Source organism: Canis lupus, chromosome 3, assembly GCF_048164855.1.
Source record: "Canis lupus baileyi chromosome 3, mCanLup2.hap1, whole genome shotgun sequence".
Taxonomy (NCBI): Eukaryota; Metazoa; Chordata; class Mammalia; order Carnivora; family Canidae; genus Canis; species Canis lupus.
In genome coordinates, this window is record NC_132840.1 from 36,061,980 (window position 1) to 36,324,809 (window position 262,830).

A 262,830-nucleotide genomic window follows, 5' to 3' on the forward strand; every position below is an offset into this window, starting at 1 on the left:
TGTCCTCTGACTAATGTACACAGAGATTAGTGGTTGCCCAAGAGGTACTTTAGCTTGTGTGTCTGGGAGCAAGAGGTAGAAGGTTTTATGTGTGTGTTTATATACACATATGCGCATTTATGCATGTTATTCGCTAAATTCATATATGTACATATTCTGTATACAGATGTACTATATGAATATATGTATATTCACTGTATATAAATATTTATTCACTCATTTAATCACTCATCAAATTTTCATGAGCACCTATTCTATACTAGAGTTCATGGAAGGTGCTAGAGATAACCAAATTAAAGCCTATGCTCTGGGCAGCCCAGGTGGCTCAGCGGTTTATTGCCGCCTTTGGCCCAGGGCGTGATCCTGGAGACCTGGGATTGAGTCCCATGTCGGGCTCCCTGCGTGGAGCCTGCTTCTCCCTCTGCCTGCCTGTATCTCTGCCTCTCTCTCTCTCTCTGTGTGTCTCTCATGAATAAATAAATAAGATCTTAAAAAAAAAAAAAAAACCCTATGGTCCCTTTCTTCAAATGACTCATTTTTAGTAGGAGAAAAACATAAACAAATGCTTGCAATATTATCATGGCACTTACCACATTTTACTGCAGAGACTTAGTTGGTTTCTCCAAAAGACAATCATCTCCTTCGTGTCTGGCATGGTACATAATAAGCCTTTAATAGGAGTTGTTGAATGAATGACTAGCTGACAGTTGTAAGCTCCACATTCAGCCATCAAGGAAAGTTTCATGCAGCAGATAAGTCATGGCTACATTATTAAGTTGGAAAAGGTATGTGATAACTCAAGTACATAGAAACAAAAGTGTAAAACTTCTACTTTGCCCCATACATGAAACTTAATCCTAGATGAATCATTGACATAAAAATGAATGACAAAACACAGCTTTTAGGATAAAGCAAAGGAGAACATATTCAGGAACTTGGAATAAGCAAAGATTTCTCATATAGGAATAAAAAGCATTAATGACAAAAGAAGAGATATAAATTGAAGCTCATGAAAATTCAGAACTTATATGTATAAAGTACATCTGACATTACCACACAATGGTCGGCATACTAAATTTATCCTGCTACATAGCTTTGTACAGCCGGGGAGCTCAAAATGGTTTCTACATTTTCGCAGGGTTGAAAAAAGTCAAAAGAACCATATGTAATGATATGGGAAATGTACATGAAATTCAACATTTCAGTGTCCATAAATAAAGTTTTATTGGAATACAACCATGCTTATTCATTTAATGTATGGCTGTCTACAGCTGCTTTTGTGTTACATTAGCAGAGTTGAGTAGTAGCAACAGAGATCACAAAGGCCTGCAAAGTCTAAAATAATTGCCATCTGGCCCTTTATAGAAAAAGTTTGCTGATGGCTAAAATACACAAATGAGAAAATGGAAAGGCAATTAGGGTGGATTAGGAAAAGACATATATTTACAAAGAGGATTCATATCCAAGATATATAAAGGACTACAAATGAACTGGGAAAATACAGAAACCCCAATTTTTTTTAAAAAGTTGGTTGGAGGGGAGAAGGGGTGCCTGGGTGGTTCAGCCGGTTAAGCATTCGACTTAACCGAGCAATCTTAGCTTGGTTCTTGATCTCAGAGTCATGAATTCAAGCCCCATGTTGGGCTCCATGCTGGACATGGAGCCTACTTAAAAAAAAAAAAAAAAAAAAGTTGAAAGGAGGAAGAAAAATCCTTCAGTAAGCACTCCATAAGAGGATATACAAGCAAAGACAAAATACTCACTGTCATTAGTCATTAAAGAAATGCAAATTAAGACCCAATTAAATGTCACTATCTATTTATCAGAATACTACAATGAAAAATCCTGACACTGTCAAGTGTTGGTGAGGATGGGAACTAGCTGGAGTGAAAATTGGTATAACTACTTTGGAAAAGCCTTTGGCAGTATGTGCTAACACTAAACATATGCCTATCCTATGGCCCAGTAATGACACACCTAGGGATGTGCCCGACAAAGGCAAGGGCATAGGTCCACCAAACACTTGTATGAGATGATTCCTAGCAGCTTTATTCATGGTAGCTCACAAATGGAAGTAACACAAGCAACCATCCAAAACAGAATGACTATATTATGTATTACACAGTAGGATAATATGCAGTGTTGAAAAGGAATGAACCGCCTCTACACTGAGGAGCATGGAATCTCTCAAACATAATGTTTAAAAAAAAAGAACTGATATGAGAATGCATACCATATTGCTTTATAAGAGTATGAAAACAGGCACCTATTCTATGGTGCTACAACTCAGAATAGTGGTCACCTTTGGGGAGAGGTTATTGACTGGGCAGAGGTACGTGAAAGCTTTCTGGGTGCTTGATTTGGGTGGTGCTTACATGAGCATAAACATATATAAAATTTGATAGTACAAAATCAATATATGGACATAAAAGTTTTATACTTCCCTGCTTGTATGTTATGCCACAGTAGAGACTTAAACTATAAAAAGATAGCCAAAGTAGGAGAAAATGAACTAAGGAAGGGAACTGCTCTGTATGGTTTGGAGGGAAAGAGGGAGAAATGGAAGAATTTCTTCAATTTTCCAGATTGTTATCATTAATTAAATTTATCTATTTGATGTTTGGCCAACAGGCAGTTTTAATAACTATTCTGAAAATTTAACTTACGTAGGTTTCCCAGCTCCAAAACAGTTGCCAGTGCCACCTTGCCTTTGGACCACATGAATGGCTATGGCCATATGAACATCTCACCCTCAGATCGTTCTTAGTCATCTTCTGCACTTAGGCCTGCATAGGCACTGCCTTCCCAGAACATGCATCTACAAGACAACTTTTAACCTGGAAAAAAAAAAAAAAAAAAAAGGATGGAGAATGTGAGGGAGCCCATAATGAAGGCAAAGTAGAACTAAGACATCTTTACTGAGTATAGTGGACTGGAATGGTCACCTATAAAAAGATATGTTGATATCCTAATTTTTAAAAATATTTTATTTATTTATTCATGAGAGACACAGAGAGAAGCAGAGACATAGCCAGAGGGAGAAGCAGGTTCCATGCATGGACCCCAATGTGGGACTGGATCCCAGGACCCCAGGATCACGACCTGATCCGAAGGGAGACGTTCAACCACTGAGCCTCCCTGTTTATGTCCTAATTGTCAGAACTTGTGAATGTGATCTTATTTGGAAGAAGGGTCTCTGCAGATGTAATTAAGGATCTTGAGATGAGATCATTCTGAATTATGCAGGTGGGACCTGAATCCAATGACAAGTCTCCTTCTCAGACACAGAAGAGAAAACATGGGTGACATGCAAGAAAAGACCCTGTGAGGGTGGAGGCAGAGATGACATTGATGCAGACAGAAAACACTGGGGCAGCCACCAGAAGCTGGAAGAGTCCAAGAAGGGATTCTCTCCAAAAGCCCTCACAGGGAGTGCAGTCAAGCTGGATTTTGGATTTCTGGCCTCCAGAACTGTGAGAGAACACATTTTTGTTGTTTTATGCCACCCAGTTTTTAGTAATCTGTTGAAGTAGCCCTTACAAATGCATACACTGTTGTTTATGTACCCATTTGGTGACATTTGGGTTGCTTCTATTTCTTAGTTATTACAAATGAGGCTGCTAAAAACATTTGAAGGGATTTTAGCCTTTACAAGAAGTAAAATGAAAGAAACTCACTTTTAGAGCTGGGACCAGAGGAGTGGCGACCTGACTTAAGTTTTAAAAGAATCATCATGGCTGTTTGAGACTAGACTGGGTGTGGACAAAGGTAGAAGCAGACCTTTGGAGACCATTACAAGTATTCTGAGAGGGGAACAGTGTGGACTGATTTAAGGTGGTAATGATGGAGTGGAGAAGGTGGTGAGAGAGATCAGGTTCTGGAGATATTTCGAAGGTAGAACCAATCGGATTTGTTGACAAAATGGATAAGAGGTGGGAGAAAAAGAGAGACATCAATAATGACTCTGAGGTGTTTAGCCTGAGTAACTGGATAGATAAAGTTGCTTTCAACAGAAAGGAGAAAGACAGAGTGAAGCATACCTGTGGAGGGAAGATCAGGAGCTCAGGTTTAGACACATAAACTTAAAAATATCTATTATGTATTCAGGATGTTATGTGGACAAATAAGTATGTTTTGTAATTTTATTACACTAAATAGCATATTACTAATTTAATTTATTTATTCAGTAAATAATTAGTGAATTTTATGTAAGGCACAACTGTGGATATCCAATGAAGATAATCTAACACTGTTCATGTCTCAGACAGTATTCTACGTATTACCAGTCATCAGCGAAAGCAGTATGGAGTCTGGAGACATGAGTATTAGTTCTTTCTCTGCTCCAAATCATTACCTGATCTTGGGCAAGTATCTTCATTAATCTGTGCCTCAGTTTCTTTGACTTTAAAATGGGGGATTGTACAAGATGATAGTCAAGATGCCCTCCACCCAGCCCTAAAAATTCTTCAATTTGCTCATCTAATTGAAACCTATTTTTCCTCAGGTGATATCATTTCCTTGGAACTTTCCTGGAAAAGGCAGCTATTTTTCCTTCTTCTGGTAATTCACGGGACAAAGAAAAAGTTGGTTGGTTTATAGATAGACAGTCCCAACTTACAATGGTTCAACTTATGATTTTTCAACTTCATGATGAGATGAAAGTGATATGCATTCCGTAAAAGCATACTTCAGATTTTGAATTTTGATCTTTTCCTGGGCTAGCTGCACATAGTACGATGCTTTCTTATGATGCTGGGCAGGAGTGGTGAGCCACAGCTTCCAATCAACCCCGGGATCACAAGGATGAATACTCAATACTCTTACAACCATACTAGTTTTCCTTTCTGTATAGAATTCAATAAATTACATGAGATATTCAATAGTTTATTATAAACACCTTATTTATGAAATAAGCTTTATGTTAGATGATTATGTCCAGTTGTAGGCTAGTGTAAGAGTCTGAGCATGTTGAAGTTAGACAAGGCTAAGCTATGATGTTCAATAGGATATGCATATATTTGTTAAGATTTATTTATTTATTTATTCATGAGAAACACACAGAGAGAGAGAGAGAGGCAGAGACACAGGCAGAGGGAGAAGCAGGCTCCATGCAGGGAGCCTGGCGTGGGAATCGATCCCTGGTCTCTGGGATCACTCCCTGGGCCAAAAGCAGGCGCCAAACTGCTGAGCCACCCAGGCGTCCCTTAAATTTTTCTTTAAAAATTAAATGAATCTGGGATCCCTGGGTGGCGCAGCGGTTTAGCGCCTGCCTTTGGCCAGGGCGCGATCCTGGAGACCCAGGGTCGAATCCCACGTCGGGCTCCCAGTGCATGGAGCCTGCTTCTCCCTCTGCCTGTGTCTCTGCCTCTCTCTCTCTGTGTGTGGCTATCATAAATAAATAAAAATTAAAAAAATTTAAGTGAATCCTTAAAAATTATTATTGTAAGAGTAATATGTATGTAATGTAGAGAAAAATGAAAATTATATTGCCTCTGCTAATTTCTCATAACTCTATACTCACCTGTCTGGTATGGCATTTGTAACATTCCACCAGTTATTACAGTTATTTGTGTGCTTAGAGATGATATATTTCAGGAGGTCAGTAATTGTGCTCTACTCATTTTTACAGTTCCCATAGTATTAGTTCAATGCCTTGTCAATGACAGCACCCCAGAAATGTATACTGAATTAATAAATGAGTCAACAAACCAACTATAATAATTTTTTAAAAAATTTAACATACAATAAAATAAAATTTCTCTTCTGATGTCTGTGGGTGGTTTTTGCTCTTTTGAGCTTTTATGTAATATTGTTATATCTCCTTTGATTTTTTTAAATATTTTATTTATTTATTTATTTATTTATTTATTTATTTATTTGAGATGTGCATGAGTGGTGGGGGTTGGGGGATGCAGAGGAGGAAAGAATCTCAAGCAGACCATCCCCTGAGCATAGAGCCTGACATATGGCTGGATGAGGGGTTAGACCTTACAACCCTGAGATCATGACCTGAGCTGAAACCAAGAGTTGGTTGCTTAACCAAATGAGCTGCCCAGGTATCCCATACCTGCTTTAATTTTATACACACCTATGAGGTCATTGAATTTCTTCTGGCATAGGCAAGATATTCCTGACTTTTTTAAAAAAGTAAATAATGGAAAAATTATAGCATTTATATTCAGCATTTTGAATCCCAAGTGTGTCGCTAAGTGGTTATGTGACTTTTTGGTCAAGTTGCTGTGTCTCCCGAAACCTCAATTCCAGATTTGATACACTGAGAATCGCAGATGTTATACCCAGGTTGGTATGGGAATACAATGGGATAATGAATGTGGAAATCCTTTGAAGACTGAAATGATTCTTTTTTTTTTTTTTTAAGATTTATGTATTTATTAGAGACAGAGAAAGCACGAAGTGGGGGAGGGACAGAAGGAGAGAGAATCTCAATCAGGCTCCATGCTCAGCCCCCACTCAGGGCTCAATCTCATGACTCTGAGATCATGACCTGACCCGAAATCAGGAGTCAGACGCTCAACAGACTGAGTCACCCAGGTGCCCTTGAAGTGACTCTGTTGAAAAATAATCTTTAAAATATTCTGAGAAGATATACTATTATTATGTTATTTATACTATTAAAGTGATCAAAGTTCTTCAAAGTCTGCTAGAGTTTAGCAGACTCCTCGTTCAATGCTAGGACTTGATAGGAATGTGAGTTCAGAGGTCTGCTCTGGTATTTCCAAAGAAGACAGAGAACTATTCCTGTAAAACATTTGGGAATGTATGTAATATTAGGGCCACTATGTGTGGCTGCATGATTTCAGAATCTCCATTCATGTGCGTCTCTGTGAAGCCCCCTGACTCTGTGTAGCAGGATGGTCATGGTTCACCATGCAGTTACAAAATGAATGGAAGGCCTAAGTGTGGAACACCTAATAAATTCCATGAGTGTTTCAGGAGATATATTAATAATGAATTCCTAAACTGTCTACATTACTCTTTATCATTACTAATAGTAAAAACATGAAGAAAAAGTGTTGAGACAAATATAAGAAGACATTACATTAAGACATTACATTACATTAAGAGGATACAGGTAACTAGAGATAAAGTGAGAGGTGTGGATATAGACAGATGCATCCTTCCTTGGCCTAAGTGCTTCCATCATTTTATTAATGTAAGTCTGGGTCTCATTCTTCAATAAGAGGTGTTTCAAAACAAAGGTACAGTCATACTGTGTTAAAAAGTCTATGTCTCAGTGCTGTAGTTTTCATCTCCATGACTTATTTATTTTGTTGTTTTTATTTATTTGTTTGTTTATTTTTATTGGAGTTCAATTTGACTTATCTATTTTGTAACTGAAGTTTGTACCTCTTAATCCCCTTTATCTAGTTCACCCATCCCCCACCCCCCTCCCCTCTGGTAACCACCAGTTTGTTCTCTGTACTTAAGTCTGTTTTTATTGTGGTTTGTCTCTTTTTTTCCTTTGTTCATTTGTCTTGTTTCTTAAATTCCATATATGAGTGAAATCATATGGTATTTGCCTTTTTCTGCCTGACTTACTTCACTTAGTGTAATATCCTCTTGGTCCATCCATGTTGTTGTAAACGGCTAGATCTCATTAAGATTGCGATAATGTGGTCTGGTGTCAGATGATGACTACATTTATTGTGCTGAGCACTGAGTAATGCAGAGATTTGTTGAATCATTTTTTTGAACCTGAAACTAACCTAACATTGTATATTAATTATACTTCAATAAAAATTATATATCCCAATGAACAAACCATAATATCTAAAAAATACATGCAAACATATTACATAGGTATTTTTAAATACATAAATACTGCACTACACAACTTTTCTTATGTGACATAACTGTTATGCTTACTTAATAGTTTGTCTCACCAATGTAGCTATTCATTCAAATAAACATCAATTGAATATTGACTCCTGTTAAGTCCTAGGAATAAAAATTCTCCTCAAGATGCTCACAGATATTCACTGTGGGTCCTAAGCCTCCCAAGAAAGCATGCAGTAAACTGTAAATGTGATTATGTGGAATCTAGCATGCGGGTGTTTAAGCCTCAAAAGTAAGAGGAAGAAAGAGGAAGGAAGGAAGGAAGGAAGGAAGGAAGGAAGGAAGGAAGGAAGGAAGGAAGGAGAGAGAAAGAAAGAGAAAGAAAGAAAGAAAGAAAGAAAGAAAGAAAGAAAGAAAGAAAGAAAGAAAGAAAGAAAGAAAGAAAGAGATCATCCCTAATTTCATGGGGGTAAAATCAGCTTCAGGTAGGAAAGAATTAAGACACATGAATCAATTTGGGGCTGAAGTTGATCTTTCCATAAGAGGTATTGTTTCAAGTAGGACTTACTATCAAATGTGTTTCATCCCAGCCAACAGGAAAAAAACTCATAAAGCTCTTTGTGAGCCAAATAGAAAGCCATAACTGCTGAAAGGAGAGACCCTTTTCATTCCTGGCCATGGCCACTGACACCAGGAAGGGATGAAGCAGCACTTCAGGAATAAGCCCACCAAGGGCCAAAGCAGCAGGACCACCAAGATGAAAACTACATCGAGGAGCCCAGGGAAACAGGCGAATGCCTGGAGACCTGGAATCCTAGCCACTTAACTAGGAAAGGATAATAATATTAAAAGTAGTCCCAGGACACCTGGGTGGCTCAGGGGTTGAGCTTCTGCCTTTGGCTCAGGGCCTGATACCAGGATCAAGTCCCACATAGGGCTCCCCATAGGGAGCCTACTTCTCTCTCTCTCTCTCTCTCATGAATAGATAAATAAATCTTAAAAAAAAAAAAAAAGGTAGTCCCATAGTAACAAGAAGGAAAGTTTGCATAAAGAGCTTTTGTTGTCTCTCAGTCTCTTATAAGAATGCTAAGCCTGTTTACCTTAATAAAATAAAAGGTCTTCCCTTTTTTATAATATTATTTAAACTCAATTTCCCATTGTTTTTAATTCAGCTAGTATGATAGTAATAAAGAAGGCATTATTTTGTAGTTGAATCTGGGCAAGGTATTTTGTCTGATGCCCTAAACTTTGGGTTGGAATGGAGAAAACTATCCCAGGGTAGTCACATGTTAAAGTTTATGTATGCCCTTGGACATTCTTTCTAGTCATCCTCCTAGGATAATTAGTAGTTACTCAGATTCCAGCATTTGATACAGAAACTCTCTCTTAAAGTAGGGAAGGAAACTCAGAACAAAATATTAGGGCTAATGTCTGAGGAAGTTTCTTAACCCTTAATAGGCATGTGTTTGAGGTTTTAATTTTGGAGGAAAGTGCATGTCTTCCCTGAATTACCTAAATGATTCACTTGATTACACTTACCTAAATGATTCACTTGATTACACTTGATATTGCGAGTGTGGAGTCAGATAGGCTGTAGTACTTGCTAGCATGTGTGATCATGGCCAAGTTACCTCAGCTCCCTGTCCTTAAATTTCCTGATCTGTAAAATAAGAAGAGTTAGCTTGGTTTTATAGTGTTCTGGCACAGATAAATATAGAATGTACATTGAAATAAAATGCTCCGTTCATGGTAACTGTTTTATAATTCAGTACTGTTTCACGTTTGGTAACTAATTGAAATGCTCGAATTTCTAAAATGTATAGACAAAAGAGAAAAATAAATGTATTATTCTGTATCAGGTAAATAGATACTTCGAAACAAAAAGAATGAAAGACAAAAAAACACAAGACTGAGAGCTCATGTAAGCCAATAAAAATCTTTGTCTGAAAAAGCTTGAGAGGTTGTCTAAATTTTTCCTAGGCTTTGTCATCTGACCTCTAGATCATTTGATCGCATCTAAGCAGGAGGAAGGGTGATAGAATCTAAACCCCTCCTCTTTGCAATGTACAAGTTGCAAAACTGGTCTGAGGCTTGGGATTGGGAGGCCAGGACATGCAAGCACAATGGAATTAGCGATTTGCTATGAAGTTGTATCCTACAGATCGTCTTACAGGGGATGATGAAAAGCTGAGGGCAATTAACAATAGAAAATTAGCTGTGGGGATCCCTGGGTGGCGCGGCGGTTTAGCGCCTGCCTTTGGCCCAGGGCGTGATCCTGGAGACCCGGGATCGAATCCCACATCGGGTTCCCGGTGCATGGAGCCTGCTTCTCCTTCTGCCTATGTCTCTGCTTCTCTCTGTGTGTGTGTGACTATCATAAATAAATAAAAATTAAAAAAAAAAAAAAAAAAAAAAAAAAAAAAAAAGAAAATTAGCTGTGAAGGCCAAAGAGCATCTTTGGTATCCTAGAGACCCCTTTTCTCTTGTAATGAGAAGCAGAAAAAGCTAAAAACTAAACTCAGAATTGAATAGATTTCCTAGCTTCAAAAACAATTGAATACATAATGCAAGAAGATCTATTATGCCACTGTCAGGGCCCTGGTTGGGAAACCTGGGAATCCTGACACATGAAATAAGGATATCTGCATATTTCTTGAAGATTTTTGTTCTACAGACTTACCTAAATCCTCAGAGCCTGCAAAGGTAGCCTACTTCTCCTCATTATGAGTAATACTGTCTTCATAGAGGAAGATATTCTAGACACCTTTCCTCCACAGTGCAACTGGGCCCAAACCACCAAGTTAATAGGAGTGACAGCCACGTTCATGTTGAGCCTGATAAGGGAGAACAGGGCCTATACACCACAGGAGCTGTGAGAATCAGATTTTCCACATGGAACCAAGGCGTACCTGAGTGACTGGATCTTGAGAATATCTTATCAAAGGGGCTGAAACTTAAGACTGAATAAAGTAGAGTTTATTGATTTGGGGGAACTCTCTTGAGATACTGGGTTGAGTACCCTTCCAAGACACTCAACGGACAGTACAAATTCAATGCAACACTGGCAGAGGAAAGCGGTGGCTTATGCTGAACTAAGTTGAAATGCTTGAATTTTTGTAATTCAATGAGCAGAAAGAATGCAAAGTTCAGGCAATGAGCACACTTGAGTAGACCTATCATGTGAGGCTGAAAAACCCATCAGAGGATTTTGTTCCATGGAAGTCCCATGGATCATGCAATTTACCAAGGCCATCAGGTATAGGTCAGTGAGAAGCATCAGCATCACTAAGAAGTCTAGTGGTGGCTCTCTTGAAGACAAGTAGTAGTATTTAACTACCAGAAGCCAATGGTTCACAATGATCGTAATGATGGGCCAAACCCTTGGCCTGCAGGGTTGTAGAGATGGTTAGTAGATCACAGTGTCCCTAGCGCAATATCAATAGGCAAAAAAAAAAAAGGCTGCTTTATGTCTCCAATCAAAAGAAAGCAAGAATGGATATGGAGCACCTGGGTGGCTGAGTTGGTTTAGCATTCAACTTTTGATTTCATATCAGGTCATGGTCTCAGGGTCATGAGATCAAGCTCTGCACTCAACATAGAATATGCTTGAGATTCTCTCTCTCCCTCTTCCTCTGGTCCTCTCCCTGCTCACACACTATCTTTCTATAAATAAACAAACAAACAAACAAACAAACAAACAAAATCTTTAAAATAATAATAATAAAAAAGAAAGAAAGAATGGATAAACAGAGGACTGCAGAAAGTTTTCTTAATAAAAATTCATGATTCCTTGTTCAGTTTCTAGACCTGTGCCAGGTACAAAATTTGGGTCCATTTTATCTTATTTTTTATTTTTTAAAATAATTTATTTATTTATTCATGTAAGACACACAGAGAGAGGCAGAGACATAGGCAGAGGGAGAAGCAGGTTCCCTGTGGGGAGCCTGATATGGGACTCGATCCCAGGACTCCAGGATCATGACCTGAGCCAAAGGCAGACACTCAACCGCTGACCCACCCAGGTGTCCCTGGAGTCCATTTTAGTATAGGTGCAAGTCATAAGATAGAAACTACACAGTGATTTAAACAAGGGAAGTTCCATGTAAAAAAAATGATAGAAAAGTAACTATAAGATATATATAGACCTTGGAGCAGAGAAAGAGTAAGCAAGGCAGGGACAAACATATACAGGAGTTCAGACCTCACTGGAGAAAGCAGAGTTGCAGTTCACTGGATAGTGAAAAATTCTCTGACTTTTCAGATCAGAGATGGTCTACAGTCACTAGGCATAAGCAAGTCACAACCTGTGGCTGTGCACAGTATACAGAGAAAGCTACTTCCATAAGGGAGCTAAAAATTAATGGGCTTCAGTGTATCTTTTTTCTTTTCTCTGTAAGTGCAGAAATACTTTCAAAAGGATCTGTCCCAAAGGACAGTCCTTAAATGCTTCAGTAATTGTCAAACATCATAGCCACTTAAGTTTCTAAGGCACTTGCTTCATCTAGCAGTTCATCACAATCAACCACAGCTTGATTAATTGTGATCTCATTGTATGCAATGAGTTGTGAGCCACCCACTTCCCATCAGCAATGTGCTCAGCACTGCACTCAGGACCAGGGAATGACCAATCTGATTCCCAAATCCTAACTTTCTGGGGCCATTCTCATCCTCTGTCAGTCTGGGTCCAATCAAGAGACAGAAACCACACTATGATTTTTTTTTTTACTTTTTATTATTTTTTTCACACTATGATTTAAAAAGGGTAAGTACAATATTAAGAATAGTTAGGCTATGATCAAAGAATAAGTATAGGATACAAAGGTACTCTAGGGCTGAAGGGAAAATGCCCAAGGAAGGACAAACTTCTATTGAGGGTGTTTTCCTCCAATGGCTGGGGTTCAGACTTTGTCAGAGAAGGCATGGTTGCAACCCACTAAATGGCAAAGATGTGTGCTGGCTTCTTAGGCCAGAGCTGGTCTAGTTTCTGGACTAGCAGGGAGACAATCATAGAGGATGGTTGCCTGCAGTGGCCAGTGCAAATGGGATGCCTGGAGAGCACAATGTCTATGTCAGTAAAGCCACATCGCTGTCAGGTATGTCTAGAGGAGAGGTAGAGACCAGCAGAAAGAGGTGGGATGCTGGTGCTGGCTAGAGGCTTGGAGGGCACAATATCTGTATCGAGAAGGCCCTGGGAAGATTGTTGGGCTAAGCTTGGAGCATTCCTTGGAACATTCTGGGAGCAAGACTGGGTCAGCACCACCGACCACATCACTTGTTGACAGCACAGCAGCCAGAATGAGTGGAAGAAGCTCTTTAAAAAAAAAAAAAAAAAAAAAAAGATTTTATTTATTTATTCATGAGAGACACAGAGAGAGAGAGAGGCAGAGACACAGGCAGAGGGAGAAGCAGGCTCCTCCCAGGGAGCCTGATGTGGGACTCGATCCTGGGACTCCAGGATCATGCCCTGGGCTCAAGACAGGTGCTAAACTGCTGAACCACCCAGGCATCCCGTAGCTCCTTCTTCCTGTAATATTCCTCTAGCCCCTGACATTGAGAAAGCTTAGCATGTTGCTCACTGTAAAGGATAAGTACTTAAAAGAATTTCATCCATTATCATAGAGTAAGTACTGAAGGGTAAATTTGGAGCTGAGGGGTAATAAATTAATAAGTAGGACACCACTAAATAAAGAGGTGGTTTGTCTCCAGGAAGAAGGACCCTGAAACACCCCAGCAAATATGTACTCATTTCTCCTTGTTCTTTCCCAAGGGATGAATGGCCATTGGCTTGGGTGACTGTAAACTGGGGGAAGAGAAATACCAATACATTTTGAAAACTACTGGAACAGTGTCTAATATTTGACATTGATACTGTGAGGGTTAATTTCATGTGTCAACTTGGCTAAGCTATAGTGCCTAGATGTTTGGTGTACTACCAGTCTATGGTGTGGTGAAGACATTTTTCAGGTGTGGCCTAACATTTAAATTAGTAGACTTTGAGTCCAGCAGATTACCCTCCATAATTCCGAGTAGTCCTCATTCAATCAGTTGAAGAGCTTAAGAATGAAGACTGAAGTCATCTTTAGGAAAAAGGAATTCTTCCCCCAGGCTGCCTGTGGACTTGAGCTACAATAGCAACTGTTCCCTGGGCCTCCAGCCTGCCAGTCTTCCTTGCAGATGTGCCTGTTGCTATAATCACATGAGCCAGTTTGTTAAAATCTCTTTCTTTTGGGACGCCTGGGTGGCTCAGTGGTTGGGCACCAGTCTTTGGTTCAGGTCTGATCCTGCATCCCGGGATCGAGTCCTGCATCGGGCTCCCTGCAAGGAGCCTGCTTCTCCCTCGTCTGTGTCTCTGCCTCTCTCTCAGTCTGTGTCTCTCATGAATAAATAAATAAATAAATCTTTTTTTAAAAAAATCTCTTTCTTTTCACATGCACACACACACACACACACACTATTATTTTGTTTCCCTGAAAAACGTCAACAAATACAAATACCTAGAAACTCAGGGTCATTGTAAACCTCTGCAGAGTGGATGCAAAAGTAAACCAGGCAATAAGTAGGTTTGTGGCCAAAGTATGGCTTAAAATCAATATATTAGGTATTTGCACTGACCCTGTGGCTTTTTTCTCCAATTCCTGACTGTATAATTGAGATAGAATTACTTGGTATTTGGAGTAACCCTTGGTCTGTAGAGGTAAGAAATATGGTAGTAACTAGGCCAAGTAAAAACCTCTGAAACTGCCCTATCCTCATCCCTAATCAAGATACAAACAACATTGTATCTAAAGGAGTATGGAATGGATTAGTATCAGCCTTAAGGATCTCAAGGAGGCAGGGATGGTGGCCACAACCATATTTCCCTGTATCCAGCCAGTCTAGCCTCTGTAGAAACCAGGTGCTAGATTCTGGAGAATGACAGTAGACCAATGCAGGCTCAACCAAGTAATATCCCCAATTTCAGCTAACATGCTAAACATGGTATCTTCTTTTTCTTTTTTTTTTTTTTCTTTTTTTTTTGGTAGACTCCAAAAAAAAAGTCTGTGTGGAGCCCAATGTGGGGCCCAAACTGACAACCCCAAGATCAAGACATGAGCTGAGATCAAGAGTCAGACACTCAGCTGACTGAGCCACCCAGGCGCCCCCTAAACATGATATCTTACTTAGAGTTGATTAATTCTGGCCTTAGATACATGGTGTATGGCCATTAACATAAAGAATATATTATTTTCTATCCCAATCAAGATAGAGGACCAGAGGGACGTGTGGGTGGCTCAGTGGTTGAGTGTCTGTCTTGAGCTTGGGGTGTGATCCCAGGGTGCCAGGATCGAGTCTCACATCAGGCTCCCCACAGGGAGTCTGCTTCTCCCTCTGCCTATGTCTCTGCCTCTCTGCCTCTGCCTCTCTCTCCTTAAAAAGAAAAAAAAAGATAAAAGACCAGGATCAGGGCAGCCCTGCTGGCCCAGTGGTTTAGCGCCGCCTTCAGCCCAGGGCATGATCCTGGAGACCTGGGATCGAGTCCCGCGTCAGGCTCCCTGCATGGAGCCTACTTCCCTCTGCCTCTCTCTCTCTCTCTCTCTCTCTCTCTCTCTCTGTGTGTGTCTCTCATGAATAAATAAATAAAATCTTAAAAAAAAAAAAAAAAGACCAGGATCAGTTCACATGAAATGGACAATAATATACATTCACAGTTTTGTCATTGTGCTATGTTAGGCTATCTGACATTAATACAGTCCAAAGAGATCTGAACTTCTGGATGTTCCCCAAAATATCACATTAATTCATTACAGTGACAGCATCATTCTGATTTGGCAGGATGAGCCAGAATTGACTAGCACACTGGAAGCCTTGATAAAACACATGCATGTACTCTAGTAAGTAGACAATACATCCTGTGATCATCCAGGGAGCTGTCATTTCAGTAAAGTTTTTAAAGCTCCAGTGGGCAGGTACATCCCAGAACATCTCCTCCAAAGCAAAAGACAAATTGATGCATCTTGCACCTTTCCATGTTCGGTGGCTTCAGAGTCACTTTGATTTAGCTGAAACCTTATTCTTTCCAGGCGACCCCAAGCCAACGACAAACACAGTGAATGCATGTTATGGATTGAATGTGTCCCTCACCCACCAGTTACATATTGAAGCTCTCACTCCTAAGGTGGTGGTGCTATGGTCTGAGTATTTGTGTCCCCACCAAATCCATCCATTAAAATACTAATGCCCGATGTGATGGTAGTAGTTAGGGCCTTTGGGAGGTGCTTATGTCATGAAGGGGAGGTCCTTGGGTAACGAAGGTGGAACTCACACAAATGCAATTTCTATTCTTTTAAAAGAGAGAAAACAGAGTTTCCCAGCCCTTTCTGCCATCTGAGGACACAGCATGAGGTCTATGACCCAGAAGAGGGCCCTTATCCAACCATGCTGGCATGCTGATCTCAGGCTCCCAGCCTCCAGAACTGTGAGAAAAAAAACGTGAATTTCTGTTGTTTATAAGCCATCCAGTCTGTGGTTTTTGGTTCTAGCAGCCTGAACAGAGTAAGAGAGATAATGTGTGGAGATGAGGACTTTGGCACTAATTAGGGTTCAACTGAGTCATGACCATGGGGCCCTGATAATATGACTAGTGGCCTTAGAAGAAGAGGATGAGAGAAATCTCTCTCTCTCCTCACAAATATAGAGGAAAGTCCACATGAGGACTCAGGGAGAAGGCAGCCATCTGCAAGCTGAGAAGGAGTTCTTACCAGGAACTGAACACTGTCAAACTTTGATCTTGGACCTCTTAGCCTCCAGGCTCCCCAGTCTACCAGTGTGTTATGGTAGCCGTAGCACTGGCCATTAATACCCAACCAGAACTCTTAATCTTTGATCTGGAGCAACTCGGTAGGCTGATGAAGACTTAGTCAGATCTGCATTACAGTCTTTATTGGTAACAATTCAAAATATCCATGGTTTGTCATTTTGTTTTTTTTTAATATAAGCAAATACTAGCACATATATTTGAATCCTCTCCTCCCTTTCTTAGGTAAATGGTAACATACTATGTATGCTTTTTCCTCCCTGCTTCTTACACTTATCAGTATATTCTAAAGATAACTCCACTATAAGACATAGAAATTTTTATTCTTTTTAGACATCTGCTTGGTACTGTATTATACGAAGGTGCACAGGAGGTTCCTTTAATCCCTTATTGTTGACACTGGGTGGCTTTCAGCAATTTTGTCATCAGTTCACCTTTGGGATGGAGTCTCAGAAGTATAACTGCTAAGTCAAAGAGCAAATGTAAATGCACTGTGAACTGGCATTCACACTTTCGTTGGCCAGGAAGCCTATTTCTACTCCTAAATTTGCCATTCTCCTTCAAGGCATCTCTTTCCATCCAGTCAAGTCAGACATCTGGAAATTTCCTCCGACCTTCCTTTTATTTCCTACCTCCATCAAAGTAGACCTAAAATATTGTGTGTGGGTTTTTTTTTTTTTTAAGATTTACTTATTTATTTATTTATTCATGAGAGACACAGAGAGAGTCAGAGACATAGGCAGAGGGAGAAGCAGGGTCCCCACAGAAAGCCCAATGTGGGACTCAATCCCAGGATCCAGGATCAAGTCCTGAGCTGAAAGCAGATGCTCGACCACTTAGCTACCCAGGTGCCCCAAAGTGGGCCTAAAATTAAAATAATTTACCTTCTAGGGATTGGGTTCTCACTTTCAGCCCTGAAATCCAAGGCTTTAATTTGAACTCTTGTAAACTCTTTAGACGTATTCTCTTCAACATTACATTATTAGTGTCTTGGGGCACACATACATTAGAGTGTAATAATAGGAATCTGACATGGCTGGAAGGTCAGAGAATGCTTGCATTAAGAGAATGATTCCTGAACTTACACCTGAAGACCAAGCAGACACTGACTAGAGAAAGGGCTTTCTAGGCAGAGGGGAAGCATAGCCTAAGGTAGTGTGGTAGGAGAGCATGTGAACAATAGGAGGAACTGAAAGAAAGCTAATGAATTGAGGCACAAAGTAAAAGAAAGTAAACTGGAGAGATAGATAGAGCCCAGCACATGTGAAGTTTGTAGACTAGATTTGGGATTCCCTGTTTTATTCTAAAAATAGATAGACACCGTTTAAAAAATTTAAGCAACAGGGTGACACAATCAGATTTGGGGATTGAAACCATCATTCTGGCTACCGGGGAAACAAAAATTGGATTAACCCAGGCAAAAGACACTGATAGAGGGTGATGGCAGTGGTAGTGGCAAAGTAGACAGATTCAAAAAATATTTAAAAATAGATTTAACAAAGGGGCATGTGGGTGGCTCAGTCAGTTGGACATCTGCTTTTGGCTCAAGTCATGGTCCTGGGGTCCTGGGATGGAGTCCCACATCGGGCTCCCTGCTCCTGGGGAGTCTGCTTCTCCCTCTCCCTCTGGCACTCCTCCTGTTTATGCTCTCTGACTCTGTCTTTCAAATGAATAAATAAAATATTTAGTTTTTAAAAGATTTTATTTATTTATTTGCAAGAGAGATAGCAAAAGAGAAAGAGAGTATGAGCACCAGTGTGGGAGGGGCAGAAAGAGGAGAGAGAAGCAGATCCCCTGCTGAGCAGGAAGTCCAAGATTGTGACCTGAGCCCAAGGCAGACACTTAGCTGAATGAGCCAACAAGGCATCCCTAAAGAAAATCTCAAAAAAAAAAAAAAAAAAAATTAACATAAAAGAAACGAATTAAAATATTTTAGAGTCTATACAAAGAGACAAGGCTTAGCAATAGGTTGCTTAAGGGATGTCTCCCCTAACTTTGTTCCTGCTCCTATGACTTCATGAACACTGATCACTGAACTAGGGAATCTGAAGAACAACCAGGTTGGGCAGAGTGGAAGATAGGGTGGAAATCTAGAGTTGGATTTTTGGACATGGTAAGTCTGAAGTGCTTTTGAAATTCTCTTTCTCTCTCTCTCTCTCTTTTTAGTACAAAAAGGTGTTTTTATTAGAGCTCAGGGAAAGGACCTGTGAGCAGAAAGAGTAGCCTGCAGTGCATTTGAAATTCTAAGATAAGATGCATTTGAAATTCTAAGATAAGATTGTAAGCACTAGGTGGGAAATAAAGCAGAAAGGTCTGGCTGATGATATACATTTCTGAGTCACCTGCAAATGACATACTTTGGAATCACGGATCTATATGAGAATGTCTCAGTATGTAATGAGGAGGGGGCAGGCCTATATCAAGTCTTGAGGAAGGACTGATGACATTCACCTTGGGAAAGAGGAAGAGTACAACACAAATGTAATAAAGAAATAGCAGCATGTGGGGGTGGGGACAGGGCATTAAAAGGAAACTGGGGAAGGAATGGTTAAAGGAGAGACTGCTTGGTTGTGTTGATTGCTGCTTGAGGATGGCTTAAAATGAAGCCGTGAAAAATATGATCATTGGATTGAGTAACTGAGTCATTAGTAACTTCCACAAGGTCAGTGTCAGAGAAGTGATGCAGGTGGAAGCCTCATTACAGTTTGCTGAGGAAAAGATAGAAGGTGAAAAAATTGAGATAGCTTTCTCTTCAGAGAAGTTTGACTGGGAAAGCAAGTATAGAAGTGTAGAACCAGCTCGAGGCCAGCATGCAGTAAAGGGAGGTCTTTTAAAGGTAGGAAAGTGTTTTGAATTCAGGTGGGAAAGAACAAGAGGGATTATTGCTTCAAGAAGGAGGGGAATAGGGGTACCTGGGTGGCTCAGTTGGTTAAGTGTCCGAGTTGGGCTCAAGTCATAATCTCAGCGTCCTGGGATCAAGCCCTGCATGGGGCTCCAGGCTCAGCAGAGTCTGCTTCTCCCTCTGACTCTGCTTCTGCCCCTCCCCCTGCTCATGCGCTCACACACTCTCTCTCTGAAATAAATAAAGTCTTGAAAAAAAAAAAAAAAGAACGGGGGCGGGGGGTAAAAAAAAAAAAGAAGAAGAAGGAGAGGACTAAGGAACCAAGCCCCTGAGAAGAGAAGGCCAGAGGGAATTAGATCTTCACTGAGGAATTGGCTGGCGATAGAAGGGACACTTTACCAGATGGAATAGGAGGAAAGGAGATGATGGCAGGCACAGATGGACTTGTTGATCTAGTAATAAGATGATCAAAGAGTGCCCATCTGATGGTGTCTCTTTTCCCAATTAAGTTGGAAGAGATGTTGTTGGGTGAAGATAGCAGTGGGGATGAAAGATTGAGGCTTGAGAGACTGTGTGAAACAGATACCAGAGAACTCGAAAGTGAGCTTATAAGAGAAATGTGGTATGATGATCCCACAATATTGACAGCTCACTTTAACTTGTCAGTTGGCATGACCATTCTTCTGTATTTAACACCTTGTCTTGTAAATTAATGCAAATTGATCTCTGCAAGAGTTTAGTCTGAATTAACCAGATGATGGTTTCAATTCTCCACTTATGTCTTACTCTGGATCTCCCAAAAGCAGAGCTCAAAACAGAGGGTTTACGTGCCCTCATTTTATTGAGGAGTACAGTCCCAGAGAAGGAGAGTGAAGGACAAGGACAGCAAAGCAAGGATGGTGGGAAAGCCAAAGTGAAACAGCACATGCTAGTGCTAATTGTTGCAAAGAGCTATTGATTGCTAGATTCAAAGACTGGGTGGGTTCTTAAGAATTAAGACATGCTGTGTGTCAGAACTACCCACTTTGCAGGCCAGGGGGTAGAAAGGAGAAAGATTTTATCCACTGGCTACGATCTATAAGATCACAGACTCAGTCCCTGCACCCTTAGGTTGCATATTCTGGGTGCAAGTGGATCCCTAGTAGGAAGCTCTGGAGTGGGAGGACAGACATGAGAGGCAGGGCAGGAGGTGAAGTGCTTTCAACTTTGGCCCATGTGAACTTTGTCAGAGCTCATACAGAGCTGGCATAAGAAATAGGTACATTCAAAGAAGTATCTTATATAACTTATAATTGGCAATATGACTTACTGATTTGACTAAAGTCAAGTAACTCTTCAGAAACACAGACAAAAATGGAAATGAACTCGCTGTTTCTAAAGGCATTAAGAGAAGTCCTCTCACCTGGATGGTGAGCTGATCTGAAATTTTAAGATGCTTCCCATATAGCAGGAGAATTTCAGGTTTGCTTTGGGCAGACTTACACAGGAAATAATTTTAAAATCGTTTCTATTTTTTAAATTGTTATTATTTTAAAATTATTTAAATTTTTACTTAAATTTAAAATGTAAAATTATTTAAATTATTATTTAAAAGTGTTATTATTTTAACAGGGCAGGAGAATCTTGTGGATTTTGAATGAGGACTTTTTTTCCTGAATCCTGAAGCTTCCCTGTTCTGCCATCTAGTGTTCACTGGTGTCTCAGAGGGTCATGTGTAAGGAGTTTCTTTATCTGTTTCTCAATGGCAGTGCTACCAACATTTTGTGGCAAGGCAATTTCTAGTTGAGGGATTGCTTCTGAGGTATTTGGGGATGTTTATATTCTTGTCCCCCACCCACATCCCCCCAGGCATTGTGGGCTGAAAACACTCCCACATGTTTTCAAATGTGCCCCAGTACCCTAACCTTTGAAAACCACTGCAGGAAGGGTTAATGGTGAGCCCCTACTTTACACGTGAGAAAAACAGGCTTGGAGACACAAAGAAGCAAGTTCACGCTACAGATATGCACTGGAGTAGGTGCTCCATAAACAGAAGTTCTTTCCTAACTTCCCTCTGTAGCGGGTATTTAAGTCACTTACTGTAATAGGACACAACTTATAAAATATTCTATTGTCACAGAGTTGTATTTCATAAAGTGAGTTTCACTTGTCAAATCACCATGCTAGCACAGTGTTAGCACTTTGTTAGCAAAGAGAGAATAAAGGATAGATCCAAGAGAAGTCACAAAACATGAAAAGCATTGAGAATTTGAGCAAAGATTGTAGGAAGAAATTATAAATAAGCCAGGCTATTCAGCCTAGAATTGGAATGAGGATTTGATACTGGCCTTTTAGCATATGAAAGATTTTCACACAGTGAATGAAGTGTATATGTGACATGCTATATAGTCAGAGATGCTGTGAGTTAATGTTATTTGCAACAGGGTAATGTTTGTAGAGAGCTCAAAGCTTACCAAGCACTTTCATATATATTATCTCATTTGAATAATTTTTATAGCAGTGAGTTGAGTTTAAAATGGCAATTATGTGTATCTTGTTCTTTACATATGTAAAAGATGAAGGAAAAACAATCATTACTGATAAAAATGAGAGAAAGGACTACTAGATATAAACATATTCAATGATTCAGGTTTTATTTATTTAAAAGCTTTTATTTATTTACTTGAGAAAGAGAGTATGAGTAGGAAGAGGAGAAGAAGTACAGGGAGAGGGAGAAGCCGATTCCCTTTGAGCAGGGAGCCTGATGTGGAGCTCGATCCCAGGACCCCAAGATCGTGACCCAAGTGAAGGCAGACACGTAACCAACTGAGCCACCCAGATGACCCAATGATTCAGGTTTTAATTAGGTAGGAAGATGTGAGTTCATATGGGCAGGCCCATGCCTGACCACCTGACATCTGGGAAATTCAGGGAATTGGTTAATTTAATGAATATATAAAGTGTATCTCTCTCTCTTTCAAATATAGATAGATAGATAGATAGATAGATAGATAGATAGATAGATATACATATATAACAAGATGTGGCTTGCTGAACAAACCAACAAACCATCAATCAAAGTGAAATCAAATTCAAAGAGAAAGTACCCATGCATGACATATTATACACTATCACTGAAAACAAACCCCAAATTTTAGAAGACAATAAAGTTAGGAACCAAGATTATTGGGAACACATAAAGCACAATGGAAAGACAAAAAAGATGACATAAGAGAAAACCCTGGGGAAAAAAGAGAGTCTTGAGAAGAATTCCCTATGAAAAAACAATTGCATGCAAGCTGCAATCATCTAATTCACTATGCATGAGGAATTGCTCATCCTATTACCTACGTATGTTAGCCCAAATAACTAGAAATAGCATTAGTGGTAAGAACAATTGACTATGTATGGTGCATGAATATGTGTTTTCATAGTTATATTATCTGACCAACTTTTAAAGATTCTATTTATTTATTTAGAGTGGAAGAGTGCATGAGCTGGGGGATGGGGTGCAAAGGCAGAGGGAGAAAAAGAATCTCAAGCAGACATGGTGCTGAGCACAGAGCCTGACGTGGGGCTCGATTCCACAACCCTGAGATCATGATCTGAGTGGAAACGAAGAGTCTGACACTTAACCAGCTGAGCCACCCAGGCACCCCTTGACCAACCTTTAAATCCAGGAATTACCTCCAGTGATGGTGCTATTATGCCTTCCTCTTCGGCATTATTCATTCAACAAATAACACATCTATTATGTGCTAGGCACTCTTTAGGCACTGGGGATACAGTAGAAAACAGAATAAACATATTCTCGCTCTCATGGAGATTACTTTCTTTTCTTTTAAGATTTTTTTAAGAGTTTATTTATTCATGAGAGAGAGAAAGAGAGAGAGAGAGAGGCAGAGACAGGCAGAGGGAGAAGCAGGCTCTTTGCAGGGAGCCCGATGTGGAACTTAATCCCGGAACCCCAGGATCATGCCCTAGGAGAACACAGGCACTAAACCGCTGAGCCACCCAGGGATCCCTGGAGATTACTTTCTTGAATATGTGTGGGAGGTGGGGAGGGGGGAAACAAGAGATAAACAAAATAAAGAAGTAAAAACATTGCAGTATGTTGATGGTAGTCGGTGTTATGGAGATGGTAAAGCAGGGAAGGATGGTTGTGAATGCTGGGGCATCAATAAAAAAACAACATTTGTTGCTAAGGATAAAGTATTAAGTGAAAAGAATAAGATGGAGGGGTGCCTAGGTGGTGCAATTGGTTAAGCAACTGACTCTTGGTTCTTGCTCAGGTCATTATCTCAGGGTTGTGAAATCAAGCCCTACATGAGGCTCCACACTCAGTGTGGAGTCTGCTTAAGACTCTGTTCCGTCTGTCTCTGCCCCTCCCAGCTCTCTAAAATAAATAAATAAACAAACAAACAAACAAATAAATAATAAATAAATCCTTTAAAATAAAAGAAAAAGACTGAAAACTGCATATAAGTAAATTGCCTATTTTTATGTAAAAATAGATTTAATACAATATGCACAGAGAAGAGAATCAAAGGGAATATTCCTATATGTTAAAATGATTATCTTCTTGGTCGATGAAACTTGAAATGATTTTTAAAGTGCTTTTCTTTTTTTTAAAGATCTTATTTATTTATTCATGAAAGGCACAGATTGAGAGAGAGAGAGAGGCAGAGCCAAAGGCAGAGGGAGAAGCAGGCTCCATGCAGGGAGCCGGATGTGGGACCCGATCCCAGAACCCCAGGATCATGCCCTGAGACAGAGGCAGACACTCAACCGCTGAACCACCCAGGAGTCCCAAAAGTGCTTTTCTTTATATCTTGCTATTTTGTTAGTTTTCTATGTTAGCATGTATTACTTTTACAAATCAGAAGCAATAAAAAGTTCTAGTCTTTTTTCTAAATATGTTTTTTCATCTCCACCAAGAAGAACAGTTCATACCCAACATAATATATTTGTGTTAGATGTATAGAAGAATCATTTTCTAGAAAGATAAAATAAAACCTGCATGAAATGCCCAATAATATCTCTTGTCATGTTTCACTGTTCTTTCTACTAAAATGTTATCAGTTTTTAAAGTCTGAACTCTATGCCCTGATTTCTCTCCTGTCATTCATGTACTGCTTAGACCAACTCATAAGATGCTGAGCACTCATTGTCTTGTATTAGTAATCTCCCTTCTAGAGACAGTGGCTAAAAACACAGATTCCAGAGACAGGCAACTTGAGTTTGAATTACTTCTTGCTACTCACTTAGCTGTGTGACTTTGGCCAAGTGGCCTAATCTTCCTGTGTTGCCTCTTCCTCACACAGAAAGCAGGGCGTGCATAATTCCTGTCTCGTAGGTTATTGTGAAGAAGAGTGAGTCCATCCATGTAATAGTGCTTAGGACAATACTTGGTATATGTTAAATGTTATTCGTTATGATTCTAAAGTTAATTTTCCAGACAAGGACCACATTTGATATTTTTCTAGATTGTTAGCTCCACTAAGCATAGTGCTTAGGAAATGCATCCTATCCATTTTGTGTCTCTAGGACCTAACATGTGGGGAACAGGTAAGATTTGATGTGGGGTAGGAGAGAATAAAATGCCAAGCAGTTTTATATATTATGCTTGTAATTCACTCTGTTATTCTTTAAGGTAAACAGCATATATGAAAGCTGAGGCTCTGAGAATTTAAACAACTTGCCCAAGATCACCCTGCTGTTAAGTGCAAATTAAATCCATGTCTGTTTGACTCTATTCATTGTACTCTGTGTTGGAAATAAACGTGAATAAATGGATGAGTGAATTTGAGAAGGATCTGGAATTGTCTTTTGAGCTCCTCCTGTGTTTATTTATTTACCGCTGTATTCCCAGAATTTAGCACAGAGCCTACTTCACAGGAAGAGCTCAATAAATATTTATTGTTAAATGAATGAATAAATAAGTGAAGAAAAGGACAAAGGAAAAAATCAAGGAATGAATAAGCAAAATGTCATCTGAAAACGTAATTTTCTGATTTAATATCCAGTCTCTTATATTCAGTATATGACAAATTCATGATAAATGCTTCTATTCAGTACCTAGAGAAAGTGGAGGAAGTAATTCATTACCTATTTGTTACATGTACAAATTCAGACCAACTGGCACACAATTACCTGTGGTTTTATTTTTATAAAATGAAGAAGTAATAAGTCCCCAGCTGTGTAACCATAAACTTTATTTGTTTGGCTGTGGGTTCATGTGGAATAGGCAAAGAGATTCAAAAAAATTCACATAGTTCATCCCAAATATATTTTCTCTTTTGATTCAAGGAACTTTGGGAAAACATTTTTGTTTATATTTTAAATTCTTGTATTCCCCACCCCCACCCCCAACCCTGCACCGGCCTCAAATCAGCGTCAAGCTGGCAAAGGTCTAGAGGGACTCCTGGAGGGACTATTACAGATGCTTCTTTTGATTCAAACTAGTCTCCCACTTCCTCTTAATATAAGCACGGGAGAAACACCATAAGTTTAAGATAAAATGGATTTATTTATAATAACATGTCAACATGATAAAAACACATTAATATATCTGCAGGGTACAATGAAAAACTGCTGCAAAAATCAGCTGTAAAAATAATTTTCATTTAGATTAAAAATAGCAGATAGTTTAGGAATGAGCCAATATGTGTTTTTGTGAAGAAAGTTTATATCCCACTGGTGCTTATAAAACATTTCTCAATTTATAAAAATATGCTTTCTTGCATGATTTTAGAGTTTATAAAAATACTTATGCTGGAAACGGCATAATATCATTATGTTTTATATGCTTACATTCTCTCCACCCACACTTGCAAATCTGCAACATTAGAATTAATTTTGGAATAGGGAGGTTAGGTTGCTTTGAGATTAGCCAAATAGCTATAATATGCAAATACTATAGAGCAGAAATATAAACAAGATGAGTGTTAGTCACAAAGGATTTTAAAATTTTGAGATCTACTACTAATGCACAATATTGAATAAGAAGTCTTTCTCAGTGGTAGAACTAGAAGCTTGCAACAAATAAGGATATTACTAATGTTTGGTGTTATTATTTTTAGTATCTGGGTGTACAGTTATATATAATATAGTCATAGGCATATAACATGGTTTCCTTCCTTTATTTCATTTCATATGGCCATTAGTGGATAGTAAAAACTGTCTGAAGCATTTCATAAGCCTAAAGTTCTATTTTATTAGGATAAAACTTTTTCTTCATGTCAATCTCTTCATTGAATTGGATTATGGGCAATAGATTTTATTGTAAAAAATGAATCCTTTTAAATTTTATGATATATGGGGAATCATGACAGATACATAATTACTAATTATTTATACAAACATACAGACAGACATACCTGTATGTTATTGACTGGCTCCTAAATATTTGCATCCTGTGCACACATTTTGGTACAAAAAGGTAGACATTGTGTTAAGAGTGATAGTAATAGTGCATATCCTACAATATATGTATAGCATTTGCTTGTTTTGAAAGTCGCTACAAATTCCTGCCTTTTATTTATATTGCTTATGGTTTTTTGCACAAGTATGATGATAAGGTTGACTCTTGTAGTAGTTATTTTTTGCTGCAGTAACAAGCAACCCCAACAGTTCAGGAACTTATACTAATAAAGATTTATTACATGCTTATGAAGCTTTGATGGGCTTTGTGTGTGTGTTTAGTTCAGGACTATCTAAAGAAGGCTTTTCTTTTGGCGGAGGTCAGAAGCTCAAGAAGCCAGACTGAACCATGAAAGCATATTTAATACCTCTTCAAGGATGGGGTGTGTGTTACATCTGCTCACATTGCATCAGTCAAAGTCACATGGCCAAGCCCCTTGTCAATGTGGTAGGGAAGTATATGCTTCCTTCCTCAATCCTGGGAGAATTGAGCCCGGGCAAATACTAGTTGAAAAGCAATACAATCTGACTTGACTACAGGTTAAAAAGCCAAGTCATACCTGCAAGTTATAAAAAGAGCTAAATACTAAAATAAAATTATAGATTTAAGTAAAATTTTTATATTTCTTTGGAGAACTACCTACAAAAGACGTGATTATTTAGGAACCAGAGTGGAAGTTTAGAGACAGCAGTTGGATATATTAATTGAATCTAAGAAGGGACGAAACAAAACATATTAATTTTTTTCTGGGGCTTCGTTAGCATGTAAGCTTACCTCTGTCATTTTACTTATTACCATGCTTTCTGATCATTCATTTACGAAGATAGGAGTAGTATCTATTATCTTTACATACCCAGAGCCTAGTAAAATCCCTCAACTTTACTAGTACTTGTCGTAAGCACTCAATGAATCCATGCATACATAATCCAGAATATGCTGTTCTAATTTTTTCTTTCTTCTTCTTCTTCTTCTTCTTCTTCTTCTTCTTCTTCTTCTTCTTCTTCTTCTTCTTCTTCTTCTTCTTCTTCTTCTTCTTCTTCTCCTCCTTCTCCTTCTCCTTCTCCTTCTCCTCTTCCTCTTCCTCCTCCTTCTCCTTTCTCATTCTCATTCTCATTCTCATTCTCATTCTCATTCTCATTCTCATTCTCATTCTCATTCTTTTTCTTCTTGGAGAGAGTGAGCCTATGAGTCATGGGGGAGGGATTGAGGGGGACAGAGAAGGAAAAGCAGACTCCATGCTGAGCATGGAGCCCTAGGAGGCTGGGTTCCATCTCACGACCCCGAGATTATGACCTGAGTCGAAACCAAGAGTCAAATGCTTACTGATCACCCAATACAGTACAATCACCCAGGACCCCCTTGTTTCTTTTTCAATGCTAAAACTATATAACATGGGAGAATGAACATATTGGCTTCTCTCTTCCCCATTTTCATTTTCTACATGGGACTTTTCATTTTTTCCTTCCCCCAGTGAGGTGATTTTATTTTGAATAAAATAAATTGAACACACTTGGGTTAGTATACCTCAAGTATTTTCCTGCAGATAAGCTTTGTGCACATACATGTGTGTGCCATTGTGTGTGCGTGTGTGTGCATGAGAGAGAGAGAGAGTGAGAGAGAGAGAGATCTGTATAAATGGTTTTTATACCTTTACCAGGTATCTTTAGGGTATTCACTGTTCATTTACTATATTACTGATAAAAATCTGTTCTTGAAGTGGCTTCTTTCCACATTTATTTCTTTTGTGATTTGCTTACTGGAAAAACCTTCAGAGATTCACATTATGTAGTTATGGGCCTGTCAGGAGGACTATTACCATTCTAGCACAGTTAAAAATATTTCAAATAGGTTGTATAATGTAGTCACTTCATAGTAAATAGCAGACAACAATATAAAAGAATGAGAAAGTGATGATAATTCAAAAAAGAACATGGAAACAGTAGAATGCAAACTGGTTTCTATTACCATTCAACACATATAATAAACCTTTCAATTTCTATAAAATTATTGTTAAACTCACTCGGCTCATTGTGTATTTTTCATAATTTAAACTTCACACTGAAGTCACGAAGTGTTTTTAAGTGAAGTTCATATGAAATTGCATCCTTGCAAGTCATCCAGAAATAACATAGAGATATCATCTCTGCAATTCCCCCTGCTTCTCCAAACCATGACTTTCCAATTCTATAGCTGATATTAGAGAGATGAAGTATGTGACAAGAGTAGAAAATATTATTTTTATGTAGCTACACAAAAGGAAACAATTTGCTCATGATTTTTACATATGCATATCATCTTACTATAGGAAACGTAATTGTTTATGACAAAACTTTTTTAAAAGATTTTATTTATTTGTTTATTTATTTATTTAAAAGAGAGAGAGTGAGTGAGTAGGAGAGAGAGAGAAGGAGCAGGGGGAGGGGCAAAGGGAGAGGGAGAAGCAGGCTTCCTGCTGAGCAGAGAGCCTGATATGGGGCTAAATCCCAGGACTCCAGGATCATGACCTGAGCTGAAGGCAGACACTTAACTGACTGATCCACCCAGGCTCTCCAATGACAAACCTTTTGAAGACTCAAATGGACATGATTTCTTAATACGAGTGACCTTGGCTTTTTTGTATAGGTTAAAAAGTGATGGCAGTTTAGAGACTAGATGAATTATCCAAAACTCACAGATTCATGAAATATCAGATTTATAATGAATATTTAGAAGATTTTTTTAGAAGATTTTAATTTAGAAACTAACACATATCAAGGCAGGAATAGTAAAGTGACTCAAAATAGTTAACATTTGAAATCTCAAAATTCTTGGCTTAATCCTGAGAAATATTCACAATACAATAAGATCAAGCTGTTTTTAATCTGATGCTTGAATCTGTGTTAAGTATTCTATCAGATACAAACTCAGCTAAGACTTTGACATAAAGCTATAATATAGAGCCCTCAGCAGCAAAGTAGTGAGAACATAAAATTCTTGTAGGGATTTATTTTTTAATTTATATTTGAAAAATGTTCCTAACAGATGAAAAAAAGTAAGGAGCTATTCATAAAACCTTTGGCTTACTTCCACAAAAATGTTCCATTTATTGAACAGGAAATAAGGTGTAGAATGTACTTTTAAACAAACTGAGAATTCATTTCTCCAATTTATAAAAGTTATTTATTCCTTCTATTACCAATCCAAACATTTCCTCATCTGTACCTTTCAAGAGGCTTGACTTTTTAAATGAAGCTCAAGAAAAAGCGTTTATGGCACTCTCTTTCTTGAAGAAGAGAAGAAAAAGCAATCTCTTTCCATGATGATAAATTCAAATTGGTAACAAAGTTGGGGGTTTCTTGGGGTTACAGGAAACTTGTCAGGGGGGCATGTTTCAGGTTTATTCCTTTTTCAGGCGAAAGCCTGGAGTTTGCCAGGGTGCCTCCAAATTTTGTAGAATAAATTTTATAGTGGTGGGGAGGAGCGGAATGTTGTTGAGACTTTCAGATTTTGGATGGAGTGGTCGTAGAAAACAGGTAACTATAAAAACGCAGGACAGATTTAACTAGCAAACTGGTTGAGGAGGCAAACGAGGCAAAGTAAGGAACAGGTGGTGAAAGTTAACAACAGGTGTCTTTCTGAGTAATGCAGAGAGCATTTGCAGCAGGAATTCAGGATTGAAGCTAAGTTTGGGATTTAAGAAATACAGTCATTCTTGGGATTTAGAAACAAGGATTTATTAAAGGCAAGTTTGATTAATTCTGTCACTCTTTCTTAAACAAAACAAAACCACCCCCTTGCCTTCAGGTTGTTGACTTTCAGCAAAGCAATCACCACTTGATTTTAGCTTTTTCCCTGGAGGCATCACAAAGATACATTAGATTTTCGAAAGAGGGAGTAAAGGGCAGGAAGGGTATATCATCAGACTCATTTTTACAACCCCATGTTTCTGGGAGTATTTATGTCATAGGCAATGAAAATTGGTAACAAAAATCAAATAATGTCTTTCCCATGCAACCAGAGAGAGTTTGGTGGGAAAAATTGGAGGTGCCATTTTTCCTTCACAAGTTAAAAAAGAATAAGTCAAAAAATAATGACTTGGTTTTAAATCATTTCATGGGTACAGGTCTTCTTGAGAAGGTAAGAGCCTAAGGGTGTTATTCACGGGATACTTCTTTCATATGTACCAGAAACTTCTTGAGGCTGAAGTGACATTCTGAAAAAATAGCATATAACTTACCAAAGAATTCCTCCAATGATTCACCTTTACAATAAACCTAACAATAGTTACCTGAAAAAAGCTATATTAAAAGTGGTTGTAAGTTTTGTAAAAGAATTAGAATCAGACCTAAAACAAAAAAGAAAAGCCTCCAAATTTATTTTTGTTGTTGTTCCCCAAATGAGACTTGAAAAAGATCATAAAAGGCTGGAAATATACATTTAAAAATATAGAGGATGATAGTTACTGAGGGTGATTTTTTTTTCCTCCTGAGGATAATTTTAAAGCCCATCTTCCAAGAATACAGCTGAAGATTGCTTTGAATTCTTTTTTCTTTTTCCTGGAAAAACTCATGAGAGATGCTATGATACGTTTCTCATTATACATTATGATTTTAAGCATTTCCTTATTCTATGTCTATAGCCAAGTATGCCTGACATACTGCACTTTATTACATAATCTATGTGATATCAAGTGGATCAAATAATGGAAGAGTATAAGAGCAGGATCACAGAGGGGAGTCCAACCACATGCTCACTTTCTGAACACTGGCAAGGAAACCAAAGCATCAAATTTGCAGAGACAGGACATCCTCCCTACATGACTTCTCCCTTTATCCCAGTGACAAGAGAAGCTTTCTAGGGATACTAGGATGATCACACAAAGAGGAAAAACAAAGTGGAGGAAATAAAAGCTGCCTCTAGTCTGCAAAAATGGAAGATGTTCCCTGAAAAGGTGAGAATTACCTGCGCGGTAGAAGAAGCAGAGAGACAAGCACACCAAGACAGCTGAGTAGCCCAGCTGAGTAGCTGAGTTAGCCCTGTAACTGCTTATAGCTGCGTGGGGATAGAACCGTCCACATGGTGCTCAGTCCTTCTCCTGAGACATTTGTTTCAAGTCCTGCATTGTAAGGGGCAGTAAACTAAAAGAACAAAATCACCTTTTCAATTGTTGAAGAGTTGTAGTCACTGGGAGGAGAACATTTAAAAAAAAAAATCCTTCCTTTTCAATTTTGAGGATAATGAAGGCAGCAGTGGGCACCAGATGGAAAAGCAGTGCTGGGGGACACGGGAAATGGGAATTGATGTAGGAAAGAGAGTAGGGTTGGGAGCTGATGGCTAAGAAAGAATTCTTGAGATATCTTTGATGCAAAAGGTGATTTTATTAAAGAGGACAGGACCTGTGGCAGAAAGAGCTGCACCAGGGTCATAAGGAGTGACCCATTATAGACTTTCAAGTTGGAAGGGGGTTAAGGATAGCATAAATCTCTAAAGAATTTGGTAGCAAGGTTTCCAGGACCTTGAGGGGGCTGGCTACTGTTGGGAAAGGTCATTTATTGGGACGCCTGGGTGGTTCAGTGGTTGAGCGTCTGCCTCTGGCTCAGGGCCTGATCCCAGGGTCCTGGGATTGAGTTCCACATCGGGCTCCCTGCATGGAGCCTGCTTCTCCCTCTGCCTGTGTCTCTGCCTCTTTCTGTGTGTCTCTCATCAATAAATAAATAAATAAAATCTTAAAAAAGAAAGAAAGAAAGAAAGAAAGAAAGAAAGAAAGAAAGAAAGAAAGAAAGAAAGAAAGGTCATTTATCACTGTCTAATAAAGCCTGAGTCATGAGACCCTTCAGATGTATATCGGTGGGTCATAGGCTTGTGGGATGATTGCCAACACACATCTTTGAGGGGAGAGATAAAGAAGTTTCCAAAGGAATTTTTTTATGTTAGAGTAGACTTACAGGATCCTGGGGGTTGGGCTAAGATTGCCTCTTGACTTTAGCAAGGTATTAACATCCAGGCAGCTGATTTCCTAGAGGAATGTCACTCTGCCTGTTTGAAGGACTTGTCAATGGGTTGCAAGTAGTAAGGAAATGTAATAATTTTTGTTCTGTCTTTGTTTCTCACATCAGGGATGAGCATGAGCACGAGTTACTTGAGTTCCACAGAGAATAGAGAGGTCAGAACGTACTAAAACCTCAGGGAAAACTCACTTCCTATAACATTTCTATTTGTTTTCAAGGCTAGCATGGCCTGGGGAAAGAAGCATAATTTTTTAAAAGTGAAACTATTATTTTATTTCAAATCTAGTTTATAAAGGACAATACTATCTTCCTCTAACCCATACAAATACATGATTTCTGGCTCTAAGCAGTAATAGATTAAATGAGCAGACTAAATTTCCTCTGAACTTGGTAACAGAAATAGTATTCCTTCCTTCTTTTATTCATTCATGAAACTTTCAAAGAATCCCTTTAAAAGTAAAGGCTCAAGGGGACAACAGATCATCATAAATAGTTACTACTAATAGTATAAATGCCGTAGTTTATAATTGTTTGCTTTAACAAAATAAATCATATCAGATTCAGGAGTATTGCTTTTATAGCTCTCTCCCTTAGGAAAGGGTATATATTATGCCTACCCTTGGTGCGGGGGTGTGTGCTACTCAAGCATAGCAGGGCACAAAAAGGAAGAGTTGTGAATTACAACTGCATGGGAATATAAGGAAGAGTCTTCTTGTCCTTAGGCTTTTGCAGTCACTCTATACCAATTACTGAACTAGAAAGTGATAATTACACAAAAGAGATACAGCTACAGGTGAATAGAATGAGGAGCAAAAGATGAATTATCTAGCCAAGAGTGATGAGGGGATCCTTTCTGAAAGTGGAAAAAGAAGGGCATGATTATGTGATATAAGACTAAAAGATAAGATATCCCCTTAATTATTAAACAAGACATTCTTAAAACATTTATTGAGAACTGGGTGATTGTGATACAAAGATAAACAGGATAAAATCCCTGCCCTTGAATATTTCAGGGAGAGGACATCTGCACCAGAAAAGGGAGGGGGAAAAAAAAAAACAAAAACCAAAGCAATAGAACAAATATAATGGGATAGCACAACATGGTGCTAGAACACAAGTGATACAGGACTTTACAGGAGTAAACAGGAAGAACCCTTTAGTGTTGCATGTGAGAGGATAGGTGAATTAAAATAATGTTATGTCTGAAATAAGATTTCATCTGTTATTCATTTAACAAGATGTATTAAGTACATGAATTAACATATATTAAGTACAATTAACAGGTACTAGATACACAGCTTGCCCTCAGGGGATTAATAGTGAAATGGTGAACCAGGCATAAAAATAGATAAGTACAATGATGGATTTAATTAAGTATAAAGCACATGGCATTATTAGACAGGGTGGTCAAATGTATCTGGGAAGTTGCAGAACCGCTGCACAGAGGAGGTGAATTTTGAAACATGTGGTATTTGTTAGGCAGATTGTGATTGGGAACACCACACAGGGCTAAAGGAGTTCTAGACAATGAGAACAGTGGGAGTGAAAGCAATAGTAGTCTGCTACAGCTTGGTGTGTACCCAGAATGGAAAGAGCTTTGGGTAAGGAAGATGAGGCAAGAGATGGGGTTGGCAAGGACCAGATTGTAGAAGGCCTTGAATGCGGATTTAAAGACTTGGAATTTTATTCTGTAGACCAGTACTTTTCAAACTGGATCCCACTAAGTTCCTGAGGTCCAAGGAAGTATCTAAGGAAGGTACTGGGCACGCCAAAAAGGACTTTTGGAGCCCATGAATTCTAGACTGTGGAGTTTTAAACATTAATCTTTAGGCAATGTAAATAAAGTGTCTGAACATTTTTAAGGGAGGAAGTGATAAGCTAAGAACCCTTTTAGGAAGATTCGTCCATCTACAATACTATGCTAGAAATCTGGAAGTCATCCAAAATTGCTCCCTTTCTATCCTAATATATCAATAAACAGTCACTAAATCCTATTCATTCTTACTCTTAAATATCACTGAAATCTACCCTTGCCCCTCCTTCCCTACTAGAACTGCCAGTGGTTCAGTCCTCCCCCCCCGCCCCTCCCCAGTCAAATACAAGAGCCTTCTAACTTATAGTTCTTCATAGTTCTAACTTCTAGTCAGTTCCATCCATAACTTTGTCATACCACTTATTGCACCATTTGTGAAATTTATGAAAATGTATATGATTTCCATTACAGTATAAGTCCCTTGAAGGCAGGTAGGGGGATCCTGAAGGACTGTCAAATCAGGATTTACTGCTAAATGTTACACAGTTGGTCATTCTGTCTTACACCATCATTTCCCCACCCCCCCTTTTCTACTGGATCATTCCTATTAGCTTACAAGCATGTTGTATTTTTTCCTCATCCTAGAAAAATCTGCTCTTGTCTCCATATTCTCCAGTTGCTACTGCCACCTTCGCAGCAAATCTCATACATTTCTACACTCCCTTTCATAGCAAAGAATTATCTTTTCTATTTCTTCAATTTTCTCATCAACTCACTTAATTCTGACTTTTATCTCTGTTATATCACCATAAAGTCATTTGTCAAGGTTATCACGTTCAATAGTCAACTCTTCATCTACATCTCACTTGACCCCTTGTTAGCATTAGACATGGCTGATAATAGTTTCTTGAAAAAGTTGATACTTTCTTAAATTTCCTCCTACCTTAGTGGATATTCCTTCTTAGTATCTTTTGCTAACCCCTCTTCCTCTTACAGTTCTTTAAATCTGAGATATCTCAGTGTAAGAATCTCTTCCTTTTGCTGTCTAAACTTATTTCCTAAGGGATCTCTAGTTCTCTGGTATATATACTGATGATTTTGAAACTTACTTTTTCAGTCTGGATCTATACCCTGAATTTCACACTCTTGTGGTCGACTACCTACTGGATATGTTCTTTTGAATTTCTATTAACCATTTCACACTTATCATGGTCAAAACATAACTTTGTCTCTCTCATCCTCCCCAACTTATTTCTCATAAAAACTTTTGCATTTTAGTCTATGGCACTCTTTGTCTGTCTAGTTGTATGAGCCCAAAAATTCCAATTCCTTTTTTGTGATTCTCAAGTCCTTTTGGATTTACTAACATCAAGGTATGCACTAACTTTGATTGGCTCTCCCCATCTTCACTGCTACCACCCTGGTGTAAGCTATTAACCCTCACCTGGTCTGCTACAATGGACTCTGTTTCTCTGCTTCCACTTTTGTCCCTTTAGCCTCTTCCACAAAGTCCTCCAGGGAGATCCTTTATATTTATAATGTGTATCATGTCACCCTCCTCTTCAAAAATCTTCAAAAAATATGATCATACTTTTTAAGAAATCCAGAGTTTTTAACATAGCCTACCCAATATGTCTGGCCTGGCTCTAGGCATTCTATTTGCAAGCCCTTCCATTCTCATTCTTGTACTCACCACTGTGGACACACTGATCTTCCTGCTAGATCTCCAATATGCTATTTGTAGTGTGTCAGGGTCTTTGCACTTGCTGTTCTCTGTATGTGGATTGCTCTTACCTCGGCTATTTCAATGGCTCCTTCCTTTACATAATTCTCAGGTCCCTGCTCAAATGCTACATGCTCAGAGAGACTGTCTCTGACAACCTATATAAAATGCCTCTTCAACCCTTCCTCCTCCTCCACTTTCATCTGTGTATCTATTTACTCAGCTCATCTTTCTTTACAGCACTTGTCACTAATATCACATATATTATATATTTGATTGCTTGTGTATTATCTGGCTTTTCCACTAGAATGTGACAAAGACTCCTTGACCTGCTTCTTGTCAGACTCCTCTGAGCCCAATTAGGCCTAATCCTGGGCATGTCCTCAAGAGCCCAGGTTTAGCAAGAATCCTAGTATAAGTAAATTCAAAGTAGCCACCCTCACTACCCAACATAATTCCTCATTTTACCCTCACCTTGGCTTGTTAGGTGAGTTTACCTAAGAATTCCTCTAACCTTTTACTTCTTTTTTTTTTTTTTTTTTTTTTTTTAAGTAATCTCTATGCCCAACATGGGGCTCAAACTCATGACCCCGAGATCAAGAGTCACATGCTCTACCTACTAAGCCAGGAAGACACCCTAAATTACCTTACCCTTTTAGAAATTTTCTACCCACTGAACCTCCCACATTGCTCCTTGGCTATAAAATCCTACTTTTCATTATTTTATTCAGAATTGAGCCGAGTCTCTCTCCCCTACTGTAAAACCCCACTGTATTCCTCATCCTATAAGGATATATATATATATATATATATATACACAAATATAGCAACAGTCCTGAATAAAACATGCCTTCCCATCTTTAAAACAGTATCCTCAGTGCCTAAGATACTGCCTAGCTCTCAGTAGGCATTCAAAACACCTTTGTTAAAAAACAAAACAAAGCAAAACAACAACAACAACAAAAAAAACACCTTTGTTAAAACAAAACAAAAACAAAAACCCACCTTTGTTCAATAAATGAATATATTTATAGCAAGGAATGATACACTCAGAATTTGGGAATCTTTATTTTATTATTTTATTTTTTTGGAATCTTTAATGGATAAAGCTAATTATATAACACTTCTGAAACACTTCAATATTTTAAAAACAGAGGGTGGAAAGTTTATCAATAGATACTTTTAAAAGTATTAACACATTTAATTTCATAGAATCAGAACCTCAGAGTTAAGAACTCTTCAAGGGCACCTAGTACAAACCCACATTCTAATTAAAAAAAGAAACTGGATTCCGTGTTTATTTCTTAAAGGTTTTTATTAGAGGGTGAACTTTTTATCACTTACAGAGCATTTGGGAATTTTGAAATTACCTAATTGATCTTAAGTTTACACTAATTAATCATGTCAAAGCTTTGTAGTTACCGTTAACAGGATTGAGCCTTCGAGCCAAAGCATTAACACCCACTTAAGGTCATTAAAAGTGGATTATAAAAGACTTCAAATAATATGTATACTGTATCGTTTTGTCAAGGTTTGCTTTAATTCCAAAGCACAGCCATAACAAAGTGGATAATCAATTCAAGGTGACATTGGTGTCTCCTTATTCAGCCTCGCCAGTTTTAAAGTATTCAGTATAGATAGGCACTGAATCCATGCCAGGAGGGAAATAATTGATTTAACTGATCTAAAAGTGTGTTTGAGCTTTTTTCAGACAAGCTGTCAACACATACATGAAAGCAAGTTTCTAAAAATGCTGTCAGATCCATAATGTTTATACAGCAAAGCAAACAACCTTTGTTATTCCAATTAATGCATCTGCTCATGGAAGAAATTCCAACCAAAATGTTTTATTTTTCTCAGCTACACTGAAAATTACAATGTTGACTCATATTGAAGCAATTTAGAAAAGTACTCAGCCACAAAATGAAATGGATTACATTAAGTTTAATATTTGTTACTAGGGTACCTGCTAAAAATTACACCTCAGAGTTATATATTACATTTCCTTGAAAGGGTTTCAAGTATTGTCATAGGAATTGCATCTACTTAGCTTTTTGAGGAAGGTTGGGGCCAGTAATATTATTCTCTCAACCTTACAAGTCAGTAATAATAAATGTCAAGAGATAAAATGTGTTAGGGAAAATAATGTACCAAGATCAAACAGTCTGTTGATACGTTGGACTATCGCCTCTACTACTTCATAGTAAACTTCTCTTTTTCCTTTTGTAGTTTCATTCTAAAATAAGGAGTGGAATTGGGAGTTGAATTTCCTAGCAGCTGAAAAGAACTTTCAATATAACTTATTTCAACACTAGTTTTGCCAATGAGATATGAAATGATCTGTTTAAGGACACACTGCTCAAGTGGCTAAGCTGGAGTATAACTCAGGATTTTTGTTTCTAAATATTGTGCTTTGTCTATAATACTACAGTACTGCTTATGATCAAGAATAATTATTGAGCTAAATCCAAGAGGGTTTGGGATATTCAACAGGTAAAATGACCCAATTTTTCAACAGATGAATGACATTTAAAAAGGGGGGGCAGATCATTACAGATTAAAAGAAATATAAGATCCATATCAACAAAAAAGCTAACTGTAGACTTTTAAAATCTTGATTAGTATAAAGCAAATGTAAAATTACATTTTTAAGTCAATGGAGGAAAATTGAGTAGAGTGGGAATTCCAAGATAGTAAGGAATTATTGCTAATTTTGTTACATGTGCTAGTGGTAGTATGGTGACGCTAAAAAGAGCCCTTATCTGTTAGAGCTATACACTAATTATCAGTGAAATATTTCATCTGGTTATTTGCTTTAAAACACCCCAGAAAACAAACAAATGAAGAAGTACAAATATAGATTCGTAAATGTTAACAGTGCTGATAATCAAGGGTGGGGGTTATTTCTACTCCTTTGATGTATGTTTGACATTTTTCACAATAAAAATTAAAATAGTTATTAAACTCATAATGAATAAAAGACAACATCAACACAGTTCATTAATCACTAAATGCCCAACTTTTCTTATTTTAATCTGGAGAGCAATCACAGAAACACCCTAGCATGAATCTAGAAGGTCCTACACGTTCTCCCTTATGCCAACTTTCAACCTCTCTAATGACTACTGCACAGAGATGGAAAAGTATGCTTTGTATTTAATATGTCAATTTAAAAAATATGCTATGTTTCCGGATTTAGCGATTTTTGTGTTGTCAGCTTTAAAAACAATTTGTAGTTATGTCCTCTCATTTCAAATAAATATTCGCTTTCATACCCAGTCTTGTATTTTTTTTTCCTTAAACAGGTCTCCTTCATTATATAAACTTCAGGTGCCACACAACCTAAGTCCATTTGAGTGCCTGTAATTTGCCAGGCACTGTTCTGGGAGCTAAGGATCTGTCAGTGAGCAAAACAGAAAACAAAACAAAATCCTCTCTCTTATGAAACTTACATTCTAGTTGGGAAAGACAGACAAAACAAAAACATAATAAACAAGGAAATGAAATAGTACATGCCATGGAAAACAGCTGAGCAAGGTTAGGAGAATAGAGAGTGCAGGGCAGGGAGTGTGGGTGAGCTGTAAGTACAATGTTAAATAAGGTAGTCAGAGTAGGGCAGTCTCCCAGAGAAGGTGACTCTGAGCAGTCTTGAAGGCTTGGTTATTGAGAATACCAGTGGAATCTAGCATAGCATATTAGTTTAGCGGCACTCCATTATTCTCTTATTCAGGTCCTGCTTTAGAGTATTTGAAGGACCCAGTACCAGTGGGGAAAACAATAACAGCTGGATCGGGATTAAGGACTGAATGGCTGCCTGGGGCACTGCTCATAGAGATTGGTATTAAAGAATACAGGGCACTGTAACATCACTGAAAAATAATAGAACAGGGAATATGATATTTACCACAACATCTCTGATAGTGGGGGTGAGACCTGCAAGTACTGCCGGGTAGGATGAGGCAATAGGCAATCGCACTTGAAATGTATGGGCAATAGAAAACTGCTTGGTGCCACAACAGCGCTTCCGCACTCTTCTCGCCCCTTAGCATTCCATCCTGCAGCCCAGCAGAAATAGGAAGACAGCTAAAAATATAAGCTTAAAGTATACATCCTGGGCCTGCTCTACAAATAATAACTATGAGAATGGGAGTAGAATTGTAAAAATATTAAATGTTCTTAGAGCATCATATTCATTTGTTTTTCTTTGGCAGCTGTGGTGTAGTTGAAAGAGGACAAGTCAGAACTGGATGCAAGCTCTAAGTCTGCCTGCCTCTTTAGCGGATTAGCCTTGGGCAAATCAGAAAGTGAGAAACTAAATTTTATCATCTATAAAATGGGGCCAATCACAAATTTCTTTTATGGCAGTCAAATGTGTTTAAATGAAATTTTTAATCAACAAAATATCATTTACTTGCTGACATAATAATAAAGCCACATGGTAGTTCACGGTTGTTAGGTAAGGATCACAGTTAAGAGGTACATAATGACTTAAGTTGTAATTATCAATGAGTAGGTAAGAGAGCATGTAAAATGCTTTCAAATTTCTATTATCTGCCTTCATATTGATTCAGGAAAGCAATCTAACAGACTTTTCAACCTCTTTCCGGGGTCTACCACAACCAGAAACAGACATCTTATATCTCAAAAGCAAAAACAGGTATCTTGGTTTTTTTTGTGTTTTGTTTTTTGTTTTTACTAGCTTGAAGGGATACTGCAGGAGTGACCCTTAACCAAAGGAAGGTTCAGCATCAGAAATAACTATTTTCTCCAAATTGCCAGCTAGGTAGAGTGATTCTTAAATGATACTCCTCGTCAGCAAGAAAGATGATCCCAAGAATGAACAAAAATAGCCTGTTCAACAGCTGTGATATTTATAATTTATAAGCTGTGATCGTCTCTCATTATCAGATCATCTTGGAGTCCAAACAAGAACGGATGTGTGCCGTTTGTATATTTACCAGTCCTCAGAAAACAAACTTTCACTAGGTCTTCTTCTCTCTGATCGATGCATTTCTCTCTTTACGTACAAACAGTACGATAAAAGGCTTCTTGTTTGGGGAGCATGACCTTGAAACGTTAGTGTTATGCACAATGTTAAACATGTTCAACTAATTCTTAATCGTTTATTTCCGATCAGCAAATACTTTTTAAGCACTGAAAGGCAACATTGAGGACTAGGACGGCACGGAAGGCAGAAAGGGGAGGAGGGTGGCAGAGATAATCAATGCATCACTAAATTCTTGTCTTTCCCGCTCCGCCAGGGTGGGCGTCCGGCTTCCAGTTCCCGGCTACCGTTCCTCCCCCACTTGCATTTTTCTTTAATCGGTGCCCTTCTACTGCCCTTGCTCTTCACCATTCTCTCGGTGCTGCCCTTTGTAGTTTATTCGCTCTGCTCGCTACATTGTTTCCCTTTTCATTTCTGTCGCCGTCTCTCCCTCGTGCAGCTGCGGGGCCCAGCTGTTCCTGCACTTTGCACCAGCTCGTGCGGCGGGACTCTCGAGCCGATACCGTGACGGTGCTTTGCTGCAGAACTTCGTGCAAATTCGGGAGGCGAGCTCTGGAGGAGGAGAGGACCGAGCGTGATCACAGGCGCGGAGCGGGGCGGCGCGCTCCGTGTCCCCCGCCCGCGGCCCGAGACGCCTCCTCCCGAGCGCTCGGCGCACCCGCCTGGGCTCGGGGCCCTTCCCCGCAGCCGCCCCCGCCGGCTCCCCCGACACCCACGCGCGAGGCTTCGCGTCCCTCCCGGCGCACGCTGCGGGCCCCGCGGCTCTTCAAATTCCGCTCCCCGCCCCCTGGGGCCCGGCTCGGCGGCTCCCGCGTCCCTCCCGCCCCCGCCCCCGCCCCCGCCCCCGCCCCTTCCCCGCTCGGCTTCAGCCCCCGCGGCCGCGCAGCCCGCCCCTCCCCCGCGCACCTGGCGGCGCCCGCCCCGCCCCGCCCCGCCCCCCGCGGGCCCGCTGCACTGTGGGTAGGCGGCGGCCGCACTGAGGCGGAGGCGGCGGCGGCGGCGGCGGCGGTGGCGGCGGCCGCACTCGCACTCGCTCGCGCTGAGGGGCCGGCGGCGGAGCGAGGCTGCGCGCGCCGACCATGGCTGAGAAGCAGAAGCACGACGGGCGGGTGAAGATCGGCCACTACGTGCTGGGCGACACGCTGGGCGTCGGCACCTTCGGCAAAGTGAAGAGTTGAGTGGGCGCCCGGGCCGGCTCGCGGGAGGCCGGGCGGAGCGGAGCGGTGGGCGCGGGCCCGGGCGGCAGGTGCAGCGGGCCCGGGAGCCCGCGGGGGCGGCGGCGGCGGCGGCGGCGGTGGGGACCTCGGCCCGGGGCGGGGGCGGGGGCGGGGGCGGGGCAGCTGCCCTGCCGGGGCCGTCCGCGGCAGCTCACGCTCGGTGCAGGTGTCGGCCTCACCTGCGAGGTGGGAGAGCGGCGCCGCCGCCCCCCAGGTGGGGGAACGTGCCCAAGGTCACACTGAAAGGGGCGGAACCGGGACGGAGCGTAAAATGTCTTCCAGTTCGGGCCGGGCCGGGCCGGGGGGGTGGTCCGTGCGGCCCTTCTCGGGCGGGGTCGGGGGGTCGGCGGGGCGGGGGGGGCGAGCTCTGGAAGGCCGCGGCGTCGGCCCTGGGGCTCGGCTGCAACCGGAGGAGCGAGGGGGGCGCTCGACCCGGGGGAGCGGGCGGGGGCGGGGGCGGTCCTGGGTCCCGGGTCCCGGGTCCCGGGCGGCGGAGCGTGCGGGGCCGCGGAGGCCGGACCTGCTAGGGCGGGCTCCGCGGAGCTCTCCTCTTCGGGCGTGGGGATCCCATTTGGGGGGTAGGAAAAAACAGGTTGCGTCTGAGTATTTTTAACTTCTTACTAGCGAGGTATTGAACTTTCCTTTTTTTTTTTTTTTTTTTTTAATCCATGGCTGTTAATAAATCACACGGGATTTAATTAATCTGCCCTCTCTCCTGAACTAGAGGCAGCTTATTAATGCTTTACGTTTGACGGCTGTAAATCCAGAATTACAAGTCAAACATTAGCTTCCCCCTTTTTAATTTTTATTTATTTTTATTTTTTAAAAGATTTTATGTATTTATTCATGAGACACAGAGAGAGAGAGAGAGAGAGAGAGGCAGAGACACAGGCAGAGGGAGAAGCAGGCTCCATGAACCCGGAGCCCGACGTGGGACTCGACCCCGGGTCTCCAGGATCGCGCCTTGGGCCAAAGGCAGGCGCCAAACCGCTGAGCCACCAGGGCTGCCCCCCCCCCTTTTTTTTTTTTTTACTTTTTGTTGTAAAAATGTTGAGTAGGCTAGGCAGGCTGGAGATTTTACTTCCAGGCCTCTCTTTCTTTGTAAAATTCATGTTTTAACCTCTCAACTTCTGGGCTGTTAAACAAGTAGAAGGACCTGGTTCATTCCTGTGGCAAAGGTCAGCTCCTATTTGCTTCCACGTATCTGATTCTCTTCTATTCGGAAAACAAATTTACTGAGCACCTACATAGTGCTAGGTACTGTTCTAGGCAATGGGGACACAGTAAGGAACAAAACCACATTAAAATCTTTCCATCTGTGGAGCGTGTATTCCAGTAGGGGAACGCAAAACATAAGCAGAATGTATATGTAAAACACGAAGTATGTTTAATGCTACTGAGAAAAATGAATGCGGGAAGGGAGAATGCGTTTCTGTGAAGTTAACGATTTTCAGTAAGGTGGTCAGGCAAGGTTTGACAGACAGGGTGGTATTTGTGTAAAGACCTGAAACGGTGATAGGAATTTTGAAGTCCTGTGTGGGCCATAAAGTCCTGTGGTATGTATGAAAGACTTCGTAAATGGAGTGGATAGCTAAGAGAATATGTTGACAATGAATATAGGAAGATCCAGGCATTAGGTTAATGCCTGAAAGGTCACTTATCATTAAATATTATTATGAGGACTACTGTGGTATGACATTTTACAGTTACTCAAGCAAAACATTCTTTGCCATCTGGGCATGTACACTCTCAAAGTTATATAACTTACCCTACATCCTTTTCAAACTGTGTTGAAATGTTTGTGTTTTTGAATTCACGTACTGTAATCTGAATGTAGACTAAAACACCCATCAGATCAGTTGGCCCATTGTCAAAGAACAGCGTAAATCTCTTTTGTATATACTCTTGTGCTGTTTCCAGGCACTGGCTTCTTAAAATATAAACCAATGGAAGCTACATTTGTTTATGAGAACTCCTTTTCTTGGAAGACCCAGTCTAATGAGCAGCCAATCAGAGGGCTGTTTTGAACACTATGTTAGAGCCTCTCTAAAGTTATGCGGTGATTTCCCATCCAGGATTAGAATTAGTACCATTGTTCAGTAAAAATGATGGGAGTTGCTACAGTTCAGTTATTTAATTCTTCAGGGGACAAGAAACAAAAGTACATGTATTTTAAAAAGCATATATTTTAAAAAATATATACCTTTATCGATCATTCATCCATTCCAACTGTACAATGCAATGATTTTTAGTGACTTTACTGAATGATGCAACCATCATCATAGATGCAACCAACATCAACTTTAAGACATTTTGGGCAGCCTGGATGGCTCAGGGGTTTAGGCACCGCCTTCAGCCCAGGGTGTGATCCTGGGGCCCTGGGATCAAGTCCCACATCGGGCTCCCTACATGGAGCCTGCTTCTCCCTCTCCCTGTGTCTCTGCCTCTCTCTCTCTGTGTCTCTCATGAATAAATACATAAAATCTTCAAAAAAAACCCAACAACACAATTTTATCACCACAGTAAGATCCTTCATGCTCATTTATAGTTCATCTTTGTTCCCACCGCCAGCTTCAGGAAACCCTTAATCTGTTTTCTGTCTGTATAAACTTGTGTTCTCTGGACACTTCTGATAAATGGGCTCATTCAGTATGAAGTCTTTCATATTTACTACTTTAGCAATGTTTTTAGATTTATGGATGAGGTAGCATTTGTCAATTGTTCATTCCTTTTTATTGCTGAATAATACTCCATTGCATGGATATGCTGCCTTTTGTCTATACATTCACCAGTTGTTTTCAGTTTGGGGCTGTTAAAAGTAATGCTACCACAAGTATTTGCATCCAAGTGTTTGGGCACATGTTTTCATGTATCTTGGTCAGCACATAGGAGAAGAATTACTACGTCATATTATAATTTCATGTTTAGGTTTTTGAGAAACTGCAGACTATTTTTCAAAAGTAGCCAACCAGCAGTGGATGAGGGTTCTCCTTTCTCTGCATTCTCACCATTTGTTGTAATCTGTTTTAAAGGTATTCTAACGGGTGTGAAATAATGTCACATTGTGGCTTTATTTGCATTTCCTAATGATTAATGATACTAGACATCTTCAGGTATTTATTAGCCATTCATCTATCTTCTTGGGGGAGATGTCTGTTCATATCTTTTTTCATCTTATGAACTGAATTAAAATAGTTCTTTGTAAATTCTGGAATTGAGTCCCTTATTAGATGTTGTTTGTAAATATTTTCTCCCAATTGTGCTCGCTTCAGCAGCACATATAATGACATTATCTCCCAATCTGTGTGGCTTTTCATTTTCTTAATAGTATCTTTTCAAGTATTAAAGTTTTGAATTTTCATGAGGTCCAATTTATTGATTTCTTTTTTATGGACCTTGCTTTTGGTGTTATTTCCCAGAAATCTTTGCTTTAGGTTTCAAGGATTTTCTCTTAACGTTGTCTTCTAAATGTCTTCTAAATTTTTTTTTAATGTCCTCTAAATTTTATTTAGCCCTTACATTTAAGGGTATGACTCATTTTGAGTTAATATTTGAGTATTGTATGAGATCCTAAAATCAGCTTTTTGAATGAATGTCTAATTGTCCCAGCACAGTTGAAATGAATGTGTTGAAAACACATGCATTTGTAATTGCAATATAGATTTAGACTTAGTAAAGTTAATTTCTACTAAAAAACATAGTAATATGATTTAATTTTACCTAGCTATAAAAACATGGAGAAGTAAGTAGCATTTTTTTTTGTGTTTTCTCTTGTTAGGCTAATTATAGATTTTTGAAAATTTAACTTGTTGATATAACAATTCATAGGCCAAAGTTAGGTATAATAAATGAAAATTCAGAATGACATAACTTTCATTTGATAGCATTTGTTTCAAGTTATTTTTATTTTTTAAAAGGATTTTATTTATTTGATAGAGAACACAAGCAGAGGGTAGTGGCAGAGGGAGAGGGAGAAGCAGGCTCACCTTTGATCAGGGAGTTGAACACAGGACTCTATCCCAGGCCCCGGGGATTATGACCTAAGCCGAAAGCAGACACTTAACTGACTGAGCCACCCAGATGCCCCTCAAGTTATTTTTTAAAAGTATGTAGAAACCCTCGGTTTGCTATTAAATAATGAAAGATTTATTTAATATGTTCTAAACTGATTTTCTCCATTGTTCTGTTGTTAGATTACTAGAGGAGTGCTATGGGTACAAATTATGTGGGCTTACAGAATTTTAAAAGTAATGCTTTTTATCTGCTTAAATTTTTTCTCCACATCGATTTAGTTCATACTCTTTTCAGAGTAGGATAGAACTGTTGTTTAAGAGCTCTCGTAATTAGACTTGTTTAGTTCTTATCTATATAGTAAAGGTGATAAAAATGCTAGAAGAATCAATTTGTTGCTTATGTTATACAAAGACTGGTTCAAGAAAAACATGTAATATAATGCGAATTATTTAAAAAGAAACCTGCTTCAAGATGAGTATTGATAGATTTGCTTTATGAAATACTCTTTGTCAGAATTTTAAACCAAGGGATACTTTGCAATCACACTAGCCTCTTTCTAGCTAGCAAAGTCTCATAAAGGAATTACCTTCTCTGTTTTTCAAATAGTTATTTGAATGACCCATAGAATTGGGTTTCAAGAAATTAAGTATATATTCTATTAATTCTCCACTTACCTCTGAGATAATAGGAAGGATAAACAGATGAAATTTTTATTACATTTTTTTTTTTTTTTAAAACAAGCAGTGTTATTTTTTTTGAAATGTAAATAACAAGTTCCAAATGATAAATTGAATTTTGGACAACTACCTAGTTGGTGGACCTGAATGTTGTATCTGTGGCATATTGGGCCCTTGCTGGATTGTTTTTTGTTTTGTTTTGTTTTGTTTTTTTATGACTTCCATGTTGTAGTGTCATGGCCCTGAACCTTGTTTTATCTCCTAAAGAAGGGCACTAGAACATATAATGTGCCAGGTCCTTTATGACTTTATCATTAAACTGACTTTTAAAAAGATTTAATTCCCCCAAATGGATATTTTTAATTGTTCCTTCTAGATTAATGGAAATCTGGGTTACTGAAGATCAGAGCTGAAATGTAGATGTCATAGAGAATAAAAGGAAACAAATTTGTAACACTTTAGTAATAAAAGCTACAATTGACTCAGTTTTTATAATCTTTTAAATACTATGTAATACACTTGCTTTATCTATTCTTCAGAGTAACCTTGAGTTTGGTATTATCTCCATTTTACAAATGAAGAAATTGAGAATCCTATACCCTGAATGACTTGTCCAAGGTCACAGTGGTAGAATTGGAAGTCATAATCAGGATTTTCTGACTCCAAAGTGTGTATTATATGCAATGCAAAGTCAAAATGTGTAGTGTGTTGACTTTCAAATCTATAAGGATGTAATTTTACATGTTTGTAGGTATTTATCAATAACTGAAAAAAAAGATTTCAATGTCTTAGTCCACATTTAGGTAGAATAAAAGTTTTTTTTCTGGAAAATCCATATGTGGGATATAAAATTTATATCTTCATATTCCTAACTTTTACGCCTTAATCTATTTTCTAATATGGATGAATGTGCTAAATTCTGACAATTTTAACGCAAATTTCTTGGAAATAACAAGGTAATTCTTTTTTTCTTATTATGAAAATACCCCTGACTAAAGATTATCAGTAACCTTTAGTAAGCAGAGTAAAGAGAATTTACAAAAATGATTTGATGTCCTAGAAGGAATATTTGGTGTAGGAAGACATTAGCTCTGGATTTTAATTCCATTCCACTACTAGTTATAGGGCCTTGGGAAAACTATTAAACTTCTCTGAACCTCTGTTTCCTCCTTTGTAAAATAGAAATAACAACACTTGGTCTACCTACCTTCTAGAATTTTTCTGAGGATTAGTTGAGGTACATAAAATGGCTTAAAGAATGATTAAACTGACATATAGATAAGTGTCAGTATTATGGAGATGACTAGTTGCATGGCTATTGTGAGTCAGTTCTGCACCGTGTATGAAGTGTTAACAATTGTTTGCTCTGTTTAGAAATGCCTTCAGTTCTGATAGAGACATTGAGACAGAGCTGTAATAATTTACCTCTGCTTTCTGGATGCCTGCATTGAAGAAAGTTCTAAGTGACTAACTTGTGTTATGTGATGTTATTATTATTTTTTTTAATGCAGTAGTTCTTTTTGGATAAGTCATGTAATTTTCCCTCACAAATGAGAAAAATGAATAAAATAAAAAGGAAATCATAGTGAATGTTCATGTAAGTTACTAACTGAATTGATTTTACTTTTAAAATTATGCAAATTAGAAGTGAGTGTTAAACAGTTGTTCCAAATAATGAAGTTATATTTCATGTCAAGTACTAGAAGGTTAGTGTTAATCAAAATCAATTCAGTGATCTCTCAAAAAATAGGTAAATATTCACTTATCTTGTCATCCATGTTAGTTTTCCTTTAAGCATTTAGTAGTATTTGTAATGGTGACACTGTCCATTTATTCTTCTGAGACTCCTGTAGTTTCATTGATGATAGGGAAAATATTTTGTAGAGAAAGTAGTTAGTTTTTATTTTTTTATTTTATTTATTTATTTTTTTTAGTAGTTTTTATAAGTTAAGCTGATAATTTACTTTGATCTAGCAGAAGATTTAATCTCAAATGCTTTAAGAGATAATGAGTAAGTGGGTGGCACAAGACTCCTAAAACATTGAAAATGTTATAAATAAGAGAGCCAATTTACCTAGTACATGTATTAGATACAAATGTAAGAGCACCTTGAATCAGGTTGAGTGGATTTTTATCTATTAAATGATTGAAATCATATATAAAGTGATGTGTTTATTTTGAAATGCAGTGAACCATTCTATTTTTAGTATAGAGTATTAAGGAAAGAATTTCAGGCAGCTCTTATCTCTGCTAATAATAGAAACTTTTCACCCTTTCAAGGGAACAGTATTCTTACTTAAGTGCTGTCTTATGTTTAACCATGTTTGCCTTGCCTCTGATAAATTTCACCATATTTCTTTAGGCGGTGCCTTTGTTTTTAAAGTGGTAATCCTTTTAATTCTGCCCTTAGATTTTTTTTTTTAAACAATCTTTTATATAGTCAAAGAAAATGATCAATTCTTGGAGTAAACATGTCACATTCTGAATGCCAATGTATTATTAAAATACTTTTTTCAGAATTTTTTCTTTATATTATTCATGTAATTTTATATTAAAAAACATGAGTCATATGTTCTCATTTAACATCATTCAACTCTGAATTAGAAATTAGTTTTAATTATCTAGCAGTTGTAATTGAAAATCATGGAATTAAAAATTTTAAATGTACCATAAATTTTTTTCCAAATTCTTATTTTACTTAATAAATACCAAGATATTAATTTTTTAAAAGATTTTTATTATTTGAGAGAGAGAGAGAGAGAGATAGCATGAGTGAGGAGGAGAGGTAGAAGTAGGCTCCCTGCTCAGCAGGGGCCTGGGATTATGACCTGAGCTGAAGGCAGACACTTAACTGACTGAGCCATCCAGGCACCCCAATATTAGTTAATTTCATTGTCTTTTTAAATGTGTTTGAGTATTCCATAATTCACTTCTCCCAGACTTAATAAAATAATAAGACCAATATATATTTAACATTTACTGTATTTAGTCATGTTGGATTTAAAGCAAAATATTTTTACCAGTGTTAAAAATGTGGCAATATTACTGCAGATGATTTACTAATTTAAAACAAAGTGGGAAATATTTATCGAGAATTTACTTAAGGGAGTCTTGTCTCACATTTGAATTATAAGTCAAATATATGATAAACCCACCTTTTATTCAGATTTACACCAGGCTGTACTTAGTGCTCTACTAATTCACAGCTTAATATAACAGGTATACTGTATGCTGCAAACTTGATTTCAATAAGAATTTGACTTTGTCTTTATGGTAGCTTTGTGGATAAGATGAAGAAATGTGCTATATATGATTTATTCCTGCTGAATAACTATTCCCAAGGAAACTAGATGTCACCCTAAAGGGAAATCTTGGACATTGACTCTATTTAATGAGGATAGTAATATTTCCTATTTGAGATGGTACAAAGTTTGATGAAGTAATTAATAGACAAATTACAGAAGCAGAATTTAAATTTATATTGACCCTTGGATTGCTAGGCAAAAACCAAGAAGGTGAAATTTAATAGGAACAAGTGTCAAATCTAGCACTTAAGTTAAAAATGAAAAATAGGTGTGTAAAAGTAGAACAATTGATAGTGGTTCCTGAGATGTTGGAGTTTCAACAGACCATAAGGTTAGAAGGTATATATTTGAATGCTTTAAATGTAAAAATTGTTATTGGATGGAAAATAGATGTATATATATTTTTTTTTCGTAAAGATTTTATTTATTTATTCATGAGAGACACAGAGAGAGAGAGAGAGAGAGGCAGAGACACAGGCAGAGGGAGGAGCAGGCTCCATGCAGGGAGCCCAACAGAGGACTCAACCCTGGGTCTCCAGGATCACACCCTGGACCGAAGGTGGCGCTAAACCGCTGAGCCACTGGGGCTGCCCAAAATAGATGTGTGTGTGTGTGTGTGTGTGTGTGTGTGTATATATATATATATATATATATATATTTTAAATAGATGTATATTAGTTGGTAGTTTTAGAGGTAGCATAGTTCCTGCTGTACTTTGGATTAAGCTACATTTTGAATATTGAGTTCATTTCTTGGCACTACAATTTGAAAGACTTAGGCAATTATATTTTATTCAGAGAATGACCAATGTGGAAAGCCCCAAAAGAATGTCATGTGAGATAGGGTAAACATTTTTTAATACTATAGAAAATGTATTTTAAGTGTGATAGTTGTTTTTAAGTAGCTTAAGTACCATTATCTAGAAAAAGAAGTCACCATATTCAGTGTTGTTTTGAAGGATACAACTGTGACTATTGGGTGAATATTTTAGGGGGGTAAATTATAATCCAGAATAATGAGGATCTTTCTATCAAGAAGCTTGTTTAAGAATGGTGCAACTTGTACTCCAGATCAATTAGATTTCTGTTGTTGATATATTTACTTAGATCCTACATGGTTATCAAGATTCTTAGCACAAAATTCCATTTTTTTTTTTTTTTAAAGATCTATTTAAGTGAGAGAGAGCATGCATTGTGAGTATGACCAGGGTGGGTGGGACAGAGGAAGAAGCACAAGCAGACTCCCTGCTGAACAGGGAGCCTGATGCAGGGCTCGATCCCAGGACCGGGAGATCATAACCTGAGCCAAAGGCAGATGCATAACCAACTGACACCACTGGGCACCCCACAAAATTTCAATTTTGAATGGAAGGTTGGCATGAATAATTTATAAAATCTTTTTTAATTTCAATATTTGGTTATTGCATAAATAATTTCTCTAATTTGTTTAACTTCCACACCTGCTATGACTTCAGACTTGTATCAAATCAACCTTCTAGTCAAGAACAATTAGAAAACCTGGGGAAAATACAAAAATCTTTTTGAAGTCAGCCAGGACTTGGGTGGTCAGTATCTTCCCAGTGAGAAGAAAAATGTGTTGGAGTGAATCTGATATTTTGTTTGGCTTTTCTATTTGAGTCACTTGCTAATTTGTAATTGGGGTATGTAAGCAGCCAAACAGACAATGATGGCTAAAAGGCAGAAAAGATACAGCAGAATTTGAGTCCTGGGGAGAAAGCAGTTGGGGTTCATAACTTATCAAGGAGGAGAGCTGCTGGTAAACACTTGGGTTTCTGGTTGCAGCCCTCTGAGAACTGAAATCCTTTTTAGGATCAGCTTAATTCCATACTTATTAAGATGATCTGCCTCCTATCTTTATAATCTTGGGGGAAATCAAATCAGCTGGAGCTTCTACAGTTTTTTTTCATTTACAGTGTTAATTCTAGGAGACAAGGCCAAGATAATAATAGGAACATACTCATGGGTGATTCAGATGTTAAAGTTACCAGACATGGGCTTTAATTGTGATTAATATGTTGAAGGTGGAAAATTTTAGCAGAGATCTGGAATCTTAATGAATGAATGAATAGAATTCTCTGACTGGAATATATAATAATTGTGTTAGGACTCCATGGATGTATTAATAGCAGATTAGATTCTGTTGAATAGAGAATTGGTGAACTAGAAGATAGGTCAGAAGGACTATCCCGACTGAAGCATAGGTAGACAAAATGATAGAAAGTGTAAGAGACCTATAGAAATACAGTGAAAAGTCTAACATGTATTATTGGAACCTGTAGAGAGAAAGTTCTTTGTAGGCTTAAGATTTTTTTTTCCCCTGTGGAAAGATAATGTCAGGTTTACCTTCACTTAATATAGTTTCTCAACGTATACCAAGATAATGTGATTTCTCAGTTCTGTTATCACACTCCAGTCATTATTTTGAAAATGACCTGTGATTGTTGAATTGCATCTGGATTAGGAGGTCTCTGAAGGGACATGAAATACTCCAAGGAACTATATTATTACTTCATTGTTCCAGCAGCATAAAACTTACACAGAAAAAGCTATTCCAACTTCCCTTTATGATGTCTTTTCTAACTTAATGCACCCCTTGTGGGAGGCTTAGAAGCTGCGTGAATGGATAGTTACTTATTTGATAAGGTTTCTATTTGAGACATACAAATGCCGGAATAGGTTGTATCCATCCATATGAGTGTCATCCCCTATAACCTACTCTGTGTGATGTGGGATCTGGGAAGCAGGGATTAGATGTTTTAAGAACGCCTGACAAAAATGTGTTTGATTCAGCCATACTGATATGCTGTGTTTCTAGTCCTAAATCCTCTAAAAAACTATGTAAAACTGGTATTAGATTGCTACCTATTGTGTCCTGTGAGCACAAATGTTATTCTGAACCTAAGACTACTGATGATTGTAGAGTGGACACTATGCAGTTTCAGAGGGAAGAGAGAGGGGAAATGAAGCAGAAGTAGTATTTGAAGAGATAATAGCAGAAAGTTTTCCAAAACTGGCAAGCATGGAATGCCTGGGTGGCTCAGTGGTTGAGCGTCTGCCTTTGGCTCAGGACATGATCCTGGAGTCCCAGGATTGAGTCCCACATTGGGCTCCCTCCATGGAGCCTGCTTCTCCCTCTGCCTATGTCTCTGCCTTCTGTGTATCTCATGAATAAATAAATAAAATCTTAAAACAAAAAAACCAAACAAAACTGGTAAGCAATTTAAGCCACAGGTTCAGAGGTCTATGAACCACAAACAATAAATACAGGCAAATCATTCCTAGGTACTTCATTGGAAAATTGCTCAAAACTGGTTCCCTTTGCTTGAGGCTTTCCTATACTGGAATGGACTGCATCTGTCTATGCAGAAATGGGAGAAGATATTAAGATTACTTACTTGATTGTTTTCAAAGGAACAATAAAGCCAATTTTCTCAACAAAGCAAGGAAATAGTAAAATGATATTTTTGGAGAGGTGAAAGAGATGAGCCACCAGCCTATAATTTTGTACCCAACAAAGTTACCTTTCAAAAGTAAAGGTAAAATGCGTTTCAGATAAGCATAGTTTGAGAGAATTTGTCATCACAGACCTACAGTAAAGGGAACACCAAAGGGGATTCTTTCAGGCAGAAAGAAAATGATGCTTTCCCAAATGGAAGCAAGAGGAAATGAAGAACATTGCAAAGGGCAAATATGTGGGTAACTAAATAGATACTGACTATACAAAATAATATGTTTTGTGAGATTTAAAATATATGTAGGAATAAAATACAACAACAGAAAAAGAGGAAACGCAGAGCAAAAGTGTCCTAAAGTTCTTGATTGTCTCAGAAATGATAAAGATACTAATTTATTCTAGATTCTGGAAAGTCAGAGATCCATGTTGTAATCCCTGGGGTAACCACTGAAATAATACTGAAAGGCCCTAGAGATAAAAAGTAGTTAGGTTCTCATTTTGTTTTGGAGAGAATGCTAAGTCATTCCACAATTTTACTTTGTTTTTGAAGTAAGCTGTACTCTCAATGTTCGGCTTGAACTCAAAACCCTGAGATCAAGAGTTGCAGGCCCTACTGACTGAGCCAGACAGGTGCCCCCAACAGTTTTACCCTAAAAAGAAATTTTATGGAACAGAAAACTATGTTCAGTAAATATATTAAACAAAAAATTGTTCAGTTAGGGGCGGTTGATGGACATAGAAAGGGAGGTGTTTGAAGTTAGGAAAAGAAAGGAGGGTGAATGAGACAAAGCATGTAGAATAAGAGAAACACATAAAGAAAATAGACACATAAGGACCAGAATTGGAAAGACATAAGAGAGGGAATGGTTTAAGCAGCTTTGAGAGTGTTTCTGGAAGAATCTGGAAGATTCACATGGAGTGAGGACAACTATGAATGTTTTTTTTAAATCTTTTCTCTGACATGAATGTTAATACTTTCTCCGGCAGTTTAAAATCTGTTCTGTACCGGGGAACTGTTTTTTTCTGACTCTCTGTAAATGATTCATCTTATATGATTATGTAAAAAGTAATTTGACTCTTCTGTGAAATTCTTGATTGAATTAAGTTTTAAAGAAATACTTTAACATTTTTACAACGTAAAGCCAGTAAAAACATAAGTTTTAGAAACGAAGCTGAATACAGCATATCATGTAATCAATTGTCAAAGAAGTTAGCTGAAGAACAAGTCTTTGTTCACATCTCAGGCTTTCCTGATCTATTTAAAATAGTACATCTAAAAAAAAATATAGTACATCTTCCCACCTCCACCCTGTCGCTTGTACTTTATGTTCATTGTTCTCCATATTACCATTATATGTTTATTGTTTGTATTCTCCACCTGAATGTAAGTTCCATTTATACCTGTATTTTCAGCATGTGGAGGAATCCCTGGTACACATTAGGTACTCAGAAAATATTTGTCAAGTGAGTAAATGAACAAATGGATGCTCAGACCAACAGAGGGTAAACACAACTAGGAGAAAAAAATCTTCAAGGATATGAATTTGTTCTCACAATAAAAATGGAGTGCATATTACATACTGTCTTATGGGACTGTTTTATTTATTTATTTTATTGTTTTTTTTTTTTGTTTTTTTGGGGGGGGGGACTATTTTAGTCTGTGTTTTATTTTCTTGACATTTGGCAGCTTTTGATGAATACTTTTAGTCTGTCTAATCCACAGTAAAGGCCACAGCTCTACACCAGCCTGCATTTTGACAGAACACAGCAATTTTTCTCATTGATTATTCTCGTCCTTTGTCTCTCCTTCCTTAGCCTGTCACTACTAGGTTCATCCTTTCAGTGCCCTAATTTCTCAACTCATGCTCAGGAGATAAATGGATTAACATGCACTAAGCACTCTTCGGTTATAATCAAGAGAGGCTGGTTGTTGGGAGGTAAAATAGTGTGAATTTTGAGCTTGGGCACTGCAGGCAGATATACCTTCTTGCCACTCACTGTTGTCTAATTCCTAATTCCTTCATCTATACACTGGGTATAATACAGAGTTCTGGAAATTAAATAAGATTTGTATATAAAGCACTTAATGGTACTTGTTTAATCAATAGTAGATAAAAAGGAATAAACTTTTTTGCTTCCTGTTCAGAACTATCCTTTAGAAAACTTTAAAGAGTTTCCAGGGAAAGGAAATTTGGAGAAAAGCAGAGTCTGTATTTTGTTTCACCATGCGTGAAGAAGAAAGGAGCCTTGTATTATTTTGGCAGAAGTCTGGTGATGGTAGAGGTCAGAATGTATGTGCTTCAGGTGACTCTCCTGACTCCACAGTGACAATATAATAAGGATGACTGCTGCCTGTCAGAGAGCCCTGCTCGCTGACACATATGGTGTCTCTTGGACCTGGCATAGCCTAAGTGTGGATAGAGTGTTATCCAAACATTCTTAACTTTTTAATTAAGTTGTACCACATATGCAAAGAAGTGCATACATTTTGTTACCTAAATGCTCAATCAATATTCAAAATAAACACATGCTGCTTAAAGACGAAAAATGACCAGTGTCCCACAAGCCCCCACTTTGTGCCCACTTTTAGTTACTGTTTCCATCCTCCACCCCCACCAAGGGTAACTACTATCCATGAGTTAGTTTCACCTATTTTTAAACTTAATAGAAACAGTCTATTTGTGCCTGGATTCTTTCACTTGAGGTTATGTCTGATGCATGTTGCAGCATGTAGTTCTAATTTGTTAATTCCCAATACTGTATAGTATTACTTTAAGACTCTACCGTTATTTATCCTTTTTTTCTTTTTAAACACTCCCAGTGTGGAGCCCAGTGCGGGGCTTGAATTCACAACCCTGAAGTCAAGAGTCAGATGCACAACCGATTCATCCACCTGGTCACCCCTGTTATCCATTCTGATATTGATGGGCCTCTGGGTAGTTTTTACATTTTGGCTCTTATGAATAATGCTGCTTCACAAATTTTTATATATATCTTTTTTTTCTATTCATAATATATTACTGTATAGATATACATATTCAAAACCATAAACATTTTGGAAGTACTGTTTTTTTCTACTTTGCATTTCAGATTTTCGTCATTACTAGGGCTACTTATTGAATCTTCAGCCATAGTTTTCTAGAGTACATATTTTTATTTAAGTTATTTTGAATCTGAATGAAACTATAACAAGTTCCCGCTAACATAACATTAGAAATTTGTTTTTTCATTTGTCTTGTAGAGTTACACTTGTGAACTTCACAATATTGTAAACACACAGTATATTGCTGCTTTAAAAATCTTTGATCTTTATAAAGTTGGTTAGGATAATATTCTGCATTTGTAAGTATGAAATTACTGTTCAGGAATAATCATATCCTTGATAAATATCTTTTTTGTTGTTTACGAATTTGGTCAAATGTTTTTTCTCAGCTAATGATTGTTACATGTTTAGGCAGATGTGTCTTTTGTACATAGTCATTTGCTCAAAGTAATGTAGAAATAAGCTTTCTAAATATGAAAGGTTTATGACAACTTGAATTTGAGAAGAATCTCTTTTTTTCTGGAGTATAACTAGGTTTAAAAAATTAATTTTTATTTGGAATATATGGTTTGTCTTTGAGAAAAGGATTTTGTTGTATTTTTCTTTAGTTCAAGTGTTGAGAAAGGTGCAAACTTTGCCCCCCCCCCCCCCCCCCCCCGAGAATAGCTCTGGAGATAGCAAGATACTTGAATCACAGTTCTAGCATTAACTTCTTATATATGAATTTTGAGTAAGTTTCTTAAGTTCTGTGATCCTCAGTTTTCTCCACAAAAACCCTTGTATCATTTAAATAAGAAAATGTGTATAAAGAACTTAACACACATGCAGGCATACAAATACATACAAAGTGCCCACTATGCTACAAGCATCAATATTATTATTATTTATTATATGCCTTTGAGAAATACTTTTGACAATAGCCACCTTTCTCCAAATTGCTCTACTTCCTGAGCCCCAGAATTGTCTGCTTTCATCCTGCTTTTGGAGAACCACTCTGGTTCCTATCCTACAGCACCCTGTACTTTTCCTTCCATTTCTTAGATCTTTGCTACTGAAAGTGTAAGTCCATGGACCAGCAGAATAGAGAACTTTTTATAAACATCTCAAAGCCTTGAGAACTCTTTAAACATTTCTGTTGGTTATGTACTTAGGAGTGGATCACTGAGCCAGAGTATACATGTTCAGTTTTGGTAGTCATTACATGTTTCTGCACCAGTTTACACTTTTTCCAAGTGTTTGCACTAATTTATATTTCCACCAGCAATAGAAAACTTGCAGTTAGTCTGTGTTTTCACCAATGCTTGGGGCTGTCTCTTTAATTGTTGCTGGGTAGGCATGTATCATATGTTGTGGTTTTAATTTACATTTCTCTGGTGACTAAAACTACTGAGCATCTTTTCATGTGTTTATTGACCAGCTACGTCTCTTCTTTTCCAAATTTATTTTCCTGGAAGACATTTGATTTCTTCTGAAATGCCTAGGCTTTAAGTAAATTGCAGTCCTGGTGCTGATGGTTATTCCTTCTTCTATCAATACTTCTCCACTTTTAGGAGCTCCTGGATTATAATACCACAAAGGATTCCTTGGGACTGAGAATGTACAGATAATACTTTTTCTCTGACAGATACTTGTTTTTCTCAGATATAAGAGATTAGTACACCCAATTTGAATTCCCCTCTCAAATTCTAAAGCTGCAATACGAGTAGTGTATGAAACTTAAATTGTATGTTCAAACAACTAAATATTAATGTCAGTCATGCATTCCGTCCATACAGAAAATAGTTACTGAATGAGGGAGATCAATAACAACAAAAAATAGGTAATTACAGCACTTGATGTTAAGTGCCATCATGGAGAGGAGCTGTGATTGTACATTGGAGGGTCATTTAATACAGACAGTTGAGTTGTTGGCAGGAGGGGTGGATAGAGGTGTTGCTTAGGGAATGCTTACTGGAATGGTACTTGAGGTAAACTTCAAAAGACAAATGAAACTTGGACAGGTGAAACATTGGAGATGGGCGATTGGGGACATAGTTGGGTCACATGTTTAACTGAATTTGTTTATTATACTCAATAAAATTCCACTGAAATTTACTGAATGCTTATCATGAGCTAGATATATGTTAGCCTTGGAAATGGAAAGCAGAGCCCTGATGGTGAAATCAAAATGGTTGTAAATGACTAAAGTATACCATTTGAGGTGAAGGAATGGTGAAAGATGATATTAGAAAGGTAGGCAGATGCCTAAATATGTATTACGGAAATACTGTATATATATCTATGAAACTAAACAAAGCCTCTACTATTATATTAGTCATTCAGATTACCTCCTCATCCCAATTTTCCAACTGAGTACAGAACAGGAATGCCTGATGCCTTAGTTGTTAGCATCTGCCTTTGGCTCAGGTCGTGATCCCGGGGTCCTGGGATGGAGTCCCGCGTCAGGCTCCCTGTGGGGAGCCTGTTTGTCCCTCTGCCCATGTCTCTGCCTCTCTTTATCTCTCATGAATAAATAAAATCTTAAAAAACATACTAGGATAGGTTTCAGCTTCCTAGTATCAGTAGAACCTTCATTTTGGTGCTACCATAATTTGACCTGTGTCTCAGAACTTCTGTCCAACACCATTATAAAAAATTGTTGAATCTTCCCTTTGCTTTTTATTTCAATCAGCTTGCAGTATCTGTACCCGGAGGATGTATAGAAGACTAATCTTTCTTGCTCTTGAATATTTCATAGTATATCCCCACCCCCCACCCCCCCCCCCCGCCCCGCTCCTTACTAAGGCCAGTTTCAAGGTCTTGCCCTAAAATTGTTAGATCCATGAAAGGAGCCTTATAGCTAGGGTAGTAAAATATTCCACTATAACCAGAAGAGTTATGTCCCTACCATCTCATTTTGGAATTCTGGGTCCCACTGCACCCAAACCCAAGTCATTTTTGCATACAGTGTTTAGATACTGTAGTATTTTTAATATAATAGTATTATTTTAGACATTGAGTGAAATCTGGGATGCACTGTACTTTGTAATCAATATATAATTATTAAGAACATAGGTTTTAGAATCAGACAGTCTTGGATTTAAATACTGATTTTTTCCATTTGTAGTCATTTTTAATGTTTATAAGCCTCAGTTTCCTATAAAATTTCCTCTCACAGTTGTTATAAAGTTAAAATGAAGTAACGTATTTAAAAATGTTTAGCATGTGTGCATATACATAGACCTACAGCTGCTGGTTGTCCTCAGATTAGTGGGAAAGAATCATGAACTATCCTCAAATAACCCCCACTAGAAATTACATAGGAGCTTGCTATTTGAAGTTTGTGCATGCTTCTGAGAAAGATCTGGGTTGCAATTAAATCCTGTAGTCACGTTGAAGGATAATGCCCATCTCTTTTGTAGTCTCTCCTGTGCTTTCACTTGAAGACCCTCCTGATGAATTTAATGTACATTTTTGTAGCCTAAATTTTAAGTCAGGTCATTGCAAATGTACCCTGAAAGTTTTAGGAAACTTCTTCAGTTATATTCAGTAATATGGTGATAGATTTGATATTACTTGTTTAGGCTAATACTTTTCAAGTGCCAAAAAAGAAACTTACAAACAAATTTAGTACATTAGGTCAGGGGCTTTGTAAAAGCATAGGAAATATCACATGTAGCTGTTTGTGCTGTGAAGTGTATAAAATTAATTTTTTTTGCAGACTGAAACTTTACTGGTATAGTTCAAATTATTAAATAGTATGTCCGTGACCTTTACAGCAGAGGGACAATTGACAAACCTTTGCTTTTATTTGAGCTTAGCAGAGAAATAGATCATAATTCAGGTCTAAAATAATACTTTGTTTCATAATTGTTCCTTTTGTTTTACTAGATATACTAATAATAAAATTGAATGAGGAAGTAGTTACTATGAATTAATATGGAATAATGTAGTACCTAACACAGTTACATGAAGTCCTGCATGTTGTGCATACAGAAAAATGTATTAGAGCTGGAAAACATCTAGAAAATGACAACTGAAATCATCAGGAAACTAGACTGGTTTAAAAGACTTACATCCTTCAGTGTGGAATGATTTTTAGGGATATAATTAGAAAAATCTTATAGTTGGAAGGGGAATTAGGCTTGATGTAGTCCAATCTGTAACTTAATGCAGGAATCTATCTAATGGTAATCCTGACAAATGGCTGAGCTTCTTCTGTTTGAATATTGGACAGTACATGCTCCTGGCTTTAAATCCAGGCCTTACCGCTTCATAGCTGAACGACTGTGGGCAAATTTTTAACTTCTCTGTGTCCCATTTTCCAGGCTTGGTAGTTATTGCCAGTAGCTTTGTCCCTTGAAATAGGCAAAGACTACAGGAGACCTGACCTTCAGCCCCCTCCTATCTACTATTGAGAGATTAATTGAGAATCAAGTGTTAGTGTTACACAGCCTGTGAAAAAGGTATGTTCAGTATATTATTTCACTCATATGTGGAATTTAAGAAACAAGTAAGCAAAGGTAAAAAAAACCCCAGAGAGGCAAACCAAAAAATAGACTCTTAGTTATAGAGAACGAACTGGTGGCTACCATAGGGGAGGTAGGTGATGGAGATTAAGGAGTGCACTTGTCATCATGCGCGTTAGGTGATGTATGGAAGTGTTGAATCACCATATTGTACACCTGAAACTAATATTACCCCTGTATGTTAACTAACTGGAACTAAAAAACTTTAAAAAATTGGCAAAAGATTTGAATAGACACTTAAGAGATGGGTGTCCGATAAACACATGAAAAGATGTTCAACAGCATGAATCATCAGGGAAATACAAATTAGGAGCTATCACACACCTAGTGAAATGGCTAAAATTAAAAAAAAAAAAGGCTGACAAACCAAGTGCTGGGAAAAAACGAACTAGAACTCATATATACCACTGGTGAGAATACAAATGGTACACAATGCTGGGAAACAGTTTGGTAGTTTAAATATAAATTTACCATACAACCCAGCAATCCAATACTTAGAAATCTACTCAAAAGAAATGAAGACACATTGGCCTCACCTACCCACCCTCACTACAGACACAAATAGCAGACTTACTCATAATCTCCAAAAGCTGGAAACTATCAGCTGGTGAATGGATAAACACATTGTGTGATACACATACAATGGAACGTTACTCAGCAATAAAATAGAATAAACTGCTGATAAATGCAAAAAGAAAAAATCCACAAAAGTGGGCAAATCTCAAAAGCATTAAGCATAAGAAGCCAGAGTTGAAAGGTTATGTACCACATGGTTTCATTTATACAATGTTCAGAAAAATACTATAGTAACAGGAAACAGGTCAATAATTGGCAGGAATTGGGGATGGGGGAAGGGGCCTGACTGCAAAAGGGCATGATGGAGTTTTTACATGATGATGGAAATGAGTTACGTTTGATTTTAGTGATAATTCCATGACCATATTTGCAAAAATTCATGGTACCATATAAGATGGACATATTTTAAACTTCAATAAAATGACTTTAAAAAAGGTACACATAGGGTACAGTGTTAAGTAGGAAAGTTTCTTGAGTAGGGGTTAGTTTTCAGTATAGGCTGGAGTAGTGAAAAAGAGGATTCCTAGAGCAGGTGACCGTTCGTTGAAAGAGTTTCTGTCAATTATTCCTAGTTCTTCTTGAACAATATAAATCAGTTTCATTCTTCTGTATGACAGCTCTTCACCTTATCAAATATAAAATTCTAAAAAGCATAGATAGTGTAAGTATGGATTTTTTTTCCCACGAAGTTCCATAGCTTTGAAGAATATTTTGTGTAATTTGGCTGTGATTTAGAAAAAGCATAGTGGAACATGATGAGTGGTAAATTTGTAGAATTCATTTACCCAAGAAATTGTGTGGGCTATAAATTTATTTCTGTTAGTTCATGGATGGTAGTTCAGCAAAATTACAAATCTGAAGTTCAAAACTTTTGAGTTTTAAAGTATACTAAATACTGGGGATCCCTGGGTGGCTCAGTGGTTTAGCGCCTGCCTTTGGCTCAGGGCGCAATCCTAGAGTCCCGGGATCGAGTCCTGCTTCGGGCTCCCTGCATGGAGCCTGCTTCTCCCTCTGCCTGTGTCTCTGCCCCTCTCTCTCTCTTTCTCTCTCTCTCTCTATCATGAATAAATAAATAAAATCTTTAAAAAAAATAATAAAGTATACTAAATACTGAATTAATTCAATTCAGCTGTGAATGGCAGCGATCTTCAAAAAAAAAAAAAAAGTGACTTAAACAAGATAGTACTTTGTTTTCTTCTAACAGTCTGAGTAGATGCTAGAATGTTGTTATACCCAGTGGCATCAAAAACATGGGCTTCTCTCTTCTGTTGCTCCCACCTGCCTAACCCTGTCCTCAAGGTTCAAGATGATGGCTTTGGAATTCCAGGCTTTAGGATGGAGGAAGGGTGAAGAAGCAGCTTGTGAGGGACCTTTCTACTTATTTTTGGCCAGGATATAGTAATATGGCACATCTAGTTAAAAGAGATGTTAAGATGCAGCCTCTGCTCTGGGTAGCTGTGAACTCAGGTGTAATTTGGGAATCTGTATGTCTGGGAAAGAAGGGTGGAATAAACACTGGGAGTGCCAGCAAGCAGTATGACAGAACTACTTTGTTCACTTGTTAAGTGTTTAGCACAGTGCTTACCATAGTAGGCGTTCCTTAAATAGCTGTTTCGTGGATAAACATTCCTTATTACTTGTATTCATCTGGATATTTACTCTGTATACATGATAAATCATGGTGGATTTGTCTATCCCTGATAATTCTTTTTAAAATTTTATTTATTTGACAGCATAAGCCGGGGGGAGGAGCAGAGGCAGAGGGAGAAGCAGAAGCAGACTCTCGACTGAGCAGGGAGCCTGATGCAGGGCTCCATCCTAGGACTCTGGGATCATGACCTGAGCTGAAGACAGATGCTTAACTGACTGAGCCACCCAGGTGCCCCACCCCTGCTATTTTTTTTTTTTTAATGTTCTCTCTTATCTGTGTTCTTCCTTTACAAACAAAGTATCTCTAATAGTCTGCAGACGGATTTAATACCATACAGAATTTATTTTAGCTCCTTTATTGCTGATGTTTTTCCCCTTGCTAAAATTGGAGTCCTGTTAAACCTCTCTTTTCATGTGTATTTGATCAACATAGTCCTGGCATGTGGAAAGTACTCAGTAAATGTTTTTAGATTGAGTAAATGAATGGAAGTAAAACTGATGAATCCAAGCCTTTTTTTTTTTTTTTCCCCAATTACTTCCCTAGAAGAGTTTATGGTTATAATACAGAAGAAATTCTTGGTCTTAAATCTGTTTTTCTTACAATATTCTTAGAAATATTCCTTTGGCTTTCAGGTAGAATATGATTATGAGATAATTTGGATTAAATTAATTATTACTAAGTACTAATTCACTTAAGTTATTAGGCAATATGGACTAATATAGTTCAGCAAAAGAAGAGGCATTCACAATGTATTTGACACTTTTTTTTAAGATTTTATTTTTACACAGTCTCCACCCCCAGCACGGTACTCGAAGTCACAACCTCGAGTTCAAGAGTTGCATGTTTCATTGACTGAGCTAGCTGGGCTCCCCTCAATACATTTGACTCTTGATCTCAGATGTCTAATTAGTTTATCAGCATCCCTGTTTCAAGGAATAATGTCGTTTCTTTTCCAGTGCTTTATGGGGAAAAGTTTCTTCAGATATAAAAATAAATGAGTCAGTTATTTCCTCAGATATCATAAAGTAATGCTTTTTAAAAAAATACTTTTATTTATTTTTAAAAGTTTTATTTATTTGAGAGAGTGAGTGAGAGAGAGAGCACGCAAGCAGAGGGAGAGGAAGAAGCAGATTCCCTTGCTAAGCAGGGAACCTGATATGGGTCTGGATCCCAGGACCCTAAGATCATGACCTGAGTTGAAGGCAGGTCCTTAACCAACTGAGCCATCCAGGTACCCCCCAAATTACTTTCATTTAGAAGTTTTTTTTTTTCAGTTTTATTGAAGTATGATTGATAAAATTGTAAGATATTTAAAACGTACATCATGTGGGCAGCCCGGGTGGCTCAGCGGTTTAGTGCCACCTTCAGTCCAGGGGGTGATCCTGGAGACCCAGGATTGAGTCCCGTGTTGGGCTCCCTGCATGGAGCCTGCTTCTCCCTCTGCCTGTGTCTCTGCCTCTCTCTCTCTGATGCTCATGAGTAAATAAATAAAATCTTTAAAAAAAATAAAATGTATATCATGATGATTTGATGTACGTGTACGTGGCAAAAGGATTTCTCCCATCTAGTTAACACACCTATCATCTCACATTTTATGTTTATAAATATATATATAAAAATAATATACTTAAATATATATATATCTTATACATGTATGAACATTTAAATTTTCCTCTTAGCAAATTTCAGTTATATAATAGTGTTTTCAACGATAGTCACCAAGTTTTATATTAGATCCTCAGATCTTATTCATCTTATAGATGAAAGTTTGTAGTTTTACCAAACTCCCCTTTTCTACAAGTTTGACTTTAAGGTTCCACATATAAACAATATCATGCCGTGTTTGTCTTTATCTGGCTTATTTCGTAAGTGAGAGGCATAACGCCTTAAAGTCTTTCCACATTGTTGCAAACAGGACTTACTTTCTCATGGTTGAATAATGTGTGTATGTATGTGTGTGTATGTATGTATCACATCTTTATTCATTTGTTGACAGACACCTAGGTAGGTAGTTTCTGTGTCTTGGCTGTTGTGAATAATACTGCAGTGAACATGAAAGTGCTGATATTTCTCTGATACCCTGTTTTCATTTTTTTTTCTTTTGGGTATATATTCAGAAATGGGATTGCTGGATCATATGATAGTTTTCTATTAGTTTTTTAAGGAACCTCCATGCTGTTTTTTACTTCTTTTTTTTTTTTTTTAATTTTTTATTCATTTATGATAGTCACAGAGAGAGAGCGAGAGAGAGAGGCAGAGAGAGAAGCAGGCTCTATGCACAGGGAGCCTGATGTGGGATTCGATCCCGGGTCTCCAGGATCGCGCCCTGGGCCAAAGGCAGGCGCCAAACCGCTGCGCCACCCAGGGATCCCCATGCTGTTTTTTAAATAGTGGTTGTACCAATTTATATTCCCACCAACAGTGTGTGTTTCCTCTTTTCTCACATTCTTGGCAACACTTATCTCTTGGTTTTATTTGTTTTTTTTTTGGTGGCAGCTATTTTAAAATGCAGGTGTGAAGTGATATACATTATACTTTTGATTTGCATTTCCTTGATGATTGATGTTGAGTACCTGAGTACCTTTTCATATATTTGTTGGCCATTTGTATGTCTTCTTTGGAAGAAGTTTATTCAGTTCCTCTATTTTTTCTTTTAAATATTTTATTTATTCAAGAGGAACACAGAGAAAGAGGCAGAGACATAGAGGAAGAAGCAGGCTCCTTGCAAGGAGCCTAATGGGAACTTGATCTCAGGATGCCATGATTACTAGCTGAGCCCAAGGCAGATGCTCAACCACCGAGCAATCCAGCTGCCCCTGTTCCTCTATTTTTTAAACAGGTTTTTTTTTTTTCTATTTAATTTTGAGAGTTGTTTATATATTTTGGATATTAACCCCTTATCAGATATATGATTTGCAAGTATTTTCTTCCATTCTGTAAGTTGCTGTTTCATCTTGTTTCCTTTTCCGTGCAAAAATTTTTAGTTTGATGTAGTCTCACTTGTTTATTTTTGCTTTTGTTGTCTGTCATTGCTTTTTTGGTCAAATCTAAAAAAATCATTATCAAGACTTACGTCAAGGAACTTACCACCTATGTTTTCTTCTAGAAGTTTAATGGCTTCATAATCTGTTTTGAGTTGATGTGTGTGTAATGTGTAAGATAGGGTTCTAGTTTCATTCTTTTATATTTGGCTGTCTACTTTTCCCACCCAGCACCATTTATTGAAGAGATTATCCTTTCTCCATTGTATATTCTTGACTCTTTTGTTGAAAATTAATTGACCCATATATGCATAGGTTTATTTCTGGGTTCTCAATCCTATTCCATTGACCTATGTGTCTTATTTTTATGCCAGTATTCGACTGTTTTGATTTTTAAAACTTGGAATATAGTTTGAGGTTGGGAACTGCTAGCTTTGTTCTTTCTCAAGATTGTCTTGGGAAAAAAAAAAAAAGATTGCCTTGGCATTTGGGGTCATTTGTGGTTCCATATAAACTTTAGGATTTTTTTTCTGATTCTGTGAAAAACTCCATTAGAATTTTGATGGAGGTCACATTGAATCTGTAGGATGCTTTGAGTAGGAGAGAGATTTTAACATTAACAATTCTTCTGTCTGTGAGTGTGATATATCTATTGTGTCTTTTATCAGTGTCTTATATTTTCAGTGTACAGATCTTTCACCTCCTTGGTTAAATTTATTCCTAAGTATTTTATTCTTTAGATAAAATTGTAAGTGGCATTGTTTTCTTAATTTCTCTGATAGTTCATTGTGTATAGAAACACAACCGATTTTTGCATATCGATTTTGTATACTGTAGCTTTATTGAGTTTGTTGACAAAGTAATACTTCGTCATTAAATTTTTTTTTGAGTAATTTCACTTTCTATTTTCTTTGTTTTTTGGTTTAAGCATATGGCATTAAAAAACAAAGAATCCATCTGTTTGTTAGAGTCTTTGCTCTTATTTCTTTGATCTGGAAAGAGTGTATATGTTCTTAGTAGTCAGTAGTTTCAATTATCAAATAGGGAAGGAGGAAGTGAACCTTTTTTTTTTTTTTGTATTGACAAGGGGGTGCAGCTATGGTTACTTTTATTGAGGCTGGGATTTGAGGAGAGATCTATTTTTTAGGCCTTGCAGACAAGTGTATGGGTAATATGAAATTCCCAAAGGTGAGTACTAAACTATGCAGGCATCAAGAAACCATTAGGTTATTTTAATGGAGTAGAAAGTCCCTGAAATTGACTCAGCCATAAAAAAAGAATGAAATCTTGCCATTTGCAACAACTTGGATGAATCTAGAGCATATAATGCTAAGTGAAGTCAGTCAGAGAAAGACAAATACCATATGACTTCACTCATATGTGGAATTTAAGAGACAAACAAAAGAGACAACAACAAAAACAGACTGTTAAATACAGAGAACAAACTCGTGGTTACCAGAGGGGAGAAGGGGGTGTTGGGTGAAATAGGTGAGGAACATTAAGAGTGCACTTCGCATGATAAGCACTGAGTAATGTGTAGAATTGTTGAATCACTGTATTGAATACCTGAAATTAATGTAACAGTATATGTTAATTACACTGGAGTTAAAAAAAATTAATTAAAAAAATAAAATCCCTGAAATTGATAATATTTTTTTGGAGTTCTGGAGATATATTTTGGAATCTTAGGATAGATTGCTTGACCTTCATATAATGGCTCCCAATTTGTTTGTTTTATTATGTAAGCAAAGTAAATTTCAAGCTTCACTGAAGTCTTTGAGATGATAATTTACCACTTGAGAAAGTTATAAAGGTAAAAATAATCTCTAATAACAAGAAACTCAGTTCTTCCTAGGTCAGCCCATTTCGTGTGTGTATTGTTTGGATGGGGGCATTTTTACGTTTAGTTAAACTTGCTTCCTATGAACTGAAGTGAGGCAGCTTGAGATTACATGTTGTGCCACTTCGTATTGCATCACCTTGGATAAGTTACTTTTCTTTGCCTCAGGTTTCTCATCTCTACAATGGAGGATAATAATACTTCATAGAATTGTGGGGTTGAGTGAGCAGGGTAATTAGTACTTAGAATAATGCTTAGGGTAGAACAAGCAATAAATGTCATTGTCATTTTCTATCATTGTTATTAACATATTTGTTTTAATTTGAAACTTGACTCCAAGAAATATTTAGGAGAAACTGTCCCCTGATTCTTTGATTTTTAGCATATAGGCTGTGTGCCATCAAGTGAAATAGAGGACATAGGTTTGGTGGAGGAAGGGGCGGAAAATGCTGAGTTTACTTCTGAACAAGCCGAATTTGAGGTATTTATGGAATAATACTAGTATTGAGATAACGTGAATTTGAAGAAGAGGGCAGAGTCTTTGGCACATCAGAGGTATAAGAGATGGGTTAGATAATTTAAGGATCTACTTTGGCTATAGATTTGGGGACACTATGAGTTTGTCCCCTACTTTGGGGACACTACATTTTAAAGAACAGGTGGAAGCCCTAAAGGAGACCATGTGAGAGTTAGTAGAAGAACCAGGAGAGAGAAGTGCCACCAAAAAGGGAGAGTAATTAATGTTGTCAGTTGCAACAGAGATTACAGCAATCTGAGAACTGGAAAGTATACATGGCTTGATAATTAACAGTTCTTTTGTGACCATTTGGTTTCAGTAGAGGAGTTAAGGCAGAAGCCAGATTGCAGTGATACTAGAAGAGTGAAAAGGGAGGAGGAACAGACAATAAATGTACATTACTGTTTGGAGAAATGTTGATGAAACAAATGTTCAAAACTAAAGGAAGATGCAGGGTAAATGAAAGATTTGGGACAGGATACTGATGGGCGAAGGAAAAGGAGCTATTAGAAAAGAGAAAGGTTGAGTATAAGGAAAGTGTAGAAGAGATGAGATCAAGGCCACAAGTTGATGACACTGGCCTTGAATAGGAGGAGGGTGAAAACATCTAAAACTGGAGCAAAGAGAGATCTGGATATAATCAAGCCTTGAAGATAGAGGAAATCACTCATAAGGACTTCATTTCCCCCCAAAGAAATGGAAGGGGAATTTGCTGAAAGGCGTCAAGGGTTGACTAGGTATTGTGAGGAGAATGGTCAATATTTAGAATAGTAATTGAGGGAAATAGGAGGGGAGGCTGACAAATTTGATTTCTAGTGGAGGGATTTTTCATATGAGCAGTATCTGGATAATACTTGTAGTGTGGATACTATGAATGTGTTATATGAAAGAGAAAGGCCTATTATTTCATTTAATGCAAGATACATTTATTTGGCATGTATTATGTCCATAATACTGTGCTATGTGCTTGTGGGAGATTCAGATGAATACTGACTGCCTTACTTGAGGTGAGGGTGGATATGAGCTCATAGCTCATGTTGTATGATTTATTAAGATCACAAATATTTACAATAGCCTAAAATGATAAATGATACTTGAGCTTTGTAAACATACTTATGAGGGTTTGAAAAAAGTAGAGATTCCATTAAATAAGGGGAAATAGTAAGGCTTTATGGAAAAGGCAAAAACCCCATAAAATAAGGGCTACATGTGTATTTTCTGATGAAAATAGTAATGAAATCAGTTACAAGTTTTTAATTTATTACAGCAATCATTCATTCTTCTAAAATACAATGACTGACATTAACCAGAAATGAAGAAATGAAGAGATTAACAAAACATAGTGAATTCTGTCCTATCCAAAAGATGTTCCAAAGTTGGTTATTTTTATTTTTATTTATTTTTTTTTTTTGCAGTAATACAGAATTCTGTAATCCTTTCCACAAATACTCAGTGAACTTCTCCTGTTGGGTACTGATGATTTAGAGAAGACTAAGAAGCATTTTCTTTCCTGTAGGAGTGCATACTCTAGTAGAAGAAACAGAAGTATAAAGAACTTAATTTCTTTGGGTAGCCCCGATGGCGCAGCGGTTTAGCGCCCCCTTCAGCCCAGGGCCTGATCCTGGAGACCTGGGATCGAGTCCTACGTTAGGCTCCTGCATGGAGCTTGCTTCTCCCTCCTCCTGTGTCTCTGCCTCTCTCTCTCTCTCTCTCTATCATAAATAAATAAATACATCTTAAAAAAAAAAAGAACTTCTTTGCAATAAGTGATATAAAAGTGGTACACGTGAGTGAAGAAATTTGGAGTTACAGTGGAAGGAAGAATGAATAAATGACTATGTTGCTATGACAGCAAGTTTTTTCTTTTTCTTTTCTTTAGTTGGAGAACATCAATTGACAGGCCATAAAGTGGCAGTTAAAATCTTAAATAGACAGAAGATTCGCAGTTTAGATGTTGTTGGAAAAATAAAACGAGAAATTCAAAATCTAAAACTCTTTCGTCATCCTCATATTATCAAACTGTAAGTATTTTTGTACGCGATAATGTAAAAAAGCAACTGTGTGATATATTTCCTATGAATTTACTAATTGTTTATTTTTAATTTTTTATAAAAGTATAAATTTTTTATATTTATTTTCAGCAAGTATTTAACCTCTATCAATCCTTTCTTGCATATTTTTAGTTTATAATTAAGTCATTTTTCAAATTTGATACTATTTTCAAGTGATGAATGCAGCTTAAAAGTTGACTCTTCTCTAGTATTTACTTTGAAAGGCATTTAGGACTTTGATATTCATTTTATAATTTTTTTCTAAGTCTCTTTGCATTAACATTACAGTGATTTCTTTTTAGAAAGGTAGACTGTAACTGTTAAAAGGTTATCCACCATTATACTTGCAAAACTGCAGTAATTACTGTGATTACTGATAGCAAAGCTCTTACGAAGGCAAGTGAATTTTTCTTTTTGATAGGACAAGTTACAAACTTAAAAGATAAGTAAATATGAAAGGACTGATAGTTGATTAATTATAATGAAAGATAAATTAAAATTGATTAGACCCATAGAAAATGTAGATACTGAGTATGTAACAGTATTCTTTTAAATTACTTAAAGTTGTAGTTTAATATTTACTGAGAAAATGTCATATGTTAAACACTGAAATTGTCTTTTTCATCTTAAAGTTTGGATAGAATTTTGTAAAATAAATATTAATCTTGTTGAATACTTGCTAATGGCTAGGTATGCTGAGCATTTTACATATATAATTTCACTTTCTCCTCTTGATAAGCCTATAGGGTAGGTAGTATTGTTTTCAGTTTATAAATAAGGAAATTGCATGTCTAAAGAGTATCAGCAGTGTGTCCAAGGTCAAAAAGCCAGTAACTTGCAGAGCTAGTAGTTCATATCTGACTCCAAATGTCATGCTGTTAATGCTTTTCTCCAGTCTTTCTTAAAACAAAGTTATATAAATTCCTTTTAAGGAGAAAATAAATTTGTGGATAATTATTTTTAGTATATTGTTACTTAAGTACATAGAAACAAAGAATTAGATGTAATAAACTCCATTATGCTTAGAGCTTCGACCCTATTTTGAAACCAAAATAAATTCACAATTTGAATAAAAGACAATGAATGAAGTCAATGAAATTCAAAGTAGTATCTAGGGTATAATGTGATAAATAATGGTGGTTTCCAAAAACCAAATCATGGTTAGTTTAATAGTAGAAGGACATCCAATGCCATATTTATATTTTGATTCAAGTAATGTTGAAGAGAAAGCCTGTTCATATGTATATACTGTAAAAAAAAATCATCATTAATGTCTTTGAGGCTTTTTTTACTAGTTCATTATAATCAGACATTATATTTACCCTGAACTTTGTTAGTGAGCAGTCTTTGGATGTCAGTGTTAATGAGGAACAATTTGATAGCCTGCAGAGGTACATTATTTGCCTTTTGACAAGGCTAGTATAGTAGCTGTGGAAGGCTGAATAATGCCCCACCCCAAGATATCCTAATTTCCAGAATCTTTGAATATGTTACATTACATGGCAAAGGGGAATTAAAGTTATAGATGGATTGGTTGCTAATCAGCTGACCTTAGAATAGGGAGATTTTCCTTGATATTCTGGGTGTGCTGATGGTAATCACAGTGGTTATTAAAAGTGAATGGGGTGGTCAGAGGACTCAGAGAAAGAGATTTGAGAGTGAAGTGAGGTCAGAGTGATAAAATGTGAGAAGGACTCAAATGGCTGTTGCTGACTTTGAAGATAGAGGAAGAAGGCCATGAACCAAAAAATGTAGGCAGTCTTTAAAGTTGGAAAATATAATAATTTCCCTATAGAGCCTTGCTACCAACCTTGATTTTAGCCCAGTGAGATGTGTCAGACTTCTAAAAAACTACAAGATAATACATTTTTGTTGTTTTAAGATACCAAATTTGAAATATGGCAGCAGTAGGAAACTAATATAGGAGCATTCTTTTTCTTTTCTTTTTTTTTTTTTCCCTCTCCCCCCCTTTTTTTTCCCCAGGAGCATTCTTGAAATCTTTAAATGAGTGGATTATCCAATTATTGCTGGATTTGGGAATGTGCCTTTAGTCTTTACTTGCACTAGCTACATTTATTGTTAGTGAACTGTTACAAATTGGTTTGTTTGGTGTATCTTACCAACATATGAATATATGCCTAACTGTTCAAAGAAGGCGCTTTCTGGAGGTGCTTGGTGTGCGGTTGGGTGGCAGTGATGACTCAGCTCTCACACTGTTATGGTGAGAAGTGCATTCTAAAGTGAGCTTCAGTATCCTTTCATCTTCATGTGAAGTTCACTTGTTTATCAACATAAATGAGAAATGAAGTCTCTGAAATCACACAGCAGCACGTGATTGATTACAAGCTTATTGTTTAGGACCTACATTTTAGGTGATCCAGAATAGGTATAGAATAAGCAGGTTTTTAAAGATTATCATAAGAATTAAAATACCACCTGCTAGCTTGGTGACTCATCTCTCCTAATCTTTGTTTCCTTAATGTTAAAATGGGGATGTGTTTGCACTGGTATAATGCCTGGTGTTTGATGAGCATTGGCCTAAAGTAGGAGATGGCAACCTACAAGCTGATTTCGGTCCACTTTTATGATTCTTAACTGCTTTTCCCCCTACTTGAAACAGGTCTTATCTGACTTCAACTACATGTTAATAACGACTTTATTCTTGTTACCGAGTGGTTTCTAAGTTAAATCTCTTTGCTCTTGCTTACTGAGCAGCCACTTCCTATTTGAGGAGGGAGAAAGCTGGGAGGCCAGATTAGAGTATCACATGCCAGAATGAGAGTGAAGGGAGAGATCTCTTTATTTGCCTCATTCCTTGACCTCTTCCCTTTTAGAATACCAATCCTGAAAGACCCCAGAGAAATTTTGCCCATTTAGTGTATGAGTCCTAGTTCCTGTTCTGTTACCACAAACACAAATCAGATTTTGTTAGTAAGCAGTTGGAACTGTCAGGATTTAAAAACTTATTTTTGATGTCGTATCTACTAGTGTTTTCTTGCCTTCGTTTTTATAATTATTTATAATTTTAAATTTTGGTTTGGCTAATTATCTCATTCCGGCTTAGAATTATTTAAGTATTTGCTATTTTGTGAGAGAAATGTAGAATGTTCCCAGGGTTGATTGGAAAGTAATTAGCAGAGGTGAATTTAATTTTTAAAGCTTCTGGCTTCCAGCCTTGAGCTTAATCCATTCAGCCAGATTGCCTCTTTAATTGCGGACTGAATTAAAAAAAGAAAAAGCACTCGTGTATCTTTGCTATAGAACAAGCTTATTGACATAGCCTCTAAGAGTGTTAGTGATTTAAACAGGGAGAGAGACCTGATCCTTTTGGTGGTTTTGTTTGTTTTATACAGTCTTGGATTAACTGCCAAGAATAGTTCCCTTGTTACAGAATGGGCCTCTAGTTTCTCTACCAAGAAAGCTTGAAAACCAAAAATCAAGAATGTAGGGTATTTATTGCATGATTTCTCTGTTAACTCAAATTGTAAAATCCCACTGGGAGAAAATTGAATGGAGTAAACAGGATTCAAAGGAAACTCCAAACTTTCCCATGTACTAGAATTTGTTGATTTTATTTTCGTCTTTGTTTTTTCTTCCCCCCTATAGTTCTTAGGGAACTTCACTTTAACAAATCAAAAGATCAGTACTTTCTAATTTGGTAGAGCTGGTTTTCTCTGTTTACTTTTTAAAGTTTTTATCTTCTTCAACCTCTGGACAGCTCTTTAACGTTGCTCACCATTACCACCTTGAAATGTTGTAGTCTCTGGGTTTCTATAACATCACAGTCTTCTAATTTTCCTTTTTCATTTTTTCCTCTTAAGCCTTTCTTTTATGGGCCTTTTTAATCTTCATGGCGTTAAATATTGATGCATTTCAGCATTGTGAGCTAGTGTAATGTTAGTGAACCAACTTTGGGTGACCCCATCTATTACGTGGTTGTCATTTGTCATCTTTGTGCTAAATATTTCCAAAACTATATTTCTGGGCCAGTTATTTCTCCTGAATCCTGAATGCATTTATTGAACTCTTTATTGGATGTTTCCATTGTGAAGTCATAGAATCATCTGAAACTAAGTTGAACTTTTCTTTCTTTTCTAAACTTTTCTTTCTGTTCTGTTTTTTTGTTTTTTTGTTTGTTTGGTTTTTTTTGAGGGGGGGGGCAAAAATGCCATTCATGCAATTTTCTAAGCCCAAGATTTGGGCATCATCTTTAATTCCTTTTCCTTCATTTCTAACAAATAAATTTGTTAATTTATTGCATTCTACAGCTCTTTTCCCTAAATATCTCTTTAGTCTGTCTCTGCTTTTATTGTCATTATCATCTTTTGCTTGTTGTCCTTCAGCTATTGTTTCTGTTTGGAAAACTTTAGCCACACCTCCCTTCCCCTAGGCTTCCAATTCCAATTTGCCATTTAGATCTCAGCCTTTATAGACGATTGGTTAACTCTAGAAAACCTGCTTTACTCCCTAAATCTGAGTTAGGCATCATCTTCTCTTTTTTTTTTTTTAATTTTTTAATTCTTTAAAGATTTTATTTATTCATAGAGACACAGAGAGAGAGAGAGGCAGAGGGAGAAGCAGGCTTCATGCAGGGAGCCCAACATGGGACTTGATCCAGGGTCCCCAGGATCAAACCCCCAGCTGCAGGCGGCACTAAACCGCTGCGCCACTGGGGCTGCCCGAGGTATCATCTTCTCTGTACCACAGTCAGCCTTTCTGAAGCCCTTGACATTACTTTGCACTTGCTCATTTGTTTTCATTAGTATCCCCCAGCAGACCAGGTTGTTGAGAAGCAAGAGTTATGCACCTATTATCTAATAGGAACTGTTCTAAGCACTGGGGATATGATAGTGAAAGACAAGGCTTTCTGCCTTTATGGAGTTTATGTTCTAGAGCTATCTAGCAGTTGTAGATAGTGAGTAAGCAAATTAATAGGATTACTTTAGGCAGTGATAAGTGCTTTGAGGAGAATAAAAGGTACTGTCTTAGGGTGTGACTAGCAAGGAAGAAATTGTGGAGAAGGCCTCACTGAGGAGGTAAAGTTTGAGCTCAAGACCTGAAAGATAATTAAGATTTAGCTATCTAGTGACATGATGGGGTATGGGGGCAGAAGTGGAAGCAGACCAGTTAGGAAGCTGTTGCTCTATAGTCCAGCTAAGACATTATGATTATGGTGGCTTTAACCAAAGTGATAATCTAGATTTGTGCTGTCCAGTGTGGTAGCCATTAGCACATGTAGCACAAATTTAATTAAAATATTTAATTCTCTGGTCACACAAGTCACATTTCAAGTTTTTAATAGCAGAGTGTCGCTAATGGCTAGTATATTGGACAGAGGTTATATAAAACATTTCTATCACTGCAGAAAGTTCTATTTGATAGTACTGGTCTAGATGGAGAGAAATCAGTGGATTCAATATACATTTTGTAGGTAAAACTAATGAGATACTGTGGACAAGAAAGTGGCTGAGGAATCTTTTTGGCCTGAGCAATTGGGATTTTGGCTTTTGGCTTGAGCAACTAGATGGTGATAATCATGATATTTTTTGAGATAGGAAGAATGGAGGAGAATCATTTTAAGGTACAGGAGGATATTAAGGATACTTGTTTTGGCCAGGTTGAGTTGAGAATCCCATTAGATCTAAACAGATATCAAATATCATCTTTATCTCCCTAGCACCTAGTATTGTAGTAGGCATTTACGAATTACTTATAGCATGTATAAGATGTGACATTTGAACAAGGTCCTGATGGTTTTATGAGGACAACAAGAAGCAAAATAAAGTGTAAAGAATGTGGTGTGTTGGGAATAGCTGTCTTCTTCAGTTGATACATAGGGTATGTGTAGGGAAATGGAGGAAAACAAGGCCAGAAAGCTAGCTTGTTCACCCCTTCATTTAGCAAATGGCACCATTGAGACACTCGGTATACATCAGCAAACTAAAAGATGACAACAAAATCTCTGCTATTATGGAGGTTCTGTGTGTGAGTGTGTCTATGTGTCTAGTGGGGTAGTGCTGAGAAGATAGACAATAAAACCTTTGTTAGTAAAATATATTGTAAGTTAGTGAAAAGGTGAGGGAATATGGTATACAGATTTTCTGGAGAAGGAAAATAACAAATTCCCATTTTTTAGGGGAGCAGTAAATATAAAGGCTCTGAAGTGGAAATATGGGCCAGAGATCAAGGGAACAGAGTGATATAGAGGGAATTGGTGTAAAATGAGGACAGAGACATAAAGGGGAGCCAGATTATATAGGGTATTATAGGCCATTGTAAGAACTTTGGCTTTTACTCTGAGCAAGATGGGAAGTCATTAGAAAGTTTTGGTCAGCCCAAAACTAGTGTATTGGAGGAGAATACTCCTCAGCGGTAGCTCCACCTTCAGCCCAGGGCATGACCCTGGAGACCCAGGATCAAATCCCATGTCAGGCTCCCTGCATGGATCCTGCTTCTCCCTCTCTCTGCCTGTGTCTCTGCCACTCTCTCTATGTGTGTCTTATGAATAAGTAAATAAAAAAATCTTTAAAAAAAAAAAGGAGAAAAAAAAAGTTTTGGTCAGAAGTATGATAGGACCTGACTTCTCTTGAAGCAGGGAAACCAATTAGGAGTCAATTGTAGTACTCTGGGTAAAAGAGTTGGTGGCTTAGAATAGAGCATAGTCTGGAGGGTGTTGAGAAGTAAGCATCTTCTGTATATACTTTTGAGGTAGGGTAAACAACATTTACTTAGAGATAAGATGTAGGTTGTGAGAAGAGAGAAGGAAGTGATTGACTCCAAGGTTATCTGGCTTGGGCAAATAAAAGAATGGAGTTGCTATTAAGTGAAATGGAGAAGTTTATAGGAGGAACCTAGAGGTGTGGAGTGTTGCAGGGTGGTATCAATTTGCTTTTGGTTTTATGGTGTTGAGATGCTTATTAGACATCTAAGTAGAGAGATAAATAGGCTATTAAATATGTGACTCCAAAGTTAAGGGGACAGGTGTGAGGTAGACATTTGGAAGTCATCAGCATATAGATGGTAGTTAAGATATTTAAAGTCCCAAGACTGAATGAAATCACCAAGGATGTGAGTAAAGGTAAACAAGAAATCCAAGGATTGATCTCTAGGGCACTATGATGTTAAGATGTCCAAGATGAAGAGGAACCAGCAAAGGAGAATGAAAATGAATAGTTATGAGGTTAAAGGAAAACCAGGAGGATACTCACTTGAAGCCAAGTGAAGAACATACTTGAAGAGAGATTATTAACTGTCCCTTATTCTGCTGAATATTGAGTAAGATGTGACTGAGAATTGATCCGTTAGGTTTGGCAAGGTGAGAGGTTGCTGGTGTCTTTGAAAAGGACCAGTTTATTGTAATGGTGAAGGCAAAATCTTGTTTTGAGGGACTTAGAGAATTTGAGATGAAAGAGAAGGACGCCTGGGTGGCTCAGTACTTGAGCATTTGCCTTTGGCTCGGGGTGTGATCCCAGGGTCCTGGGATTGAGTCCCACATCAGGCTCCCTGCAGGGAGCCTGCTTCTCCCTCTGCCTATGTCTCTACCTCTCTCTATGTCTCTCATGACTAAATAAATAAAATCTTAAAAAAAAAAAAAAAGATGAGGCAGAGTTAGTAGCAATACACAATTCAGGAATTTTATTTAAAGGCAAGGAGAGAGAAATAGGAGTGGTAATGAGAGGGAATGTGGGTCTAAACAGGGTTTGTTTTTTAAGATGTAAGATATTCTAGAATGTACACAAAAGGGGATGATTTGGTCAAGATGGAGAGACTGATATAGGAGAAAGAGGAGCTAATTGTAGAAACCAAATCCTTTAGTAGGTCTGGGGAAGGAATCCAGTGCATAATTGGAAGAGTTAGTCTTTGATAGTATATTACCATGGAGTGAGTGGCTGTGTGGTGCAAGAGGAGGAAGTCAAGGAAATTAAGACACCATGTATTCAACAGATCATCCATGTGGATATTATGTACAAAGTGGGGGGGGAAGACATTAAGTTGGAATGAGAGGGAGTGAGCAGAGTTAGATCGACGACTTAAACAAAAAAAAGGTTAAAGTCGTGTAATTGGTGTATAAGTCGTGTATTGGGTGTGTAATCTGATGGGCTGCACTTTAGAGACTGTGGAGTTTTTGAGGAAGGAGGTTTTGAGTGAGGATTTCCTTTAGATCCTAATATATTATTAGACTATGCAAATTGGCCAAGTTTTAAAATTTCCTCATGAATTAATAAATCGAGGATCTGATCAGCAATGGCTACTAATTTTTCAAAAAAGAGATTATATGCCTTTACCTGGAGGTATGCAGCACCATCTAGTCTTTCAAAGGAAAATAAAAATCAAAATGAAATCTGATCTAATCTTCAGATCTAACAGGGTGCTATAGATCGTGCATTATGTTGCCATAAAAGCCGGATCAGCCAAATGAGACCATGGAATCTTCTGCAGAACAAGCCAACCAACTTCTTCAACAAAACAAAGCAAGAAAAAAAAAAAAAAACAGAAGAGCAGCCTATAAATTAAAAGAAAGATAAGAGATATATTAATCAATTGCAATGTATGGATTATAATTGAACCCTAATTTAACCAAAATATTAAAACCAGAAAAGCATTATAAATTGATCAGGAAACCTGATTGGATATTTGATGACATTCATGATTTGTCAAATTTTGGCATGATGATAGTATTGCATGAGTATATGCACATCCATTTTTTAAGCTGTTATGTTTTAGAGATACATACAGATGTATTTACGAAGAAATGAAAGCCAAATTCAGTGTGAATTGATTGTAAACATACACTTTTATCAAGCTGATAACCAAGGCATATTAATAATGTTATATTCTAGAATGTTAGAGAAGATAGTAATTTATTCTGTATATCCATGCATAAATATGGCATGATCAACCTAACAAAAATAGGCAAAAAGATAAGAGTGAGCATTTCATGAGAAACGTGTTTGGTGTTTGCAGGAGTTGAAGAGTTTATGAATCCACAAACTTTCTAAAGATTTAGCATTGCCAAAATCATTTTGGAAAATAGTTGGCATTATCTCTTATAATCAGACATTCACGTGAACTGTATGACTCAGCAGTTCCACTCACAGGTGTATATCAAAGAGAAAATCTTGCCATGTGCAAGAATGTTTACAACAGCGTTATTTATAATAGCAAAATTGAGAAGACAACCTCTAGTGATCAACTCAATGAATAAATAGCCTCTCCATTAACAGGAGAGTAGATCAATAAATACAATGAAATGTTATACAATGGTCACATCAAATAACTAGCAAACACAACAATGTGGATCAATCTCAATAAAACAGGTCCCAAAATACTACAAGTAGCCTGATACTCTTTATTTTTATTTTTTATTTTTTTAAAGGTTTATTTATTTTAGAGAAAGAGAGAGGGTGTGCAAGTAGGAGGAGGCACAGAGGAGAGGGAGAGAAAGAATCCTTAAGCAGATTCCTTAATGGAAGGAGTGGGCCCAACATGGACTCTATCCCAGGACCCTGAGATCATAACCTGAGCTGAAATCCAGTCAGATGCTTAACTAACTGAGCCACCCAGGCACCCCACCTGATACCCCCCTTTTTAAAAAAGATTTTTATTTATTTATTCATGAGAGACTCAGAGAGAGAGAGGCAGAGACACAGGCAGAGGGAGAAGTAGGCTCCCTACTGGGAGCCTGATGCAGAACTCAATTCCAGGACCCGGGATCATGCCCTGAGCCAAAGGCAGAGGCTCAACCACTGAGCCACCCAGGTGCTCCCACCCCCTTTTTTTTTTTTTTTAATTGCTGATATCTTTTTCTAAAGCTAAGAGCAATTAAATTAAAATATGCATAAGAATATTAATTTTTAGCCTTGAAGACAGTGGGATGCACACATATATATGTATAAAAGAGAAAGCAGGAGATGCAGGAGTAGGATTCAGAATGATGGCTAATTTGGCTGAGGGGAAATGGTGGGAAGTGGAAGATGACTCTGGAGTTAGATGGGAAGGTATTGTTGAAGTCCTAGGCTTTTTGTTTGGGTGATGGGTTTGTAGGTGCTTATTATAGTGTTAAAAATAGTAATTAAATAAAAATAAGCCACTCAAAGACCAGTAATGACAGGTGCCATGAACCAAGGATAATGACTACATTTCTTTGATAATGGATTTCTAAATAAAAATATTATTCTGTATATGTAGCTATATAGATAGGATTAAAAATCTCTATAGATATAAGCATCAAAAAATTATACTCATGAATATTAATTTTTGTCTAACTTTGGAAAGATTTTTTCCTGAGTTCTATATGCTATTTAAATGAATATTGCCTAAAGATGCATTTAACTTAGCTGGAGAATGCTTGAAGTTTTTGTGGATATTAACATTTTTTTTTTGCTTAATTAGGAATACTTTTTTCTGAAAAGTTTTCCTAAAGCACGTAAATTTACTTTTCTGTTGTATTAAGAAATGTATGAATTCCATGATTGAATTTCTTATAGTGCTTCAATGTGATTATTATTTTGGAAGGCACAAAAATTTGGCTTTCTTGGCTAGACTTAAGAACATAATCCTGGAATTGGCTTTTTTCCCTAAGTCCCAATATGAAGCTCGCTCTTTAGAGTTTTTTTCTTTTAAAAATCGTGTTTACTTTTTCTTAGCCTCATTCTGTTTAATTGAAATTTTAGTCTTTGAATTTTTGTTGTAATACTGCCATAATTTCTGTTTCAAATTATTATAGTTTTGGCTCCAAGCTGTTCACATTATTATTTTTTTTAAAGATTTTATTTATTTATTCATGAGAGACAGAGAGAGAGAGGCAGAGACACAGGCAGAGGGAGAAGCAGGCTCCATGCAGGGAGCCTGACATGGGACTCGATCCTGGGACTCCAGGATCATGCCCTGGACTGAAGGCAGGCGCTAAACTGCTGAACCACCCAGGGATCCCCGTTCACATTATTTAAGAGTGGTAATTTATATATTCAGATGCCTACTTTGTTACAGATACTTTGTTAGGTGTACACTCAATCATTGTATAATCACAAACTGAGGCACATGCTCTGAAGCTAAGGGACAAGCAAAAAGGACTGACCTGGACTTAGGGAGTGACCTTTATGGGGAGCTAGAAAGGATGACTAGGAGCTAAAGGGCCGAGTACAGGTCAGGTATGAGATTCAGATTAGCAGAAACTGCTTATACAAAGATGCTGTGGCAGATGGAAGTGCAGCACAACGAATGAATGAATGAAAGAAAGAAATAGTGCATTGCAATGGTGAGAATCAAAGAGGAGACAATAGACACAGGTGGGGGCCTGATTCACTCAGGACCTAAGAGCAGTGGGAACCCCCTGAAGATTTTCAATTAGGAGACTACTGAAGAAACAGACTCATGCTTTGAAAAGAATACTTGTCTAATGTGTGTCTTTCTTAATAGACTGTAGGCTCCACCAGTAGAAACAGGAGCTGTTGATCTTACCAAGTGCAGTACATTAGGTTTTCAACAAAGAGTAAATAGCACACTGTAAGTGCTCAGTGGTTGTGGTTTTCATTGCTCTAGATTGGCCTTTGATGTGGACAGTGGCCACTGTGGAGTTAGAGGTTTCATGAAATAGTTCAATTTAACAATATCCACTTAAGACCTGTGATATACTTGGAAGAATCAGCAGCTAAATTTATTAGAATTTCATCACTTTTTCTCCTATGCCCCAAAGATGTAACAAAGCAGAAAAGTGATGGAGAATTCTGTTAACAAATCAGATTAGCCTACGTTGAGGCAATAGGTGCTCCAGCTTTGTACTATTCATTTTTTCTATTAGAGTTTAGTGCCTGGTAAGATTGCTTTTATAGAATCATTTCTTCTGGAGTTCTCAGGTGAAATTCCCTTCTTATAGTTCATCTGAAGTAATTTCAACCTTATTCCTCAGTTATATTAGTTTATTTTATATAACGTGGGTTACCTTGTCATTTTTCACCCCAAAGACTAAAAAGATTGCTATTAGAAATCTATCTCCTGGAACTCTATAATCATTTTCACACTATAGCTTTAATATTTTACTTTTTTCAAAAAAAGTAAAAAATGCATGATGTATCTTTTTTTTAAAATGTATAGTATGTAGTTATATCACCAACAACCTGGCCATTTTTTCTTTTCTCTTTAATAATAACCAGAACCACCATGTAGCACATACTTGCTTTTTTGCACATTAATAAAAGGTACCTCTTCTGGGTAGACTGATTAACCAGAAGGGCCTCCTGCTTCTGATGCTTTCTAACAGGTGGCATCTGTGCCGCTTTTCAGCTCCTGCTTGTGCCTTAACTGCGTGCCTGTAAGCCATGTAAAAACTGCGCAGCTATACTTCGTGTCCTTAAATAGTGACTCAGTGTAAGTTAGATATTGCTTACAATCAACCAGATTATAGATAATCCTTTATAAACAAACTATTTTGAGAAGTCACTTGTTCATTTATGTGTGTTAAATATAACCTCCAATTAAAACATTAATAATTGTATTTAACTTGTTTTCAGAACTTTGGTAAAATTGGGTATGTGGGGTGAAGCTGTCTTTTAAGAAAAATTTTTTCTTTTTTCTATTTCTTTTTCAAATAGAACTAAGATTCTTATTTTTCAATGGCCTCAGCTTTGAGTGCCTAGAGGTAGATTAAAAAAATAAACACACATTCATCTATCCATCTGCTTAATTTTTTACGATGGAATTTTCTTTTTTTAAGATTTATTTATTTGAGAGAGAGAATGAGAGAGAGCACAAGGGGGGGGGATGCAGAAGGAGAGAGAGTAGAGTCTTAAGCAGACTCCACACTGAGCATGGAACCTGATGTGGGGCTCCATCTCAGGACCCTGAAATTATGACCTGGGCTGAAACCAGGTATTGGTCACGTCACCTAACTGCAACCCAGGGGCCCCGTTATGGAATGTTTTTAATGTATATGAAAGTCAAGTGATGAGGCCTCATGAATCTGTTGTTTGGCTTCAGCAGTTGCCAGTGTATTGTTTATCTGTTTCTTCCCACTTCTCCTGTCCCAAATTTTATGTTTTTTTTAACAATTTATTTTTTTAAAGATTTTATTCATTTATTTGTTTGTTTGTTTATTTATTTATTTGAGAGAAACAGCAACAGAAATAGTGAGGAGGAGAGGGAGAAGCAGGCTCTTCACTGAGCTGGGAGCATGATGGGGATCTGATCCCAGGTCTCTGAGATCATGACCTGAGCTGAAGGCAGACACTTAACTGACTGAGCCACCCAGATGCCCCCCTAAATAGTATATAGACTCTTTTTAAATTTTAGAACACAAGCACATTTCATTATCACCCCTAAAAAATTTAAAGTAATTAATAATATTGTCAACTATCCAGTCAGTATTTAGACTTTAATAATTTTTAAAAGATTTTATTTATTCATGAGAGAGAGAGAAAGAGAAAGAGAGGCAGAGACACAGGCAGAGAGAGAAGCAGGCTCCAGGCAGGGAGCCCAACGTGGGACTCAATCCCTGGTCTCCAGGATCAGTCCCTGGGCTGAAGGTGGCGCTAAACCACTGAGCCACCCGGGCTGCCCCATAAATGGTTTTTATAGTTGGTTTGTTGGAGTCAGAATCAAAATAAGTCTTGGGGCACCTGGATGGCTCAGTTGGTTAAGCGTCCAACTCGGTTTTCCCTCAGATCGTGATCTCTAGGTCATGAGAGCAAGCCCCCTGTTGGGCTCTTGCTTAGCATGGAATCTGCTTGAGATTTTCTTGTTCCCTCTCCCTCTGTCTCTCCTTCCAGAGCACATGCACTCTCCCTCTCTCTCTGTATAATAAATAAATCTTTTAAAAATTTCAGAACAAATCTCTACATTATAATAGATCAGTATGTCTCTTGATTTACTATTAATCTATAGGTTCATCTTTCCTTTTCTCACATTATATTTGTGAAGAAAAGGTCATTTGTCCACTTTCTGCATTTTGCTGATTATATCTCTTGTGGTATCATTTAACATTAACGATATTTTTAACTTGTATTTAAATATGATACCTGATTTCCATAGAGTGTAAAAAAATTGTTTAAATGGAGAAATGAATCCTTAGTTCTTGAAGAATGAAGAATTTCAAAGAATTTGTCGACATGAAAGGGAGAATCTGAAAAGTCCATAAGCCTCAGAAAGCAGAGAATTTTGTAAAGCTATCTTTATAGCTCTATGATTGTTTTGATAACATAATTTGTTGCCATCTTAAAATACTGTAAAATGTTGGAATATAAAATTGTAGCAATAATATACTAGCTTGATTTTTTTTTAAACTAACTTTTTAAATCTTTTTCATTTACAAAAAAGATACCAGGTGATCAGCACTCCAACAGATTTTTTTATGGTTATGGAATATGTGTCTGGTGGTGAATTATTTGACTACATCTGTAAACATGGACGGGTGAGTAACTTACTGTCTAGTACACACAGTAAGACCCTAAGCTAAAAACAAAGCAAAACAAAAGGATAGTAGGAAATAGCAAACCACAAAGTTTCTTCGAAGTCAGAGTTGTTTCTGTAATGAAACCCAACTAAAGATACAGAATATTAGACATAGTTTCTTTCTTAAAAAATATACCTTTTGAGGGGTATCTGTTAGGTTCAGTTGGTGAAGCATGTGACCCTTGATCTTGGGGTTATAAGTTTGAGCCCTACTTTAGGTGTTGTAGATATTGCTTAAAAATAAAATCTTAAAAAGAAATACACATTTTGGGGTACCTCCATGGCTCATTCAGTTAAGCATCTGCTTTTAGCTCAGATAATAATCCTGGGGTCCCAGCATGGAGCCCTGCATCAGGTTCCTTGCTCAGTTGGGAGACTGTTTCTCCTTCTCCCTCTGCTACTCCCTTTGCTCCTGCTCTCTTGCTCTGTCTCTCAAGTAAATAAAATCTTTTTTTTTTTTTTTTTAAGATTTTATTTATTTTTTCATGAGAGACACACAAGAGAGAAAGGCAGAGACACAGGCAAAGGGAGAAGCAGGCCCCATGCAGGGAGCCCGATGCGGGACTCGATCCCTGGTCTCCAGGATCACACCCTGGGCCAAAGGTGGCGCTAAACTGCTGAGCCACCTGGGCTGCCTTCAAGTAAATAACATCTTAAAAAAAAAAAAAATACACCTTTCAAAATACTGATTTTAGGGAACATGTCCCACTTAATTGCCAACATGATTTTCAGAGTGAAAAATCTGTTCCATAACATTATGTTGAAGCTTCAATGATTTCCATTTTGTAGCACTTTCACATGAGTTCTTATCATTATGTTTTACTTGTTGATTGCCTAAAACATTGTGCACAGTGAGTAATATTAATTGAAAATTAAATCTAATTGATTAGCAGCAAAGAAGAGCCTTGTTGATTGACACGTTGAGCTCTAATGCAAGTTTTTGGTTTATCTGATTTGTTGAGGATTCTAACCTAATTCTAATTAGCTTGCTCAGTTACATTTGGGCTGTTGTGAAACTAAAACTCTTGCTCTATGTCCCAAATATTCTTAGTGTAGCTTCTATTATATGTGCTAGGTTGAAGAGGTGGAAGCAAGGCGACTCTTTCAGCAGATTCTGTCAGCTGTGGATTACTGTCATAGGCATATGGTGGTTCATCGAGACCTGAAACCAGAGAATGTGCTGTTGGATGCTCACATGAATGCCAAGATAGCTGATTTTGGTATGTAACTCCATGATTGTTCAGAAATGTACGAGTTGCCTTTTCAAGTGGGTCAGTAGCAACTGTTAAAGAACCATGAACTTGCAGTTTCAACTTTATAAATCCTGTACCATGAAAAGGGATTAGTGGCACAGTCTCCATGTTAGCTTGTTCTTGTTCTATTCATTTAAGCACATTGTTTAAAATGCACATTCTTCTAGAGAAGTTTAGCGGGCCAGATTCTAGGTAAATCCATTTACTCTGCATTTCCTCCTGAAGGAAAACTTAACTTTTTTTTTTTTGTGGAGATTACAAACTCCTTTAAAAATCTAATGAAAATATGGGCACTTTCCTTGATGAATGCATTAAAGAGAGGTACGTGAAAATTTGCATGCAGTTTTGAAGACTTACAGTCTTTTTGACTTGGTCAAGGGTGAGTGTTGGTGGATTTTAGGGTAAAATCTAATCGTTTGCTAAAAAGAATAGGAGTTTTTGTCAGGAGTAAAACAAACCAAAAACAAAATGTAAATTTAATGCACCTAACACTTTCTAGAGTAAATATATCTGGAAAGAGTACCACAGTAGGATGTTTGGCAGAAGGATTAGGAAGTGAGAGATTATAGAAGGAGCCATAGGGCAGCCCCAGTGGCGCAGCGGTTTAGCACCGCCTGCGGCCCAGGGCGTGATCCTGGAGACCTGGGATCGAGTCCCACGTTGGGCTCCCTGCATGGTGCCTGCTTCTCCCTCTGCCTGTGTCTCTGCCTTTCTCTCTAGCTGTGTCTCTATGAATAAATAAATAAAATCTTAAAAAAAAAAAAAAAAAGAAAGAACCATGGAAAGGTGCCAGAGTTCAGCATTGCTTATTTAAAGTTTCTGTCTATACCTTGACTTTAAAAACTATATTTCTCTTCCTTCTCTAAATCGCAAAACTCCCTAGTATGGTAGTTTAACTAGAATTTTGGTTCTGCAGATTATTTTTTCTATGTTGAATTAAAGCTTTCCAAATTAAAAACTTTTGGAAATCTTTTTTTTTTTTTTTTTTAAGATTTTATTTATTCATGAGAAAGACAGATAGAGGCGGAGACACAGGCAGGGGGAGAAGCAGGCTCCATGTGGGGAGCCCGATGTGGGACTCGATCCCGGGTCTCCAGGATCCACCTGAGCCAAAGGCAGATGCTTAACCACTGAGCCACCCTGGCATCCCACTTTTGGAAATCATTATAAACTGGAGCCTTTCTGATTTCTACTTAGAGATTTTTAAAAAAGATTTTATTCATTTACTCATAAGAGAGAGAGAGAGAGGCATAGGCAGGAGAGGGGGGCGGGGGCAGAGACATAGGGAAAGAGAGAAGCAGGCTCCATGCAGGGAGCCTGATGTGGGACTTGATCCTGGGACTCCAGGATCATGGGCCAAAGGCAGGTGCTCAACCCCTGAGCCACCCAGGCATCCGAGGGATTTTTTTTTAAAAAAGGGTTTGAAAGCATAGGATAAAAAGTAATGGTCTCTATTTCATTCTTTCAGCTGTAGGAATGGGTAAATAATATTTTGATGCTTTTATGTTTGGAAAACTTCATATAATTTAGAATAACCTCATATATATCAAGTGAATCAACATTTTAAAAAAAGATTATTTTAGAGCATAAGGGAGGGGAAGGGCAGAAGGAGAAGGAGAGAGAGAGAATCCCAAGCAGACTCCACGTGGAGCCCAACATCAGACTCAATCCCACAACCCCAAGATCATGACCTACACCGAAACCAAGAGTTGGATGCTCAACCGACACCCATGGGCCCCAAGTGAATTAACATTTTTATTTAGAAAAGGGATTTAATTCCAATCATACATGATATGCTATATCTTTTTTTGTCAGGTCAGGATGTAAGCACTCTGAAATGGTCTTTTTCTAGTCTCAGGTGCTTTCTACTGCTTTTTAAAAATAATTATAAAATAATATATTTAGAACTTTGAGGAATTGACTTTTTTTTTCCATGCATTTATCTATATCTACTTTTTAAAACATCTAGCACAAAGTAAATATTGCTCTCATTTTCAGGTTTGTCTAATATGATGTCAGATGGTGAATTTCTGAGAACTAGTTGTGGATCTCCGAATTATGCAGCACCCGAAGTCATCTCGGGCAGGTAATAATAGATTCATGCAGAGTAAGCTGTTTATAATCTTTTATTCAGTCTAATTACATTTAATTAAAATATATTCTGTTCAGAGAATGAGATTGTTAACACAATAGGAACAAATTGTCCCTTTAATTTTTCCATTGTTGAAGAGAGAATAGTTATATTAAACAATTTTTTAAACATTTGGTTTAGATTTTGTTATGTATATTTAAGGAGTTCTTCCATAAAAAAAAATGTACTGAAACCAATCTTGATTTTTTTTCATTTTGGAAAAGTACAAATAAGAAAGCATTTGTTAAATTCAAGCTAGAGTCATCATTTACTTACCAGACACAGTCCTTAAATAATAATTTACATATTCTTTTATAAAGTACTATATAGAGTATTACTTTGATTTGTCTTTAGAACAATGAGGTTTTTCAGAGATAGTATTGTCTTTTCATGTAATTCATTGTATAAGTAGAGGCTGGAACTTACTCACCGGTATATTTAAAAAATGTTTATAAAGATGGCAGTGGTAAACAGGAGCTTTTCAGTGACCAGTGTCTGATTTAGAAAATTAACAATTTTCTGAGAGAAAATGAAGAAAAAGCATTATTGCAATGAGCACGTATAGGAGTTTTGGACAAGTACAAGCAAATGATGTAAATGATAGACAGCAATTTTTTTGAAATGGATTATATTCTTTTAATTGGAATTGTAGAGATTCACTTTGTTATCTGAGACCGAAGTTTGAGTTTGTCAGTGGGGTATCAGGGACATTTTAAAACTGCAGAAAGGTGAGAGAAAAAAAGAATAATATTCAAGGCATAGGGTCATGTGGAACAAAGCTAATCTTAGTCCCATGAGCTAACCTAACAAGTGATTAAAATGAAAGTCATACTCAGGATAATGTGATACAAGACAAATACTTTCAAAGAGATTGCTCTAGTACTAGTTAGGCACTGTAATGTTTGAAATACTCTTTGAAATAGGCATGTAAGGCATAAAAATTATATTTATGCATTTTCTTTCTTGTAGTTTTGTGGTAAAAGGATTAAGTCTAAACGTTATAGTATTGTTTTTTCAAGTTTATGGTCATTTGCTTTGATGTTTCCATAAAAAAAATCAACCATTGTTAAGTTTTATATTTTTTTAGTCAATTAGTAAGTTCAGTGAATTTGTGACAAATAAAATACTTTTGTCTAGGAAAACTTGAGTAGCAATTGCTGAAACAAATTCTCTGTGGAGAACAAGTCTTGAGTGTTGGGGTGTGGCCATGGACTTTATTAAAGGCTTGCAAATCAGTATACACCGATTCTCTACCATGTGTATATAGAAACAGGTTATATGTGAATGAGAAGAAGTGGCACTTGGATTTCAGGTTTGTGTTGTCATCTTGTTTCTTAGATTGTATGCAGGTCCTGAAGTTGATATCTGGAGCTGCGGTGTTATTTTGTATGCCCTTCTTTGTGGCACCCTCCCATTTGATGATGAGCATGTACCTACGTTATTTAAGAAGATCCGAGGGGGTGTTTTTTATATCCCAGAATATCTCAATCGTTCTGTTGCCACTCTCTTGATGCATATGCTGCAAGTTGACCCCCTGAAACGAGCAACTATCAAAGATATAAGGTGATGATTCTTCTTGTTACTGTTATGTACATTTTACAGTATTAATAATAGTACCACTAACTGAATGCCTGCTTTATGTTAAACTCTGTAATACTTACTGTGTAGGAATTTTGCTTTCCTTTTTACACAAACCTGATCATGTCACTCATCTTTTAAATATTTCAGATTGTCTCCCAAACTTTTTAGTTTAGGTAGCAAGTCCTCTAAGGCCCTTCGGAATGAGGCTCCATTTCCTCCTGTTGAGGTCTCACTCTTGCACTCCCCACACCTCTGGTCTCTCAGTGCTTTAGCTACACTGAGCTTTTCCTCATTCCTCAAACATATATTTTATGCCTTCATGTTCTAATTTAAATTATTGCCTCTGATGCCTTTTCTACTTTTTTTGACCTGATAGATTTCCATTCATCCTTTAAAATTCTGCTTACATATCATCTCCTTTGTGAAATCGCTTCTGATTCCCTTACGCAATGTTAGTCCCTTACACTCTCATGATTTCCACGTTTTGTTCATAGTTTTATTTTTTCATTATTTTGTATTTAGCTATTATTACTCAGTGCATCTTTCTCCATCCTACATTAACTCCATAAGGGTAGAGAGAATGTCTCACACATCTTAGTACATGCAGTGCTAAATGGCCCATGAATGTAGTCTATGCTAAGAAATGATTTGAATAAATTTCAAATGGAATATGGGGTGAGTATTAAGTATTTTATATATGGTTGATGAAATAAAGCATTAAAAGTTTTGTTAAGATTTTGAATCCAAAAATAACTGCTAGCACTGTGAAGGATTCTTGTTATGTGAGAAACTTTGGAACTTGCAGTGGCTGGTGTTATTGTGAATATGACCTTTATATAGCACACACAAGCCACCGATAATGCATTGCCTTCTACTCTTTACTTACCATGCATGTTATGTTTCTTAGGGTTTTTTTGTTCTTAACTAACATTTCATCAGTTATTCATTTACAAACACATTCTTTTGCCACCTTTCCAGAATCTGTCATCTTATCTTCATAAGCCAGAATGGCTATTTAGAGACCTGTGACTCTTGGAATGTTTAAATGATGGATGTGGTTTTTTATGTGATTGCTGCATATCTCTTCTACGAGAAGGGACTAATTCTTTCAACATTTGTATACTGTTTTCTTCTCCTAGCCTTTCTTAAGCTCTCCAGGCCTCATACATAAAATAAATGTGTGATTGTAAATTAGTACCAAGTTCAGTTATGGAAATGAACTTAGTAGGAAAAAACCTTTTGTGTTCCCAGGTTTTTTTGTTGTTGTTACCTTTTGTTTTTGCAGTTTTTTTTTTTTTTTTAAAGATTTAAAAAAATTTTTATTTATTCATAGAGACACACACACAGAGAGGCAGAGACACAGGCAGAGGGAGAAGTGGTCTCCATGCAGGGAGCCCAACGCGGGACTCGATCCCGGGTCTCCAGGATCACGCCCCGGGCTGAAAGCGGTGCTAAACTGCTGCGCCACTGGGGCTGCCCTGCAGTTGTTTTTTTTGTCGTTGTTGTTACCTTTTGTGTTCACAGTTGGGTTTTTTGTTGTTGTTGTTGTTTGTTTTGTGTTGTTTTGTTTTACTTATAAGTTAAGTTCTACACCTAGCCTGGGGCTTGAACTCACAATCCCCAGATCAAGAGTCATGTGCTCTACTGACTGAGCCAGTTGGGAGCCCCAGTCACTTAAATGGCTTTTCCTTAGAAAGAAAATTAGATATGCTTCCTGTGACTTATTTGTTCCATAACTGGAGCTTGTATCTCCCTCTCCCCTTCACCCATTTTGCCTATCCCCCTCAAACCCCCCTCCCTGCAGTCATTGGTTCTCTACTTATAGGTCTAATGCTGCTTTTTGTTTATTTCTTTTTTAGATTCCACCTATGAATGAAATCATATGGTATTTATTTTCTCAGACTTATTTCACTTAGCATAGTGCCCTCTTCGTCCATTTTGTTGCAAATGGCACAATCTCATCTTTTCTTAAGGCTGTGCAATACTCCCTTGTATATGTATCCCACATGTTCCTTATCTATTTGTTGGTTAATAGACATTTAGTTTGCTTCCATATCTTGGCTGTTGTAAATAATGCTGCAATAAACACAGGAGTCCTTATATTTTTTTGAATTAATGTTTTTGTTTTCTCTAGGTAAATACTCAGTAGTGATATTATTGGATCATATTGTATTTCCATTTCAAATTTTTTGAGAAAGTTCCGTACTCTTTTTCACAGTGGCTGTACCAATTTACATTCGCACCAGCAGTGTGCAGGGCTTCCTTTTAATCTGCATCCTTGTCAACACTTATTATTTCTTGTCTTTTTTATTTTAGCCATGCTTACTGGTGTAAGGTGATATCTCATTGTGGTTTTGATTTGCATTTCCCTGATTACAGAGCTTGAGCATCTTTTCATGTGTCTGTTGGCTTTCTGTATGTCGTCTTTGGAAAAATGCCTCTTCAGGTTCTCTGCCTGTTTTTTAATTGATTTTTTTTTTTTATTTTGTTTTGTTTTTTGGTGTTGAACTGTATAACTTCTTTATATGTTTTGGATACTAACCCCTTATTTGAATATATAAATTGCAAGTATCTTCTCCCATTCAGTAGGTTGCCTTTTTTGTTTTGTTAATGGTTTCCTTCTCTGTGCAAAAGCTTTTGATTTGATGTAGTCCCAATAGTTTATTTTTGCTTTTGTTTCCCTTGCCTTAGGAGAGATACTTAGAAAAATGTTGTTATGGCTGGTGTCAGAGATAGTACTGCCTGTGTTTTTTCTGGGAATTTTATGGTTTTAGATTTCACATTTAGGCCTTTAATTTATTTTGAGTTTATTTTTGTGTATGATGTCAGAAAGTGGTCAAGTTTCATTCTTTTACATATAGCTGTCCAGTTTTTCCAGCACCATTTATTGAAGAGACTGCCTTTTCCCCAATGTATAGTCTTGTTTCCTTTGTCATAGATTAATTGACCGTATAAACGTAGGTTTATTTTTGGGCTCTCAGTTCTGTTCCATTTATGTGTCAGTTTTTGTGCCAATACCATGCTTTTTTTTTTTTTTTTTTTAAAGATTTTCTTTACTAGAGAGAGAGCAAGAGAGCGTGAGTGTGAGCAGGGGGAAGATCAGAGCGGAGAAGCAGACTCCCTTTTGAGCAGGGCGCTTGATGTGGGGCTTAATCTCAGGACTTCAGGATCATGACCTGAGTAGAAGGCAGATGCTTAACGGACTGAGCCACCCTGGTGCCCCAATACCATACTGTTTTAATTACTATAGATTTGTAATATATCTTGAAATCTGGATTATGATATTCCGTTTTATTTTTCTTTCTCAAGATTGCTTTGGCTATTTGGGATCTTTTATAGTTCCATGCAAATTTTAGGATTGTTTGTTCTAGTTCTCTGAAAAAAGCTTTTGTCATTTTGATAGGGATTGCATGGAATCTGTAGTTTGCTTTGTGTAATATGGGCATTTTAACAATATAAGCATGGTCTTTCACCTCCTTGGTTAAATTTATGCTTAGGTATCTTATTATTTCTGATGCAGTTGCATATGAAATTGTTTTCTTAATTTCTCTTTTTAGTACTTCATTATTAGTTTATAGAAATGCTACTGATTTCTAGGTATCCTGCAGTTTCACTGAATTTATTTATTCTAGTAGTTTTTTGTTGGAGTCTTTAGGATTTTTTATGTGTAATGTCATGTCATCTGCAAATAGTGACAGTTTAACTTTTTCTTTACCCTTCTGGATGCCTTTTATTTCTTGTCTGATTGCTGTATTTAGGACTTACAGGAAGGACCATGTTGAATAAAAGTGGTGAGAATGGACATCCTTGTCTTGTTCCTGATCTTAGGAGGAAAGCTCTCAGTTTTTCACCATTATGATGTAGCTGCAGGTTTTTCATATATGGTTTTTATTATGTTGAGATATGTTCCCTCTGAACCTACTGTGTTGAGAATTTTTATCATGAACAGATGTTGAATTTTGTCTAATGCTTTTTCTGCATCTATGAGATGATCATATGATTTTTATTCTTTGTTGTGGTGTATTATGTTGATTAATTTGCAAATATTGAACCATCTTTGCATCTCCCAGAATAGATTCCACTTGATTGTGTGAACGATCCTTTTAATGTGTTGTCAAATGTGGTTTGCTAATATTTTGTGAGGAATATTCCATCTTTGTTCATCAAGAGATATTGGCTAGTAGTTTTCTGTTTTTGTGGTGTCTGTCTGGTTTTGGTATCAGAATAATACAAGCTTCATAGAATGTACTTGGAAGCTTTCCTTCCTCTTCTATTTTTTGGAATAGTTTGAAGAGAATAGGTATTAACTCTTTTTAAAGTGTTTGGTAGAATTCAACTGTGAATCCATCTCATCCTGGACTTTCATTTTTTGGTTACTGATTCAACTTTGTTAACTGGGTCTGTTTAGATTTTCTATTTCTATCTGATTTAGTTTTAAAAGATTATATGTTTCTAGGAATTGATACATTTCTTTTAAGTTGTCTAATTTGTTGGCATATAATTTTTTGTAATATTTTCTTGTAATCCTTTGTATTTCTGTGTGGTGTTATTTGATACCTCTCTTCTTTTGTTTCTGATTTTGAGTACTTTTTTTTTCCTGATCATTCTAAGGCTAAGGATTTATCAATTTTGTTTATCTTTTCAGAGAACCAGCTCTTGATTTTATTGATTTTTTTTTCACTTTAAACATTTTTTAAAAATTTATTTAAGTAATTTCTACACCCTGCGTGAGGCTTGAACTTAATAAGACTGATTTGCATGCTCTTCTTTTTTTTTTTTCCATTCTTTTTTATTTTATTTTATTTTTTTATTTTTTTTTAATTTTTTTATTTATTTATGATAGTCACAGAGAGAGAGAGAGAGGCAGAGACACAGGCAGAGGGAGAAGCAGGCTCCATGCACCGGGAGCCCGATGTGGGATTCGATCCCGGGTCTCCAGGATCGCGCCCTGAGCCAAAGGCAGGCGCCAAACTGCTGCGCCACCCAGGGATCCCAGATTTGCATGCTCTTCTGACTGAGCCAGCTAGGTGCCTCTTACTGATTTTTTTCTATTTTTTTTTAATCTTTATGTCATTTATTTTTGTTCTGATCTCTATTTCCTTTAACTCACCTTGGACTTCGTTCTTCTTTTTCTAGTTCCTTTAGGTATAAGGTTAGATTGTTTGAACTTTTTCTTCTAGAGGTAGGGCTGTATTGCTGTATATTTCCCTCTTACAACTGCTTTTGCTGTGTTGCAAAGAAGTTGGACTGCTGGATTTTCATTTTCATGTGTCTCCATAACTCATTTAAGTAATTTAGTCCTCCGTGTGTCGTCATAATTCGTTTAAGTCATTTAGTTGTAAGTCCCAAACTTGGGTATCAGGTATTAGTGATAGAAAGACTTAATTTCTGATGGCTGTGTAGTAACCCAACAATGGAAAGTGAACTGATTTTGTCTAAGGGGAACCCTTAAAAACATTCTAGTTACTACTCATCTTGATATCTTAATTCAGAAACTGACTCCTGAAAACAAAAGCTCAGAATGTAACTTTTTAATTGGCAATTTTCTTATGGTAAAGAATTATGATCCTTTGCCTAAATGAATTAGAAATAAAAAGTTAGATTATTTTCTTATTTATCATTTTCTAAACATTTTTATTGATATAATTCACATACTACAAGTTTGTGCCTTTAAATAGTATAATCAGGGATCCCTGGGTGGCGCAGCGGTTTAGCGCCTGCCTTTGGCCCAGGGTGCGATCCTGGAGACCCAGGATCGAATCCTATGTCGGGCTCCCGGTGCATGGAGCCTGCTTCTCCCTCTGCCTATGTCTCTGCCTCTCTCTCTCTCTCTCTGTGTGACTATCATAAATAAATAAAAATTAAAAAAAAATAGTATAATCAGTGGTCCTTAGTATATTCACAAAGTTGTACAGTCATTACTATTTTCTAATTCTTTTACAGAAACTCTATTCCTGTTAGCACTCATTACCTATTTTCCCCTCCTTTTATCCCTTGGAAGCCAGTAATCTACTTTCTGCCTTTATGGATTTGCTCATTCTGGAAATTTCATATAAATCCTATGGCATGTTGCCTTTTGAGCTGGCTACTTTGACACAGCATAGTATTTTCAGGGTTCATTCATGGTGTAGCATGTATCAGTACTTCATTATTTTTTTAAAATTCTCACTGTATAGATATACTACATTTTCTTTATCCATCCATCGGTTAATGGATACTTGAGTTGTTTCTACTTTTTGGCTCTTAACAGTAATGTTGCTATGCATATTCATGTACAAGTTTTTTAGGGTCACATGTTCCCATTTCTTTTGAGTGTATGCCTTGAGTTTGTAATCTTGTGTATTTTTGTTGCTGTTCTTTCTGTTTAGTGATTTTACTGAACTAATTCCACAAATTTTGTATTCTTTGTCATGATTAGCCACTGAAATCACTGCTTGGCTAGCTTAATGGTCAGCTTATTATTAGAGCTTTCCTAAAATGCCTTGATCTATCTAGTAAGTCTCCCAGCCTTTGCTGAGCGACTCTGTGTGCATGTTGGAATGTTTTCAGTGCTCCAATGAGAAGCTCATAACTCTGTTTTAGTCTTCACTCCACATTAGCAGAGAGTCACAGAGTGACTAGATTAGAAATGAGGGTCTTTCTTGGGCATGCACACAGCCCTGCATATGTGAATGGCTTTCTTGAGTCCCAAGAATATATCAGAGTATTTCAAAGACCCCCAATGGAACTCATATTGCCGAAGTTTTAATTTTAAGGTTTTTGGTTAGCTTCTTGTTTGTTCCAATCTTATTACCTCTTTAGGCAGCTGGGATGTCAGACAGTTGCCATTGGTTGTTTTGACAAATGTTCTGGAGGGAAGGCTATTTGCAGTGAGGGAGAGCTGAATCAGTCAAGAAAAGATAAGATTTTCAAATGGAGATTTCCAGGGAACTGCCAGACATGTCAAATAAAGACAAGTTCTCTGAGGATAGGACTTTGGAGAATTCTAAACCTCTTCTGCTCTAATTCTAAACCTCTCTCCCCCTTAGTGGTTGCTAAGCCACTGGTTTTCTGGGCTACCATGATTATGAGACTCTTGGTTTTCAAGACTGCCACAGAAATGGGCGAAGGGAGATGGACTTGGGGCAACAGAAAATGTCTCAAATCTCACTATTATTACTGAGATCAGCTATTTTTTTTTTTTTTTTAGTAATCTTAATGCTTTTATGGAAGAGTGAATATTTGGAGTTCATTCAGAAGGGCTCATTTTCCCTATTTGTCATTCATATTTTTAAAATGTTATATAAATTTTTCTGAAAAAAATTAATATCTCACATTTTTATTACTAAACCTTAGGTGCTTAGTATGGTACAGGAAATAAACACATTAATGGATTAATTTTATCTTCATACTTTATATACTCATTTATTATGTATTTATTGAACATTTACACTGTACTAGGTAATGGAATACAGCTAAATAAGTCATGGTCCCTGTTTCAAGGAGCTCTGAGTTTGGTGGGTAAAATTAAGAAAAAATCAACACCTATAAGAAAATGTGAGTGTTACAATAGAAAGATCTATTGGAAGCCGTAGAAGATTCATCTTTGTATCCTTCCCAGGCCTTGGCACAACATCATTTCTCACTTGGACTATTGCACCAGCATCATCAACATCATCGTTTTTGTTTTTTCAGTCAAGCAGGATGATCTTTACAGAAGCAAATTAGATCATGTCACCCGTCTCTAAAGTCTTTGAGTGATTTTCATCAAGCGTAGGTTCTAGTCTCAGAATCATTCTTCTAGCCTATAGCTGTCAAAAATATTTGATAGTTTTTGCCCCTCCAAACTGTAACTCCTGCTTTCATGATAGTGGCCTCAGTCTTGTTCCTTGAACATAGCACAACTCTTTCTTGTTTCAGTCTTCACATATATTGTTTCTTGTGTTGGGAATATTTGTTTGCCAGCTCTTTGCTCCCAGCTGACCTCTAATCATTCTGATATCTGCTAACATATTACTCAATAGCTTCCCTAATTACATACCTCCCATTCTGATTTATATATTCTTATTTTACCCCATGTTTTCCACATACAGTCTTTATCACAGGATTTTCATATTTGTATATTTGAAACTATATATTTATTTTGTGAATATTTGTTTTATCTGTATTCATTTAGAATACAATCTCTGTGAGGAGGACTTTTTGCTATAGTATATTCTTAGTTAATATTCATAAATTAAACAGTCAATAAGAAGCATTCAAACAAAATATATATTTTTTTTTTAATTTTTTTTTTTATTTATTTATGATAGTCACAGAGAGAGAGAGAGAGAGAGAGGCAAAAACACAGGCAGAGGGAGAAGCAGGCTCCATGAACCGGGAGCCCGACGTGGGATTCGATCCCGGGTCTCCAGGATTGCGCCCTGGGCCAAAGGCAGGCGCCAAACCGCTGCGCCACCCAGGGATCCCCACAAAATATATATTGATCTGAATTTAGCTTAGAAGGTGCCCAGGTTTACCATGTAGCAAGGTTTGTGCAGTCTTGAAGGAATAGTACGTATTAGATGAAAAAGAGTGGGATGTTCTTAGATGGTAATAGTAACATCATATGCAAAGGCCCAGACATGTGAGAAAATAATATTTAGGAGACTGATGGTCAAACTTTTTGGTTTTAGTACTCCTTTACAGTCTTAAAATTGAGAATTCCAGTGAGTTGTGTTTTTTAATGCAGGTTATATCAGTATTTTTCATATAAGAAATTAAAACTGAGACACTTAAAAAACACTTAATTTACTTAAAAATAACAGTAAAACTAGTACATGTTAATCTAAATAACATATCTTTCATGGAAAATGACCAAAAAGAAAATAACAAGAATGGTGTTTTTTTGTTTTTTTGTTTTTTTTTTTTTTTCATTTTCAGATTCCCTTAAGTGTTGGGCTTACTCATAAACCTCAGCTAGATTCTTAGGCCTACTTCTTCATTCAGTCTGTTGCAATATGTTATATTAGTTGCAGTCTATGAAGAAAATCTGATATCACTCAAATAAGTGGTTGAAAAAGGAGAAGCATTTGAATAGTCTTTCAGATAATTGTGGATATTCTGCTTTGATATTAAGCCAAAGCTTAACTTGTTATAGTATCAAATGAGAAAACATATTGGCATACTTTTGTACTTTATTGCATTAAAATCCACTGGTCTATTTTATATTTTGTGGATATTTTACCTGTGTATGATTTTGTAACATCATGCATTGGTCATTTGAAGTTATTGAGATGCCAGGTTATTGAGTTAAAAAAGATTTTCCGAATGGTGACAAGTTCATTATACAGTATTAGAAATCCTGTTCATTGCTATCATTATAAAGTTATCAGAAAAGTCTTTACATAGTAGGAAGCTGCCAAACTCATGGAGGCAGATACAAATTATATAAAATTCTAAATTTTGCTTGAAAGCTTAAACTTTATTGTTGGCAACAAATACTGTCGGTTGTTTCCTTTGAAGTGACAGGCTCATTTTACTTATTTTTGAGAAAATGTGAGCCAAATATCCAAGTCTGAATAATCATAGTTATTCAAGGGTGGAGGTTAATTAACTTACCCAGGGTCACACAGAGAATAGTTTTTTCTGATTCTGTTATATTTTATTGCCCCATGTCTAAATTATCTGGGACTTGCCAAAGCATGTTCTTACAATAGTGTATTGTGGTATTTTTCCTAGAGAGCATGAATGGTTTAAACAAGATTTGCCCAGTTACTTATTTCCTGAAGACCCCTCCTATGATGCTAACGTCATTGATGATGAGGCTGTGAAAGAAGTGTGTGAAAAATTTGAGTGTACAGAATCAGAAGTAATGAACAGTTTATATAGTGGTGACCCTCAAGACCAGCTTGCAGTGGCTTATCATCTTATCATTGACAATCGGAGAATAATGAACCAAGCCAGTGAGTTCTACCTCGCCTCTAGTCCCCCAACTGGTTCTTTTATGGATGATAGTACCATGCATATTCCCCCAGGCCTGAAACCTCATCCAGAAAGGATGCCACCTCTTATAGCAGACAGCCCTAAAGCGAGATGTCCATTGGATGCACTGAATACAACTAAGCCCAAATCTTTAGCTGTGAAAAAAGCCAAGTGGCATCTTGGAATCAGAAGTCAAAGCAAACCTTATGACATTATGGCTGAAGTCTACCGAGCTATGAAGCAGCTGGATTTTGAATGGAAGGTATGAAATTGTAGAATGAATATTAAGATCATTTGTAAAGGTTTGTTTTTTTGTATAGTAAGCTGCACTGATCTATCGAGTCGAGTACTTATGTCAATAAAAAAGTTGTTTTGATTTAGATATAAATTGGTCTTGATGCTTCTAGATGATAAAAACTCCCATTTTTTCCATTAATATACCAAGTTCATTCAAAACTAAACAAAGTTCTATAAGCATGAAGAATCGTTGATGTTGGGGACCTACAATATTTTTGAATTGGAGACTAGCATTCTTAGTCAAGAAACAGAAAATAACCTGAAATCAATCACCTGAGAAAATAGTCCACCTATTTCTGTCTGCATCATAACAATAAAAAGTCATGTGTCTTCAAAGATGTTATGTTTTTACTTTTCTCCCTTTTCCCCCCTAGCTGTAGCAATACAGATGATATGCCATCAGGACATATTTTTTCAGTCAATAAATACTTTTCTCTAGGTTGAGAAAATCTCTTTTATTTGGCTAGTCCCAAAATAGTGGTATATTTTTCTTACTCTTAGCATCCAATTTTCTTTTTTTTAAATTAGTGTTCAAATTCATTGCAATTCTATTTGAGTATATGTGGGAGGAAAAGCATTTTTTTCATTTCAGATATCCTTTCTACTCTGGTTCCTTTCTTGAGGACTGTAAATGTATTTTTAAAGGAAGAAAAACATTCACATATACAATGTATATATTCATTTGACATATTTGAAAAATCCATCATTTTCATTTTATTTGTACATGAATAAGCAAAATAATAGTCTCTTAAAATCACTTAAAAAACAGATCCCCCTTTTCTTAAGTGATTTAGTTAAGAGACATTAATGTCATTAAAATCCAATACTGAAAAAAATTTGGAACTTATTTAATAGATGTTTTAAAAATCCAGAATTATCTTTATCTGAGCTGTAGTTCTTATCTCTTTAAAAGGCAAATAATACTTCTTCACAGGATTATTTGAATACTTAAATTTTGTGACAGTACCTGTTTATATTGCCTAATGCAAACTATTAATGTGTTCTTTTTTATTCCTTCTACTCCATATTAATAGGTAAAGTTATTCAAGATGATCAGAATTGTTGACATTTTAGAACAGAGGCATATCTAGAATGAAGGCCTAGACTCCATATAATCTCCGAGTGCCCTTTAAATTTCAGTTGCTTTGCACAGTCTGATTAGTGGAGATTAAATATAAATACTAAACTGTCATGTAATATAAAAAGATCATACAAGAATTCCTTTTCTACCCTACCTCTGTCAGTTGTTTCTTTTGATATTCTTTGCAATAAGAATAAGGGAGATATTTTGTAGTTCGTTATTTTTAACAGCTTTCCTTAAAAAAAATTTCCCATTTTAGGTAGTGAATGCATATCATCTTCGTGTAAGAAGAAAAAATCCAGTGACTGGCAATTATGTGAAAATGAGTTTACAACTTTACCTGGTTGACAATAGAAGCTATCTTTTGGACTTTAAAAGCATTGATGGTAAGGAAGCTATGCAGACATGAGCTCTGAGAAGATAAAACTTGGCACTAGTTGACAAGATGTTAAAATCATCTCAAAGACATGGTGGGTAGGTCTTCTATACTGGTTTTTAAGTAATCTAGAATTAGCTAAAAATGCAAGTGAAATGAAAAAGATTGAAGACCTATATCTAACCCAGCACCTCTCCAAAAGATGTGCCTCCTTGGCATAAAGTCACTTGAAGTGTTGGCTGTGGAGCAAAAGTAAGGAACAATAGGGAAGCAATTTTTGCCTAAAATTAACTGATGTTGTCAGGTTCTTTGTCACATTTCTCCAGTCATATTTTATTATTATTAGGATTCCACTATCTAAACTTCCTCATTCATCAACTTCCCTCATTCTAGTTGGCCAGATGGGACTCTCTTTGGTTCAGGTTTAATTTTGATGCTCCAGCCATCCAGGAGACTGAAGGAGTCAAGGGAGGTGATTGTGGGTTGTGTTTTAAGTACTTAGTGGGTACCAGAAGTCAAACCTTCATGAACCAGATGTGCTTATTCAGTTTATTTTTTTTTTTTAAGATTTTATATTTATTCATGAGAGACACAGAGAGAGAGAGAGAGAGAGGCAGAGAGACAGAGAGGCAGAGACACAGGCAGAGGGAGAAGCAAGCTCCATGCAGGGAGCCCGAAGTGGGACTCGATCCCAGGTCTCCAGGATCACACCCTGGGCTGAAGGCAGCGCTAAACCGCTGAGCCACCCGGGCTGCCCACCCCCCCCCCCCCCTTTTTTAAAGATTTTATTTATTTGCTTGTTCAGTTTAGAGGTGCAAGTGGGATACAAACAGTAAACCAGGGGTTAGGTGCAAGATAGAACAAGAGGAGAACTGAGTTCAGAGTTAAGGAAGTTGTTTTCAACAGAAGAGTTAAATTTTATTCCTCAGCTACCACTGACTATAGTATTTATAGTATTTATATGGTCTCTGACCACCATCATCAGAATTACCTAGAGTTCTTATTAAAATGCAGATTGTTGGTAACTACCCCCAGATCTCCCAAATCAGAATCTCTTGAGGTGACTTCTGGGAAACTGGAAATCTTTATTTTTTTTTTAATTTATTTATTCATGAGAGACACAGAGAGAGAGAAAAGGCAGAGACATAGGCAGAGGGAGAATCAGGCTCCATGCAGGGAGCCCAACGTGGGACTCAATCCCGGGACTCCAGGATCACGCTCTGGGCCGAAGGCAGGCACTAAACCACTGAGCCACCCAGGGATCCCCCGGAAATCTTTAACAGGATTTTCCTCACCCCGTCCCCAGTCAGTGTGCACTGAAGGTTCGGAATCACTGTATAATGATTGTAAAAGTTACCAATGTAACTTTTATTTTAATATTTTTTGTTAATCCTTCAAGGATGTGCTTTCTTCACATGGGATATCTGTTTGATTTCAAGGTTGATGCCAAATACTATGTTGAGAAGGATTTAGGGGTGACATTTTCTGTGTATTAGTGTTGTGATTGATTAGTTGATGTGTGTTACGATTGTGGGAGGAAAGGGGTATTGCCACCCCTGCTCTTAAAACTCTGAAACATGACATCCATTAAGTTTCCCTTGTTCATATATGTTTACTCAGTTTTCTGAATGTACCATCTTCATAAGAAGGGCTCAGGCATATATACCTTTCATATAAATTGCTCTTCTTTTATTCATTTCAGATGAGGTGGTGGAGCAGAGGTCTGGTTCTTCAACACCTCAGCGTTCCTGTTCTGCTGCTGGCTTACATAGACCAAGGTCAAGTTTTGACTCTGTGACTGCGGAGGGCCATTCACTTTCTGGCTCTCTTACCGGCTCTTTGACTGGAAGTACATTGTCTTCTGTTCCACCCCGCCTAGGCAGTCACACCATGGATTTTTTTGAAATGTGTGCCAGTCTGATCACTACTTTAGCCCGTTGATGATGATTCTCTAGTGTTTGTCTTTCTGTTATTACACTGTGAAAATCAGATAGATTCTAAAAATTATTGTTTTACTTATGATATCACATACTCTGGAATACTGATTGAGAGTTATGAATATTTCCAGGGGACACTCAATGCCATTGAAATTACTGAAAACAAAAAAGTCTCTAACATTTTATTTACCTGAAGACATCTGTAATTCTATTTTGCCTATGATAAATTCATAGAGGCTCTACCTTTAATAGGTGAACATTGATGAAAATTATTGTTAATTTAAAATTGTGAGTTCACTACAGATGATTAATACACCTTCAGTGGTGAATCATCTCAAAGAGTGGTTTGGCCTCACCTCTTGGCTTTACTATTTAATGTAGGTAAATCCAGTTTACTTCCTAAAGTTTGGCAGGCTTTAAGCTGTGTTTATGCACCCAGTTCTCTTGCACAAGAAGAAAAATAATACAGCCATTAGTAAGATAGTATTTAAATGTTGAAACATTAAAGGCTGGCCCCCCAAATTTCAGAAGCCGAGTTGTTCTTGTAATTTTAGCTTTAGCAAATATTGCCTAGTGTTTAACAGAAGGGCTGTGGTCCTGAAACAGATAACTGGTTTACAGGTTCCTTAAAAATAACTTATAACCAGCTAGAGGTTTTATTTTGAGATTTCCTTGAATAACATATTTATCTTAAGAGTCTTCAATGTTCTTAGTACTGGAACATCTGGAATTGCAACAACTTTTGTGTTTTTCATAAACAACATTTTTTTAAAAAAATATTTTAAAACATGCTTTCAAAACTATCTTTCTCAAATTCTTTTTGGCTCTATTTATTTTTGTATTTTATCAAGCATGGTGAAATAGATAAGTTAAATGAAACAAAGCAAAATTATCAACAGTCCCTTAAAAGAGAACTCTTATTTTTGATGTAATACATGTGGTGGTGGGGAGTGTGCATGGGTATCCCACTGCATATCACAATACTAATTCTTCATCTGAAGTTCAAGTTTGTTATTGCAACCATCCCCCTCCCTCACCTCCCCACCACCATTGTCTTTGTTTTTTGATCCTTCATGGCTGATAGACTTAGCTTTTAAATCTTTTCTGCTTCCCTTTCTCTATTCTCTATCTTGGTTGCTAGCCATTCAGTTTGAAAACAGCTTTCTGGCCCGAAGGGCTTTTGTGTACTTCCTAAGCTTGATAGGCACTGACCTTCACTGTTGAGGCTGTTAGGGTAGGGAAGCCTTAAACATTAAAAAAAAAAAAAAAAAAAATTCTCTTGAATAAATATATGTGTTGTTTATATATATACATATATGTATTCACACACCAGGGCTTTTAAAGGAAAACCAAACTGTTTTGCTTTGTGCAGGTTTTTTTTTTTTTTAAGATTAAAAAGAAACCTATATACAGCAGAGTAGATAATAGCTCGTTGCTTATACTGTTTTAGTGAAAGTATTTAATTTTTAAATTATGTGTAATTTATCTAATTTGTATTTATTCATTTGTTTAACGTGATGTAATTAACACTCATTCACCTGACCCACCCTAGAAAAGATTAAGCTCTTGAAAACAGGTTTCTCTTTGCCAAAAATAATGTTTTCTACCAAGAAGCAAATGAAAATCTGGCCAAGTTTCTCTTATAAGAGTTTATGGAAGATAAGCATGCCTGTCTTTAAGTAGTTTTGAGTCAGGAGTTTGCGGTATGTCACATCATATTAGTTTATAGAATTTAAAAAAAATGGTGTTAAGTTAATCTTAAGTTTGAGTTCTTAATATCAAAAGGAATTGTTGCTTCCCAATTTGGGAAAGAGGGTGGGTTTGCATTAAACCGTTTTAAGTTTAAAACTTGGAAAGATTGCCATCTAGTGGCACCAAAGGGTACTTTTTATGATTGTTTTTTACAGGGATAAGCAGTCCAGCTGTATTAGTCTGATGTGTATTATAGATAAGGCATAATATTGGCCTCTCCAAATGTGTAAATACCTCTTTTGGGAAAAACAGGGCCACCTCATAATATGTGCTTGACTATGAATGGGATGACCTTAGAAATAAGGAATTAATCTAATGATTCCTTATCCCCAATGATAAAATTCCTAACAATTTTGAAGGTGGAGAAACAGCAGCAAGGAAGACAGTAGCATTTTAGCTTTGTTAGTCTAATCAGATATTAAAAACTTATTCATATCAAAATTACTTTATATGGGTGGTTATCATGTTATTTGAGAATTAGAAATATTATATACTATTTTCTCATTCTTGCCATTATTCGTGAATATCTACATTTTGATGACAACCTGTTGAATATTAGGAAAACCAGCATTGCAGTTTCAGTTCTTGTATGCTTCCATTTTTAAAGCACAGAAACTCTGAATCTAGAAGGTTTAGTACATTGCTTTATATAGAAAAGATTTCAGGAGGCTCAGCCCAGTATAATAGGGGCTAGAACATTGTCACAGGAGGCTTTTGTTGCTAATGGGCAGGAAGATAGAATCAGTTGCTAAATTCCCACATTTCAGTCTTGTAAGCTGGTTAATTGTGGATGTGGTATGTGGTGGTTAGATCTGGGATGGGAAGAATTTCTTCAAGTTAAGATTTGGGAGGAGAGCTTCTATTATTAGGTTAGAAAAGACTTAGCTACATCATGGAAATGGACTCCATATGGTTCTAAAAAGCAGTTCTCACACTGTATCCCTGAGGTGCTCTGCTAAAAAACGAGTCCATTGAGCGAGTTTGGAAAATGTTAGATGCCACACTCCTGCTTGAAGATGACAATAGATATGAGCATTAAAGACTTTGAAAAGCCCTTCAGTGAAAAAAAAAAAATTTGACCTTAACCCTGCTTTGTCCAAATTAATTTAACTGTATTTTAAATTTAATTGCCCATGGGAAAGCACAAATTTGAAAAATACTATTTTTGGAAAATTATTGTCCCAGGTTTCTAGAATTGGTTAATTATGTTTATTAATACATACATGTAATTATGTAATTATAACTACAGAGGAAGGAATAGAATTAAGATTTCTTTTCTTCTTTTCTGTTGGAGACAATATGGTTCAGAATCAGAAAAATTTCATTTTAACCCGTGGACATATCCATTTTGAGCAAATGCTGGACTAAACAGAAATTTGTATGTCTGCGATGTATTTCATAGTACCTTGATTTTCTTAATCAGGTTGTGATTTGTTTGGGAGCAAAATTTATTTTTTGTTGTGTGGAATGGATAACTGAAAAACCTTAAAACCGATTACTTGGAAAAAAGGGCTAAGAAACTAGTGACTAATGCTTATGGCTCTATGGCTTCTGTGAGCAGTGAGTCCATGACATTGATTCTTACTCTAAAAATGTGTAGTCAGTGAACATTTTCTAAATACTTTTATATTGGACAGCATATTTAGCTCTAATTCTTGTAATCTTTTAATGTAGGAACAGATAACAAATTGAATAGGGACATAGGCAAACTATTTCAAGTTGGGCTTTTGATTTGATTAACAAACTTTTGACACACTTTTGTAATCTCAAGTGTTTGCTTTCCTTGATATTAGCCATCTATAACAAGAATCTAGGAGCCTAAATTAATCAGAAGTACCAGTATTTCTCAGTCAGGGAATTGGCTATATGTTTTAAAAACAATTCTCCATTTTCTGCAAATAGGGTTCCCATGACAGTTACATAATTGTGGGCTTGCTTTTTCTTTATTCTCTAGCCAGTTTGTACTCAGGGAAAATAAATTGGTTTTTTATATTAGAAGAGACATAACTGAGAAAACAACCATATACAACTGTTAGTTTTCTTGACTATTTGAATTTATCTGTAGCTTCTATTAATGTGCAGTATACTGAATTAATATAAGCACTGTACCTTCCACTTATAAAATGTAAAAGCTTAGAATGTGGTTACCACAGACACTACTGTATCTATGTTTATTCACTGGTTAATAATTTAAATTCTATTAATGACTGTGAAGTCTCAATATCTAAATGCTAAACATGTTCACAGTTTTGTCTGTTTATGTTTTTAAAGAACTCCACCTTTTCAATCTGGCATTTCTTTACTTGGTCATTCTATCACTCTGTGACTTTTTAAATAGGGAATTAATTTATTTTAATAATAGTTTTCAGAAGGTCTATTAGAAATATCTGGTTGAGGGATATGTGCAATCTGCTGGTAATTCACACCTATGTTGGGCCTCAGTTTGTAACCCTTAAAGTGGGAGGAATAGACTAAAAGGCCTCCAAGGTACCTTTGAACTTTAAAGTTGTGTCTTTGCCCTTTTCATGTGATTTGTGTTAGTGTTCACTTTTTAAATATTTAGAGATTTTTATATTAGTGTGAATGTTCTGTATTTGTTTGGTGAGGCATTTTAAAGGTATATACTTGAAAAAAATATAAATACAGCTGTTCTTTGGAGCACAAATGGGAAAAATCACCCAGAAAACCAAACATGTTGAAACATCATGTGCACCATAAGTAAAAAACTACTATTTTGAAGTATTGGAAGTGTTCCATATAATTTTATAGTGATTTTTAGATCCAGAGACCATATCTATTAACTTATTTAATACATTACAGTAATCTTGTGAGGTATAACCATTCTCCAAATGAGGGAGCAGGACCACAAAGTTCTTCATAAAGCTTTAATGCCATGAAAGTATTCAGCGATGATCACTGCTCTTAATATGCCACCTTCCTCCAGGAGAGAACAGTCTGAATCACTGAAACATCGGAGTAGTTGAGTAATAAACACATATATGTATTGCCTTCAAGTCTTAGAGTGATATAAAGTAGTCTTAACTGAATATTTCTTAGTTTAATTATTTGAACCGGTTGATTGTATTGACTAAATATAATTATCTGAAGTATTTATGATGAGCATATTGTTATTTCTAAGTACTTCTGAGTTATTGAGGGTGCTTACACAATACTGAAGAAAGCATGATTCTTCCTTTCGTTTTATTTATATGAATCTTGTAGCAGTCTTTTATAAAAAGTAAAACTAGCCCCAGCCCCAATCTTAAATTATCATAGTTTTTGATTATTATCCAATAAATTCGGCTTATCTAAATTTCATATACAGATTGATAATTTTTCATTTTGTATGGGTATTTAGATGGTAAACACTTTCCACAGAGTATATTTCTGTTCACAAACTTAATTAGTATTGGCTTGATATTCTCCCAAATCTTACAGAACTTTGAAATGTCATTTGATGAGCTTCAAAAATGATATGTTACTTAAGTAAATGCTGGCATCCTTACTAATCTTTCCACATACAAAATCTTGATGCATTTGATGCCACTGAACAATAATAGCATAAAGAACAGGACTCACAGTCTAGACTGGATTGAGTTTTAATTAAACTTTTTCAGCCATAACCTGATAAGAATCAGTTTGGGTCTAGAAGTAACCAGACTGTGGGCCTGTATTACTGTAGTGAGCCAGTGTTTGTGTTTACTGCCACACTTGCAGAGCAGTGCCAGTTTGCAGCTGAGACTGTCATGTGACTTTGACTTTTGGTAACTACTTGTTTATATCCAAAAGCAGTTTAGATTTTATGGAAGTAGCTCATGATTGTTTGGACAAGCAAGGTAGGTGAATTTCAGTTATATTTAAAGTGCAATTATGGAAACCCTAGAGTAGTGTGTTCTTTCCAGGAAAAAAACCTTAAGTGTATTTGTAGACTATCCTAGCCTGACAACTTTTCTGAACATACATAAAATTTTGACAAGGTTCACGCGTGTGATTTTTCAAGTTACCTATTTTGTGTTGATTTAAAATTTCAAGGAGAAATAGAAATGTTCTAGCCAAGGAGAACTGCATAGTTAATTTTTTTGCTGCTAACATAAGCATTTATTTCTCACAGCTAAGAATCTCTTTTAAGTTAGTTTTGTTACAAAGAAAGGCCATTCTTGTAAGACGGATGACATTTTCCTGAATGGAAAATGAAATAGATCCATTGCTCTGAACAAAACACCTTAAATTTGTGCCTTTTCAAATTATAGGAATAGTAATAATTAGTCAAATATTTGTCTGAACTCTTTTTTCCTAATTGCTCTCATTTTTCCTTAGATCTGCCCTCCACAAATGGTTACATTGTTTGCTTTTGCCTGTTGGCTTTTCAGGCTCCTTTGGCCAGGCCTCACCCTATCACTGTCAGAAGCTGTTCACTGGATGTATTTTTCTATTCCTTTTATGTTGCTTTACTTTTTAAGTCACTTTGATGAAACTCTGGCTGCTTCTCATGTTTTTAAAATGAATGCAATGATTAACAATCTTTACATTTCAACCCTTTAAAATGTTTGTAAAGGCGAGAAATAATGTAGAATGAACAGAAATCTAATTTGGAATGTGATTCTCAGTTTGGTTGAATTTTCTCATCTACAAAATGTGGACAATAACCTACCTCACAGATGTGTGTGAGTAACTGTTTGAAGGCCCTTGCTTAAATACAGGGTTTATCATCATATTTAAGGTAAATCCCTTCCTATTTTTTTTTAAAGTGGGTATCTTTGATACTGATAGGATGAGTATTGATTTTAGGTAAGTCTCATGTAGTAAGAATATAGTGGTAAAAAGATTTAAGACTACAGTTTCACAAATTATGGTATTCTTATTTTAAGTGACTTAAAATTTCTTGAAAATATCAAATACTCAAATTTTGAATTTGTCTTTTGTGGCAACGAATATTCAGAACCTCTTAAAATGTTGGCTGAAGCTGCCTTAATGTACCAAAATACAGCTTTCTCTCAAGACTGTTCACAAATATCTCTGGTTGTACAATGTTTTGTGTGTTTAATATAAAATTGTTAGAGAACTGTGAACTCTCAGCAGAGTAATCTAAATATTGTTTTAAGAAGAATGCTTGTGTTCTTTGTCAAGTATGCTTAAATATAAAGTGGATTTTGAGTGCAACAAAAAAAACTGAAAGTTGATAGCCATCAGTTATGACCATGACAATCCTAAGAAAATGTAAGATTGGATATTAATTAGTCAAAAAATTTTCAATATCCTGCGTTCATTCTTTCTTAGCCTGTTTTTGAAAAAGAATATCCCGTAGGCTAATATATTCACCTGTTGAAGCACTTGATATGTATCTATTAAAATCTTTTTAAAACTTTTGAAATTGAGATCACTTTTTATAATTTATTTCTAGAAAAAGGAAAAAAGCCCCGACATTGAGTGCTTTTGTGTTTTAATGCCATAGATTCAAATTTCAGTTTTGTTTGTTGTGTATTTTTTGTGGGTATTAAATGATCAGTGGGATGGCTCTGTCTTCCAGTAACCATGTGGTAAAGATGTCATTTTGAACTACACAGCAGTTCATAGTTACAGGTTCTCTCTGATTAATATTTGCACTGTGCATATTCATAAGTAACAAACACAAAAGAGAAAAGCAGCCTGATTGCTTATAAGCTTTTTTCACAAAATCAAATTAAAGTCTCTAGTTAATGTGAAAGCTATTTTTGTTTCTGCTCAGTCATTAAACTAATATTCTACACATAAATTAATAGTTACAGAGAAAGTTGTTGTAGAATAAGACGGCCTCCGGTTCTTTGAAGAATTCATACTACTTTTGTCATACATTGTAGTTTCTAACTTTAGCCATTGTATATTCTATTGATGCCATAACAGATTACTACAAACTTAGTAACAACACAAATTTATTATCTCACATACAGTTCTGTAAGTCAGAAGTTCACTGTTGCTTCTTCAGATCGCACAAGGCTGAAAACCAAAGCACTGGTAGGGTTGGGTTCTGGGGAGTAGACTGTTTCAAGGCTCTTTGAGGTTGTCGGCAGAATTTAGTTCCATGTTACTCTGGGATTGAAGTCCCATTTCCTTTGTGGTTGTTGGCTAGGGATCATTTGGAGCTTCTAAGGGCCACCATTGTTTACAGGCCCATGTTTTCGTTTATCTTCAAGGCCAGCAACAGGGGGCTCATGCTTTGAATTTCTCCTGCCTCTTATGTCACTATATTTCTATGACTGGCTGGCTGACTCTTCTGTTTTCCTCTTCTGATTTTAAGGTTCCCTGTGATTAAATTGGGCTCACCTGGATAATCTGTTATAAAGATATTATTTATTAGAGAAAGAACTCAAGTGGAGGAGAGGGGCAGAGGGAGAGGAAGAAGCAGACTCCCTGCTGAGATGGAGCCTGATATGGGACTTGATCCCAAGACCCTGAGATCATGACCTGAGCTGAAGGCAGACGCTTAACCTACTGAGCCATCCAGGCACCCCTAATCTCTCTGGCTTAAGGTTAAATGGCTAGCAACTTTAATTTTATCTATAAAGTCCCTTTTGCCAAGTCACATGTTTATAGGAATAACACCAAGGCATAAAGATCACAGGGGAAAAAATTCTGTTTACTACAACCATAAAATAGGAAGGTGTAAAGGACCTCTGACCTAATAGAACTTTACACTAAAGGCTGCCTAGGCTAGACAAGATTTCAATTTGCGTTATTCAAAGAGATTTGTTTTTATTAGTTAAAATGGTTTTCCTTTATTTCCTAAATTGCATGGATGAGGATGCTTATCATAGGAAATTTGAAAAGAAAACAGAAGTATGAAGAAGCTGAAGGAAATATCATCCCTACCCTAAAATAAATACTTTTTAGGAATTTGTCATTATATATTCATTGTTTTCTCTTCCTATAGTTTCCCTTAGAATCTATGTTTTAAAAGTTCTGAAGATGTGTGGGGGAGGTTCTGGTCAAGAGAATGCTATGTCATCTTGGAAGAACCAAGTGTTTCACAGAAGTACTCAAAAGGAGGAAGGGAAGGTTTTGTTGGTACATGTTTATAGGTTGCTAGAGGCCTGGCCTGTAAGTAAATTGGAGTGTGCCTGTATTAGCCTCTGTTAGGATCAAGTTCCTTTGAATGCTGTTGTCTTTATCTTTTTATACAAAATTAAAACAAAAAAGTCCATCTTTCCATTTAAGTTTTATGCTAGGTTAGGGTTTGTAGGAGGCAGATGGCATCTGCTTGGACATCACTGCTTGGACAGCAGCAATATTATAGTGTTTACAGTGTTTACATTAAAAAATTTGGTACATCAATAATGAGAAATTTAGTTTTGAATGCTAGAATTTAAAGAATGGAAGAAATGTGGCTGACATTAGTGAAACAGAACTATAACCACATAGTTATAACCATTGATTATGGATAGGATAGAAGCAATTCTTCCTACAACCCTGTTCCATATCAATAAATAGTAATTTCTGTTAGACCAAATGATTCATATTTTAAAACCTTCAGTTTACCTATATATCCCAGCCATTCTTTTAAGAGTTGAATGTCAAAACTATATTTTTGTTTCTAACATCTTCAACTACAGAAAAGGCCAAGTATTAATATAATTTATACCATATTATGTACTAAGGATTTTAGGACATTTTTATTTATATTTTAGCCTGATTACAACACTGAAGTAGACAAACTGAGTGTTACTAGCCCTGTTCTATTGAGTAAATAGAGGCTCAGAGCTGAGCTACTGAATTACAGCAAGAGACCATCTGATAAGCTGGCAAGAGTGATATATAGTTTCTGACTCTACTGGACAGGATTGTTGGCAGGAAAGGTCTCTCTTTAGCCTGTCTCTCACTTACCTCCTTGCCTACAGGCCATACTTAGCCTTATCTTCTACAGTGCCCACTGTAACAGGTCTTTTCCTGGAGTATGGGAGAGGGCTGTACTTGCCTCTCACTGAGTAGCAGATTTAATTCAGGGAGTCCAACAGAAATAGATTTCCAATATTTGGTACCAGCCTTAATCTCATCTCTCAAAAAAGAAATCTGAGTAATTCCTTAATTTTCTGTTCCACCTGTACTTCTAATCAGTCACCAAGACATTTTGTCTCTTTACCTCTGTACTATCTCTAATGGGGTTCTTATACTAGATAGTTCTCTTGCTGCTGTCTTAAGGCCTTTTGCCTAGAATATTAGAGAAATAAAGTTTTTTCAGTGTATCAGCCATGTTGCTATGATAGTTTTTCTTCCTTCCTCTCTAAATATCTGGCACTAGTTTCCTGCTTAAGACCTCTGAATGTCTCCTCACTCTAGCAGAAAATGTCCAAGTGAAATCTTTAAGTTGCAGTTTACCCCATTGCAGCTCTGGCCATCTCTCACCAGACATAGCATGGATTTTCCATCTGTGTGTGCTCCTTGACCAGCAAACATACTTGCATATAAACACTGAATTTCGGTGTCCCTTTATCTATAAAATATTTCTTAATCTTCTAGGCATTTCATTTGTGTTGAATAAAAGTGATGAAAGCAGACATCCTTGTTTTTGACCTTAGCAGAAAAGCACTTAGTTTTTCTCCATTAAGGATGAGATTGCCTGTGGGTTTTTCATATATGGCCTTTATTATGTTAAGGTATGTTTCTTGTAAACCTACTTTGTTGAGGGTTTTTATCATGAATGGATGTTATACTTTGTAAAATGCTTTTTCTCCATCTCTTAAAATGATCCTGTGGTTCTTTTTTCTTGTTGATTTGATTACATGTTGATTAATTTGTGAATATTGAACCACCTTGCAACCTAGGAATAAATAAATCCCACTTGATTGTGGTGAATGATTTTTTAAAATATATTGTTGGATTCATTCTCCTGGTATTTTGTTGATTTTTACACCTCTGTTCATCAGAGATACTGGCCTGATGTGGTATCAAAGAACCAGCTCCTGGATTCACTTATCTGTTTTATTAGTTCCTATATAATTTATTTCTGCTCTAATCTTTATTATTTCCTTCCTTTTGCTTATTTTATGTTTTGTTCTTTTTCTAGCTCCCTTAGGTATAAGATTAGGTTATTTATTTGAGATTTGTCTTGCTTTTTGAGGTAAGCTTATATTACTATAGACTTCCCTCTTAGAACCACTTTTGCAGCATCCAAGAGTTTTCATACACTTTTTTTCCTTTTATTTCCTGGTTGACCCATTCATTGTTTAGTAGCATGTTATTTAACCTTTATTTGTGGTCTTCCCAAATTTTTTCTTGTGGTTTGACTACTAGTTTCATACCGCTGTACTCAGAAAAGATGCATAGTCTGACTCTGATTTTTTTAATTTGTTGAGGTTTGTTTTGTGGCCTAATATGTGATCTATTCTGGAAAATGTTCCATGTGCACTTGAAAAGAAGGTATATTCTGTTGTTTTAGGATGGAATGTTCTGAACGTATCTGTTAGATCCATCTGATCCAGTGTGTCATTTAAAGCCATTATTTCCTTGATTTTCTGTTGATTTGTCCATTGATGTAAGTGGGGTGTTGAAGTCCCCTACTATTACTATATTATTGATTAGTTTATGTTTGTTATTCACTATTTTATGCATTTGAGTGATTCTGTGTTGGGTGTATGAATATTTACAATTCTATCTTTTTGTTGGATTGTTCCCTTTACATTTATATAGTGTCCTTTGTCTCTTGTTACAGTCTTTGATATAAGCATTGCTACCCTGGCTTTCTTTTGACATCTGATTGCATGATGTTTCCTCATCCTTCACTTTCAATGTGCAGGTGTCTTTAGGTCTAAAATGGGTCTGTTGTAGGCAACATATAAGTAGGGTGACAGGATGGATAAAAAATAAGACCCATGTCTTTTGAATTTTTGAATATTTAATCCACTTACATTCAGAGTAATTACTGACTGATATGTATTTATTGCCATTTTATTACTTGTTTTGCAGTTGTTTCTGAAGATTTTCTGTTATATTTGGGTTTCTTTCTCTTTATTCTTTGCATATTTATTAGTGATTTTTGATTTGTGGTTACCATTAGGTTGGTATGTAACATCTGCATATAGCAGTCTACATTAAATTGATGGTCATTTAAGTTTGAACCCATTCTTTACTCCTGGTCCTTCTCATGATTTAGGTATGTGGTGTCCTATTTTACATCCTTTTTGTGAATTTCTTGACTGATTTTTTACGGAAATATTCATTTTTACTGCTTTTGTGTTTTCTACCTTCATATTTCCATTTTGGTCTTTCTGCTCAAAGAGTACTTGGTAGTATTTCTTGCATGGCTGGTTTCATGGTCATGAACTCCTTTAGTTTTTGTTCATCTGAGAAACTCTCCTATTCTGAATGATAGCCTTGCTGGATAGAGTATTCTTGGCTGCAGATTTTTCTCATTCAGCTCTTTGAATATATCATGCCCTTCTCGTCTAGCTGGTAAAGTTTCTGCTGAAAAATCCACTGCTAGCATGGGGTTTCCATTGTATGTAACTGTCTTTTGTCTTGCTGCTTTTAAGAATTTTAATTACAGTATGTCTTGGTGTAGATCTGCTTTTGTTGAGGGTTCTCGTGCCTCCTAGATGTGGCTATTTCCTTCCCCAGATTAGAGAAGTTTTCAGCTATTCTTCAAATAAATTCTCTACCCCCTTTTCTCTCTCTTCTTCTGCAACTCCTATATTATGAATGTTATTATGTTTGATGGAGTCACTAAGTTCCCTTAGTTTGCTCTTGTTTTGCATAATTTTTTAGTCAGCTCGATTACTTTCCCCTACTCTGTCTTCTAGGTTATTAATTCATTCTTCTGTTTCTTTCAGCCTGTTCATTCCATCAAGCATATTTCTCATTTCAGTTATTGAACCTTTTATATTAAGTATCTCACTGATGTCCTCCACTCTTTTCTCAAGTCCTGTGAGTATCCTTACGATCATTTAAAAAAAATATATTTTATTTATTTGAGACCGTGAGAGAGCACAAGCAGAGGGAGAAACAGGTTTCCCGTTGAGCAAGGAGCCTGATGCAGGGCTCAATTCCAGGACCCTGGGCTCATTACCTGAGCCAAAGGCAGATGCTTAACTGAGCCACCCAGGCACCCCAGGTCATTGCTTTAAATTCTCCATCAGGTATGTTACTTGTATCTCTTTTGCTTAGATTCCTAGCCATGGCTTGTCCTGTTCTTTGATTTGGGACAAATTCTCCTGTCTTCTCATTTTGTCTCAGTCTCTATGCCTGTTTCTGTGTTAGTAAAGTCAGCTACATCTCCTGTTCTTGAGGGTAATGGCTTTATGAAGAAGTCCTATAGTGCTCTGTAATGTAGTATCCCCTGTTCCCAGGGCCTGGCACTTCTGGGAGTATCTCCAATGTGTGCTGGTTTATCCTTCAGGCAAGTTGTCTACAGAAGCTCTCTTTGCCTGCTGTGGGCAGTGGCTCTGGCTTGAATATGGTGTGCTTTTAACGAGGTGTGTTCTGGTCTGCTTGCGAAATGAGGACAGTCACAGTTGCCACTGAAACCAAGGCCTCACAAACTCCCAGGTTGTAAGAAGCAGTGTTGACAGATGCTTGTGCTGGTCTTCTAGGGTTTGAGGCCTGCTGCCTTGAGACTGAGGTAAGCAGAGTAGGAAAAGTAGTTCTTCCGGAGCTTGGGGAAGTGGGACTTGGTGTAAGCAAGTTAGGTAGTGAGTATTAAGCTGTGCTGGTTCCTGCAGGTGGATCTGTGCTTATGCTAAGGGATGGGGGCAGGAAATGGCACCTCTCAGTTCCTTTATTCCTCAAGGGGTCTCTCCCTGAATGCTATCTCTCTCTGGGACTTGGAGCTAAGCAACTAACCCTCCTATTGTGTGCTCCAGTGGCTCTTCAGATGGCTGTTTCTACCCCTGTATGTCCTCTGCACTCTCACAGAGCCAAGCACAGTGACCTTTAAAACTCCAGGCTTTAAGCTCCACTGAATTTGGCCCCTCTCACATTCTAAGCCAATTGCTATGGGCATTCATTTTCCCTGCATGCTCCCATGTGTTAGTCTGTCTCTTGCCCTTCTCGACAATCATGGCTCCCTTCCCACCACAGTGGCCATGACAAGCTGTGTTTCCGCACTTCCTGCCTTTGATATGTGACCACTTCTCTACCTTTAGTTGTGGAATTTGTTCTGCCAGTGTTCAGATCAATTTCTGGAGCATTTAGTGTGATTTGATAGTTACATGGTCATATTTGTGGGATGAAGTGAGCCTAGAATCCTCTTATTCTGCTGCCATATTCCCCCTTCCTCTATGAATACTTCTGATGCTTGGCCTTTATTGGATGAGTGCCACTTGGAACATGAAAAAAGAACCTAGAAGCTTAAAACATAGTCTCACAGCAAACCTGAAGAGTCTCTTGCCTCTAGGAAACAAACTGAGTGATGAGCATTAAGGAGGACACGTGATGTAATGAGAACTGGGTATTATATGCAACTGCTAAATCACTGAACTCTACCTCTGAAACTAATACTTCATTATGTGTTAATTGAATTTAGATAAAAATTTTTAAAAAGCCTCATAAAGAATGGGGCCGTAGGACAAATTCTGTCACACCTTTGAAGGCTAAAGAACAAAGGGGCCCCCTGTGTCACAGTCAGTTAAGCATCCAACTCTTGGTTTCAGCTCAGGTTGTGATCTTGAGATTGTAAGATGGAGTCCGCTGGAGATAAAAACAATGGAGTGAAATTGTTCAGTTTTTAGGTGTTGAAGAAGCTAACAATTTTTAAAACAGCTGTATACCTATATAGATTTTTTTTTCATGGACAGGCAGTGCACATCATGTAAAAAACAATGTTATTTACAGCTTCATTTTATTTTTCTTTAATTGTATTTAATAGGTGTTCAGGCATAGAATTATTTTTCTTTGGGCAATAGGATGTTTTAAACAGTATATATATTATTTAAATTGTGTTAAATAGATTTAGGCTCTTCCTTCAAGAATAAATTACTTTTCAGCATCCTATTCCCACAAGAAGCCAATATTGAACAGCATTTGTCTGATTTGAGTTTTTTGATTAAAAGGAGGACACTTATACCTTGATGTTTTAAAGACTGAGCCATAATTATATTTTAAGGTTATACCTTGAATCTGAGTATTTAAAAGACCTTGGTTACAGTACTTACTTTTCAGAAGTAAATTATACCCAATTTAAATGCACAACATCTTCTAGAAATTATAAACACTCGTGTACTAATATTAGAAGCAGACTAACCATCTGCACAGCTGCCTAGGTACCAGAAGGCATGATTTCTAACTTTGGCTATGGCTTATTAAATAAATGCTCAAATGCTAACACACACGGTTTCACACTCTCTTGAGCCAGCAGTGAAATAGATACTGACATGGACATTGAAAGATAACCATTGAGTAAAACCAACGTCTAAATGTGGAGGAGTTTTTCTCTTCTCAGTATTCATAGATCCCACCATCCCATTTGACATGTGACCTGAAACTGAGGTGAGGAAGGGCTGAGGTCTCAGGCTAGTCTTTTCTAGTGCAGCCTCTGCCATGGAGCTTGATCTTCCTAAGGTGACCAGCCTTGATGCCTGAAAAAAACAGAAACATAGAGGCCAGCGGAGCAGCGGGTGGCAGATTTCTTAACTAGTTTGATAGTTAAGCTCTGTAGAAACCTCTGATAAGATACTAAGGAGACACAAGAATTAAGTCTCTTTCAAAGTAATCCTTAAAACTTCCTGACTTTAAATAAATGCAGGAGTCTTCAATGTATAAAGTATTTAGAATTCATGATTTGAAGTATAAAATCAAACTACTTACTTGAAATCTAGGTGTTCAATTAGTACATATCCATCTGTAGAAACAAAAATCACTAGTCTGAAAAGTTATAAACAGTGACTGAAATTTTATGGGTAATAAGCCAGTAACTTACATTTGCCTTTGGAATTGCGACAGATCACTAGATTTTCTTCAGTGGTATCAATGACTTGCAGTTCTTCTCCAGGGGTTATTGGCAAATAGAATATTCCATTTCTTGAATTACTGGAACATGCCACTGCTGTGTTGATGACAGTAATCTCTTTGTCATACTGAAATAAGAAATTACTAATCAGACTGCAGTTTTTATTCTAACAAAATTAATGGAAGGACATAATACAGTAACCTCAAACTCAAGATCTAGATATTAAATAACATCTAAAGGAAGAGGAAAGTACTGGTAAAATGCCACTCTTACATTTAGTTTGGTACTGTCATATTTTCAAAGTGTTTTCACACTTCTTACCTAATTGTCTTTGAATGAATTCCGGTGGATGAGACATCTGTAACATGGGTATAAATTAAGTTCCATGGATGGTATTTTAGCTGTTGCAGTAATAAAGTTACCACTAAACTCAGAAAAGTAAGAGGGAAATAGAAATCCTCTTCGTGGAGTGCTTTAGAGTTTATAATGTTCTAACATACCTAGCATTTCTAGTACTCTAGTACTAACATATCTAGCATTTCTAGTACTCTTTCTACCCTTCCTCTCTCTGTGGGCTTATATGTGAAGTAGTAGGTATGGGGGAGGGGGGGAGGAGCAGTTCCCACTCTCCTGTGGTCAAAGACAGGCATTTGTGAAAAAACTGATGAGAAATTTAATTTATGGCCTCAAGGGAAGTTTTTTCTGTGTGATAAACTAGCCAGCCTATACATTTTTACCTTCTAATGTATTGATATCTCTTGACCCAGAAAAAGTTCCAGAATACTTGGCTTATATTTATAGACACCTAGTTAACCAAATTAGGATGGCCAGACATCTCCTTCCACTCAGGATAGCCTGCTTATTATACCTAGTATCTGTATTTATACATACTTAGAATTAGGTATGCCTCCTCCCACTCTCAGAAGTGTGCTGAATTCAGATAATAAAGTATATCACTCTATACCAAATGGGATCTGATCCACAAGATAGATTTTTCTTTTGTCTAACAAAGTAATAGCTTTCTCGCTGATTTCTTACCATTTTCCAGGCCATTGTTCACTATGAATACAGTGATTTCTTAAAATGAAAATCTGATCAGGTCACTTTCTTTTTGTCAAGTTCTAAAGATTCTTCATTACTTTCATGATAAGATCCACATTTCTCAGCTTGACATTCAAGGTCCTTTGCATACTGTCATTTCCCATGCTTTCATTTCTCTCCCAATAATGAAGCCACATCAAGCTACCTCATGATCCTGATTACACCAGGTACCTTTTATATTTACAAGCCTATGCTCATATGGTTTCCTCTGCCTGAAATAATTTTTTCTCTAACCACTTCACATGGAGATTTCACAACTACCATGTATGTTTTTCTATTTAACTGCACTTTGTGTATACTCCTATTACAGCATTTTATACATAGTATCTTATAAAATGAAAGTGGAAGACAGTTTTATTCATCCTTGTATTCTCAAAGTCTAGCGCAAACGAGGCACTAAACTTTTGTGATGTGAGCTGAATAAAAATTACTGATACGGCATAGTTTTTCTAATGATATATAAGGAAAATCCACCACAGATAGTAAGGAAGAATGGAACCATACACATGAAATATGAGACAGTGACAAAGTGAGAGAAGTCCTAGAGGGAATATAGGGTCTTTTCAGCAAGTAATTGTTATACTGTTCTTTTCTTTTCTTTTTTCTTTTTGAAGATTTTGTTTATTCATGAGAGACAGAGAGAGAAAGAGGCAGAGACACAGGCAGAGGGGGGAGCAGGCTCCATGCAGGGAGCCTGATATGGGACTCGATCCTGGGTCTCCAGGATCACACCCTGGGCTGAAGGTGGCGCTAAACTGCTGAACCACCGGGGCTGCCCAACACTATTGTTTTTCAATTAAACTAATATCACAGTTGCAGTAAGTAATATCATATTATGATTTCTAGATATAAGTCCTTATCAGCTTTGGTCCAAAACAAGAGTTATTAATGATTATGAAGGATTTGTGTATATTCTTTTTTAGTTCAATCCAAAAACATTCTGGACATTTACAAAGGTAATTTTATTCTGCTCTACACTTGGATATAAAAGTAAGACAACCGTGTTCTCTAAGAGCTCATAATATTATTGGTGAACACATAATTGCAATAATGTTAATGCTTTTGATAGGCTCAGATATAGAGGTATACTGAGGAAGGGCAATTTCCTTAATGAGGTCATTCTTCCTGGAGGAGAAGAGATGCCTTGACTGGGTGTTGATAAATGAATGAAAGCTAGTCAGATGGGGAAAAGTAGCAAGAGTATCACCAGACAGGTAGGGCAGACCAAGTAAATGCCTAGAGGAAGGGAATAAATAGCAGCAGGACTGAAGTGCATGTTCATTGAAGGGACAGAACTATAAGTAGTTTGTTGCCAAAGACTGAAGTGTAAGGTGAAGAATGGCAGGAAATAAAACCTGAAAGATAAGCAGAAGTCATAACATGAAGAGCCTTATATGTCATGTGAAGAAACACAATCTTTATCCGTTCGGTAATAGGGAATAGTAGCGACTTGGACAAATTTTGTAAGCAGGATGCCCACATTCTGTCTCTCATCCAGTATCTGGGACCTAGGAGCTATTCAGTATATTTCTTAATTTTTCTTTATGAAATTATAAGGCAGGACTGTTTGAACCTTGGAATTAAGGAAATACTCCTTAATGGATTCATAATGACAGAAGTAGTCAAGGAGGTTCAGATACTGCTTCTTTCATTTACTCATTCAGTTGTTCATTTATCTAATTCATTTACTCACTGAACACTGTGGGTCCAGATCTATTGGGAGCTGGGGAGCAAACTTGAATGAGACAAAAATTTTTACTTAGGACTTGAGTTCAGTGGAGAATACATACACATACACAGGCTTTGTTATAACTCATCAGTGTTAAAAAAAGATACGTGTGTAACAGATAAAATGTGCTAAGTTCCTTTCTTAGGAAGAGAGGGTGACATTTGAAAAGAGCCTTAAGAATAACTAAGGCGTTTTTCCAGGCAGAGAGGATAGCCTGTATAAAGGCAGGATAAGATAGAAATGCATCAGGAAAAAAACCATCAGCTGTTTAGTCATGGGTCCTTTCTATTCCAGAGGCTAGAGGTACAACACTCTTGTAGGATCTTTAGTACTATTAAAAGTTAGGAATTTCTGTTTTTAATTTTAACCTTCAGAGGAGAACCTACCTCAAATTGTTCTCTAAAACGTTTTTCTTCTTTTTCCATTCTCATCTTTTCTAAGTTTTGCTTCTTTGTTCTAAAGAAATGCCTAAGAGATAAAGTGGCAAAAAATATGCAAGTCAGGTTAAATGTACCATAATAAAACTCTAAGTTTCCAAATGTATAAACTCATTCTACTTCACAATATTTTGGAGAAAATCATACATATATAATCCTATATAGATGTCTTTGTAGATAATTATATAGATACACACATACTTCCATTAGAGCAAAGTGTAATATTCAGACCAACTCAACAGAGTAAGTAATACCAATTGCTTTTTTCTATAATTAAAAAGGTGGTGGGGGCGCCTGGATGGCTCAATCAGTTAAGCATCTGTCTTCAGCTCAGGTCATGATCTTGGGATCCTGGGATCAAGCCCCACATCTGGCTCCCTGCTCAGAAGAGAGCTTGCTTCTCCCTCTCCCTGTGCCCCTCCACCACCACCCCCCGCCCCGCTCATGCTCTCTCTCAAGTAAATAAAATCTTAAAAAAATTTTTAAAAGATTGTGGTTTTTTTCTGGATACCAAGATCTTAATTTGGAATAAAATCAAATTGGTTAAGCAACTTAAACAAGAGATTCCTATGAATCAGGGTTCAAAATATAATTAACTTGTTTTAAAAATGATAAGTCTTTGTTCTTCAATCAGAATACTGCTTGCTGAATGATTCTGGAGAAGAATCAGATGAAGAACATCAAGATGCCACAAAATAAGTACAAAGTTGTCAGCATATAAAAGTAAATACAGTGGAGGCTGATTACACTCTTCCCCCTTTTCCTCCCTCTTGCACTTCACTTGGGGGTTGGTGCTGCTTTTTTAGCTGTTTAATATATCAATGGAGAAAAGCCAAGCAAGTCCTGTTAGTTTTATTCAGAAGTACCTCCTGCATCTTTTTTGTTCTGTCCCAAGATTATAGCCACTTTTTTTTTTATTATAGCCACTTCTTACCTGAGATAACATCTTCCTCTCCTTCCTCAAATCCATCTGCATACCTGCCTCCAGAGTTATCTTTCTAAAATGTAATTAATGCCACTATTTTGCTTAAAACCTTTCATTTGTCTTTAGTGCTCATAAGATACTAGCATGGTACACAAGGCATTTTATAAGCTAGCCCTAATCTACCTTTCCAGCTTCACACACACACAAGTCTAAGTCTTGGAACATCTTAGAAAGTGAGCTATTGTTTCTAAGCCTTTATACTGGGATATCCTTCCCCAACTTCTCTGAAAATTTGTCATGATCTTTGATTCATAAAAGGATTATGAAAGGGTTTAACTAGTATACAAAGCATTTCTTGTTGGTGGAATAAGTTATGGTAGAAACCATTTAAAAATGAACAAAAAGCACATAGAAATTGATACATTAATCTACAGGAAACTGATAACCCCAATATCACATTTTAAAATTTACTCAGTTGAAAGTAAAAGTAAACTATAATACTTGTTTTACAATGTTTAAGAAATAAAGCACTAGAAAATTTTTCCTGAAAAGACTTATGTGTACATTAAAGTACTAAACCTATTTCGTGGAGGAGTGTCAAAAATTTCACTGATACTTTCTCTCTTGAAACTGTTTTGCTATGCTATGTAAAAGTATGAAGTTTAAGGTGGAGAGATGCTATTTTAGTCTGTGAATACATCTTTCAATCTTGGGAAAAGTAATTTACATCAGGTCTAAGCCCATCCTGTGCCATCCTCTGAGTTTAAATATGGTAGAGATAGATGTCTGTTTGGGGATTCCCCTTTAGGACTTTTCTAGACAAGTTTCCCAAAGCAGACAGATCACACAGTGTTCCCAGATCAATGGCTATTTAGACAAGGATTTCCCCAAGACCATTGTTAAGAGTGCCTCAGATCCTGTGCCCTGTCCTCCAGAGCACAGATTACAGTAACCATCTGAGACCATAAAAACATCATCTCCCCCAACAGCCACCTGGGAACCTGGGTCACAAGAATGAAAGTTTGATCTTGAGTTGATTAAAAAACATTCTTTTTAAAATTCTAACACTAATGTAGTCATAACTAGAATTATGTTTTGGGAAATTAGTCTTGTTATGTGATTTCTCATGTAGTTTCTCAAAACTTAAGTTCTAATTGGTGTATTAATGTAAGTTCCATCTGTAGAGGAAAAGTTCTTACAGCCTAAAGGAAGACAGAGTTTTTTCATCATTTAATAATGGCTGTCTTGGGATCCCTGGGTGGGTCAGCAGTTTCGTGCCTGCCCAGGGCGTGATCCTGGAGTCCTGGGATCGAGTCCCACATAAGGCTCCCTGCATGAAGCCTGTTTCTCCCTCTGCCTGTGTCTCTGCCTTTCTCTGTGTCTCTCATGAATAAATAAATAAAATCTTAAAAAAAAAATAATGGCTGTCTTGAAATCTTTCTTTATTCTCTATCCCCACCAAAGTCTGGATGATGATAATGAAGAGAAATGTGTGTGGCACTTTACATTTTCATATTCTTTATCTCTTTTAATCCTCTCAACTATACGGTGATAGAGGTGCTATTATTCTTATATTTTTATTTTTAAAAAATATTTATTTACTCATGAGAGACACACAGAGAAGCAGAGACACAGGCAGAGGGAGAAGCAGGCTCCATGCAGGGAGCCTGACATGGGACTCGATTCCTGGTCTCCAGGATCACGCCCCGGACTGAAGGCAGCGCTAAACCGCTGAGCCACCCAGGCTGCCCTATTATTCTCACTTTATAGATAAGGAACCTGACAAATTTAATGACTTGCCTAAAGTCACACAGCTAGTAAGAGGTATATATTTCAGTAGATAAGCTGTAATTAAGTATATGTGTGCGCCTACCTTTCTGATTCTTCAGCATCTTTTCTCCCTTTTTTTTCCTTTGCCATCAAAAACTTGGGCTTCCAGGTTTTTAGTTTATCTTCATCACTGAGGAGAAAGATATTTTGAGCAAGTAAATATGAACTAAGACATTTATGAAAACATCAGTACTATCTAGATAGTTTGTTTTACAGAAAATTTAAAAACATCCTCTAGAAGTATATTTGGATAATCTATGTCAAGACCAGAATGTAAATATCTTAAGCTTTGCAAGCCATACCATCTTTGTAGTAACTACTACACTCTGCTGTTGTGACTGTATTTACAAAAACAAATGGCCAGCTGTTTTGGCCCACAGGCCATCGTTTTTTGATCTCTGATGTGTGGCGATCCAAATTTGAAACCAGAAGTAAGAAATCAGCTTGCTTATAATCACATTTCCCTTCCTGAGCCTCAGTTTCTATACCTTTAAAACATAAATAATATTAACCATTACTTTGAGAGAAGACAAATCTCATGTTTAGCATTAGTAGAAAGAGATGCAGGGAGGAGCTGGGGAAGATGGCAGAGTAGGAAAACCCTAAGCTCATTTCATCACATGGATACAACTAGATAACAGATAAGTGTAAATAACCCAGAACTTGATCTGATGACTGGCAGAACAGACTCTTCATAGCTAAATGTAGAGAAAAGGCCATACTGAAGAAGGTAGGAAGGGCAGAGTCACTGTGGGGAGCTAAACAGACACTTAGAACTATACATAGGAGGGAGGGATGCTGTGGGCATGGAAAGGAAAGAAATAGACACCTCAGGCATAGGGAAGATCAACCCCCTCTCATAACATTTGGCTTTAAAAACCAGAGAGGGGGGAATCCCTGGGTGGTGCAGCGGTTTGGCACCTGCCTTTGGCCCAGGGCGCGATCCTGGAGACCCGGGATCGAATCCCACATCACGCTCCCCGTGCATGGAGCCTGCTTCTCCCTCTGCCTGTGTCTCTGCCTCTCTCTCTCTCTCTGTGACTATCATAAATAAATAAATAAATAAATAAATAAATAAATAAATAAATAAATAAATATTAAAAAAAAATAAATAAAAACCAGAGAGGGGCCAAATTTCATGAGTTCTTATCAGTGAGGTTTAACACCTGGAACTTTAAAAATCAGCAGCTTCAAGTCTGGGAGAGCCAAGAGGACCAGAGGAAGTTGAGTCCTTGTTTAAAGGGAGAGCATAACAAGCCCCTCCAAAGAGATACAGCCAAGAAGCAGCAGTTTGAAAAATGCCTGGGGCATGCAGGAGGGAGAGTTGTTTACTAATAGAACAGGCACTGGAGGGACAGGGATCTTCCTCAGAAACAAAGGAGCGGGCAGGCACTATTTCCTCCCCTGCCTCCCAGCCTTGATACCTATGCAAACCAGTGCTGTGAACACTTCATCTAGCTTGCTGCCACCGTTCACCTGCTCCATTCACTTCTGTGGCTCTGCTCCCTCCAGCCTTGCCTACCTTAGTCTGAAGGTTGCAGGTCCACTCCTGAAGTGCATGGTTGGGGAGACTTGCTGGCACTGCACCCACCCTTGCCTTCCTTCTGTGAACCTGCCCCTCCAGTGCACTAAACCCGTGCTACAAACCTGGCAGTGTGCAAGCAGCCCCAACAGGGGGCAGCACCACTGCTAAGTGACTCCTGTTCTAGGAGAGGGAAAGATAATCATACATGGGGTCAGACTGTGGCTCTAGCAGTGGCCTGGGGGCAGACATCTGGTCTGACTGCACGCCCCACCCACCAATGAAAGCTGCTCAGAGGAAAACACAGGGAAACTACCCTGCAGTTCAGTGCTACTGCATCTCTAACAAACTCCTGGTTTGAATCATCTCAAACCCAAGGTACCTCCAGACTGGCCCACTAGTAACACAGGGACCAAAGTCTGCCTACAACAGGTAGAGAACCATTGCAGATGACTGGACTGAAGGAAAATGTGGCTCAGACATAATAGCAAGACACAGCACACCCAGGAGAGACTCCAGAAGCACCAGGTTCTGATGAACAGGGGACACTACACTGCAGGACACTATAGGACTTCTTCATAAAGCCACTACTTTCAAAGCAGGAGATGTAGATGACTTTTCTAACACATAAAATCACAAAGAGACAACATAGGAGACAGAGGAATATGTCCAAAGTAAAAGAACAGGACAAAATCGCAGCAAAATGGAGATAAGTAATACATATGATAGAGAATTGAAAGTAATAGTCATAAAGATACTGGACTTGAGAAGACTGAAAGACCTCAGTGAGACCCTTTATAAAGAGACAGAAAACATAAAAAAACCTGAGATGAAGAACTTAATAACTAAAATTAAAAATACACTAGATGGAGGGTTACCTGGATGGCTCAGTTGGTTAAGCATCTGACTCTTGGTTTTGGCTCGGGTCATGATCGCATGAGTCATGAGATCAAGCCTCACATCAAGTTCTATGCTCAGCGTGGAGTCTATCTACCTAAGATTCTCTGCCCCTCCCCTGGCTCATGTGCATGTTCTCTCTCTTTCTCAAATAAATAAAATATTTAAAAAAATACACCAGATGGAATAAAGGATAGACAAGAGGAAGCAGAGTAACTGATCAGAGATCTGGAGGACAAAGTAATGTAAAATAAGCTAAAGAGGAGGGGGAAAAATGAAAAGAGACTTAGGGAATTTACTGACACCATCAGGTAACATTCACTTTGTAGGGATCCCAGAAGAATAGAAAGAAAAGAGGGCAGAAAATTTATTTGAAGAAATAATAGCTGAAAACTTGTAGAAACGGGGAGGAAAAACATTCAGATCCAGAAGGTACAACAAGTTTCCAACAAAGTCACCCCAAGGAGGTCCACACCAAGACACATAGCAATTAAAATGGCAAAAAGTAGTGATGAGAGAATTTTAAAAGCAGCAAGAGAAAACAGTTACATACAAGGGAAACTCCATAAGGCTATCAACTGATCTTTTCAGCAGAAATTTCTTAGGCCAGAAAGAAGTGAGATGATATATTCGAAGTGCTGAAAAAAAACAAAACAAAAACAAAACCTTGCCACCAAGAATATTCTATCCAGCAAGACTATCATTTAGTATAGAAGGAGAGATAAAGAATTTCCCAGATAAAAGTTAAAGGAATTCAAGACCACTAAACCAATCTTATTAAAGGGGACTCTTTGAGTGGAAAGCAAAGACCATAAATAGAAGTAGGAAAAGTAGGAAGCACAAAAGCAGTAAAAATATCTATAAAAATCTGTCAAGGGATTCACAAAATAAGAGGCTGTAAGATATGACCCATATACCTAAAATGTGGGGATGAGAGGAGTAAAGAATGAGTTCAAACTTAAGCAATTATCAACTTAGAATAGACTGCCATATGCAGGAGATGTTATATATAAACCTAATGGTAACCATAAATAAAAAACTAGTAATAGATATGCAAAGAACAAAGAGAAAGGAATCTATATCACTAAATAAAAGCCAGCAAACTGTGACAGGAGAGAGCAAGAGAAGAACAGGCGAAACCTCCAAAACCAACCATAAAACAAGTAATAAAATGGTAATAAATACATACCTATAAAAATTGCTTTGAATATAAATGGACTAAATATTCCAATCAAAAGACACAGAGTAATAGAATGGATAAAAAACATAAGACTCATCTATATGCTGCCAACAAAAGACTTAAACCTAAAGATGCCTGCAGATTGATGGTAAAGGAATGGAAAAGCATTCATCATGCAAATAGAAGTGAAAAGAAAGCCAGGTAAGCAATGTTTTTATCAGACAAAATAGACTTTAAAACAAAGACTGTAACAAGACATAAGGAAGGACATTATATGACCATAAAGGGAATGACCCAACAAAAAGATATAACGATTGTAACTATTCATGCATCCAACATGGGAGCACCCCAAATACATAAAACAGCTAATAACAAACCTAAAGAAAGTAACTGACAGTAATACAAGAGTAGAGGACTGTAACACCCCACTTACATCAAAGGACAAATCAGCTAAATAGAAAATCAACAAGGACACTGTGGCTTTGAATGATACATTGGACCAGATGGACCTTACAGATACATTCAGAACATTCTATCCTAAAACATGAAATACAATTCTTTTCAAGTGCACATGGAACATTCTCTAGAATAGGTCACATATTAGGCCATAAAACAAGTCTCAATTAAAAAGTATTGAAGGCATACCATGCATCTTTTCTGATCATGACACCATGAAACTAGAAATCAACCACAAGAAAACAATCTGGAAAGAACACAAATATATGGGGTTAAACAACATGCTGCTAAACAATGAATGGTTCAACCGCTAAGAAATCAAAGAGGAAATGAAAAGATACAGGGAGAGAAATGAAAATGAAAACACAATGGTCCAAAATCTTTGGGATGCAGCAAAAGCTGTTCTAAGAGGGAAGTTTATAGCATCACAGGCCTACCTTAATAAGCAAGAAAAATCTCAAGCAATCTAACATTACACTTAAGGGAGCTAGAAGAAGAGCAAAGAAAACTCCTAACCAGTAGAAGGAAGGAGATAATAAAGATCAGAGCAGAAATCAACAATGTAGAAATTAAAAATAGAACAGATCAATGAAACCAGGAGCTGCTTCTTTAAAAGGACTAATGTAATTGATAAGAACTTTTAGCTAGACTCATAAAAAAGAGAAGACTCAAATAAAATCAGAAATAAGAAAGGAAAAATGACACCACAGAAATTCAAAGGATTATAAGAAAATATTATGAAAACTTACACATCAACAAATTGGAAAAACTAAAAAAAAAAAAAAAAAAAAAAAAACCAAAAAAGGATAAATTCCTAGAAACATATAATGTACCAAAACTGAATCAGGAAAAAATAGAAAATTTGAGCAGACTGATTACCAGCAATGAAATTGGATCAGTGATTTAAAAAAAACTAAAAAAACGAAACTCTCAACAAATAGAAGCCCAGGACCAGATAGCTTCCACAAGTGAATTCTATCAAACATTCAAAGAGTTAATACCTATTCTTCTCAAGCTATTCCAAAAAACAGAAGAGGAAGAAAAGCTTCTACATTCATTCTATGAGGCCAGCATTACCCTTATTCCAAAACCACATAAAGACACTACTGAGGGGATCCCTGGGTGGCTCAGTGGTTTAGTGCCTGCCTTTGGCCTGGGGCGTGATCTTAGAGTCTGGGGATCGAGTCCCACATCGGGCTCCCAACATGGAGCCTGCTTCTCCCTCCTCCTGTGTCTCTGCCTCTCTCTCTCTCTCTCATAAATAAATAAATAAATAAATAAATAAATAAATAAATAAATAAAATCTATCTTTAAAAAAAGACCATTTTATTAAAAAAAAAAAAGACACTACTGAAAAAGAGAACTACAGGCCAATATCTCTGATGAGCATAGATGCAAAAATCCTCAACAAAATATTAGCCAAATCCAACAAACATTAAAAAAATCACTCACCATGATCAAGTGGAATTTGTTCCTGGGATGCAAGTATGGCTCAATATTCACAAATCAATCAACATGATATGTTACATCAATAAGAGAAAGGTAAGAACCATACAATCATTTTAATAGATGCAGGAAAAAAACATCCAAATTGTTAAGGAAAAAGTGAAACTTTCCTTATTTGCAGATGACCTGATTCTCTATATTGAAAACCCCAAAAGACTCCATCAAAAAACTACTAGAACTGATAAAAGAATTCAGTAGGGTTGCAGAATACAAAATCAATATACAGAAATCTGTTACATCTCTATACACTAATAATGAAGCAGAAGAAAGAGAAATGAAGAAAGCAATCCCATTTATAATTGCACAAAAATAATAAAATATCTAGGATAAACTTAACCAAGGAGATGAAAGACCTGTAGTTAGAGACCTACAAACACTGATGAAAGAAACTGAAGATGACACAAACAAATGGAAAGATATTCCATGCTCATGGGCTGGCATAACCAATATATTTAAAATGTCCATATTACCCAAAATAATTTAGAAATGTAATGCATTCCCTATCAAAATATCAACAGTATTTTTCATAGAGCTAGAACAAACACTGCTAAACCTTGTATGAATCACAAAAGATCCCGAATAGCCAAAGCAATCTTTAAAAAGATGAACAAAAGATGAACAAAGCTGGAGATATCACAATCTCAGATTTCAAGATACACTACAGAGCCATATAGGAATCAAAACAGTATGATAGTGGCACAAAATAGACACATGGATCAATGGAACATAATAGAAAATCCAGAAATAAGTTCACAATTATATGGTCAATTAATCTTTGATAAGAAAGAAAGAATATGCAATGGGAAAAAGTTTATTCAACAAATGGTGCTGGGAAAACTGGAGAGCTATATGCAAAAGAATGAAACTTTCATTCATGCTCAATATCACTCATCATCAGGGAAATGCAAACCAAAACCACAATGAAATACCACCTCATATCTTTTGGAATGACAAAATTTACAAACACAAGAAAACAAGTGTTTCTTCAAGATGTGGAGAAAAAGGACCTTTAGGCACTGTTGGTGGGAATACAAACTGGTGCAGCCACTGTAAAACAGTATGGAGATTCCCCCCAAAATTAAAAATAAAATTACCATATGATCCACTAATTCCACTACTGGGTATTTAGCCCCCAAATTGAAAACAATAATTCAGAAAAGATATATGCATCCCTATGTTTATTGCAGCATTATTTACAATAGCCAAGATGTGGAAGCAGCCCAAGTGTCCATCAATAGATGAATGGATAAAGAAGTGGTATATAACAACAGCGGAAAAGAAGTGGTGTATACACACACATACATATTCACACAATGGATTATTACTTAGCCATTCTAAGTTCCTTCAGAACATCTTTCCAAGAACTTTTATTTATTTATTTATTTTTTAGTAGTACAGAGAGTTTAATCAATGCCAAGGTTACACACCTAATAAGTGCAGTCGAATTTGAAACCTGACAGTGTTTTCTAACTTATTTTTTAAAATTTTATTTAAATCCAATTAATTTATGTATAATGTATTATTGGCTTTGGAAGCAGAGGTCAGTGATTCATCAGTCTTATGTAATACCCAGTGCTCATTACATCATAGCTCTCCTTAATGTTCATCACCCAGTTACCCCATTCCCCACCTCCTGCCCCTCCAGCAACCCCGTTTCCTATAATTAAGAGTCTTTTACAGTTTGTCTCCATCTCTGATTTCTTCTTGTTTTATTTTTTTCCTCCCTTCTCCTATTATCCAGTTTTGTTTCTTAAATTCCCCCATATAAGTGAGATCGTATGATAATTTTCTTTCTCGGACTGACTCATTTCATGTAGCATAATATCCTCTAGTTCCATCTACATCATTGCAAATGGCAAGACTTCATTTTTTTGATGGCTGAGTAATATATGTGGTATATATATTATATGTATAATATTATAATATATATTATAATATAATATAAAGGTATAATATACCGTTTTTAAAAAGATTTTATCTATTTGAGAGAGAGAGAGAGAGAGAGAGAGACAGGCAGAGATAGTGACAGAGAGCAGGAGCAAGGAAGACAGGGAGAAGCAGGCTCCCCGCCGAGCAGGGAGCCCAATGTGGGGCTTGATCCCAGGACTCTGAGATCATGACCTGAGCCGAAGGCAGACACTTAACCCACTGAGCCACCCAGGTGCCCCCATACCACATCTTCTTTATCCATTCATCTATTGATGGACATCTGGCCTCTTTCCATAGTTTGGCTATTGTGGACATTGTCACTATAAATATTGGGGTGCAGGTGTCCCTTTTGATCACTACATTTGTATATTTGGAGTAAATATCCAGTAGTGCAATTACTGGGTTGTAGGGTAGCTCTATTTTCAACTTTTTGAGGAACCTCCATATTGTTTTCCAGAGTGGCTGCACCAGCTTGCATTCCCACCAACAATGTATGAGGGTTTCCCTTTCTCTGAATCCTCACCAACATTTGTTTCTTGTCTTGTTAACTTTAGTCATTCTGACTGGTATGAGGTGGTATCTCATTGTAGTTTTGATTTATATTTCCCTGATGCCCAGTGATGTTGAACATTTTTTCAAGTGTCTGTTGGCCATTTGTATGTCTTCTTTGAAGAAATATCTTCATATCTTCTGCCTGTTTCTTGACTAGATTTTTTTGGGTTTTGGGTGTTGAGTTTGATAAGTTCTTTGTAGATTTTGGATACTAGTCCTTTATTTGTGGTGTCATTTGCAAATATCTTCTCCCATACTGTAGGTTGCCTTTTGGTTTTGTTGACTATTTCCTTTGCTGTGCAAAAGCTTTTTATCTTGATGTCCCAACAGTTCATTTTTGCCCTTGTTTCCCTTGCTTTTGAGACATATCTGGTAAGAAGTTGCTGCAGCCGAAGTCACAAAGTTTGCTGCCTGTGTTCTCCTCTAGGATTTTGATGGATTCCTGTCTCACATTTAGGCCTTTCATCCATTTTGAGTCTATTTTGTGTATGGTGTGAGGAAATGACCCAGTTTCATTGGTCTGAGTGTGGCTGTCCAATTGTCCCAACACCATTTGTTGAAGAGACTGCCTTTTTTCCATTGGATATTTTTTCCTGCTTTGTCAAAGAGGAGTTGACCATAGAGTTGAAGGTTCATTTCTGGGTTCTCTATTCTGTTCCATTGATCTGTGGGTTTTTTTTGTGTGTGTGCCAGTACCATATTGTTTTGATGATTACAACTTTGTAATAGAGTTTGAAATCTGGAATTGTGATGCCACCAGTTTTGGTTTTCTTTTTCAACATTCCTTTGGCTAATCAGGGTCTTTTCTGGTTCTCTGAAATAAGTTGATGGTATTTTTAAAAAAGATTTATTTGAGAGAGAGACAGAGATAGTGACAGAGAGCACAGCAGGGAGGAGAGGGAGAAGCAGGCTCCCTGCTCAACACAGGGCTCAATCCCAGGACCCTCAGCAGACGCTTAACCAACCGAGCCACCCATGTGCCCCAATTCATTGAGTTGCATTGAATGTATAGATTGTTCTAGGTAGCATAGACATTTTAACAATATTTGTTCTTCCAATCCATGAGCATAGAATGTTTTTCCAGTTCTTTGTGTCTTCCTCAATTTCTTTTATGTGTGTTCTATAGTTTTCTCAGTACAGATCCTTTGCCTCTCTGGTTAGGTTTATACCTAGGCATCTTGTGGTTTTGGGTGCAATTGTAAATGGGATTGACTCTTTAATTTCTCTTTCTTCTGTCTCATTGTTAGTGTATAGAAATGCAACTGATTTCTGTGCATTGATTTTATATCCTGCCACTTTGCTGAATTCCTATATGAGTTCTAGCAATTTTGAGATAGAGTCTTTTGAGTTTTCCATATAGAGTATCATGTCATCTGTGAAGAGTGAGATTTGACTTCTTTGCCAATTTGAATGCCTTTTATCTAATATTGTTTTGTCTGACTGCTGAGGTTAGGACTTCTAGGACTATGTTGAACAATAGTGGTGAGAGTGGACATCACTGCCATGTTCCTGACCTTAGGTGGAAAGCTCTCAGTTTCTCCCCATTGAGAATGATATTGGCTGTAGGCTTTTCGTAGATGGCTCTTATGATATTGAGGTATGTTCTCTTTATCCCTACACTGTGAAGAGTTTTAGTCAAGAAAGAATGCTTTTTCTTTATCCATTCATCTGCATCTATTGAGAGGATCATGTGGTTCTTGTCCTTTCTCTTATTAACATAGTATATCCAACTGATTGATTGGCAAATGTTGAACCACCCTTGCAGCCCAGGAATAAAATCCACCTGGTCATGGTGAATAATCCTTAATGTACTGTTGGGTCCTATTGGCTAGTATCTTGGTGAGATTTTTGGCATCCACGTTCATCGGGGATATTGGTCTGTAATTCTCCTTTTTTGGTGGGGTCTTTGTTTTGTTTTGGGATCAAAGTAATGCTGGCCTCATAGAAAGCGTTTGGAAGTTTTCTTTCCATTTCTATTTTTTGAAACAACTTCAGAAGAATAGGTATTAATTCTTCTTTAAATGTTTGGTAAAATTCCCCTGGGAAGCCATCTATCCCTGGACTTTTGCTTGTGAGGTTTTTGATTACTGCTTCAATTTCTTTGCTGGTTATGGGTCTGTTCAGATTTTCCATTTCTTCCTGCTTCAGTTTTGGTAGTTTATACGTCCCTAGGAATGCATCCAGATTGCCTAATGTGTTGGCATATAGTTGCTTACAATATGTTCTTATAATTGTTTGTATTTTTTTGGTGTTGGTTGTGATCTCTCCTCTTTCATTCATGATTTTATTTATTTCTGTTGGTTGTGATCTCTCCTCTTTCATTCATGATTTTATTTATTTGGCTCCTTTCTCTTTTATTTTTGATAAGTCTAGTCAAGAGTTTATCATTCTTATTAATTCTTTCAAAGAACTAGCTCTTAGTTTTGTTGATCTGTTCTACTGTTCTTTTGGTTTTTATTTCATTGATTTCTGCTCTAGTCTTTATTATTTCTCTTCTCCTGCTGGATGTAGGCTTTATTTGCTGTTCTTTCTCCAGCTCCTTTAGGTGTAAGGTTAAGTTGTATATTTGAGACCTCTCTTGTTTTTTGAGAAAGGCTTGTATAGCTATATACTTCCTCTTAGGACTGCCTTTGCTGCATCCCAAAGCTTTTGAATAGTTGTGCTTTCATTTTCATTTGTTTCCATGAATTTTAAAAATTCTTTATAATTTCCTGGTTGACCCAATTCTTTTTTTTTAGTAAGATGCTCTTTATCCTCCATGTATTTGAGTTCTTTCCAAATTTCCTCTTGTGATTGAGGTCCAGTTTCAAAGAATTGTGGTTTGAAAATATGCAGGAAATGATCTCAATCTTTTGGTACCAGTTGAGACCTGATTTGTGACCCTAAATGAATCAAAGATGAGTAGAAGGGACCTTTATTTCTGGCCATTTAGTTGAAAGAGAAGGGACAGATAACAAGCAGCTAGAGAGGGGGCATCAAGTTCCAGGATGGTTTCTTGCTATATCATAGTTATTTCATCTTTGAGAACATAGGCTCTGTCAGGCAGTGCTTGCTATCCCCCATGTTGCCTTGTACTTAAGAGGTTATTAAATAACTGTGTGTGCATTGAAATGAGTTTCAAGTTTCTAGATTCAAAGATATGAAACAGATTGCAAAGCTCCAGTGATTTCTGAATCACCTAATACTGTTAGATAATCTAAGTTATTCCTTGTTTTCCCTTCTTAATTGGGGGAGAGATATCACAAGCTGACTTTTCATCCAGTCTCTAAGGCTCTGAAGAGGTGGCCCTCTTACTATATTTAACAAAGCTTTGGAAAAATGGGTTACATATCAGTAAGGATGACCAACGAGGCAAAAGGACTTACCTTGGCTCTTTTTCATTTACATCCACATTATCATAGATACTAACTTCCTGAGACCTAAGTTCTGGGATCAAGACAAGATCAAAATAGTTCATTATTAGGTACAGTTTATACACTCCCTCACTTTCCAAGTTATCCATAAAACCCAGTTATCCAAGTGCATTCCCATGTCTGTTTTATCAAAACCTGATCATAGAACACAAGCTGGAAGTATCAAAGAACAAAAAGAATCTCCATTTGGGAAGAAATTCCAGTGAGAGATTAAAAGGTAGTGGAATGCCCTAGTATTTCAAACACAGATATAAATTAATATCTATCTATCTATATAGATATCTATATAGGTAGATATAGATATAAATTTAATTTCATGCAGATTTTCAGAAAATATGAGTTATTGAAAGGATCATTTTTAGAGTAGGTTCCCATCATCCTTGAAGTGGACAAAGATGTTCTACTTCTAGAATAGTAAGTGGGCTTTTCCTATTTCCTGGGAAAAAGACAGTGTTAAGTAGAATATTCATGTTGATTTTTCTTCCATTATTTTTATTTCAAAACTGGCAACTGTTCTTCTATACTAATTTGCATAAAATTGCATCTTAGTGCATAATCATAATTAGACATTTTCAGTTTAGGATATTTACATTCCTTGGTACTCTACATGGAATTCCATAATTTTTTTAAGAGGTGGGAAAAGGGTAGAGGGAGAGGAAGGGAGAGAATCTTAAGTTCCACACCTAGTTGTGGAGACCAACATAGGGCTCTATATCACAACATTGAGATCATGACCTGAGCTAAAATCAAGAGTCAGATACTTCACTGACTATACCATCTAGGTGCCCCAGAATTCCATATTTAAGTGATTTACCACTTTGAATGAGTTTGAGACCTTCTGATATAATTATCCATAATTCATATTGGATTATTCATAAATTTGGGTGGCAGTACAATGTATGCCTTTTCTAAGTTGGCTTTTTGGATTTTTACATAGACCTCAGGAACTTTGGGGAGACTTGTGATTTTACCAGGTTTATTTACAGAGCCTTCCTTTGTTATTTAGTACAGCAAACGCTTATTTATGGAATATAATATATTTGAATTGCCTAATAAGAGTAAACTTATGACTAGAGCTCACAAACAAAAACTGACAAGCGACAACGGCCCTCTTTTATTGACAGATTCAACTCACTGAACATGTACTGAGGTTATATCATACATCAGGCAATATGCTAATTTGTGCACTACTGTTTTTATAGCAAAGAATATTCCAATGACCCATCCTTGATACAATTAATATGTGTATTGCAACGTATCTTGTCCAATTTATTATGTCTTAATTAACGGTGATTTGGCGTCAGATCCTTCAAGAGGCTGTGTGATATAATGTAAAATGCACAAGCTCTGTAATCAGGGAGACTTGGTACAAATCCCAGATCACTAAAGTATGGATGTGGGTCTTAGAGCCTCCCTAAAAAGATATCTATTTTTCTGGGATTTTAAAAGAACTGGAATACAGTAGGCACTTAAGAAATATTACTCATCTTCCCCAAAGTAGGTGATACTGTTGTGTAAAATATCTTGATTTTTATATATCAATTTTTCATTAAATGTGGAATGAAGGAAGGATTACTACTTCTCCTTCCTTGTCCCTGAATATGCTAATGTTGAGTAGTTTTGTATCAGCAATTAGTAAATGTCACTTACCTAAATCAGGCAGCGAAATTGAAAATGCACTGTTGATTGACAAAAGACACAAAAGGGTTAAGGAAAAAAACAGGTTCAGAAAGATTAGTTGACTCATCTCAAGTAACACATTGATGATTAGGTTTCTTGATGCAAATGTGTCTTGGCAAATATGTGAAGCAATCCTTTCCTATAGCTTTGTTCTGATTAACCTTCTCCTCACTTCCATACCACCACTTAAAAATGAGCTTATGTATCCCCAGGGACCAGCCATTCACCCCCGCCCCCCGCTCCTTTCCTAACTAGACAACCTCAGGCTCTGCCCTTGTCCATCCACAAGATCCTATTTCCGCCTTTTAGCCTTCCAAGATGCCCATCAAATAATACAGGTATGCCTCGTTTTATTGCACATTGTTTTTTTGCACTTCACACATACTGTGTTTTTATTTATAGATATATAAATAAAATTTATATTATATATATATATATATATATATATATATATATATATATAAATGGAAGGTTTATGACAACTCTACATCAAGCAAATCTATCAGTACTATTTTTTCCAACAGCAATTTCTTTTTTTTTTTTTTTTTCCAACAGCATTTTCTTACTTTGTGTCGCTGTGTCATATTTTGGTAATTCTCACAATATTTCAAACTTTTCTGCTCTTATATTTGTTATGATAACCTGTGATCACTGATTATGACTCACTAAAGCTTAGATGACGGTTAGCATTTTTTGGCAATAGATTACTTTTTAAGGGGATCCCTGGGTGGCACAGCGGTTTAGCGCCTGCCTTTGGCCCAGGGCGCGATCCTGGAGACCCGGGATCGAGTCCCACATCGGGCTCCCGGTGCATGGAGCCTGCTCCTCCCTCTGCCTGTGTCTCTGCCTGTGTCTCTGCCCCTCTCTCTCTCTCTCTGCGACTATCATAAATAAAAAAATAAAGAAAGCCTTTAAAAAAAAAAAGATTACTTTTTAATTAAGGTATGTACATTTTTTAAAACATAGTTCACACTTAATAGAGCCTAGTATAGAGTATATATAACTTTTATATGAACTGAAAAACCAAAAAATTTGATTCAATATATTGTAACATTTGCTTTATTGTAGTCTAGAACCCAACCTATAATAAATATCTTTTTACAATATATTTTTTAATTAAAGTTCAATTTACCAACATATAGTATAACACCCAGTGCTCATCCCATCAAGTGCCCTCCTCAGTGCCCATCACCCAGTTATGCCATCTCCCCCCGCCCGCCTCCCCTTTCACTACCCTTTGTTCATTTCCTAGAGTTAGGAGTCTCTCATGTTTTGTCATCCTCTCTAATTTTTCCCACTCATTATCTTTGAAATGCACCTGGACATCCACTGTGTGATGAATATGGTGAAAGAGAACTACCCTCTGCAGATACAGAATCCTGCCTATGTATATGGTTAAGCTAAAAGGATATCTGCGAGCAAAAGTTCCAGGCCAGAAGGAAATGGAAGATAGCAAATTGCTAAGTGAGAGAGGACATTTGGAACAGGTAGACTGTTTGGTTACACAGTTAAGGAGATGGAAGGAAGTATAGTCTGGCAGGAAAAAAATTCTGTATTTTAAGCAATTAATTTACGTTCAGTCCTACAGGTATTAGGGAAACACTCATCATGGGCCAGGGCCAAGTGCTAGGTATACAAAATGATCAGAAAAAGTGTCTACCCTGAAGTAGCTTAGTGTTTGGTGAGGGAGATCAAAAATAAATTGGTACAACACTGTATGATAAGAACATAATAAAGGATTGTCCAAAGAAACAGCACTTTTGGGAAAATCAGCTAACCTTTATGCAAACCTTGGTTTCTTCATTTCTAAAGAATACCAGCTATATCTTACAGGGTGAGTATTAGAGCTGGATGCAGCATACCTTGCTGGATGTGCCTGGAAAAGGAGCTGAGGACTTACTCACTGTCCCTGCTGTCAATAACTGTATGACCAGACTGGCTTCTGCCAGAATAGAGAAGCAGTACAAGCAGTACAAGGCCGCTGGAGTCAGAGAGACCTGAATCTAACTCTTAGTTCTGCTACTTATCCACTTACCCTGTGCAAGTCACATATTTTTCAAAGCCTTAATTTTTCATCTGGGAAATAGGAAAGATTCCATCTCATGGGGTATTGTGACAACTGGAGGGAGAACACATGTGACACACTTCACCCTCCTTGTCTTCAGTGCCTTGGTTGCACACACCTTTGGCCTCTCCACTCCAGGGTTCCTTGCTCAACGAAGCCTTTCTTAACACTGGTTCCTTTCTTCTCTTTTAATTGGGTCAGGGTGATGGTGGCTCCTATTGAAACTAGAAACTGAGGCTACAAAAAAATCTAGAATGGTATTTCCTTCTTCTAGGTCATTTATTCATCCAATCGCCATTTATTGAGTACCTATCATGTCCTATGCACTTTTCTTTATGTTGGAGATATAGCAATGGACAAAACAGTCAATATCCCTGCCCTAATGGATTCTAGTAGGGTGAAGCAGACAAAACAAGGAAATTTATGTTCTGTCATGTGAGAAGAAAAGTGCAATTGAAAAGAGCAGAGCAAGATAAGGGAGCAGGAAAGCTGAAGGTGAAGGTTGGCTTGCCATTTTTCAGAAGATGGTCAGGGAAGGGTTCACTGATAAGGTGACTTGAGTAGAACCCTGAAGGGAGAGAGTGAGTAACATGGTTATCTGAGTAAGAGTATTCTGGGAAAGGGAAGAGCAAATGCAGAGACCTTCCGGCAGAGGTGTGTTTGGTCCTTTAAAGAAAAGCGAGGAACTCAGTGCATCTGGAATAGAGGAGTGAGAATGGGTTTAACATCTAATTCCCACGCAAAATTTATAGCACAGCTACGGCTGGTGGCATTTAATTATTGGTTTCTTTATATCGAAATCAGGCCATTTAATGAGTATTCTGATAGATAGTGTGTGTGTCTGAGAGGAAGAGAGGATAGAGAGCCTTACTCCTTTTTTTGCTTTGTTTCATTTTGTTTTTAGAAGACCCTTACTCTTTTTAAATGCCACATTCCCATGGTTGCAACTTCCCTCTGAAGGTAATAATCAACTAGGAGTTGGTGTTCAAGAGAGGAACCCTCAATCAAAAGGCTCAACAAAAGGTAATAAAATTCCATCCTGTCTGGTTATATCTAAATGTTATTAACTGAGAAATTAAGGCAGAGAGATTTGCCAAAACTTACAGGAAAAAATCTTAACAGATCCTGCTAAAGATGAAACATCTTTCTCTGCAGGTGGTAATTTCTCTTTTATAGAGCTGTGCAGGCACAGATATTTGGCTTGTTAGGAAGTTTGCAGAGAAGCTTGTGTAGTGGGTTGGACTAGATAATATGGATTTCTCTTGTTACTCTGAGATGCTCTGACTCCAAGAAAAAAAGGTTTCTCAGGAATATTAATAGATGTTATAAGACATACACTGGATGTTAGGGAGAGATTGATGATCCAAATTTGAGTAGAGAGGTTCAGGGAAGGTGTCCCAAAAGGGATAATACTTGGCCATATTTTAAGGGAAGACTAGAACTTTGATAATCAAAGGAGGTTGGAGGAGGGCAGGTATATTCAATACCAAGGGAATATTATGGTTAAAGAGTCATGCAATACCATGGCAAAGTTAGGTCTTGGGGTATTTATATGGGATAGTAGGGAGTAGAGATCTAAGCAAGAGAGAGAATTGGACAGGTAAGAAGGGAGCTGCCATAAAGTATTTACTTGCCATAGAAAGAAACTGGATATTTGTTCTAAAAGTTGTAAGGAATCACTCAATAGTTCTAAGAAAAAGGAAATTAGGTCTGCACTTAAAGATATCAGCATTCTCTTCTGGATCAAAATTTTTTTTAAAGATTTATTTATTTATTTTAGAGAGAGAGTAAGCAAGTGAGTGAGGTGAGAAGAAGGGCACAAGGAGAGGAGAGAGAATCCCAAGCAGACTCCCCACTGAGCACAGAGCCCAACATGGGGCTGGATCCCACGACCTGAGATCACAACCTGAGCTGAAAACAAGAGTTGGATACTTAACTGACTGTACCACCTAGGTGCCCCTCACCTGGATCAAATTTTTATGGGACCACAAGCATCATAATTTTTTGTCAGAAGCATCTAACCTGCTAGGGCCAGAGAATGCCTTTGTGCATAGGTCTTACTGACCACTGCAGCTCTATTTCCATAGTCAGGACTATAATTTATGAACCCAGATATTTTGTTGGATCTCTTGGTAGATCTAGATCCACCAGACATTTGGGCTTCAAATCACATAATTTTGAGGCTTTATGATTGAAAAGAACTTCAAGGTAGAGTAAAAATTCCATGCCAATATGCCTTATGACCTTAGGGAAATTACTTTACCATCCCTTGCCTCATAAAACATAGATCTATGTTTCTATCCATTTCTACAGATTAGAGAGAGAAATGCCTCTAGAGACTACTCAGTCTCCCTTCTATTCAAGAGGAAATGCTGGTTGGATCATGATTTGCCCATGACTGCACATTGAATAAATGGCAGAGCTGAAACTAGAATCCAGGCCTCCCATCTCTACAGCTAGTAAATTTGTAAACTTCTCAAACATTGCTACTTAGTTGGGGAGATCTTGGAGTGTCCTTCTCCAGGTCTAAGACCATGAGATACATGAACCAGTCAGCTGGGAAGTTCATTTTCCCCTCTCTACACACTGCTTCTCACCAGAGAGGCATATTAGAATATGGAAGTGTAGACAAATAAAACCATCTGAACTTGTAGGGCTATAAAAGCATAAAAGGATGTAATTAATAACCTAATGGTTAGTGGGAACAGGAATATATGCCAAAGGTGATAAGAAAAAAATTTCCTTTCTAGACTTTGCTTGATTTCTTCTCTTTACCCTTGTTTACAACTCTTTATCATCAATTTTTTTTTCCCAAAAGGGATATTGTTACAGTCTTATTAGTATCTGTGGGTGTGGTTCACTCACAAATTGGAAAGGAGGAGACAGGTGTTAACTAGGGCCTTTGGTTTTAGCTTCAGATACCCCCTGTACTGTTTCTGAGGATAGGATATATAACTACCAGGCTGGCACTGCTAGTTCTCTCCTGGAAAGAAAAAGTAAAAAAAAAAAACTTTTTACCTTATATTTTCTTTCAACTTATTTTTCTTCATTTTAAATCTCTCCTTTTCTTTCTTGAAGAATTTCCGTAGTCTTTTCAGTGCTTCTTTTCCATCTAAACTAAGAGGAATCAGGGGGTGTAAATAGCATGACATTTGAGAGAGTAATAGAGATGGAGGAGGCTCATACAAGAACACATCCTACTGCAGGTAGAGGCAGAAAATGCCTTATCAACTTCTATGCTCTTCTTTTTTGTTTAGATACCAATATGAAATAACACCATTTAGCTACGAAGGGAATTACACTTCCATACAAACTTTCATCCACCCCAAATGGTCTCTATTTTGAGGATATGAAGCAAAGCCTTACTTTTAGAGGAGATGACTTAGAGAAGCATAGTTTATAAATTATGTTTACAAATATGTTTTGGAATTTCTGGCTCTTGAAATCCACATCACTGACTTTTAATTTACTGAATGATATCACAACAATGGTGGTACATTTACTGCCCAGCTGATGATTACAATCCTTCCAAATATGCTCTTAGATTTTTTTAGAGGGTAGGGAGAGGGAATGATACACCCGCACCATTCTACCCAGTGTGGATCCCTACTCTTCCCTTCAACCCCCAACCTTCTTGCTTTTTGACCATTGCTGTTTTCATTTCCACAGTATGCCCCCAATAACTAGACTTGATGAATAATGCCCATTTGAACAAATATTCCTGATAACATGGAATTCTTAGATAGTAAATTAAGCCAAAATCCCAGAGACCGCCTTATTAACTTGCAAAGACACAGGTTAAGTCATACCCATTGGTTTCTTCCTGGGAATACTATGATAGAACTGCAGCAAGTTTTATTGATACTTACCTCTCCCTTCACACTTATTTCCTAACACAATATTAAAGCCCTCTACTTTGAGAGGTGGACATTTTCTCAAAAGAGAAAGCAATAAAATTAAAAATTAAAGCATATGGTTAAATACAATCACAAGTCTCTTACTCATCACAGTGTAGTATTAAAATATTTTATCTCCACTCTTGATGCAGATCTTCCCTGAGGATAATAGGGTCAAGGGAAGGGGATTGTTTCTTCAACTCTGGTTTTCCTACACTAATAGGGAAATACCATTAGCTACAAACTAAGAAAAAAGAGAAACTCACTCTATTTTTGGGTAGTTGCTCTTTGTTTTATAGACCTCTTCATATACTTCTTCACAATTTTCTTCTGAAATAGAAAAAAGTGATTTTCATTTATAATGACAATAATTCAGATTTCATGAGAAGTTACTGGATACCGATCAGGTGTTAGGTACACTTTGATGTCAAATAGATTTTTTACATAAGCATATGGTAAAAATAATTAAACTTCTATAAAGGTATGTACAAAATGAAAATTCATATTTGCTTCTACCCCATTATTCCAATCTGATCTGATGTAGTCAAAGAAAGCTGGTTTATTAACAAATTCCTTCCTTCTACCCTCTTACCATGCATATTTCATATATAGTTTTCAGAGTTTACTAAAAATCTGAATGCTGAGGCAATAATGGAGAACTGAAGCATCTTGAGTAATCTTTCTTGATAGCATGGCTTTAGCCTAGCCCAACACATGAGCTTAAAGTACAGATACACTTTGAGGCTACCCTGCAAGGGAATGATTTTCAGGCTTAAAATGTAACTCACATACAGTGAGTTTAGGAGAGTCACTTAAATCCTCCATGCCTTAGTTTCCTGTCTAAAATGGGGTACTAAGTTTCATGATCTCCAAGGTTGTTTCACCATCTAAATTTCTGACCTTCTAAGGAGGACAAAAGCAACCAGATCAGCATTTGATTATAACCTCCTCTATTATTTCTTTAACCATGCATATTCAGTAAATAGCTTTGGAATGTCTCACATGTGTCTGGCATTATACTAGGGGCTAGAAAAAATAGCAAGCATAAAGAAGATAACAATCTAGGAGGGAAGACAGTTACTAATGTAAGAATCACAAATGTATAAAATTATAACTATAAAGTGCTGCAAAGGAAGGCCATGATACTATGAGATTGATGAGACTGTACACCAATGGGAATATTTCCTGGGGCAATAATGAAGGAGCTGGGACCAGAGGAGACAACAGTCATGTAGCCAAAGGAGCCAAGGGGAGGGAAGAACACTCCGTGAAGAAGGAAGAGCATATGAGAACATTCCATGGTGGAGCTCGGTAAGTCAGAGAAACTAAAAGGAAGTAGGCATGAATGGATCTCGAGGATGAAGACTGTGTATAATGTGAAGAAGTCTTCAGTGGCAGGTAGAGGAAAACCACTCAAGGCCTCTAGACCACATGAAAGTTGATCTTAAAAGTATTAAGAAACCACAATTGTGTGTTATTTAAACAATATTCCTGGAATTTAAGAAAGAAAACAGATGAACATATGGGAAGGGGAAAAGAAACAAAGGAGAGAGGGAAACAAGCCATAAGTGACTTCACAATGAAGAACAAACTGAGGGTTGAGGGAGGGAGGGGGGGGGTGAGGAATGGGCTAGATGGGTGATGAGCATTAAGGAGGGCACTTGTGATTAGCACTGGGTATTGTACATAAGTGGTGAATTACTGAATTCTACCCCAGAAACCAATATTGCACTGTATGTTAACTAACAAAATATAAATTAAAAAACATTCCTGTAATCAGACCTGCATTGTGAAGCAGTCAGGAAGGAGGACATTTCACAGTGAAGTTGCTTTTTTGCCGCAAGAGCCCCATTATTAGAGTCTTCACCTTCATGATTCTAAGTGGATTTTTTAGCACATACCTCAGACCACTTCTCCCATCAAGCTTACCATCACCTTGCCTGATTGACATTATTAAAAATATACATAGATAAAAGACACTTTACACTAATCAGCCACAGAAGCACTCAGCAATTTCTACCAACAGTCTCAAGTGTCTTCTTATACTTACCATTATCAGAAGCAAATGAGCTAGAGTAGTCTGACCTTGGTCTGCAGGAAGAAATAATGCAAAGACCATTAACCTACTGTGTTGTACCTGTAGTCTTGCCACAGTCATCTCCAGTCTCACCACACCACTGACATGCACTTACCCTGCCTTCCCGGGGTACTCAACATCATCATATGTCTCGTCTGAGATGGAGAGAGGCTTACAGGCCCCTCCGTCTGGAGTTTCTTTCATGACCTCTAAGGCCTCCACATACCCACCTGTAAGGAAAACAGAGAAAGTCTTGAAGAATAGCTCATCAACTGCTACCATAAATGCATTCACACATGCCATGGCAGTGAAGGCAATAATAGGAAAGGCAGATTTCATAATCTGAAACTGGATTATAATCTTGGTACGTATGCTTCTTTGGCACGTCACTTCAGCTTGCAGAGACTCAGTTATGTCCATGAAGTTGGGACAATAATAACACCAACTCTTATGTGATTGTGGCAAGGATGAATATGTATTTATGAAGAGTGCTAGCCTAGTGACCCATATTTTTTTTGATGGCTCTTCTGTAATCTCTGACCTCAGATGGTGAGATCCTCCAGGGTACAGCCCTGGAGTTCCTCTCTATTTCTTTTTTTAAAGATGTATTTATTTATTTGAGAGAGAGAGAGAGCAAGAGAGAGTGCATATGAGTGCACACGTGTAGGGGAGGGGCAGGAGGAGAGAAGGAATCTTAAGCAGACTCCCCACTGAGCACGGAGCCCAACATGGGGCTCAATCCCCCGACCTGCGATCACGACCTGAGCCAAAATCAAGAGTCAGATGCCCAACTGGGTCACCTCTTCTCTCTCTTTAAATTTAGATGACCTTGTCCAATTTTGAGTCATTTTCCCCTCAAATTTCTTAGATAAGTTGATTGAGCATATTAACATTTCTTATTCCCTTAGTGTTTGAATTAGCCAGAAGATGGTGTGCCCAGTTGAAAAATGTACAAGGATTTTTGGCACAAGTAGCTAGCCTGTTAATTGCACGTGCTGATTTATTTCACAGAACTGTAAACTTGTCATAACCATAAAACTGCTACATTTTTATCAGTTGGCCTAGGTTAATATTTTGAGTATGAGTGATTCAGAACCATTTTCACACGTGAACTATTAATCAGAAAGAAGTGATACATCTGAAAAACAAGCAGTAAGCAAATTGACTTCTGTCAATTAAATGAACCAAACAACAAGATATAATCCCCTGATAAGGGGACGCCTGGGTGGCTCAGTGGTTGAGCGCCTGTCTTTGGCCCAGGGTGTGATCCTGGGGTCCTGGGATCAAGTCCCACATCTGGCTCCCTGTATGGAGCCTGGTTCTCTCTCCGCGTGTCTCCACCTCTCTGTGTCTCTCATGAATAAATAAATAAAATCTTTGAAAAAAGATTTTATCCCCTGATAAGAAATCAGTTAGCATGTAGACTCTAAACTATCTCAAGCATGTTAGCTCCTTGAGCTATGAGGTGCTGCTTTTTCTTAAGGAGTTACCAGTAAATTTCTCCACCACAAAGGAAAGATGCTGGACACATCGGTGCTTAATTCCTAGTTCAAGATATTTTTTTTTCTTTCTTAATCCTTCATTTTGGCTGCAGCAAATATAAAAGTTTATGGATTCTTTTTAAAAAACACAGACAACTACCAAATTTACATCTCTAAGTTAGACATCTTTCATGAATGCTAGATACTCCATCAGCCTTCACACTACTCCCATTTGGTTGTCTAAACACATTATGCTCCAAACCAAACTCACAGTTTCTCTCCACAAATCTGCTTTTTTTCTGAAGTCGGCTCCATCTCAATAAAAAGTGGCAACCCATCCTTTCAGTTGTTCAGGTCCCAAGCATGAAGACATCCTTGACGCCCTTCTCTACATCCAAATTCTATCCCGAATCCAAACGCATCTCAACAAGTCTACCACGTATGCTCCTCCAAGCTCCTGTCATCTCTCACATTAGTGCAATAAGCTCCTAACAGGTCCCTGATTTATCCCTTCGCAATTCTTCTTTCATGACTGCAGCCAGAATGATTCTTTAAATATAATCAGATCATTCTGTTCTTGTGCTCAAAACCTCTCATTCATTCTTAAAAATCTGTCAGAATAAATGCCAAAGTTATTGCAATGGTCTACAGAAGCCCCCACACTATCTGGCCCCTTGTTGTGTCTCTGACCTCATCTCCTACTATACTGTGCTCCAGCCATACAGCCTTCCTGCTGTTCCGTCCCCATATGGGGTAGGCTCCCGTCTCAGGATATTTGCATTCCTTCTCCCCTCTCCCCAGAATATATTTTTAAAAGATTTTATTTATTTATTTGAGAGACAATGAGCAAGAAGGACGGGGGGAGAAGCACAGTCCTCACTGAGTAGGGACCCCAATGCAGAGCTTGATCCCAGGATCCTGGGATCACGACCTGAGCTGAAGGCAGATGCCTAACTGACTGAGCTACCCAGGCGCCCCTCCCCAGAACATTCTTACCCTACATACACTTGGCTCTCCTCATCCTTTTTTTTTTTTTTTTTTGCTTTACTTCTTTAAAGTGACCTATGAATATTCTAAAATTATAACTTCTAACTCCATTTGCTTTCCTGATTCTTTTCTTGCTTTATTTTTTTCCTATAACATTTACTACCATTTTGGATATTTTGTTTATATTTTTACTATCTGTCTCCTCTGATCAGAATGCAACCTCCATGAACATAGAGATTTTTGCTATACCCCAAACACCTAGAAGAGGGCCAAATAAATGGCACTCCAATATCTTTTAATATTGAATGATTTGAATGCATAAGTCTCCTAACTAGAGTGTTTTGTGTATTGAGTTTATAGTGTTTACTGATATATTAAACTTTATATTTGCTATCTCATTACATACTTATTTGTTCTATTTTTCCCCCTCGTCTTCCTCTTTCTTTTTTTATTTTTAAAATATTTTATTTATTTATTCATGAGAGACACAAAAAGAGAGAGGCAGAGATATAGGCAGAGGGAGAAGCAAGCTCCATGTGGGGAGCCCAATGCAGGACTTGATCCTGGGACTCCAGGATCACACCCTAAGCTGAAGGCAGATGCTCAACCACTGAGCCACCCAGGTATCCCAGCACCTTCCTCTTTCTTGACTGAGATCTCTTCTTTCTGTATTGTTTGGAAGAAATATGTGCTTTCTTTTAATAGTTACCCTAGTGTGTTTTAAATTTTAATTATAACATGCAGGAAAAAGCACAAATCATAAGAGTACAGCTCAATGGATTTTTCCCAAATCGAACATGTTCATGTACAGAGCACACAGATAAAAAAAAATCTAATACCGTCAGGGCCCCCAAGCCCTTCCCATGCTCTGTTCTAGTCCTCCTTCCCTCCCACAAGGGTAGTCACCATCATAATGCTTAATATCAGAGGTCAATTCTGCTTATTTATTAATTTTACATTAATAGAATCATTCAGAATGTTCTCTTTGGTGTTGCCTACTTCTCTTCAGTACTCTGTGACATTTACCTGTGCTGTTGCATATGGCTGTAATTTGTTCATTCCTATAAAGATTCCATGTATGAACAAACTACATTTATCCATTCTACTTTAGATGGACATATGGATGGTTTCCAGTTTGAGGTCATTATAAAAAGTTCTGTTATGAACATCTTGTATATATCTTGGTAAACTGAAGTATGCATTTCTATTGGGTATAAGAATAGGCATAGACTTGCTAGTCATAGGATATGCATATGCTGGGCTTTAATAGATACTGCCAGACAGTTTTCCAAAATGATTACCCCAGTTACAGTCCCAGCAGTGTAGGAGAGTTCTAGTTGTTCCATAACTTCACTAAGACTTGATATTTTTAGTGGTTTTTATTTTAGCTGTTTGGGTGGGAGTGTAGTGATATCACATTGTAGGTTTCTTTTCTTTTCTTCTTTTTGTTTTCTTTTTAAGATTTTATCTATTTCATGAGAGACACACAGAGAGAGGCAGAGACATAGGCAGAGGGAGAAGCAGGCTCCCTGTGGGAAGCCTGATGTGGGACTCGATCCCAAGACCCCGAGATCACCACCTGAGCCAAAGGTAGATGCTCAACCACTGAGCCACCTAGGTGTCTCACATTGTAGGTTTCATTTGCATTTCCCAGAAACTTAATGAAGGTGAACAGCTCTTCCATAATGTATTTGCTTTTTGAAAATCTTGAATGAAGTACCTGTTTAAGTATTTTCTCAAAAAAAAAAATTTTCTCAATTCCTCTAATTTTTTTTTCTGATTTCTATTTTATATTTTCTGGATACAGTGATATTTATGGAAGATTTATGTATTCCATATATGAGTCCTTTGTCAAAAATATATATAAATCAAATAACTTCTCTCACTCTGTGCCTTGTCTTTTCACTGTTATCTTTTGATGAATACATCCTAGCTACTCTCTTTTAAAGCTAGTATAAATTACTTGCTATAGTTAAAAACTTTAAAATGTTTTGAGTTGCCTTCCCAGAATATATGCTATTAATCCTCAATATTTTTTTCATCTCCCAAGTTAGCTGTGTTGTTTTATTCAGTTGATACTTTCTTGCATCTAAAGTTATGCAAGGGATTATCTTCTTTCTTTCTTTCTGAAATATATGCTTTAGAATCTCTGTTAGGAGGTTTTATTTGGTGATTAAAGTCTCTCACTTTGTCTAAAAATATAATTTTTCCTTCATCCCTGACATACATTTTCACTAGTTATACAATTCTGGATAGACATTCAATATCTTTCAGTAGCATTGTGTTCAAATTGCACACTCTTATTTTTGAGAACTCAGCAATCAGCTTATTTCTTTCTGGATGACTGGCTTTTTCCTTTGTCTGCTTTTAAGGTATTTTAAGATTTTCTCTTATTCTTCAATATTATTCCATTTCTTTAAGATATAACTAGGTGTGAAGTTCTTTTCTTTAGCTTGCTTGAGAACTTTGGGGCTTCTGGATCTACACATTGTTATCTTTCAACAATTCTCAAAAATTATCAGGAATTACCTCTTTATTTTTTCCTCCTTCCCACTCTTTCCATGGTCCTTTTGTAGTTAAGATTTCTCCAATTATCCTTGAGGATTCTTATCCTCTCATTCCCTTCTTTCCTATCATTTCCCGTGTGAAATATATTTTGGATAATTTCTCTAGATTTATCTTCTTGTTCCTTAATTTCTTCACCTGTGTCTAGTTTTTAAAAGATATTTTATTTATCTGTTCATGAGAGACACAGAGAGAGAGGCAGAGACATAGGTAGAGAGAGAAGCAGGCTCCATGCAGGGAACCTGATGGCAGAACTCAATCCTAGGACCCTGGGATCATGACCTGAGCCAAAGGCAGGCACCCAATCACTGAGCCACCCAGGAGTCCTCACCTGTATCTAATCTGATGTATAATTTATTCACCACATTTCCATATCAATTTACCAAACTATCTTTTTCAAAAATGTTTATTCCTTGTTCATATTTTTTTAATTTTTAAAATATATTAATATATGTTTTGTTTTTAATAATTCTAGAATCTGTAATATCTTGCAGACTGGCCCCTAGCATCTGTTCTGCTGGTTTCCAGTCACTGTGACTTGTTTGCTTGTGTTTAGTAATTTTTGTCTATGAACTGTTAATTTTTAAAAGTATATGTTGTAGAATTATTTGAAACCTGAAATAGAAGTTGCTTCCATCAAAGAGGAGTTTGTTTACTTCAGGCAGTTGTCTGGGAGGGCTACCAAGCTGATACCACATTAGATTACACTGAACTTCTTTTGGACCACACACATAGTAGTGGGACTTTGAACTGCTACTTGGTTTGCATATCAGTTTATGGTAATCTTTTTTTTTTTCCTTCACCCAGCACCAGGGTCAAAATGGACAAGTCTCCTTGTGCTTACTGGGATTTATGTTTTGTTAATTTTTTGTTTCCGACCAAAAGAAGTGATACTTTTACTTCATTCATTTTTTTAAGAGGCCTATTTGCATAGAAGGAGTATAGAAAGACACTCTATTATATTTTTCTCCTCAAAACTTTCAATTTTCATGCCCACTCTCCTTGATTAAGCATTTTGTGCTACTCAAACAAGTACTGCAAAGAAGTATTAATGGACTCAGCAACTCCCTTTGTGTTTTAGCAGTATGTACAGATTACTCAGAATAATCCTCTTTGGACTATTTTTTTCATGGCATAATCCTCAAATCTATAGTGACTCTCATGGACAGTACATAATTACATGAAAATAGCTTTCAGCCCCATATTCGGGGCTCTCCTGTAACTCTTTTATTCACTTCAACTAGTCTTCCTCTCACTTCCATTTTTTTCTATACTCCAAGTTAAGTCTACCTATTTCTCAATTTAAGGCATTTTTAAAAAGTTTTATGCTATTTCTATGCTTTCTCGTGCATCATTAATATCAGAAAATATCTTTTGCCACCCTTTTTACATTTATTTTTGAAAAAAAATTTATCTCAGAATAAACACTTGAGATCTACCCATTTTATAATAAATCTGTAAGTATACAGTACAGTATTTTTAATTATAGGCACAGTCTTATTCATTCTGTGTGGACATATCCTTTGAGGTCCTGGCTTTATACAGGAGTCTCCTATTATAAGCTCACTTGGGGCAGGCCCTGGGACATAGCTCCTGTCCTCTGCACATCACATAGTCAAAACAGGAACTCAAGAGATTCAGAGCTCAGTAAAAGCCCTTAGGATGGGAGTAGCTCTGACACTCACCTTCCAGGATTCCTGGTTCCTATGAGTATATGGATGATTTCTTTTTACATCAGTTTGTGATACTTCATTTTCCAAAAATTTACTCTTTACTTTTCTTAGTCATGAGAATTATTCATATTCTCAAATCTACCATAGTCTCACTGATGTTGGATTTATTCTTTTATTCCTTTAACAAAGTTTTGTTGGGAGATCTCCAGTGTGCCAGACATGTACCAGGTTGCAGAAATACAGAGAAAAATACCAAATGGTCTCTGATCTCATGGTGCTCATTGTATACCACGGGAGACAAACATGTACCCCATGTATTATGTTAGGCATCCTATAATTTAGAGAAGAAAATAAATGAAGAGAACTAAGTTATTGAGCACATGAACTAAACACTTTATCTGTATTGACTGACAAATAGCCCTGGAAAATAAATAGTATTAACCCCATTTGCACATGAAAATCTGTAAGTTTCCTAAGATTATGGGATTAGTATATGGTGGTCCTGGGTCCCAGAAATGCTTGACCTATATGGAGATGTGGTCACTCAGTTGTTTCAGTGCCATGGAAGCAGAAAGAAGTGAGGAATTGTGGTCTCTGGAGAGCAGGAAAGAGAAGGATGGACTGAGGTAAGGGAGGCCTCAGAAGAAGTGACTTCTGACATAGATTTTATTTATTTGAGAGATAGTGAGAGCCAGAAAGATCATAGAGGGAAATGGAGAGGGAGAAGTTGACTCGCTGCTGAGCAGAGAGCTGGATGCAGAGCTCAATCCTAGGACTGTGGGATCATGATCTGAGCTAAAGGCAGATGCTCAACCAACTGAGCCACCCAGGTACCTCCTGAGATAGATCTTAAAGGATACCTAGGACATCATCAGGTGAGAATTCCAGACAGATCAAGCAAAATTATAGAGGTATTTAAACACTTGACATAGGACATGCAGAATACAGCAAAGTATTCAGGGAATACTTGTGAGGCAAGGATGTGGCCAACTAGCCCAGAGGTGGATTTTAAGGGGCCCCAAGTCCATCTTATGACCACTGAGTATTTATTCTTCTCATAACTGTTTTGTAACATGTGAAATGTCAATGGTTTGCTATGGTTTAATGGGTTGGGGTGGATATCTATTTTCTTTGTCTACCTAATATCTACTTTTTCCCCTGATAACAGCCCTTTCCTTTTGCTTTGGAAATCCTTCAATCTGATGTTATGTAGTTTTGGTAGAAGCTACTCTGCCCCCCAGTTCCAGGGGTGAGTTTATGACACAGGCTGAGTTCCAGAGCATCATATCCCTCACTCAGAATGACTGGTTCAGAGGTAACATGTGACCCAATCAGACCCAATAAGACTCAGATCTGGGCCTTTTCTCTTAACTATTGAGAAGGTAACAATTTCTAGTTTTCCTCAGGTGTTCCTAAGAGGATAGAGTATAAGCTTGTTACTGCTGGATGCCATCTTGCCTCCAAAAGGGTTGGGTTTGTCTGAAAGTTGATGCCAAGCCAGAGAGGGAAAAGCCAGGAATAGAAGAAATAAAATTGAGTCTTTGTGTTATTACTTGTGTACCTGGATCTAGCCATGGCCAGACTTTCCTTGAAGTGAGACTCCTCTTTTTGCTTAACACAATATGATACGATTACCATTACCTGTAATCAAGAGTCTTGACTAACACGAAGGTAAATACAACCTAAATAAAGTAAACTAATGATATCATACTATATCATATCATACATATCATCAGTGTGTCAATTATCTTGGCCTACAAAAATCAACAGAAGCCGGTAGATATACAAAGAAAGGAGTAAATGTTTGTTGAGGATCTACTTGTGACATACTGTCAGATTTGTGCCTCACAAAACCCCTATGAAGTCTAACACATGAACCCCTTTTATAAATGAAGAAATGGAGCTGAAGGGATATGAAGTTATTTCTTACATGGCTACTAAGTATTAGAGCTTAGATTTGAATTCTGGTCTTCTACTTCTAAATCCAGTGCTCTTTCCATGACTGCATGACTGCCTCACACTAGGGCAAGTTTCCTGGTACATAATAAATGTTCAATAAGTATTTATAAAATAAACTAAAATCCTGGACATGCACAACTTTAAAATAATTTGGTGATGGTGAAGAGAACCAGGAAGAAATGCAACTTACAGTGGCCTAGGGAGTGCCTGGCCAGCTTCGGGTCTTGGGGGCAGGCCTTTGTCTGGACAATGTGGCTCACAGGGTCCTGCTTTCTGGGCAGCATGTTCATGTTGCCTCTCTGGACTTTCATCACCTGGTTTCTTCCCAGCATCCCTCCACAGGCAGCCTCCTAAACATATTCAACAGGGAGATTGCTGTAGATCTCTGACTTACCTGCTCCGTTGGCCACTTACTTGCACTGTTCTTCAATCAGTTATTCCTCACGCATAACAATTTATTATGGTACTGAACACAGTCTCCCTAGACTAAGTTTCACAAGGATGCAGACCACGTCTTTTGCTCATTTCTGAATGGCCACAGAACACCCAGCACAGAGGCAGCCCCAAAGGAGGCAGCCAGGATATAACCAAGCACTGACTACAGAGCAGACTTTTCATGTATCTTATCTCACCTAATATCCATGACACCCCATTAGGAAAATATCATTAGTCCACATAATAAGGACTTTAGAAAGGTGAAATAATTGGTCTTCAAATACTCTGGTCTCACAGCTAGTAGTCTACCAGGGTAGGACTTGAACCCGTGCTCTTGACCACCAAGGGATGCTGTGTTCCTTTTGCCTCACATTTCATCTTTCCTCCTGCCATTCTTCTGTTCCTCCTCATTTCCCCACTGCAGTGTTTGTCAAACACTAATGCTGGGTTCTGGAGTTACAGAGAAGCCATGGGCGCAGTGGCCTACACACTGATCTTGGAGACAATACACACAAACATTCAGGTACAATGTGGCAAGTGCTATTTGCAATTGTATTGTTCACTGAGACAGAAACAGAGGAGGGGAGGTCAGTTCTCTTGGCTGGGAGACAGGGTGGAAAAAGACTTCCACAGTAGGTCTTATTAAAGAGTATTTTGAAATGTAAATAAGAGGGGGATCCCTGGGTGGTGCAGCGGTTTAGCGCCTGCCTTTGGCCCAGGGCGCGATCCTGGAGACCCGGGATTGAGTCCCACGTCAGGCTCCCGGTGCCTAGAGCCTGCTTCTCCCTCTATGTCTCTGCCTCTCTCTCTCTCTCTCTCTTTCTCTGTGACTATCATAAATTTAAAAAATAAAAAAATAAAAAAAAAGAAATGTAAATAAGAGATTGACTGAGGGGGTAAAAGAGTACCGGGAGGACAAATCAGCACGAGCAAAGGCACGGGTATCTGGAGCAATATTAGCGTCCTCAGACAGGTATGTGAAGGCTGATGCTGAGGGAAGAGTGGAAGAAGCAGGGAAAAAAGATGAGATGAGAAGATATAACAGAATGAGGCTGAGTAATGCAGGGTCTTTTGTGCAAGATTCAGTGTGGGCCTCACTGAGCCCCAGGCAGCAATCTGAGTTAGATGTGCATTTCAGAAAGATCTGGATGGATTGCCAGGAATAGACATTGGGAATCAAGAAGAATTACAGGCTTTCTGGCCATTTATCAGCTGACAATGGGAGAGGAGATTACTGTCCTTCCGACCGCAAGTGGGCAGGAGGGTTGACTATGACAATACATCTGAAAGTACTTGGAAAAGCTGAAGTACTTAGCAGATATAAAGTATGAGATTTCCTGAGTCCTTGGTGGGATCTGGGCAAACTAAAAGGAGAATATAAGGAGGGGCACTCTTTTAAGTCACATAGCCAAGAGTGAAATTTTTAATGGGGAAAAATGACAGTGATAAGTCAGAGTTTCACATAAGTGCAGTGACTGCCTTCCTTCACTGTGGCACCTAATAAAATGGTACATAGGTTCCCCTTGGGCTGTCCTTGGGAATGCTTTCTAGGATCAGTTTGAACCACAGGAGATTCTGTAGTTAACTGACTTACCATTTATATCTGACCACAAATCGCACTGCCCAGCTATACCACCCACATTTATCTAACATAGTCCAAGTAAGTTTTAACAATTTCCAAAACTCAAATCCACTCCATAAAAGCAGAAATATGTCCCTTCAGTGGTAGCTTGACCTGGCTCTTGTCAAATGGCCAGCATTGATAAAGAACATATCCCCCACTTTTGCTCTTTCATGGTCAGTATCCCTAACCATGGTCCCCTGTTGTTTTTCTCATGCTCCTGATTAACCCCTTTCTGATCTCTGGCCTCATTGCCCACTTATGTCCTTGCCTTCCCTCTGGACTCAGTATGCAATGCCGCTTCCCTAACTCTGGTCCTTGTCTTTCATAATTAGCGACTTACTTCTTCCTTGAATTATGCTGCTTCGTGATATTCTATAAACACACAACCTGGTCCAGCCTGGCCTTTGGGCTTACACACCAGTTCAGGCCCATGCCACCAACAAGCTGTTTGACTTACTCAAGCCCTACAGATGGAACTGGAACAACCTGATATTATAAGATAGGCACTTCTCAAATAGGTTTTTAGAATATTCTGAGCATTAGTAGCAGTGCTGATGGTATCAACCATTTAAGCCTCTGACCACTCTGTTTTGAAAGGGATAGTGTCAATTGGATATGAATACGCACACAGATACAGTATTTACTAATGTCATAATTAACAATGTACTTCATTTTTACAGTATCTTATGGTTTACAAAGCATTTTCACATACATTACTTCATTTTATCATCACAAATGAGAATAGAATCAGGGTGGAACTGAGGATGGTAACTGGGTAGGGATTATTTATTTTTCTCTTACAGATGAAATGACTGAGCTCAGAAAGTAAGTCATTCTCCTAACCAGGACCTCTGAGCACATACCTTAAGGAGGCCCTCCCTCCAGGGTAGTTTAATTGCAGGGCACGGCACCCAAATGAGTGCCTATGTTTCACCCCCTGAATGCCTTGCTGAACTCACATTAGTCCCAGCCCTACTCCTAAGGCCTGCTTAGGAGTGGCCATGGCCAGTAAGTAAAAACCCTGAAGCTAGAGCTCAGTGTTACTATCAAGTTCATCTCTTTGATAAAATACCCAAGACCCACTGCATCTTCTGACTTTCTCTGGAGAGCTGTGTCTCAGCCACTAAAAAGTCACTCCATGCACTACTCCTATGACATGCCTCAACTGGACTGTTTGGCCTGGAACCCTAGAACACCAATACCTTGAAAAGATGGCTTGAAGGTAGATCCTTCTTTGGTTTTCGAGGTTCCAATCCACATGGTTCTTTTTCCTTCTTTTTATCTTCATCTTCATGTTTAGAGCTTAGATGTGAAGAGACATAAAGGGAAAAGTGAGGGTTAGACCGTTTAGGTCATAGGGTACCACCCAATACCAAATGAAATGAATGGAAAAAATGAACAACATGAATAATACCCTTTTTCTCCCCAGCTTCTTCTAAGATGAGGATCAGGTCACTCATTAGATAAATTTGCTGAGTTTCTACCTGCCCCAATTAATGTCAGAATGAATCCCTGCTTAAAATCTCCTAGGAACTCCTCATTGCCTGTAGGATAAAACATAAGCTCATTGTGATCTGGCCGCAACCTTTCTTTCCAACCCCATCTTCTTCTGCTCCTTTCCTCCACTTTTGCTCTAGATTCTCATATTCTCCAAACCTACCATCCTAGCTCAAGCAACTCCTCCTTTTTCTTTGCTATTTCCCCTTACAGACATGCCTCCTGCATCTTTTATTGTGGGGAACACAATACCCTTCTCAATTTGTCTGAATTGTCTTACTTCCAAGAATCCTTCCCTGATTCTCCCAGTCATACCTTCTTGCCTGCTGCCCCAATACTTTATCCTTCTATCTTGCATTACAAAGCACTGTCTATGGATCTGCCTTCAGTTCCTCCACTTTGCCTTGTAAACTAACAATCAAATTTAAAGAGGCAGAGCTCTGCTATTTCTATATGTATCTCCAGCACTAACACCGTGTAAACTGCAGCAGCAATATAGCACAGTGCCTGGCACAGAGTAGTACTCAGCCAGCCTTCCTTAAGGAGATGAATGATTTCTGTGCACCAGTGTACAGACAGCAGCTGCACTGAAGGGGCAAGGTAGACAGTGTCATGAAAAACCCAAGGACCAAGGAAAGAATGCTAAGGAACATCAACACCCAAATGAGAACTTCTGCTTCTGGCATACTGAACTAGATTGACAACCACATTTATGTGGAAGGCAGAAAAAGAAGAGCCCTCAAAGAAACTCAGAAAAGGATGTCATCAAGGGAGGAAAAACACCAGAGATAGTAATGTTCTGAAAGACAATGGAGAGAGTTTTGAGGAGTTTCATTCATTCATCTAATTACTGAGCACTGTGCCCACTGTTAAGGCCATATGCAGTTTCGTGATGATTGGGGGCTGTGAGGGAGCCCACTATACATACCTCTTCCCACAAGTCTAAGATTAGCCTTTCTAAAAAATCGAATTTTCTCATTTTATAAATGAAAGGTCACAATGCGAATCTCAATGGTTGCCATGAGAATTGAGATGTGAGTAAAATGCTGAAAGCCTAGTATTGTTCAGAGCACATAGTGGACCCACAATAATTGTTGGTGTCCTTTTCTTCATTGAAGCATTTGCTGTGTTAGAATTACCCAATTCTTAGGTTCTCATTGCACATTGTTCGTATTTCTCCTAAAACATTAGCTGCCTTGTTGATGTATATGCCCTTGGTAATCCATTTTGCCCCTCAGTTCTTGTCTGGTAGTCTCGACATAGCTGGATCTCCATAAATAATTATAAAATTAAATTCAGTATTGTGGGGCACCTGGGTGGCTCACATCTGCCTCCTATTCAGGTCTTAATTCCAGGGTCCTGGGATCAAGTCCCACAACAGGCTCCCCACAGGGAACTTGCTTTTCCCTCTGCCTATATCTCTGCCTCTCTTTCCCTGTGTGTCTCTCATGAATAAATAAATAAATAAAATCTTTTTAAAAATTCAATATTGTGACTCCTAGGAATACCATGAGGGAATGGAGTATGTTATTTCTGCTTTGAAACTCTTGTGGCTTCCCCTGACCTATAGTATAAAGTCTAAATCTGTGCTGTCCATGTGTAGCTATTGTACATTGAAATGTATCAGGTCCAAATTGAGCTGTAAGTATAAAAAATATTTGGATCTTGAAGACTTGTTATGAAAAAAGGATTATGAAATACTTTAAGTAATAGTTATTATATGGATTACATGTCAAAATGATAATATTTTGGATGTACTGGGATAAATAAAATGCATTATAATTAATTTTACCTGTTTCTTTTTACTTTTTAACAAATGGCTACTAGAAAAATTTTAAATAACGCCAGTGGTTTGCCTTATAGTCCCATTGGACAGGACTGGTCTAAATGGTAAATTAGGGAGTGCAGGCCTGGATCCAGTTCTGCATACTCCCCTGGCTTTGTTCCTGCTGCTCCCAAGGCATGATCCTTGTTTGTGGAGTTCTAGACAAACCTCAGTGTTGAACACTGTCTTTGCTCACACTTTTTCTTGTGCCTGGAACATACATTCTGACATTTTCACCTGGCCAATTCCTACAGGTCTTTCTAGATTGAACTCAGTTGTCAACTCTTCAAGAAATCATGCACAGAGCCTCATCTCTGCTTCTATAACTATTTAGCAGTGATTATATTATATTTTAACTTTTTACTTATATTGTCATTTGCCCATATAGCCTCTTACCCCCAACCATTCTGGCTTCCATGCCCATCTTGAACCAAGGGCAGAGAATATATTCTCTCCATTTATGTGCCTTAGAATCTAGTAGCAACTGAACAGAGTAAAAACTCAAGAAGCATTGAATTAATCATTTGATATGTGCCTACCAATTGCTCAGCACCATGCTAGAGGGTAATTATGGGGAACATAAATAGAAGCAGGCCAGGACTCAAGGAGAGAAATGAAACAGGCTTCCCTCATGATCCAATGCTTGTATTTTTTGCCTTAGCAAGGGAGCTTTGATACTTGCTTCTCCATACCTCACCAACCATGATTACTCTAATGCATTAGAAATAACTCCAGGGAAAGAATGGTAGACACAGACTCTGAAAAGCCGGGTAAGAGCATGGCCCTTACCAAGGCCCTGCGCTGGACCTAGAAGTATGAGAGGCATCAGGAATACCAAGAACAAGAAAACACAGGCCCTCCTCACAAGGAGCTCACAGACAAGGTGGCAAAAGGGGGAGGAGAATAAGGAGGAACTGGCATGTTAGCAAACAAATGACACACGATGATGTTAGTGCAAATGGTGTACCTTACAGAAAAGGGACTGGATACTTCTCTTTGAAGGAGAGGAATTAGGAAGGCTTCTTACAGGTGGGGATGTTTGATGGTCAGTAGGTGTTCGCCAGATCATTCAGTTGGGTGAATTAATGAATTAAGGGAGCAAAGGCACAGAAACTTGGAACAGCATGGTACATTTTGGAAACTAAGTTCTTTGGGAATCACATGATGGTTATATGCCTATTTGTGTGATTCCCACAGTCCAGGAGTCCCTGGGGCTAGTGGCCAGGTCCCCATCACTGCTACTGCCCCAGTGATTAGCAAGAGGCTGGCACATGTTGGAGACTCAGTTAAGTGTTTACTGATGAGTGTGATGTGGGCTAGAACAAGGCAGGACACGTGAGTACTTTCTCTGTACCAGGTACCTTATGAGGTGCTGGGGAGGCTGACCTGAGTCAGTTTCTGCAAGCATAGCTGGCCCATTGAGAAAAACAAGCCATCAGGGGGGTCAGTGGTTAGATCGATGCTTTATTTGAAGATAAAACTCACCTAAATTCTGGGTAGAGACCACTCTTCCACGGCTGAAAGGAAAGATGGAAATGGTCATTTTCATAAACTAATCCAAACCATGCCTTTGTTGTGTGATTACAGATCATTAGAGACTTGACCAAAAGACAAAGCAGGTGAGGTCTCAGGACAGAGCAAAGTGGACACTGACAACAGAAAATTCTAGGAATCCTGGCCAGTGGAGCTGAAGTCAGTGTGAAAGGAAAACAAGAATTCCCAAAGTTATAGTACATGCCAGAGGCAATGTATAAACTGACTTAGAAGAATTGTCCTCCGCATGTTTTTCCAGGAATGCATCTGTAGAATGAAAGCTTTCCAATCATTTGGGAAAATATGTGCTTGTGATATTGGAGTAATGTTTCTGTGGGCAGAAGGGGTAACACAAGTGTATCAGTCATGCTAGGAAGTCTCCCTTTCTGGTCATGCACCCTCTGATCTGAAATCAGCTCTCATATGATCTAGATTTGGCACTGTTAAGATTATGTTCCAGTGACCACAACATGGCTCATTTATTCAGTCTTCATATAGATCTGATTCATTCATTATTTTGAATCTAGATAAAAATGCTGAAGAAAACAGAAAATAGCTAAGCCTTGAAAATGCTGCCACCAAGACCAGTCTATTAGCTCATTTGCCCTCCTTTGAGGAAAGCCCTGCCAGCTTTCATTCAGGGACTACTGGTTTTTATTTTCCATATAATTCTAAGAAACTGGTGGCAGCTGGGGTAGAATGATAAGTCAGATGGACCTCTACTATATTATTTACAGGTTTAACCTCCCTGAGCCTCCAGTTCTCACCTGTAAAATGGAAGCAGTGATACTAGATCACTGGGGAACACTGAGGATTAAGTGCTTCCACTTTTGTACAAGTGATGCTCTTCCATGTGAAAGACTCCCCGCTAGACACAAAGATGTTGACAAAGAGATAATAACTGTCGGAGAACAGACAGCAGTGACTACAAACAGACTTGTGGGGCCTTGGTGGAAAAACAACTAGCTCCTAACACCTAACAAAGGGCTAAGAGCATCACATAAAGAAGAGCATGAACTGTACCCACTCAGTCTGTTATGTTCCAGAGGATTCCATGTCATCAAGACAGGGTAAGACCCAGACAAGAATACTGAGATGAATGCAATAGACATCTGAAAATTAAGATTTAAAAGTTAAAAATATGGGGTTCCTGGGTGGCACAGTCAGCTAAGTGTCTGACTCTTGGATTCAGCTCAAGTTGTGATCTCAGGGTCCTGGGATTGAGTGCTGTGTTTGGGTTCTGCACTCAGCAGGGAGTCTGCTTAAGACTCTCTCTCTAATAAATAAATCTTAGAAAAAAAGTTAAAAATACTTTCATGCTTTTTTTTCTCTTGAATCGGATAAACTCTAGTTATTTACAGAGTTCACTTGTGCAGAAAGGTTTATTATTTGGAGATGTTGCCAGATAATTGAACCATTTTAATGGAATGTTTCTACTCTCATTAATAAGAATAATCATTTATAGCTTTCAAGCTAGAAAGTGTATACAGAAATGAATGGGCGTTTCCAATAGGGGTAAGAAAACAAGCAGGAAGATGAAAGATCTTGATTAAGTGAACCTCGGGAGAGAAGACTAACCTTAATTGACCCATTACAACATGAGGTAAGCACCTACTGTGTGCCAGGTGCTGTACTAGGAGCTTACCTACTTTGAGTTCTCTCAGCAATTCAGTGAAACAGGTGTAAACTCCCTTATTTATTGAGCATCTACTACAGCAGATGTGGTAACCACAGGGCATATACTTCCTGCCCTTGTGAAGAATACACCATTCTACAGAAGACACAACTGGAGCTCAGAGAGGTAAAATGTTGGAAGAGATGCGGGCATTTACTGTCAAACTGTCTACCTGAATTTACCTTACTCTCGTTCCCACAATGACCTCAGAAGTTAATAATAGTTGCCTCAGGGCAACTTCTATTATCTCTATTTTACAGGTGAAGAAATGGAGGTTCAAGATCACACAGGCAGGAGCTGGGATTGAGGCCAGCAGGGACTCTGTTTGGGCCCTAATCAAGTTGCTCCAAAGTGGCACCTAGCACTGTGCCCACCAGGAGCCAGAAAATGTGCCTTCAGAGGGCTGGCCATTCTTATGAAAGCGCAGAATATACAAATTTGGCTTGTGTCACAGCACTCCTGTCTCTGAAGGGACCGTTATTAAAGGCTAGTTGATGCTGGCCGCCATAGATAAGGGGCCGGGAATGGATTAGGACCAGCTTCTCCCTCCCCCCACACCACCTCTTCTATCTCTGTTATTACAGGCTACAGAGTCTTAGCAGCTGGAGTCTTGGAAAAGCCTCAGGAATAGGGGGTGAGGGGTTGGGGAGGATAGGAACCAAAAACAAAGAAAGACCTTTCTCTTTGCTCGTAAAAGAAACTACAGTCAATTCTGTATACCTGCTGTAGTTATAAAGTTGGTAAAAAGAGGAAACAGTACCTTTTGAGGTTCTTCAATTTCAACTTCATAAGTTGCTAAAATAAATATGAAAAAGAATCATATCAAAGACAGTTTATTCACCCGTTTCTTACAGCACCCAGGATTCAAGCAATTATGAAGGGCTGCATAATTCAGTTTTCTCAACCTTCAGAGCATGGATCTATGTGAGGCTTTGTGTGTGTGGTTTGGGGGAATTCTCGGGTCACTGATCCTGGCTTTCATCTCTCTGGGGGTTTCCAGGATGGAATGTATGGTCAGTGAAAACACGTGACATAATCTGTTTCCTGTCTCGGTAAATAGATGGATACTCCATGCTTAAGAGACGGCATTGAAACTCAGTGGTTGCAATCCTAAGTGGAACTTGGAAGAAAAGGGAAGGGAAAAAAATTCCCCCTCCAAAAAGAGCCTAGATCCCACTTCCACAAAATGAACTCCATTTTAGGCTTGTAAGTGTTTTTCTCCGTGACTGTTTTTTTCCCCCTAGTACAGCTTGAAAAGAGGAGACTGGCCACCCACAAAGGTTTGAATTCCTTTTGATTTTTTTTCTGATAGTTCTGTGGATTTTATTGAATGAGATGATGCCAACCTTAATTATTAACAAACACAAGAAGTAGCAAGAATGTGAGTTCAGAGCTCAGTCCTACCACTTCCTACCTGTGGGATTACAGACAAATTACTTCATTTTCTTGAGACTTGATTTGCTCATTTGAGAAATGCAGTCAATTAGTACCTGCTTTACACAGTTAACAGGGAGATTAAAGGAGATGATGTAAGAAATGGGACATATCTAGCAGAGCACCAGATGTTGTATAGAAAGTGATTTTTTTTTAAATAAAATTGCTTATTTGATTTTTCTTTGCTGAAATGTCATCTAGGGGCATGTGGGTGGCTCAGCGGTTGAGCGCCTGCCTTAGACTCAGGGCATGATCCCGGGGTCCTGGTTTGAGTCCCACATGGGGCTCCTGCAGGGAGCCAGCTTCTCCTGCCTATCTCTCTCTCTCTCTCTCATGAATAAAGTCTTTTTTAAAAAAAGAAATGTCATCTATAAAAGTTTTCCCCTACTATTAATGAATATGTGTGCACAATAAGTAGGACTCCCCCTGTTTTTCTTCTCTTTCTTGCTGCTATGGTTCTGAAGCTTCAGTTCAGAAAAGTGACCAAAAAACAGGTTGCATTTCTTAAAAAATGGACTCTATGCCCAGTGTGGAGTCCAATGTGGAGACCCTGATTGAGACCTGAATCGAGATCAAGACCTGAGCTGAGATCAAGAGTTGGATGCTTAACAGGTGCCCCTTGTTTTGCATTTTGAAGCCATTATCGTTCTACACAGAAAATCCATTGATAAAATAAATGAAATCCTAGTTTTCTTTAGGGACTGTCTGCACATGATTGACACAAACACATAAAATTCTCTGTGAATGATTAATGCTATGTACTTCAACTTGAGTTATTGTACACTTTTATTTTTACTGATTTTTGAATCAAAATGTATTATTTTGCTATTGCTTGTATTAAGAGCTTTGTTTAGTTATTAACACGTAATAAATATTTGCTTATGATGCAGTTTGCTCCATCTCTATTCCAAATATGAATTTCTTTTCCAATTTTAAAAATGATAATTTCCCTCTCCCGATTTAGCATTCTTTGGTTTTCAAAGAATTAATAAATCATGATCTTCTTGCTTCTCATTGCTACCTGGGGACAGAGGTGATATGATTTTGTCTTAGAAATGGAGAAACTAAGTCTCAGAGGAACCTTACTTGCCAAGGCTAGTACGCAAAAATACACACTGAAAAATGCATTCGTAATTTGAGTATGCATTTTTTTAAACAAAGTAGAGGTTCTTCTAAGATAAGTTTTGCCATCACAACCTGCTCCCAAGGAAGGAATATAAAGGACAAAGGATTGTACCTCAGGGGCTCAGGAAGGGAAAAGGAGTCATAAGAGGAGGATGCAACCCACAGCACTGGGACCCATTCTCTCCCCTGAAGAGCTTTATTCTAGCTGGGGAAAAAGGGACACACATCACAAGATGGTCCTCAGCACCCTCCAACTGCTAGCACCGTAACATGACTGCAGCTTGCAGGCCTTTGGCTCTTTCTCCGTGTACTAACTCCCCGCATGACCTTGGAAAACCAAGGGGTGAGAAGACTATTACTAAAAATATAAAAACAGTAATAAAAAGCAGATAACATTTTTTTATACTTACAGATAGCAGGCACTATGCTGTGTTTAAATGTATGATTTCACTTAGTTCATACAATGATCAATACCGACACCCCATTTCACTGATGAGGAACAGATGCCCAAAGAGTGAAGTAACTTGCCCAAGGTCACTCTATTAGTTAATGGTTTTCAAACTTCCTTCCAGCCACAGAATCATTCGTTTAAATGGAATATTGCTCATGAGCATACGTAGAACTTCTCTGGTTGATGTTATCCTCAAGAGTCTCCAGTACCTCTCAGAACAGTCCTAGGGCCTATGAAGCACAGTTTGAATGGCTGGTCTAGATTACCTCTGAGAACAATTCTGCAGAGCTTCTAGAATAGCGTAAATCCTGCTTATCCACATTCTGGATAAAAGGGCAAAGCCTCAGAAAGGCACCAGTGCTGAGCTGTGCACCCCCAAGGAGATGGTCTTTGTTTTCCTGACATTGTTCGAAGGACAAAGTCATGCAATGGTGACAGTAAAAGCTAACAGCATCATCCTTCCCTTTCTTTTCCTCCCTCCCTCTTCCCATTTCCTCCAGAAAGTTATAATTTAGATTCCTCGCCCTTGGTGGGCAGAGAATGAAAGAAATATCCATTTGAATTAATCTTTGTAGAATATGTGAGACTTACATTGATATTTATTTTATTTTTACCTGTGGCTATTCAATTGCTCCAACACCATGAAAGGCTATCTTTCCCATTAAATTCCATTTTACAATTTTGTAAAAAAAAAAAAAAAAAAAAAAAAAAATCAGTTGGATGCATTTGTGTAGGAGTCAGCTCTGGGTTCTTAATTCTGTTCCATCATGCTGTGTGTCCTTCCCCATCAATGCCACACAGTTTTGATTACTAGAGCTGTAATTCTTGAAATTAGGTAGTCTGCTACCTCTTACTTTTTCAAAGTTGTTTTTTTATTTTAGCTATTCTAGTTCCTTTGCTGTTCTATATACATTTTAGAATAATCTTGTCAATATTTACAAAAGACCTGGCTGGGATTTTTTATAGGAATTACAGTAAACCTGTCTATCAACCTGGGGTGAATATTTTTTCTACATAGTTTTCCAATCCATAAACATGGCATATCTCTCACATTTATTTATGTAGGTTTTCTTTGAATTATTCCATCAGCAATTTGTAGTTTCCAAAATTTAAGTCTTGTAATGTTTTGTTAGATTCAAACCTAACTATTTCTCTTTCTTTAGCTATTTTGAATATTATACTATTTTCCAATTTTAGGGGATGCCTGGGTGGCTCAGCAGTTGAGCGTCTGCCTTCAGTCCAGGGCATGATGCTGGAGACCTGGGATTGAGTCCCATGTCGGGGTCCCCGCATGGAGCCTGCTTCTCCCTCTGCCTGTGTCTCTGCCTCTCTCTCTGTTTCTCCCATGAATAAATAAAATCTTTAAAAAAAGATTGAACACATTTCCCAATTTTAGTGTGTTCATTGCTAGTCCATAGAAATAGGGCTTCATGTTTATCTTGTATTCTGTGACCTTGCTGAACTCATTTATTAAGAACTAAGAACTTTAAGAGGAACTCTAAGAACTTTTTCTGTTTTTGGTAAATTCCCTGGGATTTTCTACCTAGGTAATCCTGTCATCTGAAAATAAGGACAGTTTAATTCTTGATTTGAATATCTTTTATTTCCTTTTCTTGACCTATTACACTGACTAGAACTTGCAGCACTATGTTGAATAGGAGTGGTAAGAGTGGACATCCTTGCCTTGTTCCCAACCTCTGGGGGAAAGTATTTAAGGTTTCTCCATTAAGTATCATGTTAGCTATAGGCCTTTTTTTTTTTTTTTAATGCTCTTTTTTTCAAGTTGAAGAAAGTACCCTCTATTCCTATTTTTCTGAGGTTTTTTAAAAATCATAAATAGTAATTGAATTTGTCAAATGCTTTTTCTGCATAGATTGATAGGATTGTGATTTTTCTTGTTTAGGCTGTCAATAAGAACTTTATTGATTGATTTTGATTGATTTTTGAATATTGAACTAGCTTTGCATCCCTGAAATGAACAGCATTTGGTCATGGCATAATTCTATTTTATATCTTGCTAAATTCTATTTGCTAATATTTTGCTAAGGATTCTTATGACTATACTTATGAAGGATGTTAATCTGCAACATTCTTCTTGTGCAGTGCTTCTGTCTGGGTTTGGTATGAGGGCAGTACCAGTTTCTCAAAATGAATCAGTAAGTGTTTCCTCCTTTTCCATTTTTCTTGGAAAGATTGAGTAGAATTGGTGTTAATTCATTTTTAAACACTTAGTAGAATTCTCCAGTGGACCAGCCCTAGACTTTGAGATGATCTTTTTGCAAGTTTTATGTTTTATTAATTAATTAATTTTTATATTTTAATTCCAGTATAGTTAACATACAGTGTTCTAGCTTTTTTGGTAGTTTCAAAATTATGGCTTCAATGTTCATAAAAGTTACAGGGCTATTCAAGTGATTAATATTGAGTGGTTTGAGCTTTTTGAGGAATGTTGCATCTTTAAGTTGTCAAATTTAGATATGTAGAATTGTTCATAATATCCTCTTATGGTCCTTTTGATGTTTGTAGAGTTTGTAATGATATCTTTGTTTCATTCATGATACTGTTCATTTGTGTCTTCTTTCTGTTTCTTTGTTAGTCTTGCTAGAGGTTTGTCGATTTTATTGATCTTTTCAAAGAACAAGCTTTTGCTTTCATTGATTTTTCTCTACTGTTTTTCTGTCTTCAATTTCATTTATTTCTGTTCTTAATCTTTATTCTTTCCGTCCTTCCACTTACTTTAGATTTATTTTCTCTTCTTTTTCTATGTTCTTGAGGTAGGATCTTACACTTAAGGATTTTCTTCTTTTTTAATGTAAGCATTTAGTGATATTAATTTCTCTTCTGCATTCCTTAGACTGTGTCCTGCAGATTTTGACATATTTTCATTTTCATTCATTCAATATATATTTTTATTTTCCTTTAGAAATGTGTGGCTTTGTTTCTAAGTGTTAGGAGAGCTTTCTGTTATCTTTTAGTTACTGATTTCCAGTTTGATTACATTGTGGTCAGAAAATACATCATGATTTCAGTTTTTTTCAAAATGTGTTGTTTTATAGCCCAGAATATGGTCTACCTTGGTATATGTTTATGGGTGCTTGAAAAGTATATGTATTCTGCTTCTGTTGCATGTTCTATAGATGTCAATTAGATCCTGTTGCTTGATGGTGTTGCTGAATTCTTCTGTATTCTTGCTGATTTTCTGAGTAGGTGTTCTGTCAATGTGCAGAGAGGAGTGTTAAAGTTTCAAACTATGAGGCCATTTGTCTATTTCTTATTTCAGTTTGTGTGTCACATATATTACAGCTCTGGAGCCTGGTGCACACACATTTAGGATTGTTTTGTCTTCTTGATGGATTGACCCTATTATCATTACATAATGTCTTTGCATCTCTTGTAATTTTCTTTGCTCTGAGGTTTACTTTAGCAGTTATTAATAGCCACACTTACATTTTTAGATTAAATTTACATCTGCTAATCCATCTTTTTTAATTGGCATATTTAGGCAATTTATATTTAATGTAATTAACGCAATTATTGATATATTATGACTTAAGTCTGCCCTTTATTTTTTATTTACTGTTTATTCCATGTTCTCCTTCTTTGTTTGATATTTCTTGCTTTCTTGTGAGTTACCTGAACATTTTTGAATTATTTTTTATTTATCTATAGTAGTTTAAAAAAATTATTAATCTCACTGTATAGTTGTTTTAGTGGTTGCTCTAGGGATGACATTATATATACACATAAAATCACAGTTCTACTGGTATGGACATTTTACCAGTTTACATGGAGTATAGAAACCTTATTTCCTTCTATGTCCCTTAACTGTTTCCTTATAATGGTTTTCTGTATTTTGTATACATTTAGAACTAAACCAGGTAGTGTTAAGAGTTTTTGCTTCAATCATCAAACTTAATTTTAAAAACTCAAAAGAAGGGAAATATGTCACATTTACTCACATTTGTATTCTTTCCATTATTCTTTCTCCTGAACTGATGCTTCAAATTTCTTCCTTTTATCATTTCTTTTCTGCCTAGAAAGCTTCCTTTAGCCATTCTTTTAAGATAGGTCTGCTGGAACAAATTTTCTTAGTTTTCCTTCATCTGAGAATGTCTTGATTTCCCCTTCAATCTTGAAAGATATTTTCACTGGTAATAGGATTCTGGATTGATAGTTCTTTTCTTCTTGTATTTGAAAAATGTGCCACTTTCTTCTGGCCTTCATGGTTTCTGATGAGAAATTCAGTCATTCAAATTGTTTTTCACCTATAGGTAATGTATCATTTCTTTTGCTGCTTTCAAGTTTTTTACTTTTTATTTTTAGAAGTCTGATTATGTTTTTGTGTGGATTGGGTTTGTCCTGTTTGGGATTTTCTTGGCTTCTTCAATCTTTTGTTTAATGTCTTTCACCAAATTGGGGGAAGTTTTCAATTTCTTCAAGTACTTTTTTAGTAGCATCTTTCCCCTTTATTTCCAGTACTACAATTTAAGGCTTTCATAATAGTTCTACAGGTCCTTGAAGCTCCATTCATTATTTTTCCCCCAGTCTGTTTTCTCCTTGTTGTTCAGATTAGGTAATTTCAATCATTTCCCTCAAGTTTATGGATGCTTCTACTCTCCCCATTCTGCTATTGAGCCCATCCAGTAAGCTTTTAATTTTTCTTATTGTATTCTTCACTTCTAAGCTTCTATTTCTTTTTCTTCACATCTTCCATTTCTTTGCAGAGATATTCTGTTTCTTCTAAAAATAGAGTAAAACTCTGTTTTTTAATATTTCAATCATGTTCATAATTGTTCACTGAAGTATTAACAGCTACTTAAAGTCTGTCAGAATATGCTAATACTTCAGTTGTCTCAATGTTGGCATCTAATGATCATCTCATCTCATTCAAGTTTAGACTTTCTTGGTTCTTGGTATAATGAGTAATTTTCTATTGAAACCCGGACATTTTAAGTATTTTGTATGATACTGTGGGTATTATTTAAAGCTTCTGTTTTAGTTGGCTTTTCCTGGTGATAGAAATGGGATGACATTTTTTCCTGTCAGAGGGTACACATCTAGTTTCTCTACTTCTTGGACTCCTGATACCCAAGTGAGGACAGGGATCCTCACTACTCCTGGTTAGGAGTGGGCACTCCAGTTCCCCACTCAGTTTCTCTGAAAACACCCTGGTTAAGAGTGGTAGGAGTGCTTGTTATTGTTCCCCATTTGGCCTCCTTACTGCTGGATAGTTGTGAAAGTCCCGATCCTTCGCTAGGTCCTCTCTAACACCAGCCCAATAGGAAGCAGAAGGGGCATCTTGTTACTGCTGGGTGGTATAATGGAATAAAAGCTTCCCATGAGATCTTCACTGGAGGTGGAATTTTGTTACTCCTGGAGGGGATGAAAGTCCTAGCTTCTGACTTGGCTTTCTCTGCACCATCTCAGGGGAGGGGTTGGGGGTACATAATGGCAGCCTAATGAGGGTAAGTGTCTAGGCTCCCCATTCAGCATTGGCTGGTATGGTGGAGCCAGGTTTTTTTTTTTTCTGTGATGTTTGGCTGGAGTATAACAGTTATTGTCTAGAGGCTTTCTGTTTTTTTTAGGCTGCCCCTTTTCTGGTCCTTTAGCTAGAGAGAACGGGCTTTTGCTGAAGATGTTTCTGTTTGTACCCACTGGTGTTTCTGGATTGCCAGCTTCTTTATCTCCAAGTCTGGAACATATGAGCCAAGAAGAAAACCCAAGGAACTCATCACCTATTCTTCCTTGGGTTCCTAGGTCTCTAGCTGGTCTACCTTCTTATTTCCATCTTTTCAGAGTCTTCTAGTTTTCATATGTTTGTTTCACATATAATATCCAACAGTTTTAGTTGGACTTATCAGGGGGAATAGGGAAAAGTATATATACTCCATCTTTCCAGAAATAGAATGTAACTTGACTTTAAATGTATTATTTTACCAAACTCTCAGAACACCACCACAAAGGAAGTATTATAACCACTTTATAGATGAAGACACTGAGGTTAAGACGTCATTCATCCAGTAAGTGGTACAAAGATAATGGAAGGTAAATGGGGAAATAGTCAAATGAATAAGTACAAGTGGGGGTAAAATAGCTCGCTCCCTTTTTCTTCTTCTTTTTTTCCTTTAGGGTAACTGCATCCTGGCCCTTTAAAGAGGAACAAGGAAAGGGGTGGGGATAAGTAACAGGATCCTTTTGATCCCAGGCTGTAGTTCTTCAGTTTCTTCAGCCCTGGCAGGCTATATTCCTATTTCCCACCAGGATGTTCTCTCTAGCCAGAAAGACACCATTGCCACCATCACTAGTCTCCCACTTGCCTCCCTTTCTGCTACCCTATGCTCTGTTACTCTCAATTGCATCAGTGGCTTATTTTCTGAGCCCTTTATCCTTCAGCATAAACACTTGCTTCTTTATGTAGTACATGAGGAATCCCTCAGTGAAAGGCTGAAGGGAGGCTTGAGTTAGTGGCTCCTTCTTTGGTTACTTCAGGTGATGTCCACTGGCAGGCCCACCTTGAACATTTGTGGCCTGGGTAGAACAAATGCAGGTCTCTGGTCTAGCTTCCCATTTTCAATCCTCAGCTTTACCCTACATGACAAGGGGCCTTGCATATGTCCAAATCCCACCCACACCACCCCCCATGAACTGTTCTCCCTGCAGCCCAGTCTGTCTTGTCCCAGTCTTTCTCTGTAGCCCAGTCTGTCCTGGGACTTAGAGAAGAGACTCAAGCAGGAACTCAGACAGCCACTTGAGAGGGGGCATTCTGAGGGTCTCATGTATCCAGAAAGAGAAGCTATAGGCTCTGACTAGAGCATCTAAATAGCCCTATAAGCCCTTTGTAGAAAGGCATGCAGTTGGAATTTAGTCCAAATGGGGCCCACAGCCTTTCTATTCAAAGCATGGTTTGTAAACCAGCAGTGTCAGCACCACCAGGGAACTTGTTAGAAGTTCTAACCTCACAGCTACTGAACCAGAATATGTTAACCGAGATTCCCTGGTGATTCATATTTCAAGTGTTAGAATCTGAGAAGCCGTATTCTGATGCAAGTGTCCAGACACCTCAAGAATGGAACAATATTTCCATATGGGGATGAGAGGGGACAGCAGTTGCTTGTCTTATGACTAGTATTTTATAAACCATATGGAAAATCTAGACTTTGCCCAATCTAAGAGAAAGAGAGAGTGAGCTTTTCTGGTAGTTCTTCAATGCTTTATTTCTTGGGGGGAGGGGAGGGAAGGGAAATTTCAATAGATTCTAACTCATTACCTTACAAACCTCTTATGTATATATTCCCAGGCAAATGACTTTTCCCAGACTCTTGGGCTTTTTCTTCATGCAATAAAGAAGTAAAATCAGATGATCTGTCTCTAACGCTCCTTCCAGGAAAGCAAAACATACTTGAACGGGAAGCAGCATAAGACTGTGAAAAGAGCATGCATCTTGGAGGCAGTCTGAGCCTATTTCACATTATAGCTCTACCATATACTCCTCATGTGACCCTGCACAACTCAACCTCTTTTTTCCTCAGTTTCCTGTCTCAAAAAGTGGGCTAATAAAACTGCTGTATCAGCAGGGATTCACAGAGAGAACCTACTACAGAACCATGGCTCACAGTATAGGTTCAGAAAATACCGTTTATTTCAGCACAAATATTTATGCTTTTTGTAGAGAATCGGCTTATTCTACAGAGAGAACAAAGACACAGAAACTTGTAGAAATGTTATGAGTCCCTGCTTCTTCATTTTCTTACCTGACAGGGTCTCTTTCTTCATAGAAAGGTCTGAGCTTTGTTGGCAATACCAGAGGCAGGAAGACTTAGCTCTGAACCAGTGGTCAGATCCATTAAATGAATTCTCTGCTCCTATTCAGACTAAACACAGGGACCTAATTCTCATAGTCTGTTATCTCTCTCTCCACACACGGAGTTACCAGGGGAATTCAAGAAAGACACCACAGGAAGAGAGATGAAGTTTCTATGGGAGAAGGAAGAAAAATGAATCGCCATATCTTGATTTTCCCTCCTACATATCTACAGAAGTCAAGGCATCTAAGTAGATTGGTGAAGGAGAGAATAGAAGAGGTAGAGAGAAGGCAGCACTAGGAGTTGTGAGATAGCATTGATGCCCAACTGGATTTATTTATATTTTTAAGAGACCAGGCAAGGAAAAAAAATAGAAATGAGATGGTAGGGCAGCATGGCTGTGAATTTTTAAACTTATTGTTAGCTGGAGGGAAAATACCATTTTTGCCACATTTTCATTCCACACAGGGTTACAATATTAATTGGCTTAGCAGACTTACAATCAGCAATTTCTTTTGCAGTGCACAGGTTAATGGAGTTGCCAGAGTGTTTCAGATATGAAATTGTTGCCTCATAATTATGTGGTTCTTCAAATTCAGCACTGAGAAACATGGAAAAAAAGGTTACTTAAAATAAAACATTGCTTTCCACATATTTTAAAACTTTTTGTATTTTTTCATTAAAGAATATGTCTGACAAATATGGTGATTTAAACCTATATGAAAGGCATACAACCCCTACTCTAAAAATACAGAAATTCTGAAAAATATAGCAATGTAAAAAATTATATGAATATATAATTCATCTAGAAATCAATAAAATCTCCAGGTGCCAGATATAGAGAGGAAAGCACAACTAAAGAGGAAGGTGAGAATTACATGCAAAGAGAAACTGAGACAGATTCCTAATGACGGGGTGGCTGAGGATATACTTCCTGAGTCAGTAGTTAAGTCTGAGCCACAGGCCTCATGTGAATGTGAAGCTAGAACCAAGCTATCATCATAAAGTTCAGAGTCACAAAATGCCATTTCATCTGTTAAAAAAACTATAAAACATATGTGTGTACTTCTCTGCTATCCAGCTATGATTGCTGGAGCTAAAAGAATCTCCCATGAGAAATCAGAAACTTGAAAACCCAGCACCAAATACAGGTGGGGTTCTAAATGTATACTGTATCTCAGAGACACAGAGACAAAATGGTGCTTGCAATCTAACTGTCTTTTGTAAGGCAAATCTGAAATCACTCTGTAAAGATGCTTCTATAATCCAAGGCAACTATGGTTGCCAAAGGAAACAATTCCCACTTAAAACAAGCTTGTAGTAAAAAAAAAAAAAAAAAAAAAAACCCAAGAAACCCACAAGCCACACAAAGAGATGAGCTACCACAGATAGAAGATATAACAGAATGACAGACTTAAATAACAGAATGAGATGAAAGTGACTTTAAAATAAGCATTTTAAAAAATGTTCAAAGAAATAAAGTAAGGGATAAAAGCCATTAGGTAAAAAACAAAACAAAAAAACTCCAAGGGTGTGAAAAAAGAACATAGATTTAGGGACAGGAGAAAGGGCTTATAGAAATCATTAATTCTTGTAATAAAAATTTAGTGTAGAGGATGAAAAGTAGACTAGACACAGCAGAAGAGAGAATTGGGGAATAAGTTAGATCTAAGGAAGTCACTCAGAATGTAGCATGGAGAGATGAAGAGATGCAAAATATTAAAAGAGAAGTTAACAGTGGGGAAGGTAGAATGAAAAGGTTCAACATATATAGACTAGGGATTCTAAAAGGGAAAAAGAAAAAAGATGAAAAGGAGTCAGTATTCACATGATAATAACTAAGGCTTTTAACATTGAAAAGGAACATAAATTCTTCTATTGAATCAGCTTCAACAATAAAAAATAATGGTAAATCCACGCTCATACACTTTGTAATAAGTTAGCATAAGTCAAAGGAAAAAAGAAAAATGTAAAATCTCTGTGAGAGAAAAGATAGATTACTGAGGAATAGCAGACTGTCAAGGGACTTCTCATTAGCAGCAATTGGTGGTTGAGATTGTGGATAATATCTTATGGGCTAAGGAGAGAGGAGATATCAGTATCAAATTATCTTCTAGCTAAATTGTCATTAAAAGTGAGGGAGAAACAAAGATTTTTTCAGCATACCAGTACACATATTTACTGCTCACAGATCCTTGCTGAAATGCATCAAATCTTTCAAAGAAGTTAAAGTCCCCTCCTTCCCAAGGCAGAAATCATTGCCTTGTTTCTGCTGGGCCACACACAGGGTATGGCTAGGCAGGAGCTGCTTTGAAGGGACATACTGAGGTAGGTGGGTTGGATGGGGTGGGTCTGTAGTACTAGCAAGTCAGATGAAGAGTTTTAGAGCTGGTTCCAAGTGTCTGGCCATCTAGAGTGAGGGAAGGGAGGAGAAATGGCGCCTGCCAGTGGGCTTCACACTGGGCATGGAGCCTGCTTAGGATTCCCTCTCTCCCTCTCCCTCTGCCCCTCCCCCCTTAAAAAAAAACACAAGAGGGAGTCAACAACAGATTAGAGGATGCAGAAGAACAGATCAGCAATCTGGAGCACAGGGTGACCAAAAGCACCAAAGCTGAACAGCAAAAAGAAAAAAATTAAAAAATGAGAATAGATTAAGGAAACTCAGTGATATAATCAAAATACTGAGAAAAAAATCCTGTAACCAAGAATAGCCTACCCATCAAGGTTATCATAGGAGAAATAGAAGAATAGGAATAGTTAGAATAGGAGAGATAAAAAATTTCTCAAATTAAAGTTAAAGGAGTTCATCACCACTAAATCAGATTTACAAGAAATGTTAAAGGGAATACTTTGAATAGAAAGAAAAGACCATGACTAGAAGAAAATCATTAAAGGAAAAAATTTCACAGGTAAAAGCTAACATATAGTGAAGGTAGTGGATTAGTCACTGATAAAACCAGTACGAAAGTTAAAACACAAGAGTAATAAAATCAATTATATTTACAAATAACAGTCAATGGATACACAAAATAAAAAGATGTAAAATATGATATCATATGCAAAAAACATGGAGAGGGGAGTAAAAATTTTGACCTTTTAGAATGTGTTTCATCTTCAGCAACCATCAACTTATAAAGACTTCTATAAAGATGCCTGGGTGGCTCAGTGGTTTAGCATCTGCCTTTGGCTCAGGTCATGATCCTGGGGTCCAGGGATCAAGTCCCATATTGGGCTCCCTGTGAGGAGTCTGTTTCTCCCTCTGCCTGTGTCTCTGCCTCTCTCTCTGTGTGTGTGTCTCATGAATAAATAAATAAAATCTTTTTAAAAAGACTGTTATAACACCTAAGATGTTATATATGAACCCAATAGTAACCACAAATAGAAAACCTTTAACAGAATTACAAAAACATATAGAAAACAAATAAGATGACAGTAAGTATGTACTTGTTAATAATTATTTTAAATGTAAATAGACTAAATGCTCCAATAAAAAGCCAGGGCAACAATACTTTTATCAGACAAAACAGACTTTAAAACAAAGATTGGCAAAAAAGAAAGGGCCCTACATAATGATAAAGAGATCAATCCAACAATTATATAACAATTATAACAATTATAAATATCTATGCACCCAACATTGAAACACCTAAATAAAGCAAATACTAACAGACTTAAAGGTAGAAATCGACAGTAGTACAATAATAGCAGGGGATTTTAACCGCCACTTGCATCAAGGGATAGATCAAATGGACAGAAAATCAAAACAAGGAAACAGTAGCTTTGAAGCACACATTTGACCCAGTGGACCTAAAAGATGTATACAGAACATTTCATCTAAAACAGCAGAATACACATTCTTTTCAAGTATGTAAGGAAGATTCTCCTGGACAGATCACATTAGGCCAGAAAACAAGTCTCAATAAATTTAAGAACTCTGAAATCATACCAAGGATTTTTTCCAACCACAACAATATAAAACTAGAAATCAATTATAAGAAAAATCTGGAAGGAACACAACTACAGAACGCTATACAATATGCTACCAAACAATGAATTTTCTTCAAACAAGAAATAAAGGAAGAAGAAGAAAAAAAATTGAGATAAATGAAACACAATGGTCCAAAACCTCTGGGATGCAGCAGTACAGGCCTCCCTCGAGAAACAAGAAAAATCTCAAACAACCTAACTTTATACCTAAAAGAATTAGGAAAACAACAAACAAAGCACAAAGCTAGTAGAAGGAAGCAAATAATAAAGATTAGAGCAGAGCCTTTAGCCAAATTTGTCAAGAAAACAAGAGGACTTAAATAAATATAATCAGAAATGAGGGAGTAAGAAATGATGGTATAGAAATACAAAGGACTATAAGAGACTATTATGAACAATTTTAAACGAAAAAATTGGACAACCTAGAAGAAATGGATAAAGTTGAAGAGATATATCATCTTCAGAAACTAAATTAGGAATAAATACCTTGACAGTCTGCTATTCCACGATCAGATAGTTTCAGGGTGAAGTCTATTGAATATTTATTTTTTTTAAAGATTTTATTTATTCATAGAGACAGAGAGAGAGAGAGAGAGGGAGGCAGAGACACGATAAGCAGGCATCATACAGAGAGCCTGACGTGGGACTCCATCCAGGGTCTCCAGGATCACGCCCTGCAGGCGGCACTAAACCACTGCGCCACCAGGGCTGCCCGTCTATTAAATATTTAAAGAAGAGCTAATACCTATTTTTCTCAAACTATTTCAAAAAACAGAAGAGAAAGTAAAACTTCCAAGTTCATTCTATGATCTCAGTATGACCCTGAAGCCAAAATCGAACAAAGACACTATAAAAAGGGAAACTTCAGGCCAATACCTGAAACTAGTAAGACACTATATGTTAATTATATTTCACTTTAAAAAAGAAATAATGGTGATCAAATAAATAAATAAAGCTAGTGGTAAATCTAAATACGTATCAACTATAAAAATGACAAATTTGTAGAAGTTTAAGAGCATTATGGAATTAAAAATATTAAATAATAATATGAAAGAGAGTGGGAGAGGTTTATCAGAGTTAGTCTCATATCTTTGTATCATTTAGGAGCAAGAGAGAGATTTTGATTCCTACCAGACTTAGGTTAATTGTATGTCAAAATTTAACTGTAACCACTAAAAAGAATAGAAATAGAATATTTAACTTTTCAACTGGTGGAAGGAGACTATAGAATGAGAAAACTTAAATACTAAAGAAGGCAGCAAAGGAAAAAAATATACATGTAAAATTTTCATAATATATTCAAAACATAAAATATGCAAAAAATCCAAATAGATCAAGAATCACAATAAACACAGATAGATTACTTTAATAAAATAGTACCTGCATGTTGTAAAAATCTAGCTAATCCTGCCAAAAATGCACCAGGCAAACCAAAGCTCCTTTATGAATGAATGGAAAAAGAGATGCAAACCAAATACTGACTAAAAGAAAGCTTAGGTAGGTTTATTCATATTAGACCATACTTTAGCATAACTGATCAAGAAAATGAGAGAATGTACACACATGTCCATATGCACACATGCACACACGCTTTGGGCTCAGGGCATAATCCCAGGGTCCCAGGATCAAGTTCCTCACTGGGCTCCCTGCGGAGAGCTTGCTTCTTCCTCTGCCTATGTCTCTGCCTCTCTCTGTGTATTTCTCATGAATAAATAAATTTAAAAAACAGATTTAAGTTTTCAGAAATCTAAGGAAACCTTATGATAAGCGAATCATATAATAATTTGTGTAAATTGCTAATAAATTTGAAATTTCACTGAAAACTGGCAAATTTATAAATATAAAATTACCCCAGTGATTGAAGAACTGCATACAAAGCCTAATAGGCCAATAAAACATTAATGAGCCTGAATCAATAGTACACACACCCACTCTCCCTTCCTCTTACCTTTACATTCAATTCATCCCTCTCTTTCTCCACCACCAAATAGTTTTATGAGCAAGTTTGAATGAATAGTTTCAGAGAATAGGAGAAAAGCTATCCTACTCATTTTAATAGTGCAGTATACTTTTGATATGAAGACTACAACATAGCCAAAGATTTAAAAATACAGCCCAATCTCACTTAAAAGATTTTAGTCCAAACTCACTAAATACTAAAATAAAAATAAAAATAAAAAATGAGTTAATCAGTATTAAAATTAAGTCAAGGACAACTAAAATGTATTCCAGGATGTCAATGATGGCTCAACATCAGAAAATCTACCATTGTAATTAATCACACTGAAACAATAAGGGAAAACCAGATTTTAATACACTCAAAATAACCATTCCACACAAACTCTCTTAACTAGATTAATCTCCAATAAACATCATACTTAATGGTGAACTATAACAAAGACTATCTCAACTCAACTAGAAATTCTTGTAATAGGAAAAAAGGAACTGAGGGGGAAAAATTAGAGAGGGAGACAAACCATGAGAGACTCCTAACTCTGGGAAACAAACAAAGGGTTGTGCAAGGGGAGGTGGGTAGGGTGGGGGGATGGGGTAACTGGCTGACGGGTACGGAGGGGTGCATTTGACAGGCTGAGCACTGGGTGCTATACTATATGTTGGCAAATCGAACTTAAATAAAAAGAAACGTTAACAAAAGGAACATAATGGGATTTAAAACATGGATGTATTGGAAATAAATGTTATCTTCAGTAAAGGCACTCATAGAAAATTGGACAAATGGATATTACAGACATCACAGAAGAGAAATTTTGAGTAGCTTATAAAAATAAGTTCACAAAAAAATAAAAAATTCACACCATATAGTAAACAGGGAAATGGAATGAAGACACTGCAAATTAGTTCACACCCATCAGTTTAAGCAAGAATCCCAAAGTTTCAAAATAATATTTCATTTGGTAAGAATATGGAGAAACTGGAACTTTATACTAGCTTGAGAGTATAAACTGGCACAGCTATTTTGGAATATAGTTTTTCAATATCTAGTAAAACTGAAGTTGTTTACAATTTTATTTCTAAGTAGATAACCTGGGAAAATCTGGTTTTATATATGAGATGTTTATTATAGCATCACTTGAAAGGGTGAACATTCAAAACGACTGGAATGTCCCTCAGAAAGGGAACACATGAACAAACTGTGATATGTTCATATGATGGAATGTCTACAATATGCAATTATATTGAATAAACTAGACGCATATGCATCAATGTAGGTGGAATATGAAAACACAGCTTTGAAAAAATCATGTTGCAGAATAATACGATTCCATTTATAAAAAAACGTGAAGTACTCTATCTTTAATAAATAAGAATTTGCAGTTAAAGTATAAGTTATACATTCAATGGGTACATTTCTGTATCCATATTAAAAGTTTCCTGTGGGAGGGAGAAAGAGAATGAAATTGAGGAGTGAAATCAAGGGGACTTTATCTATTGGTAGCAAATGGAAAATGAATACTTCACTAAATGTGGAGCATAGGAGAAGGAGGAAAAAGAATCACCCATGAGCTTCCCACTTAACACAAGTGAGGTGTTAGTATTTTTATATTCTTCCTGTTTTTTTCTGTTTATAGGTATATTAGTATACCTGCTGTTACAGACAATGACAAGGTTAGAGTTCTCTTTTCTTGTCCCCTCTTCCCCATTTATTATCACAAGTACATTCCATCTGATTGTTTTCCCACATTTGACCAGCTTGAGTATTTTCGAGTTTTTTAAAATTATATTCTCTAAAGATGTATGAATAGTTCATTTTGTTGAAAAGGAAAAATTATGAACTCTAATGCATCAGTAATTTCTCCCCTATTTTGTTCCCCTCCCCTATCATAAAGTAATCGAGAGAAACTTTCTTAAATTATAGACTATGCCATGTATCTCATGCTCCAATGACCTAACAATCTCATCAGGTCTATGGTAAATTAACTTTATTAATAAGAAACAATTTGTGGAAAAATTGAAAGAAGATGTCTAATCAATTTCTTGGACTACTTTTGTCAGAAATGAATAAGTATCTGACTTTAGATGATCAAAAAGAATTTCAACTGAATATAAAAAAGTGTCTCTCAGATCAATTGTCTTTACCAAGGGGCAGTCCTAGGATTAATGTTAAAGATGAAAAAAAGATATTGTAGTTGTATTTAAACCTTCTTTTTTACTATCTGAGCATATCTTTTATCCTTTTCCGGATCCATTAAAACCAGATCTGAAATCTGCCTTGGTTTAATGCAGTGTGGGTCAATATAAAGAACTTGGATTACAGGGAAGAAATAACTATGATTTAAATAAATCTGTGTGTCAATTTTTTTGTTTCCACATTTATTAAAATATCTGTCTATCTCCAGGACTACAGACATTATTGGGAGACAGCACAGAATTATAGACAAACTTGGAACTTGGGGTCAGGCAGATATAAACTAGAATCCTAGCTCTTCTGCTTTCTAATTATAAAGTGCTGAGTAAATACCTTAATCTCAGTTTCCTACTCTATAAAATAGTAATAATAAAATCTAATTTAAAGGTATATTGTGGATATTGAATGAAATATTTGCTCTCTGCACAAAAGCATCCACCAAAGTGTGCTAATAATATTATGTTGGAAGACAGAAATTATAATATTAAAAAATAAATTTTGACACACATCTAACAGGTGACTGTGATCCCTTCCAGAGACCTTGGAGGGTAGGTACTATTTTCATGCTCTCCCTCTGTTGTGCTCCAGCATACAAGTATCTCTCAGAGGGGAGCTCTTATACACCTCTGATGCCTTATATTTTAGTGTAGTGCCACAGTTTTTGTGGATGCTATCCAGAAAATGCCCCTTGATTATCTGATTCTGTTGGCTAGGGGGGTTATGTTTCTATGTCCCACAGGACAGTAACAATCGGAGAGGCAGTTCTTTCCAAGTTGTCATCCCTAGGGCATTGTATAAACATCAGACTGAAATACAACCCCAGACATTGTTAAAGAGGCCCACTTGCTTGTCTTGGAGTTTTGGCCTGAGGCCAGGCTTCAGGTGTGCTACACATCTAGAGGCCTATGGAGGGGCTCTCAGGGAACATATGCCAGTGGCCACCATCTATGTACTCTTCCTCTGCCTCACTACAATTCACAGGTATCTCCCAGAAAGGAGCTTATACATTCGTCAGGAGCCCTGATTGTTCTGACTGTCACTCAGGGGACATCTCTAGATTACCCAACTCTGGTAGCCAGTGGGGCTTATGTTTATAGTCACATAGACTGTAGATATTTGCATACTCTAAAATCAGCTGCCAAAGAATCTGGTTCCTAATCAGCCTGAATTTGGGTGCTGACTGAGGTCCTTCCCTTTGGGACACTGACAGGTCTTAGCATGCCCTCACCACTAGGACCTATTAAAAATATACTAAGCTGCTTGGATGATCAGAAGGGTTTTGGAGAACACCAAGAACTAGGGAAGTATTGAATGATAAGGTTTATCTCCTACATGAGGCCACTCCTTCAAGATTGGGAGAGGTGGTTGTTTTGTCTACTGTATAGAAGTCAAGAAAAAGGAAGAAACAAAGGAATATGTTTCAAAAAACTTCTTAAAAACCCTGAAAGATAAAAACATAGAAAAAAAACCTTAATGGAATAGAAATAAGCAATCTACCTGATAAAGAGTTCAGAGTAATGGTCATAAAGATGCTTACTGAGCTTAGAGAAGAATGGATGAATACAGTAAGAACTTCAACAAAGAGAAAATATAAGTAGTACCAAATGGAAGTCACAAAGCTGAAGAATATAATAACTGAGCTGAAAAGTACAGTAAAGGTGTTCAACAGCAGAGCAGATGAAGCAGGAAAAAGAATCAGTGACCTCAAAGACATGACAGTGGAACTTACCCAATGAGAGCAGTGGAAAGAAAAAAGAATGAAAAAAAGTGAAGAAAGCTTAAAGGACTTCTAGGACAACATCAAGCTGACTAATGTTCATGTTATAGGGCTCTCAGGAGGAGAGAAAGAAAGGATCAAAAAGAGATAATTAATGAAAATTTCCCTAACCTGGCACAGGGTGGTGGTGGTGGGGGGACACATGTAGATCTAGAAAGATGAGAGAGGTTCCAAATGAAATAAACCCAAGGAGACACACCAAGACACATTATAATTAATATGTCAAAAAACAAAGAGAATGCTGCAAGCGGAAAGAAAAAAACGACTTACTATATACAAGGGAACACACATAAAACTATCGGATTTTTCCAGTAGAAACCTTATAGGCCAGAAGGAATGTCATGATTTATTCAAAGTGCTGGGAGAAAAAAAGTTCAACCAAGAATATGCCACCTGGCAAAGTTAATATTAAGAACTGAAGAGGAGATAGAGTTTTCTAAACCAGCAAAAGGTAAAAGAGTTCATCACCTAACCAACTTTACCAAAAATGTTGAAGGAACTTTTTTATGTGGAAAAAAAGGTCATGAATCAGTAACAAGAAAATATATGAAAGCATAGGTAACAAGTGACAGATTAGACCAGTTGGACTTAACTGATATGTAAGAACATTCCCCTCAAAAGTAGCAGAATATACATTTTTCTCAAGTGTGACTGGAACCTTCTCCAGGATAGATCATATGTTAAGCCACAAAACAAGTCTTAACGAATTAAAGAACACTGAATTCATATCCAGGATCTTTTCTGACCACAATTGTATAAAACTAGAAATTACAAAAAGAAATTTGTAAAAATTGGAAAATTCACAAATATATTTTTATAGAAATTGAACATGTTACTGGTCAAAGATGAAAAGAGAAATAAAAAAATACCTTGAGAGAAATGAAAATGGAAATACAATATAAACTTATGAGATGCAGCAAAAACAGTTCTAAGAGGACATTTCATAGAGATAAATGCCTACCTCAAGAAACAAAAATCTCAAATGAACAACCTACATTCCCCTCCAGAATCTAGAAAAAGAACAAATGAAGCTCAGAGTTAGTAGAAGGAACAAGATTACAAAAATTAAAGAGGAAATAAAATAAAAAGACAATAGAAAAGATCAACAAATATAAGAGCTGATTCTCTGGAAAGATAAATTTTGCACAATGAAGAAAACAATCAACAAAATATTAAGCAACAAAATTTAGAAAAATGGGAGAGAATATTCACAAATCAGATATGTGGTGAGGGGTCAATATCCAAAATATATAAACAACTTCTACAACTCAATAGCAAAAGTCCCCAGGCAATCCAATTAAAAATGGGTAGAATATCTGAATATGCATTTTCCATGGAGATGGCCAACAGGTACTTAAAAAGATGCTTAACATCACTAATCGGGGAAATGCAAGTCAAAACCACAATGAGATATCAGCTCACACCTGTTAGAATGGCTATTATAGAAAAGAAATAAATAAAAAATGAAAATAATGAAGCACAGGATGATAGTGAAGGTCAAGAAGCTTAAAAAACGTTAATGTGATGTGGAGAAAAGGGAAACCTGTGCACTGTTGCACTGTTACATGAGAGTGTAAATTGGTGCACTCATTACAGAAAACAAAATGGAGGTTCCACAATAAATTAAAAATAGAACCACCATGCAAACCAGCAATTCCACTTTTGAATTTTTATCTGAAGGACATGAAAACTCTAATTCAAAAAGATATACGAGCACTCTCATGCTTATTGTACCGTGATTTACAATAGCAAAGATGGGGAAGCAAACTAAATGTCCACTGATGGACAGTTAATGAAATATGGTACATATATATGATGAAAACACACACACACACACTTATACTTAGCCATAAAAAAGAAATCTTACCATTTGTGACAACATGGTTGGGCCTGGAGAACATTATGTTAGTGAAATAAGCAGATAGAAAGACAAATACCATATGATCTCACTTATACGTGTCACAAAAAAAAAGAAAAAGAAAGAAAAAAAAAAAAGGAAAAAGAGAAAGCTATCCCCAAACTCATAGATACAAAGAACAACAGATTGACAAATGTACAGGGTGGAGTTTGGAGAAATGGATAAAGGGTGGTGGTCAAAGGTACATATGTGCATTTATAAAATAAATCATAGAGGTATAATGTATATTGTGGTGACTACAGTTCATAATATTGTTTGCATATTTGAAAATTGCTAAGATAGATCTTAGAAGATCTCATCACAAGAAAAAAATAGTAACTATGTATGGTGACAGACATTAATAGACTTATTGTGACCATTTTACAACATATACAAATAACGAATCATGTACACCTGTACCTCAGATGAAACTGATATAACATATAATATTATAGTTGTCAATTGTACTCAACTGGAAAAGGTTTTCATGAGGTTTGCATTTCGGAAAGTTTTTTTTATTATTGACAGAGCATCAACTTTCTTTTCTGACTTTCTCATAGAAAACCTCTAATAACTACAATATTACAATGTTTCTTAATGATATCTTCAACATTTGTATGTTCAAGAAGACACAACAGCTAGTGTCACAGATGACTTACAAAAGAAAATTTCTAATTGTGTTTGGACCCGTGGCATTTTATCTTCAAAATTAGTTTTTGAACAATAGGGTCTGTTTCAATCATGGACTTGTGACCTCCTCTAATGGGTGTTTCTACTTGCCATGTCAACCCCTTGACGACAGCTGTCTTTTGGAAAATAATTTAGTCAACCTCTGTATTAGGTTGTACATTCTAGAGAAGTAGCTCACACAGCTCACTCTAACACCTGTTCACTTGGTTGTACTGTAAACTGTCCATCACAATATTAGCTACAATTATTGAGGCTTTGCAATGTGTCAGGCACTGTACTTAGACTCGTCATCTCTAAGTACATATCTAAGTACTCATCATATCTATACTTATCACTGGAAATTTCTCTTGCTGGCTGTGTGAGTCTCAGGCAGTCATTTAAGATCATAGAGCCCTATTTTCTTCATAGGCTCACTGTAGCTGTGTAGTGTAGGACTAACTCAGTTAACATGTGGTAAATGCCTGACAGGTTACATATCCTCTCCCATCTTCTTCTGTGCCACAGGATAAGAGCGTAAGTTGAAAATTTTCATGGCAAGAAGGCTCTGGAAAATCTAAAGAGCTGATATTAGGTAGAAAAACTGAGACTTGAACAACAAAACCTGCTAGCTATACATTTGCATTTTATTAGAGCTAAGTTGAAAACTCTGCTTCCTTTATTTCTTATTTCAGTGGGCCACCCATTTTGGAGAGAACAGGAGTAGCTTAGCCAGGGGTCACTCTGTGTGACATTCCACAGGTTCCTGGAGACAAGGAAGTAGAAGGCCATCTGATTTCTCAATTACCCAAAGTCTCAAACTGGGCACATTCCATTTCCAATAAATACTTTTGGTAAGACTACCCTTCCCATCGGGCTTCACCTTAAGAAATCCTCCTCTTAAGGAGGATTAAGTTAAGAGACTTGTAAAAAAAGACTATGACGAGATGCTACGATTGATCTCAGAATGCATTTATACCAGATTCACAAAAATACCTGATAAATTTTCAAGGATACTTTTCTTTTACAAGCTATTAAAACTTTGTCTTCTACATTTCCACTTCTACTACTTCTGCTTCTCCACACTCCTACCACTGGCACTTCAACTTCTACCACTTTGACCACTTCCTTCATATCAACAGAACACATATACACATAGGTTTGTGCATACATATCTCTCTACATGATACATACAGTTTAAACATGTATATATACACATGTATGTACATATAGATACATATCCAGGCATATGCATGTATGTGTATATGTGTGTGTAACCCAATATTACTAGTGCATGTTTCATGACCTTACTTATTCTCCTTTGATTTCAACAACAGCCACAATAAACAACAAATAGAATACCTCCAACATCACTAAACTCTGGGCACTAGGTATCTCTTTGTTTTTAATCTATGAATATATAACCCCATTCTTCCTATAAAGGGCCACAAAACTATGATGACTATGATGATTAATTTTATGTGTTAATTTGACTGGCCACAGGATGTGCAAATTAAATGTTATTTCTGTGTATGTCCATGAAGGTGTGTCTCAATGAGATCAGCATTTGAATCAGGGGACTCAGTACAGCAGATTTCCCTCCTTACTGCGAGGAGATATCATACAATCCACTGAGGGTCTGAATAAGACAAAAGTGGAGGAGGGAGGAATTCACTATTTTTTTCCTGCCTCATGATTGAGTGGGGATATCTCATGTCCTCTTCTCCTGCCTTTGATTTTTACCATCAGCTCTCCTGATTCTCAGACCTTTGTACTTAGGAACTACATCACTGGCTCTCCTGGGTCTCGAGCTTGCAGATGGCAGAGCAGGGGACTTCTCAGTTTTCATAACCAGTGTGTAAACCAGTTGCTCATTATTAATATTATGTACATATTGCATATGTATATGCACATAATGTACATATGTACTAAATATTATATAAATAATTCTAATATAGAATATATAAATATATGTGTAACTTCTGCTGGTCCTCTCTCTCTGGAGAACTCTAATACAATAACTAAGTAATTGTTATTAAAATGTTGCGTAATCTTACACAACATTCCATGGGAATAGGTATAGTTTAGTCCATCACTCTTTTCCTCTGAACTACAGGTCTCTCTAGAATTGAGGAGAAATTAAAAAATGAAAATAATGAAGCACAGGATGATGGTGAAAGTCAAGAAGCTTACAAGTGGGTTTTGGATAATATTTTCCAATACTTTGTAGGCTGATCCGATAGTTTCTCAGATCAGTTCTCTGTGTTAGTTATTTTATGGGGAAAATGTGTGGGGCAGCAAATATCATTCTCAATGGGGAAACACTGGGAGCCTTTCCCCTAAGATCAGGAACAAGACAGGGATGTCCACTCTCACCACTGCTATTCAACATAGTACTGGAAGTCCTAGCCTCAGCAATCAGGCAACAAAAAGAAATAAAAGGCATTCAAATTGGTAAAGAAGAAGTCAAACTCTCCCTCTTTGCAGATGACATGATATTGTATATAGAAAACCCAAAAGACTTTACCCCAAGATTGCTAGAACTCATACAGCAATTTGGCAGTGTGGCAGGATACAAAATCAATGCCCAGAAGTCAGTAGCATTTATATACATTAACAATGAGACTGACGAAAGAGAAATTAAGGAGTCAATCCCACTTACAATTGCACTCAAAAGCATAAGATACCTAGGAATAAACCTAACCAAAGAGGCAAAGGATCTATACCCTAAAAACTACAGAACATTTCTGAAAGAAATTGAGGAAGACACAAAGAGATGGAAAAATATTCCATGCTCATGGATTGGAAGAATTAATATTGTAAAAATGTCAATGCTACCCACGGCAATTTACACATTTAATGCAATCTCTATCAAAATACAATGGACTTTCTTCAGAGAGTTGGAACAAATCATCTTAAGATTTGTGTGGAATCAGAGAAAACCCCGAATAGCCAGGGAATATTAAAAAGAAAACCATAGCTGGGGGCATCACAATGCCAGATTTCAGGTTGTACTACAAAGCTGTGGTCATCAAGACAGTGTGGTACTGGTGCAAAAACAGACACATAGATCAATGGAACAGAATAGAGAATCCAGAAGTGGACCCTCAACTTTATGGTCAACTAATATTCAACAAAGCAGGAAAGACTATCCACTGGAAAAAAGACAGTCTCTTCAATAAATGGTGCTGGGAAAATTGGATAGCCACGTGCAGAAGAATGAAACTAGACCACTCTCTTGCACCATACACAAAGATAAACTCAAAATGGATGAAAGATCTAAATGTGAGACAAGATTCCATCAAAATCCTAGAGGAGAACACAGGCAACACCCTTTTTGAACTTGGCCACAGTAACTTCCTGCGATACATCCATCAAGGCAAGAGAAGCAAAAGCAAAAATGAATTATTGGGACTTCATCAAGATAAGAAGCTTCTGCACAGCAAAAGATACAGTCAACAAAACTCAAAGACAACCTACAGAATGGGAGAAGATATTTGCAAATGACATATCAGATAAAGGGCTAGTTTCCAAGATCTATAAAGAACTTATTAAACTCAACAGCAAAGAAATAAACAAGCCAATCATGAAATGGGCAAGACATGAACAGAAATCTCACAGAGGAAGACATGGACATGGCCAACAAGTGCTTGAGAACATGCTCCGCATCCCTTGCCATCAGGGAAATACAAATCAAAACCACAATGAGATACCACCTCACACCAGTGAGAATGGGGAACATTAATAAGACAGGAAACAACAAATGTTGGAGAGGATGTGAAGAAAGGGGAACCCTCCTGCACTGTTGGTGGGAATGTGAACTGGTACAGCCACTCTGGAAAACTGTGTGGAGGTTCCTCAAAGAGTTAGAAATAGACCTGCCCTATGACCCAGCAACTGCACTGCTGGGGATTTACCCCAAAGATACAGATGCAATGAAACGCCGGGACACCTGCACCCCGATGTTTCTAGCAGCAATGTCCACAATAGCCAAACTGTGGAAGGAGCCTTGGTGTCCATTGAAAGATGAATGGATAAAGAAGATGTGGTTTATGTATACAATGGAATATTACTCAGCCATTAGAAATGATAAATACCCACCATTTGCTTTGACATGGATGGAACTGGAGGGTATTATGCTGAGTGAAATAAGTCAATCGGAGAAGGACAAACATTATATGGTCTCATTCATTTGGGGAATATAAAAAATAGTGACAGGGAATAAAGGGGAAAGAAGAGACAATAAGTGGGAAATATCAGAGAGGGAGACAGAACATGAGAGACTCCTAACTCTGGGAAACGAACAAGGGGTGGTGGAAAGGGAGGTGGGTGGGGGGTTGGGGTGACTGGGTGACGGGCGCTGAGGGGGGCACTTGATGGGATGAGCACTGGGTGTTATGCTATATGTTGGCAAATTGAACTCCAATAAAAAGAAATTAAAAAAAAAAAGAAAATGTGTGGGATAGTCACTATATTCTCTGTGCCTGACATTATCACCTATAAATAATAAAATTACTTAACCTGTATTTTGAAGTTAGGGTAGAATCAAAACCATGGTGAACTGAGGTATTCTTGTTTTTAAAAGTTATTTATTTGAGAAAGAGAGAGAGAGAATGCTCATGAACAGGGGGAAGGGAAGATGAAGAGAGAGAATCCTGAAGCAGACTCCATGTTGAGCCCAATGTGGGGCTAGATCTCATGACCCTGAGATCATGACCTGAGCTGAATCAAAGTTGGCTGCTCAACCAACTAGCCACCCAGGCGTCCGGTAGGCATGACTTTCTAAAAGCACTCTGACTTCTAATGCCACCACTAGAGCAGATTCTTACTTAACCACTGGAAGCCTAAAAAAAAAACAAAACAAAACTCTTAAGCCTTCATTTTCATCAGTAAGATCAACTTATAAAATATTTGTGTTTCAAATTTCAGGGTATCTCTTTGAGGTGGCCATAATATCCAACCCCATCTGTTTTACAGAAAGGGAGAGTAGGTCATCCTCGGGGCGAGAGGCAGGCTTTAGGAGGAGCACTGTCTGCTGGCTCCAGCCTGCTTGTAGAACTAGACCTTGTTACAGACAAACTCTGTTCCTACCAACAAACAACAAATAGCTGCCATTTATCAAGTGTTGACAACATTGCCAGGCACTCTGTGGAATTACAGATATTCATCTCAATCCTCACAGCAACCCTAGGAGGTAGGATTTATTGATTTCACCATCTCCCATGTGAGGAAATGGGAGGCCCAGAGATATTAAATTACTTTTCTAAGATCACACAGCTCGTGTATAGAGCTCGAAATAGGAATCTGAGGTTATCTGACCTACAGTCTATGCTCTTAATCCTTTACAACATTTTCCTTGGATCTTCTAATTTTCAAGCATTGCAAAAGCATTCAATTTAAACAAACTCCAATTATGCAGTTGGTAAGAAGTGGTAGATCCTCTCCCTGCTTTCAAAGAATTTATTTATTTATTTTAATTTTTATTTATTTATGATAGTCACACAGAGAGAGAGAGAGAGAGGCAGAGACACAAGCAGAGGGAGAAGCAGGCTCCATGCACCGGGAGCCCGATGTGGGACTCGAACCCGGGTCTCCAGTATCGCGCCCTGGGCCAAAGGCAGGCGCCAAACTGCTGCACCACCCAGGGATCCCCAAGAATTTATAATTTAGACAGGAAGGTGAGGAACACTCAAGAATCTGTAAAGTGACCAAAATAGCCTACATATATAATCATAGGCAGTTAAGTACACAAAGTACTAAGTCCATACTATAATTCAGCCAACACTTACTGAACTATTCCGTGCTGCACTGCCCCATATATACCCTGCCATTATACATCCTAAACATGTCAGATTATGGTTCCTGAACACACCAGGATGTTTCCTGCTTCTGTGTCTCTGTGTATGTGGCTCTTCTGTATGTCATATCTTTACTACCAATGGCCTTTCCAAACACCCCAACTTTTTATTTAAAATATGCATTAGGTGTTATTCTCTGTTCCTTCTATAATCTAGTCTCTAAAAGCAGTCAGTATGATCTTTTAAAAAGAAGACTTGAACCTTGTCACAACCTTGCTTAAGACTTTTCCAAGACTTCCTATGATTCTTTTTTTTTGTCTTCTTTTAAACAAGCTCCACACCCAGCATGGAGCCCAATGTGGGGTTTGATCTCATGACCTCGAGATCAAGACCTAAGCTGAGATCAAGAGTCAGATGCTTAACTGAATGAGCCACCCAAGGCTCCCTCTTCCTATGATTCTTAATGAAAAACAGCAACAACAGACAAAACCATCAAATGCTTCCCCCTTTATGATCTCACTTCCAGCAGCCTCTCCAAACTCTTGTCCAACCGTCCTCTTCCTCCATGATACTCTAACCCCACCTGCCTCCTTTCTGTTTTGCAAGGACACCACATTCCATCCCACCTCAAGGATTTTGCAAATGCTGTTGCTGCCACCTGAAATGCCCCTGTATGGCCAGCTCTTTCTCAACCATGAGGTCTCCCCTTACAGTTTGCCTTCAAGAAAGTCCTTCTACTTCCTTTTCCAAATAGCCCTCTTCCCCACCATTTCTATCTGTATAACCTTCTGCTTTATGCCATTCCTCAGTTCGTTGTCCTCATCTTTAAATCATTTCATTACTTTTTATTAGTTTAATTTTTTTCTCTTTTGTTCTGTGATCTTGTAGATCACTCACGGCTGGGTCCCTAGTGACAAAGACAACACCTGGCACATTATAGGCTCCTGATTGTTTGGATTCTCTTCTGAAGCTCATAGTTATACTGAAAACTCCTACATAGAGAGACAGATGATGTCACATCATGAATGTTTTCACTAAGCTCCTCCTCTGTTCTAGAATATAAAAGCAAATAATAGACAAGGTCCTTGAACTCAATACCTTTGTGGTATAGACTAAAAAAGAAACCAGAATAATTATTCTTTGAAGCATTAATAAGTACTAAGAGGAGAATTAGGCAGACCTCTGCATGGCACAGATAGTACCTTGGGACAGGAGACACAGGTGTGGTCGGGGAAGTGGACATGTAAGCATTTGTTATTATTTTAATTTTATCATTATTTGCTTCTCTGTCCTTCTTCCCAACTAAAATGTATATTCACAAGGGTAGAGACTTTGTTTTGTTTAAATTGCATTATCAGCATCTCGGATCATGTCTCGCACACAGCTGGGGTTCAATAAACATTCATTGACTGACTGACAGAATGAACAAATCCTGCGCGATGGAAAGGAGCCATCAGTTAAAGATCTGGGAGGAGGTCCCTCCATACACAGGAAGCAACAAGCATTCGTGCTTGGTAAGAATATGCTTGTTGTGTTTGAGGAGAGGCCAAAAGGCCAGTCAGTGGGCTAAAGACCATGAACAAGGAAGAGCGTGCAGAGTGGTCAGAACAGGTAGGGCCTTCCCGGCCCTAGTAAGCAGTTTGGGGTTTCTGAATTTTATTCTATTTTAATCATCAAGCAAAGTGCTTGATGATTAGTTTGATTACATAACTACTGAATGAAAGTGTAATAGGTCTACAGAAGTGGGGGATGAAAGGAGAGCGCCTTGTGAGATGGCTAGAATGATAAGGACAAGCTTCTTGGCAGTGTCACTTGGAGCTGAATTTTGCTAGACTAAGAAGGAGCAGAGGACAGAGCAGCTTTCATATGAGTCCACTTCTGCACATGGCAGGAGCCCTTCCACGATATATACAAAGGCAAATGCAGAGCTTAGATTGTCCTAATTATTTAGCTTTGCTTAATATTAGAAGGACAAGATACTGGACATGCAGATCAATGCAGAATATACAGCTGACAGAGCTTAGGAATGTTTTCTTTATTTATAAAAAGTTCCTGAAAAGCAGTATCATTTTATCTGTCTATCCTCCCTCAATCTGTCACTCAATTAGTCTATCACTTAGGCATTAAATAATTATTACTGGCATGTCTACTTCTCAGTAGGTGAGAAAGGTGAGAAAGACAATCATGGAATTCAGAATCTAACAGGACCTCCCAAAATCGCTCATGTTGGAAAAATTCTGAGACAGGATAGTGTAGTTGAAAATCCTTATGAACATCTGGTCCTGAGTTCACACCCTATGTTAGCTCTGTATTATCTTATACTTTAGGACAAATCATGAAACATCTCTGAGTCCTTGGTTTCTCAACTCAAAATGGGAATATTAATTTTGCCTTCCTAACATGATCATGGGGCTAAAATGAGTCTAACAGATGTAAAGGGCTAAACAATGCCCAGCATGTTTTCAAAGATAAGTTTCCATTCAACCTTCTGAACAAACCTATGTACAAAAATAGGCTCTAAGTCTGTAACTTTATTGTCTGATTTCTTCCTAAGTCATGATTTTTTCCAGCTTATCATTTGAATGCCAGTAAGGAGTAAAGATGAGACTTGGCTCCAAACACTTTCATACTTTAGTTCCATCCTGGCCAGCCTCCCTCACACAGATCTTTCTCCAGACAGAAAAAGAAATCTTAAGGCAGGAGATGCATTCAAGAACAGCTGCCTGGAGAATGTCTAGACTCAATTTGTAGAGCAGGCCATGAGTCTATTAAACCTTGCCCTCTTTTGTTGCAGGTAAAGATCCAACATGAATCTTCTGAAAGGCAGTCTGCAGTGTTGGTTGAGAGGTGATGCTCTGGAGCCCTGTTGGCCAGGTTAAGCCCTGCAGGGGTGATATTCCAGTTGCATTATCTTGGATTCCTTAACCTAACTCTATGGTCAGAGAGTCGGCTAACCACCAACTTCATCGGGTGGTCGTGGTTGGGAGTTTTATTTTTATTTTATTATTTTTTAAAGATTTTATTTATTCATGAGAGACACACAGAGAGAGGCGGAGACACAGGCAGAGGGAGAAGCAGGCTCCATGCAGGGAGCCGGACGCGGGACTCGATTCCGGGTCTCCAGGATTACGTCCTGGGCCGAAGGTGGCGCTAAACCGCTGAGCCACCCGGGCTGCCCCTGGTTGGGAGTTTTAAAAGGAGAGAAGAGACATTAATAAAGGGCACAAGTCCTTCTCTATGGTAAGTGTTAAAAAAAAATAGAATCTATAGGTGAATTTATTTTTAAAGGAAAAATACTTGGAAATACAAAAGAAGCCCCCCAAATAGACTGTTCTTGACACCACTGCCCTTGGAAAGAAAGGCCAAACAGTGGCCTTGTTGTTTTCTGAAACCTAATTAAAAAGGCATAAGAATTTATTGAAGTGGCTTGGGCTAAATCCACCTGAATATTCTGTGTCTTAAACTTCATAAGGTACAGGCTTTAAAAACCTCCCTCTCTTCATTCTTGCCCCATAGTGATTCAATTTAGCACACTGGGATGTGAGGGCTCATCTTTTCCCAGATACCACCGTGAGGAACCTGTTTTGCCATTGGTCAATCAGAGCAGGTCTTGACCAACTGACATGTAGCCATATTTAAGCTCCAAACAACTTTAAAACTAGTCCTAAGAGGTTCTGGTCAAACAGAGACTCTAGGGCATGCTTGTTTCGTTTAAGTAAAAAAAAAAAAAAAAAAAAAAATCCCCAATAGCTTTCATGAAGGGTCATTTTGCACTGAGCACTGATGTGTGTGCCAAGACTCCACACATGTTGGTGCCAACAGTGATGGAAATAACAAATCACCCGGGAATGGTCTTATATTCCAATCTTGCCCTCCTGTCTCATTCTCCACAGGTGATCCCACAATCACTACATTTCCTCCAAAATACATCTTGATTCCCTTCATTTTTTTAACCTCTACCTCTACCACCTTGTCCATATGAAGTGATAAAACCTCTCTGTGACTCAATTTCCTCATCTACAAAATTGGATATCATCTACCTCTTAGGATTAACATAAACGGAGTCGTATATTTAAAGTGCTTAGGACACCCTCAGTAGGAGTGCTGATTGCTCTATTTATTGCTACTGTTTTGTTGTTGCAATGGCTTCTGAAGATATTTCTACCTGTTTCTTCACTAAGTTTATTATTTATGAAGCATTCAAAGGGATCTTTACAAAATAAATGTCAGCTCATGTCACTCCCTGGTTTCAAACTCCTGTGGTTTCCCAACATATTTTGAGAGCAGCATCCAAATTCACTCCATGGCTCTCAAGACCCCCACCATTTTACCAGGACACTGTGCTTTAGCTATTGCTCCCCCAATGTGCAGACACACTTCCCCCTTGACTCACTGCTCTAGCTGTTCAGCTAGAATGAGCAGCAATGTCCTGGAATGTCCAGCTACTAGACCTTTTGTGACTAGGTCCTCATCATGTAGGGCTCAACCTCAATGTCACCACCTCAGGCCTTTCCTGATCATCCTACACTTTCTTTATCCCACTCCTTGTCCCCAGTTACTATCTGAACACTCTTTAAAACCTTTTCTTTATAACACTTACCACTATTCAAATAAAGAGTATAGATGCATTTTACTTTACCCCACAGTGGTGGTGTTCTGATATTATGAATATTTCACTTGAAAGCCTTAGGTAAGGCATTTCTTCCCATTTCCACAGGATCTCTCCCTCCCAGTTGTTTAAGGGAGTTTCTAGACATAGTCACATAACCCACCAGCCCTCGGAGGCATTTGTAGTTTTCACTCTGTATGGGGTAGAAATATCAAAAACACAAACACAAAAGCATGTTCCAAAATATTAGGTTGAAATAAATCATCTAGAAGACTCAAAATAGGCTTATACTATCTTTTAAAGACTATCATTAAGATGAAAACACAAAATTAAAAAGTTCAGAAGAGAAAATGGTAGACTCCTGAGATCCACCCACAGACCCTGGTCTGAGAAATGCTATACTGTATGAATCTTTTCTCCCGAAGAAAAAGTAGGCTCTCCCTTCCCTCGTGTCTGAGTCAGAGATTTCCTGAGTCAGGACGACACTCTGACACATCTTAATGGGAGGAAAGCCATATTTACAGCTAATGAATAAAATATTAGCCGACTCTGCTAAGTACTGACAGAGACTCAGCGTTAATTGCTGCCCTGGGACGAACCTGCTTTGCTCACAGAAATAGGGGCTGCTTATTCAAGAGGTATACCAGCCAGCTTGGTTTGCATGAAAGAATGATGACAAAGAATAATCTCCCAAGAATCATTTCACTGTTGGGAACTAATGAGATATTTATTCCAGAGATAACAAGGGATGGAGAGGCCACAGGTTGAGGAAACCAAGACTCATTGTACACCTTCTGTATTTTCCATACTTTCAATTTATCTCATTTAGTCTTCATGACAATCAATGAAGTAAGTATTATTGTGTTGACTTTACAGATGTGTGTATCACAGCTCCGGGCTGTCAGAGTTGTAGAGGAGGGGTTTTGGCTCTATGTGAATCTGACCCCAGACTTGTACTGGGTGCAGTGCCTAGTGCTGCTTCTCCCATTTAATACAGGATATGAAGAGGTTCAAAAGTGAAAGCGCCTACTGTAAATGCACTGAGTTTCTAACAAGATGATTAAAAATATATATCCATAAAAATACAGCTAAAACATAGACTTCTCTTTTATGAATAATAGTTGAAAATAATGAAAGTTTTATTTAACAGTATGATGTATTCCTTAGGTGTTTTAAGAACTGCCAGGTAATGGAGGGGTAGAGACCCTGTCTACTGTACCAATGAGTAGGTCTTGGACAGATGGCTGGGAGTCTGGGGTAGGGAGGTCGGTTTTGGTCCAAGCGCAACTTGGATTTTAAATAAATAAAACTAATGTGTGTGCACACATATGTGTGCATGCATGTAAGATACTTTTGTCTACTTTGTACTTTGCTATATTCTCAGTGTGTATATGAGGGCTTGGCATATAGTAGTCAATGAATATATGTTGAATGAATAAAATCTGCCCCAACAAGAAAAACATTGGACTCTTCAGAGAATGAGCTTTTCATCAAATGATTTTTGAAGGCATTAAGGTTCTAATTATGATTCCTGCCTTTGGAGGGGGTTATATAACAGCTCAGCAAGTTTTATCGAACACTCTCTAGGTGCTTGGCACTGCACTCAATGCTTTACGATCATTGTTTTATCTAACTCTCACCACAACTGTATGAGTCAGGTCCTATCGGCCTCCCATTTTACTTAAGTAGAAACTAAGGTTTGCAGAGGTTAAGGCATTTGTCCAAGGTTATATAGATGTTAAGTGGTAGGGCTCAGTTTAAAACCCCCAGAAGTGTTAATATTATGCTGTGCAGCTTGCTACATCTGATAATTGCCAGGTCCCCTTCCAGTAATGAGACCCAATATATTCTGTTTCTAATCTAATACTTGTACTGAAGATCAATACCATGAACATAGGAGACGTTCCTTCCAAACAAGCCCTGGTTTCCATGGAAGTTGTCCGTAAGGCTGCTCAGCATCACGGCACTTGTTTAAGTTAACTCATCACCGCAACCTACAGTCCCAATTCCTCAGCATGGCACCTAATTAACTTGGGAATCCAACTTCATCTCTTATTCTTCTACATCAGAATACTTTGCATCTGGGGGCATCGTGGTGGCTCAGTGGTTGAGCATCTGCCTTTGGCTCAGGTCGTGATTCCCGGGTCCTGGGATCGAATCCCACATCAGGCACCCCATGGGGCCTTGCTTCTCCCTCTGCCTGTGTCTCTGCCTCTCTCTGTGTGTCTTATGAATAAATAAAATATTTATAAAGGAATACTTTGCATCTGTTTATCCTCCACTTTATTATTACTGCCTTGTTCTCAGTCATGCTCTATCTCTATACTGAACATCCATTGGTGCATCTATCACCATTGTAGCACACGTATAGTCACATGGAGATGCTCTCAGAATGTGAGTCATAAGGGAACCAAGATGGACTCAGAGCACAGAATTATATTGTCCCCTCAAACTGTCACCCTGGGGCCTGTGTTCATTGAGTAAACAGTGCAAATCATTGCCTTAGCTGTCTAAATGGTTTTTCCTCTTTCACACAAATGCACAGAGAATGTGGCTTCACTGACCTACTCTGTGTTGTCATTTAACTCTTTTAAATGGGCGACTAAACTAGGAGTTCCTGGTACACGTGAACCACACCCAACACCACTTGGTCAGTTCCTTGGTGAACACAGAGGTCTTATCTAGTCCTTTTTGGGCTTGTTCCTTGGTGAACAAGGAGGTCTTACCTAGTCCTTGGTGGGCTTGTTCCTTGGTGAACAAGGAGGTCTTATCTAGTCCTTGGTGGACAAGAACCTCCAAGATTTGGTTCCTGTCTACCTCCACAATAGCATTTCTCTCCATTCCATCCCAACCTTACCACACCAGTTCTACTTATCTATTTCTAATTTTCACCATTGAGACCTGCTTCCTTACACCTCCTGCCTGGGCCTACAGCACCCCTCCCTATGTTATCCAGTACATATCTACCCTCCATACTCACTGCAAGTGTTTCCTTTCTAGATCCCTGCCCTTTTATAGGTAGTGTTCTGGCTTCCTCCCATGCTGAAGCTGGGCCACGTGACTTGCTTTGACCCATAAGATGTTAGCAAATATGATACAGCAGAGTTTAAAAGTTGTTTGTGCAATCGGTACTGTCTTGCTTGCCTGCAGCTCATTCCTCAGTTAGCTTGCTGGAGGGTGAGACAGCTGGTGCAAAGTCAGGTTGCCCCACTCATGCCAGCCAAGGCAATCCTAGATCAGCAGCTGCAGGGTGACCCCCACACATGAGCAACCCCAGTCAGTATCAGTAAACCTCCCTAGGTAGTCTGCAACATACTAGCAACACTAGCTGAGCTCAGCCCAGATCAGCTGAACTCACACTCCTGCTGTATGCTGCTGATATTTTGTTGCTTGTTATGTAGAATGATTTTAGCCAAAAAAAAAATACAATTTCTAGAAAGACTTCATTGACTCTCCCAAGGACAGGCAATCACTCCCATATTGGTGCAACCTCTAGTGGGGTTTTTTTTTTTATGATAGTCACAGAGAGAGAGAGAGAGAGAGAGAGACAGGCAATCACTCCCATATTGGTGCAACCTCTAGTGGGTTTTTTTTTTTTATGATAGTCACAGAGAGAGAGAGAGAGAGAGAGAGAGAGAGAGGCAGAGACACAGGCAGAGGGAGAAGCAGGCTCCATGCACCCGGAGCCCGATGTGGGATTCGATCCCGGGTCTCCAGGATCGCGCCCTGGGCCAAAGGCAGGCGCTAAACCACTGCGCCACCCAGGGATCCCGGTGCAACCTCTAAATCTTATACTTTCCTCTATTAGAAAACTTAACATATTCTACTATTATAAACATTTGGTAAGTAATATAATTATTTGTTTTTATGTCTACTTCTTCTAAGCCTGACCCTCTTGAGAAAAGAACATTTTTGTGAAGAAGTGAGGTCATATAATCAAAACAATTTGGGCACTCCTGTTAGTACAGCCATTATGGAAAAGCCTATAGAGGTTCAATTAAGAATTGAACTGCCGGGACACCTGGGTGGCTCAGCAGTTGAGTGCCTGCCTTAGGCCCAGGTTGTGATCCTGGGGTCTTGGGATCGAGTCTCACATCAGGCTGCCTGCATGGAGCCTGGTTCTCTCTTTGCCTGTCTCTGTCTCTCTCTCTCTCTCTCTCATGAGTAAATAAATAGTCTTTAAAAGGGGGGAAAAAAAGGAATTGAACTGCCATATGACTCAGCACTCCTGGGTATGTTTCTGAAGGAAATGAAATCAGCATCTCAAAGAAATACTGCTTGATTCATACTAATACCGCAGCATTATTCACAATAGCCAAGATGGAAACAACCCAAGCGTCCATCAACAGATGAGTGGATAAAGACACGGAGTATATATATATACACAGCAATGCTATTTAGTCACAAGAAAGAAGAAAATCCTGCCATCTGTGACAACATGGATGGACTTCGGTGGCATTTATGCTAAGGGAGATAAGTCAGACAGAGAAAAACATTCACTGTATAGTATCACTTATACATGAAATCTAAAAAAACTGAAACTTGTAAAAGCAGAGTATTTCAAAAGAGTAAATCGTAGTTACCAGGGGCTGAGGGGTAGGTGAATTGGGGAGATGTTTAAGGGCACAAACTTACAACTAGTACATAAGTTAGTTTTGGAGATCTAATGTGTAAACAGTGATTACAGTAAAAAATAATGTATTATAAATTTTAAAGTTACTAAGAAATTGAATCTTAACTGTTCTTAACACAAAAAAGAAATGAAAATTATGTGAGGTGATAAAGGTGTTAGCTAACGCTGTTTTAGTAATCCTACTGCAATTTGTAAATGTGTCAAACTAACACCTTGTACACCTCAAGTTTACACAATCTTCTATTCCCATTATATTTAATAAAAAATAGTTTAGGGATATTTGGGTTGGAATCACAGTTCTGCAAGAGGCCAAACTTTCTTTTTTTATTATTTTATTTTATTTTTACATATATTTTTTTAATGAGGCCAAACTTTCTGAGCCCAATGTCTTTAGCTATAAAATGAGGACAGTAGCACCAATTTTGCAGTCTTGAGAAAAGGAAGAGAGAAAATCTATATAAAGTAGCCAGCTCAATGCATGACACATCAACGGGCTCAAACAGATAATATTTGGATGAGTGAATATATGAACTGACACCAGTATGGCAAAATTCTCAGAATAAGTACAGCAAAAACAGAAGGTCTTTTGTCCCATTACCAATTCCTAACATCACACCAGCTGCCCACAGCATTCTGTAGCCTCTAATTCGATTTACTACTATGGAAGCTGATGTTTCAATTTACTGAACCCAACTGTATAATAAATAAAAGTACCTCAGAGGACCATCTTTGCAATTTAATGTCAGCACAGCAGTTAAATGCAGTTTATTTAATCTCTCTCTAAAACAAAAGTTGCAGTTTGTTGCTTATAAATCTGTTCTTCCTGCAACCCTTCTGAGAAATGCAGACACCTGGCTTGTGCTTATTGCCTGCTCTCAGGCTGGCTAAGCAACCTGTCGGTGCTCGGTGGGCTGTGCTTCCCGCCAACTCAGGAACAGGTACTCACCTCTCGGGAGGCAGGCAGTGCTCTTTCCCAGCTGCTGCAAGAGCAAGAGGCAGAGTGAAAAGGGGAGCAAGTGGTGGCCTGGTTAAAGTGAACTTTGTGCAATGCCCTGACCCAGAGACAAAATGAGGAATGGCAACTCACTGGCACCCCAAGCCTCCCCCACCCCCAGCACCCAGGGGACCCTCTGTCCTGCAGTGCAGCACTCACCCACACTATAGAGTGCTTCTTTGTGAGGATGATCTTGATCTTTCAGATTAGACTCTGACCCGGAGCACCAGAACTCGTGTGGGGCTCTTTAACTCATGTATCCATCGCAGGGCCCAGGGCAAAGAGTGCAGCTAGCTGCTCAATACAAGCTTAGAATAATGATAACGGTGTGTCTATGGAGCGCTTACTGGTGTGCCAAGCACTGTTTAAACTCCTTCCATGACTCATCTCAGTTATCCTCACAAAAGTCCTGGGAGATGAATGTTATTGTCAACCCCATTTTACAGATAAGGACAATGAGGCTCCGTGAGCAACATGCCCAAACTTAAAGAGCTAGTGAGTGGGGGAGCTGGGATTTACAAAGGCCATTTTATCACAGAAGACTTGGTGCTTTGTTCTGGGTTCTCTGACAACCTTCTTTGCTTTCAGAGAGACATTTTGAGACCTGAATTATTTAACGTTTCTAAAAACCATACTTGGCCTTCTTGGTTATAGAGGTGGCCAAATTATTATTTAAGTTATATTTAGAAGAGCACTTTTTTCCCTTTTCTTTCCTTCCTTTTTTAGCCAGGTAAAGAACTTTATTAACCTTGTTTCAAACTTCAGTTTAATTAGCTGCAAAGAATTAATAGTATCCAAGCAAAAACTGAAAAGTGCTGCAGTGTCGTCCAAGGGGCTTGCACTTAAAAGACTAGAGATCTAGAGTCCATCAGATCCATGAACAAAATTTTTGAAAGCAGTCCTAATATAAGACAGCAGTTCCCAGGAACTTCTTCAAGTTTTGTCTTCTTCAGAAACTGACTCAAATCATTTTGCTTCATTCTTGGAAGTTTCCTCAAAGTTCCCCACAAGATCCAGAACATCATCCTCTTTGTCCTCTCCGGTAACAAGTGGTGCTGTTTCAACCTCGGATTGTGTGGGCAGAGCTTCAGCCAGTCTTCTTCAACTAGTCAGACTGTCTGCACCAGGTTGGTCTAAGACTCTGGAAGCGTTTCTTCCAGCTGCTTCCTCTCAGCAAGGCCTGTGAGGGTGAAAGTGTTCGCTGCCTCATGTGCTGGAACTTCAGGGTTGTGAAGAGAGAGAACTGTTCCTTGGTTTATGAACATACTCACTTCTTCAATACCAGAGATATTGTTTACTCCTAACTTCTTTAAGGGGAACTAAGGTTTGGGGCTCTTGGGTGGCTCAGTGGGTTGAGTGTCTGCCTTTGGCTCAGGTCGTGATCATGGGTCCTGGGATCGAGCCCCATGTCGGGTTCCATGCTGGGTGGGGAGTCTGCTTCTCCTTCTCCCTCTGCCCCTTACCCCCCGCCCTGCTCAGGCTCTTTCATGCTAATAAATAAATAAATAAATAAATAAATAAATAAATAAATAAATAAATAAATAAATAAATAAAACCATCTTTTTAAAAAGGAGAATTAAGGTTTTTATCATCTGCTGTAGCCCTTCTGTGAACCATCGTCTTCTAGCAAGATGTTCCTTCCCCACCAATGTGCACCTGGGCTTGCAATCTGGCCCGTTTCTCCTGGTTCGTGACAGTTTCTCTCATCTTGATGGAGTGGAAATGGGACCTTGGGGGACTAAGGTTGGCGCTCAGAGGGTCCCGGCCAAACCAACGGAGACTAGGTGCATGCATGAGGGGACACAAGATGGCAGCCAGCATGTTCTATCTCTTTATATAGAATTTTCTTTTAGGCTAAGACTCAAGATGATCTGCAGCAGTGGTTCTCAAAGTATGGTCCCTGGACCAGTAGCATCAGTAACCCCCCTGCCCTGAGGAATTTGTTAAAAAGGAAAATTCTTAGGTACCCAATCCAGACCAAACAAATCAGAAACTCTGGGAATGGGGCCCTGTGATCTGTGTTTTAACAAATCCTCTAGGTGATTCTGGTGCAGGCTGAAGTTTGAGAAACTATGAGTTCAGGATGTTTAACAATCATGAGGTTTTCAAAGCAGTCAAATGAGCAATGCAAGATGCCATCAGCTCTCTGAGCGTACCATCTGCTGGCACTCATGGCCACAGTAAGACAGATGTTAGCATGGAACTATGTGCCACACCAAAGTGTGTGTTCACATCAAGTTCCATTAGAGCAAACATAAGCAAAGGTATTTACAGTGTCAACAGGATCCAAGCACAGTGTTGGTGGAAAGGGGATGAGAAGATATTCCTTTAAGTAACAGAGAAAGACACAAAACAGCACAAAAAATTGGCTTGTTTCTGGAAAGGGCCAGTGGCAGGGGGTGGGGTGGGGGTGGGGGCCTTCAACTAATTACTGAAGGCAGATGACAGAGGCCTGAGGGACCCTCCATTAGGATCACAGGTCAAGTTCACACTGACTTTCCTCCCTTTTCACTCCCTCTCCTCTCCTATTGCACTGATTGTGTTGACAACACAGGCTTTGTAGGAAACACAAAAGCTCCCGGCTCCCTGCTCCACTACTTTCTTTTTCTTCCTCTTGGACCTAGTCCCAGTGATCAAATGCAATGCTCTCCAGGGAGGCAGACTGGCCCAGGAGCGATAAGGGGCCAATTCCTGCAGATTTGCCATTTCACGGGCAAGCTGCCACGGCCTCTACGTAAAAATAACCAGTGATGGATGTCCAGCCTCATGGAAAAGCAGTTCGGCATTATCACCTGGGAGTTGACACACAGAGAGGGAAGTAATGGGGGGATGAGGCATTGGAGCCGTGACTCCCACTGGCTGGCTTTGTGCAGAGCCCTGTGCATTTCCTTACCTTCCCTGTGGCTCTCGGAAATCGCAGCCGCCTGCCTCTGGAAGGCCTGGAGGTTTACAACTGGTGGCTTCGGAGGCTTTGGAGGAGGAGGACCCAGGGACTTGATGGGAGGCAGTTGTTTTGTTTTGAGAAGTTGATGATGCCTGTCAACTGGCTGTTTCTCTGAGCATGGATAGTAAAAAACAAAAACAAAAAAATTAAATTTTAAAAATGCAGGCTAATACTATTTCCATTTCATGGCTTCCTCCATTAAATTGACAGTCCTTGCCTCAGTCTTTCTCCCCTCTAGTCTACTGTCCTCCTACTGACCAGAGTGTCCTGATCATATCACGGGCCTGCTGCCCAGAGGAAAAAGCCTGGCTTCCTTGGCTTGACATCTACGTGTGTACTCCATCCTCTGGCATGTCAATACCACATGGCCCCAGTCCACGTTTCCAGATTCTCTTCTTACCACACTTACCATCCTATTTTCCCAACCTTCAGCCCAAATATCTTTCACTCATGCCAATGGCTTCTCAATTCTCCAAATTTGATGTAAAAAGCCATCATATATCCAAGACTTCATTCATGCCTTTCTTGGTTCTGGAATGCTGTTCCCTCACTTCTTTCTCAGATAGCTCTGATTCATTCTTTAAGGCCCTGGGTCACCAATGACACCTCCTCTGGGAAACTTTCATTGATTTTAAAATCAAGGTAAGAATTAACCTGTCTCTGTTTTGTATTCCCATGATGTATCCTTATTATGTCTCTATCGGTGTTGTGATATATCAGAGGGGCAGATCTATCTTCCCATTGAGTGTTGGCTCCTCGTGTGTGGGGACCAGGGTATACTGATCTCTTGCCAGCATCAAGCACAGTGCCTGCCTCCAAGGAAATGGATGGCAACTATCCCCTGAAGGGTGCTTCAGTTGCTTATGACATGCAAATAACATTGGCACTGTAAAGACGAGGGGGATTGATGCCTGATTTCTAGGACTCATAGCCTGGGACAAGCTTCAGGGCTAACTTTGTGGTATATGGGCATCTGTGGATTTTGTGGTTTTATGTCCTGGAATTTCCCAGGACAGTCTCAATTTCATGCATTTTGCCCTTCTGTGCTCAGAGGCCAAACTCCAGCAGAAAGTCCAGTATTGTGTATGAAAATTGTATCTGCCTCTTAGACTGAAAATAGCACAAAATCTTGTATGATCCATGGGCCATGATTTGGGGTTCACATAATACAATGGTTGACAACATGCACCATCCCTGGTAAAAATAAAGACGTTGGCCAGTGTTTTACAAGTTCCTCAGTGCAACTTCCACAGAGCCCTGCTGCCCTCTGGGAGCAAAGAGGGGATGGGTGGTGGTGGGGGGAAGCTTCCTTCTTGCCCCTGCCAGCAGGGGTTACATCAGTCTGGTCTGAGTTCCTCTCTTCATAGGCTTTACTTATAAGTTGGGATGTCAGAAATTATAGTTCTTATCAAATTAAGGAGAAGATGTAGTGAGAATGAGTGATCCCTTACTAACTGGGTTCCTAATTTTTACCAGGCCCTGGGCTAAGAGATGGACATGGGTCATTTCGTTTAATCCCCTCAACAGCTCCATCAGGTAGGTGGCCCATCCTTCTTTCCTTCTTCCCATTCATCCTCTTTTCTTATCCCTTCATCAATAACGATTTATCTACTATTTTCCAGGCATCATTCTAGAAGTTGGGTATAGAGTTAAGAACAAGAATAGAGATAGAGGCCTGGGTGGCCCAGTGGTTGAACATCTGCCTTTGGCTCAGGGCGTGATCCCAGGGTCCTGGGATTGAGTCCCGCATCAGGCTCCCTACAGGGAGCCTTCTTCTACCTCTGCCTGTGTGTCTGCCTCTCTCTGTGTCTCTCATGAACAAATAAAAAATAAAAATCTTGAGGAAAAAAAAGAATAGAGATAGAGATCACCCTCAAGAATTTTCATTTTAATAGGGGGAGACTGAGGATACGCATGCAGACAAATAAACAAGGTAATCACAGAGACCTGTCAGGTCTATGAAAGAACTAGAACAGGCTGCTATGAAAGAGCGCAAACTGCTGATGGTGAAGTAGTGGGCTTTAGCTAAAGAGGTTATCTGAAAAAGTGTCATGTGAACTTAGATCTAAATGCAGCTACAGAAAGCTCAGAGGAGAGTTGTCTAGGAAGAAGAACAGCAAATGTAAACGTTCCGAGCATAATAAAGGCTCTTCATGGAATAGCAAGAAATCCATGTGTCCGCTCTTGAGCCAGGGGGAGACGGGCAGCAATGAGTCAGATACATAAGCAGGGTCCAGGAGGTGCAGAGCCATGAAATCAGTAGTAAGTAGTTCAGACTATTCTAAATTCAGAGGGGGAAGCATGTACTATTGTAAGCAGGAGATCCCTCCACCCACTCCTGCCCATCCATCCATCCATCCATCCATCCACCCATTCAAGCATTCAACAAATCCTTTTTGAGGACCTACTGAACCTGGCTTTGTTCTTTTAGGTGCTAGGGATACATGGTCAAGAAGACAGTTTTTATCCTTATGTAACTTATATTTTACTGAAGTAAACAAACAGCTATGTAACAATATACCAGGTGAGGATGGGATATGAAAGTCAAAGCCATGTAAGACGACAGAGACTGATGGAGGTGGGGTAGTCATTTTAGATGGTGACTCACAAATTCCACTCACAACAGATGACACTGAGCAGAAACCATGATGAAGTGAGGGAGGGAGACATCAAAGGCCTGGGGGGAAGGAAGTATGTTCCAGGCAGAGTATCAGCAAGTACAAAGGCCCTGGGGTGGAACTAGCATGGTTTATCTAAGGGAAAGCAAGAAGGCCGGTGTGGTAAAAGGAGGAGTAAGAGAGGTAAGAGGGGCCAAATGACATCAGATGGTATAGAATGGCCAGAGTTGAACTTGAGCAGGGGAGTGCTATGGTCTAATTTATGATTTAGAGGATCACTGTGCCCACTAGGAGAAGAATCAGGTCGTAGGGGGCAAGCATGTAGAAGCAGGGAAACCAGCCGGACCACTGTGGTCCAGGAGAGAGAGGACAGTGGTGTGGACAGTGGTCTGGACAGGGCAGAGGGCAGAAATTGACTAAAGCAGGAGGATACAGAACATATTTTGCTGGTAGAACCAAGAGCTTGCTGATGCAGTGGGTGCAAAGAATGAGGGGGAAAGAAGAATAGAGCGTGGCACCTAGGCTTTTGGCTGCAGCAACTACAAGGAGGGTTGTGCTGTTTACCAGGTTGGGGCATATTGGTGATGAATCCGATTCGTAGCAGAGCAGACCAGGCCATACAAAGTTAAGTAGACTGCCCAAGCTTATGCATCTTTTTAAGATATAGAGCTAGGATTCAAACCCAAGCTTGACCAAACTTTCAATAGAATTGCAGGAGATCAAGCATTTACCCAGGCCTGAAATTACAATTTGGCAGATGGGCTTAGAATACCTGCTCTGGAGTTTGGAGCAAAACTCGCCCAGATCAAACATGACCATCAGTAAGCTCTAAATTAGAAGAACTTAGTGGCCCATCCCCTAGGCCCACGAGGATGAATTCTCACCTGGGGTCTGGCTGGCAAGTTCACTCTCATAGACAGGCTGGCAGGAGCTCCCCGCTGGGCTCCTCTCAGGGTGAGGGGTTTCTAGGCTCTTCCTGCCATGTTGAAAAAATAGAAAAGTGGGATCTTCAGGTGATTTTCTTTGGGCCACCGAGTAACTCTGGGAAGGTAGGGTCTGGGCTCCTTCTGTTTCCAGCTGTCTCCTGGGTTCTTTTGGAGTAAGCCCTCTGCTTTGCTGCTCCTCCGGATGGAAGCCCCTGTTTGTATAACTGGGAAGGAAAGAAGCTGAAGACATCTCATTTCGAGATGACACCTTCTCCCAGTTCCAGAGCTTGTCTTTGAAGCTATCTGTCACTGCTACTCTCCTCTCGTTGGTTATCTCAGCACTTGACTGACTCACGTCTAACAGCAGAGAAGTTTTCTGTAAATTCACTGCAGAACCAGGAGACCTCTCTGGAGGTCCTGGGGAATTCGGACATTTCTGAATCTTGCTCCCCTGGGCCACTTTCATATCCTGGAGTTTAAGAAGCTGGGGTTCAGCACTAGAACAGCATAGTGGGAGCGGATTGTGGTTGGGCAAGAGGGGTTTCCCATTGGCCAAAGTTCTTGTTGACTGTGTGTTTCGAATGCCACCCTTTCGAGAAACACCTGCTGAGAATTTAATAGGTCCTGGAGGAGGTGGCGCATCAAACTTTTGAAATTTAGCTCGAAGTTCCTTGAAGTTTCTTAGCCCTTCCTAAAGCGTAAGAAAAAAAAAAGTCTCATTACTCTAGGGAAAAAAACTGATTAGTTGACTTCACTGCACATGTAAGTGCTGATACAACACCATTGCTTAGTGGGCCTTGTCAGCTGGTAACACGACCTCTATGTGAGGTGCAATGAAAACAAATGTCTCCTCTTTGAAACACTTCAGGTCTGTTTAATTCCGTCACAACACGTAAAGGATACTTATAAAGGAGACAGTATTGACAATTGCTGATAAAGCCCTTGATACAGATTCTTGGTGGTGCCTTGTTGCCTCTACAAGTTCTAAACCTCCTAGCACAGCATTCAAAGTTCTTCATAATCTGGTGGGATTATGGTCTCCAGCCACAGCCCACCACAACTACCCTTAAACCAAATGGCATTATCATTTTCTAGAAATCTGTACCATTGACCACCCTGACTTTGCTTATATGTTCTTGCTTCACAAAATTCACCCTCCACCTAACTTGTCAGTTGCTCTCTTGCAACTTCGATGCCCACTTTTCTCCAGGAAGCCTTTCCCTGGGCTGACAGGTAGAGCTAACTTCTTCCCGGTCTCCTCGTGCTTCCATAGCTCTGGTTCTCTTGGCTGTTGAACTTAACTTTGGAACTAGACCGGTCTACATTTAAATTCTGACTCTGTTCTTTATCATCTAGGCAAATAACTCTGGGAAATGTGATATTAGCTCTCAGCATAGTCTCATCATGGAAAGAAGGGGTCAAGTGGTAAAAGGGTTAGGGCCACTATGCGTGGAGTGTCCATCACGGTGCCAGCAAGCCCGGGATAAATCAGAGCTATTTGGAAGAGGCTAGCTGATGCTCTTGTGTTTTGACTCTCCTTGGGAGAGTGTGCTCTACCTTCTGAGCTGAATTCAGTATATGAAAACAGTCGTAGGGGGGATCCCTGGCTGGCTCCACAGTTTAGCGCCTGCCTTTGGCCCAGGGCGCTATCCTGGAGTCCTGGGATCGCATCCCGCGTCAGGCTCCCAGCATGGGGCCTGCTTCTCCCTCCTCCTGTGTCTCTGCCTCTCTCTCTCTCTATCATTCACAAATAAATCAATAAATCTATCTATCTATCTGAAAACAATGGTAGGAATAGCAGCCCAACCCTTGCGGCTGAGGAAGGATGTGCCTGGCATTACCCGGGCCGGGGGTGGTCTGGCAGGTAGGATGGGGCTTGCCTCCTGCTCAGTGTTGTTCCCACTGCTCCCCTTTTTTCTCACCAGGTCTGATTTATTTTTATTTTTTTTTTTTTGATTTAGTTTTATAACTGCACTTTGCCATCTTTTGTCTCCCCAGGAGGAAGGAAGAGGTGGAGGTAGAGTGTGAGTGGACAGCGCATGGAGCCCTTTCAGAGAGCCACTGTCTTCTCCTGGTCATCTTATAAAGGACCGAGTTTCGTGTAGCAAGACAATCTCCACACCAGTCGCTTCTCGTTTTGCCATCTGAGGGAATGCTGGTGACCTTTTCTCACCATGTTTACAGTTGACTCACACCTGTCCTCCGAAGATTCAGGGATGGAGGGAAGTTGAAGTAGCAAGAAGCAGGTGTCTGGGAGCTTGCTTGTATGCTCTCTCCCCCAGGCTGCCTGCCTCCAGGCCCTCCCTTCCTCTCTATCACACTCATACACACTCACACACACGTACACATTTATAGTTTTTTTCCCCCATGAATTGCTAAGTCTTGATTTCTTAAATAGATTTCAACCAGAGGTCAAATTAATTCAACTATACTTCCTCTCCCCTGATGTGAGGGAAGCCAGCACTGGGCATGGAACCAGGAGAGCTGAGTAGGAGGCTCTGCTCTGCCATTTTCTAGTTCTATGCCTTGGGCAATTCATTTCCCTGAGCTTTATTTTCCTCACTATAAAAAGGGACTACTCTACTAACAGTGGAAGGTTATTGTAAGGATCAAAGGAGAGAGCTGTAGACCTACCACAGTGGTTTATATTTTTAAAATTGTGGTAAGATACACGTCATTTAAAATTCACCCTCTTAACCATTTTATACGTATGATTCAGTGGTATTAAGGGCACTCACATTGCTGCAAATGTCCAGAACCCTTTTCATCTTGCAAAACTAGAACTCCATCACCATTATGCAGTAGTTCTCCACTCCCTACGTCCTACCCCCAGCACTCACCATTCTACTTCCTTTCTCTATGATTTTTCAAGTAGCTCATATAAGGGGAATCATACAGTAATTATCTTTTTGTGACTGGCTTATTTCACTTAGCATACTGTCCCTGAGGTTCATTCATGTTGTGGCATGTGGCAAAATTTTCTCTTTTTTAAAACTGAATAATATTCCATTGTATGTATATACCACATATTGTTTATCTATTCGTCTGTTGGTGGACACTTTCTTTGCTTCCACTTTTTAGATGCTTTAAATAACATTCCTATAAAGATGGATATGCAAATCTCTCTTTGAAATCAGGTTTCCATTCCTTTTGGGTATTTGCCCAGAAGTGGAATTACTGAATCATTATTGTAATTCTATGTTTAATTTTTTGAGCAACGACCATACTGTTTTCTGTAACAGCTGTACCATCTTACACTCCTACTAACAGAACATAGGATTTCAATTTTTCCACATTCTTGTAACATAATATTTTTATAGCAGCCATCACAATAGATGGGATGTGGTCAGTGGTTAATATTTTTAAAGGAATGTAATGATGATTATTTTTAGCTCTTCACTATCTGAAGCCATATGAGCTATAGTTATTATTGGGTGGTAGATTTTAGTCTCTGCAGGGATGTTAGGAAAAACCCTAGCAGGAAATGGAATTATTCATTGATTCCCTCCAAACCCAAATCCTGCGTCAAGGTCACTGGTTCAGGAGGAAGTAAGCTTGATTATATCTCTTTCAACAAATGCTCATTGTGTGTCCATGATGTGGGCAAAAACACTATTTTAGACAAGGGTTCAGCTATTAAATATTATATTCTAAGGTCAGGGAGAGGCAGAAAATAAGCAAATACACATGAAAATATTAGAGACAGAAGCCATGTGGAGAACTGAATACCAAATTAAACAGTGGGTGGCTGGGTACCCACCAATAATTTTCCGAGCTCTCTTAGGGAAGTCATTCCCTTTCCAGAGCGGAGTTGTCTATCACATAAGACTGTTGGCCCAAGTGAGCACCAAAGTCCCTCTAGCGCTAAAGTTTGGATTTTACTTTCTCTATTATGGGAAATAGTTGTGACACAATCTGTTGTTGATCATCACCTCTAGAGAAGAGGTCAGGGTTGAGGGCATGAGGCAAAGTACATGAGGATGGGTTGGGTGGTGCTCGGGGCTCACTCTAATGAAAACCATGATCCATTTTTCTGGACCCACAGCAGGTCTGTCTCCACATCCTACTAATGTCAAGTGTTTTTGTTTTGTTAAATAGGCTCGATGCCCAGCATGAGTCCCACGTGGGGCTTGAAGTTAAGACCATGAGATTAAGACCTGAGATGAGATCAAGAGTCAGACACTTAACCAACTGAGCTACCCAGGCACCCCACTGATGTCAAGGCTTAAGAAGCCCACAAACCCGTCCCTTCTTCATGCCATGGCCACTATCTCTGAGTCATCCTCACACATTGCAATGACTTCCTTGTGGTCTGTCTGCTTCTACTCTGGGTCCTTCCAATCCATCACTTACCCAGCTATTAGACAAACCTGATGAAACACACATCTGATCATGTATGTCCCCCGTTTAAAATTCTTCAGTTTGGCTTCCCCAAAGCTTTCACATCAACTGAAACTCTCTTGCATAGCACATAAGGCCCTCCCCCAAATCCCAACTCTGTTCATTTTCGGACATGATAGTGGGCCCTTCCCTAACACGTTTTCTTCCTTCTGGCCTCACTGAGTTGCCCAAGTTTTCCCACCTATTCTGCTCTTTCATGCCTATGCCTTTGAATGTACTATTTCTTCTGCCTGGAATGCCCATCTCTCTCCCAATTTCTGGAATTAGAAAATTGCTGCTTGTTCATGATTCAACTCATATCACCTCAAAATGTGCGTTGGTTTACTGCTATGTGCTAGGAATGAGGGTTACAATGGTGAGTTAGCATTCCTGACCTTTCAGAGCTAGTGAAATGAGGAAGCAGACACAAACTGATCACTTTAGTGTAGGAGAGATGGTTATTCAATACACAGCGTGACATCTGTGAGAACACAGAGAGTGGGTCATGACAGACGAATGGATAAAAAAAATGTAGCAGGGCTACAAAGAAGGTTCTATAAAAAATGACTTAGTTGGAAGAGGCAGGCAAGTGAGAGTGGCAGGAAAGGTGGCCCCAATAGCAAGAAGAGCAGGAACAGAGAAGGCGTGGCAGTGTGAAGCAGCATAGTGTAGATGGAAATAAGCAATTCTATGTTACTGAAGCCCTAGTGTTCCATATGGGAAGCTGGACGAGAATGTCAAGGCCAAGCCCCCTTAAAGCAATTAGGCTTAATCTTCAGAGTAGTTGGGGAGCTACTAATAAGTTTTACACAGGGCTAGGACAGACTTTGGTTTATATTTCATGCAGATTAGAGACCAGGAACTAATTAGGAGGCCAAATAAAAATGATAAAAGGTGGGAGTTGGACAGTGTTGGTAGGAATGGAAAAGAGAAATGTGCAGGGGGTGGTATGGACCAGACCCAGAGAGGGGAGGGAGGACTGCAGGATGATTCCTGGGTTACTAAATTGAGTAAGAGGATGGATGTTGGTTCTTGAAACTAAGACTGAGGACAGAAAATAAAAGTACTAGGGAGAAATGATGGCCAGTTTTGGATGTGATGGTTTGCCTTCTTAGGGGAGGCATCTAATAGGTAGTTATTTTGGGGTACCTTTTGGGGGTTAGAAATTTAAATTGGTATTTATTCACTTCTTGGTGAGCACAGAGCTTAAAAATATGAACCCTGGAGTCCAGCTGCCTGAGTTCAAATTCCAGTCCTGCCATTAATTGGCTTTATGACCCTGAGCCAATGACCTAAACTTTCTGTATTTGTTGCTTTATCTGGGGTAATAATTGTACTCCACCTCTTAGGGTTGTTGTGGTAGGTAGAATGATGGACCCTTAAAGAGATCCACATCCTAATCCATGAAACCTGTCACTTGCATGCCAGAGGGACTTTCTGGGTATAATTAAGTTAAGGATCTTCAGATGGGGAGATGATCCTGGATTATCTGGGTGGGCCCAATGTAATCATAAGGGTCCTTGTAAGTGGAATGTAAGACACAAGGCCATAGGACAATGAAACAAAGATGAGGGTATGAGGGATGAAGATGCAATATTCTGATTTTGAAGATGGAGGAAGATCTAGGAGCTAAAGAATGCAGGTAGCCTCCAGAAGCTGGAAAAGGAAACAGATTTTTCCTAGAGCCACCAGATGGAACACTGTCCTGCTAACATCCTGATTTTAGGTATCTGGCTTCTGCAACTGTAAGATAATAACTTCGTGCTATTTTAAGCTACTCAATTTGTGGTCATTTGGTGCAGAACTAGGAAATGAATACAGTAGTATGAGGATCTAATTAATAAGTACATGTAGAGCATTCAGAAGGCAATAATAGGTGTCGCTACATTTTAGCTCTTGTTATTTATAGGTGGTTGCTGTGACCATAGGGCTGGATAGGATCAGCTGGATAGGAAAACGTGTGCTGGCATCAGAGCCATGGACAATAGCAGAGGGCAAGAAAAAGGCCTGAGAAGAAACAAAGAGGTAAGAGTTAATCAAGAGATAGGGCAGCCCAGGTGGCTCAGCCTTTTAGTGCTGCCTTCAGCCCAGGGCATGATCCTGGAGACCCCGGATCCAGTTCCATGTCAGGCTCCCTGCATGGAGCCTGCTTCTCCCTCTGCCTGTGTCTCTGCCTCTCTCTCTCTCTCTCTGTCTCTGCGTCTCTCATGAATAAATAAATAAATAATCTTTTTAAAAAAGAGAGATAAAGAGAAGGGATGGTCAGTATTAATGAAGAACTAGTGCCCAGTAGTGGCTAGTGCAGCAGAGAAGTTCTAGAAGATAAAGACTGAAAAATGTCTGGTGGATGGATATTGCAAAAGAATGCCATCACAGCAGCAAAGGGTCCCAGAGTGAATGAGAGGGGAAGAAAAAATAAATGACTAGCCCCTCTCTCTCTCTCTCTCTCTTTTAAGGAAGCTGGCAATGACAAAAGGAGGAGAGGGGATAATTAGAATGGGATTCAGGATCAACTGAAGGTTTTAACTAATTTTTCTTTCTAGTGAATCTTTCCCTAACCCAGATCCTGGAAAGCTCAGAACTCTACTTCCCTCTGTCAGCTAGACCTCTGCCAAGCAGAGGCATCCAGGCAGGGATGGAGGATGAGCACAAGGATTGCAGGTCATGGAAGAGCAGATCTCTGGGGAGCAACCATAGACGCTCCCGTGCTGTGTATTGGGGAGTAGCAGGAATGTGTTCCTACCAGAATAATCCCATGTGGATGCAAGACTTCTCGCTTACCTGTAGCATACCAGCTCATTCCTGGCCCTTCTGAAAATTCCTAAAATAATCTATCATAAACCCCCTTCTGTTCAAACTGGCAGCAACAGATTTGGTTATCTACAGCAAAAAACACTGCCTAATACATTCTGGTTTGCTTTTCCTCCCATCACCTATCAGCACTCAACCTACTGCTATCTCCCTCCATCAGGATGTAAGTAAGCTCCTTGGGGACAAGTGCTTTGTCGGGATGGTTCACTGCCTTAACACAAGTGCCTGGAAGCATATTGGCCCATAGAGGGTGCTCAGTAAAAATGTGGTGAATGAGTAAATCCTTGACGTACAAGTCTTTTAGCAGCCCTTCAAGGCAGGGACAGTGTCTTCTTTATCTTGGTACCACCATTACTAGTGCCAGGGCTTACAAAGTGTTTGGTGAATGAACTGGTAAATGAACATTTAGAAAAATTCGCAGGTTCATATAATTCATGAACTGTAACTGTACAGAATTTTGTTTTTTTTTTCCCTAAGTGCAGCTTAGAATGCACACAGAAACAAATTCTTTAATTGCTGTGATACCAGAAGACAACCCCGAAAATAGCCCTGAAGATAGCCTTGGCACATCTGATCTGGACTGGGCGTGCTTTGAATACCTCATCTGGGAAGCAAAGGCCAAAACAATCTCAAGAGATGTTGTGAGAACAACCTAGGATAAAAGACAGTGGTGTCCTCTAAACACAAAGAGTTTATTTCTTTGATGTGGAAATTGACCAAGGGGTAGCAACCCGCCAGGAGAACAAAGACGTTGCTATTTTAGACACATGAGGAGACCAGTGTGAAGTAGTCATAAACCTGAATGTCAGTTCTTTAAATGCAGTATTATTATATCTACATGAATATATTTAAGCCCAACTAGGGGACAAGACTCCATCAGACACATGTCTCTCATTCAATATTTATTTTATACAAATCTAAGAAATGATAGTAACAAAAGTATGCATTTATGCCTCTTTCACACACACACACTTTATATGACGTTACTACATGCCAGGCTATATTCTATTCATTTAACTGATTTAAACCTTATATCTAGCCCAGTGTTTTCCTAAGATACAGACCAGAATATTGAGGCATTGTGAGGCTAAGCAACCTGTCCAAGGTCACAGCAAGAATCGTCAAAGATGGGATCCCTGGGTGGCTCAGTGGTTGAGCATCTGCCTTCAGCTCAGGGCGTGATCCCAGAGTCCTGGGATTGAGTCCCACGTCAGGCTCCCTGCAGGGAACTTGCTTCTCCCTCTGCCTGTCTCTGCCTCTCTCTCTGTGTCTCTCATGAATAAATAAATAAAATCTTAAAAAAAAAAAAAAAAAAGAATTGTCAAACCTGGGATTCAAACTCACATAATCTGGGTTCAGAACCCATGCTCTATCTTGGACAGCATAAACCAAAAGATTTGTTGGTGGATTTAGATTTTTTTCTTTTTCTTTTTTTTTAAGGAAAAGGCTAATATTTGATCAGAAGAATATAAATACTATACTACTAGCTTCCTAGGAAGTCTCTTTATACTTTGCCAGTTTCAGAGAATTGATAACTATGTTTTTTCCTCTCCTATCCCTATCATCCTTATTAACAACTCTTATGTATAATCTCTACAATAACCCTACAGAGTAGGTATTGTTACTGCCTCATTTTACAGGTAGAGATTGAATAACTTTCCCTAGTTTACAGTTAGAAATTAGGAATTTGAATCTGAGTCTATTTGACTATAGCATTGATCTTACCTATTCTGCTAATATGCCTTATTTATAAATTTAATTTACAATTCTTTTGTTATCTCACTGACTTTTCATGATCAATTTCACATGTCACACTAATTTTAGAAATTATATAACAAGTGTACCTCTAATCATATTTTTTAACAAATAATGATTCCAGCAACCAATTTGCATTTGCCTTTAAAACACTCTCTAAGACATTTTGTTATTTACACAGAGATGAGCAAAACATTGGATCTAATGTATTGCTCTAATGGGATTTTTAAAATTTTTTAATAAGTTATATGACTTTGTGACTGTGCATCTTGGATTTTCAAGGTAGTTCGGATTTAATGTAATTTAAAAGTGATGCAAAGATGCAGAACCAGAAAACAAAATATAATTTAGTGCTGTACCCTTTCAAAATAGATCTGCAAATGAGAATCAGTCCTGTGTCAAATCACATATCCTCACTCCTGGTTTATAAAATATGGTACAGACAGCTGCTCCACCCTCTCTGGAGTTTCCCTGTCTTGGTGGTCTGCTTGGTAACCCTCTCCCGGGTCACAGCTCCCTGGGCTTCCATCTACAATGGCATGCTTCACACCACATGTAAGCTGCAGTGAACACAGACTGCCAGTGCTCATAAATTAGTGACTCAAAAAGTGAAAGTAGGCATAAAAATATACATAAAATAAGTTCCAAAAGGAGAAGACCCTGTTTTGGTGCATATTTCTTGATTTAAGAAAAGATGACTCATTTCTGAATTTCTGCAAATTGCTGAATATTGCCTTCGGGGAGGGAGGAACAATGGCAGCATCCATGGCCATGGTTTATCACACATTTCACATTCTTCTCCTGATAAGCAAATATAAGAGCCTTCAGGAAAAACACAGACTCCAAATCCAAAGCACAGAGAAAGGCAGCAGAATTTAAGAAATTATGAGCCCAGAAAAAGAGGCAGTAATGGCTGTCAAACCCTTCCTAAGATGGAAAGAAAGAAAAGTCGATTAAAAATAGCATCTGACTCATCCTTCATGAATAAAAGAGCTTCGATCCAACCTTCACTACTACAAGAGCTATAATGATGGCAAAACGGCCTATGTTCCTGGTACCAGTGATTAATTCCAAAGCCCCCAGGAAGGGGTGGGAGCAAGAGAGCAGAGAAATGCTGTTTGAATCCTCCTGCCCGCCCCCTGAATGGACACAGGACAAAAACGTTAAAAGCTTCCATCATAAAGGTGTAAGAATCAATAACTGCCCACCCTATTTAACCCATCAGGCCAGATTAGGACTTTTCATCCTTCAGTTTATACATGGGCAAGTGTCCCAGCTCTGCTAGATGTGTGACCTTGAGCAAGCTACTGAATTTCTCTGCATCTGTAAAATGGGGCTAATACTGCCCCCCACCTGGGGCTATCAAGTTTCACTTATGTGTGAAAGCCTCATAAGTATCTGGCCCCTGGCAGGTGAGTTCCGGGTAAGATAGCTACTCCTCTAGTTGGAACCTCCATGCTGCATGTGAAAAAGGAGAGATCTAGAGCTCCCCAGGCTCCCCATAAAATCCTTCCTCCTCCAGTTGTGACACTGCCCAATGTTGACTCTCCAAGCGCCCAAGTCCTGCATGGTCTTAATAACCACCAAGCCCTGCTCACCACTACACCCCTGCAGCACTATTAAAGCTGCCTAGAGGTCCCAATTCTTATGAGTGGGCACTAAAGTAATGACTCCTGTTTCTGTAAAGCCACTAGGCCTCACATCTCTGTTTACCTCAGTCGTCATCCGAAAGCCAAGCTAGTCCATTAACAGAGGGCCCCATCTCCCAAAGATCTCTTTAAATGTCCCCAGCTGATCCCCAACACTTCCATGAAGTTCTCTGCAACTCAATCAGTGGTTAGAAAATCCCTCTCGTCCTCCACCTGTTCTGTGAACACACCTGCCACCTCATTGCTCTAACTCAAACTCATACCTCAAGACCCAGCTTTCCTTGATGCTCTCTCAAGTGTGTCTTTTTTCTCCTATACTCCTCTACTCCTGGGCCAGGAGGTGGGGCAAGTGTTCAGTTAGCTCCTCGCTGCTGCTTCCACATCATTTCTTCCTCACAGATCCCAGCTCCCACTGACGGTGTACCGAACTAAACCCATTCCTTCTTATTGAAGTTGTCGTTGATATTTCCGGCCATTCTCCTTCATTTACTGAAGATTTTAGCACCTGACTTACTCCTCTCCCTCCAGTACCATTCCCATGACAATAAGAAAATTTAGAATCCATATAGATAACCCTTCCAAGAGGCTGATTTCATACTGGACAGTCTTATCTTCCACTGTATCTCAGCCACCACTCTGCATGCATACAGCTTAGACTTCATTATTACCAATAACTGGTCTCCAGCACATCAATTTCAAGGATCTTCCTCCTGGATCACCATCTCTTCTCTCACCCTCTTGCCCTCCTGGTACCCCATTTCTAGATTGCTGGCTCCACCAAGTGAATCCCTGGGCCTCAATACTTCTTCCCTGTCTACTATCCCCCATAGCCTGAAACGTCTTTCTTCTCAGACCTCGTTTGGCAATGTTTTTAGATCTGGCTGTGCACTGGAATGTCCTGAGGACTTCTGAGCCTGCCCCCTGAAGCAGAATATCCGGGGAGTCCATATTCTGGAGTGCTTACTGTATGGTCAGCTCAGCACCTGGTCCAAGGAATAGATTGGGGAACATGTCTTCTAGCATCTCATCTGCATATCTCTTGCAGTCTCTTGCCTCTCACTTCTTCCCACGTCCTACTGCAATTACTCAGGTAGATGTCCCATCTTTTTTGAAGGCAGGTAGGAAACTGTACTTATCTTTGTAGAGCTCACGGGCTCAAGCATGATGCTTTACTCTTAGTAAATACTCAATAAGTAGTTGCCAAACTAGTACTAAAAATAAAACGAATGCATTTCTTGGGTAATGACCTAGAGGGAACATTCTTTAAAAGGGCTATCTTTAGAGACTTACACATGAAATCCATGCTAATGGTGCATCTAAAAATGCAGGTTGGATCACATTCTCCTCTGTTCAAACCTTCCAATGGGTTCCCATTATCTTGATGATAAATTATATATTCCGTAGCCATACATATGAAGCCCCCTGATCTTTTCCTGCCTCCATCTCCAGCTTTGTTTCCCGCCACTTCTAGCTCACGCCTTCAGTACAACTAGACTTGCCCCCATGCAGTTGTACATGCTCTTCCCTCTGCCTGGATGCCTTTTCTGTAGTTATTTGCCTAGCTAAACTTATTCTGAGATTCAGCTGAGCTATCAGCCCCTCCCAGGAGCCTTTTCCAGTGTTTAAGCTGGGCTAATACCTGCTCCCTGCTCCATAGCACTCTTGGTTTAACTGTCTATGTGTCTGCTTTCTCCGAACCCCATTTATAGGGACATCCTCGGAGTGTGGACCAGACTGTGCTCTTTTCCACTCATGTGTCTGTCACCATGCTTAGGTACATGGAATGTAGATGACAATATTTTTTAATTGAACTGAGCTGATTAGAAAGCATTGGATGCATTTATCGATAGAAAGGATTGCAGAAAATTAGGAAGAATTCTAGAAGAAATAATATGAACAGTGTACTGAATTCTGAGTATGCTACATCTTATTGTGTTAGCATGGTTCCAAGCCCTGTCAGAACAGCAACATGTGAACTTCGTCTCAATCACTGTTATCCTTACAATGGGCTTTCTAGGTGCACCTCTGCAAAGCAGGACAAAATCAAGGGTCAGGTTTGCTTAGGTCTGCTAAAGTAAAGGAAATTTTTAACTTTTCATGTTTGTGGGCCTTGCTCCTAGGGATGCTAGATTTTATCATTTACCAAGGTCAAAATGACTCAGCAAAACCTCAAAGCATGGGCTCTATTTCTGCCTTGAGCACACATTGTACATCTGCTTTGTTAAAAATAAATAACCAAATAGGAGTATTCCAAACATACAGATAAGAAAAAAACTCCTCGATTCTCAGAAGATTAAAGTCATACAGCCTTATAAACTAAAAGCAGAAGATAAAGTGTAACTTTCTGGACTCTCTGGTCAGGATGATTTGTAACTTATGTAAAAACAAACAAAAACAGAACAATATAATCCTGTACCAAATGTTCTGGAGCATTCTCTTCTTTGTGAAGATTCTGTATCCTGGCCTATCCTAACTTGGGCTCAAATACAACTTTTTACCTTTTACTTTCAAATTTTAAAAATGTTGGTTCATTTTGCATTAACATTTCCTATTGCTAATGGGTGTCTGAGCTAAGGTTAGGGAACTCAGCCCTGATGCCAGTGGTTTTTTTTTTTTTTTTCTGTTATTGTTGTTGTTTTTAAAAAAACTTTTTACTTTGGAGTGATTTTCGGTTTACAGAGAAGCTGCAGAGATGATCCCACCTGGCCTCATCCAGGTGGCTAACATGACACCCAAGCTGCTTGGTGTGGCACCAAGGACAAGGGTCAGTGACATTGAAACGAACTCTGCTGTAGCATGCCTTTTCTCCAGGGACAGGTTTTCCTTCGCCCACTCCCAAATTTATCCAATAATCATTCGTTGTAGGCATACGATGGGTCATGTAAATGAGTAAGACAGACACTGGCCTTGCCATGATGGGTCCGTATGGAAAAGATGGACAAGGAAACCAACTGACAGTAACAGGCCCCCATGGTCACAGCTGTGACAGGGCAGCACCAGGTGCTGGCAGGGGGGAAGCAAACAAGGCTCAGAGAGTACAAGGAGTACAAGGATCCTGCCAGAGAAAGCCAGATGTGGAGAACAGGCTGGGACACACGACACGCAGGAGACATTTGCACCACGGGAGGTCTGGGAGGGCCTGGCAAGTCTGGGTTTCCCGAGTGGGGTCTGCGGTTGAAATGTCAGATGGGGAGGGAGAGAAATGGGCCGGAGTTCACCTGAAAGGCCCTGCAAGCTGTGAAAAACTTACCAACACATGTTTGCATCTTCTGGTTCAGAATACCTTCACAGACTGTACAGGGAGAGGGTGAATTAAAAATCAGTATTCTGCAGCCTCCAAATGCCCTCAATCAAAACATTGATCCCTCAAGCACAGAGGGGAAAAAAAGGAAAAGGGTGGTGAAAAAATGAGGTTCATAACACCTTCTAGAAAATCATCAAATAAGACCCCCCTCAAAAACAAAACAACACAGTGAGCTCCAGATTGCTTCAAGATATGAAAAGGTTTCTGGTTAACACTGTATTTTGTGGTGGGGGTGAGGAGGGTATCAGGGGAAAAATCGGGTTAAACATTCTCAGATGCCGGGTTCAAAGTGCAACTCCCAGCAAAAGGGCTCCAGTTGGACGTAGCTGGCAGACTGGGGATACAGTCCTGAAATCAGAACGGATGATCTCTGCACACAGGCCAGTCCTCGAATTACTCAGCTCCCAGCCTCCCTATCACATTCCCTTGGCTCCTTTGGCACCGCAATTTGGGGTAAGAGCCAGGAGGCATCCCTGAAATCTGCTGCTAGCAAGTTGGAAAAATTGAATACAGAACGTCCTTATCTGAAGGGTCTTCCTGCCCTCCTCGCTGCCCTCTCAGGCCCCCTGCAGAACAGTCGCTCAGTGTCCTTGAGGTTTATGACAGTTTTACTTAAAGTGCAATTTACAGAAACCTAAAAAGTGAAGGTTAAAGAACTTCTTTGAGCCACTTTACTGCCTTCATCTCCTCCAGCTTTTGATGTAAACTCCTTAGCCAACATGGTCATTTTAATTTCTTGAGTTTGTTTTACATGTTAGAGTCCCAGCTGCATGAAGAAACAATCAAAGAATTCAAAGACACCATTGCAAAGGCAATTGGGACAGATTTTACAGGTGTTAGAGGGGGTTTTTTTGTTTCTTTCTTTCTTTCTTTTTTTTTTTTTTTTTTTAATGTAGGTTCCACGTCCAGCCTGGAACCCAATGTGGGGCTTGAACTCACGACCCTGAGGTCAAGACCTGAGCTGAGATCAAGAGTCAGACATTAACCAAGTGAGCCACCCAGGCACCCCTCATTTTGTTCTTTAAATAAGAGAAAATGCAGCCTGTCTGGTCTCCTGTCTGTTCAGTACCTTCCTTCTCCAATACCAGTAATGGGCATCATCTCTGAGATCTGGCGTGCCCATGTCATCATAGTCAGGGACTGTCAATCTCCCTCCCACCACACCAACCACCCCATTCACTGAGCCTGTACCACTGCAATCAGTGCTTTCCAGACAGAAGCTCAGAATCTCCTAAAAACCTGACCTATAAAATCTCCCCATTTTATAGGTAAGAAAACTGAGGCCTGGATAGTGAGCAGTTAAGTTTATAGATTACAAACCATGCTGTAGACTGGAGTCTGTGTTCAGATCCTGGCCTTGCCACTTTTAGCCAGTAGACTGAACCTTTACCTTCACCACCTCAGCTCTAGTTAATAACATGGCAACAGTAACAGTATTTATACCATTGTTGCCTGTTTATTTGGGCAAACCATGTTAAGGTTTAGCAGTGCTTGATGCACAGTATATTTTCCATAAATGCTGGCTAAATATTACTACTATCATTACTGTTGTGACTGTTGCTAGTCGAAGTTGCATAGTTACTAATTGGTAAATTTGGATTTTTAAATGAGGTCTGATTCCAAAATTTAAGCTCTACAGTACCACATTGGGAACATTTTGTTTACTCTTCCACTATGGCCAAGTCGCTTGCCTACAATTAGAGAGCTAATAAAATGCCATCCTGACCTTCTGACCCCACTCCCCCAGCTCTCTCTGACACACCACCACAGCCTCACCTGTTGCCTTCAAACGGTCAAAAAATGCAACCGAAGAGCGTCTGCAAGGCCTTTTAATCTGGAACAAAAATTTCTTCAGCCAAAATTGAAGCTCAACAGTCTTTGTGCTTTCTAAATATGTATTCTGCTAATCCACTCACTAAACCTCAGAATCTCCTTTATCAAAGAACTGGAGAAGCCAGAGCCACTCGTGAGAGAGCTTCATAGCAGCATTAGTCACACCCGGTCCCTGACAGAGGCCCGGGCACTAGCTCCCAGTCTCCTTCGCCCTGGGAGGTTGCCAGCCTTGCAAGGCTGATGCCACATTTGGCAGCCCAGCTGTGTCCCAGGAAAGAAGCATCCTCAGCCTCTCAGAGGGAACCGTGAACTGATGGAAGTCATAGAACTGCATGTGGGGATAGGAAAGCAGTGACCAGGAGAGGACGGGATCCACCTTTGGCTCTTGCACTCACTAGATGTGTGTCAAGTTGAGGCAGGTGCTGTAGATCTCTTCACCCCGGCAAGAGAGGATGCTGATTTACAGGAGAGTTAACAGATGCTTTTTGCAGGAGGAAGGGATTGGGTCACAGTAATCTCAGTCTAGCCATCCTTCCTGCCTTCTTCATTCAGTAGCTTATTCAGTCAACAAATATGAAGCCTCTAAAAGAGATCTGAACCTGCTCCACCATGTCGCACACCTGCAGGAGCACTAGCCACATTGCAGTCACACAGACCACTCATGCACATTGCCATGTGAACAGCTTCTCCTGGACTGGTGGGACTCAGGGGCCCACTGCAGATAGAAGGGGTGACAGTGGCAAACAAGCGTTCTCTGTCCTAGTGGCACGTACAAGCAAATGCACTGCTTTAAAAGTCAACGGACATTATTCATTCAATAACTAGTTGAGTGCCTATGATGCACTAGCTCACGATCTAGGCATGTGAAGGTGCGACCTAAAGCATACTACAGGTATATTATTAACAGTTTATTTTCCTCTCATGGTCCCCTCTAAGTACTGATGGTTCTGGAAGCTTCCATTCTTATCTCCCCTAGTTCATGCCCTGCACTGGATGCACTCTTCTGTTACCTGTTCATCCTTGGGTTTCCTAACATAGTGCCTGGAGCAGAGGAGACAGTACTTACTATTTGTTGGAGAAATGCCTCCCTCTATGCCTTTGCACATATTTCACCCACTGCCTTGAGTGCTTTCCTCCCTTTTTCTTGTCTCAAAAATGTTCATCTTGCTTAGCTCAGCTGCAGCTCCTTGAGGAAGACTTCCCTCAGGTATGGAGGAAGAGGTGGCGATCCCCCTGTGCTCTAAGAAGTCCTGCATTTCTCTCAACTGCGTGTTTGTTACACTGTTACTTCAAGTACAGCAATAGGATTAAGAACATGGGCTCTGGGACTGAAAAGTCTTAGATTGGAATCCTAGCTCTAGGAATTCGGGCTGTCTCCTTGACAAAGCTATTTCAGTTCGCGGTTCCCTATTTCCTGATGAATAGAATGGGCACACAACTATTCACATTCTAGGACTGCCAAGGGCATCATCACCAGCCCAGTGCCTGGCACAAAGGAGGCCCACAGGAATGGTATTTTGAGGAAGAGAGTTGGGATATGGATAGTGAGAAAGAGGATGATGATGAGGAGGACAGGGAGAATGATATGGATGATGATCATGATTATCATGGTGATTTGGACTATGATGAAATGATTATCTGTGACAGGGCAGGGAGCACACACTTGGGAAATAAATTTGCACAGGGTTAGTTGGCCTGATGGGTTCAGGTAGGAAAATTGTATCTGTTCTAATGGGTGGCCATTTTAGTTTCTAGCAATAAAAATGCTTACATGTTGGCCTCCCTCTTCCTCGGACACTCAGTATCCATAGATTTTCTCAGAGCTTACATTCTGGTCTACTGCTTGGTCCTACTCATTTTGTGAAATGACTCTCTCCCTCATTGCCCACTCTATTTTCCCACCTTGTACCCCAGCCAAGCCAACAATGCTAGTTCAGAACAATGGACAGCAACACAGGACTTTCCCCCTCCCCGCCCCCCCCCCGCCCCCTCAAGCATTTGGTTCTGCTTTCCTTTAACTCAATCCATTTGCCCATTTTTGCACTCACTCCTGAAGGCTTCTCTTAGCTTACTGTCAGCTAAATCAGGAAAATACCAAAGGGGACCCCAGCAAGGAAAAAAAATGACAAAGGCAACTAGATGAATATGGTCTTGAATTGATCTTATAGGTGCTGGGTCAGACTTTGTTACTTAGCTCAGAGATACTACCTTGTGGTAAACAGCCGAAATACTTGAAGAGCAGATTGAGTCAGGCTCTACTGACGGGAATGGATGGCTTTGTGGCACATTAAATGAGACTTTTCTCTGAATGGACAAGAAGAAATACTAAGGCTGTTATATTGAAAGACTCTGGCTAAAAGAAAAAAAATCATAGGCAATTTTTTAGCTTTGAGAGAAGAAAGAAAAATGAAGAGGTTCTCTAGCTTTCTGATTTGGAAGATGTGTAACCTTGAGTCCCCGAGAAGAATGTGTAAGCTTTTGACTCATTAATGCTAAAGTGAAAATAGAAATAATACTGGAATCAGCTCAGATTTGAGTATCTGCTAGGTCACTCTATGATCTTGAAGATGTCACCCAGCTTCTTAGAGCCTCAATTTGCTCATCAGTAGAATGGGATACCTTCTGGTTTTGAAAGTCTTTAGTAAGGATTAGAAACACCTGAGTCTAGCTTCTTACCTGTCAAAGGAAACAGTTAACAAATTCAGGTTGACCAAATAAACATACATATGTGAAATTCATGAACTACAATCTTATCCAACTGTATGGAAATTATTTCTTGCAGAACTTATCATGACCTGAGAAAATTAGCTAAAATTCTTGATGAATGGAAAATATAAAATCCCAATCTTTTTTGGTAATACTTAAAATATAAATAATTGTATTTGTCCTGTCTACCTCATAAGGTTATTAGAGTGAAATATGACAATAATTTGAATAAAAAATAAACAGAATCCAACACAGATTGAAGACATAATCTATAAGTATGTATAAATGCTGTACAACTGACACAAAAAGAGTTTTCCAGATGGAAAGCTCAGTTAACCCTTGGAATTGGCTTACCAAAGAGAAGGAATTGGGATTTCTGTATCTAACACAGCATCTACCACATGCAGAGTACTCAAAAAATACCTACTAAATTAATGAAGGGCTGAATAAACATCATGGGACCTCAGGGAGAAAAGAGGGGAATGGTTTAAAGCAGGGCTTATATAATGGTTTAAAGCGGGGCTTATTAAAACGATTCTGTGAAACTTTATCTCAAACTTTGAGACTAAGCAATTCTCTAACCACATTATCCACTGGCTTATGAGCAATGTGAGGAGAAGGCTCAGTTAACTCAGCCCCCAATGTATCTTTCCTGCTGCCACCACCAGCGGCTCTTCACCCTATACTGTCCAGGGTGGTGTGGAGCATGCAATCCTCAGTAGAGGCACAAGATTCTCCATATTTCTCTTTGTCCCCAGACATGCCATGCTGTTTCTGGCATAGGTTCCTTCACATATCCTATTATGTATGCCTGGAATGTCTTTCCTTCTCCATGGTCTATTGCTTGGTGAGCACTTTTCATCTTTTAAAACTGGAAAAAAAAATTATCTCTCTTGGGAAATCTTCTCTGACTCACCCAAGTTGAGTGAAAACATTCTTAAAACATTCTTCCTCTCTGCTCACTTGGTAACTTGAACATATGGCATGGCCCATATTACATTATAATTGTCACACTGTATTATAATATTTTTGTACATCTTTCCTATCAAACTCCGAGCAATCTGAAGGAGGTCTAAATTAGGTTTTATTTCCTAGGCCTTTGGTACATTGCTTGTTAACTGAATAATGTCTGGGATCAAACAGGCTTGGATTTGGTTACTGGACTGATCACATAGTAGTCAGGTGGTCTGGGGGCTACTTCCCTAAACCCACTTAATCTCTCCATCTGAAAACAGGGACAGTATCGTTCCATATTCTTGCCAGACTGTTGTGTAGATTACAGTACATTATTCATAGGAAGAGCTAAGCACTGTGCCTAGCCCCCAAAATGTTATCTATTGTCATCATTGTCACTAACCATTTAAGCCATCAGGAGAGAGAATAGTGACTAAGAAATAGGCATGGTCTCTTCCTATGGAATTTATGATCCAGAGTGGGAGAAATTAATAGAGATTTAAACACTTTTTTTTAAACAATGTGGCACATCCTCTGAAACAGAAGACCATTTTGAGGTGCATAATGGTCAAAATAGTCTAGGACTATGGGAGGCTAAAATAATGCCTCCTCCCAAAGATGTCCACACCCTCATCCTCAGAACCTGTAGATAGATTACCTTGCATGGTAAAAGAGGATCTGGAAATATGATGCAGTTAAAGCTCTCAACATGGGAAGATTATCCTGGAGCATCTAAGTGGGTGCAATTAATTATAAGGGTCCTTATAAGAGAAAGGAAGGAAAAGTCAGAGTATTAGAAGATATAAGGTTGGAAGCAGAAGTCAGAGAGAAGGTGCTATGCTGCTGGCTTTGAAGCTGGAGGAAGGGGCCATAGACCAGTGAATGTGGGTGGCTTCTACACTGAAAAAGGCAGGGAAAACAATTCTTCCCTATAGCCTCCAAGAACACAGCCCTGCAGACCTGCTGGAGATGCCTGACCTCCAGAACTGTAAAAGAATGAATTTGTGGTGCTTTGAGCTACCAGCCTTGTGGTAATTGCTCACAGCAGCGATAGGAAACTCACACACATGTTCTGTAAAGAACACTTTGGGCGTATACATTGGTCAGGATAGGTTAGATTTTGTTATAACCGAGCAACACCTAAATCTCAATGATTTAACCTGAAGGTTTCTCTCATGCACATGCGTGTGTGTGTGCACACGCGTGCATATACACACACACACACATACACACTACATGCCCAGCTGGAGGAGTTCTGCTCCTTAAGCTTACTCGGGACTCTGTATCCAGTGACTTGAAAGTCACAGAGCCAGAATTTGAACGAAATGTCTGATTTGAGGCTATTAGACACTCAGTACTATCATACTACATTTTGAATTCACTAGCCAGAGAAGCATAAAGAAACATGGAGACAACTAAGCCATGAGTTATTTCAATTCTACTTGGAGTGAAACTGAGGGTTTACCAATAAATAAAAAAGGCATCACTAATCCTCTTGACCTCCCCATGAGCCAGATATCTCCTATGATATCACGTATAACATTTTTCAATGTCAGCACTCAGAATGGTGACTGAGGACTCCCTGGTTTAATGCAACATTTTACAGATGAAGATTCTGAAGACTTGCCCAAAGTCACACAGACATACTGCCAGGGCCCAGATTGGTTCTTGAAACAGTACTTTTTCTACTTGTCTGGGTGAGAGAACTGAATGAGAGAAAGGCATTTTATTTAAATCTTTGAACAATCTTAAGATATACCCAGGTATCATCACTCTAATGTTCCCGGGAGGAAACTTGATGGTCAATGTCCCGAGGGGTGGAGCCTACACTTGGAATTATGGAACCCCTGCCCGTGAGCCTAATGTGTCCGACCCAGCTTCCTCTGGGTGGATATGGCCCTCACTCACCCAGTGCTGATGGCATGGGAGGGTAATAAGTGAGGTTCCTTCTCAGCCCACACAGCCCCCAGGGCCACCCTGCATTTCCTGGGTTGGAAAGGAACACAGGATTTTATGGCAAACGTTCCCAATAGGGAGTCTAGAATTTGCATGTTTTCTTATATCAGTTTCTTGGAGTTAAAGGCCAGTAAGTACCTCCTGAGCACTAGTAAAGATATAGGGCATTTGATGAGATGAGCACTGGGTGTTAAACTATATGTTGGCAAATTGAATTTAAATTAAAAAAAGAAGATATGGGAGGTGTACACCCCAAGGTAAGGATGAACGCCTTCACCTGTGGATAGTTTAAGGCATTAATTAGGAAGCATTCTAACAGTTGTAGCTACACTTCAACCTTTTAGATGAAGGGTGTTACCAGGTTCTGCTTTTCTGCTCAGAGAGTTCTCACCAGTTTTCATTGTGAATGCATGCCGTGAAGGGAGGTCTTTCTGCAAGAGAGGTGTGAGGGACAGCAAGACTGTTTCGACTGTTTAGTTCTAGCTGTGTGTTGTTTTATTTTCCCAAGCAGAAACTTAGAGGCAAATTGTGTTCTTAGGTTTCATGGCTTTGGTGTGTTAGGTGCCTCTCCTTTTTCAGGTAGCTCTGTACTTTTGGCAGGATGATACCACAACCCAGGAGTTTCTGGGGGAAGAGGAACTCTTGCAGAAAGTGTCCTTGAAAACTCTAGCTCTTGGTTTGAAACCCAGGGCCATCGCCTACTGGCTGTGAGTCCTTCAGCAAGTTACACAACCTCTCTGGGTCTCTCAATGGCAGCACTTACTCTAGAGCTCCCGTGAGTTAACATCCATAAAGCACTTAGAATCGTGCCTAACATATTCAACTTTAGCTGCTAATGTTAATAATAGTGATGAAATCATGCAACCCTAAAGAACTTGTTTCTTCCTCTAAAATGTGGATAATCTCACATGATTTGTGAGATTTAAATGAAATAATACATCTAGTCAGGTCCTTCACCGATATTATCTTTCCTACTTTTGGGGACATGAGTTCAACAAAGTAGTTGCTAAGCAAGGTGCTGTGGTGGACTCCAAGAGGAATTAAAAGCAGAGCTGGTGAGCACATCTGGTAATTCATTTGTTTTTGAGAATAACAGAACAAGGGATGAGGTCCCTTGCTCACTACATAGAGATCAGAACAAGGCAGAAGCATCCCAAATTTTCCCTAAGGTCTGCCCCTCCCAGCTCACAAGGGACTAGCATGTTGGACCAAGATTGCAAGGACATGTTTGATGCTAGGTGCTGTTCTCAGTAGGTCATCTCATTCATCAAATCCTTGTGGGCAAGAGAGACTGAGGCTCTGAGAGATGAAATATTTGCCTAAGGGCATACAGGCATAAGTGGCAGGCACTAAATTCAGGCAGAGGTCCGCAGGCTCCCTATTCAGTGGGCTCTCCTGCATACCACAACCTGGAGGCACAGCTCCTGTGCTTGTGCTCAGAAGCAGCACAGTGGGAAACCAGAAGACCAGTGGGAGATGGCATTTCTGGGTTGATCCTTTAAAAGTTTAAATAATCCTACTCTGTTTTTATAGATGGACCCCAAATTGCTCAACAACCTCTCTTAACTATGATTTTCTTAAGGTCACACACTGATCTTTGAAATGAGCTATTGGCTGGTTCGCAAAGGTGGTGGGGAGGTGGGACGCTGAAAGTGGTTTGAATGCTCAGGTCCTCTCTGCTTGAATCCTGGATTGGGAAATTTTGATGATCTCAAAAACTACGAATATTTTTACAGGATTTTATTTACAATGGTACAAGCCCCGTGTCATGCTCTACACTCAGTGTGGAATCTGCTCGAGATTCTCTCCTTTCCTCTCTCTGCCCCTTTCCTGCTCTCTCTCTAAAATAAGTAATAAATCTTTATAACTTTTTAAAAACTTTTGTCCAATATCCCTCTCACTGTGGTCATGACAAAATGGAATCAGGTTAAGAATAGGGTCTCTGGAGTCAAACAGGAATTTGATTCCTGATTCTATCTCATCTACAAAATGGAGATGAAAAGAGTATTAATAGTGATAGTGAACCACAGTAAGCAAAACTTGGACTTTTTCTAATATTAGGATCCAAAGATTGCTTATTGTTTCTGAAGCACGTTATTTGTAACTTCTTTGTACGTGGTATGTCCTAAGAGAACGTGAGGGCTAATCTTTAAAAACCACCCCCAGCATCTGAGATTTGAGATTTTTACAGATGAGAAAGACCAAATCCACAAGTCAGTGATCAGGGAGGAATAGTGGCCACAGTCCCCAGATCACTCTCCTCCATTTCCCATGCTGCGTGGTAATAAGTACTTCTCAGATTTCTTCTCTGAAGAGCTAGTAAGCACAGCTGTTGTTTTCAGAGAGGTCAAGAGAACATGATACAAAACCCCTCCCAGATTGGTGGGGAAGGTCACCGAGTAACCACTCTCAGTCTCAGTTAATTTTCTGAGAAGCTCCATGTAGGAGTTTGGTGGGCCTGCCCTAACAAGGTGCACCAGGCTGTGTGGCTGAAATGACAGAAATTGATTGCTTCATAATTTTGGAGACAGGAGGCCGAGATCCAGGTGTGGGCAGGGCTGGCTCCCGCTGCAGGCTGCGGGGAAGGCCTTACCTAGGCCTCTCTGTGGCTTGCGTAGATTTCTCCCTTGTCTTCACATGGTCTTCCCTCTGGGTCGATCTCTATGACCACACTCTTATTTATGAGGACGCCAGGCATACTGGATTAGGCCTGTGCCACGAACCTCACTGTAACTTATCTCTATAAAGACCCCATCTCCAAAGGTCACATCTGAAGTATTAGGGCTTAGGACTTCAACATCTGGATTTGAGAGGCGGGACACAATTCAAGACATAGCAGTTTATTATTACAAGAACTATTATTTTAGTGTGTAGAACTATCTGCCTTTTTGAGCCGTTCAAACTCTTTATATGTATTAACTTATTTAAACCCCAGTTGAAGGCTAAGAAGTAAATCCCATTAGGTCCCTTTACAAGTGATGTAGCTGGGCCACAAAAGAGATCAAGTAACTTGCTCAGGGCTGAACAACTAGTAAACGGTGGAGTCAGAAACAGAAACCAGTCAGGCTGCTTGCTCAGAGTCTGTGCTTTCAGGTGCCAGGGAACCTGCACCTCGTGAGCAAAACCTAGTTCCTGCTCTCCAGGGAGCGCCTAGTCCAGACCCGGGGCTGGGTCTGCTCAAAGGGCTGAGCTCTTGCAAGGTGAGGAGAGACCATTTGTGACCAAGAGGCTAGGGCAGGTTTCTCAGGAAGGTGACTGCTGAGTGGAGTCTTAGAGTGGAAATTAGCATTCTGGGAAGAAGCGCGTGCACAGGCAGATACCAGACCAGAGCACAAGGGATGTGTGGCCGGGAAGGTGGAGTGGGAGCATGGTGGCAATGTAAGCCGGGCTATATGGCTTGGCCTCTAACCCACAGACAATGGGGAACCACTGAAGAGGATCCCGCAGGAAAGTGACATGACCAGATCCACCCGTTAGAACCATCTCTAGCAGACAAATATAGGCACACAGTTTGGAGCAGGGAAGACTGGACTCACTGGGAAGGTCATGAAGTTCTGGGGTCTGTGTCATTTGGATAACACCAGCTGGCACAACATCAGCCCTGCCATGTGCAAGTTGCTTAACATCTCACTACCAGGAACTCAACTCGGCTCAAGAGGACTCGGCAGCAGTGTCTTTTTTGCATGGACAGGAGGGGTGTGGCCAGGCTTTCAGAACTGTGAATAACTGAGTGAGCCTCCCTATTCCCCTGCTCAGAGATTCTCCTGGAACTCACGTGAAACCTCACCTGGGCAATCTGATCTTAATCCCCAGAGCATACTGCTCTCCTAGGAACAAGCTCTTAATAGCAGACGGCCTTTTCCAGAGCCAGCCTCCTCCATGGGCCATCCACTTTTTTTTTTTTAAACATGTATCCCGTCTTGTGACTTACTCATTAAAAATTAGAATATTCAACAAAACAAAGCAACCCCAAAACAAAACCCTCCGAAATTGCTCTTGAGGGCTTGCTAAGCAATTTTATAGGTGGCTTATTTTTGATAGAACCTGGGTTCCAGATTCAGCTCTGTCAAAAATAAGCCACCTGTGACTTTGAAAAAGTCCTCCAGTCCCAGAATGTCAGAGCATGACAAGACTCTGGGGCACATTTAGTTCACTCTTCCCATTTTGGAGGTGAAGGCCTTCCGTGGCACTCTTGGCCAATAGGATAAAGTGCCTATGCTATTCAGTCTTTCAATATCTGGCCCTCTTGGGAGTTTGATTCTGGCTGTGTTCTGTCTCTGTGGTTCCCCATCTCAGTGGCTCCCCATCACCCCCACTCCCTCTCCTCATTGTCCCTTCCCCTCCCATCTCCCGTCTCTCTTTCCCCCCACCATTTCTCACCAATTTCTCTAATGAACTTGGGATGAACCCCACCCTGGGTTAGGCACCCATTCTCAGCGCTTTCCATCAAAACTTATAGATTTCTTCATCACTCTGCTTTTCATTTAATACCCAAATTGTCTGTTTTCTTGACATTCTCCCCTGCAAGACTGAGTAACAAGATGGCATCTATGATTGGCTCCTTGAAGTTAATAAGAACAGTCCAGGAGCACCCACCACATACATGGCGCAATGAAGTAGTAGTTACAAAGTGTGTGGCCACTTTTCCTCGGGGGCCCCAAGCTTCCCCATCACTAAAATGAGAGTTGTTAAAGGAGTTGGTCTTTAAGAAATCTCCCAACTGCTACATTTTATTATTCAATGGCTTGCTGAAATCACTTGACTCCTAAGAGGCAGAAGTAAACAGTACAGGCCTTTTAACTACAACTCCAAGGCTCATTCATCAAAACTCAAGGATTATTTTGTAAGCATGCCAACTGAGAAGCATTCCCAGTTAAAAATGCTATGGTTCTCTCTTGTCAAGACCCTGTGAACTGTGTGGAGGTTCCTCAAAGAGTTAAAAATAGACCTGCCCTACGACCCAGCAATTGCACTATTGGGGATTTACCCCAAAGATACAGATGCAGTGAAACGCCAGGACACCTGCACCCCGATGTTTATAGCAGCAATGGCCACGATAGCCAAACTGTGGAAGGAGCCTCGGTGTCCAACGAAAGATGAATGGATAAAGAAGATGTGGTTTATGTATACAATGGAATATTACTCAGCTATTAGAAATGACAAATACCCACCATTTGTTTCAACGTGGATGGAACTGGAGGGTATTATGCTGAGTGAAGTAAGTCAGTCGGAGAAGGACAAACATATGTTCTCATTCATTTGGGGAATATAAATAATAGTGAAAGGGAAAATAAGGGAAGGGAGAAGAAATGTGTGGGAAATATCAGAAAGGGAGACAGAACGTAAAGACTGCTAACTCTGGGAAACGAACTAGGGGTGTTGGAAGGGGAGGAGGGCGGGGGGTGGGAGTGAATGGGTGACGGGCACTGGGGGTTATTCTGTATGTTAGTAAATTGAACACCAATAAAAAATTAAAAAAAAAAAAAGACCCTGTGACTAAGTGCAAACGTACCTGGCTGAGGGAACACACTGAGGCATAACTTCTCTGGGGCTTCAGAAAAGGGTTGCTCAACCTTTCCGTCTAGGGGCTTCAACTATATAATTAAATATATTCCTATAGAATTCTCTTGAGCTTTCTATGTCTGGGGGAGAAGGATACACTTTTATGACCAAAACCAGTGAAGGATATCTAACTGTTCAGAGAGCTATTGATGCAGAAGAAACCACGCCCACACTGGGCAGCTTAAAACAATCATTTCTCCATAGCCCACAATTTTGTGAAAAAGTAGAACTGATCTTGCAAACACGTTCCAACCTAAATCATCTCACTCAGATTCTTCCAAGTGCTCAGGCTTTGTACCTAAGAGTCATGGATGATTCCTCATCCCCCCCCCCTTTTTTTTATCCACTCTATCAGTAAATCCTTTTGACTCTACTTTTATGATGTATCCAGAATCTGAGCATTTCTAGTCACCTTAGACCCTAGTCACTGCTAGGACCCTTGCGGGCATCACCACACCCTCCTGGTTGGAGGAGGGCAATCATCTCTTCACAGGTCAGCCAGGCAGCTCTCATTCTCGTAGTCATCTATTTTTGAAACAACAGCCGGGTGATCCTTTTAACATGTAAGCTGAATCATTCCATCATGTCTCTCACAACACTCAGCTGGAGCTCCCTCTCTCAGGAAAACCTGATGTTCCAGGGCCCTATATCATCTGACCACTCTACATCAGCCATTCAGGACCATTTTGCTACTCCTGAACACACAGACAGGCTTCTGCCTCAGGGCCTTTGAATTTACTGTTCTCTCTCTGTAGGATGTTTCTACCTAAGATATCCACATGGCCAACTCCCTGAAGTCCTCCAAGTTTCTGCTCAACTGTCACCTGTGGATGCCTCTCTTGAAACTATCCCATTTAAAAATAGCCTTACCTGGGGGCACCTGAGTAGCTCAGTGGGTTAAGCATCTGACTCAATTTTACTTCAGGTCATGATCTCAGGGTGGTGAGATGGAGCCCCCACATTGGGAATCCACACTCAGTGGGGGGTCTGCTGGAAATTCTAGCTCCCCTGCCCGTCCCCCCACTCGAGTGCGTGCACACGCACACACACACACTCTCTCTAAAATAAATAAATCTTTAAAAATAAGATAGACTTACCCGCTGTAAGTCTATTTTGCAATAGACTCAACATCCCTAAACCCTTCCCTGCTTTGTGTTTCTACATTGTAATTACTGTCATTTGATCTAATATATATATAACATATTTTATATATACTGTACATGTTATATAATGTATTATTATATATAATGTATTAAATAGTGTATATTATAATACAGTGTATCTTATATGTAATACATATTGTGTAATATTATATATATATATATATTTTTGTTTCTTCCGCTAGAATAGGTTTTATAAAAGGTAGCATTTTTGCTGGCTCACGGCTATATCTGCAACACCTGAATCAGGTCCTGACAGCACACTGCAGGTGCTCAGTACCTACAGGCTGAGCTGATATTTTTTGTTGACTTTTAAAAAAATGAAACAGAATCCTCCATAATGAGAAATGACCCATATTGCTAATTCTTTTCCCTGTGCATGAGCAGAAAAAGTTGCACAACCACATTAGCTAACATGCCCTTTTGTATATATACACACGTATATATATTTTTTTCTAAATTGCCTGACATTCTGTTTTCCTGTTGTAATTCTTGTGATACCTGGCTTACAGTTGGTGCTTAATATTTGCTATTTACCAATCCCTGCTCCAGCTCTGCTGCCAACCAGCTGTAAGATACTGAGCAAGGGACATTCTGACCATTAGTTTCCTCTCCTCTAAAAAAAACAACAGTAACAACAAAAATGGGGCAATTGGCATCGAGCTCACTGTGATGTCCTGTAGATAGACTCAAACAATGGATGCCCCTTCTGCCTGGGTAGATCAGAGAGGGCAACATGTGAGTCATTTTCTTTCTTTCTTTATTTTTTTTTTTTTACAACTACACTAAATCTATTCAGCCTGACATTTTTCCATCATGGAGGAGCTTCTCAAAAGCTGCTGGGCCAGGAGTTGGGGGAGAGAGAATTCAGAAGGGAGATGAGATGGAATACCATATGCCCTTGCTCACTCTTTTCCAAACTCCACTAGTTGGACTGATCAGTTAGAGAGACATGTCTCACGCCCGAGGCAGGACAAAAGGAAGCTTTTTCTGTTGGGTGACAGATGAAATGAGTCCTCCCTCCTGTGAATCATGTGGCTTCCCTCCTAGAAGTTTGGTTTTAAATTGGGAGAAAAGGACTTGACTCCAAATGCGTACTAAAGAACACATGGAAACAGAAGACTACCCTGTCCCCCTTGGAAAGAAATTAACTTTGAAGAGGGGAAAGGAGGGAAATAGAGAATTGGAGAAGGAATGAGAGGACGTCATTCAGCTGAGAAGCTCTGCACCCACGCAAACAGCACGCTACCACGCAGGAAGGCAAGTCTGCCAGCTGTGTGCTGGGCACTTGCCCACGGGTCATCTCTATCTTTATAAGCACCTCCAAAAATCTCAGAACTGCTTACTGTAACAGTAGTCCCATTTCATGAGCAAGGAACCCAGGGGGGTGCAGAGGGATGAACTCACTTGATCCAGGCCACACAGCTAATAAGGAGCAGAGCCCACACTAAAGCCACAAGCTATAGAAGAGCACCAGGCAGCCCTGCCCTCTGACCAGGAAGCCCGCTTATCACCAGGGGGATCAACACAGTCCACAAGGGCAAACAAACAGAAAAGCCAACAGGCATGAGACCCAGGCTGGGGTGGGGGGTGGGGGGGGATAGGTCAGAAACCTAGCTGGCGGGGGGCGGTGAGAGCTAGGACCCCTTATGCCACCCTTCCCGAGAGCCTCTTGCTCCCTCACCCCCAGAGGTGGCATGGGGACACCATGCGTCCCCTCCTTCAATCCCACCTCCCCCGACAGAGCAAGACTAGCGTGAATTGTCAGGCACAAGCCCCATGCGTGTTTATTCTTCTCCAGGAGGCAGAGGCAGCCTTTTCCCACGCTACTGGCAGGCACTAGAAAGAACACAGAGCAAGCCGGCAACCAAACTGACATGTCTTACCCCTTCCATGGCCTTCCTCCGAGGCAGAGTCTGGGAGACAAACGCAGCTTCCCAGAGCTGTATCCTGGGGCCGAGAGCCAGCTTTGACTTGCCAGCACTGGCCCGGGAGCACTCACGTCCCAGAGCCCGAGACACACCTGAGCCCAGGCCCCCCACCTGCCCCACCTGGGGAGCAGCTCCTCCCTCTCCCGGGGCTGGAGCTTTCCCAGGGCTGGCTGGGTGCAGACCAGCCTCCATCTGCCACGCTTTGCAGGACACCAGGCACCTGCAGCAGGGAAGGGGTCCGCTCTCTCCTAGGACGCAGCCACCCAGCCCTTCGTGGCAGCAAGTGGCTCTCCCCCGGGATGTTCCAACAGTCCCTCTCCAGAGGAGTTCACGTTGTGCCCAAGGCACGGGGGAGCTGCTGAGGAATGGGGGTGGCAGGACTCCTGTTAGAACAGAATGCTCGGACTGGACAATGCAATCTCCGTTAATGACAGCCTTGGCCCAACCCCGCCCCTGAGATGGCTACTTCACCTAAGGCTCCCGAAGGGGACAGGGCGTCCCTAAGCTTGCAGGGGCAGTAGGGTGGGGGGCCAGAAAGGGAGCTGCTGTCCTAGACCACCTGTTTGGGAGCTGACACTATCTAAGCCTGTGAATACATTATATCAGATCCTACCACACCTTTGGGAAGCACTAAATGGTCCAGAGGAGGCCCAGAGAAATCCCATCAACCTGCCCAGATCGCATAGGCTCAGGACCTGAACTTAGGTCTGGCTGACTGTAAGATGGTTCTGTTTTTCTGGTGGGTGGAGTGGCGTGCGGTGGGGTGGAGGAGGGGCTTTTCTTGCTTTTGTGTTTCAGACACTTGGTGATTTTCCAGTTCCACCTCATTTTCCAGTTCTTAAGAGCTCAGTGGTGTTCTGGGGTTGGAGGCTGGCAGCGCAGGCCCCCCGTGCTACTTCAAGCCAGGTCTCTGTGACTTCTCTTGCTTTGTTAGGGCTCAGTGTGAGCATGACGCTGTTCCAGAAGAGGAGGTAGAGGCAGGTGAGGAAAGCCCAGCTGCGTGCCCTTGCCCTCCAACAGGTGGTTCTCATACCTGGCTGATCATCACAGCTGCCAGGGGATCTGTTAAAAATACAGGTTCCAAGTTCCCAAGGCAGAGATAAATCAGTTCTAGTCTACGGTGTGGGAATCTGGATTTTATTTTATTTATTTATTTTTAAATTTTTATTTATTTATGATAGTCACAGAGAGAGAGAGAGAGAGGGAGGCAGAGAGAGAAGCAGGCTCCATGCACCAGGAGCCTGATGTGGGATTCGATCCCGGGTCTCCAGGATCGTGCTCTGGGCCAAAGGCAGGCGTCAAACCGCTGCGCCACCCAGGGATCCCCATGGGAATCTGGATTTTAAATAAGCTGTTTAGGTTTGTTTTAATAATTAATGACTTGCAATAAGATATATCTTCTACATCATGACCCTGCACACAGACATACATGCATGCCCACGTACTAAAATAAAAATTTTTCAGAATGATAATCACTCTTACTATGGGTGCGATCATGCTGTTACTTTCCATTCTTTTCTGAGCCATGATGTGCCATTAAATTAAAAAATCAATGGTCAGCACACCTCACTGCATCGATTTCATGACTCAGTTTGATCCACGCTGGGCTCCCCTCACAATCAGATTGGAGGCCCACTCCTCTAAGCGTAACAGGGCACAGGCCAAAGATTGTAAACTCTTTTCTCCTTTCTCACTGCAGTTCAAGGCAATGATGTCTTGTATAAATTTGTAAATGATGTGATGGAGGAAGCTCTCAAGAGAAGGAGGAGACCCCCTCTCAATAACAGCTGACAATGGGGTTGTCAAATTCCCTCTGCTCTTTTTTTTAAATGTAAATTCAATTAGCTAACGTATAGTATGTCATTAGTTTTAGAGAGAGTTCAGTAGTTCATCGGTCTTATATAACGCCTAGTGCTCATCACATCACGTGCCCTCCTTAATGTCCCCCACTCAGCTACTCCATCACCCTCTCACCCACCTCCCCTCCAGCAACCCTCAGTTTGTTGCCAAGTTTCCCCCTGATGGGTTCAGACTAGCCTACAAAGGTGAAGGTAGGTTGGGGGGGAGTGGGGTGGGAAGGCCTCCTTGCACCTGGAAGGACTACATGCTCTGTGCTTCTGGGGTTTGGTTCATGGAATGTAGTAGGTGCCAATTATTTGTAGTTGTTAGGAGTGTTTTGCAAGTAGGCCTAAGAACCGTGACTCATGGAACCCTGTAAGATCTCCTGTTATTACCTTATGATCCTCTAGGTGCTAGACTCTGTTTCTCCCTAACTCTTGGCCTTGGGGATGTCAACAATTGTCTCTGAGATGTGCCTTCCTTACCTGCAAAACCAGGTAAGAGGGCTGGCAGCATTGGCCTAAGGGTCCATGTGCCATGTGAATATCTCTGCTGTGCTGAGAATTAAGTAGGCACCAATTTATTTTTTTACCTCCCTCTCTCCTCAATTCACGGTGGCTGTGTCAGTGTCAACCTGCACATGCTACACATGAGTGTACAAATGTTGTAGCCTTGTTTCATTTCCCTATCACGAACCCATTTTGCTCATGGGCTCCCATCCCATGGTGGCTGGTCCTTGCATCCAGCTTGATACAGGTACTCATATACCTGCACATGGGGGGGTGGAGGCAGAGAAGGCAGATACAAGGTACCGATGTTGTGGGGAGGGTCTGGCTGTGAAGTCAGGGGTTTGATCTGAGCTTAGCCAGATCTCATTACACCTTAGGAATAAATAATCCAATTGAATAAAGATGAATGAGATCCTACTATATAAAAGGGGCGCTTGGGTGTCCTGCCTCTAGCTTCAGACCAGGACGACTCTCCCTGTGACCTCCATTTCATCACCAACTGACGTGTCTACTTCCCTCCAGGGACAGAGCCCCAGCCTTTAGAAATGCCACCTCATCTAGTCCTTATTATGACCCTCATTGTTCATTTGAGGAAACTGAGGCACACAGGAGTTCATCACCGATTCAGAGAAATGCAGTGGCAAGCGGAATGACAAACATTCCAACCCAAGCAATCTGACTCCAAAATCCACACCCACCACCACTCTGGTTGCTTCCATTTAAATCTTAGAGAAATACAGAATAATAAACACAGAACTCTGAAAGCTTGAAGGTTTCTTTGCAGCAATTTTTTTTTCCAAACTCAAGTTCGAAAGAAGTCAGCAGAAAGCTTAGCAGATACTTGGACTGATACTTAGCAGATACTTCTAGATATTTCTGTCTTTCAAGGGCCTGGTTTCAGTTTGTCCCTTCGGGGAATGGGGATAATGTACCATACTCTCCAATGAGGTCCATTTTTTTTAGTACACCAAGCAATAGAAATCACTATTTCCAGTACATTCTTAATGCTTCCAAACCTTACATTCAGTCTCAGGTACTGCTTGTAGCTTTGCAGTGTTTCCATTCATGTCTGTCTTTCATTTATTGGCAAACACAATGCCCACACTTTGCACCACAAGCAATGGTTTGTAGCAGGATACTCTAATGTAAAAAAGGATTTAAAAGATATCTGAAAATGGGAAATTATGTGCACTCAGCCCTTTCCAGGGTAAACTTTGAATACTATGTGTTATTATGATGACAGGGCCGGAGCACACAGATTGATGGTCAGAATTAGGATGGTGCTGCTGAAGTCACCTATTATTAATATCAAAATTATTATTGGTTACATTAATCATTTCTGAGGATTTCCAGTGTAACGTGTAATTTATTTATGTATAATTTATATCCCGACTATTTTCAAAAGGGAGAGGAGGAAGGAGGAATTTAAATTTATTGAGAGCCTGTTGTGTGACAGGGTGCACGGTCTGCACGTATTTTCCTGCATTCCTCATGACAATGTGGTGAGATCACCGATGTTAGCCTTAGCTGGCGGGCGAGACGAGGAAGCTCAGGACGGCCGAGGCAAATGCCCTGGCCATGTGGAGTACAGGGCTGATTCTCTGCTTGGATCTGCCCTACCCTCATCTATCGCTTCTTCCTTCATTCCCTGCCGCCCGGAGGGACTTGAGGGGGTGGGCAACACAGTGTCAAGCGAAACAGGGTGGTTAAAAGTGAAAGTGATAGCTACCCATAGGACAGGTGGATGGGAAGGTCAGAAGGGATGGATAAACAGCACAGATATAAGGGATGATTATTGCAAGGCAAACAATTATTGGAAAGCAAATTATTTAAGGATAAAATGCCTAAAACTATCTTGGGAGGTATGTGGGCTCAAGAAAGGGTCTGTTTCCTTTTTTACCACTTAGTGAGAACTATAACCCAGCTGGTTTCTCTTTCGCCTTGAAGGAAGCTCACATCTCAATTCTGTGCTCATTACCGTCATCATCTTAATAGTATATTGTGATTTAGTAAGAGGTTTCTTAAAGGATGGTAAGCAAACATGACCAAGGCAAGCTGCTTTCCTTTTAATAGCCTTTTAACCCGGGATCTGAGTACCTCCTCCATGCCACGTACTATGTTCCAAGCTGGGAGGGTGGAAACATCATAGATTCTTCTAAGAAAACCGACTTGCTCCACTGAATGCCATTACATTATGTATGTGTCACTCAGATGAATTATTAAGATGCTTTCTGATATGCTTATTTTGTTGAGATCGAAGGAAGACCACTCCCCTTTGGGAAGGAGATGCGGCTTGCCTGCAAGTACAGAACCAGCCCCAATACCAACCACTTTCATGTCCCATCATTCAGAAAAGCGGGTCCTAGGATGGAAAATCTAAGCAGGGAACTCTCTCTCTTTGGAACTCATTTTCTCGGGTTTGGACTTGAAGGCATAGAAATGCTACATGCCGGCAGTGCTTGGAGGCTCAGAGTACTGGGATAGAGGAGAGAGAGGTCTCCCCAAGAAATCTACAGGCCAATTGGTGTGTGACTTGTGAATCATAATTTGGGGAGCTGATTTCCAGTGTGTGTCTGAAAGCTCTATTTAAGTATAAGAGTTAGAACTGCTTTCCCTGCAAGGAGTTAGGGAGGCATAGCTTCTCTCCTGCACCATGTACACATCCTCTCCTCTAACTGCTCCCCCGTAAATATCACATTATGCCTATGCTTTGTGGACTTAAGACACATGTGTGGGCATTCCTGGATAGTAGGGGTCAGATGCCTCTGGCCTGTGGTTATAGGACAGGAGTGTGGTAGGCAGGTGGTCTTAGGGAAGACCCAAGCTGAGGATGCATAAACTCTACTAAAAAAACAGTAAATCAGTAGGGACACCTGGGTGGCTTAGTTGGTTGGGCAGTTGCCTTGTGGCTCGGGTCGTGATCCCAGGGTCCTGGGATTGAGCCCAAGTTTGGGCTCCCTGCTTAGCAGAGACTCTGCTTCTCCCTCTCCCTCTGACTCTCCCTCTGCTCATGCTCACACTCTCAAATGATCAAATAAAAAAATATTTTTTTAAAAAAAAGCAAATTAGGGCACCTGAGTGGCTTAGTGGTTGAGCACGGTTCTGCCTTTGGCTCAGGTCATGATCCCAGGGTCCTGGGATCAAGTCCCGTAATGGGCTCCCTACGGGGAGCCTGCTTCACCCTATGCCTATGTCTCTGCCTCTCTGTGTGTGTGTCTCTCATGAATAAATAAATACAATCTTTTTTTAAAAAAGAAAGTTAGCAAATATGGCTCTTTGTTTATTCCTCATGTACCATTATCCCAGTCTTTGGTAAAGTCTAGTATAGCCGGACATTTAACCTCAGCTCTGGCAGAGTGAGAAAGGAAGTAGCTTGGTCCACATTTAGGATGGGATGTTAAATAAAGGAGGAGGGAGAGCAAAGTCCTCTGAGGCCAGCCTGGCTGTGGCACTGGTTCCTGAGACACCCCGCACGGTTGATGAGATGGAGAAGAGCTGTTGGGAGCCTCAGGTGGCTGCGATACAGCTGCCTCTCCTCACATGTTGCGGCTTCCAGAGGCTATTTTACTAAGGGTGGTGAGATGGGCAGAGGAAATGCTTCATGTTCACCAAGTCCCGGTTCTTGGGTCTATGAGAACACTGTACTTTCCAACCTCCCTGGTGATTAGGTTTGGTGATGTGACCAGGTTCTGGTCAATGGGTTGTGGAAGAAGGAATTAATGTTATTCCAAGGCCTGCTCAGTTGTCTACTTCTCCTCTTGTCCTTTGGCAGCAATCTCAGAAGAGGATTGCCCTGGGGATATCCATTAAACTGCACAATTAGCACCTGGTTAGAAATATGAAGAAAGAGCCGTGTAAACACTGTGTATATGATTTTTGACCAATCTTGGCTCAACCATTCACTAGCTGTACCTTCGACCAAGTGACTTGTTTCTCTGATCCTTAGCTTTCCCATCTGAAAAATGGAACTAACAACTCAGCGCCACAAAGGGTTCTGGTATGAAACGGTAGAAGGTATATGAAGAATCCCACAGGGTCGTCGACACCTAATCGTACTCGATAAAGGCTGGAACTCTCCCCTCTTTCCTGTTCACAGAGGACAAGGTGCCTGTGTCTGCTCAGATGGTGAAGAAAGGCTTCACTGTGGGAATAAGCCCTGATCTTAGTCCTAAGATGCTCAGGGATGGGGTAATCCAGAGGGAGAGAATAGTCTATGCAAAGACCTGTGTTCACCACTAAAGTGCAGGCGGGCCCTTCAGGGAGATGAAAATTTTAAAAAGCGTGGTCTCTGTTTGCAGGAGTCCCTGTTCCCAACCCTTTGTCATCCTGAAAGCAGCCATTGGCGCTGTGCATTCTTTTCTCTTAATGTCTATTCTCCCCTGCTTACCAGCTCCATGGCCAGAATGACCAGCAGCTCAGGCTGCAAGCTGCCACGAGTTGGGGCAACAGCGTGCAGGGAGGTAGGATGTAGCCAGGCCTCACTGGCATAGCCCTTGTGCAACAGATCTTCATCAGCTCTGGATGTGGCCTTGGACAGGACAGGCCATCTGGCCCCTGTTCAGGCAGCAAGATGAGAGTCTTTTGTATCGAAATGAAAGGATTCCTGGGAAGGGAGGTGGTGTGTCACAGAGATCGTATTGCCCACGGCCTCCCAGAGCAGAGGATGCTGCTCCAAGTCACATGGAACTGAGTGGGGGAGCTCAGTGTCTTCATTCAAAGGTATTTATCATGTGGCATTTAACCACCCACGTCAACATTTGTTGGACGGAATGAGCTCATGAATGCTCCCGGCCACCTAGTAAAGCAGGCAGGGTGCACAATAAATCCCCATTTTACAGATGAGAGAACAGCAGCTCAGAGAGGGACTTGAGAGAATTGCATCAAGGCTAGCCTCTGGGGATGTGGCATGTGGAGGGTCAGGATGAGGGAAGTGAAATTCGAAGACAAATATTACAAACAAATAGCTTGGAACATGGAAATTCCCTATTTGATCTAGTCTCCAGCTTGTCTGGATCCACAGTTTCTTTCTGCTTCCTCGTATATCCTGTCCATGCCCACATCCACAGCCCCAACCCTTCATTAACTCAGCAAGTATTTACCTAATATCCACCATGGGCTAGACCAAGACCTAGCTAACTGTACTGTAGGTAGGGAGTCCGGCGCTGTACAGGTGAGTCATTATAGGATTGCTCACACCTGTGAGCACTATGAAGGAAATGGCAGGGAGTAACATAACAAGGGGTCCTGCTTTGTAGAAGGTGTTCAAGGAATCTCCAGACCCATTCACTCATTCATTCAGCCAACATATATTTATTGGGTACCTACTCAGTGCGTTGAGCTAGGAGTTATTTTATTTGGTGAGGACTCATGGTATATATCCATATACACTACTTGCTGGACTGCTCACTTGGGCATTCCATAGACACTTCCAACTAAGGCAAAGCCATAACCCAACCAATGACTCAATCTCCTCGACCAAGCTCATCCATTTTCCCAAACAAGAACCTTGGACATGCCCGACTCCCATCAATCCTCCACCTCCTGAATGCAGTTGGTTGTGCTTCATTCAGTGATCTTTAGGAACTAGTTACTCCATGCCCATTCTTGTTCAGCACTTGACTTTCTCTGGCACAGAAGAGGTACAGTCCTTGCCCTCAAGGGACTTCTAGTCTAGTTTCATTTCAGGAAATGACTATTCAGAAACCTCTGTTCAATCACTTTGGTATGTTGTAGATTTAGGGCTGTGGGGCCCCTGCCTCCAATCTCCCACCTCGCACCAAATCAGCCCTGTTATTGTTACCTGAGTGATCTTCCCCAAGACAAATACGACCAGGTTGTCCACCACCAAAAACCTCCTCTGACTCTCTCATGCCACAGGGAAAAGTCCAGACTCTGTCCCAGGGCACACAAGGCTCTTCAGAGTTAGCCCCGTGGAGCTTCTTGAGCCTTAGCTCCTGTCTCTTGACTCCCTCCCTATACACCTGCCATGCTGAATGTCTTCATTCTTGGGCTCCCACTGCTATTTCTTTCCTCTAGATACTTGCCTATCCCATTTCCTCTACCTGGAATGCTGTGCCCTGGCATGCCTGTCATGTACCCATGCATTCCCCCTAACCATTCCGAGCCAGTGCAGGTGATCACTGGCATTGAGCCTTTCCTGACGATTGCAGGCAAGGTAATTTACCCAATCCTCTGTTCTCATAATTCCTGCATCATTGATCTCATAACCCAACCGTGACCACACAACTGGTCCTGTTTTTGTCCATATGATAAGATCTCTGAATCCTCTATAAAGTCCTCACCCTCCCAGGATTTCTGAGGATCTTCAAAAAGGGCTACCTGGGTGCCCACCAGGCAGGCTGTCAGCTGGAGTCACCATTTGGTGTCATTACGGTCTTCCTTTCCAGTCCTGGCTCCTCCTTGCAATGTCCAGAGCCCATGAAGCAGTTGGTGGAGCCTCACTACTGCCATTACCAAGGATGGCTATCATGATGACATCTGTGTCCTTGGGTTTACATTGTATCTGGCCAGGTATGAAGAACTCTTTGTGCATAAGCTCATTTTATACTCACAGCCATGAGGCAGGCCCTAACTCTACCTTTACAGACGAGATAGCTGAGATTCAGAGATGTGGAAGTCACACAGACCAAGGTCACCAGGCTGGGAAGTGTGCAAGCTGGGGATAGCCTCTGACCAGACTCACCCAGAGCATGATTCTTATGTGCACCCGGCACAGAGCACCTGGGTTTTGGCTCAGCCCAACTACCTGCCTTTGTCCCTCTGTGCTCATCTCTCCCCAGGAGACAGCAGGGCAGGAATTGGTTCCCACTTCTTCTAATCCTCTGTATCCTATTCAGTGCAAAGACCACAATAAATGTGTTACCTTTTAGGTGAGATTCCAATAAGTTGGATTATTTTCCTTTTCCTACTTTGGTGTTAAGAGTCTTCTCAGTAGTTGCTCAGTCTCATTTATGGCCCAGCCCAGGAGGGGTCAAGGTGACCTGAGAGACACGTGGAGCAGGAGCGAGGCAGAAAGGTGGGCTGCACCATCCTCTCCATTGTTGCAGAAACCTTAACCCCCAGCAATTCCCAATCTCTTCCAAATGCCTGGTTTGTATTCACTTGGCTTCCAGATTGTGGAAATAAAGTGATGCTCTGGGCAGCACTGAGGAGACCATCCGGCTGTGTGCTGGCCTCGTGCACAGGGGAACATTTTAGCAGCCGATCCAGTGCCCAATCTTCCACTTTGGCCACAAACATGCGTCTTCCTTTTATCTGCAAATTGCACTGGGCTCCGGAAATAACTGTAAATTTGCCTGGCTCTGGTTTCAGTTATATATCAGACCTGAAGAGTGGGAAGATAATGAATCCTTTACCATTGTCCTGTGGGTTGCAGCCAACAACCTTGGGTTTTGGATTCTGCAACTGTTCTAATCTTGATGATCTCACTCTGGACCCAATGTTCTCACCATCTGTTAGCAATGCAGATGCCATGCAGGACTCGGGTATGGGTAAACTTGGACACAGGTTTTGAGGTTGGGAAATCCAACTAGGAAAAGAGCTTGAAAAAAAAGGGGGGGGGGAGTTTTGACCATAGGGGGAAAAGGAGATTGACAGGAAGAGCCGTGAAAACATCTTAGAAAGTGGACATAGTAAACATGGTTGTCTATCCGTGCACTGATGTCATTCCTGAAATCAACTGCTCCGTGGGGAGAAGAGCTGATGTGTCAGCCAGGGTCCAATTAGGACAACAGAAATCAGTCTAAACATTTGAAACAGAGGGGACTTAGTACAGACACTTGGTTACATCAGGGATGGAGGAGTAGGGGACCGAAATGGGGGCTGCAAGGAAACTCAGAGCTAAGCAACAGTTGGAAGCCCCTAGGTTGGAGGGACAAAGCAGAGGTGGTGTTACCAGGGCCTGAAGCTGGGATCATCCAGAGAAGATTGGAACCACTGGAGGAAAGAAAGTGTCATGAGCATATACGGCTCCTGAAGCTTCTAGAGTAGGGACGAAATATTCAGGCTTCGCCTTTACCTCCCGTCCTTCAGTCTCCTGTCTGTGTCTCCGACTGGCCAAATCCAGGCACAGCCAGCCAACACAGGAGCCTGAGCTCGGCAGCCTGCAGGGGTCAGACGCCCTGCCACACAGGAAAGAGCAGGGCTGGGGTGAACAAGGGCCCTGTGGGCAATCTGTCCTAGGCCAAGCATTCTTGATAAATGAAAATAGTACAGGAGAAAACACAAGTGCTATAATAGACTTTGTTTTTTTTTTTTCCAGCAACAAGAAGAAAAAGAAAGAGCAACAAAGTCCCTTTTCTGTGGCAGGAAAGGATTAGGAACAATTTTTTTTATAAATTTATTTTTTATTGGTGTTCAATTTGCCAACACATAGAATAACACCCAGTGCTCATCCCGTCAAGTGCCCACCTCAGTGCCCATCACCCAGTCACCCCCACCCCCCGCCCACCTCCCCTTCCACCACCCCTAGTTCGTTTCCCAGAGTTAGGAGTCTTTGATGTTCTGTTTCCCTTTCTGACACTTCCCACTCATTTTTTCTCCTTTCCCTTTTATTCCCTTTCACTATCTTTTATGTTAGGAACAATTTTGGAGATGACAGATGAGCTGGGTCTTGAGTGAGGCCCGAGAGTCTGACATGAGAGCAAGGAGGGGCATGTTAGGGGACGCGATGGCAGGGCCGCTGGCCGCTGGGGAGGACCCGCATCCCTAGGGAGTGGAGAGAGCTCTGGCCTGGCAAGAATGCAGGGTGTGGGGTGGGAGAGCAGCCAAAAAGAGACAAAAGAAGACTGTAGGGGCAGCTCGAGGCCTGATCGGCAGGCTGGGCAGCTCAGATTTCACCCGTCTGGGAAAATTCAGCTGTAGGGTGACCCAGAGGGGGCTGAACAGGTCACCTTCCTTGTGGAGGAAGAGAAGAATACCCTGCCACCTGCTCTCTGTCCAACAAATGTGAATCTCGCGTGATCTCCTCAGTATTCACTCTTTGCTGCTTATTCAGAATATTTTTGGAATCCTCTAGTGACAATTGTCCTCTGATCCCAAGCTATGTCATTTGAAAAGACAAATCTTTGCTTTGGAAGATAGCTTCATTTTGTTGAAGATCGTATAAGGGATTGGGAATCAAATTGGAAACGTAATACGGTTGATCAAGCTGCTGCGCTTTTTTGGTTAAAATTGAGGTGTAATCAATACAATTCGAGCTATGGCTGCATCACTGAAATATGAACAGCGCATCTTTAGGTGACTGCTCAGAGGAGCAGCACACGTTCAGATATCTATGTAGTCAGTTTAAAAATCTGTCTCATTACTTTATGATTATGTATCCTATGATTTACTTTAGGCATGAAGGGCCAACGAAAAGAATAATTGCCTCTCTATTGTACAGCATCTCATGCTTTCTAAAAGGCTTGCATAGAATCAAAGGAAGGTACAAAGAAGCAAAGAGGGGAAAAGAAAGCAGAAGAGTGAGAAAGTAAATTATTCTTAGGAGACTTCTTTTTTTTTTTTTTTTTTTTTACACTGCACTGTCAAGAAAGACAGGAAGTCGATATCTGAGTATATTTCAAGAAGTCAATATCTGAGGATATTTTAGGGAACTCATTGTTGGAGGTTAGGAAGTTGAAAACTATAATGTCCAGTTAACTTACAGATTTCTGAAAGGTTGGATCACTCCGAGTGATCACAAAATAACATTTACTATCTACCAGTACAACTTGTTTTTTGCTTCAAGGGAAATAAACATACCCATTGTAGCACACAGGTTTGGTAGCCTCCTAGCACTCATTGCCCCTTTTCACCTCTGCTTAAAAAGATCCTTTTAGAAAATGTGTGCTCTCATTCTTTCCCCACCAGATTATGGGATTTAAGGAAAGCTGATCCCACCCCTGGCTCTAGGTATGGGTCCTGATTGGCAGCTCATCAGCACATTTTCCACTTCAACAAAGTAATTGACTGCAGAGTGAGCATGTGATCCAAGCCAGTCCAATCAGAGGAACCAGAGGATTCTTTCTTAGAGTTGTAAGATGAGATTTCTTCTTGCTCCCAAAGTAAACTAGGAATGTGTGTAGTAGTAATGGAGGCTATTGAAACCATCTTTGACCATTAGGAGAGTTAGGTTTAAATTAAGGCTTTCCTGGGACACCTGGGTGGCTCAGTGAAGCATCTGCCTTCAGCTGAGGTCATAATTCCTGGGTCCAGGGATCGAGTCCCGTGTCGGGCTCCCTGCATGGAGCCTGCTTGTCCCTCTGCCTGTGTCTCTGCCTCTTCCTCTGTGTCTCTTATGAATAAATAAATAAAATCTTAAAAAAAAATAAATTGAAGCTTACCTGAAGAAAGAGTGGAACCACAGAAAGGACCTGGGTCCTCAAGCTGCTGGCTGGATTAAACCAGTCCTATGGCTTAATCTATACTTGGAGTTTTCAGCTCTGGGAGCTAATGAAATCTCCATTTGGCTCGCCAGTTGGAGTTGGGTCGTTTCTTCTTCTTCTTCTTCTTCTTCTTCTTCTTCTTCTTCTTCTTCTGTTTCTTCTTCTTTTTCTTCTTTGCAATAGAAACCTGTGGGATACAACAAAAATATTCTTTCAGAATGAAAATGTTGCTTATGTGAGGCACAATTACTTTTAACCAGCATTTATCGATCTCAGAGTCTGCCAAATGTTTTCACATACATTGTTTCACTGAGTCTCTACACCATCCTTAGCTTTAGGTGACTATGTTTAATAGTCAGGGTACGTAATGCTTGTTGCTCTAACAAATCACATCTCACATCTCAGTGACTTAGCAGATATACATTTATTTCTTGCTCACATCACAATTTGAAGAGAAGCAGGTGGCTCTCCTGGGCAAGCGTCCTTTAAGTGACAATTCATAGATTTGGCTCACTTCTCTGGTGTGACTGTGACATCCTGGATTACTTTGTTTCCAATGGTGTGGATACTGAGACAGAGTGTGTGTGAAAAATGACTAGGGATGCTTTAGGGGCAAGGCCCATCCCATCCTACAGAACTCAGTCACATGGCTCCCAGCTGCAAGGAGGCCTGCAAAATAGTCTTCCCTTTGTGCCCAGGAGAAGAGGGAGAGTGTCTGTCACCCACGTGGAGGGCCATCTTAGGGTGCTGCCTACCACAGCTTGTAAGTGGAGGCAGGATTCTAAGCTAAGCATGGCATTTCCATGGGTTTCTATTTCCTCTGCTCCCCCTTCCCCGCCACCCCCACCCTACCCCTATTCATATTTCCTTAAAAATTTTGGTAAGTAGCTACCCTGCTTATTGAAAGATCAATTTGTAGTTTTTTTTTTTTTCTTAGTGTCTTCTTAAGGAAAGGAGAAACCCCCACCTCCCTGACGTTTGGCAGAACCACAGACGCTGTTACAAACTCACAGAAGTGTTCACTGCATGATAATGTATATGAGGGATTGATCATTTACTTATCCTCAAAGCAGATGGACTTTATAAGGAGAAGTGCTCTGTAATGCAGACATGACTGTGAAGAATAAATCAAATTTCTCTGTGTACTTAGGGGAGAAAGAATTATTCAAATGCCCTGCCTGCAGCTTCAGGGCCGGTTACTGGGCCCGCAATCCTGCAAAGTGGCCACCAGGGGGAGCGCTAGGCCCGTCCCCGCACAATCAACTATTTTTAGACGTTGCTTCTAGCCTCAAGGAAGAAGCCAAAGAAATAAAAGACCATGATATATATATATTTTTCAAACCGGACCAACTTATAAATTATTTGTGAGTCCAATAAAAGGCAATTATCAACATTTCCTACTATTTCAAGAGTAATATATTCTACGTTAGAAAAAGATTCAATTTATTCCATGGCTATGATTCAGACAATGGAAATTGGAGACAACCACAACCCAAAAAAAAAAAAAAAAAAAAGATTGTAATCCTGTGTAAATCTCTGTCTTTAAAACTCAAATCAGAGGATGTGAATTCTGGCCCTGGTGGGCATGAGATATTTGCCCTGAGGCAGTAGAATTTGATGGGCTTGGGGGAAGTGGCTGGAGGAAGGGTGCGTGTGCCTGTGAGTGCCAACACAGTAAATGTGAATCCTTATTCTTTCCCCAGCATGTGTGTGTGTGTGTGGGGGGGGGGGGGTGGCAAGTCAGAATAATCTTGTCCAAACAGCTGAATAATGAACATCATAAAATTATTTTAGGAAGTATAGTTTTATTATTTTCAGCTCCATAGACGTACGCTATAATGGAGCTCAGATGATCCTGGCTTTCATAAACCAGGTTGCTGTGTTGAAAAGAGCTCTGGGATCCTCCCCAACCAGTCCAGTGAGCAGCACCTTTTTCTTTCTTCTTCTTCTTCTTCTTTCCCCAACGCCACCGCCCCCCACCCCGCCCCAAGCAGCAGCATGGTATAGTGGGACAAGTGTGGTGCTTGGCTCCAGAGAGTCAGAGCCTGAATCTTGCCTCTGCCAAGCATTAAGTGTGAGAGTTTGGACAAATTGACCTCTCTGCTATTCAGTTCCTACAATCCTCATCTCACAGAATGAACATAAAGATGAAACGAAACGGTATACGTGAGTACCGAGCATATTGTGGCTGGTCAATACATATTAGCTTTATTCTTTGATCATTTCTCCTTTTCCTAAAGATGGCAACATATAAATTCGAACCGAGTCTGGGTTTACATTTTCAGAAATTCTGACTCCGCGGGGCCTGGGTTCAGGAGGATTTGCTCTGCTGCGGCCACAGCAGGAAGGAGGAGAGGGCGAGGGCCGCCTGGCTGGGGGGTGTCCCGCGGAACCCCTAGCGCAGAAGCAGGCAGGCTGCTCCATGCAGGTGTGTGTTCTCCAGAGAACCAGGCGCTGCACCGAGCTCAGGAGGGTTCTCAAGGACAGGGAACAAAGCAGCAGAGAGCGGGAGTGAGAACACGCAGACCCTCAGCTCTCCATCAGCTGCAGTGACCACTCAGGGACCCTTCCCCTGATGCTGTGAGAAGCAGAACAACAGGAGCTGGGGAGCTGATAAAGCTGAGAGCCTCAGCCCGGATCTGGGGAACTGAGGGTGAAGTGCGGGCATCTCGGGTTGTGCCGGGGTGCTGGGGGTGAAGCACACGCTCCACAGCTCAGACCAACTGACGGTCCCGGAAGGAAAGCTCTCTGTGCACGAAGACTGCCATTGAGCCGCATGGTGAGCTCAGCATCAGCTCTCCGTCTATGAAACCAGGCCTTAGGGACACCTGGGTGGCTCAGCGGTTGACCATCTGCCTTCGGCTCAGGTCATCATCCTGGGGTCCCAAGATCAGGTCCTGCATCAGGTTCCCTGCAGAGAGCCTGCTTCTCCCTCTGCCTGTGTCTCTGCCTCTCTCTCTGTGTCTCTCATGAATAAATAAATAAATTAAGAAAAAAGGAAGAAAAAAAGGAAGAAAGCAAGCCTGAACACTCTCCTCTGCTTACCACACCTGCTGATCTGATGCCTGTCTGTGACCTGGCTCAAGCCCAGGACCTCGTGCTCATTGGCCCTTTGCTGCTGCTTATTCTCAATCCTCCCCCCCCCCCCCCCCACACACACCCTGCCTGGCCTGACCTCTCTGTCTTTCTCCTGCCCTGGGAGCTGACCTCAGCACCTGGAAGACAGCTATGCTAACCGCGGTGCCACCAATGCACGCTGCACTGCCTAGACGTCCTTGCTGCCTGGCTCAGGTTGCCAAGTACCAGCAGGAAGTCCCAAGACAAGATGCAAATGAAGTCAGGGCATTTCCCTCCTGACCCTCTCCCTGCCTGGGAGCGCTGTCTCTGGCAGTATCCGTATCCTTCCATCACTCCGCTCCCATCACCCTCATGGCCCAGTACCCACCAGGCTCTGGTCTTTATCTTTCCTGCCCTGTTCCTCTAAACAGCTGGATGTTAATAGCATCCTGCTCTTGTTCATCTCTGGGCACTTCGCACTCCCCTGGCTGTTCTTTCAATGTCATCCATACCTCCCTGAGAGCACCCATGTCCACATCTCTCCTTTTGAACCACCTAAGAGGAATTCTGCTTTCCTCCAGGGCCTGACTTATCCTTTTTTACTTTTTAAGATTTTATTTATTTATTCATGAGAGACACACAGAGTGAGGGGCAGAGACACAGGCTGAGGGAGAAGTAGGCTCTTCGCAGGGAGCCCAACTCAGGACTCGATCCCAGGACCCTGGGATCACAACCTGAGCCAAAGGCAGACTCAACCCCTGAGCCACCCAGGCATCCTGCGCTGACTTATCCTTTTGTGAAAATCCATTTATTGTTTTGGAAAGGAACTTGCCAGGATATATCAAATATGAAAACACCAGAAGTAAAAGTAGAATTAAAAAAATGGGAACAAATGCATACATTGGCACCAAAGATAAACATCATAACCATTCCACTTGATTACTGGCAGGCCACACATGGAGCCGTTTTTTCCCCAAATGCCTGCAGATCCAGTGCAGCATCCATGAAGGTCAGAGTCTATAAAACACAAGCCCATTCCCCCCACACAACTACCAGTGCGTGGAGATGGAAGTCTTAGTAACACTCTCTTGGTGGTAACGAAAAGAGACTTATGTAGACAGCGCTGGCAGGGAAGAGGAGGGTCAGGGGTCAGGGTAGGGATGCCTTTGACCATGAGTGAGAAGGAGCTACCCCAGGAGTCCAAGAGCAGGAGGCAGAGTGTGGCCAGGCCTCCCAGGGGAGGCACCTGGATCCAGGGCAGAAAGGCTTGGTGGATCTCCCACCCAGTGTTGCCATTGGCACAGTCAGCTCTCCACAGTACTGCCTTGTGTCTGCTTCTCTTCCCACCAACAGTTGGTTTCCTCACATGTCCTTGGTCTTCCTCAGAGCCTCTGCTTACTTGGGTTTTCATACTGTCATAATTTTTATCTGCACATCACATTAATTTATTGAGGGGCTCCATTCTACCTGACAGCTTTTCTCTGGGCAACTGACCAGGCTTGGTTTCTGCTATGAATAACTGATTTTCCTTACACCTTTCAATTCAGGCTCCCTGAGTAGAAATCTGATTGGCCAGCTTACCTGTCTCTGGACAGAGCTTTCATGTTTGGCCACATTGTAGCTGGCCTTGGGTCAGGTGTTCACACCTAGCACAGTTGGGAGCTACCAGGGAGGCACATGCTGACCATGGGAGCCCAGGGGCTATTGTGTGTATGGGCAGGGCAATTGCCTTTAGAAGAGAACAAGTGGGGCAGCCTGGGTGGCTCACCGCCTTTAGCCCGGGGTGTGATCCTGGGGTCCCGGTATCGAGTCCTACGTCGGACTCCCTGCAGGAGCCTGCTTCTCCCTCTGCCTGTGTCTCTGCATCTCTCTCTCTCTCCCTCTCTCTTTCTGTGTGTGTCTTTCATGAATGGATGAATAAAATCTTTATTTTTTTTTTTAAAGGATTTTCAATTTTTATTTATTTATGATAGCCACACAGAGAGAGAGAGAGAGAGAGGCAGAGACACAGGCAGAGGGAGAAGCAGGCTCCATGCACCGGGAGCCCGATGTGGGATTCGATCCCGGGTCTCCAGGATCGCGCCCTGGGCCAAAGGCAGGCGCCAAACCACTGCGCCACCCACGGATCCTGAATAAAATCTTTAAAAAAAAAAGAAGAGGACAAGTGGACACGAAAGACACTGTAAATTATATATGCTTTTCATAAAAACATTGTGGATGATTTATGAATGTCTGTGGATTCTGGTCCCTTGAAGCCCCTGAGAGACTCTATCATGGTCCAATCCTCTGACAGGAATTCTGCTCATCTACTAGAGCAGGGCCCAGAAAGCAGAGGATTGAATGTTGCCTTGGCCAAAGTAGCAGGCATTTGGGTTTGGTGAGGTCATTGGTCCCCAAGCATACCAGAAAGTAAGCTGAAGGCTGCAAGACAAATGATAGATACCATCTTCTGGTGAGGACAGAGCAGGACTCTGGCCTGCTCTGAACTGATTCAGGACATGGAGAAAGTGAGCCATGGATAGACATCCTTCAGCTGAGCATGGCTGGGGAAGTTTCAACCAGTCTGGATAGCATGTTCTTCTAGAGTGTGGACAGCCATTAGAGGAGAACTTTCCCCAGATAGTTTAGCAATGGTCTGTGATGGTGGAGCTGAAATTCTGACTCTGTCCTTTCCAGAGAAGACATACAGATGGCCAACAGATGCATGAAAAGATGCTTAACATCATAAACCATCAGGGAAATGCAAATAAAAATCACAATGAGATATCACCTCACACCTGTTCAAAAACACAAGAAATAACAAGTGTTGGGGAGGATTTGGAGAAAACTGAATGCTTGTACAATGGTGTGGCCACTGTGGAAAACAGTATGGAAGTTCCTAAAAAAAAATTAGAATTATGATATGAGCTAGTAATTCTGTTTCTAGGTATTTTCCCAAAGAACATGAAAGCATGAACTCAAAAAGCCATATGCACCCTTATATTCATCGCAGCATTATTTACAACAGCCAAGATATAAGTAACCCAACTGTGCATTGACAGATGAATGGGTAAAGAAGATATAGTATATATACCCAATGGAATATTACTCAGCCATAAAAAAGAATGAGATCTTCCCATTTGTAACAATAAAAGTGGACCTAGAGGATATCCTACCCAGTGAAATAAATCAGAGAAAGACAAAATCATATGATTTCACTTATATGTGATATCGAAACAACTAAACCAAAAAACCCAGAAACAGACTCACTGATACAGAGAACAGATGGGTGGTTGCCAGAGGGGAGGAGGATGGGAGGATGGGTGAAATAGGTGAACGAGTAAGAGGCACAAACTTCCAGTTATGAAATAAATAAGTCGTGGGGATATGCTGTACAGCATCAGAGATGTGGTCGATAATATTGTAACAACTGTGTATGGTGACAGATGGTAACTAGACTTATTGTGGTGATCACTTCATAATGTGTATGGATATCGAATTACGATGTTATACACTTGAAACTAATACAATATTGTATGTCAATTATTCTTCAATAAAAACCTTCTAACTGCCACACATTAGCTGTGTAGCCTTACACAAATTACTTGGTTATTGAACCTCTTTCTGCATGTACTAAATACAGACAGTAAGATCTATGTTTTGGAGCTGAAGCAACAAATACATGATATAGTGGTTATTGAGTCCTTGGGGATGAAGCTCTAACACAGATAGTAATTTTTATGATTATGATTACTGGTGGAGCTGTTGACCTGTTTTCTAATATTTACAATGGGACTTGGGCCATTGGGAAGACGGTCATCTTGCAAAGCAACATGGGGACCTGTGCGTCTGTGACAACAGGGGCACAGCATCTTGGTATGGACAGGGCTGGGTGTGTACTACATGCAGCTCAGTTGGCTAGAGATTGAATGATCTATTGCAAGGCCTAGATTTGAAAATAAAATTTTTATAAAAGGCAGTGGTACAAGAAAAGATAACAGTTCTCCCCAGAGGCACAGCAGGCTAGAAAGCATTTTCCTGCATGGAGATGTCAGGATAGCTTCATCACAGCATTACCCTGCCTCTGAAATCCAGGAGGTTGTGAGGGAAAGCACAGGCAACCTTGACCTCATATTGCAGATGCCGTCTCTCAAGATGGCCCTCCCCACCCCTGCCCATATCCAAGATCCTTTGTTCAAGTGAGAATGTGAGTGAGTGATGAGTCTCTGAATTTCACCTGTGCTGCCTGGCGAGGGCTTCAGGGGGTGGAGGCTTAAGATTTCGCTCCCCTGCCTCCCGAAGGAAGAGACTGTTACCCTTCAGTCTAGGGGAGAAGCGGGGGAGCCCCTGCACGTGGTCTTGCTGCCAGGCGCATGCTGAATTATCTTGCAAGAGCAATTGGAGTCTACCTTGGCTCAAGTCAGTGAGGTTGTAAAATCACTTCCCCGAGGCACTCCAGCACCCAATTTGGAGATGAGTGGGGATTTACATGATTCAACAGAATGTTTCCTTCCAGTATCGGGGCTCAGTCAGTCGTGAAGGAGGAATTTGTGAGCAAAGCTTACTGGCTGTGGCTTGAGCTTCATTCTTGTCCGGAGGGGCTGCAGGAGTGGAGTCACAAGGGCTAAATCTTTGAGGAGGTTAAAATAAATGAGGCTCAGGGGTGGGATGCATCTGTCTCATCACAATCCTAGGGAACTCTCTCTTTAGGGTCAGGAGGAATGAGTGAAGAAAACTCTTCTCTCTTGAGTCCTCAATGTTAGGAACACAGAATATATTGAATATTTATTTGGGGCCAGGTACTGTGTTAAGTCATTTATCAATATGTCCTCATCTGATCCATCCTTACAACAACTCTATGAGGCTGATGATATTTTTGTCCTTATCTTATGGACAAAGAAACTGAGGATCAGGGAAGTTAAGCAAGGAGCCCAGCCAGAAAGTTGCTCAGCTGATCCCCTACCCCAGGGGGGCGCTCCTTGAAATTGTGCCTGAATTCAAACCCGGGTGCATTTATTATTCCCAAGTAAGCATCATGCAACCTAAAAACAATAGGTTGGTATGTTTGTTTTATACCTACTCTCCCTGCAGGATATTCATAGAAAAAGATTAGCAGGTGGTCAGGAGCTGGAGACTGGTTGTCTTTACCTCACTCTCCCATGGTTTAGGGGATTGGCGAATTTATCCAGATTGAATCCAAATTCATGCTGATCCACTTACTAGTCACAGGGTCTCTCGTGAATCATGCATCCCTTCTGAGCCTTGGTTTCTTCATCCATTTAAGTGGATTGCTATAAGAATTCAAAGTGATTGTCAATGAAATGGCCTTGGCATATAGTTGGGGCTCCACAGATAACCAGGTTTATCTCTCTTCCAGTTATTCATTACTGTGTATCTAAGGACCCTAAGACACAGTAGTGTAAAACTATAATAATCGTTTAGTTTGTTTATGGATCTGTAGTTTGGTCAGGGCTCAGCAGAGACACCTCATCCCTGCTCCATGCTGCATTGCCTGGGCTGGCTCATCTGGGGACCTCTTCCCAGATAGTTCACTCACATGGCTAGCAAGGTTGCCCATCAGCTCCCCTCTATGTACATGGGCCTCCCCTCAATGTGGCCTGGGCTTCCTCATAGTGTGGCACCTAGGTTTGAAGAGTAGATGACCCAAGAGACAGGAAATAAAAGCTGTCCATTCATTAAATCCTGGAACTGAAACTAACACATCACCACTTCTATCATATTTTATTGATCAAACAGTCCCAGAGTCCAGATTCAGAAAGAGGGGACAGGGACTCCTTCCATTGCTGGAAGGGAAGAGGGAAGAATATCAACAAATTGGGATAGGTTTAAAAACAGCCATGCCACAGTCTGCCCACTGGCAACAAATTATTTATATTTACCATTTGCTATTTTCACCCAGTACCTCCCAATATCCCCCCCAGATCTTATGCCATGATGCTGTTAGGTTTGGGTTCAATGTTCAGAGCCTTGTCATGTAATCTGAGGTGTTGTGAGGCTCCTTAGATGCAATTCCTCAGATACAGCACCTTTTTGATCAGAAGTCCTGTCACCTGCAGAGACAAGTCATCTACGTCCACACATAACAGTGAGACAGACAGATTCAAATCATCAGCGCCTCAGTGCTCAGCATAGATGGGACTGCAGGTCAGAGCCTGCAGGCCACGTCCTAGTGCCATGGACTGAGCACAGGTTTGATGAGGGATGATCTGGGGCTCAAACAAACTGATTTTTATGAGCAGTGGTGAATATGTCACACCAAGACAACTATGACAGCTAGAGTGAGTCTGGATCTGACCGAACAACTCTGTTTCAAGTTGAAGGTCAACAGGTTGAGTTTTTAAGTCCCTGGGTCTCTTTTCCTCTGGGGCTAGAGAGTTATCCAGAGCATATTCTTGTCATGACATGACAATGGGTGTAAAAGGCGTTTCTAAGTATCATGCCCTCATACAACTAGGTCTAAAAGTAGAAAGGGAAACAAGGATTCCTCTGGCATACCTTTCTCTTTGGGTCAAGGTGGATAGTCTTCCTCAGAAGTTACCCAACAGATGTGTAGCTCATCTACATCTCATCTGCTGGAACTGGGTCCCATGTCCACCTCCAAATGTATCCCTGGAAGAGAGAAGGAGATTACCATGATGGGCTTAGGAAAATGCGTATTGAGTGAATGGATTCTTAAGAGGTAAGTAATACTCCTTCAAGTTCCAACAACACTTCTAGGAATGAGCAAAAAGTATACCCAGGTTTAGGGAAACCATGTAAGAGAGAAAAGCGTAGGGGAAGAAGAGAAAGAGGGATTCATCTTCATGTTTTGTTGTTGACTCTGCTACTCAGACACAATTGTGTAGCTTCGGTAATACAAAGGGTTAGTATTCTCAGAGTTTGAAGGATACACCAAAGCATCCCTAGTATGAGGTTCTC

General features: G+C 39.2%; 2 protein-coding genes and 4 long non-coding RNA genes across 12 annotated transcripts; 3 read left to right on the plus strand and 3 right to left on the minus strand.

The window, feature by feature from the left end:
• Positions 1-12,404: 12,404 nt before the first annotated feature.
• Positions 12,405-21,947, plus strand: LOC140624707 (uncharacterized). Its single transcript, XR_012024177.1, has 3 exons — positions 12,405-12,559; positions 16,128-16,252; positions 21,045-21,947. It is a non-coding gene; the product is annotated as an uncharacterized lncRNA (long non-coding RNA).
• A 15,647-nt stretch (positions 21,948-37,594) lies between these two features.
• LOC140630370 (uncharacterized) lies at positions 37,595-42,128 on the minus strand. The gene is made up of 2 exons (XR_012028138.1): positions 42,020-42,128; positions 37,595-41,855 (listed from the first exon to the last, which is right to left on the minus strand). It is a non-coding gene; the product is annotated as an uncharacterized lncRNA (long non-coding RNA).
• A 118-nt stretch (positions 42,129-42,246) lies between these two features.
• PRKAA2 (protein kinase AMP-activated catalytic subunit alpha 2) lies at positions 42,247-111,656 on the plus strand. Of its 4 annotated transcripts, XM_072820388.1 has the most exons (10): positions 42,335-42,476; positions 63,851-63,996; positions 70,986-71,127; positions 85,468-85,561; positions 86,678-86,822; positions 88,854-88,941; positions 90,325-90,549; positions 100,267-100,771; positions 102,147-102,273; positions 103,966-111,656. In XM_072820388.1, the coding sequence occupies exons 4-10, from the start codon at positions 85,502-85,504 to the stop codon at positions 104,202-104,204; spliced, it is 1,389 nt and encodes a 462-aa protein (XP_072676489.1). In that variant the 5' UTR covers positions 42,335-42,476; positions 63,851-63,996; positions 70,986-71,127; positions 85,468-85,501; the 3' UTR covers positions 104,205-111,656. The 4 variants fall into 4 exon arrangements, 2 of the variants coding, with proteins under 2 accessions (XP_072676488.1, XP_072676489.1); XM_072820387.1 differs by lacking the exon at positions 63,851-63,996 and having other exon boundaries at positions 42,247-42,476; XR_012028135.1 differs by lacking the exon at positions 63,851-63,996 and having other exon boundaries at positions 42,282-42,476; positions 102,147-102,361.
• On the minus strand, positions 106,547-240,499 carry FYB2 (FYN binding protein 2). Of its 4 annotated transcripts, none has more exons than XM_072820384.1 (20): positions 240,078-240,499; positions 210,080-210,812; positions 206,527-206,688; positions 203,586-203,616; positions 175,626-175,726; positions 165,074-165,108; positions 162,591-162,622; positions 158,986-159,085; positions 155,915-156,074; positions 147,175-147,289; positions 147,033-147,073; positions 145,249-145,312; positions 144,105-144,203; positions 138,992-139,020; positions 137,294-137,354; positions 125,930-126,016; positions 123,081-123,162; positions 119,835-119,991; positions 119,723-119,756; positions 106,547-119,493 (listed from the first exon to the last, which is right to left on the minus strand). In XM_072820384.1, exons 1-20 carry the CDS (start codon positions 240,312-240,314, stop codon positions 119,472-119,474), a joined length of 2,382 nt encoding a protein of 793 aa, XP_072676485.1. In that variant the 5' UTR covers positions 240,315-240,499; the 3' UTR covers positions 106,547-119,471. The 4 variants fall into 4 exon arrangements, with proteins under 4 accessions (XP_072676485.1, XP_072676484.1, XP_072676487.1 ...); XM_072820383.1 differs by having other exon boundaries at positions 203,586-203,619; positions 240,078-240,498; XM_072820386.1 differs by lacking the exon at positions 240,078-240,499 and adding an exon at positions 225,797-226,061.
• On the plus strand, positions 201,655-213,172 carry LOC140630369 (uncharacterized). The gene is made up of 4 exons (XR_012028137.1): positions 201,655-201,848; positions 204,623-204,760; positions 208,054-208,113; positions 212,120-213,172. It is a non-coding gene; the product is annotated as an uncharacterized lncRNA (long non-coding RNA).
• Positions 240,500-245,746: 5,247 nt separating the features above from the next.
• On the minus strand, positions 245,747-248,617 carry LOC140624709 (uncharacterized). The gene is made up of 3 exons (XR_012024188.1): positions 248,271-248,617; positions 246,858-247,073; positions 245,747-246,296 (listed from the first exon to the last, which is right to left on the minus strand). It is a non-coding gene; the product is annotated as an uncharacterized lncRNA (long non-coding RNA).
• Between the last annotated feature and the right edge of the window lie 14,213 nt (positions 248,618-262,830).

Coding starts and splice junctions, on each gene's coding strand:
- FYB2 (XM_072820383.1), bottom strand. CDS start 240,314: ATGGAGGCTGGTCTGCACCCAGCCAGCCCTGGGAAAGCTCCAGCCCCG. Junction 175,727..203,585: donor CACTGCCTGCCTCCCGAGAG/GTGAGTACCTGT, acceptor CATGTTTCTCAG/TGCTGAATTTGAAGAACCAC. Junction 119,992..123,080: donor GTTTTAGAGAACAATTTGAG/GTAGGTTCTCCT, acceptor TTCTTATTTCAG/TATGACAAAGAGATTACTGT.
- PRKAA2 (XM_072820387.1), top strand. CDS start 42,383: ATGGCTGAGAAGCAGAAGCACGACGGGCGGGTGAAGATCGGCCACTAC. Junction 86,823..88,853: donor TGCCAAGATAGCTGATTTTG/GTATGTAACTCC, acceptor TCTCATTTTCAG/GTTTGTCTAATATGATGTCA. Junction 90,550..100,266: donor GCAACTATCAAAGATATAAG/GTGATGATTCTT, acceptor TATTTTTCCTAG/AGAGCATGAATGGTTTAAAC.